The 288,358-nt window shown below is 48.2% G+C and overlaps 2 protein-coding genes across 4 annotated transcripts; both read right to left on the bottom strand.

The window, feature by feature from the left end:
* Positions 1–7,114: 7,114 nt before the first annotated feature.
* Positions 7,115–45,976, bottom strand: LOC138303509 (zinc finger protein 268-like). The gene is made up of 3 exons (XM_069242690.1): positions 45,773–45,976; positions 41,327–41,426; positions 7,115–12,569 (listed from the first exon to the last, which is right to left on the bottom strand). The coding sequence occupies exon 3, from the start codon at positions 11,603–11,605 to the stop codon at positions 10,007–10,009; it is 1,599 nt and encodes a 532-aa protein (XP_069098791.1). The 5' UTR covers positions 11,606–12,569; positions 41,327–41,426; positions 45,773–45,976; the 3' UTR covers positions 7,115–10,006.
* A 77,599-nt stretch (positions 45,977–123,575) lies between these two features.
* LOC138303508 (oocyte zinc finger protein XlCOF6-like) lies at positions 123,576–286,783 on the bottom strand. Of its 3 annotated transcripts, none has more exons than XM_069242687.1 (9): positions 286,605–286,783; positions 278,487–278,613; positions 255,528–255,638; positions 252,131–252,238; positions 250,293–250,403; positions 240,028–240,123; positions 239,023–239,118; positions 208,737–208,847; positions 123,576–125,584 (listed from the first exon to the last, which is right to left on the bottom strand). In XM_069242687.1, the coding sequence occupies exons 1-9, from the start codon at positions 286,767–286,769 to the stop codon at positions 124,230–124,232; spliced, it is 2,280 nt and encodes a 759-aa protein (XP_069098788.1). In that variant the 5' UTR covers positions 286,770–286,783; the 3' UTR covers positions 123,576–124,229. The 3 variants fall into 3 exon arrangements, with proteins under 3 accessions (XP_069098788.1, XP_069098789.1, XP_069098790.1); XM_069242689.1 differs by lacking the exon at positions 123,576–125,584 and adding an exon at positions 164,845–166,468; XM_069242688.1 differs by lacking the exon at positions 208,737–208,847.
* Between the last annotated feature and the right edge of the window lie 1,575 nt (positions 286,784–288,358).

Raw genomic sequence — 288,358 nt, 5'->3', positions numbered from 1 at the left:
CTCACTAACCCTACACGCAGACGTAGGCGCGAGAAGGACTGCCACCTTCCATGTAAGATATTTCATGTCCGCCCTGTGAATGGGCTCAAACAGTTCCTTCATGAGTTGACCAAGAACCGTGTTCAATTGCCATGCCGGAGGCGGAGCTCTGACTGGAGGATATGATATGATATAAAAAGACCCTTTAAGAATTTCTTTATAAGTCTGTGATACCAAAGTGATGGCTTACCGGATATTCTTCTAAAGCGAGAGATGGCTGCCAGATGAACTTTAATGGATGCATGTTGCAATCCTGAGCAAGTTAGATGCAACAGGTAGGGTAAGATTTTTTCCGGAGAGGAAGACAGGGGATGCACTTTAGCAGACTTGTACCACAAACAGAATCGTTTCCACTATGGGTGGTGTATTTTGTTTGTGCTGCTCGCCCAGGCTTCGTTGCAGTCATTAGGGATGTTTAAAGCTGAATTCAGTGAACTCAGGAGCCATGTTGACAAGCTCAGAGATTTGGATGTCTCACTTGGCCCTGGTTCATGGTGAGCAGCGATGGAATTGGCTTTATCTTTATGGGTGGACATAGGGACATTAGTAGAAGCTCCGTGTACCAATGTTGGCGTGGCCACAAAGGGGCTATTAATATTATCTGCCAGGACTCTGACTTAATCTTGCTGATCACCCTCGGGAGGAGAGGGATTGGAGAAAAAGAGTAAGCATAGATTCCTGACCAAGCAATCGAAAATGCATCCCCCCACGGCCTTTTTGGTGATGCCAGCTTGCGTAAAACTGGCATATGGCATTCTTGGAGGTCCTGAAGAGATCTAAGTTCGGTTTGCCCCACTGAAGGAATATTTTGTGCAGAGTCTGTTGCTCCAATTCCCATTCGTGGGTAGATGTTGTTAGTCTGCTCAGAGAATCTGCAATTGCATTCTGATGGCCTGGGACATGTTCTGCTTTTATGTGCACAGAATGTTGAATGCACCAATTCCAAATGGCTTGTGGTTCCTGGGATAGAGGATGGGAGCGAGTTCCTCCTTGTTTGTTGATATAGTGTATTGTCATGGGATTGTCTGTTCTGACAAGCACCGATGTCTTGCAAATTCTTGGAACAAAGGCTAGCAACGACAAAAAGACTGCTCTCAGCTCGAGGAGGTTGATATGGAGAGTGCGGTGAGAGGTGGGCCATTTGCGTCCTACTTGAAGATTCTACAGGTAGGTGCCCCATCCGTCCATTGACGCATCTGTTGTCATTGTTAATGGGGGAATTTGAAACAAGAATTGTAGCCCTATCGAGATTTTTGCACAAACTGTCCACCATTTGAGAGATGTTACCGTTAGCGGAGTTACCTGTATTACGTCTTTGAAAGTCCCTTGCACCTGTTTCCATTGTTTGTGCAGCTCCTCTTGCTGTGGGCGCATATGAAGACAACAGTATGCGGTCAGACTGATACAAGATGACATCATTCCTATCAATGATTTGTATCGTCCAACTGAAAGATACTTTTTTGTCTGCAGACGCTTTGCTCGTGTGATCCAACTTTTCTTTTCTGTCCAATGTTGGGCATGCTTTGGCCTGCTGTGTGTCTAATACAGCTCCCAGAAATGCTATCCATTTTGATGGCTGGAGCACTGATTTGTCGATGTAAGCTGCCACTGGAGCTAGGCATTTGGTAAAAATCCGGGGTGCGGATTTGAGGCCAAAGGGAAGTACTTTGAATTGAAAGTGCTTGCCGGCTACTGTGAATCTCAGGAATCGTCTGTGACTTGGGTGGATGGGTATATGAAAACAGGTGTCCTCAAGGTCTAGGGAAGCCATGTAGTCTGCTCTGTCAAATAGTTGCAAGATGTCCTGCAATGTGACCATAATGAAAGTTTGCTTTTTCAGGGACTTGTTTAGCTCCCTTAAATCCAGGATCGGCCTCCATAGGTGAGACTTTTTTTGGATCAGGAAGAAGCAGGAGTAAAAACCTTTCCCCTTTTGGGAAAAGGGCACAATCTCTATTGCATCCTTTTTAAACATAATGTCCACTTCTAAGTTGACCAAACGCAAGTGTTTTTGTTGCACCAGAGAAGGTGGTGTGAGTTTAGGCATTTGTATAAACTCTAGGAGGTTTGTCGAATTGTATTATATCTAGTTCCCATTGGTCTCTGGTTATTTGAAGCCAACGATGGAGGGGATTTTTCAGAGTTCCATGGGGTTTTGATGGGGAAGAGCAAGAGGTGGCCGGCGCTTGGACATCGTCATGGTCTACGGGAGGAATCCTTGCGCTGCCTCCCAGGCTTTCCTCTTTGTGGAGGCCTGCTGTATGCGACCGATGGTGGCTGCTGCTGCTGAAACTGCAGCCTAGTGGTGTGGCTAGCGGCGGGGTATGTTGGATTTCGGTATCTGCTTTTATATCCTGAACCGCATCATTAATGTGCTTCCCGAATAATGCTTCCCCGTCATAAGGGAGATCTTAAATCTTTGTCTGTAACTCAGGCCGGAAATTAGTGGCCTTAACCCATCCTTGTCGCCTTAACACTGCTGCCCCAGCCAATTGCCTAAAACCGATAGCAGCGATAGAGTGCACAATCAATTATCTCTGCAGAAGAATGTTGTCCTTCCAGTAATACCTTTTTTGCTTCATTCTTAATGGTTTCCAGTACTTCTTCCAAAAATTGTGAAATGTCCAACCATAGTTGCCTGTCATACCTTCCCAGGATGGCCAACGAGTCTGCAGCTCGCACTACAATGGCAGACTTTGAAGAAAAACGCTTGCCGATGTTATTGAGTCGCCTTCCTTCCTTATCTGGTGGTGCAGTTAAAGGTGCGGAAGGGTTTCTGGAGCTGCTTGTGGAATAACAGAGTCTGCCTTTGGATGGCCTATAAGACATGCAGGAGTGTTGTCTATGGCCTTATATTTCTTGTCTAGCTTTGATAAGACTGCTGGGACTGTTGCAGAGTTGCGCATAATCTTCAGCTCTTGGCTCCAAACATGATCAATGATTGGGATAGCCCTGACTGGTTTTCTATAAGGCTCTTTACAATCATACAGGAAACAATCCTGCTGCGATGATGGCATTGGTAAATCAAAACGTGTGGCCACCCTTTCCAACTAATTGTGAAAAACCCCTATATCCTCCGGGAGGACTCTACTGCAGGCTGAACGGGAGATGCAGGTGTTGAAATGATATATTCATCCCATTCGCCTTGATGGGTGCAAATCTCACCCTCTTCCCCTGCTTCATCTGAAGAAGTTGTGAGCTCTGAAGGCATCGTCTGAGGGGAACTCCGTGGATGAGGCAGAGGACAGACCTGACGCTGTTGGGGTTGGTGTGGTGTTGCTGGTGTCACTGCAGGTTGTTGCTGCTGTACAGAACTGGGTACCAGAGGGAAGCGTTCTCTGTAGTGTGGGATGGTAGAAGGCATGAGACTTTACTAGGAGATGTGATAAATGGTGTTAAGCTATGTTTTTTATGTCTTTTTAGCGGTGTCTGCATAGTTGACAAGAAAAGAGGCAGTGTTGATGGTCTCTGTCTCTTTTCTGGTGTTTCAATGATCGTTAACAATAAGCCTCATACCTCTGATAACTCGTCACTGTACCACAGCGGGGTAAGGTCAGTGAGCTTCCCCAACCACCACAGGTGTTTAGCTGCCTCTTTCCAGGCCTGGCTCACTGTCCTCGTGTGAAGCAGCAGTGCTCGCTCCTGTCAAGTGTCATGTAGAAGGGGATCGGGGACACCCCCTGCCCCATCAGATATCTTTCTACCCTATATGCTGTGTCCTCTTGGTCCCCAAACAGCCAGTCATTGACCACCAAAAGATGCGAAGCCCAGTAGTATTTCTGAATATCTGGTATTGCCAACCCCCCCCCCCTTATGGTCCCCTCTGTAGCTTGGTTAGGGCAATCCTCGGTGTCCCCTGCCCCCACAGCAATCCCAGCACCTCTGAGGCGAAGGTGCCAAACACCTCACGCAGAATACTATACAGGGTGTTTTGCAGAAATTAGAGGAGGCGCAGCAGGCTCATCATCTTATAAATCGCAACTTTTCCCATCAAGGTCAGAGGGAGGTCATGCCAGTGTGTCACATCTCCCTTAAGTCTCTCCAGTTGGACAGTCAGGTTTTTCCTCAGGAAGACTTGGGGGTATCTGGTTACATATATTCCTAAGTAGCGAAAGCCCTCAGTCACCACCAGGGCCCTACAGTCTCCCGGGAGGCTGGGTTTCGCACCCGCCAGGGGATATACCACCAACTTGGACCAATTTATCGCATATCCAGAATGGTCGCCAAAAATTAGAACTATTTGCATGAGCCTGCCTATCATCAGAGATGGCCGTGAGACATAAAGCAGGATATCATCCGCATATAAGGATATACGTTCCTCCCAGCCTCCTGAAGTTTGGATTCTCTTCACCAAAGGATCCGGACGGATCCATGCTGCCAGTGGCTCCAATGCTAGAGCTAGGAGCAGGGGAGACAGCGGGCAACCCTGCCTGGTACCCCTCCCCAACTCAAATTGTTGTGACATTACTCCATTGACCTTCACTCGCGCAATTAGGGTGGCATACAGAATCCTGGTCCATTTACAGAACTGCGGCCCGAACCCCAGTCTCTCCAGGATCGCAAACATATAGTTCTGCTCCAGGGAGTCAAACGCCATTTTGGCGTCCAACGCCTCTGGCTCCGTGGTCAGGTGTAGCACACCAAACAAGTGCCGAAGATTAAGTCTCGTACTTCTGTCCGGCATGAAGCCCGACTGATCCGGATGCACTAAGGATCCTATTACTCCCTGCAACCTATTGGCTAACACTTTGTCTAGTACCTTGGCTTCCATATTAAGGAGGGATATCGGTCTTTATGAGCTACACACCTCCGGAGGCCTCCATTCCTTATGTATCACCATATTTGTCGCTGTCCTTTGGTCTGCTGGTAGGCAGCCCTTGTCCCTGGCTTCCGTAAACATTTCCAGTAGTGGACTGGCAACTACAGTGACCATTTCCTTGTACAGTTCGACTGGGATCCCATTTGGGCCCATGGGCTCCCCGTCTGCAAGTCTCGCAATGCCAGGGTTACTTCTTCCTCAGTCATCACGGCTTCCAGTGCGTCTCTGTCGTCTTTCTTCAGTTCCGGTAGTTCGATATCCCTGAGGAAATCCTCACAATCCTCAGCGGACATTCCTGTCCTGGAGGCATACAAGTTTTTCAGAGAAGGCTGCCCCTGTCATTTGTGTGACCCGCTCTGTGTTATCCACCCTCAGTACTTATGTACGTTCTCTGTCCCTCCGCGCGACCCATGCTAACAACTTACCTGCCTTGTCACCCACATCGTACAGCCTACGGTGGACCATTATGGCATATTACTTGGCTTGGTTCTCTGCCAGAGCTCTCAGCTCCGATTGTCGCAGTCGCAATTTCTCACAATCGTCTGGATCATTGGAAGCCAGAGCTGTCGCTTCCAGGCTGACTATGTCTTTCTCTATGGTAGCACATGCTAGCCGCGTCTCCTTCTTTGCCACCCCCAGGACCGCCTGCACTTGTCCCCTCAGAACTGTCTTGAAGGCTTCCCATAACGTCCCAGCTGACGATACTGAACCCCGATTCTCCGAGAAGTAAAGGGTTGCCCCCTCCCCAAGGTTCTCTTTAACCCGAGTGCCTCAGTCCCCAGATGTCTAGTCTGCATGGCAGCGTATAATCCTGCTGTAGTCCCAGCAGTTTAACCCCAACCGGGGAATGATCAGAGAGACCGCTCACATGAATAGTTGCGTTGTGGAACTGGGGAGCGTGCACATGAAAATGTAGTCCAATCTGCTGAAACTTCTGTGGGCCGCTGAAAAGTATGTGTATTGTCTCGTGTGCGGGTTGCCTTTACCTTCCCTCCAGAGGTCAGTCAGGCCCAATGCCCAGGTAAAGTGGGAAAGTGTCCCGGAGCTCCACCCCTCCCCCCCCCCCCCCCCCACAGCCCCTTCCTGCAGTATCGGATCTGTCTAACTAGTTCATGATCTGATTTAGGTCACCACCGAAAATAAGGATCCCTGAGGGTAGGTGTAGCAGCGGATCCCCCACCTCTGCAAGGGTCGCTGCCTGTAGCCGAGGGGGGAGGTAGATGGAGCACAGGTTGAGCGTAATGCCCTCCCAGGTACCTGAGAAAGCCACATATCAGCCCATGTGGTACAGCTTGTGGATAATAAGGGGTATCATTTTTTTCACCAGAATGCCCACTCCCGTAACATCAGTAGTGTACCCTGCGTGTGCTTTGAGGTTGTAGCCAAATCTGTCCTGTGCTTTATAGTGACTGCCTCTTTAGTGTGTTTCCTGAAGTAGGACCATGCCTGGGGAGTGGTGCTTTAAATCCTGTAATACTAAAGGGTGCTTTATTCTGCTCCCCAGCCCATTTATGTTCTAGGACCATATGGTCAAGTTCTGCACCCGTCCACCCATCTCACCCCGTTGATTCTGTTGAGTCTGCTCATCCTGCCTCTTGATGCATCCTCCTACTCCCTGCTTGGGTGATCCCTCCCTCTGAACCGCATTGTGTGAACCCCAGATGCCCCAAACGTGTGGCTTTAAGAACATAACTATACCTAAGTCCTTACTTAAAACCGCTTGCATCCCCAACTCCCCCCTCCCTACTACTCTGCGCTGTGAGCTCTGAACTGCCCACCCCGGCCAACTTGCAGAGTGCCTGTCGCCCTAAACAAACTATGCTTTGCCGGCGGTGTGCCGCCTTTAAGATGTCGCTCAATGGATCTTATGTGGGCACACGCCCAATGTCTCCCCCCCTTTACCCTGGCTGTTTACCATGACCTTGGTCGCTATAAGTCGAACCTTCCTTATCAACTCCTTCTGCACGAAGGAATTTAGTCACTTCAGTGTCCGCATGATCTGATTGCTCTCATTCCCCTTCTTGAGTTGGGCGCTTTCCTTTCTTCCTGCCTGATCCGATTTTCCCCATTCCCGTTGCGCCATCAGAGAAAGCTCCCCTTCCACTCCCCAGCTTGTTTCCTGGTCTCCAGCCCTTCAGCCAGTCCCACGCCTCTTCAGGGATGCCAAGGTACCAAGTCCTTCCCTCAGCTTCCACTCTCAGTTTTGCTGGGAATAGCATCATATATCCCAATTCCTTGGCTTTCAGTGCTCTTTTTAATTCCTCATGGTTTTTCCGTTGCCGCTGTACCTGGAGGGTAAAATCCAGAAAGAAGCGGATTACAGCGCTGTCTTGTCACAGGTCCCCGAAGGTTCTAGCCACCTGTAATATGGCAACTCTATCTCTATAGTCAAGGATCCAGTGACTATTGTCCGAGGCAGTGCTCCCAGTTTTGGCGGAGGACCAGGTACCCCGTGTGCCCTTTCCACCAAAAAGAAGTTAGACAGGTGTTTTGGTTTGAGCTTGTTGAGGACTAAGTCCTCCACGAATAGGTCCGTGCTCGGGCCTTCCATGCCCTCCGGCACTCCCCCCACCCTCACATTGTTCCTTCTGGATCGTTCCTCCTGATCTTGCAGCCTGGCTTCCATTATTTCGCTCTTTTTGGTGAGTGACCGGACCTGCTCCTCTAATCGTTTTATTGTAGCCTGTAGGACATCTATGTGGGTTTCTGCAGCTGCTACTTTTGCAGAGATCTTGCCCATGTCTGCCCTGAGGAGGTTAACATCAATCTGGACTGTATCTAATTTCGGTTCCAGGGGGGCAATGGAGGCCCAGAGGTCCTGTATGGCTGCCATGATTGTTCTTAACAAGGGCTCCGTCCCTGGATTCAGATCTTGTCTGGGGGTTCCACCGTCCCCCTCCCCTTGGGAGGAGTCCCCCTGCCGCCTCCATTCATACTGCGTATCTATCCAGGCTGTTTGTTTGTGCCTGCTTGAGAGTGCGGCCTTTGACCATGGTCTCTGTCTTCTGTAGCTCCCTTTTATGGGCACATGCCAAGGCTGCGCGCCTCCCTGCTGTCCCCTTTGAAATGCCTCGCTGATCAGGCGCTCACGGTGTCACTTTCTCTTTCCACTGGGTGCTCCCCCACTCTCCACTGTGTGTGTGTGCCCGAGTCTTTCTCAGGCACACCGCATGTGCGGCTTTAATCGTGCCCCGGGGCCTTCACTATTGTGCTTTGTTTATCCGGAGGCTCCCGGTGTCTTGTTCCCCCTCGGGGCCTTCACTATTGTGCTTTGTTTATCCGGAGGCTCCCGGTGTCTTGTTCCCCCTCGCCGTTCGACCCCACTACAGTCTGGTGGTTCTCGCCCATTCTAATTCTCTGGGGGTATCCGCAGGATTCAGGCTGTGAGAAGTGTCGCTCACCACACCGCCGTCTGGCCTACATCAGCTCCCACCTCCACTGTTAGGTCCCCTCTCTCAGCTGTGTTGACGTCATCATTTGTGTCCGCGGACATTACTGTGTAGCTGCCTCTGTCTGGTGGCTCTCAGTCCCCCCCGCCCCCCCAACACTTTGGAGGTTCCAGCGGCAATCTGGCCAGCACCACCCACCGTTTGCTCTCGGGGTGGGGAGGGGTTGTCCACAGTATTAAGGCTGCAAGGGGGGCAGTCACTTCCGGCGCTGCCGCCCGGCCTGCGCCAGCTAGCACACTCCTTTAGTCATGCCCTTCTTCTTTGCTGCCTGGGCTTCTTCATGTGGGCCCCCCACCCATGTCACCTCCGTTGTCTGGGGGTCTCCCGGTGGCCCGCCGCTCTCTTCCACTGGTCTCAACCCACCTTCAGGTTGGTCCCCCTCTCACTCTCTGTGGGGCCACAGGGTGCAGGCCACGGAGAGGGTGCCACTCACCGTATCACTGTGGGGCCCACGTCGTCCTCAGCCGTATATCCGGATCTCCGCTCCCGGATACCTTTTCAATGCCGGGACAGTGCAACTGCACTGCAGGGGTGGATGGCAAGGCGGCAACAGCAAGGGCCCTCTTGCTTCGGGCGTCTCACTGTTATCAGGGCTGGTGTCTCTCTCCTCAAACTTTGCAGGGCTGCTTTGCTCCGTCTGCCATTTTGTATGGAGGCGGTCGGAGCTGCTTCACCGCCTGCAGCCCTCAGCCAGCTTCGTCAATGGCTGGGCTGGTGCTTCCAGGGTCGCAGGGCTCCAGCCATGCCCTGGGCCCTGCCATTGGCAGGATATTGTACGATTTTGGGGGGTATATACCCCAGCAGTACTGGAGCTCAACTAGAGCGTGGCCATGTTAGTTGGCAGCAAGCTGCAACCTCCAGAACATGATTTCTGAGAAGGAGATGAGCAGAGCTCAGAGGAGACTCCTTAGCACGACGTCCACTGGAAAATCTGAGGGAATGCAGCTCCTCACAGGAGTGTTCTAGAGGCTGTTGTAACCTGATGGGTGGACTCTGAAGTTTGGTCCACTTTTTCAAAATGACTGTGATATGTTACTAATTTAAAGGCCTAATGCCTGTAATGTATATATTTTAGAGATTTGCTTTTGTAGAACACCGGGGACTCCCATCTCGACGACGGGGAAGGACTCAAGCATGTAAATTATGAAAGTTCCAATACTAGAGTAATAAACAATTTCAAAAGGGAGAGCTTTGCCGGGTGATGTTCTGGAGAAAAGGTTGAAGTGTGCAGACCGTGTTAACTTCATGTGCAGTACACAGTAAGTACCCATATGATTTCCATTTTATGTTTTTGAACTATTATCTCAAACTGCTGCAGTGCAACTATCTAGATTTACATTGAACTATCCTCAATGGACAGGTTTTTGAAACTGAAGGTTTGAAAAATTATTCAAAGCAGCACATGGCCAGTGTTGGTGGCGGGTCCCTTCATATAAGGGATATGGTGAGAGTGGTGTTGTCTTGATGAAATGTGTTAAAGATCCACTCAACTGTTTCCATTTGTGAAACCGATCAGATCAGCCTTGAAGGAACAGGATGCAGTCATGTCTGTTCTCTAGATGTGCCGCCTAGTGAGTAGTGAGACTTCATTTAATTCTAAACCTCTTACCAAATTCTGAGCATTGATATGGTTTCTCATCTGTCTGTACCCTAATGTGTATTTTATGACTTCTTTACCACCACAGTGCTTCCCACATTCTTAGCACTGATAAGGTTTCCCACCTATGTGTCTCCTCTCATGTACTCTAAGATTTCCTTTCTCATTGAACCTTTTTCCACAAAAACAACACTGATGAGGTTTCTCGCCTGTGTGTGTTCTCTCATGATGGGTGAGATTTCCTTTAGCGCTGAAACATTTCCCACATTCAATGCATGAGTAAGGTTTCTCACCTGTGTGTGTCCTATGGTGGTCAGTGAGACCTTTCTTCGCATTGAACGTTTTCCCACATTCAGTGCATAGGTAAGGTTTCCCGCCTCTGTGTCTCCACTGGTGACTTGCGAGTGTTCCTTTCAAACTGAACCTTTCCCCGCATTCAGTGCATTGATATGGTTTCTCGCCTGTGTGTGTCCTCTCGTGCTCAGTGAGAATTCCTTTCCTACTGAAACGTTTCCCACATTCTGAGCACTGATGAGGTTTCACCCCTGTATGAATCCTCTCGTGAACAGTAAGAGTTCCTTTCGCCCTGAAACGTTTCCCACATTCACTGCACTGATGTGGTTTCTCGCCTGTATGTATTCTCTGGTGCATAATAAGATCTGTTTTCTGTGTGAAGCATTTCTCGCATTCCGAGCACTGAAATGGTTTCTCACCAGTGTGTGTCCTCTCGTGCACTGTAAGAGCTGCTTTCGAAATGAAGCTTTTCCCACATTCTGAGCATGGATATGGTTTCTCACCTGTGTGTGCCAGTTGGTGACTTGTAAGACCTGCGTTCAAGCAGAATGTTTTCCCACATTCTGAGCACTGATATGGTTTCTCACCCGTGTGTAGCCTTTGGTGATTAATAAGACTTCCTTTCACAGTGAAACGTTTCCCACATTCACTGCATTGATGTGGTTTCTCGCCTGTGTGTATCCTCTGATGAACTTTAAGAGTTTTTTTTGTACGGAAGCATGTCCAACATTCCAGGCATTCATAAGGCTTCTCATCTATGTGTGTATTGTAATGAAAAACAAGAACTCTTCTTTCTCTGAACCTTTTCCCACATTTGGGGCACTGATATGGTTTCTCACCTGTGTGTAACCTTTCGTGATCAGTAAGTCTTCCTTTCACACTGAAACTTTTCCCACATTCACTGCATTGATGTGGTTTCTCGCCTGTGTGTATCCTCTGATGAACTTTAAGAGATTTTTTTGTACGGAAGCATGTCCAACACTCCATGCATTCATAAGGCTTCTCATCTATGTGTGTGTTATAATGAAAAACAAGAACTCTTCTTTCTCTGAACCTTTTCCCACATTTGGGGCATTGATATCGTTTCTCACCTGTGTGTTTTCTCTGGTGAATTGTACAGTTTTGTTTTGTTCTGAACCCTTTTCCAGATTCTGAGTATTGATAAGTCTTCTTGCTTAATTGTGACCTTTCGTGAGCATTATGTGGATTCTTTCCACTGAACACTTGCCCACATTTGGCAAAATTATAAGGTTTCTCATCTGTGTGAAATCTCTGGTGATAAGTAACACTTTCTTTCCTTTGCAGCCCTTTTCCACATTCTGATCCGGTATGTGTCCTGTTGTGCCCAATTAAAGTTTTCTTGTACCTGAAGCATTTTCCACATTCAGTGCATCGATAGGGTTTCATGGCAGTGTGTTCTTTGGTGGACAGTAAGATTAGTTTTCTGACTTAAGCTTTTCCCACATTCCGTGCATGGATAGGTTTTTAGCTGTTGTGTTTTCTCGCATACATACTTAGGCTTTCTTTCGGGGTGAAGCTTTTGCTACATTCAATGAATTCATAAGGGTTCTCATCAGTATGTGTTCTCTCATGTGTAATAAATGTCCTTTATTACTGATGCTTTAATCACATTCACTGCACTGATAAGGCTTCTCACCCCTGTGCACCATTTGATGTGAAGTTAAATGTATGAATTCAATTCACTGATATAGTTGCTCTTTTGTATGCACTTTCTGGTCAAGAGTGAGAGCATTTTTCTAATTTAAAATTTTCCCTATATTCGGTGCACTAATAAGGTTTATCTCCCAAATGAGTCCTCTGGTGATCCGGCATCTTTCCAAGGACGCACTTGTCGCCTCCTTTACGTATGTAAGGTTTTCACACTGATGCACTCTCTAGTGTGCGTTAAAATGTAGATCAGGTTTCTCTTCCGTAGGGGTTGTCCAATACCTTGTTACACTTGCACTTCATTTAAGTTGTTTTCACATTTAGTAAATTAACAATGTTTACCCGAGATATGCATTCTTTTGTAGACAGAAAGAGTTTGTATGACTGAACTTTTCAAAATTCACTGCTTTGACATTGATTATTGCTCATTTGATCTGCAAGGGCTAAATATTTTTTTAACTATGCTTGTCTTAGGTGTGATTAATATCCCTTGTGTTTCATCGCCAAGAAAACAATTTTTACTCTGACCAACACTTTGTCTTCAGATTTCTGTTGTGCGTCTGATGTGCAAGATGTTGTATTCTTTTGACTAGCTGGCACAGATTACTGCCAATGTCACGTTCTCATGAATTAAACCGCAGCAATGTTTTCAGAGAAGTCAACAGGATGTTAACTGTTGTTTTTCGGCTCACACATCAGTCACCTATAAATTAAAAGGAGAGGTGCAGGATTAGCTTTATTCATGTTAACCCAATGTTATCTATATGATCACTGTATTTCTCAGAAGCAGTGCAGAGCGATATTTCTTTTTCCATGTCGTAAATGATAAGGCACTGTATTCATATGGATTCAGGATACATGCATACCGTATGTACCCAGTAGCACCCAGTTATTGAACGGCACAGAACAAAATAAGTCAGGATTGCCAGTGGCCACCCCAGCCAGAAGGCCCCCTATTGACAAACACCGCACAGGTAACACTGCAATCTCACGTCGGGTCACTGAACACTGGATCACTGAAAGATGAAACCCAAACTCCTCCCATCTAGATAAAACCTCTGACATCAGACAGGAAAACAACGGTAGGATGCATTGGCTGACGTATTGTTCTCAAAGGACTGGGCACTACAGATGTTCTTTGGTAGTTTGCTCCTTCACCTTGAGTTTAGGACAACTAGTCTCTGTAGTCACTTTGCCAACCAGTGGACATAGAACACCAAGCTAGGCACTAGCTTCCCAAAAGAGGCGTAGACAGCACAAGGAACAAGTATTGGCCACATCTATAGATTTCACCTTTGAAAGGCACCAGCTGACATTTTGGCATTAACAATTCTTGTTTCAGCAAAAAGGAAAAAACAATTCTAGCAAACCAATAGATATGGCTTTTTAATAGCTTAAGTGATTGTTAAATGGTGGGCAGCATTATGTGCATTTCTGCGGGGCTATGGAAGGTCCTGCCAGTGAATGCAGAGGATGAGTCAGTGAATGAAGTGAGGTTGGGGCAGAGGGAGGGCTTACTATAGGTGGGACCGTGTGAGTAGGCAGTTGGTTAAAGGTAGGTGGAAAGGCCACACATTCATACACTATTGGGTTTAGGGTCCTGTGCCGATGGAGACAGAAGGAGCATGTTGTAAATGTTTTGAAGGTGGTCCCATTGTCCTAGGACCACCAGAGGCTGAGTTATGAGCAAAAATGTTTTGTAAAAGGAATGTCCTGCAAATCATTAAGGGGAGAGTTTCCATGCTGCAAATATAGTTGACTGTAATGCTCAGAATAATCCCAAAGCATTATGGGGCGAGTTTCCCAAGTGCAGTGAATACTGTAGTATTGGCTCTCCCGCTGTGTCGGGAGAACCGCTTTGAGGATTCCTGTGTTTTTAAGATAAAGCATTTGCCAATTACAAGGGGTTTCTGAAAGCCATGGAGCGTGAAGGGGAGAGCCAAAAGCAGAATTGAATGTCTCTGATTAGGTAACTGTGTAAACAATGTGACCAGCGCTCCAATACCGCTGATCAAGTTCGTGCTGTATGAAACTTCAAAGTGCCATGGCCCACATGAAGCGCAAAGGGGAGAGACAAAAGAAAAAAGTAGTTCTCCCACATTAAAGTATATCAGCAATCATGCAATAATCCATGTAACAGGGTCAGTCTGCAACGCGTAATAAAACGGCCTCAAGGCGGGACAAACAAAGCATTTACCAATGACATCAAGAGATCAAGGGCAAGCCGAGGAACAAATTAAAGTGATGGGCATGAGATGGGCATGGTTAAAGCCCACAAAATAGATTACAACAATTGCAAAGCAGCACTTGCGTGCTGCAAAGCTAAACCTAAAAAAGGCTTTGTCAATGTGAAATGCGTCTATGTGGGTAATACTATTTTTATCCAAACATCAGTTTATGAGATCTAAAATAAACACATTATCATCTCGATTACACGCTTTTCAATTCTGGTAAAATTATAATAATTCAACTAGGAAATCCTTCTAATATAATAGGTTAAGCAGCACAAAGGAGAGCTACTTAGAGACAGCTGGAGAGCTACCAGTAGCTCACAAGCTACTGGATGAAGATACCTGCATAATATAGTTTCAGCAGTAAAACTGCACGTTAGTGGGAGCCTTTGTGGCTATTTCAATGGATAATGTGCTGCCTGTAAATGTCAGTCCGCTACCACATCATACTTTACTAATATACTTATGAAAAGTGAGAAGTTTTTAAACATAAACTGAGAAACATTCCTGTCCCCACTGTGAGGACAATGCTATTAGTATACAAAAAGACACGTCAGGCGTCATCTAACCCTATATGTGGGCTAAATTTTTAATATAAATGGTGAAGACATTTTGTTTATTAAATCAAACAAGAGTTTTTTTGTTTGACAGAAATGCCAAACGCACAGATTTGAAGGTGCACACATATATGATCATAAAAAAAAAGGTGATTGCAGAATAAAATATTTGCCTAGGATCACACAATTAGAGACCAGTTTACGGGTCAAGCCCACTACAGTTAGGTCGAATGGATTATTCAGGTCACAAGACCTGCCGGCCAGGTAACATGTTTATGACTTTTCGAGGCCTGCATTTTCCTTTACGAAAAACAGGCTGCATTTAAAAAAAGATTGCTTTATTAAAAAGCAATCACGGACATGGTGGTCTGCTGACTCAAGCAGACCACCATTCGTTTGATGGCAGCGATTCCTAGTGGGTCGCAAATTCTGACCTACCTCATTAATATTCATGAGGTGCGTTGATTTGCACCCGCAAGGAATTGCTATTCTAAAATTATAAGCTTCATACATTAGGAATAGCGATTTCCTTATTGCGATTCAGAGATAATCGCAAGTAGAAAATCACCATTCCTAACGTTAGTACATCTGGCCATAGTTCCAGTGCAGATATACTCCTCAGAAGCACATTCAAATTTAGAAAAATGAATGTTAATGCATGCATTTCTGGCGTAATCTATCATATATATATTTTTTTTTTTTAACTAAATAATCATACCTCAGAAAGTACTGTAATGTTCTTTAATGGTCGAACTGTGAAAATGCTTTACTTTCCTGCAGCCTGTTTTGCCTTTCAAAACAATAGTTCCTAAAACAAATTAATGGACCTAAAATAAATGGAGTAGTCGGCATAGTGCACCTCTTTGTGACTTATCAGTGCAATGTGGGCTGATACTGTAAATCTTTATTTTAAGTGAAGAAAATGGACTCACAGTAATTGTGAGCCAGCAGTTACTGTTTGTTAGGATGTTTCTAAAATCCATTTCACAGTTCGCTCACACTTTTCAGGAGTTAGGTTTGAGCATTCCTGTTGTTCATTACACATTGTTCAGGTCTTAGCACCCGCAGCTGGAAGTGCTGGGGTGCCGCTCCCATGTCCAGAGGCAAATCTTGATTCACCGGCTTGCAACAGGGCAAACACAACCTGACATCACCTTGAGAGGTAATCTGTGTACGCAAGCCATGCTGCCGTCTGTTGCCCAGTGGCGGTTCACCACTGCTCCTCCGTCTTCTTGCTGCAGGCAAGGCTTCCAGCCTTCCCTACAACCAATCCTGACACTGCTGAGAGCAGCATTGATTGGCTGGGAGCGCCCAGCCAGGGCGGTCCTAGGCCGACTGGGAGCCTCTGCAGGCCCTCTCCAGTCCAGCAACCGTGTTGCTGGGCTGGAGAGAGCCCTGTGCGCATGTGTGCTTGGCCGGCATGAGACGGATGGCCAAACAGATGCGCAGTCCCCCTCAGTGCATGTCACCCCTGTGGCCCCACCCCTTTCAAAGAAAACTATAATAAATATAGTTTATTATTGCTTTCTTTGAAAGGTTTTGTGGCTGCTGCTGGGGGGGGGCTGACACTCCCCCGCCCTTATGGAGGTGGGGCCCCTGCTGTTGTCACAAAGATGGTTTGTAATCTAGCAAGGATGATGCAGCACAAAGTGAATCATATCTGGAGGCAGAGAGCTACCCTGTTCATCCAGAGACCTTCAGTACAAAGACATTCAATATCCAGGGTAAATAAAGACAGTGATGGAACACGAGGAGCTCAATTCAGAGTGTATGCATTGCCAGTGGCGTAACAAAGGCCCCAGCAGCCCCCACCTTGAGCCCCCCTCCCCCAGCTCCAGGGGGCCCCTCAGCACAGTACCCTGGCCTGATAGCTCCTGAGTGAGTTTGAAGGCCCCCACCCTCCATGTACTTTGTAGGGCGGGGGGGCTCAAGTTTTGTTACACGACTGTGCATTTCTGATGGGTAAAGGAATGGCTGCTGAAGGCACCTTTGGTGCATACTCTGCCCTGTACCTGCAGCAGAACTACAGCCACAGCAGAACTCAAGATTACCAAGACCAGAGCAGACCTACCTCCACAACCCTGCCCCCCCCCCCCAGGGGGTGATCGCACAGCTTGTAAAGGGCCTACGGAAGACAGACTGCGCAAGACCCAACATTTTAACAAAGAGGAGGAAAGCACACATTTGTGTTGGTTTTGAGCACTCCTCAGAAAATGAATATTTTCATTTAAATTCAGAGCAGGTGCTTCTGCGCAGCAAGGAGATGGAAGTGGTGCTGGTGATGGGGCTGGCAGAACACTGTATTAAATGAGGGTGGTGTAGTGATACAAGTTGACAGCAACTGTGCATGCAGTCTTTCGCCCTGTTCACATGGGATAGTAAACTGAACCGGAGGTATGGATTTTCAAAGTTTTAAATCAGTATGGCACCAAAAAGTGTTACGCACCAAACAGCAGTCATCTGGTCGCTCTTGGTCACTCTTGACTGGGACCTAGGTAGTAGGCTGACACTATGGAGTGCGGATCCAATACAGAAAGAGGCTTCTCCTGACCTTTCCCTTTTGACCGCCATATTACGATTCCCATAGGATATAATGCGATTGTAATACAGCGCAAGGGATATCCGTCACATTTCTGACAGAGTAACCCCATCCGCCAAACTCTAAATCAGGCCCTGAGTCTCTCACATAGAAGTTACAACTCTCAGCAGGGCAAGGACGCAAGCTGCTGCTGACAAGCGCTCCACGAGGCCAGAAATCCGTCAGATGAAGTCCCAGCAAAGCTGTTGACTGTTGGTGGGAAAGCTAAGAGAGGGAGAAATTCAAAATTTGTACATAAGGAAGGTTCCCTCGCCTCCAGGGCTTTTGGCACCTTCGCCTTATAAAAATTTATTTGTTGAGGTTTGAATTACTTTTTGGGGCTTGGATTTCTCCAGCAAGGCTGCATGCTGCAGCAATACAGAGCTCACAAGCCCTTACTCCTTCTCCATGACGTCCTGCTGAAACGGATTTCTGCCGCAGAAATGTCTGAGTAGGAGCAATCTGAATCTTTTACCAGCAGCAGTACACCTTTATCGGATAGACTTGGCAGGTTTGTCTCCATTCTCTAGAGGTCTTTGGAGCCAAAACGTTTCTAAGTCCCAGGTTTCTCAGGATGTTAGGAAGAGTACACTTTGACACAGCCAGCAGTCCAAGGACCTCAGAATGTTACGATTCACCCTGGGCTTACCGTCTGTATCAGAGAGGGATGGTGTGCTGCCCCGGTTCCTGCAAGTCCTGCTCTGACCGAGGTAGGGGCGACCCCTTCCGGTAGCCATGGTGCTGTTGACAGTAGTACGCCACCACAGTCCAACTGGCGCCCAAGCGAAGACCAGCCGGAGCGTGACCACCACAGCAGAAGTGTTGCAACGCAATGAGAAGAAGACATTAATCCCCTTATATACCCAGAGACAGGAAGTGATGGACAGGAAGAAGTAACACCACCATTTTGGATTGGGAAGGGGCTATAGCAATAGATAGGAAAAGACACCATAGTAAAAAAGGGAACAGATACATGCAGGGAAAAGGGAGGTGCAAGGTATGCTGGGAAGGAGAAGGCATGGCTCAAGAACCGTGCAGGAGGAAAGGAAAGCCCTGAAAACGGGTACCCGGTAAGTGTAATGCTCGGGGCGCAGACACCCCACGACAACACTCGCGCTGTGCGCAGCGAGGACCGACACCCAACTCAGGCCTTGCCACATCAAGAAAACAGCGCGCGGGCAGAGAAAAGGGCTGCCGCGGGCCCCGCAACCTTTAACACAGGCCGCGGCTTCCCTTTTCTCTGCCCGCGCGCTGTTTTCTTGATGTACGCTGTTTTCTTGGAGTACATGTTTAGTGTGTTGTTCTGGGTGGACAGAGAATATCAGAATGTCATCCAGATAGCCGACCTCTGTCTGGTGTAGGAGATCAGAAAAAATAGCGTCCATAAATCTCTGAAAGATGGAGGGAGCACTGGTTAGTCCAAAGGGCATTACCCGATATTCATAATGGCCAAAAGGTGTTCTGAAGGCGGTCTTCCATTCATCACCTTCTTTTATCCTTAAAAGATGGTAAGCTCCCCTAAGATCTAACTTGGTGAATTTCTTAGCCCCTCTGACGGCGTCTAAGATATCCTTAATAAGAGGCAGAGGGTAGCGGTCCTTAGTAGTGATTTTATTCAATCCGCGAAAGTCTATACAAGGATGTAAGTCTTTCATCTTCTTTGGTACAAAAAAAGAGGGGAGCTCCTGCAGGTGAAGAGGAAGGGACAATCAGACACTTAGTACATTTTCCTCTAGATATTCCTTGAGGATCTTTTTTCTCAGGCCCGGTTAGAGAATACTTTCACCCAAAAGAAACCATGGCGTCTGATTCCAGAGAAATGGCGCAATCGTATTCCCTGAGGTGGCAGTACTGGCCTTTCTGGTTTCTGGAATACATCAGCATATTCCAGATAATGTCTGGGTACTCCTTGTAGAACGTTGATGGAACATCCCACTTTAGATGGTGTTAGTAAGATACTCTTCGGGGACCAAAAGATTCCTGCTAAATAACAATGCTGTTGGCAAAAGTGGGAGGAAAGAGAAATGGTTCTAGTTTCCCAATTAATGTAGGGATTATGCCGGGTTAGCCATGGAATCCCCAGAATCATTACGTGTGCGGTGAGGATATCAAGTCGAAGGAAATGTTTTCTTGATGTTTCCCGAAATGCAGACATAACGTAGGAGTGGTATGCCTGACAGGTCCAGAGGCTAGGAGGGAAACATCCAACGTGTGGACTTGCTCTGGTACGTCTTTGGGTATCCGAGGAATCTGTCTTTCCATGGCCCATGTTTCGTCTAGATATATACCACTGGCTCCACAATCCAACAGGGCCAGTGCTCTTTCTTCACGGCCATCTGTTATTTGTAAGGTGACGGGTAAGAGGAAAAGAGTGGTTATTTCTTCTCTGGAGAAACAGATGGAAGGTATCTCTGAATATCCTGTCCTCACCCTTCTCACAGAGGACGGGAGCTGGCGTTTCCCAAGGGCTTGGCTGGACGGATGGGACAGGTACGGAGTAGATGACCAGAAGCACCACAGTAAAGGCAAAGTCCTTTTCGTCGCCTGTTTTCATGCTCACTAGTTGATAATGGCCCACGCGCCATATCGACTTGCATAGGCTCCTCATCAGTAGGCCCTTTAGGTTCAGAACGAGTCTCCTCGGAACGATGAGGAATGACGCGGAGGTCATTGAGTGTGATGGTATACGATTCTTTTTCTTCTCCACTCTTCGCTCATTTAGACGATATTCAATAGCAAGTGTCAAATCCATTAAACCCTTGAGATTCTCCACTCTGGCGGAGTACACTAGTTCATCTTTGATGTCATCCCGAAGACCCCTTCGAAACAGGATCACCAAGGTACGCTCCACCCAAGAAGTCTCAGCTGCCAATTGTCTAAACTGTGTGATGTATTGTAGAACATCTTGACTTCCTTGTTGAATATCGCATAGAGCTTCTTCTGCCGAAGATTCAAGTCCGGGACGCTCAAACATTTGTTTAAAGGCAGCGATAAAGGCTGAATAGTTAGACAAGTTGGGATCATTGCCTGTCACCAAGGGGATTGCCCAGGCTAAGGCCGGACCAGATAGAGCGCTGATCAAATATCCAACCTTAGTTTTATCTTGCATGAATTGTGAAGGACGGAATGCGAAATAGACTGTCAAGGCATCTAGGAATTCTCGCAATTTGTTAGGATCCACAGAGAAGCGAGGTGTGGTTGCAGAGATAGTAGGGACATCAGTGGCTCTAGAGGCTAGGGCTTGTCGGAAAGCCACATTTTCGGTTCGTAGCTGTCGGGAGTTCTTGGGCTTGTTGTTGGATAGTCAGGAGCAATGTTTGACTTGTTTGTTCCGTACTCATCACGGGATTCTCCATGGTTTCGATCAGCGACTGAAGTTTTGGGCATTGCAATCTGTCACGATTCACCCTGGGCTTACCGTCTGTATCGGAGAGGGATGGTGTGCGGCCCCGGTTCCTGCAAGTCCTGCGCTGACCGAGGTAGGGGCGACCCCTTCCGATAGCCACGGTGCTGTTGACAATAGTACGACACCACAGTCCGTGCCCTCCAGAAGGAGTCCCAGAGGAAAAACCCCAAGGGGAAAAAACCTCCAACAGGAACTCCCTGGAACAGAAGGAGGACACAAGGTATTAGCACTCAGGAGCCTGGAAATACTGGAAGGATGAAGAAAAAAACAGGAACAAATGGCGCCCAAGCGAAGACCAGCCGGAGCGTGACCACCACAGCAGAAGTGTTGCAACGCAATGAGAAGAAGAAATGATTTCCCTTATATACCCCTAGACAGGAAGCGATGGACAGGAAGAAGTAACACCACCATTATGGATTGGGAAGGAGCTATAGCAATAGATAGGAGAAGACACCATAGTAAAAAAGGGAACAGATGCATGCAGGGAAAAGAAAAGGGAGGTGCAAGGTATGCTGGGAAGGAGAAGGCATGGCTCAAGAACCATGCAGGAGGAAAGGAAAGCCCTGAAAACGGGTACCTGGTAAGTGTGAAGCTGCAGGGGGCGGGGGCGCAGACACCCCACGACTACACTCATGCTGCGCACTGCGCGCTGTGCGCAGCGTGGACCGATGCCCAATTCTGGGCCTTCGGCCTCACAGCATCTAGAAAACAGCACGCGGCCAGAGAAAAGGGCCGCCGGGGGCCCCACGGCTTCCCCCGCGGCCCGGCCGGGAGACGCCTCAGGCTGCTGAGGCGCAACACAGAAGAGCACTTGGGGGTTAAGACTCACTCCAGCAGAAACCACCAGCAGGGTCCAGGGAAAGTTCAGTTGAACCTGGTCACTTGGGCTTGTCAGGAAAAGGGGCTTTTAGCAGCTTGTTGCATCCCTGTAGCCATACAGGTCAGACAACTGACCCTTAAGAGTCTATGGGGTCATTATGACCCTGGCGGTCTTGCCCGCCACGCTGTCAGCGGTCTGACCGCCAGTGTGCAGGACCACCAAATTATGACCACTACTGTTCACCGCCTGGGGAGTGGAACCGCCTGGCTGAAGGTTGACCACCTTCGACCCAGCGGTCCACCAAACACCACCCGCAGTATAATGAGTATCTTTACCGCCAGGAATTCCCTGGCGGCAGCCCTGCCACTAAATGGCTGGCGGTAAGGATATTGGCAACAGGAATACTAATTCCTGTTGCCACAACAGGACTCCCCACTGTAGGAGGCTGGCCTGGCTTGTAGTGGGTACCAGAGGTACTTATACCTTGTGCCAGGTCCAGTTATCCCTTATTAGTGTAGAAGAGGTGTTTCTAGCAGCTTAGGCTGATAGAAGGTAGCTATGGCAAAGCAACTTAGGCTGATCTAGGAGACATGCAAAGCTCCTACTATACCACTGGTGTCATATGCACAATATCATAAGAAAACACAATACACAGAAGTACTAAAAATAAAGGTACTTTATTTTTATGACAATATGCCAAAAGTATCTCAGTGAGTAACCTCAGTATGAGGATACGTTATATACACAAGATATATTTACCCAAACCAAAATTATGCAGGTAATAGCAAGAAAAGTAATGCAAGCAGTGTAAAGTTACAATAGATTGCAATAGGAGAACATAGGTATAGGGGCAACACAAACCATATACTCCAAAAGTGGAATGCGAACCACGAATGGACCCCAAACCTATGTGAGCTTGTAGAGGGTCGCTGGGACTGTAAGAAAACAGTGAGGGTTAGAAAAATAGCCCACCCCAAGACCCTGAAAGGTAGGTGTAAAGTGCACCTACTACCCCCAGAGAACACAGAAGTCGTGATAGGGGGATTCTCAAGGAGAACAAACACCAGCAATGCAACAACAGTGGATTTCTGGACCGGAGTACCTGTAAGACAAGGGGACCAAGTCCAATAGTCGCGACAGTGTCGAGAGTGGGCAGCAGCCCAGGAAATGCCAGCTGAGGGTGCAAGGAAGCTGCCACCTGTTGGAAGAAGTTTGGAGTTCTGCAAGGACGAAGAGGACTAGGAACCTCCCCTTTGAAGGATGGATGTCCCACATCGTGAAGAAGCTTGCAGAGGTGTTCCCACGCAGAAAGACCGCAATACAAGCCTTGCTAGCTGCAAGGGTCGCGGTTAGGGTTTTTGGGCGCCGCTGTGGCCCAGGAGGGACCAGGATGTCGCCAAGTGGAAGAGGAGACAGAGGGGGCGCCCAGAAATGTGGGGAGCCTCACAGAAGCAGGCAGCACCCGCAGAAGTACCTGAACAGGCACTTGGAAGAAAAGTGAACCGGAGTCCACCTGAAGTCACAAAAGGGAGTCCCACGATGCCAGAGGACAACTCAGTGCACTGCAGGTTAGAGTGTCGGGGACCCAGGCTTGGCTGTTAACGAAGGAAATCCTGGAAGAGTGCACAGGAGCCGCAGCAGCTGCAAATCACGCAGTACCCAGCAATGCAGTCTAGCGTGGGAAGGCAAGGACTTACCTCCACCAAACTTGGACTGAAGAGTCACTGGACTGTGGGAGTCACTTGGACATAGTTGCTGTGTTCCAGGGACCACGCTCGTCGTGCTGAGAGGGGACCCAGAGGACCGGTGATGCAGTCTTTTGTTGTAGCGGTTGCAGGGGGAAGATTCCGTCAACCCACGGGAGATTTCTTCAGAGCTCCTGGTGCAGAGAGGAGGCAGGCTACCCCCAGAGCATGCACTATCTGGAAAAAGTCGAGAAAGCCGGCAGGATGAAGCGATACAAGGTTGCTAGTAGTCGTCTTGCTACTTTGTTGCGGTTTTGCAGGCGTCCGGAGCAGTCAGCGGTCGATCCTTTGGTAGAAGGTGAAGAGGGAGATGCAGAGGAACTCTGATGCGCTCTTGCATTCGTTATCTGGTGAGATCCCCAAAGCAGAGACCCTAAATAGCCAGAAAAGGAGGTTTGGCTACCTAGGAAGGAGGATTGGCTACCAAGAGAGGTAAGAGCCTGTCAGAAGGAGCCTCTGACGTCACCTGCTGGCACTGGCCACTCAGAGCAGTCCAGTGTGCCACAAACACCTCTGTTTCCTAGATGACAGAGGTCTGGGACACACTGGAGGAGCCCTGGGAGGGGCAGGTCAGGGGAGTGGTCACTCCTGTTTCCTTTGTCCAGTTTCGCGCCAGAGCAGGGCTGGGGGATCCCTGAACCGGTGTAGACTGGCTTATGCAGAGATGGGTACCATCTGTGCCCATCAAAGCATTTCCAGAGGCTGGGGGAGGCTACTCCTCCCCAGCCTTCACACCTATTTCCAATGGGAGAGGGTGTTATACCCTCTCTCAGAGGAAGTCCTTTGTTCTGCCTTCCTGGGCCAGGGCTGCCTGGACCCCAGGAGGGCAGAAACTTGTCTGAGGGGTTGGCGGCAGCAGCAGCTGCAGTGGAGACCCCGGAAAGGCAGTTTGGCAGTACCCGGGTTCTGTGCTAGAGACCCGGGGATCATGGAATGGTCCCCCCAATGCCAGAATGGCATTGGGGTGACAATTCCATGATCTTAGACATGTTACATGGCCATGTTCGGAGTTACCATTGTGACGCTGTACATAGGTAGTGACCTATGTACAGTGCACGCGTGTAATGGTGTCCCTGCACTCACAAAGTCCAGGGAATTTGCCCTGAACGCTGTGGGGGCACCTTGACTAGTGCCAGGGTGCCCACACACTAAGTAACTTTGCACCCAACCTTCACTAGGTGAAGGTTGGATATATAGGTGGCTTATAAGTTACTTGAGTGCAGTGGTAAATGGCTATGAAATAACGTGGACGTTATTTCACTCAGGCTGCACTGGCAGGCCTGTGTAAGAATTGTCAGAGCTCCCTATGGGTGGCAAAAGAAATGCTGCAGCCCATAGGGATCTCCTGGAACCCCAATACCCTGGGTACCTCAGTACCATATACTAGGGAATTATATGGGTGTACCGGTATGCCAATGTAAATTGGTAAATATGGTCACTAGCCTGTTAGTGACAAATTTGGAAAGCAGAGAGAGCATAACCACTGAGGTTCTGGTTAGCAGAGCCTCAGTGAGACAGTTAGGCATCACACAGGGAACACATACAAGGCACATACTTATGAGCACTGGGGCCCTGCCTGGCAGGGTCCCAGTGACACACAGACTAAAACAACATATATACAGTGAAATATGGGGGTAACATGCCAGACAAGATGGTACTTTCCTACACCCACCCCCTCTCCATGTAGGTGCCCCCTCCCACCCCTGGCCCCATCAGTAGCCCCTTTCCCCACCCCCAAGCAGCGACGACCCCCTCTCACCCGATCCCCGTACTGACCCCCATTCCCCCGATACCAGTACTGACTCCCCCGCCCCATCCATGCACACACCACACATACATACACGCACACATCCATGCTCACTCATTCACACACACATGCACACGACACTCCCCCATCCCCAATACATGCACACACATTCCCCTCACCCCGCATACACGCACATACTGCCCCCAGCCCCGCATACACGCACACATACTCCCTGAAACCCCTGCATACACGCATTTACACAAGCACACAGATATTTTCACACAGACGCACACAACACCCCCCCAACCCCCTCCATTCACACACCCCTTCACACACACAACACTCAACACCCCCGTCCCCTGTTGGACACTCACCTTATCTGGTGGTTGCGGTGGTCATCCAGGAGCGAACAGGGTCCATGGTGCTTGCTCCGCTGCCAGCACCTGACCACGCCGTTTACAATGTTGTAATACAGCGGGCAGTGTTGTGGTGACGTGGCGGTGGCGACAAAGTAAACTCCACTACACCATCGACCACCAGTATGGCTGCTGGTGGCTTCCCTGCCAAATAGTAGCAGAGAGCAGCCAGCAGCCATAATATGGCGGTCTGAAAACCGCCAACACTGGCGGTCATATGGCGGGCGGGACTTCAGCAGTTTACTAATAAGACTGCCGAAGTCATAATGAGGGCCTATGTCTTTGTCGTGCATAGACGTAGGTGTAGATCAGGTTTCTCTGGGCTCCTCACATATCTCAACAACAGGTGCAGTCCTTCTTCTGTCTTCCATAGGCCCAGGAGTGCTCTAAAGAAGTTGTCCAGTGGTGCCACATTTATGCCTGGCAGTAGCCTGGGGATTGGGGAGACTTATGCCCTCTCCTTATCCAATAGGGAAAAAGTTCCAAGGGATAACACTACCCACTTCTAGTGCTCCCCCTTCCACAAACAATCCAGAGTGCCCCTTTCTATCAAAACCAAGACGGCAGAACCTTCTTTCCCTTGTGCAGCGCTTCTGCAGAGAGGTTTGGTCAGGGAAACGAGCGGCCTCCTCCTCTCTGCTCACGCTGAACCGATTTTGGAGGCAGTTTCCCTTCATCTGGGATTGGTACCCAACCAGCTAGTGGGACAAAGGGAAGGGGCAGACTTGGTTTCAGTGAACACTTACCTACAACAGTGGAAACCTTCGAAGTTAAGTAAGTTCCGGGGCCATCATGTCAAGCGAGCACAACATCTGCTCACACAAAGGCTTTTTGTCCCTGTTTCATGACACTTTTGTGGTGACAGTGGAAGGTCAGCAAATGGGATTCTAGAGGCTTTAGGCAACAACAGTAACTTTTCTTTATTACTTATACCAAATTCACTTTTCCATTAAGTATGGCTTCAAATAACTATTAAATGGTGCCCTTTAGGTATACTCTTAGCTGCTTCTTATTTGCAGTTGTCATTATTAAGTGTAAAAATATAATTTAATGCTTTCCTGTGGAAAAGCCAGCACTGCTACAGTGAAGCAAGCGTTTTAGGCACTTTTCACTGTAAAGATATGTTTCAAAATACTTAAACATGCCTAGTTTTAACGACTATGCACCACCTTAGGACTGGTAAGGCCTACTTAAGGGTGACCTATCAATATTTGAAAGGAAGGCTTAGGCATGTCTAAAAGAGTTATTTTGACAGCGCAAGTGTGCAGTTTAAATTGCCAACAGCCATGCCTCAATGGTAGTGCTGGAGTCATGTCTGCACGGTCACTGGAGTGGGTGGCACAGTGAGTGCTGCAGCCCACTAGTGATATTTAATGTACATACCCTGGGCACACTGGACACTACATACTAGTGACTCATAGGTACAATAAGTATGCCAATTAAGAGTTTAACACATTTCTACATGTGGTAGGGTCAGAGGATCATACTCTGGGGCCTGGTTAGCAGAGTCCCGGTGAGTCAAAAAAACAGCAAGTAAAAGTGGGAAAAAGCACACAGAGACTTTCCCTAAAATATGACTACAACAAACAACATACTTCTGAACTGTCAGACAAGGATGGCACGGTTACTAAAAGCATTTGGAAACTATGACCTGAACTACACTATCAAGAAACTAAAAGGTGTAGGACACCTACAACAACAAAGGGACGAGTGAGCGCTGCCTGCGTACATCTGAGCTCTCATCTTATCTGAACTTATTGTGCACAACAATAAGCTCATGATGAACACCACGGCACAACGGACGCCACGCTATCATTCACAGAAGCATCTCCTTTTTTAGTGACACTGGTCTGTCTGTAAAGTATACTGGGCTGCGTTTTGTTTTTAAAATGCTCCTCCAAAAGTGCCACGAGGCACAGTTCACTCTCCTCCTGTTATATAGCAAAAAGTAATAGAAACTACAACAAAAGTGGGGAGCAGAGGAGCAGCCAGGTGTGAGGGGTAGGAATATTTTTTAAAAAGGGGGAAAAAAACAGAGCATCACTCGGAGGACTGGGAGAAACAACTGAAGAGCAGGTGCACACAGGGCAGAAAGCAACAATAAATGCACACATATCGAGTGCAGACAGAAAAGCATTCAGTAAGAAATTAACAGAAGTACTTGGAAGGAAAAGTTGGTGACTGAATAAAGAAATACGACGATGACAAGAGGTACAACTGTAAGGAAGAGCTCTCGTACACAGGCTTTACTACTTACACCTTCATTCTTCAAGCTGAAATCCAGTTCCAAAACTCAATCTTCTTTTGGTCACATATGAGGTCCTTGCAGGAAACATGTTTTACAGCACTTAAAAACACACTGCACGGAGAGGGACGGGGGTGGAGTAATGATGAAAACTGAGCTTCTCCTCTTCTTCCACATTCTGTGAGGAAGGCCTTGGTCCAAGCATTGGTTTTCAGCTGCTTGGATTACTGCAACGCTCTATTGGCCTCTTCTAACAAGACTTCCCTGAATCAACTGCAAGTTGTTCAAAATACCACAGCACGTCTGATCTACAATCTCCCAGCGAGGATGATTTCTTCTCCCCTTTGGCGCTCCCTACAATGGTTACCTATCTGTACAAGAATAGATTTTAGGGTCGAGCCTGTGTCACATGCGCTTGCACATGCGTTTCATTTGCGAGATGCTTTAGGAGTTAGAAAAGGGCTCGGAGCCCCGTCCATGTAACGTCAGTGTCTTTTATTGGTTCATGGACTTGCCTGTTAAAATCTGCTTGCTTTCATTAGTGGAAGGCGTGCATACATCATGCCTTTTCCGGTGGTTAGCCCTCCTCGAGCGCGGTGACCAAGTACTGAAAACATACAAGGCTCACTGTTTTCTGTCCAGTTTGTGGACTTCTTTTTATCTTTGTTCGCAGCGCGATCTAGCTTGGCAGAAGTCGAGAGCTTTCCATGACATCGACCCTGTGACATAGTTAATTTTACTTTTGCCAGTTACGAAGATAATTGCACTTTTACTGATAGGTTTCACTAGGAATGAACTGTAGCAGCGTGATCACGCTCTTTCTTTTCCCCATTTAATGTGGCAAGAAAATTCCGGTTGGGCATTTACAACTGCTAATACCTCTAACTCGGAGGAATGCGAGACCTGTTGCATTGCAAATGCCTGTTATACTATGTTGTCTGACACACAAGTAATTGAAGGGTAAAGGCCTTAGCTATTTATCTACAAAATCTGCTCTGCACCCGCCAGGCAGACCCGTAAGATCAAGTGACAAAGCCTTGCTTATAGTCCCTCGGATTAGGAAGACTAGTTCCGAGGAAGATCCTTTTCATAGTTAGCCTCTTTGTTTCTGAACAAATTGCCAATCAAAGTATGGCTTTGCATGGGCCATCTCAAATTTAGGAAACTTCTCAAAACAGCGCTGCTTGTGACCTAGTTGTTCGATTTCTGCCTGTGGCTTACATGACGCCGAAATACCCCTCCCAGGGTGATTTGTGCAAGTTACAAATTAAATCAAAATAAATAACATGAAGACCTACAAAGAATGGGAAAACGAAAAAGGATGGAAAAAATAAGGAACATATTGTGTACCTCTGTGGTCAATAAAACATGCTTATTGAACCAAAATCAATGGTACTTATTTTATCAACCTCAGAAAAATGAAAGGCTGAGTGTAGGACGCTGGCCTGGTTTGTAGTGGGTACCTAAGGTACTTACACCTCATACCAGGTCCAGTTATCCCTTATTAGTGAAATGTAGGCAGCGTCTAGAAGCCATGCTCTCTAGACGTAGCTGGGGATGAGCAGCCAAGGCTTATCTAGGAGACATGCAAAGCTCTTGCAATACCTCTGTAGTCACACAGCACTCACACAAATGAAAGAAAATACTCAGTGTTACCAAAAATAAAGGTACTTTATTTTAGTGACACAAGACCAAAAAATATCTTAGAGGCAATACTTCTTCTGGAGGTACGTATTATACACAATATATACACTACTAACCAAAATCAGGTACGTACACAGCCAGAAAATAGTGCAAATAGTGAAATTCACAATAGGTGGCAATGGGCCTATGGGGAACACAAACCATAAACTAAAATAGTGGAATGTGAAAGTCGGTTTCCCACCTAGGTAAGTGGAGTGTGTAGAGGGGCACTGGGAGTGTAAGAAAACACCAAAGGTAAGTAAAATACCACCGCAGAGCCCAGTAAAGCAGGAGTTTCCTAAAACGCAATAGAAGTCATGGTAGAAGAAAGTGAAAGAACCAGAAGAGACTGCAAGACACCAGCGATGGATTCCTGGACCTGTGGAAGAAGAGGACCAAGTCCAAGATGCACTGAAGAGTCCAGGGAGAACAGGAGCCCCTGCTAACCCGGATGAAGGTGCAAAAGGAGAACCACCAGTGAGAAGCCACAGTAAGTATTGCACCAAAGAAGATAGATGCAGGTTTCTGGTTGGTGCAGATGTCCCACGCCGGATGGATGAATGCAGTCTGGTTTGCGTCGCGGGATTCCACCAACAAGGCTTGGTAAATGCAAAACTTGTGTTTCGGGAAAAATGGCGCTGCCCGGACCCAGGAAGGACCAGGGCGACTCTACCCTCGAGAGGGAGACAGAGGGGGCTCTCAGCAACTCAGAGAGCTCTCAGAAGACCAGACCGTTCACACAGGAATCCCACAGCATGGGGACAAAGGAGTTGCAAATGGCGGTCATCGCAGCACTACACAAAGGGATCCCTCGCCACCGGGCAACAACTCACGGAGCTGAGCATTACAGGATAGAGTGCTGGGTCCTGGGGGCTACGCTATGCACAAAGGATTTCTTGGAGAAGCGCACCGAAGCCTTAGGAGCTGCAAAAAACATGGTGCACAGGGGTACTCTCTGGCACGGGGAGTCAAGCTCTTACCTCCACCAAATTTGGACAGCTGGACCTTTGGACAGTCAGGGTCACTTTAGTCCGCCACCTGTGTTCCAGGATCCACACTCGTCATTGGGAGAGGGGATCCAGAGTACCGTTCGTCACTGCAGAGAGGTGCCTGCTGAAGCAGGGAAGTGACTCCGCCACTCCACAGGAGATTCCTTCAGTTCGTCTGGTTCAGGATGAAGACAGGCAGCCCTCGGAGCGTGCACAACCTGGAAACTGTTGCAGTTGCTGGCAGGAGCTGAAGTTACAGAGCTGCGGTAGCCTTCTTGGATACTGTGTTGCAGTTGTAGAGTTCCTGGAGCAGTTCTGCTGTTGATCCGACAGTAGAAGATGAAGAAAAGGATGCAGAGGATCCCTGCTGGAGTCTTGCAATCCGAATCTGAGGAAACACCCACAGGAGAGACCCCAAATAGCCCTCAGAGGGAGATTGGTCACATAACCAGGTATGGACCTATCAGGAGGAGTCTCTCATCACCTGCTGGCACTGGCCAATCAGATGCTCCCAGAGTGTCCCAACACCTTGGAATCCAAGATGGCAAAACCCAGGGACACTCTTGAAGAGCTCTGGGCATCACCCCTGGGGTGGTGATGGACAGGGACTCCCCTTTCCTTTGTCCATTTTCATGGCAGAGCAGGGGCAGGGGGTCCCTGAACTGGTCTAGACTGGATTATATAAGAAGGGCACCATCTGTGCCCTTTAAAGCACTTCCAGAAGCTCTGGGAAGAAACCCCTTTCATGCTTGTAGCACCTATTTTCAAAGGAGGAGGGTGTAACACCCCTGTCCCAAAGGAAATGCATTGTTCTGCCTTCCTGGGATTGGCCTGCCCAAGCCCCAGGAGGGAAGAAGCCTGTCTGTGAGGTGGCAGCAGCTGGGGTTGGCTGTATTGGGAGTCCAAGGTAGAGCCCCCAAGGTACATGTAATTGCCCCCCCCCCACTACTAGAATCAGATTGGGGGTACATTCTCCGGTTCCTAGACACCTCACATGGCCATGTTCGGAGTTACCACTGTGAAGCTACATATATGTATTGACCTATATGTAGTGCACACTTAGAATGGCGTCCCCGCACTCACGAAGTCCAGGGACTGTGCGACGTGGGGGCGCCTCTGCTAGTGCAGAGGTGCTTTCACACACAGTAACTTTGCACCAAGCCTTCAGGGGCTGAAGGTTAGACATATAAGTGACTTATAAGTTACTTGGTGTATTGAAAATGGCTTACACTATTTCCCTCAGGCTGCAATGGCAGTCCTGAAGAAGTGTTTGTATGAGCTTGTGGGTGGCAAAAGAAATGTTGCAGCCCAAAGGGATCCCCTGGAGCCCCAATGCCCTGGGTACCTAGGTACCATATACTAGGGTCTTATAAGGGGGGGGGTCCAGTTTACCAATTTGGAGTGAAATAATGGGTTACCAGTATGTAAGTACAAATTTGGAATCAGAGAGAGAGAGCATAAGCACTGGAGTTCTGGTTAGCAGGACTCCAGTGACACAGTCAAGCACTACTGACAACACAGTAAATCACACTGACATATAGGGTTTTATCTATGAGCACTGGGGTCCTAACTAGCGGGATCCCAGTGAGACAGTACAAACACACTGACAAACAGGCCAAAAATGGGGGTAACCGTGCTAGAAGAAAGCCACCTTCCTACACTGAGTACATTCACCAGGATACCAGCTTATACATTTGGGTTCAATTACAGATTTCTGCAGAGGATGCATCAGCTCACTGAGCCATCAAACTCATCTCTAAGTGGAGGAAGTAAGGTGGTGAAAAGGAAAGAGGATTCTAGGGAAGGAAGGAAGGAAGAAAGCAAGGTCACGTAAGGTGAGCAGAAGGGATGGAATAAAAATGTAAGGTTCAAGGAGTGTAAGAAGGAAGGAAAGAAAGGGTGGAGCAAAAAAAAATGGATGGAACTGATGAAGGAAGAATGGCAAGTGTAAGGAAGAAGAGTTCAAGAATTGACGACTGCGAACGATGATGTAAAGAAGGATAAGGAATAAGAAAAGCCCTGCCTGTAAGCCGAACAGCTTACTAAAGAGAGACCAAAGAATAACAATAATCTCTTATGAGAATTACTGACCTTGTCAATGTCTTTTAGCCATGTTGAAGAACAGCACAGCTCCTATACAGCATGGCTGAAGGGTAGGAACAAAAGCGCTATGACGCAGCCAGCACTGTCAGTGTCATAATGCTTTATTTCTCTGGTGTGACGTGAGGGTGGGAACAGCCAAGCAACTACGCAGGGCATGGTGAGAGAGGGCAAGCCAAAATGTGGGACTGGGCTGGAGTGTGGTAACGAGGCAAGTAACAACACGGGAGGGGGCAAGCGGCAACACGGGAGGGTGGGATAGGCATACTATAATGTAAGACAGTTGTGGGAGGGCTTTAGGGGCCAAGCAATGAGGAATGGGAAGGTGGGAGGCAGCAAGTCACAAGACAGTGCTGGATGGGAGGGAATAAGCAGCATCACTGAGCGGATGGAAGGGGTGAAGCAACATCACAGAGCTGTTGATAGGAGGCAAGCAACATCACTGAGAGTGTGTCGGAGGAAGCAAGCAACATCACCGAGAGGAACAGGAGGGTGGGAAGAAAAGCAAAAACACAGTGCAAGATGGGAGAGTGGGAGCGGGCAAGCAACAGCACGGAGAGGGACGTAAAGATGTGTGGGCCAAGCAACATTACGGAGAGGGTAGAAGGGGCAAGCTACATCACTGCATAGGATGGAAGGGCAGGAGGGGGCAAGCAACATCAAAGAACGGGCCAAGTGAGTGGAAGGGGCCAAGCAACAACACTAAGTTAGATGGTCGGGTGGGAAGAGGCAAGCAACCAAACACAGCGAGGACAGGATTGTGGCAAGCAACAATACCAAAGGATAGGGGAGGGTGGCTGGGGACCAGGCAACAACGCGGAGGGCAGGAGGGGGCAAACAACAAAACAGACAGCGGGTGAGGGCATGCAGTAACCCAGATGGAGACAAAAGCACACAGGTAAAAGCGAGAAACATAAGGGTAGAAGGCAGGGAGGGAGCCAGCTTTCAAAGAAATTCACTCTTATGAAGTACTTCACGTAAAAGAAAAAAGCAGCTCTGAAAGCGGGGGCAGTGGAAGTACAGAAGGACTTGGGCCGTGCTCCAGGAAAGGGACACACACAAACACACACACACACAAAGAAGTAGTAGTGCTGGCACATGCTGACCAAAGAAAAGCAAGAAAATGAGAAGGACAATGAAGCCAGCCAATGGCAAGCAACAGGCGGGTCTAAGACCACTGTAAGCTTACAAAATGCTAGCACCTGCGTTGCCTCAGGCAAGACCTAAAAAATAGGACACTCCGTGAAAACGCAGGGCAACAGAACCCGCATGATTTTTGTGAAAAAGTAGTGAACAGGGAAGGATAATATTGGACACAACTCATACAATTCTGGCTATTACTTACTCTTGTACCATTCCTAGACTCTGGGAGTACTTCAGAAGTAAATTACGGCTAAGCATACAACAATCTCTGAGAACAGGGACCATGATCTCTAACCTTCAGACAGACACAGAAGACAGTGTCAGTAATACAAGCTGCCATCCAATGGCAGCTCTCTTGGATTCCTCACTCCTTGATGCTCCTAGGGAAGACTACAATGTGCCCATTGTACTCAAGAAGCTGTTGTTTTGTCCTAGAAACTAAAATTCAAGCAGAAAAGGGATGAATGGCCGTGGACAGGTTAGTGGTAAAAGTCAGGCAGTGCATTTGAAGGAGGATCTGAAGAAAAAAATGCAAAAGGCAAATGTCCTTCATGGACATTTGTTCACAGATGTAGGGTGTCTTGCTGCCTATTTTGATACAAAAGCAGAAACATTTTCTATTGATCGCAAACCTCCATTCTTTAGATTGATATAGTGGGATGGACATCCTTTAGAAATGTTGATAGCCCATAAATTCTGCAAGGTCGAGCCAGTATACTTCACCGAAGAAGAGAAGATCTAAGCTGGTCTCCAGCTTTGTTTTGGCTTCTCCAGCCAATTAAGACACTAACTACAAGCCTGTCTTACCGAGCCTCTAGAAGCCCCAGCGACCAAACTGGTACCAAGATCTGATGTGATTCCCAGTGACAGAAAGAATCTTGCACATTATTTCTGCCACTTTCACACTTGGACCATCGGCATTTCCCCTGAAATCATAGTTGATGCACAGCCCCTCTAAGAAAGGCGCTCATTCACCAGAACCCCAGTTTGAGAATGAATCTCATCGGTTACAGGTCTGCAGAAAGCCATTTACCCGAGAATGGCGCCTAGATGCTGCTGCTGACGTCTTTTTCCCTCCAGCTGGGGTGCTAAGAAAGCCCAATCATCAGTCTCCCCAGAACTCAATCAGGAACCTACAGACTGACCCCTAGCACACAAGTAATGCACCGGGGTGTTTGTGCTCTCACTCGTCTTCCTGCATCACGCTGCTAAGCATCATAACCCAAGGCAGTAAAAAGCACCCCGCTGGTCACGCGCACACTGCAGCAAAACGCTTTGAGCACAGGCTGCACTACGACACCATTCCAACCCAGCACTCCCCAGCGATGCAGCATACTGCCTAACCCCATAGGAGCAACAAACCACCACACAAGCACAATTACCCGCTCAATATATGTAATAGTTTCTTTCAAACTCAGACTCCTTAATATATAATACAAACATATTTATTATATATATATTATATATATCTATATCCACATTCCAGTGGCGGTCTCCACTGAGTAGTTATAGTTAAGTCATCGTTTCCACTGGAATTACCTTTTTGTTTTGCCTATAACTTTGGGACAGTTTGACGACTTTTCACAAAACTTTTTTGTAAAGTGGTCTTTTTTGCCTAGTTTGTGCATGGAAAGCTTTGGTGCAATCCTTTAAATCGGGGGGGGGGGGGGGGGCTTTTCTCAGCCCCTGCTTAAAAGAGCTCCTTGAAACTTTCCACAAAAGAGCTGAGGTGGGTGAGACTTTTTGTTGCAAAGTTTTATATAGATTTGTCAAACAGTGCCAAAGTTATAAGGGTTTTCCTGGCAGCCCGCACTGCTACAGCCCTTCAGACAGGTTTCTGCCCTCTTGCTGCTTGACCAGCTCAGGAAGGGAAGGCAGAACAAAGTATTTCCTGTGGGAGAGGGAGGCAACACCCTCGGCCTTGGCAATAGGTGTTACAAGGCTTGGGAGGGGTAGCCTCCTTAATCCACAGGTTGGCTTTGAAGGGCACTGTTGCACCTGGCCCTTTTTGCAGGGTCATCCCCGATCTTTTTGCCACCTTTCTCCTAATTTTTCTGACCAGTTTTTGTTGGCTTTATGACTCTGGGCACTTTACCACTGCTAACCAGTGCTAAAGTGCGTATGCTCTCTGTGTAAATTGTACTGTTGATTGGTTTATCCATAATTGGCATAGTTGATTTACTGGTAAGTCCCTGGTAAAGTGCACCAGAGGTGCCAAGGGCCTGTAAATCAAATGCTACTAGTGGGCCTGCAGCACTGGTTGTGCCAACCACATTAGTAGCCCTGTAAACCTGGCTCAGACCTGCCACTGCAGTGTCTGCAGTTTTAAACTGCCAATTCGACTTGGCAAGTGTACCCACCTGCTAGGCCTAAACCTTCCCTTTTATTACATGTCAGGCACTCCTGAGGTAGGCCCTAGGTAGCCCCATGGGCAGGGTGCAGTGAAGGTTTAAAGTAGGATATATACTAGTGTGTTTTATATGTCCTAACAGTGAAATACTGCCAAATTCGGTTTTAACTGTGCAAGGTCTATCTCTCTCATAGGTTAACATGGGGGCTGCCTTTAAATATCCTTAAGTCGCAGATTCCCCTTCAGAGCAGATAAAAATGTGGAGCTTAGGGTCTCTGAACTCACAATTTAAAAATACATATTTTATTGAAGTTGTTTTTAAAATTGTCTGTTTGAAAATGTCACTTTTAGAAAGGAGGCATTTTCTTTCTTAAACCATTCTGTGACTCTGTCTGTTTGTGGATTGTCTGTCTGGTCAGTTTGACAGTTGGGCTGTTTTGCACCTCTCAAGACAGTGACACAAATGGGGAAGGGGTGTGGCCTGCATATCCTGATGAGCCATCTGAGCTAGAGGGGAGGGAGGAGTTGTCATTCACACCTGAAAGGACTGTGCCTGCCCTCACACAATGCAGTCTCCAACCCCCTGGTGTGTATCTGGGGCATGGCCTGGACAAGAAAGGATCTGTCAAACACTTGAGACTTTGCTTTTAAGTTTGCCAACTGCAAAGACAGAAAGGAGTATAAGAGGAAGACCCAAAACCCCAGACTTTTAGAATCTTTCTGGAATCAAGAGGGACCTCTGCAAGGAGAAGAGCTGAAGAGCTGGAGGAGGAGTACTGTCCCTTTGCTGTGTTGCTTTGCTGGACTGGCCTGCAGTTGCTGCTTCTGCCTGAAAGGAGTGCAAAGGGTGAACTTTGCTCTGTGCCCTGCTTGAGAAAGTTCTCCAAGGGCTTGGAGTAGAGCTTGCCTCCTGTTGTAAATCTCAGGGACACTTAGGACTTCAGGTTCTTCGACCTGCAGCATTGGGAACTGGATGTTTTGTGCTGTTCAAGAGAAGAAACCACCACCACGCCTCCAACGACGCCACTGGCCTGCACCGTGACCTGCTGACACCGCATTGCCCCTCTTCGTACTGCGACCTATGGGCCCCGCACTCCGGCATCGCATGCTCACACTTCAGCTTGGGCCTCCCCGACGCCGATGCTCCCACCGACATCGGCGCCGCTGTCTACACCGTGGCTTGTGGACACCGCTCGTGAAGAGCATGAAGCAACGTCCCATCCCACACCGCAGCCACGGTCCACCGACACCAGCATCATCGACTCCTGTGTCATCACCAGGCATCTTGCTGCACTGTGGCCTGTGGACACTGCTTGTGAGGGTCATGAAGCACCAGCCCGTCCAGCACTGCTGCCTTGTGCCAACCGACAACAGCGCTTCTGCATCAACGACACCGCTGCCTGCACCGTGACCTGTGGACACCACCCGTTGCACCGCCCTGCTTCTCACCGGAGCCCTGGTCTCACCACCGCCGCTGGACGCCGTCACCGAGCCGCTGCCCGCACCGTGACCTTTGGGCACTGCACGTCGCATCGTCCCACTTCGCACTGCAGCCCCGATGACATCAACGCCGGCGTACCTGACTTCATCGACCTGGAGTTCGATCCGCAAGGCGTGACTTCAAGGGCTCGACGACTCCTACAGCGACTCTGGAACAGACACCACGTCGTCAGCGACGCCGCTCTCCGGAGCTCACTGTGAGGATCACAACGCCCTACAAATCCAAGGTACTGTTTGCGGGTCTTCCTAACACCGTAGCTGGCCCGCGACGTGGCGGCCGGCCTGAACTGTTGGTTTTGTTGCTCAAGACGCCGTGATAGCCCCAGGTGGAGCTAATGACTTCAAGGAACTGTATTTTTGAGTAAATCTTGCAGAATTCATATTTTTATTACTGTATGTTGGATTTTTATCGTATTTAGTCTTGTTTTAAATAAATATTGGCTATTTTTCTAAAACTGGTGTGGTGTCCTTTTGTAGTGTTTTCACTGTGTTACTGTGTGTTATATGCAAATATGCAAATACTTTACACATTGCTTCTGAAATAAGCCTGACTGCTCGTGCCAAGCCAATTTATCCTGACTAGCGGGAGGGTTTGGGCAGGGTGCAAACTGACTGCCAACTAGAGACCCCATTTCTAACAGGTACATTTGCTGCCCTCCTTGCATAAACCGGTTTTCACCAGCTCAGGGACCCCCAGTCTCTGGTGCAAAACTGGACAAAGGAAAGGGGAGTGATCACTCCCCTGTCCATCACCACCCCTGGGGTGGTGCCCAGAGTGCCTCCAGGTAGCCACTCGATTTTGCCATCTTGAAACCAAGATGGGAAGAGGGCCATGGGTGCATCCGAGTGGCTAGGTCAGGCAGGTGATGTCAGAGACCCCTCCTGATAGGTGATCACTATGCAGGGTGACCAAATCCCCTTTTAGGGCTATTTAGGGACTCCCTTGCAGGTGGTTCCCCAGATGCACCGTGCAAGATACCACCAGGACTCCTCTGCATCATTTGCATCTGCTCCTGGCCACTGGATCCGCAAATGGACACTTTAGGACCCGACAAGACTGCAACTCCTGAGATGACCTTGCCTTGCAACATTGTTTCCCTGGCTCCTTCCAGCAACTGCAACATTTCTCCAACTGTACTTCCTCTGGGGTCAGCAAGACTTATACTGCACCAAGAAGCAAGAAGGAATCTCCCTTGGAGTTAAGGATTCACTCCCCTGCATCTACAGGCACTTACAGCTGCAACCTCCGGCTGCCTGGACCTGCTCTCCTCTGGAACTGCATGGATCCTGCTTCACGGGTGGTGGTCTGAAGTGGTCCCCTTGGTCCTTTCTATCTGCTGTCCAACTTGGGAGACAGTGAGCCCTTGCCTCTCCTTACAGGACAGTACCTCTGTGCACAGCGACTCTTGCAGCTACCAAGGCTTGTTATGTCTTGCTCCAAGGGATCTTCAGGCTCCGAGTAGCCCCGGCTCCCAGCACTTCATCCTTGCAAGGACAGCCTCTCCTTTGCTGCTTCAGGCTCTTCTCTAGGTGTGCTGATTGGGCCTCACTGCTATTTACTGTGCCTGCTGCCAGTGGGTTGCCTGTGGGGGCTGCAGCTGCTTCTGCTGGCTCTCCCGACTGCTGAGGATCAGCCCGGACCCCCTTCCAAGGGACGAGTTCCCTGGACCTTGCTGGTCCTCTTCAGTCTTGCAACTCTTCTTTTGCCAAGGCTTGTTAGTGATCCTCCTAACCACTGACCATCTGCGACCTGGTGACCGAGGTGGGACACCATCTGCAGCGAACCAAGGACTCCTCTACAGCCCCTGAACTCCAAAGCTGGACTTCGTCTTCACCCATCAACTGGATCTTCATTCACAGAAGGGTGGGTAGAGGCTCCTGCCCCGACTGGACACTCCATCGTGGACTGGACTCTGTTCCCTTGTTTTGCAGGTCCTCTTCTTCCAGAATCCACCTTTACGTTCCTCTCGTCTGGTCCTGTTATTGAACAATCCATTTTCTAAGTCCCCTTGTTAGTCCCTGGGAAAACTCTGCTCTCCTGGTCGCTGGGGGCCACTAAGGTACTCACCTCCTGGGGTCCAGAGTTCTCCCAGCTCCCCTCTAACTACTCCATACCCTTGGGTGGGGGACTTCCCTTTGCATTCCACTATTTTAGTATATGGTTTGACCTTCCCCATGGACTCTAGTTTTTTTCTAAAATTATATATATATTTACAGGCCCTCATTACGAGTCTGGCGGTTGCATGACTGCCAGACTCGTGGTGGAGGTCCCACCGCCAACAGGCTAGCAGTGGGACCGCCACATTATGACCATGGCAGTTCCGGTGGTTTCTCATTCTCCAGGGCAGCGCTGCATGCAGCGCCGTCCTGGGGATTAGGAGTCCCCACCCTCCAGCCTTTCCTTGGTGGTTCATCCCACCGTGGAAAATCTGGCAGAATGGGGGGGATTCGCTGGCCCCTGAGGGCTCCTGCACTGCTCATGCAATGGACCCCCATGCACAGCCTCGTCGTGCATTCCTCTGCCCGAATTATGGGCAGTGGAATGCGCAACAAGGCTGCTGCACGCGCCATACCGCCACATTGGCGCCGGCTCCATTCGTTAATGGAGCCGGCGTCAATGTTAAGGCCCTGCGGTTAAGTCCGATTAGGGCCGCTCAGGTTCAGGTCGCACAGGTGGTCTGAGGGCAGGAAGAGTTTGGCAGGCAGCCTCCGCCGCCCGCCAAACTTTTAATAAGGGCCATTGTGTATACTTACCTCCGGTTAGAGGGAGAACTTATAAGAAATCAGTGTAGTGTTGCTGTAATAAAGTATTTATATTTTTGTAACACTTTGTGTTCTATCATGTGTTTAAGTGCTGTGTGACTATAGTGATATCGCAAAAGCTTTGCATGTCTCCAAGATAAGTCTTGGCTGATCATCGACAGCTACCTCTAGAGAGCCCTGGCTTCCTAGACACTGTCTTTATACACTAATAGGGGATACTTGGACCTGGTATAAAGTGCCAACAACACAGGTGTCTACCACACACCAGGCCAGCTTCCTAGTTGCAACACCTACCCTGACTACTCAAGGATGTGACAAAGGTAGGGCCATGCAGGATTTTTTGGGTGCAAGCCTGAAAAACATGGTGTCTGGTTAGTGCTCATAACATATTACTATCACATCAGATGCAGAAGAAACACATTTTAACATATCTCACAAGACACTTAGGGCCTGATTTTAACCTTGGCGGACGGCGGAGGCCGTCCGCCAAGGTTCCGCCGCCAAATGACCGCACCGCGGTCACAAGACCGCGGCGGCCATTCTAACATTTCCTCTGGGCCGGCGGGCGCTCTCCAAAAGAGCGCCCGCCGGCCCAGAGGAAATGCCCCTGCAACGAGGACGCCGGCTCAGAATTGAGCCGGCGTAGTTGCAGGGGTGCGACGGGTGCAGTTTGCACCCGTCGCGTATTTCAGTGTATGCATGGCAGACACTGAAATACTTTGCGGGGCCCTCTTACGGGGGCCCCTGCAGTGCCCATGCCATGGGCATGGGCACTGCAGGGGCCCCCAGGGGCACCGCGGCACCCCCTACCGCCATCCTGTTCCTGGCGGGAGACCCGCCAGGAACAGGATGGCGGTAGGGGGTGTCAGAATCCCCATGGCTGCGGAGTGCGCTCCGCAGCCAGGGAGGATTACCCCGAGCAGCGGAAAGTCGGCGGGAGACCGCCGACTTTCCGCTTCTGACCGCGGCTGAACCGCCGCAGTCAGAATGCTCGTGGGAGCACCGCCAGCCTGTTGGCGGTGCTCCCGTGGTCGGTGGCCCTGGCGGCCACCGGCCGCCAGGGTCAGAATGACCCCCTTAGAGCCAGGCCTGTTTTTTATTCAAACCCCGCCCACCCACAGTACTGTACACTATACTTGTGGTCAAAAACAAGGGATAAGATTAAAGTTTGCTGCTGGAGTCATTACCTGCTGGCTTGGGTGATCATGTATACGATCCAATGCTTTGGCCAAGGCTGATTAAGTTTTGGTTTCACTAGTATTTTAGAATCATGAAGAATCTATGAATCTGGAAGAAGAAAAAAAAAAGACAAACTGAGGTCAGTTCATAGTAGATGTTTGTCATAGGGATTTATGGACAGTGTGCTTAAGAAAAATGAAAAGCCAGACAAAATGCTAAAATGGGAGAGAAAGTTGAGAGCTAAATGATGAAAAGGAAAAGTGCTTCAAAAAAATATGAATAAAAAGAAAAAGAAAGTGGAACCCATCTATGAATACTAAGTGTAAAGATGACAGTCACAAGAATGTACCCACCTTCCGCTTTAAAAGACAAAAAATACAGCCCTGAGGAAGGTTCCCCAAGGGCCTAATAAGGCTTGGGGAAGCGGGGCTGTGTGCCCCCCTTTTAAAATACATAATGCTGCAGGGGATGGGGTCCCGAGTGCCTAATAAGGCTCGGGTAGGAAGGGGCAAAGTGATCCCCCCTTTAAAATACATAATGCTGTAGGGGATGGGGTCCCGAGGGCCCAATAAGGCCCGGGGAGAGGGGCCATCAAGCTTTCCTTCCCTGTTTAATTGTGTTTGGACATGGGCATGCGGTGGCTGAGTACAATTAAAGGTTGGTGAGGGGGCTGCATGCCGAATGTCCATCCTATGCGGCGCACGGCAAAGGCTGTGTGTTGGGTGGGTGGGGTGTGGTGGGGTTGGGTTGACAGCCTGCTGGGAGTTTGGCCGCAAGGCCTGGGGCAGACCAAGCCTGTGATCAACCCTCACTGTGCATGGCCAAAGTCTGTGTGTAGTATTGGGCTGGCTGCCTGCGGGGAGTTGGAGGCAGGGCCCTGTGACTAATCTACATCACTCATGAGCAAAGGCTGTGTTTGACTTGGCTTAGATGACTGTAGGATGTTGGGACGCAAGGCCTGATTGTATGCCAGGCTGTGTGGTCTACCCACCACCGTGCGCAGCCTAAGGTTGGCTGCCTCTGGGTGTGTTGGCCACAAGGCCTAGCCACAGGCCATGTTGCCAAAACCCTGCTGTGCACGGTTAGAGGCTGGCTTTAAGTATGGTAATAAATTGTTACTTTATGTTAACAAAACCCTAGGAATTCAATGAACAAACCAAAAGGTTATAGTAACATTATAGTTAGGTGTGATAAAAAGATCTGTTTTTGTTTTTCATAAAAAGCCTTAAAAATTCACTGAAAAAACTAAGGTAAAAGTAATGTTAAAGTTAGGTGATTATGTCAGTGACAACATTAATGTTTTGAACACAGAAAACCGCAGAAATTCACCAGTTATATTTAGCAGAGCTAACTATTATTTCTGCCCCAGCCATGCACTGCTTATGATCTCATAGTGCATCACTCATGATATGTTCTATGACATAATTAATGACATCACTGATGATTTTGGGATGCGTAATGGAATTCCAGGGTGGCCCGTATGAAAGTGGGGGCATTCTCCATAACTTCCATTTACTAATGCGTAATCCAAGCTTAGAATGTCGCAGCTCCAGAGAAATGTTCAGTTTTGCAATATTTGCCAAAACCTTGTGCTTGTACATCTACAGATCCTATTTTTTATTTCTTTGAGTTTTCCCGTGTTATTGTATTTCTTCTTATGAGCTGAAGGGGTTAAGGGGGCAGAATGCAAAATAAACACTTTGAAACCCCCTTCAGAGGAATTCCCTGTCTAAGTTACTAGCCCTGCTTACTCCAACTCCACATCCCATCACAGCCCAGTGGTGCATCACAACTCAGTCCCATCACAGCAGTTAGCAGGCACTGGCCACAGGCAGCAGAGCTCCCCTGGGGACCACATTCTGCTGATAAACAGGCCTCACTGTTCATCAGTCACCCAAATAAAGTATTAATTTCACAGACTGGTTCCTATGGACATAATTAATTCCACAGACTGGCTCCTATGGACATTATTAATTTCACAGACAGGTTCCCATGGATGTTCCTCTTGATATTATTAATTTCCCAGCCTGGTTCCTATGGACATTACAGACTGACTGATCTGGACATTATTAATTTCAAAGACTGGCTCCTATGGACAATATGGATATTATTAATTACACAGTCTGGCTACTATGGACATTATTAATTTCACAGACTGGCTGCTATGGACAGTATGGATATTATTAATTCCACAATCTGGCTGCTATGGACATTATTAATTCCACAGTCTGGCTGCTATGGACAGTATGGATATTATTAATTCCACAGTCTGGCTGCTATGGACATTATTAATTTCACAGACTGGCTGCTATGGACAGTATGGATATTATTAATTCCACAGTCTGGCTACTATGGACATTATTAATTCCACAGTCTGGCTGCTATGGACATTATTAATTCCACAGAGTGGCTTCTATGGACAATATGGATATTATTAATTCCACAGTCTGGCTGCTATGGACATTATTAATTCCACAGAGTGGCTTCTATGGACAATATGGATATTATTAATTCCACAGTCTGGCTGCTATGGACATTATTAATTCCACAGAGTGGCTTCTATGGACAATATGGACATTATTAGTTTCACAGTCTGGCTGCTATGGACATTATTAATTCCACAGATTGGCTTCTATGGACAATATGGATATTATTAATTCCACAGTCTGGCTGCTATGGACATTATTAATTCCACAGAGTGGCTTCTATGGACAATATGGACATTATTAGTTTCACAGTCTGGCTGCTATGGACATTATTAATTCCACAGATTGGCTTCTATGGACAATATGGATATTATTAATTCCACAGTCTGGCTGCTATGGACATTATTAGTTTCACAGTCTGGCTGCTATGGACATTATTAATTTCACAGTCTGGCTGCTATGGACATTATTAATTCCACAGATTGGCTTCTATGGACAATATGGATATTATTAATTCCACAGTCTGGCTGCTATGGACATTATTAGTTTCACAGTCTGGCTGCTATGGACATTATTAATTCCACAGAGTGGCTTCTATGGACATTATGGATATTATTAATTCCACAATCTGGCTGCTATGGACATTATTAGTTTCACAGTCTAGCTGCTATGGACATTATTAATTCCACAGAGTGGCTTCTATGGACATTATGGATATTATTAATTCCACAGTCTGGCTGCTAGGGACATTATTAGTTTCACAGTCTGGCTGCTATGGACATTATTAATTCCACAGACTGGCTGCTATGGACATTATGGATATTATTAATTCCACAGTCTGGCTGCTATGGACATTATTAATTCCACAGATTGGCTTCTATGGACAATATGGATATTATTAATTCCACAGTCTGGCTGCTATGGACCTTATTAGTTTCACAGTCTGGCTGCTATGGACATTATTAATTCCACAGACTGGCTGCTATGGACATTATGGATATTATTAATTCCACAGTCTGGCTGCTATGGACATTATTAATTCCACAGATTGGCTTCTATGGACAATATGGATATTATTAATTCCACAGTCTGGCTGCTATGGACATTATTAGTTTCACAGTCTGGCTGCTATGGACATTATTAATTCCACAGTCTGGCCGCTATGGACATTATTAATTCCACAGTCTGGCTGCTATGGACATTATTAATTTCACAGATTGGCTGCTATGGACATTATGGATATTATTAATTCCACAGTCTGGCTGCTATGGACATTATTAATTTCACAGATTGGCTGCTATGGACATTATGGATATTATTAATTCCACAGTCTGGCCGCTATGGACATTATTAGTTTCACAGTCTGGCTGCTATGGACATTATTAGTTTCACAGTCTGGCTGCTATGGATATTATTAATTCCACAGTCTGGCTGCTATGGACATTATTAGTTTCACAGTCTGGCTGCTATGGACATTATTAATTCCACAGTCTGGCCGCTATGGACATTATTAGTTTCACAGTCTGGCTGCTATGGACATTATTAGTTTCACAGTCTGGCTGCTATGGATATTATTAATTCCACAGTCTGGCTGCTATGGACATTATTAATTTCACAGATTGGCTGCTATGGACATTATGGATATTATTAATTCCACAGTCTGGCCGCTATGAGAATTATTAGTTTCACAGTCTGGCTGCTATGGACATTATTAGTTTCACAGTCTGGCTGCTATGGATATTATTAATTCCACAGTCTGGCTGCTATGGACATTATTAGTTTCACAGTCTGGCTGCTATGGACATTATTAATTCCACAGTCTGGCCGCTATGGACATTATTAGTTTCACAGTCTGGCTGCTATGGACATTATTAATTTCACAGATTGGCTGCTATGGACATTATGGATATTATTAATTCCACAGTCTGGCCGCTATGGACTTTGAGGTAGATTTCCAGCCTCTTTTCCTTGAGTTCTTCATTCTTGGGGTTCTGCCCCCCCCCCCTCCCCCCTTCCACAAGTCCCCACCTCCTGCTGCCTCGGGGAGGCCACGCCCCAGGGCCTCAGCCGGCTGCTGCTGGAACATTAGTGTCCTCGGTCACATCTGTGTATAGCGGCCGGTGCCGGGGGGCCGACGGGAGAGGAACACTCGGAGGCCGCCGGTGGAGAGTGTGAGAGCCGCTGCCTCTGAAATAAGTCATGCGAACAGCTCCTAGCCGCCATCGCAGTACTGCGCGTGTCCGGAAGGCGAGACACTTATCACAAGGGCGTCACACTACGCGCCCCGTCGCAATATTGTAGTAATGCGCGTGCCCGGAAGAAGAGACGCCTATTATAAGGTCGCACTATGCTCCTCCAAGGCCCATCGCAGTTATATTACTGCGCATGCTCCGAAGGCGAGACACTGTCTCCGTGCGCATGCCCAAACAGAGCGCGGCCTCCATCGCACTACTTCCGGCCCTCAAAAAATAAGATAAAAATACACCGCAGCTGCGGCGCCGCTTGAAATAGAGACCACCGAGGAGAGGGCGGAGGGCAGGGTCCGCTCCCCCCCCCCCCCCCCCCCCCCGGACAAGGAGGGAGTGGGAGCGCCGCAGGGTCCAGTGATGTGTATCTGACAGGGTCTGCACCCAGAGAGGAGGGAAGGGACAACAAGAGAGGAAGGGGAGAAACAAAGGTACATGAGAGCTGGGGAAGTAGAGAGGTGAAAGGGAGAAACAAAGATACAGGAGAGCTGGGGGAAGTAGAGAAACAAAGGTACAGGAGAGCTGAGGAAGGAGAGAAACAAAGGTACAGGAGAGCTGGGAAAGAAGAGAGGTGAAGGACAGAAACAAAGGTACAGGAGATATGGGGGAGTAGGGAGGTGAAAGAGAAACAAAGGTACAGGAGAGCTGGGGGAGTAGAGAAACAAAGGTACAGGAGAGCTGAGGAAGTAGGTGAACGGGAGAAACAAAGGTACAGGAGAGCCGGGGAGTAGAGAGGTGAAGGAGAGAAACAAAGGTACAGGAGAGCTGGGGAAGTAGGGAGGTAAGAGAGAAACAAAGGTACAGGAGAGCTGGGGAATAAGAGGGGGGGAAGGAGAGAAACAAAGGTACAGGAGAGCTGGGGAATAAGAGGGGGGAAGGAGAGAAACAGGTACAGGAGAGCTGGGGAAGTAGAGAGATGAAGGAGAGAAACAAAGATACAGGGAGCTGGGGAATTAGAGAGGTGACGGAGAGGAACAGACACAGGAGAGCTGGGGAAGTAGGGCAGCGAAGGAGAGAAACAAAGGTACAAGAGTGCTGGGGAAGTAGAGAGGCGAAGGAGAGAAACAAAGGTACAGGAGAGCTGGGGAAGTAGGGAGGTGAAGGAGAGAAACAAAGGTACAGGAGAGATTGGGAAGTAGAGAGGCGAAGGAAAGACACAAAGATACAGGAGAGCTGGGGAGTAGAGAGGTGAAGGAGAGAAACAAAGGTACATGCGAGTTGGGGAAGTAGAGGGGTGAAGGGGAGTGAAGAAGGAAACAAATGGAGGGAGAAGGGAAAGCAACAGAGAGAGGCCTAGAGCTGGAAACACTGAAGTGATTCTTTCTCCATCTCAGCATTGTCAATTTTGTGACTTGCCTCTGCATCTCACAAGTGTTGAAACAACTTTAAAATCCTTATAGATCATTACACTTGAGAAAAGGGCACAATTTCCGAAATTACTCTCTTTTTGCAGTCATAACTTACTTGTTCCACTCATCATAGTTATTAGAAACTGAGTTTCTAGTTGGCAGAGGAATACACCCTTGTCAAAGTACAGACCACAATCCTAATCAGGGTAAGTCACACACAATCCAAATTATCCTGTGCCCACCCTCTGGTAGCTTGGCATTGAGCAGTCAGGCTTAATTTAGAAGGCAACGTGTAAAGTACCTCTCCAATAACTCATACAGTAACACAGTTAAAACACCACAAAAATACACCATACAGTTTTAGAAAAATAGACAATATTTATCTGAATAAAACAAGGTCAAAACAATGAAAATCCAATGTACACAAGCAAAGTTATGAATTTCTAAAGATTAAATCCTGATAAAGCGCTTAGAAGCACAATAGCCCCAACTGGAGTTATCACAGCGTAGTTGACAGTCATTCCCAATAAGCCAATGCCACTGGCGTCAGTCACAGAGTTGTATGGACACCCAGGTCCAATACCTCTTGAAAAGAAAGAAACAAAGACGTTGCGCAGAGTCGGGGAGATGAGGCAACCCTGGGGCTAGTGCGGTGTCAGTCCATTGTGGCGTGCAAGGAGATGAGGTGTTGGTTCCACACTGTGAGGCATTGGTTCTGTCCGGTTGCAAAGGGATTTGGTGTGGCATTGGTGGCAATGAGTCAGTTCCTTCTGACCCAGCGGGCCGATGGATTCAGTTAGTCAGTACATGATGTGTCGACTTTGCAGTGTCGCGCTGACCCTGCGTGACATCAGCGGTGTTCCAACAACATCAGACTTGCGTTGCAGGCCATGCTTGTTGCGTGCAGCGATGTCCACGGAGCGGGAGCAGGCTGTGGCCTCGGTACTAGCATCACTGAAGTCGTTCCTGGTAACACTGAAGTCAGAAAACTAGCTAAAAGCTAGTAGGTGAAGTCTTTTCTGTCCCCAAGACTTCAAAACAGGAGGCAAGCTCAATCCAAGTCCTTGGAGAGCACGTTTGGGGAAGGCAGACTCCTTCCAGCACAGTCAGAGGTTAGCAGGGCAACAGTAGGGCAGCAGTGCTTCTCAGCAAAGCAGTCCGGATGAGTCCTTTGGGCAGCCAGACAGTTCCTCTGACAAGAGTTCAAGCGTAGGTCCAGAAGAGTCTGATTTGGTGGGGTCAGAGACACAGTTTATATACCCAAAATTGCCTTTGAAGTGGGGGAAACTTCAAAGAGTGGTTTTGAAGTGCACAAGTTCTCCTTTCTGCTCAGTCCTGTCTGCTAGGATCCCTGTGGGGGGTTATCAGTCCTTTGTGTGAGGGCAGGTCACTAGCATTTGAAATGTAAGAGAGAGCCCCTCCACCTTCCTGCACAGGGAGACCCATTTAGTATGCAGATGAATGCAAATGTGACGGAGTGTCCTGTTTATGGCTGTCTGGGTGGAATGCACAAGGGGAGCTGTCAGCCAGCACAGACCAGATGTGGATTGGAGCCAGGGCTCCAGGCACAGATGACAGTAAGTGCAGAGAAATGCCCACTTTCTAAAAGTGGCATTTCTAAAATAATAATATTAAATCCAACTTCACCAGTAAACAGGATTTTATATCACCATTCTGGCAATACTAAATATGACAGGGCCACTCCTTCCAGGTAGCAGGAGAATTCTTCAAGCCAAATGGCATCACCGGGTGTTGCGTAAACTCATTACTCTAATGAGACTACTGGATTTTGAGCAGCAGAATCGCCGGCGGTGTGGGGGACTAAGTCTAACCCATTGCAGGTGACACCTGTCGCTCCAATCCGGGTTTTGCTCCGGCTAACTAACAGTGCCTCACCTCTACCCAAGGGCAGGGGTGACTGGGCAGCCGCGGGCATGACATAATTGGTTTCTCAGGGAAGCCGTGATCACTCAAGTCTCTTCCGTTTCTCTCAGTTACATTAGTCTCATATACACAATGACAAACAGAGGCAGTATACGTTTCAATAAATGATTTGAATGAAGTGACTGCATTTTAGAGAGCAAAGCGTGACCTGCAATAACCAGGACGACACAGCATGACAGTATTAAAATTGTGACAAGGAGAGTGAAGCATAAGAATAACGCTACCATATTGTCACTACAGTCAATAGACTAATTCCTACCTAGGCTAAAATAGAGCACAGCGTATTAAGCTCTAATTCTGCCCTTCAGGTTCACCTGGGAAGACATCATCCACCATACCTGAGCAAAGGCCTGAAGTCTGCATTAGCATCTGTAGCGAAGCATTCAGCAATCAGCATACAGTTGTGGTTCTCTGGCTGGAATCTCCCTCTAACGTGTAAGGGACAAGGAAGTGTTTTTATAATAAAACAGCTGATGTTCTGAGAAAATGTTCCTGCGTAAAGATGCATGTTTTCTACAAATGTTTGAGACTAAACTTATACCACGTTCATTGGCAACCTATCTTGCTGTAGCCTTGGAAGAAGCACACAGTGAGCAAGAATGTCTTGTTTGAGAACAGGGTGCTGGCCTAGGCAAAAACTGTTAGATAAACAGAAAATAAAACAAGACTGTAAAAGTGGCTATTGTAACAATAATAAAATGAAGCCGAATAAAATATATCTAGGTTAGAGTGCACAGCAGCAGGCCTGGTATGCTAAAATAACGTGCGTGGAGCTATAGCTAAAAAGGCGACACAACACCCTCTGGGCACTACTGGTTCCATGACCCATACTTTGTCGCCAGATTGAAACTCCATCAGAGTGGACTTCTGGTCTGGCAAGCCTCTGTCCAGATCACCTTCTTGGAAGTCAACTCACTCAAGGGGCCAACAATGGTGCCATATCCCTTGACAAACCTCCTGTAATAGTGAGGCCTAAAAAGGCCCTCACCTCAGTCTGGGTCTTGGGAGGCTCCCAAGCCAGAATGGTGTCCATTTTTGGCCCAAATACACCACTGAGCCCTGCCCTATTTGGCACTTGCTTGCCTTAATAGTGAGGCCTGCCTTCTGCAGGGCCTTGAAAACTCTGCAGAGGTGCTGCAAGTGTTCCTCCCAAGTGGAACTGAATACTGCAATGTCATCCAGGTATGCTGCGCTGAAGTCATCCAGCCCAGACAGCACCTGGTTGACCAACCTCTGGAATGTGGCAGGGGCATTTTTCATCCCAAACGGCATCACTTTAAACTGGAAGTGTCCTTTTGGAGTAGAAAATGCTAACCTCTCCTTGGCTCCCAGACGTCAAATTAAACGTGCTGAGGCATTTGGCAACTCCCAACCGTTCAATGAACTCATCAGCTCGGGGTATGCGGTGCGCGTCAGTTTTAGTGACTGCATTGAGACCCCGGTAGTCCACACTGAACCGGAGTTCTGGGGTGGCACCAGGAACAGCAGCCTTTGGGACCAAGACCACAGGGCTGGCCCAAGGACTGCTAGAAAACTCAATTACCCCTAGGGATAACATCGTAGACACCTCATCTTTGATGCTAGCCCTGACCTTATCACTCACTATGTATACCATCTGTTTAATGGGTAGACTGTCCCCAGTGTCCACATCATCTGTACACAAGTGTGCGACTCCTGGGATCAAGGAGAACAGGGAGGTGAACTGACCCAAGACTTCTGCTGCTCTGAGGTCAGGGAGGGGGAGAGTTTCACTCCCTCCACAGACCCAACCTTCTCTCCAGCAGACAGGAGGTCAAGAAGAGGCTCACTCTCTTCCTCCACCCCGTCATCTGTCCCTAGGAGCATGGACAATTCAGTCCGCTCAGAGTGTGGCTTTAGACAGTTCACATGCATGACCCTTAAGGGGTTCCTGGGAGTCTGCAAGTCCACCAGGTAGGTCACTTCACTCTTGCGCTCCAGCACCTCAAATGGCCCAGCCCACTTGTCTTGGAGTGCCCTAGGCTCCACTGGCACCATTACCCACACTTTTTGCCCAGGCTGAAACTCGACCAGAGTGGCATTCTGGTCATACCACTGTTTCATGTCTGCCTGGCTTGCTTCCAGGTTCTCTTGTGTGAGAGTGTCACGGTTTCGGGCGGGTCTGATCAGGACTCTGGTTGGGACACCCCTTGAGGTCACCAAATATCCTAAAGAGGTAGTATACTGGGGAAGAAGAGCAGCTAAAGGCATACACGGAAAGGACAGCTATGAACAGGCCCAGGAAAGTAAAAGCAGAGCAACCCTTGCGTGAACAAACAGGAAACAGATTACTAAGGGACAAACACGCTGGGGTTGTACACAGAGTAAGGCGCAGAACCTCCCACAGTGACAGGGAATCTCAATGCCTCTGTGCAGTTTGCTCTTACAGATAGTCACCCTGCCAGCCCCATAGAAAGGAGGCAGCAGAAGTGATTCTGTCTCTGGACCCTAGAGCACAAACAAGGATAGCACTTACATACACAGGACACGCTCTTGTGGGTCCAGCTGGAAACACAGTGGCGATTCCTGAGAAAACAGCAATAGCACACTGTCACTGTTAGGCACGAAATACAACGTATAACACTGGACAAGGATGGGGGCTGGAATTGCCTCCTGGAAACCAGGAGCCAACCCCAGTACACAGGAGGACACGTATACACTGGTGAAGACTGATAGAACACTTACCAGACACAAAGAACCAAGAAGAAACAGAAGGGAACAAACAAAGAGGCAAGAACTAGGAACAGGCTCAGGCTGAAGCAAAGGCGGGTCTAGGACTTGAAAACAGGGCGCAAACTTCTGGCTGGGACAGACAGAGACAGGACTGGGAAACTGAGAACAGGCTCTGGCTGGAACAGGCAAGGACAGGACTGGAATACAGGGAGTAGGAAATGAGCAGTAAACAGGACTGGGAAACAGAGAGAAGGTTCAGGCTGAAACAAGGCAGGAGCAGGGCAGAGAAACAGGGAGCAGGCTTTGGAAGAAACAAACAGGTACAAGGCTAAAAAGTAGGGAGCAGACTCTGGCTGGAACAATCAGGAGCAGGGCAGAGAAACAGGAAACAGGATCAGGCTGGAACAGAACAGGAACAAAACTGGAACACCATCCGACAAGGGGTCTGTAACACAAAGGAATTGAAGTCCAATGCACAACAAGGATCATGAGGAAATGGCTGCTTATAAGCAGTTCCAAACTGTGCTGCACAGGAGAGGTTTCAGGTGTGTGTGGTTTCGGACACTTGCAAGTCCTGGAGGAGAGGATCCAGTGAAAAGGAGCAACTGGACTTCTCCCATTGAAAACAATGGGAAACAGAATCCGGGTTTTCCTGACTACCAAGCTGTGCATTATGGGATTTGCAGTCCCAAGAAACAAATGTAGTCCTACACAAGTGTACCATGGAGAAAAGAGAAACAAACAGGAGTCAGCAAGGGACTCTAGATAGGTGTTCAAGGTGATTCCCAGGCTTCTGATAGTCCCCTTACAGCGCCCCCTGGAAATGGGACGACCGAGTCGTAACAGAGAGCTCTGAAGTGGGTAGTCTGGTTTCTGAAGGCCAGCAGGTAGTTAAATACATCCTGGGGAGGTTTACTGGTGACTTTCTCTAAGCCCTCCTTCACCAGACTCAAAGGTCCCCTAACAGGGTGGCCATACAGGAACTCAATATGACTAAATCCAAGCCCTTTTTGAGGCACCTTCCTGTAGGCGACCAGAAGGCATGGCAAGAGGACGTCCCACTTCTGCCTCAAGGGTTCTGACAAGCCCATGATCATGCCTTTCAAGGTGCGGTTGAATCTCTGAACCAAACCATTGCTTTGGGGATGGTAAGGGGTGGTGAATTTATAAGTAACCCCACACTTCTTCCACAGAGACTTTATATACGTAGATATGAAGTTGGTATCCCTATCAGATACCACTTTCTTGGGGAACCCCATGCAGGTAAAACGCCCCATCAACGCACGACCCACCACAGGGGAAGTGATTGATCTCAGAGGAATGGCTTCTGGGTACCGGGTGGCATGGTCCATCAAGACCAGGATGAACCTGTTGCCCATGGCTGTCTTGGGATCCAGAGGCCCCACAATGTCAATACCGAGCCTTTCAAAGGGGGTACTAACCACTGGAAAAGGTTGGAGGGGAGCTTTACACTTCCGCCAACTCTTGCCACTTGCCTGACAAGTCTGGCAAGACCTGCAATAAGCATCTGAGTGCTTGCGCATTAGGGGCCAGTAAAAGTGGGTGACAAGCCATTCAAAGGTCTTGACCTGCACCAAATGTCCAGCTAAAGGCACATCATGAGCCAGACCCAGTAGGAAGGCTCTGAAGCACTGGGGTACCACCAGCACATAGGCTGATCCAGGCTCAGCAACCTTAGACTCACTATACAGAAGGCAGTCCTCCCAATAAATCAGGCGAGATCCTGGCTCCTTGCCAGCCGCCTGCTGCCACAAACCTACTAGAGTAGGGCATGTCCTCCATGCCTCACAGAATGCCTCCCTGCTGGGTCCCCCTTCATGCTGCCACTGTGACAGCTCAGGGAACTCCCCCAGCTCAGCCGCCTATTCCCCAGTAGGCTCCGGGGTGTCACCCTCAGGCTCCACCTCGTCCCGGACCTTGGGAATTTCTGGGGCTGGTTTCCCGCACCTCTTGCCCTTTCTCTTTTTGGCGGTCCCCTGGGCCACTGTTTCAGGCTCCAAGGGCTCCTGGCCACCATGACGGGCTGCCATTGACCTGGTGGATACCCATATCCACCCAGGCCGACCCAACATCTCCAAGAGTGACCTGTGTTCCACCTCCTTCCAAGGGGAATCCTCCAGGTCACTGCCAAGCAAACAATCCACAGGCATGGTTGGACTCACTGCTACCTTCAAAGAACCTGAGACCTCGGCCTCCCATTCAAAAGGAATCTGCACCACTCTGCACAGGTGCTCTGAGTTGTCCACTGCAACTACTTGGTGAAGTACACAGGGATCCATCTGCCCTTGAGACACCAGGTGACTCCTCACTGTAGTCACACTGGCTCCTGTGTCTCTCAGAGCCTCCACCCTAAATCTATTAATGGTCAGCCACTGCTGGTATTTCTTAGTGTTCTCAGGCATGAGGGTTCTCTGGACCATCTCACTGTCCACTAGCGAGACAAGGGTCATCTCAGCTGGCTCCCACCCACCTGAAACAAACTCCTCCCCAAGCGCTACACTAGCCAAATCCTGGGACTGAGCAATAGTGGGTGCCGGTGTACTCTTGGGGCATTTGGGGTCCCCCCTCACATGACCCACCTGGTCACATGCAAAGCACTTGCGGGGCCCCACCTCTGCAGGTTTCCCTTTGGAGAACAAATGTTTCTTTTCACTGGGGGGCTGGGAATCCTTACCCTGGGAACTAGGTTGGGGCCCTTTAGAGAACTCCCTCTGTTTACCCTTACCCACCCCTTCTTCTGAGAAGGACCCTGTCCACACTTGGCGTGGTCTCCCCCATACCTCTTCTGGACCCTTGTGCTCTCCCAACGGTCCGCCTCCTACGCATGCTTCCTGGGGTCAGTCAGCTTGCTGTCAATCAGGTGCTGGCGCAGCTCTGGAAACCATAAACTGTATAGGTGCTCCCAAGGAATTATATTGTAAAGCCTCTCATATGTTGTCACCTTACTGCCCTTCACCCAACCATCCTGTGACCTACAAAAAGAATCAACACATTCCAACAATGTTCGGGATTCCTTCTTCTTATGGGACCTAAACTTGTCCTTATACTGATCAGGGGTGAGACCATACCTTGTGAGTAGGGCGTCTTTCATGATGGAGTAGGTGAGCCCCTGAGGATCCCCTAAGGATGTCAGAGTATCCCTTCACTCTAACTCAAAGTGCTTCCAGAGACCTGCACCCCAATGCGCTTCAGGGACCAGATTCATATGGAGAGCAGACTCATACCCTTGAACCACCATAATATGTCATCCTCCCTTTTGTAATCCTTTACAAGGTCTTTAGGAATGTCACCCCCTCTCAGGCTGCACTGTGATATTGCTGCCACCATCCCTACTGGACTGGCTCCTATGATCCAGCTCCCTCAAGCTGAGCTCATGACCAGCAGTAACATATTCTCTTCTATGGCCAGCCTCCCTTCTTCCATCCTAAACTTTTCCAACTTCAACTGGTGAGCCCTCTCTGCCTGCCTGTCCTGTAACTCTTCAGGAGTCAGTGTCAACACCAGAGCAGTACGCGCTCTATTGGAGACAAAAAGGCAAAAACCCAGCACTCTCAAAACAACGTAATTTATGCATTGTGCTGATATGTTGTGGTTTAACCTTTTGCATTGCAGAGTTTAATCCCGAAAACTTATTTTTTATATGCTTACAAATACTGTTCCTTTGCAATGTATTGCTGCAGGTTTGAAGAGTGTGTTAGGGTGTGGCCCCTTTCCAGGGCCTTCCAGAGATTTTCCCTGTAACATGCCTGGGCGTGGTTCTGGGCTGGGCCAAGACTCTATAAAAGAGAGCCCGCCCAAGAGTGGCTAGGCTTAGAATCATAGTCTAGTATTGATTTCAGGAGATATAATTTTCATATTGTGTGTTCTAACCTTTTTCTTACTACAGGTCTCCTTCCCAGCTGTTCCCTTCCTAATCCCCTCTTGAACTCTCTCAGTCTCTGTAATTTATCTATCAGAGTCTTGGAGCTGTTCAGTGGTGGACGTGTTGGGAACGTGCACAGACCCGGAGGATCTGGTGACTCTGACAGTCAGACCCTTGGATGCCACACTGCTACCTGCCATGGAGACTCTCTCCCTGGACATAAAAGGCCCATCCATTATATTATTGTCTATGGATTGCTCCTCCTCATCCTCCTCCTCCTCTGTGTGTCCCTCAGCTTTCTTGGATGTCACCCATGCCCTCATTGCCTTTTGCAGTTCCTCCTTCCAGGCGGAGCCCTGAATGGGACAGGCAAGAGTTTTGCAGAACTGCTTCAACTGAGCCACTGTATAGCTCTCCAGTTTCCCTAAGTCAAAAGCAGCTCCAGGTGATGCATCTCCAGATTGAGACGATGAAGAATCAACAAAAGTGCAAAGTTGCAAAAGCAGAAAAACGAGTTCCCAATGAAGTTGAAAAAGTCAATCAAGGATCACCAAAAATATGGAAGTAGGGAGAAGGTCCTAACTAGAGCAAAAAGAAAAAAACTCTACGTAGCCATGCAATGGTCTGCACTGCAAATAGTAGTGTAGACTTAATCACTGCATGTCAAGTACAAATACAAGTCCAAATCTTCACTGCTGACCATCAATGTTAGAAATGGGGTCTTTGGTTGGCAGTCAGGTTACCTACACCCTGTCCAAGCAAGGACCCTCAATCTAGTCAGGGTAAAGGAGAATCACACTCAGTTAACGCCCGTCTCATCCCCTTAGTAGCTTGGCACGAGCAGGCAGGCTTAACTCAGAGACAATGTGTTAAGTATTTGTACAAACACACACAGTAATGCAGTGAGCCACTACAAAATAACACAACACAGGTTTAGAAAAATAGAAAATATTTTATCTAAATAAACAAGACCAAACACAATAATAATCCACAATATACAGTTGAAAAAATGAATCTAGCACTTAAAAGCAAGAAAACAGTGCCTTGAGGCACAAATACTGCAAGTTGGTATTATGCGGCGTCAAGACGGAGTCACTTCCTACAATGCAATGCCAATGGCGCCGTTTACGGAGTAATTGGACCCCCCAGGTACAGTACCTTAGTAAGCAAGTATCAAACAAGCCGATGAACAGAGTTGGGGAGAGCAGCTTCACTGGGTCCCATGTGGCGATGGTTCAGGTGCCACGGGGCAGAAGGACAGCGGCATCGCTCAGCATCGTCGGGTCCCCACTACAGGGTGGTGGAGGTGAAGCAGCGTCAGATGCGAACTCGGCCCCTTGGTTCCGGCAGATGTGAAGTCCAGTGGAGTCATGATGCTGTAAGGTGACCTCACGCGGTTGCAATGGTATCACAGGGCTGCAGGCGCTGCAATGGCATTGGATCGTCACGGACGTTGGACTTACGACACTCCAGTGTCAGCAAATTCAGGCAGGATCAGGGGCTGCAGTGACGCAAGACCTACAGGGTCGTTAGACTTCTACAAGGGCCACGGCCTCAGGGGAGGCGGCGACGTGGTTCTAGGGTAGCAGCCCCAACTCCCACCGACCACGCACGCAACCTCGCCATCATTCTAGACTCCTCGCTCTCTATGACCCGCCAAGTCAATGCCATCTCATCCTCGTGCTGAACTACAAAAGCAGCAAACTAATAAGTCTGGGGTGTATGAACCCTACAACAACAAAGGGACGAATGAGCACTGTCTGAGTAGACCTTAGCTCTAATCTTATCTGACCTTATTGTGCACAACAATAAGCTCATGATGAACACCACAGTCACAACAAACGGCATGCTATCATTAACGGAAGCATCTTCTGTTTCAGTGATCCTGGTCTGTCTATAAAATATACTGGGCTGCGTTTTGTTTTTAAAAACGCTCCTCCAGAAGTGCCACGAGGCACAGTTCACTTTCCTCCTGTTATATAGCAAGAAGTAATAGGAACTACAATAACAATAACAATAACAATAATCTCTTATGAGAATTATTGACTTTGTCAATGTCTTTTAGCCATGTTGAAGAACAGCACGGCTCCTATACAGCATGGCTGAAGGTTAGGAACAAAAGCGCTATGACGCAGCCAGCACTGTCAGTGTCATAATGCTTTATTTCTCTGGTGTGACATGAGGGTGGGAACAGCCAAGCAACAACGCAGGGCATGGTGAGAGAGAGCAAGCCACAATGAGGGACTGGGCTGGAGTGTGGTAACGAGGCAAGCAACAACACAGGAGGGGGCAAGCGACAACACGGGAGGGTGGGATAGGCAAGCTATAATGTAAGACTGTGGTGGGAGGGCTTTAGGGGCCAAGGAATGAGGAATGGGATGGTGGGAGGCAGCAAGTCACAAGATAGTGATGGATGGGAGGGAATAAGCAGCATCACTGAGAGGATGAAAGGGGTGAAGCAACATCACAGAGCTGTTGATAGGAGGCAAGCAACATCACTGAGAGTGTGTCGGAGGAAGCAAGCAACATCACCGAGAGGAACAGGAGGGTGGGAAGACAAACAACACAGTGCAAGATGGGAGGGTGGGAGCGGGCAAGCAACAGCACGGAGAGGGGCGGAAAGATGTGTGGGCCAAGCAACATTACGGAGAGGGTAGAAGGGGCAAGCTACATCACTGCATGGGATGGAAGGGCAGGAGGTGGCATGCAACATCAGGGAGAGGGACAAGAGGGTGGAAGGGGGCAAGCAACAAAACACATTGAGGACAGTATTCTAGGAGTACTTCCGGCTACGCATACAACAATCTTTGCTAACAGGACCCATGATCAAACAAGCCGATGAACAGAGTTGGGGAGAGCAGCTTCACTGGGTCCCATGTGGCGATGGTTCAGGTGCTCCGCCTCCACAGAGTTTCTCAAAAGTTCTGGATTGACTGTTTTCTGGAGGAGTAGGGTCAGTACAGGTTTGGATAAAGCCAGCCTCTGTCAAAAGTGGCAGGGTGGGTGAAAAACAATGGTTTGGGAATAACATTTATTTTTTAATACCCTAAACTGACTTAAAATATCAGATTCCAATTAAGTTTAACTCTGCCTGACCCTGTTGCTTCCACTCAAGTCAAGCAAAACATGTCAAAGCTTTTTTCTTCTCAAAGTCTTCTTGACAAGCTGTTCTTTAGCCAATCAAAGTGTAACAATGACCTAAAATACCAATTGATGTTATTGGCAATTGCACAAGCATAATGAAACATTGGGTTTGTGGAAAGGAAAGGTTGCAGAACACTTTTCTAACATTCATCCAGAATTTATCAGTCTCCAGCAAAGGTACGAATGGTGCCTTGTATCTCAGTTGGACCTTGTATTACGTAAGTGTACAGACTTATGGCAAGTGCGATGTAGGAAAGTACCCTCTCTTTGGCATGGTTACCCCACTTTTTGCCTGCTATCAGTGTGCGTGGACTGTTTTCACTAGGATCCTGCTAACCAGGACCCCAGTGTTTGTGCGCTCGCTCTCCCTCCAAATTTGGTTACCTTGGACCTTTGTGCACTCCACAATTGGCATACTGCTGTCCCCTTACAAGTCCCTGGTATATGGTACTTAGGTATCCATGGCATTGGGGCACCAGGACTCCCCCATGGGCTGCAGAATGTATTATGCCACCCATGAGAACCCATGCAAAATGGATCTGCAAGCCTGCCGTTGCAGCCTACGTGAAAAGGAGCATGCACACTTTCACCACAGGTCACTGCACCAGGCCACTGTAAGTCACCCATATGCTAGGCCCTTCCAGCCCAAAGGGCAGGGTGTAGGTCCCTGTGTGTGAGGGCTCCCCTGCGTGAGTAGAGGTGCCTCTATGAACTCCAGTTCAATTGCACAGGACTTCGTAAGTGCGGGGAAGCCATTTTACCGGTGTACTTGTAAACTACCTGTGTCCAGCTACATAATGGTAATTCCGAACCTGGGCATGTTTGATATCAAACATGTCGGAAGCATACCCCCAATACTAATGCTGTTATTGGTTGTAAGATTCCAGGCATTCCGGAGGCTCCTTAGAGGACCCCCAGCATTGCTCCCACTAGTCTTCTGGGGTTTTCCAAGCAGCCCACGCTGTTGCCACCCCTCAGGCAGGTTTCTGCCCTCCTGCTCCTTGACCCATTCAGGCAGGGGATGGCAGAACAAAGGATTTCCTGTGGGAGAAGGAGGCAACACTCTCTCCCTTGGAAATAGGTGTTACAGGGAATGGGAGGGGTGGCCTCCCCAAGCTACTGGTTTACTTTGAAGGGCACATTTGGTGCCCTCCTTGCATAAACCGGTTTGCACCAGCTCAAGGACCTCCAGACCCTGATCTGGCACAAAATAGGACAAAGGAAAGGAGAGTGTCAACCAGGCGACCACTCGACTCTGCCATCTTCAATCCAAGATAGGTAGAGGCCGCTGGGAGCATCTGAATGGCCAAGTCAGGCAGGTGACATCAGAGACCTCTCCTGAAAGGTGTCCACCGTGCAACGTGACCGAACCCCCTTTTAGGTCTATTCAGGGACTCCCTTTCACGTGGGTCCCCGATTTGACGTGCAAGACTCCACCAGGACTCCTCTGCATCATTTACTTCAGGTCCTGGCCACTGGAACTGCAACTGGACACCTGATGAACTGACAAGACAAACTCCAAGACGACCGTGCCTTGCAACATTGTTTCCCTGGCTCCTTTCAGTAACTGCAACATTTCCCCAGCTATGCATCCTCTGGGTTCTGCAAGACTTCAGCTGCACCAAGAAGCAAGAAGGAATGTCCCTTGGAGTGAAGGAGTCACTCCCGTGCATCTGCAGGCACCTACATCAATGATGTCCGGCTGCGTGGATCTGCTCTCATCTGGAACTGCGTGGATCCTGCATCACAGGTGGTGGTCTGGAGTTGTCACCTTGGTCCTCTCTGCCCCCTGTCTAACTTGGGAGACGGTGAGTCCTTGCCTCTCCTTGCAGGACAGTACCCCTGTGCACCACGACTCTTGCAGCAACCAAGACTTGTCTCCTGCTCCAAGGGACCTTCAGGCTCTGGGTAGCTCCGGCCCGAGCACTTCAACCTTGCAAGGACTGTCTCTCCTCTGCTGCTCCAGCGACGCAGGATTCCTCTCCAGGTGTGCTGATTGGGCCTCACTGCAACTTACTGTGCCTGCTGCAAGTGGGTTGCCTGTGGGGGATACGACTGCCTCTGCAGGCTCTTCTGACTGCTGAGGGTCAGCCCGGACTACCCGCCAAGAGTCTAGTCCCTTGGACCTTGCTGATCCTCTTCAGCCTTGCAACTCTTCTTTTGCCTCCTCTTGCATTTACCAAGGCTTGTTGGTGGCTCTCCTAACCACTGACCATCTGTGACCCGGCGACCGACGTGGGACACCATCTGAAGTGCTCCAAGGACTACTCTGCAGCTCCTGGGCTCGACAGCTGATCTTCTTCTTCCCCCATCAATCTGGCTCTTCAGCCACAGAAGGGTGGGTAGTGCTCCTGCCCCGACTGGACACTCCGTCGTGGACTGGACTCTGTCCCCCTTCTTTTGCAGGTCCTCTTCTTCCAGAATCCACCTCTGGGCTCCTCTGGTCTGGTCCTGTTCTTGCACAATCCATTTTCTAAGTCCTCTTGTTAGTCCTTGGGAAAACCAGGTAATTAGCTCTGCTCTCCCGGTCACTGGGGGTCACTAGGGTACTCACCTCTCGGGGTTCTGAGTTCTCTTAGCTCCCCTCTAACTACTCCATACCCTTGGGTGGGAGACTTCACTTTGCATTCCACTATTTTAGTATGTGGTTTGACCCTTCCCTAGAGCCCTAGCTATTTTCTACAAATCTTGCCAATGCTTGTTTTCTATGCTCATTTCTGATTGATAGTGTGTGTGTGTGTGTGTGTATATATATATATATATATTTATATATAGTCTATACTTACCTCCGGTTAGAGGGACTGCCTTTAAGTAATCTAGTGTAGTGTTGCTGTAATAAAGCACCTTTATGTATGTAACACTGTGCGGTTCTATCATGTGTGTAAGTGCTGTGTGAATATAGTGGTATTGCATAAGCTGTGCATTTCTCCTAGTTTGTCTTGGCTGATCATCCACAGCTACCTCTAGAAAACCTTGGCTTTCTAGACACTGCCTACACTTCACTAATAGGGGATACCTGGTATAAGGTGCCAACACCATAGGTGTCCACCACACACCAGGCCAGCTTCCTAGATGCAACACCTACCCTGACTACTCAAGGATGTGACTAAGGTAGGGGCGTGCAGGATTTTTCGGGTACAAGCCTGAAAAGCATGGTGTCTGGATAGTGCTCAGAACATATTACTATCACATCAGACACTTTTTGCCTGCTATCAGTGTGCGTGGACTGTTTTCACTAGGATCCTGCTAACCAGGACCCCAGTGTTTGTGCGCTCGCTCTCCCTCCAAATTTGGTTACCTTGGACCTTTGTGCACTCCACAATTGGCATACTGCTGTCCCCTTACAAGTCCCTGGTATATGGTACTTAGGTATCCATGGCATTGGGGCACCAGGGCTCCCCCATGGGCTGCAGAATGTATTATGCCACCCATGAGAACCCATGCAAAATGGATCTGCAAGCCTGCCGTTGCAGCCTACGTGAAAAGGAGCATGCACACTTTCACCACAGGTCACTGCACCAGGCCACTGTAAGTCACCCATATGCTAGGCCCTTCCAGCCCAAAGGGCAGGGTGTAGGTCCCTGTGTGTGAGGGCTCCCCTGCGTGAGTAGAGGTGCCTCTATGAACTCCAGTTCAATTGCACAGGACTTCGTAAGTGCGGGGAAGCCATTTTACCGGTGTACTTGTAAACTACCTGTGTCCAGCTACATAATGGTAATTCCGAACCTGGGCATGTTTGATATCAAACATGTCGGAAGCATACCCCCAATACTAATGCTGTTATTGGTTGTAAGATTCCAGGCATTCCGGAGGCTCCTTAGAGGACCCCCAGCATTGCTCCCACTAGTCTTCTGGGGTTTTCCAAGCAGCCCACGCTGTTGCCACCCCTCAGGCAGGTTTCTGCCCTCCTGCTCCTTGACCCATTCAGGCAGGGGATGGCAGAACAAAGGATTTCCTGTGGGAGAAGGAGGCAACACTCTCTCCCTTGGAAATAGGTGTTACAGGGAATGGGAGGGGTGGCCTCCCCAAGCTACTGGTTTACTTTGAAGGGCACATTTGGTGCCCTCCTTGCATAAACCGGTTTGCACCAGCTCAAGGACCTCCAGACCCTGATCTGGCACAAAATAGGACAAAGGAAAGGAGAGTGTCAACCAGGCGACCACTCGACTCTGCCATCTTCAATCCAAGATAGGTAGAGGCCGCTGGGAGCATCTGAATGGCCAAGTCAGGCAGGTGACATCAGAGACCTCTCCTGAAAGGTGTCCACCGTGCAACGTGACCGAACCCCCTTTTAGGTCTATTCAGGGACTCCCTTTCACGTGGGTCCCCGATTTGACGTGCAAGACTCCACCAGGACTCCTCTGCATCATTTACTTCAGGTCCTGGCCACTGGAACTGCAACTGGACACCTGATGAACTGACAAGACAAACTCCAAGACGACCGTGCCTTGCAACATTGTTTCCCTGGCTCCTTTCAGTAACTGCAACATTTCCCCAGCTATGCATCCTCTGGGTTCTGCAAGACTTCAGCTGCACCAAGAAGCAAGAAGGAATGTCCCTTGGAGTGAAGGAGTCACTCCCGTGCATCTGCAGGCACCTACATCAATGATGTCCGGCTGCGTGGATCTGCTCTCATCTGGAACTGCGTGGATCCTGCATCACAGGTGGTGGTCTGGAGTTGTCACCTTGGTCCTCTCTGCCCCCTGTCTAACTTGGGAGACGGTGAGTCCTTGCCTCTCCTTGCAGGACAGTACCCCTGTGCACCACGACTCTTGCAGCAACCAAGACTTGTCTCCTGCTCCAAGGGACCTTCAGGCTCTGGGTAGCTCCGGCCCGAGCACTTCAACCTTGCAAGGACTGTCTCTCCTCTGCTGCTCCAGCGACGCAGGATTCCTCTCCAGGTGTGCTGATTGGGCCTCACTGCAACTTACTGTGCCTGCTGCAAGTGGGTTGCCTGTGGGGGATACGACTGCCTCTGCAGGCTCTTCTGACTGCTGAGGGTCAGCCCGGACTACCCGCCAAGAGTCTAGTCCCTTGGACCTTGCTGATCCTCTTCAGCCTTGCAACTCTTCTTTTGCCTCCTCTTGCATTTACCAAGGCTTGTTGGTGGCTCTCCTAACCACTGACCATCTGTGACCCGGCGACCGACGTGGGACACCATCTGAAGTGCTCCAAGGACTACTCTGCAGCTCCTGGGCTCGACAGCTGATCTTCTTCTTCCCCCATCAATCTGGCTCTTCAGCCACAGAAGGGTGGGTAGTGCTCCTGCCCCGACTGGACACTCCGTCGTGGACTGGACTCTGTCCCCCTTCTTTTGCAGGTCCTCTTCTTCCAGAATCCACCTCTGGGCTCCTCTGGTCTGGTCCTGTTCTTGCACAATCCATTTTCTAAGTCCTCTTGTTAGTCCTTGGGAAAACCAGGTAATTAGCTCTGCTCTCCCGGTCACTGGGGGTCACTAGGGTACTCACCTCTCGGGGTTCTGAGTTCTCTTAGCTCCCCTCTAACTACTCCATACCCTTGGGTGGGAGACTTCACTTTGCATTCCACTATTTTAGTATGTGGTTTGACCCTTCCCTAGAGCCCTAGCTATTTTCTACAAATCTTGCCAATGCTTGTTTTCTATGCTCATTTCTGATTGATAGTGTGTGTGTGTGTGTGTGTATATATATATATATATATTTATATATAGTCTATACTTACCTCCGGTTAGAGGGACTGCCTTTAAGTAATCTAGTGTAGTGTTGCTGTAATAAAGCACCTTTATGTATGTAACACTGTGCGGTTCTATCATGTGTGTAAGTGCTGTGTGAATATAGTGGTATTGCATAAGCTGTGCATTTCTCCTAGTTTGTCTTGGCTGATCATCCACAGCTACCTCTAGAAAACCTTGGCTTTCTAGACACTGCCTACACTTCACTAATAGGGGATACCTGGTATAAGGTGCCAACACCATAGGTGTCCACCACACACCAGGCCAGCTTCCTAGATGCAACACCTACCCTGACTACTCAAGGATGTGACTAAGGTAGGGGCGTGCAGGATTTTTCGGGTACAAGCCTGAAAAGCATGGTGTCTGGATAGTGCTCAGAACATATTACTATCACATCAGACGCAGAAGAAACACATTTTAACATATCTCGCAAGACATTTAGAACCAGGCCTGTTTTCTTATTCAAACCCCGCCCACTCACAGTACTGCACACTGTGCTTGTGGTCAAAAACAAGGGAAAAGACTAAAGTTTGCTGCTGGAGTCATTACCTGCTGGCTTGGGTGATCATGTATACGATCCAATGCTTTTGCCAAGGCTGATTAAGTTTTGGTTTCACTAGTATTTTGGAATCATGTAGAATCTATGAACCTGGAAAGAAGGAAAAAAAAGACAAACTGAGGTCAGTTCACAGTAGACGTTTATCATATAGATTTGTGGACAGTGTGCTTAAGAAAAATGAAAAGCCAGACAAAATGCAAAAATGGGAGAGAAAGTTGAGAACTAAATGATTAAAAGGAAAAGTGCTTCGAAAAAATATGAATAAAAAGAAAAAGAATGTGGAAGCCATCTACGAATACTAAGTGTACAGATGACAGTCCCAAGAATGTACCCGTCTTCTGCTTTAAAAGAAAAAAATACAGCCCTGGCGAATGTTCCCCATGGGCCTAATAAAGCTCGGGGAGGCGGGGGCTATGTGCTCCCCCCCTTTTTAAAATACATAATGCTGTAGGGGATGAGGTCCCAAGGGCCTAACAAGGCTCAGGGAGGCGGGGGCTGCGTGCCCCCCGTCCTCTTTACATACATAATGCTGTAGAGGATAGGGTCCCAGGGCCTAATAAGGCTCAGGAAGGCGGGGGCTGTGTGTCACCCCTTTTAAAATACATAATGCTGTAGAGGATGGGGTCCCGAGGGCCTAATAAGGCTTGGAAAAGCGGGGGCTGCGTGCCCCCCCTTTTAAAATACACAATGCTATAGAAGATGGGGTCCGAGGGCCTAATAAGGCTTGGAAAAGCGGGGGCTGCGTGCCCCCCCTTTTAAAATACACAATGCTATAGAGGATGGGGTCCCGAGGGCCTAATAAGTCTCAGGGAGGCAGGGACTATGTGCCCCCCTCCCTTTTAAAATACATAATGCCGTAGAGGATGGGGTACCGATGGCCTATTAAGGCCCGGGGAGGGGGGCCAGCATGCGTTCCTTCCCTGTTTAAATGTATTTAGACATGGGCATGGGCGGCTGAGTACAATTAAAGGTTGGGGAGGGGGCTGCATGCTGAATATCCATCCTATACGGCACACGGCAAAGGCTGTGTGTAGTGTCGGGTTGGAAGCCTGCTGGGAGTTTGGCCGCAGGGCCTGGGGCAAGCCAAGACTGTGATCAACCCTCACTGTGCATGGCCAAAGTCTGTGCGTAGTAGTGGATTGGCTGCCTGCGGGTAGGTGGAAGCAGGGCCTGTGACTAATCCACATCACGCACGGGCAAAGGCAGTGTTTGACTTGGGTTAGATGACTACGGGATGTTGGGACACAAGGCCTGGCTGCATCCCAGGCTGTGTGGTCTACCCAACGCCGTGCACAATGAATGGCTGAGCGCAGCCTGAGGTTGGCTGCCAGCAGGGGTGTTGGCTGCCTCCGGGTGTGTTGGCTGCACGACCTAGCCACAGGCCAGGCCATGTTGCCAAAACCCTGCTGTGCACGTCGAAAGCCCGTGCACAGCTAGAGGCTGGCTTTACGTATGGTACCGAAACTGCCCTCCTTGCCGCCATCGATGACATCAGAACTATTCTGGACAACAGCGAAACCGCGGACCTCATCCTCTTGGACCTCTTGGCTGCGTTCGACACCGTCTGCCACCACACCCTACGCTCACGCCTCAGCAATGCAGGATTCCGTGACAGAGCCCTGGACTGGGTCGACTCCTATCTCACCGGCAGAACCCAGAGAGTCCGCCTCACCCCATTCCGCTGGGAGGCCACCAAAATCATATGCGGCGTACCTCAGGGTTCATCCCTCAGCCCGACCCTCTTCAACGTCTACATGGCCCCGCTTGCTTACATCGCCCGATCCCACAACCGCAACATCATCTCATACGCTGAACACACCCAGCTAATCCTCTCCCTCACCAAGGACTCCGCCAAGACCTACCTCCATGAAGGAATGAAGGCCATCACCGAATGGATGAAGAGCAGCTGCCTCAAACTCATTTCCAACAAGAAGGAAGTCCTCATCTTTGGCTTTACCCCTTCCGCAAGGGATGACTCCTGGTGGCCTGCCACTCTTGGAGCCGCTCAGACTCCCACCGACCACACATGCAACCGAGTATTCATCTTGGACTCCTTATTATCCATGACCCAGCAAGTCAATGCCATCTCCTCCTCCTGTTTCAAAACCCTCTGCATGCTCCGAAAGACCTACAAATGGATACCCACCGAAACCAGAAAAGTCACCCAAGCCCTCATAAGCAGCAAACTGGACTACGGCAATGCCATCTACACAGGAACCACGGGCAAACTCCAGAAGAGGCTGGAATGCATCCAGAACGCCTCTACATGCCTCATCCTGGACATCCCCCGCCACTGCCACATCACAGGCCACCTGAGAAACCTGCACTAGCTCTCAGTCAACAAGAGAATCACATTCAAACTCCTCAGCCACGCTCACAAAGCACTGCACAACACCGGACCCGAATACCTCAACAGACGGCTCTCCTTCTACACCCTGACCTGACATCTCCGCTCCGCTGACCTCGCCCTCGCAACCGCCCCACGAGTCCGCAGAACTACAACCGGCGGTAGATCATTCTCGCACCTCACAGCAAAAACGTGGAACACTCTTCCCACCCACCTGCGCCAGACCAAAGACCTCCTTATCTTCCGGAAACTTCTCAAGACCTGGCTGTTCGAGCAGCACCCCATCCACCCACCCCTCAGCGCCTTGAGACCCTTACGGGTGAGTAATGTGCTTTACAAATTCCTGATTGATTGATGGTAATGAATTGTTACCTTACGTTTAAAAAACCCTAGGAATTAAATGAAAAAAACAAAAGGTTAAAGTAACATTAAAGTTAGGTGGGATAAAAAGATTTTTTTTTTTGTTTTTTAAAAAAAAAAGCCTTAAAAATTCACTGAAAAAAAACGAAGGTAAAAGTAATTTTAAAGTTAGGTGATCATGGCAGTGACAACATTAATGTTTTGAACTCAGAAAACCACAGAAGTTCACTAGTTATTGTTAGCAGAGCTAACTATGACTTCCGCCCCAGCCATGCACTGCTTATGATCTCACATATTCCATCACTCATGACATGTTCTATGACATCACTGATGATTTTGTGATGAGTAATGGAATTCCAGGGTGCCCCATAAGAAAGTGGGGGCATTTCCCATAACTTCCAACTTTCTTCTGACTTTGGCTCTTCTGCCTCCTCCGTCCTCTTCTCCCCGCGCCTGCCCTCCTGCTTCTGCCTCATCCCCCTCTCGCATCCCCCTCTCTATCTCCCCTATCTAACCCGTTCACTATCTACCTCCCTCACTCCTCCTATCTACCTATCTCTCTATCTCTCTATCCCACTATCTAACTCCCTCACTCTCCACCTCCTCCTATCTTCCTATCTCTCTATCTATTTCCCTATCTATCGATTTCCCTATCTATCTATTTTCTCTATTTCTCTATCTCTCCCCCCTCCCTCACCCCCTCTATTACCTATCTTCCTATCCTCTCACTCTACCTCCCACCCTCACCCACCTCTACAAACCCCCCCCCTTTCTTCTCAACCCTACTCCTATCTTTCTCCCTTATCTCCTAAACCTCCTAACACTCACCCCCCTCCACCCTTAAATCCCCCTCCCCCAGCTCTTCTCACTCTACCTGTACCCCCCCTCCCTCGCGCTTTCCCGCCGCGACCTCCTGCACGCCCCCGCCCCCCAGCTCCCATTCGCCCCCACCTGACCCCTCCCCTACCTCATATGGCGGCCGCTGCGCCTGTCCCGCGCCCAGCGCCACAACCCCTGGTCCCCAGCTCTCCCAAGCCTCGCTGACCCGCTACGACCCCACCACCCTCCACGCCCTCAACCCAGGACGCTCCAACACTTGCTTCCAAGCTCACCCCAAACGCACCCATGGACCCTTCGCCTGCAACTCCTGCAAACGCACCTTCCACCACGCAACAACCACAAGCCCACGCGCCATCAACCACCTCAAGTGCATCCTAGTCAACGCTCGCTCCGTCCACAAACACGCCGTTGAACTCTGGGACCTCCTGGACTCCATAGCACCGGACGGCGCCTTCATCACAGAGACCTGGATGAACGCCTCCTCGGCCCCTGACATCGCCACTGCCATCCCGAAGGCTACAAGATCTCCAGAAAAGACCGCACCAACCAGGTAGGAGGAGGTATCGCCATCGTCTTCAAAGACTCCATCAGCGTCACCACCTCCACCGAAGACACCCCTCTCGCCGCTGAACACCTGCATTTTCAGATTCGCACCGATCCGAGGACCACCCTCAGAGGATCCCTCATCTACCGTCCTCCCGGGCCACGCGCCCCTTTCAGCGACGCCATCGCCGACTTCATCTCCCCGCATGCCCTCGCCTCGCCGGACTACATCCTCCTAGGTGACCTCAACTTCCATCTGGAACAAAACAACGACCCCAACACCACCACCCTGCTCGACAACCTCGCCAACCTCGGCCTCAAACAACTGGTGAACACCGCCACCCACATCGCCGGACACACGCTTGACCCCATCTTCTCCGCCAGCAAACACGTCTTCTTCAGCCACGCCTCCGCCCTACACTGGACCGACCACAGCTGCGTCCACTTCACATTCCGACGCGAGACCCGCCACCTCCGCACCCAACCCATCCCTCGTCGACAGTGGAACAAGATCCCCGAAGAGCAACTCTTCTCCGCACTCGCCGCCAACCAACCCACCCTCACCACCGACCCCAACGACACAGCCCTCAACCTCACAAACTGGATCTCCAACTGCGCAGACATCCTTGCTCCCCTCAAACGCACGCATCGACAGACCAACACCAAAAAACCTCTCTGGTTTTCTGACACCCTCAAAGAATCAAAGAAAACTTGTCACGCCCTTGAGAAAGCCTGGCGCAAGGACCGCACCGCTGACAACATGACCGCCCTCAAGAACGCTACCCCCGAACACCACCACCTGATCTGCGCCGCCAAAAGGAACTTTTTCACCGACAGACTGGACAAAAACAGACACAACAGCAGAGAACTCTTCAGCATCGTCAAGGAGTTCTCCAACCCCAGCGCCAACGCCAACGCCGTCACGCCCTCACAGGATCTGTGCGAATCCCTCGCCACTTTCTTCCATCGCAAGATTAGCGACCTCCACGACAGCTTCGGACACCAGACCCAACCAAACACCACCGAACCGGCATCCACGGCCATCATCCTCAACAACTGGTCCCACATCAACACGGAAGAAACCAAATCCATCATGAACTCTATCCACTCCGGCGCCCCTTCGGACCCCTGCCCGCACTTCATCTTTAACAAAGCCGACGACATCATCGCCCCGCACCTCCAGACCGTCATCAACTCTTCTTTTTCTTCTGCTACCTTCCCCGAATGCTGGAAACACGTAGAAGTCAACGCCCTACTAAAGAAACCTACGGCTGACCCGAGCGACCTGAAAAACTTCCGCCCCATCTCTCTTCTGCCTTTCCCAGCCAAAGTAATAGAGAAGACCGTCAACAAACAGCTGACCACCTTCCTGGAAGACAACAACCTGCTCGACCCCTCACAAACCGGATTCCGAACCAACCACAGCACTGAAACCGCCCTCATCTCAGTCACTGACGACATCAGAACCCTGATGGACAACGGTGAAACAGTCGCCCTCATTCTGCTCGACCTCTCGGCTGCCTTTGACACCGTCTGTCACCGCACCCTAATCACCCGCCTCCGCTCCACCGGAATCCAAGGCCAAGCCCTGGACTGGATCGCCTCCTTCCTCTCAAACCGTTCCCAAAGAGTTTACCTCCCTCCGTTTCTCTCAGAACCCACCGAGATCATCTGCGGCGTACCCCAAGGCTCATCACTCAGCCCGACACTCTTCAATGTCTACATGAGCCCCCTCGCCAACATCGTACGCAAGCACGACATCATCATCACCTCCTACGCCGACGACACCCAACTTATACTCTCCCTCACCAAGGACCCCGCCAGCGCCAAGACCAACCTACAAGAGGGTATGAAGGACTTTGCAGATTCGATGAGGCTCAGCCGCCTAAAGCTGAACTCTGAAAAAACGGAAGTCCTCATCCTCGGCAACACCCCGTCCGCCTGGGACGACTCCTGGTGGCCCACGGCCCTCGGCACCGCACCGACCCCCACAGACCACGCCCGCAACCTCGGCTTCATCTTGGACCCTCTTCTCACCATGACCAAGCAAGTCAACGCTGTGTCCTCCGCCTGCTTCCTCACCCTCCGCATGCTCTGCAAGATCTTCCGCTGGATCCCCGCCGACACCAGAAAAACCGTGACCCACGCCCTCGTCACGAGCCGCCTGGACTACGGCAACACCCTCTACGCCGGGACCACAGCCAAACTCCAAAATCGCCTGCAACACATTCAAAACGCCTCGGCCCGCCTCATCCTCGACATACCCCGCAGCAGCCACATCTCCGCACACCTGAGACACCTGCACTGGCTCCCAGTCAGCAAAAGGATCACCTTCCGACTTCTCACCCACGCACACAAAGCCCTCCACGACAAGGGACCGGAATACCTCAACAGACGCCTAAGCTTCTACGTCCCCACCCGCCTCCTCCGCTCCTCTGGCCTCGCACTCGCTGCTGTTCCTCGCATCCGCCGCTCCACGGCGGGTGGGAGATCTTTCTCCTTCCTGGCGGCCAAGACCTGGAACTCCCTCCCCACCAGCCTCAGGACCACCCAGGACCACTCCGCTTTCCGGAGACTCCTAAAGACCTGGCTGTTCGAGCAGCAATAACCCCCCCTTTTTCCCCTAGCGCCTTGAGACCCGCACGGGTGAGTAGCGCGCTTTATAAATGTTAATGATTTGATTTGATTCTATTTACTAATGCCTAAACCAAGCTTAGGATGTCAGAGTTCAGAGAAATGTTCAGTCTCAAGGCTTTAATATTTGCCCAAACCTTGTGCTTCTACATCTACAGGTCCTATTTTTCACTTCTTTGAGTTTTCCCGTGTTATTGTATTTCTTCTTCTGAGCGGAAGGGGTTAAAGGGGCAGAATGCATAATAAATACTTTGAAATCCCCTTCAGAGGAATTCCCTGTCTAAGTTGCTAGCCCTGCTTACTCCAGCTCCAGAATCCATCACACCCCAATCCCATCAGAGCCCAGTCCCATCAGAGCCCACGGGTGCATCTCAGTCCAGTTCCATCATAGCCCGGTCGTGCATCACAGCCCGGTGGTGCATCAGAACTCAGCCCCATCAGAGCCCAATGGTGCATCACAGCCAAGTGGTAAATCACGGCCCGTCCCATAGCAGCAGTTACCAAGCACTCCGCTCAGACAGCAGAGCTCATTCTGCTGATAAACAGGCATCACTCTGCATCAGTCACCCACATAAAGTATTAATTTCACAGACTGGCTCCTATGGACATGAGTATTTACACAGACTGGTTCCTATGGACATTAATAATTTCACAAACTAGGTCCTACGGACATTATTAAATTTACAAGAAGTGTTTCTATGGACATTATTAATTTAACAGACTGGCTCCTATGGATGCTCCTTTTGATATTATTAATTTCACAGACTAGCTCCTATGGACATTATTATTTCACAGACTGGCCCCTGTGGACATTTTTAATTACACAGACTGGCTCCTATGGATATTATTAATTCCACAGTCTGGCTGCTATGGACATTATTAATTCCACAGAGTGGCTTCTATGGACAATATGGATATTATTAATTCCACAGTCTGGCTGCTAGGGAGATTAATAATTTCACAGATTGGCTGCTATGGACATTATGGATATTATTAATTCCACAGTCTGGCTGCTATGGACTTTGAGGTAGATTTCCAGCCTCTTTTCCTTGAGTTCTTCATTCTTGGGGTTCTGCCCCCACCCCCTCACTTCCACAAGTCCCCACCTCCTGCTGCCTCGGGGAGGCCACGCCCCAGGGCCTCAGCCGGCTGCTGCTGGAACATTAGTGCCCTCGGTCACATCTGTGTATAGCGGCCGGTGCCGGGGGGCCGACGGGAGAGGAACACTCGGAGGCCGCCGGTGGAGAGTGTGAGAGCCGCTGCCTCTGAAATAAAATATGCTAACAAAGCCTGGATGCCATAGTAACACTGCGCATGCCCAGAGAACGAAACACTTATCACGAGGGTGTCACACTACGCGCCCCGTCGCACTATCTTTAGTACTACGCGTGCCCAGAAGACGAGACACTTATCCCAAGGGTCACACTACGCGCCCCGTCGACTGTCGTAGTACTACGCATGCCCCGCAGGGGGGGGGGGGGTAGGGGTGACACATAACATTCCGACTCACTTTATTACTGCGCATGCCCAGAAGTCGAATTACCTGTCACCACCACTACGCGCCCCCTCGCACTATTGTAGTACTTCGCGTGCCCGGAAGAAGAGACGCCTATTATAAGGTCGCGCTACGCGCCCCCAAGGCCCATCGCAGTTATAGTACTGCGCATGCTCCGAAGGCGAAACACTGTCTCCATGCGCATGCCCAGACAGAGCGCAGCTGCCGTCGCACTTCCGGCCCTCAAAAAGATAGACCCTTATAGAACACTGCATTTGAGAAAAGGGAGCAATTTCTGAAATTACTCTCTGTTTGTAGTCCTAACTTACTTGTTCCAGTCATGATAGTTCTTAGAAATTGGGTCTTTAGTTGGCAGATGTATACACCCTTGTCCAAGTAGGGACCACAATCCTAGTCAGGGTGAGTCACAACCCAACACAAATTATCCTGTGCACACCCTCTGGTAGCTTGGCAGAAACCAGGCAGGTTTAACTCAGAAGGCAATGCGTAAAGTATTTGTGCAGTAACTCATAAACACCACAAAAATACACCACACAGGATAAGAAAAAATAGTTATAATTTATTCGAATAAAATAAGGTAAAACAATGAAAATCCAATGTACAAAAGCAAAGTTATACATTTTGAAAGATTAATTCCCACTAAAGCACTTATAAACTCAATAGCTCCAACTGGAGCAATTACGGCGTCGTTGACGGAGTCGTTCCCAATAATACAACGCCACTGGCGCCGGACGCACAGTCGCACAGACACCCAGGTACAGTACCTTTTGAAAACAAAGAAACAAAGACGTCGCACGGAGTCTGGAATTCGAGGCGTTGATGGCACTAGTGAGGAGTCAGTCCCTTGCGGCGTCCGGGGAAATGAGGTGTTGCTTCAGCACTGCGAGGCAGGTGGAGGTGAGGCATTGGTTCTGTCCAGTTGCATAGGGTGCTGGTACAGCATCGGTGGCGATGCGTCAGTTCCTTCTGACCCAGAGGGGCCAATGGATTCAGTCAGTCAAGATGTGATCCGTCGACTTTGCAGTGTCGCAATGACCCTGCGTGACATCAGCAGTGTTCCTGCAACATCGGACTTGCGTTGCAGGCTGTGATTGTTGCGTGTAGCAATGTCCACGAAGCAGTAGCAGGCTGTGGCCTCCATGCTATCATCACTGAAGTTGTTCCTGGCATCACTGAACTCGGAAAACTAGCTAAAAGCTAGTAGGTGGAGTCTTTGCTGTCCCTGAGACTTCAAAACAGGAGGCAAGCTCAATCCAAGCCCTTGGAGAGCACTTTTGGGGAAGGCAGAGTCCTTCCAGCAAAGCCAGAGGCCAGCAGGCAGCAGCCCTTCTCAGCAAAGCAGTCAGGATGTGTCCTGTGGGCAGCCAGGCAGATCCTCGGACAGATTTCAGGTGTAGGTCCAGAAGTGTCTGATTTGGTGGAGTCAGAGAACCAGTATATATACCCCAAAAATCATTTGAAGTGGGGGAAACTTCAAAGAGTGGTTTTGAGGTGCACAAGTTCCCCTTTCAGCCCAGTCCTGTCTGCCAGGATCCCTGTGGGGTGGGGGGGGGGTGTACTGCCATTTGTTAAATTTTGTTTTGACCAATGACTTTGTGTTTCACCACTGCGCATATTAGTTGCTCAATGTTCACCAGTAGCACATGGTATGTTTTGTTCAGTTGAGCCGCCTATTGGCTTTGACATGGCATTAGCCATTACTTTCTGTATTCAGTTTAGCCGCCTATGGGCTTTGACATTGCATTAGTCATTACATTCTGTATTCTGCCTATTGACTTTGACATGCTGTATCCAGTCTAGCCGCCTATTGGCTTTGACATTGCATTCCTATTGGCTTTGACATGATGTATTCAGTTTAGCTGCCTATTGACTTTGACATAGTATTAGATATTCTGCCTATTGGCTTTGACATGATATCATATATTGCATTTTGTATCCAGCTCAGCTGCCTATTGGCTTTGACATGATATTAGACATTGCATTTTATATTCAGCTTAACTGCCTATTGGCTTTGACATGATATTATACATTGCATTTTATATTCAGCTTAACTGCCTATTGGCTTTGACATGATATTATACATTGCATTTTGTATTCAGCTTAGATGCTTATTGGCTTTGACATGACACTAGACATTGCATTTGATATTTAGGTTAGCTGCCCATTGCCTTTAACGTGGAGTTAGACATTGCAGTTGAGAATCCAAGCTGTATTTTTCCAAGCTGTGTTTTTGCACCAGATGAACCAAGATGTTTTTTCTCACAGTAGACTAGACCTGATAAGAGAGGGTACACCGGGTGTTTTTCTCTCCGCTTGAGCTTGGGAACAGGAGTAGTCTCGGAGACCTGGCCAGTCTCCAAAAGGCTTGCTCAGTTTCCCGAGTCTGAGAGGAGGGGGCACACCTTTGTAACGAAGGTAACAGGCTGCAGAGATTCAGATTCAAATCTGCCGGACCTCGTGCTGGAGCTTGGCGCCAGCTGCCAGCAATCCCGTGTGGGTAGATGAATCTCTTTCTCGCGGCTGACAGGGATCATCAGCTTGCAGACCTTAGAAAGATGAAGCTGTAAATAGTTTCCCACACGGTGAAGTATTTGTTTTGCTTTGCATTCAATATCTTATAAATATAACCTGCTGTGTATATTGCAAACTGATATATTTTGTTTGATTAACGCGGGCTTGAAAGCTACTAATTCGTCAACATAAAAATTGTGGTTGGGGAAGAATTAACAACAATAAAAGTCTTCTTTGACCTCAGAAGTGCATTTCTGGTGTGTTATGTTAGTGCTTAGAAACTAGATAAGAGGAAAGCACTACAATTGGTACCAGAAGTGGGGTCGATCATTAAGAGTTGATTAAGGGGTATTGACGAATTAATAGATTTCTACGTGCACACTTTAAAAGTGTAATTGTTTGTGTTGTTTTGAGAATTACAGAAATTGTTTTTTGTTGTTTGGAGAATCACAGTAGCACGGCAGACCATGTCTGAGAATGCATGTGTTGTTAAACTGCCCGATGGTGCTAGGAAAAACTGTGAATTGTTTTCTGTTTGGAGAATTACAGAAGCACGGCAGACCATGTTTGAAAATGCATGTGTAGCTAAACTGCCTGATACTGCTTTGAGAAATAATTCCTGTTGTACATATGTAGAAAACGTGTCTTTTGGAAGTAATGATGACAGAAAGGTCTGGATACCTTTATCTGCTTACAGAGAAATGCATGAGAAATGTAGGAAGTTGGAACATGAAAATAGGAATTGACGTGAGCAAATTAGCCAGGATACAATAATTCAAAATAATGCTGAAAGTTATAAAAATGCTGTTGTAGAAGAGTCTTTCTTTTCCCATTCCAGTAATGAGGGGGTTAAGACAGCTCCGAGCTGCACTGAGTTTTCGTGTGAGCCAGGGTTTTTGGCAGCCAAAATGCATTCCTTAACTGATAACACGGATGAGAGAGACCAGAATGTGATTTACGAGTTACCGTTGCAAAATGCACAAGTAAAACGTAAGACTTTCATTAGCTTGTTTGATTTTTGGAAAAAGAATAGCCCTCATTTGAGTGAAATCCTAACACTTTTGCATATGGTCACTGTGAAAAATAATATGCAGCTGCGCGCTTGTGATTTGGCAAATGAAATAATGCAGACTTTAGGTTTCTGCGCAGTGCAAGAAGGAAATAGTTATGCACATGTAATTCAAGAACAAGGGAAGAAAATAGTGCCCCTAGCTAGAATCATACAATGGATCTGGTACTTGCAAGACAGGGCTAGAGTACCACAGGTAAAAGAGTCAACAATAAAGTTGAGTGCACCATTTGAATTCGTGTTCACTGAAGATAAAGAGCATGTTTGTTTTACTAATGATTCATTGACTGAAATGTTGTTTTCTGGCACAGTAGAAGGAACAGCGTTGTATAATGTGTGTCAGATTTTAAAGCAAGAGCTACGTGATATGTGTCATTTTTACGCTGATTTTTGGTTCATTGCTAATGTTTTAGCTGTTTGTTTTTTCACATGGCTTGTACCTAACTGGTTCAATTACCTTGCAGATGTTAATGAGAAAAATTCAGAGAGAGAAGTGTTCACCCAGAATTCTGCCTTAGTGGGGATGGCTAAGTGGGTGCCACAGAAATGTGAACAGCTGAGAGAAAAAGCCACTTACAGGTGGGCAGAGATGAGAGAGATGCACATTCCCCTAGATTTGATAAAAACTGTGCAGCACGCACAAAAGCAATCTGTTATGCAAGCAGTCACAGAGCAGTTGGGGAGAGGAAAGTTACCAGGACAGAAATGGCAAATTGAGCAGGTTTTAGGGAGAGTGATTGCTGCAAACTACCAAGGAAAAATCGAAATTATGCTGATACCTAGAAAAGAATCTGATTTATTCAAACAAATTGGAGACAGAATGGCCCAAATTGGCAAAAATGCAGTGAATGGAGGTTTGGTAAAGAATGAGTCTGCCCCAGCCCTTCTGACAGTGCAAGAAAAGGGAAGCTGTGGTGCAGCAGATAAAAACCTCAGTGCTGATGTGTGGGCTGAAGCCCCAAATGATCCTCCAGAACCTGCAGTGAATATAACAAAGGGCCCCAAAAACGTCCTGCTGATTATAAAACAGGGAAAGAAAGAGGAAGGGTGCAGTTTAAATGAAAAATTTTATTTGCAAGAAAAGTCATACTTGTTTCTTTTGCAGATCCTACCACGTTTCGCCACTGTCCCTGAGTGTGCTGTGTGGTCCCCCTTCCAGTGTGTGCGTGAGGGGTTGGGGAAGGGACCGAATCCTCAACCTGAGCCTGGCTGAGTAAAGTGCCAGCACCATGGATCCATTTTGCGCAAACTGCGCCTTCAGTTCAAGTTCAACTTGTTTGATTGCATTCTTCCACTGGAACTAAGCTGTGTGTTTTTTTTTTTCCCTTCTCGTGTGGAACTCTGACTTTTGCTTACCTTCCAGAAAACCTTTCAGGTGGACCGTGCACCTTTACATGAGTAGAACTCATGCCACATCAAATTGCCAACACTGTTGAATTAGAGACTCATTCAGAGTACAAATTGCTCAGTCTTTTCTATGTAGATGTATCTGATGTGAAAGGTTATGAAATCCATGTGTTAATTCACTTCTATTGCTTTACAGGGATTGCTTTGATCATTCAAATCTGATTTGCTGATAATGTTTTTGTTTGTGCTGATGTTTTTTGTTGTTGTTTTGTTTGAAACAAGAGATATGTGAAACAAAAATTCATTGGTCAAAGGGCGGAATGTACTGCCATTTGTTAAATTTTGTTTTGACCAATGACTTTGTGTTTCACCACTGCGCATATTAGTTGCTCAATGTTCACCAGTAGCACATGGTATGTTTTGTTCAGTTGAGCCGCCTATTGGCTTTGACATGGCATTAGCCATTACTTTCAGTTTAGCCGCCTATGGGCTTTGACATTGCATTAGCCATTACATTCTGTATTCTGCCTATTGGCTTTGACATGCTGTATCCAGTCTAGCCGCCTATTGGCTTTGACATTGCATTCCTATTGGCTTTGACATGATGTATTCAGTTTAGCTGCCTATTGACTTTGACATAGTATTAGATATTCTGCCTATTGGCTTTGACATGATATCATATATTGCATTTTGTATCCAGCTCAGCTGCCTATTGGCTTTGACATGATATTAGACATTGCATTTTATATTCAGCTTAACTGCCTATTGGCTTTGACATGATATTATACATTGCATTTTGTATTCAGCTTAGATGCTTATTGGCTTTGACATGACACTAGACATTGCATTTGATATTTAGGTTAGCTGCCCATTGCCTTTAACGTGGAGTTAGACATTGCAGTTGAGAATCCAAGCTGTATTTTTCCAAGCTGTGTTTTTGCACCAGATGAACCAAGATGTTTTTTCTCACAGTAGAGTAGACCTGATAAGAGAGGGTACACCGGGTGTTTTTCTCTCCGCTTGAGCTTGGGAACAGGAGTAGTCTCGGAGACCTGGCCAGTCTCCAAAAGGCTTGCTCAGTTTCCCGAGTCTGAGAGGAGGGGGCACACCTTTGTAATGAAGGTAACAGGCTGCAGAGATTCAGATTCAAATCTGCCGGACCTCGTGCTGGAGCTTGGCGCCAGCTGCCAGCAATCCCGTGTGGGTAGATGAATCTCTTTCTCGCGGCTGACAGGGGTCATCAGCTTGCAGACCTTAGAAAGATGAAGCTGTAAATAGTTTCCCACACAGGGAAGTATTTGTTTTGCTTTGCATTCAATATCTTATAAATATAACCTGCTGTGTATATTGCAAACTGATATATTTTGTTTGATTAACGCGGGCTTGAAAGCTACTAATTCGTCAACATAAAAATTGTGGTTGGGGAAGAATTAACAACAATAAAAGTCTTCTTTGACCTCAGAAGTGCATTTCTGGTGTGTTATGTTAGTGCTTAGAAACTAGATAAGAGGAAAGCACTACAGGGGGTATCAGTCATTTGAGGGCAGGCCACTGGCCATTGACATATCCACCCTTCCTGCCCAGGTAGACCCATGTAGTATGCAGATGTAACTGAGTGTCCTGTGTTTATGGCTGTCTGGGTGGAATGCACAAGGGGAGCTGTCAGCCAGCACAGACCAGGGATTGGAGACAGGGCTGTAAGGCACAGATGGCAGTAAGTGCAGAGAAATTCTCACTGTCTAAAAGTGGCATTTCTAAAATAATATTATTAAATCTAACTTCGCCATTAAGCAGGATTTCCTCTTACCATTCTGGGAATACTAAATATGACACGGCTACTCCTTCCAGATCAGAATCTACCACTCAAAAGCATATGAGGGCAGTTCTAAAGCTAGTCTATGAGGGGAGCAGGCCTCACAGTAGTGGAAAACAAATTTATGAGATTTTCACTCCCAAGTTACCTAAGGCTTACCTTTGGGTAACTTATATGTAAAAAAAGGGGAGTTTAAGGCTTGGCAAGTACGTTTAAATGCCAAATCGAAGTGGCAGTGAAATTGCACACACAGGCCTTGCAATGGCGGGCCTGTGACATAGTTAAGGAGCTATTTATGTGGGTGGCACAATCAGTGCTGCAAGCCCACTAGTAGCATTTAATCTACAGGCCCTGGGAACATGTAGTGCACTTTACTAGGGACTTACAGTAGATTAAGTATAGGGACCAATGTTACCATATTTGGGGGAGACTACCACTGAACAGCAGTGGTAAAGTGTGCAGAGTCCCAAAACCAGCAAAAACAAGGCCAGAAGAAAGGAGGGAGGGAGGCAGGCAGAAAGATGGGGGAAGACCACCCAGGTCTGACAGTAGTGTCACTCAATTTTTCACACGTACAGCACTTGTGAGGAAATGCCTCCTTGGCATCATTACCCCCTAACTTTTTGCCTTTGCTGATGTTAAGTTATGATTTGAAAGTGCTGGGCCCCTGCTAACCAGGCCCCTGCACCAGTGTTATTTCCCTAAACTGTACCTTTGTCCCCACAATTGGCACAACCCTGGCACTCAGGAAAGTCCCTTGTAACTGGTACCCCTGGTACGAAGGGCCCTGATGCCAGGGAAGGTTTCTAAAGGCTGCAGCATGCCTTATGCCCCTCTAGGGACCCCTCACTCAGCACATGCACACTGCTTGTGTGTGCTGGTGGGGATAAAATGACTACGTCAACATGGCACTCCCCTCAGAGTGCCATGCTAACCTCACACTGCCTGTGGCATAGGTAAGTCACCCCTCTAGCAGGCCTTACAGCCCTAAGGCAGGGTGCACTATACCACAGGTGAGGGCATATGTGCATGAGCACTATGCCCCTACTGTGTCTAAGCAAAACCTTAGACATTGTAAGTGTAGGGTAGCCATAAGAGTATATGGTCTGCAAGTTTGTCAAACACAAACTCCACGGTTCCATAATGGCTACACTGAAAACTGGGAAGTTTGATATCAAACGTCTCAGCACAATAAATGCACACTGATGCCAGTGTGCAATTTATTGTAAAATACACCCAGAGGGCATCTTAGAGATGCCCCCTGAATACCTACCCGACTTCTAGTGTAGGCTGACCAGTTTCTGCCAGCCAGCCACACACCAGACATGTTGCTGGCCACATGGGGAGAGTGCCTTTCTCACTCTGTGGCCAAGAACAAAGCCTGTGCTGGGTGGAGGTGCTTCTCACCTCCCCCTGTAAGAACTGTAACACCTGGCGGTGAGCCTCAAAGGCTCACTCCTTTTGTTACAGTGCCCCAGGGCATCTCAGCTAGTGGGAGATGCCCGCCCATCCGGCCACTGCCCCCACTTTTGGCAGCAAGGCTGGAGGAGATAATGAGAAAAACAAGGAGGAGTCACCCACCAGTCAGGACAGCGCCTAAGGTGTCCTGAGCTGAGGTGTGACCTGAGCTGAGGTGACCTCTGCCTTGAGAAATCCTCCATCTTGAGTTTGAAGGATTCCCCCAATAGGATTAGGGATGTGCCCTCCTCCCCACAGGGAGGAGGCACAAAGAGGGTGTAGCTGCCCTCAAGGACAGTAGCCATTGGCTAGTGCCCTCCCAGACCTAAACACACCACTAAATTCAGTATTTAGGGGCTCCCCAGATCCCAGGAAATCAGATCCCTGCAACCTGAAGAAAGAAGAAGGACTGCTGACCTACAAGCCTGCAGAGAAGGAGGAACACAACAAGTGATTTGGCCCCAGCCCTACCGTCCTGTCTCCAACTTCGAAAACCTGCTCCAGCGACGCATCTGACAGGGACCAGCGAGCTCTGAAGCCTCAGAGGACTGCCCTGGACTACAGCACCAAGAAACTCCGGTGAACAGCGGCCCTGTTCAAAACCAGCTACTTCTTTGCAACAAAGAAGCAACTTCTAAAGACTTTACGTTTTCCACCCGAAGCATGAGACTCTACGCTCTCCACCCGACGCCTCCAACTCGACCTGTACAAAACTATCACCTCAGGGAGGACTCCCCGGCGACTGCGAGCCCGTGAGTAACCAGAGACGACCCCCCTGAGCCCCCACAGCGACGCCTGCAGAGAGAATCCAGAGGCTCCCCCTGACTGCGACTGCCTGTAACAAGGGACCTGACGCCTGGAACCAGCACTGCACCCGCAGCCCCCAGGACCTGTAGGAACCGAACTTCAACGCAGGAGTGACCCCCAGGCGACCCTCTGCCTTGCCCAGGTGGTGGCTGTCCCGAGAAGACCCCCTGTGCCTGCCTGCACCGCTAGAGTGACCCCCCCCGGTACTTCCATTGAAACCTATACAAAACCCGACGCCTGCTTTACACACTGCACTCGGCAGCCCCTGTGCCGCAGAGGGTGTGTTTTGTGTGCCTACTCGTGACACCCCCTGTGTTCTACAAAACCCCCCTGGTCTGCCCCCTGAGGACGCAGGTACTTACCTGCTGGCAGACTGGGACCGGAGCACCCCTGTTCTCCATAGGCGCCTATGTGTTTTGGGCACCTCTTTGACCTCTGCACCTGACCGGCCCTGAGCTGCTGGTGTGGTAACTTTGGGGTTGCCTTGAACCCCCAATGGTGGGCTGCCTATGCCGGAGGACTGAGACTTGTAAGTGTTTTACTTACTGTAGGAGGCTGGCCTGGCTTGAAGTGGGTACCAAAGATACTTACACCTTGTGCCAGGTCCAGTTATCCCTTATTAGCGTAGAAGAGGTGTTTCTAGCAGCTTAGGCTGATAGAAGGTAGATATGGCAAAGCAGCTTAGGCTGAACTAGGAGACATGTAAAGCTCCTACTATACCATTTATATCATAAGAAAACACAATACACAGAGTTACTAAAAATAAAGGTACTTTATTTTTATGACAATATGCCAAAAGTATCTCAGTGAGTACCCTCAGTAAGAAGGTAAGTACTATACACAAGTTATCTGTACACAAACCAAAATTAGGTAAGTAAGAGCAAGAAAAGTAATGCAAACAGTGTAGAATTACAATAGGTTGCAATGGGCAAGCATAGGTATAGGGGCAACACAAACCATATACTCAAAAAGTGGAATGCGAACCACGAATGGACCCCAGACCTATGTGAGCTTGTAGAGGGTCGCTAGGACTGTAAGAAAACAGTGAGGGTTAGAAAAATACCCCACCCCAAGACCCTGAAAAGTAGGAGTAAAGTGCACCTACTACCCCCAAAGAGCACAATAGTCGTGATAGGGGAATTCTGCAGGAAGAACAAACACCAGCAGTGCACTGACAACGGATTTCTGGACCTGAGTACCTGTAAGACAAGGGGACCAAGTCCAATAGTCGCGACAGTGTCCGGGGGGCAGGAGCCCAGGAAACCCCAGATGAAGGTGCAAGGAAGCTGCCTCCGGTTGGAAGAAGCTTGGAGTTCTGCAAGAAAGAAGAGGACTAGAGACTTCTCCTTTGGAAGACGGATGTCTCACGTTGCGATGAAGCTTGCAGAGGTGTTCTCATGCAGAAAGATCGCAAAAAAGTCTTGCTAGCTGCAAGGGTCGCGGTAGTGGTTTTTGGGTGCTGCTGAGGACCAGGAAGGACCAGGATGTCGCCTTTTGGAGGAGGGGACAGAGGGGGCGCTCAGCAACTCAGAGCCCTCACAGAAGCAGGCAGCACCCGCAGAAGTACCCCAACAGGCACTTGGAAGAAGAGTGAACCGGAGTCCACGCAAAGTTACAAAAGGGGGTCCTACGACGTCGGAGGACAACTCAGAAGGTTGTGCACTGCAGGACGGAGTGCTGGGCACCCAGGCTAGGCTGTGCACAAAGGAAATCCTGGAAGAGTGCACAGGAGCCGGAGCTGCTGCAAATCACGCAGTACACAGCTTTGCAGTCTGGCGTGGGGAGGCAAGGACTTACCTCCACCAAACTTGGACTGAAGAGTCACTGGACTGTGGGAGTCACTTGGACAGAATTGCTGTGTTCCAGGGACCACGCTCGTCAGGATGAGAGGGGACCCAGAGGAACGGTGACGCAGTCTTTTGGTGCCTGCGTTGGCAGGGGGAAGATTCCGTCGACCCACGGGAGATTTCTTCGGAGCTTCTGGTGCAGGGTGAAGGCAGGCTACCCCCAGAGCATGCACCACCTGGAAACAGTCGAGAAAGCCGGCAGGATTAGGCGCTACAATGTTGCTGGTAGTCGTCTTGCTACTTTGTTTCGGTTTTGCAGGCGTCCTGGAGCAGTCAGCGGTCGACCCTTTGGTAGAAGGTGAAGAGGGAGTTGCAGAGGAACTCTGGTGAGCTCTTGCATTCGTTATCTGAAGAATTCCCCAAAGCAGAAACCCTAAATAGCCAGAAAAGGAGGTTTGGCTACCAAGTTAGGAGGATTGGCTACCAAGAGAGGTAAGAGCCTATCAGAAGGAGCTTCTGACGTCACCTGCTGGCAATGGCCACTCAGAGCAGTCCAGTGTGCCCTCAACACCTCTGTTTCCAAGATGGCAAAGGTCTGGGACACACTGGAGGAGCTGCAGTGGAGACCCCGGAAAGGCAGTTTGGCAGTACCCGGGTTCTGTGCTAGAGACCCGGGGGATCATGAAATTGTCCCCCCAATACCAGAATGGTATTGGGGTGAAAATTCCATGATCTTAGACATGTTATATGGCCATGTTCGGAGTTACCATTGTGACGCTATACATAGGTAGTGACCTATGTATAGTGCACGGGTGTAATGGTGTCCCCACAATCAAAAAGTCCGGGGAATTTGCCCTGAACGATGTGGGGGCACCTTGGCTAGTGCCAGGGTGCCCACACACTAAGTAACTTTGCACCCAACCTTCACCAGGTGAAGGTTAGACATATAGGTGACTTATAAGTTACTTATGTGCAGTGGTAAATGGCTGTGAAATAGCGTGGACGTTATTTCACGCAGGCTCCAGTGGCAGGCCTGTGTAAGAATTGTCAGAGCTCCCTATGGATGGCAAAAGAAATGCTGCAGCCCATAGGGATCTCCTGGAACCCCATTACCCTGGGTACCTTAATACCGTATACAAGGGAATTATATGGGTGTACCAGTATGGCAATGTGAATTGGTAAATTTAGTCACTAGCCTGTTAGTGACAAATTTGGAAAGCAGAGAGAGCATAGCCACTGAGGTTCTGGTTAGCAGAGCCTCAGTGAGACAGTTAGGCATCACACAGGGAACACATACAGGGCACATACTTATGAGCACTGGGGCCCTGCCTGGCAGGGTCCAAGTGACACATAGACTAAAACAACATATATACAGTGAAATATGGGGGTAACATGCCAGGCAAGATGGTACTGTCCTACACTTACCTGCTAATCTAACCTTTACTTACCTCTCCCAGGAACCGTTGATTTTTGCACTAAGTGTCCACTTTGAAAATAGCTTATTGCCATTTTTACAAAGACTGTACATGATATTGTTTTCTGTCAAAGCTCCTAAAGTATCTAAGTGAAGTACCTTACATTTAAAGTCTTTGATGTAAATCTTGAACCTGTGGTTCTTAAAATAAACTAAGAAAATATATTTTTCAATATAAAAACCTATTGGCCTGGAGTAAGTCTTTGAGTGTGTGTTCCTCATTTATTGACTGTGTGTGTACAACAAATGCTTAACACTGCCCTCTGATAGGCTTACTGCTCAACCAAACTACCACAAAATAGAGCATTAGAATTATCTACTTTTGCCACTATCTTACCTCTAAGGTGAACGCTTGTATTCTGTGCACATGCTTTCTTACTTTGAAATAGTATATACAGAGCCAACATCCTACAGCACTTAAATGTCAAACATAAGCACACAACAAACATGGAAATGTCACAAATAACCAAAATGAAAACTTGGCAGCTATGTCCCTACCATTTCAGGTGCACCATTGAAAGGGTCACTGATTTTAAGGCTTCCCATAATATGGTGTGTGTCCACAGAGCTTATATTTAGTTTAAAGTAGTCGCAGATTGAGTTTGCCACCTCTGCCTTAAAGACAGCATCTACGAGTTCTTGGGATGGGAACTTCAATGGACACTGCCCAATAACATGAGGGAGCAGTAGGCAAAGGAGCCCCGGAGAGCGATCTGATAGTGTACATGGGAGATAATGCTTGTCAGTTATCCACTGTATAGAAGATTAATATGAGTATTTGTTCATTCACACCATGGCACCATGTGTCACCTAGGTCTAAAAATTCCATATCATGTCATAAAGTGTCTGGAAAAACTTAGGAGGGAGAGAGTATGTCTAGATCTGTCCTTCAGTGCATCAATTCCAAAATGAAAGTCTCCATCCTAGATTTACTGATGGTCTATTTTCTGCCGGCATATCTTTGTTGGGTCATGCTGGACATGTCAGCCTTAGGGTGGTCACCCCCAGCTTGTTTGCCTGCCTCCCTCCACTTTCAGACACTGTTTTTGCTGGTTTTAGAACTCTGCGCACCAGTGCTAAAGTGCATATGCTCTCTCCCTTAAAACATGGTAACACTGGCTCATACCCAACTGTCATATTTAATTTACTTGTAAGTCCCTAGTAAAGGGCCCTGCATGTGCCCAGGGCCTGTAAATTAAAAACAACTAGTGGGCAGTGATTGTGCCACCCACATAAGTAGCCCCTTAACCATGTCTCAGGCCTGCCGTTGCAAGGCCCGTGTTTGCAGTTTCACTGCCACTTCGACTTGGCATTTAAAAGTACTTGCCAAGCCTTAAACTCCTCTTTTTCTACATATAAGTCACCCCTAAGGTACGCCTAGGTAACCCAGAGAGCAGGGTGCTGTGTAGGTAAAAGGCAGGACATATATCTGTGTGTTTTATATATCCTGGTAGTGGAAAACTCCTAAATTTGTTTCCCACTGCTGTGAGGCCTGCTCCGTTTATAGGCTAACATTATGGCTACCCTCATATACTGTTTGAGTGGTAGATTCTGATCAGAAAGGGGTAGAATGGTCATATTTACTGAGGCCAGAATGGTAATACAAAATCCTGCTTACTGGTGAGGTTGGATTTTATATTACTATTATAGAAACACCACTTTTAGAACGTGAGCATTTCTCTGCACTTAAATCCTTCTGTGCCTTACAGTCCACATCTGGGATGGGCGACAGGTCCTTTGTGCATTTCACCCAGACAACCACAAACACTGGATGCTCAGTCACACCTGCATACTGAATGGTCTTCCTGGACTGGAAGGGTGGAGGGCCTGCCCTCACAAAATGAACTGCCAAACCCCCTACTGGGACCCTGGCAGACAGGGTTGTACTGAAAGGGGACCTTGTGCACTTCAAAACCACTCTTAGAAGTCTCCCCCAATTCAAAAGGCACTTTTGGGTATAGCAACTGAGTCCTTGCCCCTACCAATGTACACACTTCTGACACTTCAAGATACTCCTTGGGACAGACACTCTGCCCAAGAACCTGCAAAGAGGAACTGCCTGGCTGACCGAAGGACTCACCTGGACTGCTTTTCTGAGAAGGACTGCTGCCTTGCTGTTGCCCTGCTGGCCTCTGGCTCTGCTGAGAAGTGCTCTCCAAGGGCTTGGATTGAACTTGCTTCCTCTTCCTGAAGACTCAGGCCAAAAAAGACTTAATCTCTGCAAAGAAACTCCTTGTGCAGTGAAAATCGACGCACAGCCTGCCTCGCGGTGAAAGAATCATCACATCGCCGACCGGATTGACGCAGCCCGGTTCCCCAAGTGGAGATCGATGTAGCGCCAGCGTTGCGACTGGAACTTCGATGCACTGCCCACCGGATCAACGCATCGCCGAACCGGAACGGCGCATCATGACTTCCTGCGTGAAGAATCGAAGCAGCGTCTGCCGTGTAACAGAAACTCTGACGCATCGCCCACTGGATCGACGCAGCCCCTGTGACTTCGTCCTGCGTGCCAAGGATTTCTCTGCATCATCCCTGGGTGTCACAAAACCCCGTATCGCAAAGATGATTCAAGCCTGCTAGCTGGAATTTGACACAAAGCCCTTGCCGTGTGGAAAAGAATCAACGCATCGTCTGCGTGTGCCCCACCAAGGGGGGTTGGGACTGACAGAGGCACAAGTTTCATGTCTGCGTACATGAAGTCCATGTGGGATGTGTGGGGTGACCTACCAGTTTACCACCTCTTACCATCCTCAATCTAATGGGCTTGTGGAGAGATTCAACACGACCCTAAAGGGCATGATCACAGGCCTACCTGAGGCCATGACGCATAAGTGGGATGTCCTCTTGCCATGCCTTCTCTTTGCTTATAGAGAGGTGCCTCAGAAAGGGTTGGGGTTCAGCCCCTTTGAACTTCTCTATGGGTACCCAGTCAGGGCACCCCTAAGCATTGCTAAAGAGGGGGTGGGAGAAAGCTCCCAGGAAACCCCCCAGGATATGTTCAGTTACATGCTGGCCCTCTGCAACCAGATGCAACGCTTCTGGAAACAGGCCAAGAGCAACCTCGAGGCTACTCAGAAGGTGACAAAGCAATGGTATGACCAGAGGGCCACCCTGGTAGAATTCTCACCTGGAGACAAAGTTTGGGTAATGGAGCCAGTAGAGCCTAGAGCTCTCCAGGACCGCTGCACTGGGCCATTTGAAATCAAAGAGTGTACGGGAGAGGCTACTTTTTTGGGGACCCCAAGTCCCCTAGAAGCCTCCTGAGGGTGCTCCATCAAAACAGACTGAAGCCTCATTTTGAGAGGTCTGAAGTCAGCATGCTTCTCATGACAGATGAGGATATGGAAGAGGAGAGTAAGCCTCTCCCTGACCTCCTTTCTGCCAAAGAAGGAGATGGGTCAGTGGAGGGTGTCAATCTCTTTGACTCCCTGACCCTAGATCAGAAAGGGGACTGCTACGAGTTATTGTAGCAGTTCTCTCCCCTGTTTTCCCTCACCCATGAACTCACACACTTGTGTATCCACAATATTGACACAGGAGACAGTCCCCCTGTAAAGAATAACATTTACAGAGTATCAGATAAGGTGAGGTCCAATATTAAGGAGGAAGTTGCCAAGATGCTGGCTGTTGGGGTGATAGAGAAGTCCAGTAGACCCTGGTCCAGCACAGTCCTGTTGGTTCCCAAGGATGCTGCTTCCGGTGCCAAACCAGAGCTTAGGTTCTGCATGAACTACTGGGGTCTCAATTTTATCACAAAGACAGATGCTCACCCCATCCCCCGCTTTGATGAGTTTGTAGACAAACTAGGCGCTGCCAAGTTCCTTAGTACCTTTGACCTCACTTCAGGGTACTGGCAGATCGCCTTGATTAAAGGGGCAAAAGAGAGATCTGCCTTTTCTACTGCGGAGGCTCAGTTCTGGGTCATGACCTTTGGACTGAAAAATGCCCCGCTACCTTCCAAAGGTTGGTTCACGGGGTCCCAGCTGGCAAGGATGCCTTCTGCAAAGCCTACCTAGACGACATCGCTGTCTATAGTTCCAGCTGGGAGGAACACCTGCTCCACCTCAAGGAGGTGCTTCAAGCCTTGCAACCAGCAGGCCTGACCACCAAGGCCAGTAAGTGCCAGATTGGGCAGGGTTCCGTGGTGTACTTGGGACACCTAGTAGGTGGTGGCAAGGTGCAGCCACTCCAGGCCAAGATTGAAACCATCAAGGCCTGGCAACGACCTAGAACCCAGACAGAGGTGAGAGCCTTCTTAGGTCTCACTGGATATTACTGCAGATTTGTTAGGGGTTATGGCACCATAGTGGCCCCCTTAACAGAACCCACATCCAAAAAGTAACCTAGGTTGGTGAATTGGACAGAGGCTTGTCAGAAGGCCTTTGACTCCCTCAAGGAAGCCATGTGCACGGCACCAGTGCTCAAGGCACCTGACTACTCCAAAGAATTAATCATGCAGACAGACGCTTCAGAGCATGGTATAGGGGTGGTCCTAGCACAGCTGAATGAGGAGGGCCTAGACCGACCGGTAGTCTTTATTAGCAGAAGACTATCACCACAGGAACAGAGGTGGAGTGCTATTGAAAGAGAAGCATTTGCTGTGGTCAGGGCACTGAAGAAGCTGAGACCATATCTGTTTTGGACTTACCTTCGGGTTCAGACAGACCACAGGCCCCTCAGATGACTCATGCAGATAAGGGGTGAAAATCCTAAACTCTTAAGGTGGTCCATTTCCCTACAGGAGATGGCCTTTACTGTGGAGCATCGCCCGGGGACTGACCACGCCAATGCTGATTGTCTCTCCAGATACTTCTGCCTTATCAAGGAGAGCTCCCAAGGGGTTGGGTAGCTCTCCCCACTTTCAGCTGGCCTGACAGCCTTAGGGTGGTCACCCACAACTTTTTTGCTTGCCTCCCTCCACTTTTTTACACTGTTTTTATTAGTTTTAGGACTCTGCCCACTTTGCCACTGCTAAATGGTGCTAAAGTGCATACGTTCTCTCCCTTAAAACATGGTAACATTAGCTCATACCCAGTTGGCATATTTAATTTACTTGTAAGTCCCTAGTAAAGGGCCCTGCGTGTGCCCAGGGCCTGTAAATTAAATACTACTAGTGGGCCTGCAGCACTGATTGTGCCACCCACATAAGTAGCCCTTAACCATGTCTCAAGCCTGCCATTCCAAGGCCTGGGTGTGCAGTTTCACTGCCATTTTGACTTGGGATTTAAAAGTACTCACCAAGCCTTAAACTCCTCTTTTTCTACATGTAAGTCACCCCTAAGGTAGGCCCTAGGTAACCCAGAGGGAAGGGTGATGTGTAAGTAAAAGGCAGGACATATATCTGAGTGTTTTATATATTAAATTGTATCCTAATTTTGTTTTCCACTGCTGTGAGGCCTTCTCCTTTTATAGGCTAGCATTAGGGGTACCCTCATATACTGTTTGAGTAGTAGATTCTGATAGGAAAGGGGTAAACAGGTCTTATTTAGTATGGCCAGAATGGTAATACAAAATCCTGCTTACTGGCGAGGTTGAATTATATTACTATTATATTATATTATATTACTATTTTAGAAATGCCACTTTTAGAAAGCGAGCATTCCTCTGCACTTAAATCCTTCTGTGCCTTACAATCCACGTCTGGGCTGGGCTGGTTGACAGGTCCCTTGTGCATTTCACCCAGACAACCACAAACACAGGATGCTCAGTCACACCTGCACACGCACACATCTGCATACTGACTGGTCTTCCTGGGCTGGAAGGGTGGAGGGCCTGCCCTCACACAATGGACTGCCAAACCACCTACTGGGACCCTGGCAGACAGGGTTGTACTGAAAGGGGACCTTGTGCACTCCAAAACCACTGTTTAAAGCCTCCCCCACTTCAAAGGCACTTTTGGCTATATAAACAGGGTCCCTGATCCTACCAATTTAGACACATCTGGACACTTCAAGATAGATACTCTTTGGGACAGACACTCTGCCCCAGAACCTGCAACCTGCCAAGAGGAGCTGCCTGGCTGCCCAAAGGACTCACATAGACTGCTTTTCTGAGAAGGACTGCTGCCTTGCTGTTGCCCTACTGCCTTGGTGGCTTCTGGCTCTGCTGAGAAGTTGTCAGGAAAACTATTGCCAGCATTAAGTTCTTCCCTTGGTAGACCCAAGGGTAGGTCGCTCCCCCTGCCGCTGCAGCTCCTCCAAGTTCCTGAGTTCCTGAGACCCACCTAACTGTAAGTACCCCCCTCCTCCCAGCCCCTCGCCCTGCCCCGCGCCACTCACCTTCTCTCCTGCTTCTTTTCCTCCTCTCTGTCTCTTCCTCCTCGCTCCCCCTCTGCAATCTTCTTCTGTGTTCTTCTGTTCTTCTCTTCTGTTCTTCTGTTCTTCCCTTCTGCTCTTCTGAGTTCTTCCGGTCTTCTGTGTTCTTCTTCTCTGTTCTTCTCGGTTCTTCTGTGTTCTTCTTCTCTGTTCTTCTATGTTCTTCTGTGTTCTTCTGCTCTTCCGGTCTTCTGTGCTTCTGTCTTCTGCTCTTCCGGTCTTCTGTTCTTCTGTTCTTCTGTCTTCTGCTCTTCCGGTCTTCTGTTCTTCAGTTCTTCTGTTCTTCTGTCTTCTGCTCTTCCGGTCTTCTGTTCTTCTGTCTTCTGTTCTTCTGTCTTCTGTTCTTCTGTCTTCGGCTCTTCTGCCTCCTCCGTCTTCTTCCCCCGAGCCTGCCCTCCTGCTCCTTCCTCATCCCCCTCCCTCACTCGCCTCCCCCTCTCTCACCCCTAGCTAACCCGTCCGCTATCTACCTCCCTCACTCCTCCTATCTTCCTATCTCTCTAGCTCCCTATTCTCACTATCTAACTCCCCCACTCTCCACCTCCTCCTATCTACCGATCTCTCTATCTATCTATTTCCCTATCTATCGACTTCTCTATCTATCTATTTCCCTATCTATCGACTTCTCTATCTATCTATTTTCTCTATCTATTTCTCTATCTCTACCCCCCTCCCGCCACCCCCTCTACTACCTAACTCCCTATCCTCTCACTCTACCTATCTCCCTCACCCACCTCTACAACCCCCCCTCCCCTATCTTCACAACCCTACTCCTATCTCTCTCCCTAATCTCCAAACCTCCTAACACCCACCCCCCTGCACCCTAAACCCCCCTCCCCCAGCTCCTCTCACTCTACCTGTCCCCCCCTCCCTCGCGCTTTCCCGCCGCGACCTCCTGCACGCCCCCGCCCCCCAGCTCCCATTCGCCCCCAGCTGACCCCTACCCCCCCCTACCTCTTATGGCGGCCGCTGCGTGACTGCGCAGCGGGCGCGCGCAGCGGGCGCGCCAGAGGCAAGCCCGTCTGCGCCCGTCCACGCCTGGCCCGCGCCCAGCGCCACGACCCCTGGTCCCCAGCTCCCCCAAGCCCCGCTGATCCGCTACGACCCCACCACCGTCCACGCCCTCAACCCAGGGTGCTCCAAAACCTGCTTCCTAGCTCACCCCAAACGCACCCATGGACCCTTCGCCTGCAACTCCTGCAAACGCATCTTCCACCATGCAACTACCACGACCACAAGCCCACGCGCCATCAACCACCTCAAGTGCATCCTGATCAACGCTCGTTCCGTCCACAAGCACGCCGTTGAACTCTGGAACCTCCTGGACTCCACAGCACCGGACGTCGCCTTCATCACGGAGACCTGGATGAACGCCTCCTCTGCTCCAGACATCGCTACCGCCATCCCCGAAGGCTACAAGATCTCCAGAAAAGACCGCACCAACCAAGTAGGAGGAGGTGTCGCCATCATCTTCAAAGACTCCATCAGCGTCACCACCTCCACCGAAGATACCCCCCTCGCCGCTGAACACCTGCATTTTCAGATTCGCACCGACCCGAGGACCACCCTCAGAGGATCCCTCGTCTACCGTCCTCCCGGACCTCGCGCCTCTTTCAGCGACGCCATCGCCGACTTCATCTCCCCGCACGCCCTCGCCTCACCAGACTACATCCTCCTAGGCGACCTCAACTTCCATCTGGAACAAAACAACGACCCCAACACCACCACCCTGCTCGACAACCTCGCCAACCTCGGCCTCAAACAACTGGTGAACACCGCCACCCACATCGCCGGACACACGCTCGACCCTATCTTCTCCGCCAGCAAACACGTCTTCTTCAGCCACACCTCTGCCCTACACTGGACCGACCACAGCTGCGTCCACTTCACATTCCGACGCGAGACCTCCCACCTCCGCACTCAACCCATCCCTCGTCGACAGTGGAACAAGATACCTGAAGAGCAACTCTACTCCGCTCTCGCCGCCAACCAACCCACCCTCACCACCGACCCCAACGACGCAGCTCTCAACCTCACAAACTGGATCTCCAACTGCGCTGACAACCTTGCTCCCCTCAAACGCACGCATCGACAGACCAACACCAAAAAACCTCTCTGGTTCTCTGACACCCTCAAAGAATCAAAGAAAACTTGTCGCGCCCTTGAGAAGGCCTGGCGCAAGGACCACACCGCTGACAACATGACCGCCCTCAAGAACGCTACACGTGAACACCACCACCTGATCCGCACTGCCAAAAGGAACTTTTTCACCGACAGACTGGACAAAAACAGCCACAACAGCAGAGAACTCTTCAGCATCGTCAAAGAGTTCTCCAACCCCAGCGCCAGCACCAACGCCGTCACGCCCTCACAGGATTTGTGCGAATCCCTCGCCACTTTCTTCCATCGCAAGATCAGCGACCTCCACAACAGCTTCGGACACCAGACCCAACCATACACCACCGAACCCGCATCCCCGGCCATCACCCTCAACAACTGGACCCACATCAACACGGAAGAAACCAAATCCATCATGAACTCTATTCACTCCGGCGCCCCTTCGGACCCCTGCCCGCACTTCATCTTTAACAAAGCCGACGACATCATCGCCCCGCACCTCCAGACCGTCATCAACGTTTCTTTTTCTTCTGCTACCTTCCCCGAATGCTGGAAACACACTGAAGTCAACGCCCTACTAAAGAAACCTACGGCTGACCCGAGCGACCTGAAAAACTTCCGCCCCATCTCTCTTCTACCTTTCCCAGCCAAGGTAATAGAAAAGACCGTCAACAAACAGCTGACCACCTTCCTGGAAGACAACAACCTGCTCGACCCTTCACAAACCGGATTCCGAACCAACCACAGCACAGAAACCGCCCTCATCTCAGTCACAGACGACATCAGAACCCTGATGGACAACGGTGAAACAGTCGCCCTCATTCTCCTCGACCTCTCGGCTGCCTTTGACACCGTCTGTCACCGCACCCTAATCACCCGCCTACGCTCCACCGGGACCCAAGGCCAGGCCCTGGACTGGATCGCCTCCTTCCTTGCAAACCGCTCCCAAAGAGTTTACCTCCCTCCGTTTCGCTCAGAACCCACCGAGATCATCTGCGGCGTACCTCAAGGCTCATCGCTCAGCCCGACACTCTTCAATGTCTACATGAGCCCCCTCGCCGACATCGTACGCAAGCACGACATCATCATCACCTCCTACGCCGACGACACCCAACTTGTACTCTCCCTCACCAAGGACCCCGCCAGCGCCAAGACCAACCTACAAGAGGGTATGAAGGACGTCGCAGATTGGATGAGGCTCAGCCGCCTAAAGCTGAACTCTGAAAAAACGGAAGTCCTCATCCTCGGCAACACCCCGTCCGCCTGGGACGACTCCTGGTGGCCCACGGCCCTCGGCACTGCACCGACCCCCGCAGACCACGCCCGCAACCTCGGCTTCATCCTGGACCCTCTTCTCACCATGACCAAGCAAGTCAACGCTGTGTCCTCCGCCTGCTTCCTCACCCTCCGCATGCTCCGCAAGATCTTCCGCTGGATCCCCGCCGACACCAGAAAAACCGTGACCCACGCCCTCGTCACGAGCCGCCTGGACTACGGCAACACCCTCTACGCCGGGACCACCGCCAAACTCCAAAACCGCCTGCAACGCATCCAAAACGCCTCGGCACGCCTCATCCTCGACGTACCCCGCAACAGCCACATCTCCGCACACCTGAGACACCTGCATTGGCTCCCAGTCAGCAAAAGGATCACCTTCCGTCTTCTCACCCACGCACACAAAGCCCTCCACAACAAGGGACCAGAATACCTCAACAGACGCCTCAGCTTCTACGTCCCCACCCGCCTCCTCCGCTCCGCTGGCCTCGCACTTGCTGCCGTCCCTCGCATCCGCCGCTCCACGGCGGGTGGGAGATCTTTCTCCTTCCTGGCGGCCAAGACCTGGAACTCCCTCCCCACCAGCCTCAGGACCACCCAGGACCACTCCGCTTTCCGGAGACTCCTAAAGACTTGGCTGTTCGAGCAGCAATAACCCCCCTTTCCCCCTAGCGCCTTGACACCCGCACGGGTGAGTAGCGCGCTTTATAAATGTTAATGATTTGATTTGATTTGATTCCCTCAGCAAAAACGATTCCCCTTTTCCTTGTACCCACGTTGGTTGCAGAGGCGTCCTCACTCCTGGTGGCTCTTGCGGAGGCTGTTCTTAGAACTAGCTTCTTCAGGTTTAACTGCCTCTCAAGATGGTGGCCGCAAATCCTTGGGAGGATAGCGCTGTAGTGTTTCTACCTTAGTATCATGCTGAAGCTTCCCTCCAGCTGGTTCTCTCTAGGAGCTGTGCACTTCAACTGTCATCCTGAGGAGAAGCAGTGTTCTTGAGGCTCTTTGTTTCATAGAGAATTCTTCCAGTTTTGAGTAATTAATTATTTTTCTTGTTACGGTGTGCACACCAGCTACTTTTTCCCCTTCTGGAGAAGCTGAATTTCTTCCTTCTTCAACAACTGGCTACCGACTTTCTGAGGAGAATTCGTTTTGGCTTAACGGAACTTCAAGCTACTGCAGTAGGGAATCATTTTGTATGATTTCCAGACTTGCCAATATATATATGTACATATATATTCAAAAACTCTTCACCTTGCAGACTCGCCAGTCTTAGAGACAAACCTCAGTGCTCAGACTAATTCTTAGAGACTGTGATTGAGAAAACTGAACCTTGAGAAGGAGCTTTCGATTCTTGTAAAAGACATTAGTAGATTGTATATTTGTGAACCTTTGAACTGTTCTCCAGAGAACCTTGGATACCTCTGACTCCTGGAGAAAAGAAGATATTAAGTTAACATTGTTCTCTTAGAGAGAGGGTAGTCTCTCAAAAGATCCAGGTTAGGAGAGCAATAGAATTGGGTGAATGTGAATGGCTGAACAGTTGAATGTGCAGCAGGAATATACTTGTTTATTCTCTTATCACCCGACTGCAGGTCCTTCCTTTAAAGAAATCCCAATAAGAAGAAAGTTGAAGGTTACAGAAGCACACACTGAATATCCTATCTTCATGTGGGAAACACAGGCTGGAACTGGATCTGGAGGCGGTCTCTCTTTTCCCATTCCCCTTAGCGGATGCAGGATTCAGATAATCAGTGAAGTCTGAGCATGCATCTGTTGGAGGGAGCTGAGTAAAAGGCATCTGCTCCTGTGGAAGTTTGATTTCATGGGTAATCTGACAGAAGTGCTTTCCAAGGGCTTCGATTGAGCTTGCCTCCTGTTCCTGAAGTCTCAGAGCCAAAAAGACTTCATCTCGGCCAAGAAACTCCTTGTGCGAATCGAAGCACAGCCTGCCTCACGGTGAAAGAATCACTGCATCGCCGAACGGATCGACCGAGCCCAGTTCCCCGAGTGGAGATCTATGCAGCGCCAAAGTTACGACCGGAACTTCCAAGCACAGCCCACCAGATCAACACATCGCCCACCGGATCGACGCAGCCCATGTGACTTCATCCTGTGCACCCAGGATTTCTCTGCATCGTCCCTGGGCATCACAAGACCCCGCATCGCAGAGACTTCAAACCTGTGCACCGGAATTCGATGCAAAGCCCTTGCCATGTGGAAAAGAATCGACGCATCGTCTGCGTGCGCCCGGAAATCTTGCTCGTTTTGACCTTAAATTAATTAAATAAATATCTTATCTTTTTTTTAACCTGTGTGGTGTCTTTTTGTGGTGTTTTCACTGTGTTACTGTATAATTTATTGCACAAAACCTTTACACATTGCTTTCTAAGTTAAGCCTGACTGCTCAGTGCCAATCTACCAGAGGGTGGGCACAGGATAATTTGGATTGTGTGTGACTTGCCCTGACAGGAGTGAGGGTCCTTGCTTGGACAGGGGGCCAAAGACCCCATTTCTAACAGGTCATAAAACATAAAGGCCCATATTTATACTTTTTGACGCTAAACTGCGCTAACGCAGTTTAGCGTCAAAAAATTTAGCGCCGTCTAACGCCATTCTGAAGCGCCATGCGGGCGCCGTATTTATGGAATGGCGTTAGCCGGCGCTAGCAGACCGGCGCTGCCTGGTGTGCGTGGAAAAAAACCACGTAGACCAGGCAGCGCCGGCGTAGGGGGAAAATGGCGTTAGGGCGTCTTAAAATGGGGCAAGTCAGGTTGAGGCAAAAAAATCGCCTCAACCCGATTTGCGCCATTATTTTCGACGCCCAGACGCCATTTAAATGACTCCTGTCTTAGTAAAGACAGGAGTCATGCCCCCTTGCCCAATGGCCATGCCCAGGGGACTTATGTCCCCTGGGCATGGTCATTGGGCATAGTGGCATGTAGGGGGGCACAAATAAGGCCCCCCTATGCCACCAAAAAAATTAAAAAATATAAAAAATTATACTTACCTGAACTTACCTGAATGTCCCTGGGGTGGGTCCCTCCATCCTTGGGTGTCCTCCTGGGGTGGGCAGGGGTGGCAGGGGGGGTCCCTGGGGGCAGGGGAGGGCACCTGTGGGCTCATTTTGAGCCCACAGGCCCCTTAACGCCTACCCTGACCCAGGCGTTAAATAGTGGCGCAAATGCGGGGTTTTTTGACCCGCCAACTCCCGGGCGTGATTTTTGCCCGGGAGTATAAATACGACGCATTTGCGTCGCCGTCATTTTTTTAGACGGGAACGCCTTCCTTGCATCTCATTAACGCAAGGAAGGCGTTCACGCAAAAAAATGACGCTATTTGCCCATACTTTGGCGCTAGACGCGTCTAACGCCAAAGTATAAATATGGCGTTCGTTTTGCGCCGAATTTGCGTCGAAAAAAACGACGCTAATTCGGCGCAAACGGAGTATAAATACGGGCCAAAATTGCTATCAGTGTTTGGCCTGTATACATGTATAAGAAGTACAGGCTGGGTCATCAATGTACCTGATAATCACCTTCAGTGCATACCGGGGAGTTTAAAAAAATTGTTGAGTGGGCCCCTGAGTCTTTCTGCACGCCAGGGCCCTTCCCCCATCACACCACCCTGCATGCCCCAGCCACACCTCTTCTCCAGGGAGTACGAGCCATCAGTCGCTATACAGACTGGACATTTTATTAATATAAGCCGCCTTATAGTTTAATGGTAGTTGGAGGCATAAAGGTGTTGCATTTTCTTAGTTTAAAAATGCTTTATTTGTAACCATTAAAAACATAATACCATTAAAAAGCAATTGGTTACACACTATGTTTCGGTAATGAAATTACATATTTAAAACAAGCAAAATTCAACATTAAGCTAAATAAATATAAAGTAACAGAGCATTTTGTGTGGGGTTTATGTGTAAAAAGGAAAAGAGAGGCAGGAAAAAGGGGGAAGAAGAGAAGGTGGGAGCTTACCAAAAAGAATATATATATATATATATATATATATATATATATATATATATATATATATGTTTATGTGTATGTATATATATATATGTGGTGTGTATATATGTGTATATATATATATATATATTATATATATATATATATTCACTGAAAAAAACAAAGGTTACAGGGATATTATAGTTAGACTCACATTTTAAATGTACAAAATCATAGAAATTCACCAGTTACAGTTAGAGTTACCTCAAGGAACTATAACTTGTGCCCTACCGTAACTATAACTTGCACTCTCGCCATGCGTTTATTTCATACAATTATTTACTGCAAATATTACATTGAAAATATCAGTGATGTTATCAAAGTTGTCATGAGTGCTGTCATTTGTGGGGTAATTAGCAGCGCATGGCGAGGGCGCGAGTTATAGTTAACTTAGGGCACTTTGGCTGCGTCCTGTCTGTGTGTGAGAATAGGTGTGAGAGGGTGTATCTGGGGATGAAAGTGACTGTGAGAGACTGGGTGTGAGAGTGCGTGCATCAGTGTCTGTGCAGGTCTGTGAGTAGGTGTGTGAGTGAGTTGGCTTGTGAGTGTGCGTGAGGATCTGAGTGAGGCTGTGAGTGGGTGCACAAGGAGTCTGATATATATATATATATATATATATATATATATATGGAAAATTTCACTTACCCAGTGTACATCTGTTCATGGCATGTTCCGCTGCAGATTCACATGCTATGCACATGTCCTGCCATCTAGTGTTGGGCTCGGAGTGTTACAAGTTGTTTTTCTTCTAAGAAGTCTTTTCGAGTCACGGGACCGAGTGACTCCTCCCTGTGCATAGCATGTGTATCTGCAGCTACACATGCCATCGAACATATATATATATATATATATATATATGCACAAAAACATTTACACACCTAATATGGTACTGCGTGGAAAAAAACCTCATTTTAAAGACTGTTTCCCCTTCAAGGGAGTTCAGCCCTCTCTGCTGCTGAGCTCTCAGTACCACTACTGCTTGACATCAGAACACTCTTTTGTCCCCCTGGCCCTCCGCGACCCTGGGTATCTTGCAGATAAATTCACCATCTCTGGTAGTTTTTGGCACACCCGCAGTCAGGATACCATCAGTCTACAGACTAAGAAGTACTAAAAAAAAAAAATACAAACACACATGGTAGGAGTGGTTTGCATCTCTGCACCCAGAATCTGGGGCAGAGTTCCTGGATCCATTAGGACCATCATAATACTGCTACAGATTAGGAAAGAATTGAAAAACCACTTCCTTAAAGAACACTAGATCACTAAAACATAAGGCACTAACTGCCCACAACACAGTTTCATCTCCTATTACTCATTGGCTTAATGCTTGTCTTTGACCATTTACAGCACTTTGCTGCCTCTTGGCTAGATTCATGCTATTGAAATAACACATACATACAAGAGAAGGCAAACATGGACAGACGGCACACTGACAGTAGAAATGACACCATGCGATATGTAAATCTCCCTTTCCCAGAATCACAGTCTCAGACCGACCCACTAGAGGACTAGTACAATTGGACACAATTCGAGGCCAGCATGCCCCACTAAATTTAGAAGTTAAATTAAATAAACACAGACAAATGTAAAATTTCATAGGCAACTTTATACATGAATTCAAGGGCAATGCCTTTACAAATAACATGTCCGATAAGAGGAACATCTGGAAGAACTTTTATTCATGAAAATCACAAAGGCGTGAAAGTACATTATCCAATCACAACACAGCAAAATGTGATTTCTTCATTGTTATAGGAACAAACATGGCGTGATCTTGATCAGAAGATGCATGGAGTTACGCAAACATTAAGGGCCTCAGAATAAGAGTGGCGGTCCGAGGGCCGCCCCACTCGTGGTGACAGTCAGACTGTCACACTCCAGGTGGTCTGTTCGCCCATTTACAACTTTGGCTGGCAGACCCGCCTAAAGACCGCCATCCCCGCCAGGATCATAGATCCTGATGGGGTGATGGCAGTCTGGCTTGTAACCAGTCATGGCAGCAGTGAACTCTGCGCGATCTGGCAGATTACAACCTCACTTTCTGCAAGCCTTTTCATGGCAGGGGCCTCCCATGAAAAGTCTGGCGGAAAGCCAGTGCCAGGGGTCCCCCTGCTTAGCACTGACGGAATGCATGCTGTCTGCTTTGCAGACAGTGCACATTCCGAGGATGCTGATCGGCCCCCTCTGTACGCTATAGGACTTGCCTCCCTTAAGGGAAGTCCTATACCGTAGCACTGTTCCTGCCAGACTGACCGTCAGGAATGTTCTATTACAATATTCCTGCTGGTCAGCCCGGCGGGAACATTGTAAAAGGGCAGGGATGCCACAAGTATGATGGTAGCGTGCTCCCCAGGGCTTGGCAGTCAGCTGGTCTGACCGCCAATGGTTTAATCAGGCCCTAAGTCTCTAACCAATCACAGTAGAACATTTCATTATAGCAGCGTGATCCAAGATGATCACAAGCGTTACCCTCACATTACTCAATTGGTTGGGGCTTTCCAAAGCATCAACAAAGCAGTGTCTTCACAACTCCTGTCCAATCAAACATAGGCTCTTGGCCTCAGATCTATGTGGACATCCAGATGTCTGTCTGTTGCTGGGCGAATGAAGAAATGCATGTCTCTCTTTTAAGCAAGCCTTGCGTTACAAGCTATTTGTCTGGGTACATCCCAATTCTGAATGCGCTTTGCAAGCCTTTGTCATCTTTAACTATCACAAAATGTGAACAAGACAAGATGGATTCCACATAAAACAAAACATGCTTCCACAGTGGCAGACAGGGCTTTTAACCCTGACTAGCACTGAGCTCCCTTGCCTGGCAACAATGCTGTTGTACGTTCACATTCTCATTGTGAATGGGTGCATGCATCAGTGAATGTCGTCACTGTATGCAATGTCTTCTTCACCTAGTTCCATACAGAAGCCTTTGAGTGAAGGCAACTAAGGGGGTCATTACAACCCTGGCGGATGGTGTTAAAGTGGTGGTAAGACCGCCAATAGACTGGCGGTCTTTTTTTTAGTATTATGACCATGGCGGTTACCGCCATGGTCATCCACTGCTTCTCCGTTCCGCCCGCTGGGCTGGAGACCTGGGTCTTCAGCCCAGCGGCCGTCACAATACCGCCACCGGTATTTTGACCCGGCTTACCGCCGTGGATTTCCAGCGGTAGGAACCGCCATGAAATCCATGGCGGTAAGCACTATCAGTGCCAGGGAATTCCTTCCCTGGCACTGATAGGGGTCTCCCCCACCCCCCACCCCCACCAGACTCCCTCCCCTACACCGCCCCCTGCCACCCCCCAAAGGTGGCAGGGCCACCCACCCCACCCCGAACCCCAACATCACATAACTCACACACACACAACACGCACGCAGGCACCACCAACACACACACGCACACACACCGACATACATGCCTACATCCACACACACAGTCAGACACGTACACCCATATACAGACATACACGCACACATCTATACAGACATACATACACGCACTCATTCCCAAAACACGCAACACCTGCAAGCATACACGCACTCACACACCCCCTCTACATACACAGACTCGCACCCCCATGCACCCACACAACACCCCCCCTCCCCTACTGGACGATCGACTTACCTGTTCCGTCGATCCTCCGGGAGGGGACAGGAGCCATGGGGCAGCTCCGCCGACACCACACCGCCAACAGAACACCTCTGCGCCGAATCACAGGACGTGATTCGCTGGGCGGTGTTCTGTTGGCGTGGCGGTGGAGGTGAAGCAACCTCCACTTCCCCGTCGCCCGCCAGTATGGCTGTTGGTGGCTCTCCGTCGGAAAAAGGATGGAGAGCAGCCAACAGTCATAATACGCCGAGCGGCAAACCGCCACTACTGGCGGTCTTCCGCACTGCGGTCCCTCGGCGGTCTTGTTAAAAGACCGCAGAGGTTGTAATGACCCCCTAAGTGTCTACTGTGCACCAGCTTAGAAACTTCCTTTATAGCTCTGACAAGGATAAGGCATCTGCTTGTACAGTGTGCAACCTAGAAGATAATGGCGAAGGAGAAACTGCTGCAAAGGGAAGTAGCTATTCTACAGCGTATGCACCATAATCTACCTAGGATCACGTGAAAATTGATGCAAAGAAATCTAAGCAAGCTGCTACAGACTTGTCTTCTCAGAACCACAAAAGTAGCTCTCAACTGAGTACAATGATATTGATAATAGTTATATTTAAGCCATAACAAAAAGTTTGCAGAGAGGATTTTCTGTGTAGAATTCTGTTCTGCACAATCACAAGTGGGACATTCTTCTTGTACCCAGATTTTCCAGGTGTGAGGGCATGGCCCTTTTTTTACCAGTGCGAAAATCATGACAGTAAGGGGCATATTTATACTCCGTTTGCGCCGAATTTGCGTTGTTTTTTTCGACGCAAATTCGACGCAAAACTAACTCCATATTTATACTTTGGAGTTAGACGCGTCTAGCGCCAAAGTTCATGGAGTTAGCGTCATTTTTTTGCGTGAACACCTTCCTTGCGTTAATGATATGCAAGGTAGTCGTTCCCGTCTTAAAAAATGACTCCGATGCATATGCGTCGTATTTATACTCCCGGGCAAAAATGACGCCCGGGAGTGGGCGGGTCTAAAAAACCTGCATTAGCGCCGGATTTTAACGCCTGGGTCAGGGCAGGCGTTAAGGGACCTGTGGGCTCAGAATGAGCCCAGAGGTGCCTTCCCCTGCCCCCAGGGACACCCCCTGCCACCCTTGCCCACCCCAGGAGGACACCCAAGGATGGAGGGACCCACCCCAGGGACATTAAGGTAAGTTCAGGTAAGTATTTAAAAAAAAATGTTTTTGTGGCATAGGGGGGCCTGATTTGTGCCCCCCTACATGCCACTATGCCCAATGACCATGCCCAGGGGACAGAAGTCCCCTGGGCATGGCCATTGGGCAAGGGGGCATGACTCCTGTCTTTGCTAAGACAGGAGTCATTTCAATGGGGGTTGGGAGTGAAAAAAAATAGCGCAAATCGGGTTGAGGCGATTTTTTTGCCTCAGCCTGACTTGCACCATTTGTGGACGCCCATACGCCATTTTCCCCCTACGCCGGCGCTGCCTGGTGTACGTCGTTTTTTTTAACGCACACCAGACGGCGCCGGCGGCTAACGTCATTCAATAAATACTGCGCCCGCATGGCGCTTCAGAATGGCGTTAGCCGGCGCTAATTTTTTTGACGCAAAACTGCGTTGGCGCAGTTTTGCGTCAAAAAGTATAAATATGGCCCTAAATTTGTACTGAGTAAGGTCTGTAGTGCAGCCCTGCTGACTTATATCCTGGATCCAGGCTGCAAAGGCAGAGGACAGCATGTAATGGACCCTCTGGCAGGCAACCTCCTCCCATCCTCCACATCGCTCTTCCATCCTCCCCTGCCCAACACCAGCCTTCTCCCATCTTCCACATCGCTCTCCCATCCTCCCCTGCCCGACACCAGCCTCCTCCCATCCTCCACATCCCTCTCCCATCCTCCCCTGTCCCACACCAGCCTCCTCCCATCCTCCACATCCCTCTCCCATCCTCCCCTGTCCCACACTAGCCTCCTCCCATCCTCCCCTGCCCCACACCAACCTCCTCCCATCCTCCTCTGTCCCACACCAGCCTCCTCCCATCCTCCCCTGCCCCACACAAGCCTTCTCCCATCCTCCCCGCCCCACACCAGCCTCCTCCCATCCTCCCCTGCCCCACACCAGCCTTCTCCCATCCGCCACACCCCTCTCCCACCCATCCCTACCACCACCCTTGCCTCACTCCAGCCTCCTCCCATCCTCCACATCCCTCTCCCATCCTCCCCTGCTACACACCAGATTCCTCCCATCATCCACATCACTCGCCCATCCTCCCCTGCCCCCACATCTTCCTTCTCCCATCTTCCACATCCCTCTCTCATCCACCCTACCAACACCCCTGCCCTACACCAGCCTCCTTCCATCCTCCACATCCCTCTCCCATCCTCCCCTGTCCCACACTAGCCTCCTCCCATCCTCCCCTGCCCCACACCAACCTCCTCCCATCCTCCCGTCCCACACTAGCCTCCTCCCATCCGCCTCTGTCCCACACTAGCCTCCTCCCATCCTCCCCTGCTCCACACAAGCCTCCTCCCATCCTCCACGTCCCTCTGCCATCCTCCCGCCCCACACCAGCCTCCTCCCATCCTCCCATGCCCCACACCAGCCTTCTCCCATCTTCCACAACCCTCTCCCATCCCTACCACCACCCTTGCCTCACTCCAGCCTCCTCCCATCCTCCACATCCCTCTCCCATCCTCCCCTGCTACACACCAGATTCCTCCCATCATCCACATCACTCGCCCATCCTCCCCTGCCCCACACCTTCCTTCTCCCATCTTCCACATCCCTCTCTCATCCACCCTACCAACACCCCTGCCCCACACCAGCCTCCTCCCATCTCCCACATCCCTCTCCCATCCTCCCCTGCCCCAACCACCCTCTTCCCATCCTCCCGTTCCACACAACAGCCTTCTCCTATCCTCCACATCCCTCTCCCATCCTCCCCTGACCCACACCAGCCTCCTCTCATCCTCCCTATCCCTCTCCCATCCTCCCCTACCACCGCCCTGCCCCCACACCAGTCTCCTCTCATCCTCCACATCCCTCTGCCACCCTCCCTTGCCCCACACCAGCCTCCTCCCATCCTCCCCTACCACCACCACTGCCCACACACCAGCCTCCTCCCACCCTCCACATCCCTCTGCCATTCTCCCCTGCCCCACAGCAGCCTCCTCCCTTCCTCCACATCCCTCTGCCATTCTCCCCTGCCCCACACCAGCCTCCTTCCACCCTCCACATCCCTCTCACCCTCCCCTGCCCCCCACACCAACCTCCTCCACTGCCCCATACCAGCCTCCTTGAACACACTCAGAGCGTGAAACCCTACAGAACAGGAAGTTCCGTCCGCAACTCCACTTGGTACATCTGGTTTTGCATATTTATTCTCCATTTCGTTGGGTCTAACCAGGAACTGAAGGAATTCCGTCCAGAAATAGTAGGTGGTAACAGAATTTCCTATCCCCAGAACTTGCATATTTCCTCTTCACTTGTAAACGAGCTTTGAGTTGTATAGTTGCCTACAAATAACATTAGTTAAGAGTTCTGATTTGGAGGTTTTGGAGACTGTGACCCGGGTAGGTCAATGACGACACGAAGATAACGGTTGTTTGTGAATGCAGCTGTGATTTACTGAAGTTTTAGGAACATCGGTAGTGGCCTATGAGTGACTTTCTCGTGCTGAGTCCTCTTCTGAATTCTTCAACTAGGCTTTCACCTCTTCTGGGGTCTCTTCTCAGGCCGGGCTCCCAGGAAGCGCATGTAGGAACAAAATAATAAGTAATGGCACACATGTAACATTATAATATGCATGAACTAGTACATAGATGTATCAAACAACATAGTAAACCATTGATTATAATGATATCATATATATAAAGTCCTTCCTTGCGTTTCAAATAGCGTTTATTCAAAATTAATTTCAACAGTCCAAACTCAATAGTTCGTCCAGAGTTTCACAAAAACTCTTGTAAATATTCACATTCCAATGGCTTATCCAACATTCAATCTACATATCCAAAAGACCAAAACCTTCAACTTGCTTGTCCGTCAACACGTGTTTCATCCGGGGAGTGACCCTAGGATTTCTTCAGGACCTCCTAAAATAATACTTCCATACATAACAGATAATTTTTCAACATCTATTTTGCTCCCTTGGTCTTATTGTTAATAGTGTACCTACATACCCCAATCATGTAGTGGGAACCATGCAAGTTATTAATCTATAGTGGTTCATAATGTCCCTTTATGACACAATCTCATTAGTTATGAAGCAGAGTAAGAAGATTAAATTGCTTAATTAAAGTATAAAATATTAGGTGAAATTAGATTCAATACGTATTACAGTAAGATAATATTATTATTAAGGTGTCCCTCGTGTAAAGCATGCTCATAAAAGTTTAGAAAAGCCACCCCAAAGGTGCTGTAGATCCAAAATTAAACCCCTCATGTCCATTAAACTTTGAACCATAATGTGCATTCAGATCAGATATATGCTATATACCTTTATATTTTCAATATTGCTCGCTTCTTCATTATCTTGAAAACTCGTTCTTTTTTTTGAAAATTACAATATATCTACATATGTGGCGAAAAAAATAAATGAGGAATATGTAATTATTTAATATACCTCACATTCTTCCACAGATATATATTATAATGTTATTTGGATTTCCCAAAATGCTCAACTATTTCAACATGATTATTTCATATATCACATATATCTTGTATCCACGACTTTGCCTCCTGTGGTATATGCCATGAGATAAACTCCAAATAAGTTATCTCCCAAGTCTCAAAAAGTCCAATATACTTTATAGCTAATACTGGGTCCTGTATCTTACCTGTGTGAAGTTATGACCCACTGATATTGAAAACAATGTGGCTAACTTGTCTAATAAGCAATTATCCTCTGATATGGTACTACTTTTGAACAAAGTATTGGGATTTGGTCCATCGTCCCTGGGGAATATATGTAAATCTAAAACTGATTTATTTAAGTTTATTAGAAAGTTTAAATTAAAGAGATATTTTGATTTACGTACAGCAGATATAGAAATAGCCCCACAAGTCAAAGCGGTACACAGCAAATTATCCTTTCAAGATATTTATGATACTATAGCACTGATGACGATTACTGAATATGAGGAGTACCCAGTAACGACATCTACGATTTTACAAGATTTAAATGTACCTTCGGACACACATGTGACTAGTGGTTTAAGACGAAGATCTACTTGGATACCAAAATCTACAGTGGACAGTAATATTGAGACTTTCTTTAAACTAGTATGGATTGATCTGGATAAAGAGGAGATGAAGAAGTAACAATGGAGGAAACCCAATTTGAAGCAAGAGGAATACACTGCACTAAAGACTTTGAAATCTGATGATGATTTAATTATCAAGAGAGCGGACAAGGGGGGAATATAGTTATCATGAATCGAATTGATTATGAACAGGAAATGTATGCACAACTGAGTGATACTAATTGCTATGAAAAGCTTTTACATAATCCGATATCAGCACTGACAGGGAAAATAAATAGAATGTTAAAAAGCTGGAGGGATAAGAATTTACTGGATGAGAACGAATTTCTTTATCAACAGGTGTACCGCCCCAAATTTCCATGTCTTTATACGTTGCCAAAGATACATTAACAGACCAAATTTCCACCAGGGAGACCCATAGTCTCGGGTATAGGGGGCCCCACTGAGAGACTTTCAGAATTTGTTGATATATTTCTACAACCATTTGTCTCTAATTTACCTTCACACATCAAAGATACCAAACATATATTGAACCTGTTATCAGATATCCAATGGGAACCAGGTATGATTATGGTAACCTTGGACGTGGTAGTACTTTATACTAGCATACAACATGATTGTGGAATGGGAGCAATAGAACATATCTTGAATAGAAGATCAGCAAGTCTATTGGATCACACACATATGTTGTTGAGCATGATTGATCTCATACTTAACAATAATTACTTCTTGGTGAAAAAAGATTGTTATAAACAAAAGCAGGGTGTGGCAATGGGTTCTAAATTTTCACCCTCATATGCTAATTTGTTTATGGGGTGGTTCGAAGAAAATTGGGCGTGGGGCTCAAAAGCAGTGGAATGACATTCACATATCCTTTATTGGGGGCGATACATCGATGATTGTCTCATGTTATTGACAGGAGATGTGTCAGCATTAGAAAGTTTTTGCAGTTATCTTAACGGGAATGATGTAAATATCAAATTTACACATAAATATAGTGAGAGCCATATAGACTTTTTGGACGTACAGCTCTTTGTAGAGAACAACAGAATAGAGAGTAGATTATATCGAAAGCCGACCTCTTGCAACACTCTATTACATGCAACAAGTGTGCATCCTAAGCATCAGATAGAGGCCATACCGCTAGGAGAAATGGTCAGAGCAAGAAGAAATTGTAGCAGAAACTGTGATTTCCGTAAGGTCATTGAGGATATGGGACATAGATTTAAAGTTAGAGGCTATTCGGAGATGGTTATACATAAATCTCAAAATAAGGTTTTTAAGATCTCCCGCCCACAGACATTGCTGCCAGTGACACGGAAAGATAATGAGATTAAGAAAAATAGTACTCAAAGGATGGGGATTGTTCTAGATTATACGGAGATCTCTCAAAAGTTGCTGAGAATTATGAAGAAACATTGGCCAATACTTACTCGGGATGAGACACTTAAGAAATATATTGGTAATAAACCAAAGGTTTCGTTCAGGAGAGGGAATACCCTCATTAGTATTTTGAGTCCTAGTTATTTATCTGATGTGACCAAATCAGACTGGCTTAGTGCATGTAATCAAGGTTTTTATAAATGCGGTTCATGTGCAATGTGCAAATGGGCGTGGCAAGCTAAAAAATAATTTTATGATAGAAGTGGTTGTAAAGTAGACATAAAGTCACATATAGATTGTAACACCAAATATGTGGGCTATATGCTCATTTGTAAGTGTGAAAAAAATCTATGTAGGTAGTACGATACGCCCGCTTAAGGTGAGAATCTCGGAACACTGGAGAGCAATCAGGCAAGAAGATGAACGATATTCAATAGCTTCTCATATGAAAGCATGCAAAGCACAAGGGATTCATAAAGAATTTAAATTTTATGGTTTTGAGTACTGTGAATTAAACCCACGGGTGGAAATAGAGAACTGACCCTACGGAGAAGGGAATCGATCTAGATCATGAGATTAGGGGCTGTGGAGAGAGGATTAAATACAGATTATGAGATGGAATACTTTCTTGGCGATAAGTAAATTAAATATAGGAGAAGAGTCATAATAAAATAGGTATAAGGAGAGATATTGGTGGAGGGTGTAAGTAAATTGGCAATTAAATATGGAGAACAGAAATAGGGAGACATAATACAATGGTTTAATTTAGACTTTTAGAATGGGAATTGTTTCTATTTTAAACATACTGCTCTGTTTAGTAGTGCAAGATAATACAATGAGAATTTTGGTCATTTAAATAAGGTGTAGCATAAGTTAGGTTAGAATTTTGTGGCGAAAAGTTATGTAAAAATAATTTGTTTATAGTTAGCATATGGATAAAACATAATTTTGACGTAGATTGATTTAATATACATTTTGACACAATAAGGTCCTAGTAAGAATACATATCTGAGCATTTGCATAAATTGCATTGAACGTATTAGTCGTTTTATTTCTTTTATTTCTTCTATTAATTGTTTTACACGGACGTACATAATAATTTTATAGTCCGCTTTCTATCTTTAGTGCTACCACTGAAAACAGGTATTTGTACAAGAAGTTAAGTGTGTTTTCTATTTCTTTGACACAGACGCACAAAATTCTGTAGTACGTTTTCTATTTCTACAAAAAATATATATATATATTGTAGTCGGTTTTCTATTTCTACTATTTAATCGGGGCTTTGAAATAGGACGCGAAGAGAGGGACTCGGTTTAGATTGTGGCATGGTGGCGTACTCGCTGAGAGGTCCAGTATTAGCTATATAGTATATTGGACTTTTTGAGACTTGGGAGATAACTTATTTGGAGTTTGTATCATGGCAGATACCACAGGAGGCAAAGTCGTGGATACAAGATATATGTGATATATGAAGTAATCATGTTGAAATAGGTGAGCATTTTGGGAAATCCAAATAACATTATAATATATATCTGTAGAAGAATGTGAGGTATATTAAATAATTACATATTCCCCATTTATTGTTTTCGCCACATATGTAGCTATATTGTAATAAAAAATAAAAAAAAGAACGAGTTTTCAAGATAATGAAGAAGCGAGCAATATTGAAAATATAAAGGTATATACAGGGAGTGCAGAATTATTAGGCAAATGAGTATTTTGACCACATCATCCTCTTTATGCATGTTGTCTTACTCCAAGCTGTATAGGCTCGAAAGCCTACTACCAATTAAGCATATTAGGTGATGTGCATCTCTGTAATGAGAAGGGGTGTGGTCTAATGACATCAACACCCTATATCAGGTGTGCATAATTATTAGGCAACTTCCTTTCCTTTGGCAAAATGGGTCAAAAGAAGGACTTGACAGGCTCAGAAAAGTCAAAAATAGTGAGATATCTTGCAGAGGGATGCAGCACTCTTAAAATTGCAAAGCTTCTGAAGCGTGATCATCGAACAATCAAGCGTTTCATTCAAAATAGTCAACAGGGTCGCAAGAAGCGTGTGGAAAAACCAAGGCGCAAAATAACTGCCCATGAACTGAGAAAAGTCAAGCGTGCAGCTGCCACGATGCCACTTGCCACCAGTTTGGCCATATTTCAGAGCTGCAACATCACTGGAGTGCCCAAAAGCACAAGGTGTGCAATACTCAGAGACATGGCCAAGGTAAGAAAGGCTGAAAGACGACCACCACTGAACAAGACACACAAGCTGAAACGTCAAGACTGGGCCAAGAAATATCTCAAGACTGATTTTTCTAAGGTTTTATGGACTGATGAAATGAGAGTGAGTCTTGATGGGCCAGATGGATGGGCCCGTGGCTGGATTGGTAAAGGGCAGAGAGCTCCAGTCCGACTCAGACGCCAGCAAGGTGGAGGTGGAGTACTGGTTTGGGCTGGTATCATCAAAGATGAGCTTGTGGGGCCTTTTCGGGTTGAGGATGGAGTCAAGCTCAACTCCCAGTCCTACTGCCAGTTCCTGGAAGACACCTTCTTCAAGCAGTGGTACAGGAAGAAGTCTGCATCCTTCAAGAAAAACATGATTTTCATGCAGGACAATGCTCCATCACACGCGTCCAAGTACTCCACAGCGTGGCTGGCAAGAAAGGGTATAAAAGAAGGAAATCTAATGACATGGCCTCCTTGTTCACCTGATCTGAACCCCATTGAGAACCTGTGGTCCATCATCAAATGTGAGATTTACAAGGAGGGAAAACAGTACACCTCTCTGAACAGTGTCTGGGAGGCTGTGGTTGCTGCTGCACGCAATGTTGATGGTGAACAGATCAAAACACTGACAGAATCCATGGATGGCAGGCTTTTGAGTGTCCTTGCAAAGAAAGGTGGCTATATTGGTCACTGATTTTTTCTGTTTTGTTTTTGAATGTCAGAAATGTATCTTTGTGAATATTGAGATGTTATATTGGTTTCACTGGTAATAATAAATAATTGAAATGGGTATATATTTTTTTTTGTTGAGTTGCCTAATAATTATGCACAGTAATAGTCACCTGCACACACAGATATCCCCCTAACATAGCTAAAACTAAAAACAAACTAAAAACTACTTCCAAAAATATTCAGCTTTGATATTAATGAGTATTTTGGGTTCATTGAGAACATGGTTGTTGTTCAATAATAAAATTAATCCTCAAAAATACAACTTGCCTAATAATTCTGCACTCCCTGTAGCATCTATCTGATTTGAATGGACATTATGGTTCAAAGTTTAATGGACATGAGGGGTTTAATTTTGGATATACAGCACCTTTGGGGTGGCTTTTCTAAACTTTTATGAGCATGCTTTACACGAGGGACACCTTAATAATAATATTATCTTACTGTAATACGTATTGAATCTAATTTCACCTAATATTTTATACTTTAATTAAGCAATTTAATTTTCTTACTCTGCTTCATAATTAATGAGATTGTGTCATAAAGGGACATTATGAACCACTATAGATTAATAACTTGCATGGTTCCCACTACATGATTGGGGTATGTAGGTACACTATTAACAACAAGGGAGTAAAATAGATGTTGAAAAATAATCTGTTATGTATGGAAATATTATTTTAGGAGGTCCTGAAGAAATCCTAGGGGCACTCCCGAATGAAACACGTGTTGACGGACAAGCAAGTTGAAGGTTTTGGTCTTTTGGATATGTAGATTGAATGTTGGATAAGCCATTGGAATGTGAATATTTACAAGAGTTTTTGTGAAACTCTGGACGAACTATTGAGTTTTGGACTGTTGAAATTAATTTTGAATAAACGCTATTTGAAACGCAAGGAAGGACTTTATATATATGATATCATTATAATCAATGGTTTACTATGTTGTTTGATACATCTATGTACTAGTTCATGGATATTATAATGATAAACGTGTGCCATTACTTATTATTTTGTTGGATAACCGTTAGGGTTATCATATAGAGTTTATGGGGGTTGAAACCTTGGTTTTGGGCACCGTGTATATGTATATACACATAGTCTGAATTGAGAATAGGGGTGCCATTCACTCACTACGTCACCCTCCTTTTCATATTCAACGCAAGTAGGAACAAGATAGGATATCAGTAAGTCCGTTTATCTCTCTGGTTCTTCCTTTCCCTATTCTGTACTTTTCTTCTTCTCTAGAAACAGTTTCTTTTCCTCTCTCTCTCTTCTATTTCCTTTTGTTTACGTTATTTTTCCTCTGCGGTCCCCCTTTTCCAGTCTTTGGCTTTTTCTGTCTTTGTCTGGTATAGTATCTTTTTCTGGTTTATTCTTTTCCCTGCCTCTTCTTTCCTCGTTGTGTCTGGTTTTGTTTTTCTCTTTTTCCTTAGTTTATTGTGTGTTTTTTTTTTCCTTTTTACTGCACTTTTCTGTTTCCTTCTCGTTTTCTGGGCTATACTAAGTTCTGTCTGCTGCCCTCGGGTTTCTCGCTCTGAGTTCGTATGTGGTCCCCTTCTCTTTCCTTCTGTTGCAAAGTATTGTCTTCCTGCTCCTCTCCCTCTCTCAACCTCACCACTCCCCCTTGGTTCCTGCTCCCCTTCCTCCTGTTTTCCCCTTCCCAACCTCCCTGTCTCCCCTTAACTGGTCCCAGGACGCACCTGAGTATGCCACGCTTCTCCTGAAGCGTGGCTGGTATCCTCGCGTTGCGCCTCCTGGACGGCTGCTGTCTTCTCCATGTCGTTCCATGTCTCTCCTCCTGAACTCCCACTTCTTTCTTCCTTCCGACCTCCTGCGCCGCTCCTCCGTCTCCCGTCACGTGCCTCTTTATGGTAATCTGCAGTTTTTATGGCGTTTTCCATTCTCTCGCAGCATTCTCCCGGCTCCGCCTTTGCAGCCGGAAGTCCTTCGGGATTCGCTGGCCACGGTATTACTGCTGGGTTATTCCCGGCACTGTCAGCTCCAGTCACCCCACTGGATGGGCCACATCGCGCCGGCCCGTCACAGAGACATTAATGTCAGTCTATGTGCCAACAACCTGCAAACGCTTGCCCAGTAATCAAAGACCTGCCTAGGTCTGAATTATGCAAATATTTCAGCTTCAGGTATCCGCACTAAACTTTCCCAAAAAAGTTCAACCATTTTAGCTCCTTGAAGAAACGGTTCCTACCGATCCATGAAGCGGGATGAAGAAAAGCTGTATTTGGGACCGAAAGTGCTATTTATCATGTTAATTTCACATGGAAGTGTCACACATCCATGGATGACACCTTTGTGTCCAACCTACCTCGATTAGTGTGATGCCTAGCAACAATACTCACTAGCAAGGAGGTACCCAACACAATACTCACTACCAAGGAGGTATCCAACCCAGTACTCACTACCGAGGAGGTATCCAACCTGACCCCAACTAATGACATGCACAGCAACAATACTCTCTACCGAGGAGGTATCCAACCCAATACTCACTACCGAGGAGGTATCCAACCCAATACTCACTACCGAGGTGGTATCCAACCTGACCCCAACTAATGACATGCACAGCAACAATACTCACTAGCAAGGAGGTACCCAACACAATACTCACTACCGAGGAGGTATCCAACCCAATACTCACTACAGAGGAGGTATCCAACCTGACCCCGACTAGTGTCATGCACAGCAACAATACTCTCTACTGAGGAGGTATCCAACCTGACCTCCACTAGTGTCATGCACAGCAACAATACTCACTAGCGAGGAGGTACCCAACACAGTACTCACTACCGAGGAGGTATCCAACCCAGTACTCACTACTGAGGTGGTATCCAACCTGACCGCTACTACTGTCATGCACATCAACAATACTCATTACTGAGGAGGTAGGTTAAGACAGAAGTAAAACAGGCACCACCCCGGTGCCACCTTTGTTCCTACCAGGTGAGCCCACTTCTGTTTCTGGTTGCTGTAGAATTGGGCACTAGGCTTTAAGATGTGGTTAAGGCTGGGCTTCCTGTTCTGTTCTTCATGTGACCATAATGTAATTAACTTACATATTCAACACCAATGACTGTCCATCTTGAAAAGATGGCGACCTACAACAAGCGATACCTCATACTCAGAGCGCTTCTATTTCTTAGTTAGGTTTGCGCCACACTTACTTACTCCCACACTTACTTACTCGCTTTCTGTAGGACGCATGAGCCGTGTGATTCCAGCCATCATCTTGCAGTGACAGCACTCCTAGGAGTTATGTTAAGATTGGAGAGCTGACGAGCCTTGATAGAAGTCAGGTCCTCTCCTCCCAGCAGTATGTACACTTCTCCTTGTCAATCAGACATTTCCATATTTTGGTGAAGGTATTTTGATATGTGATGAATCTGCTTTATCTCTTGTTTTGATTTCATAATCGAGGATCAAGAACTTCACAAGTAATATGATTCAGCGCTCATATCATGTTATTCCTGTGTTACTACTTGAGTAATTAGAGATTGTATTAATATACAGATCTATTACAGGCTGGAACCCTAATTTTCTTTTTGACAGCGTTAGAAAGCGAGCATTCGTTGCCGGTGGCTCCAACTGGATTGTGCCCCTAAGTTCCAATACTTCAGTTTCTACATATTATAATCTTTGGTTTACAGAGAGATAAGTGACACACTGCAGACTATATACACTGAGCGACTGCCAGGTGTTAGAAATATTGCAAGCATTCCTCCCATTAGCTTTTGCGTGTTTGATGTAAGGTCCTAGGTGGCAATGGTATGCCCAGACGTGGGTCCTGTGTTCACTGGAACTAAGCTACACGTAATTAACTAGCCTTAATTAAGGCAAAACCATCTTGAATGCTTGAGTTCTGGTACAAGGTCCTTGGCCTGGCAGTTCAGGCTGAACTCTTCCTACTGGAGCAGGGTCAAGACTGATTTCCATTTGGCTGGGTACAAACTGAGGTGGCATGGTGGGCAAAACAATGTGTTGGATTGCTGCCTCAAACAATTGCCAGTGGTTAGACTTACTGCCAGCATTCCTCCATCACCTTTTCTGTGCTTGATGCCACAACCTAAGTGGCAAGAATAGCCCCAAATACAGATCCTGTGTGGTCACTGTGCCACTGGAACCAAGCTGCACTGTGCCAATCAGTGTGAACCGGCCCTGGGTTGCTTGTGTTCCAGTTCGGAGAGGACCTGGCCAAGCAGTTTGGGGCTGAACTGTTCCCATTAGAGCAGCATGAAGACTGATTTACATATGGCTGTGTCCAAACTGAGGTGGCACAATGGGCAAAAGAAACATGGGTTGGCATGCTCCTTTGAAAGATTGCCAGTGGTTAGATTTATAGGGAAGCATTCTCCCATCACCTTTTGTTTCCCAGTGCAGTCCAATCTGTTTTTGAATCAGACTTGGAGGATTATATTGTTTCAGTGGGTGGGATGGCCGGTAAGTGATACTGTCCAAAATCAAAGCAGAGGACTTAAGCTAATGAATATGAACAACTTTTGCTGTAAGAAGGAAAATGTTACTTACGCAGTAAGCATCTTTTCATGGCATGTAGTGCTGTAGGTTCACATGATCTGCATACTCCTGCCATCTACTTGGGTCCAGAAGTGTCCATGTTGTTTTTCTTCAAAAATTTTTTTGATTCACGAGGTATAGTGACTCCTCTTGCTGATAATGCGCAAGAGCATCAACTCTATTGTTAGAATGTTTTTCCGCAGGTGGGTGAACGGAATGAAGAGTATGTGTATATAAAGAGATGTCCATGCAAGTAAAAGGTGTGAGTGATGGGTGCAGCTGTCTCTCAAAACTAGATCCTTCAAATTACCCCATGACAGAGACCATTGTTGTGCTAGACATTCTTGTAGTGGACGCATGTGTAGTTGTGCATTCAGTACTATGGCGATGCACAGAGCCATCATACCTATAAGTCTCATTACTCTTCTTACCGTGACTTGCTGATTGGGTTGGAAAGAGGATAATTGTGTTTGAAAATGTTGTATTTGTGATGCATTGGGATAAGCAGATATCAAATGTGTGTTTAGACTAGCCCCAAGATAGGGTTGAACCTGCAGAGGCTGAAGGTGAGATTTTTGAAAATGTATGGTGATGCCTAGTTAATGTAACAAATTTATGGTAGTTTGGGTGTGATAGGAACAAAGTGGGAGAGTGCTGGCTTTGATGAGCCAGTTGTCCAGATTTGGAAAGACATGAATGTTTTGTCTGCGCAAAAGTGCTGCTACTACGGACACCAACACAATCATGAAAACAAGAGGCGCAGTACTGACTCCGAATGGGAAAACTTTGAACTGACAGTGGTTACCTGCTATCACAAATCTGAGGTATTTGTGATGTGCTGGGTAAATGGGGATATGAAAACAGGCATCCTTTAAGTCTAGTGCTGAGAGGAAATCGCCCTATTATTGAAGTGGGATCACATCCTGGAGTGTGACCATGTGAAAATGCTCTGACAGGATGTAGTGGTTTAATGGCTGTACATCTCGTATTGTCTGTAAAGATATGTACTTTTTGGAGATTAGGAAGTGTAGGGAGTATACACCCAATCCTTGATGTTGTGTAGGAACGGGTTCAATAGCTCCTTTGAGAGCTAGAGGCTCCTGTTTGAGCAGGGTTAGATGTTCCATGGAAAGTTTGTCAGTGTAAGGTGGAATGTTTGGAGGTGTGGAAATGAGCTCCTGGCAGTAGTCATGTTGGATAATGTCCAACACCTACTGACCCGATATTATATTTTGCCAGAAAGGGAGGAAGAGTTGTAATCGTCCCCTGACAGGTGTGGAAGAGTCGGGGGAAGGAGAAGGGAGCCACTGTTTTGTGGCAGAAACTTTGCCCTGTGGTGAAGCACCCTGGCCCCTTCCTTTTTAATTACTTCCCCTGTACAAGCCTCTATAGAAACCTCCACAGGAGAACTGATGACTTTGTCCTCTTTCATATGAGGATGAGAGGTCAGATGTTGTTTTGAAGCCTGGCTTGTAAGAGGGACGTCAAATTTCAGGTACTAGGGTTTTGCAGTGCACCCATGGACTTTGCAACCTGTGTCCTGTTTCATTTTTTCAAGTGCTTGGTCAACTGGAGGGCCAAAAAGGTGTTCCTTATCAAAAGGAACATTCAGGATGGTTTGCTGCGCCTCTGACTTAAAGCCTGATATGCATAACCAAGCATGACAACGTAGCAGGACACTTGTGTTGATTCCCCTGGCCGCTGTGTCTGCAGAGTCTTAGGCACATCTAAAATAGTTATTAGAGATGAGCTTCCCCTCAGTAATATTTCTTGCCCTCTCTTGCTATGTTCCTCCAGGAGGTATCGGAGGAGCTCCTCCATCTCATCCCAATGGGCACAACCATACCTCACCAACATCCCCATAGTGTTGGCTATATGCCAGTGATTGGCAGCCTAAGCTGCAACACGCTTGCCAGAGGCATCAATAAGCTTGGTCTCCTAGTCAGGAGGTGGAGCCTCATTGGCAACTCAGGATTTTGCCCTCTTACAGGCACTGGATACCACTAATGAATCAGGAGGACTTTGCTCTCTGATAAAAATTGGGTTGGAGGGTGAAGCTTTATATTTTTGTCCACCCTTGGTGTAATAATACAGGCCAATGCAGAATCTTTGAAAATATCACCTGCGTGCCTCAATATTCCTGTGAGCATAGGGAGGTATGCGTTTCCCTATGTTAGGTAGAAACTGTTTCAAATAAAAAAATCATACTCAATGGGCTCCTTATCTAAGGGTACTTGGTGGCATGTGGCTGCTCTACCAATAAGCTCTTGGAAAGATGTGGCGTCATCTGGAGGAAACAGCCAAGCATTGTATAGGTCTGGGTCAGTGTCAGTTTGAGGATCAACATCATAAGCTGACCAAGGATCAGAGGGGTTATGGTATATCTAAGGTGTCATTCCCGAGGGGCGATATCAAGTGGGTCTCCCTGTGAATGAGGAGGCGAGGATGAAGGCGGTGGAGGTGGTATTGGAGGAGAGGCTGGTAGAGGAGGATGTAAAGTGCCAGAGTCTTTATCAGTCCTCTTCCTCTTAGTAGCGGGCACTGGCAAATCGATGGCCCCGTCAGAAGAAAGCTTCCTTTTTGATGAAGAAGGTGTGGTGGTAAGTCTTTGCTAAAACACGGCCAGTTTGAGGCTGTATATGAATTTGCTTTTATTTGGCATTGAGTTTTTCTTTCATTTTGTGAAGTACTGGTTCGACGATGCACTTGAGTCTGATTTCATGGCCGGACTAAGTATATTTATAAGCCAAAGCAGATTTGTAATAGGGTACCAAAATGGTTGATGCCAAAACTGGATGCAATGCAATTTTTCAATCAAAGTGGTCAGTGCCAACTGCTGAGCAGAAGTGGTCGGCACCGAAGGTTGAGCTTGTCGACTTGATCCAGAGGTGGTCAGCTGAGGCTTGTATTTCGGTGCTGAGCCCGAGGCATCCAAATCTGTTTTTCGCAGCCGATGATGGCCTGTTGGCAGAGATGGCCTGGTACTCTTGATGTCGGGGGGACTTGGATGTTTTTTCAGCAGGACCGGGTTATTTGTACTTGCAGTATGCTGGGCTGGTGGGAGGTCTTGCATTTTGAGGTCAATCACTACCTCAGAGCAGAACCCTCAATGGAAAGGTCCTCCTCTTCAGCTGCAGAGGCCTCTTGGAGTTCCTCCTGTTAGATATCCTGCTGTTGGAACATTACAGGTGTATCTTCAACCTCCCGTCTCTGCATTTCCCTGAGGCATGCTCTTCAGTCCCGTAGAGTCTTTTTAGATTGAAAGGACTAACAGGCCTCACATTCCTCTTCTCTGTGGTCAGGAAACAAACAGAGTACTCAGACCTGATGTTGGTCGGTCTGTGGGAACTTTGTATCCCACTTCCATCAGCAGGTCGTATTTCTTCCTAAAGAATTGAGAAATATGGTCTGCCCAAAGGACCTCTGATCGAGTGTGTCGATCTGACGAGCAATGTCTTCTTGGTCCTGAAACGGGAAAGCGCATTTGAAAACCATACAGACTAAAAATGAGTGAAACGTGAACAGAAAGAGTCTGAAACACAGTCTTGACCTGGAGCTCGTTGATACGCGACCGGACCCGATGGCAGAAGAAAACACTCTAACAATGGAGTAAATGCCCATGCACTTTACCAGCAAGAGAAGGGGTCACTATACCTCATGACTCGAAAGACTTTTAGAAAAAAAAAAAACGTGCACACTACCAGACAAACACTAGATGACAAGAATATACACAGCATGTCCATCTACAGCCACACATGCCATCAAACATTTTATTTTCTGGCTTGACTTGCCACCTATCTGAATTCTTTGGGGCGTGGTTCGGCCGCTAGAAAAAGTAGTGTCACCAAACTTTGCACACTTGCAGGGTTTGTCCTCTCAGCCCATCGGGTGGATTTTGGTCTGGCTGCAGCGCTTGGTTCCTTTGTCAGCAGCCAGTCATTGAAGAGGACCTCGCTGGCTTGTTGGTTCCTGTTGCGTGAGAGTGATGCATTCACCCTGGAGGGAGATCTTAGGTGATTTTTAGAAGTGTCGAGGTCCTTGGGGATTTGCAGAGTCCATCTGATGTCGAGCAGCCCCTCAGTAGCAATTGTACAGTCCTAGTTGCAGCAGGCAGGCTTTGGTACCTTTTCTTTGTGAAGCAGGTCTTCAGTTCCCGTGCCTTGTGTCTTCTTTGTTGCTGGTCTTCTTGTGTCCTTAAAATCTGATTTCTTGGTTTAGGGATGCCACTAAATACTGTATTTAGTGGGCGTTTTAGGGGGTTCCTAGTAGTGACCAATGGGTCATCTACCTTAGGGTGGCAACACCCACCAAGTGACCACTTCCTATTAGCAGAGGTCAACCCCCTCCATCTGACTGGCCATTGTCCTTCTTTGCAAGATGGAGGAAAATTAAATGGAGGGGTCATCTCACATGCAACACCTTAGGGGTGGTGCAAGCTAGGACTTACCACTCCCCTCCTGTCCTTTGCCTGGTTTCCCACCACTACTCCCTCCAAAAGTGGGGATTTGCAATGGGGGTGGCCATCTGCTGCTAGCAGCAGGCTTGGGGGTTGAGTTTCAAGGGCAGTAAGCCCTTTGAAGCTCGCAAGCAGGGCAAAAGACATGACCGACTGTGGAAGAGCTAATAACCCCAAACACAACAAAGACACAGACTCCCTCTACTCAAAGGCCCTGGGCCCATCTACTGTCAACACAATGTATTTATTAGTGGGAAGTGATGCCTACAACATCCCCTTCAAGCTAACCTTAGCACAAGTGATGGGATGGAGTAAAGGCCACCAGGAACCGTAACTATCGAATAGCCAGGCTTGCATGATCGCGCTACAAGCAAGAAGGAAGACCAATGGGAGAACCGAGACTCTCCAGGAATCATCTACTTTACAAAGTTCAACATTATAACTACAGGCATCCATACTTAGCACAAGCAGCCAACAGTAGAAAGAAACCTGGGGCATTCTCGGCTTACATACGGATATATTTTTCCTGATGGAGAATAAGTTCTTACACGGGCTGGGAGAGGGTTCTGGGCCATACTTCAAGTAAACAGAAGTGTGATATTGTGCCTGTACGTGTGTCTTCTGCACATTACAGACAGTGGAATCAATAAAAATTTGCCCAAACTATCAAGGGTCCCAATTGTGGGTTAGGGTTAAATATGCCACCCATTAAACTAATAATACTGCTTTCTGGTGCCTCGTTTCCCAAATTGAGGGTTGGACTCTGATTTTTGGGGGGCCGGGAAAGACTGAGCAACAAATAAAAATGCCTTTTAAATTCTGTGTTTATCTTGTGACATTAAATGTCAGGCTGCTTTAGTCTTCCAACATGGGGATTAATATTTCATTTTCATTCTCTGACAGCAAAGTAAGATTCGTTTTTAAAGTGAATTATGTGACACTCTTGCTGGACTACAGGGGGTGTGAAAGGAAAGGCTGTAGGATGCCTTTTCTGCAACTTAAACACAATGTAAATACCTGTACATGAACTGTACACCTTCAGCAGTTAGGAAAACAAAACGTAAGCAGGTTTTTTCTAATTCTTAAGTGTGTTGGAGACAGAGAATTTATTAATATCAAAACAAATCAAAACACTTTACTTGGTTATGCTCGAATGTTACATTTTCACAGAAATCTGATTTCCACACATCATCATTTGTGCACTATATAGTTTTATCTGTAAAATTGTATGGCTGTGAGAATTTAGGGCCAGTTCAAAGGAAAATGTGCAGTTCGAAAGGCAATATGCTACTACATGGTGTTTTTGGTGTATTAAAGAACCGTCAGTCTCATGTCCATTAAAGGTATGTGGATCACAAAAGTTCGCTGTTGTAAAAAAGTGGATTGTGGTACTAAGAAGTTTGGGAACCACTACATAAGTGTGTTTCTTCTTGACGAGACCAACGTATGTTCTATGAGTGAAATAGTGCATTTATTAATCCTATTGCGCAGAGTGAGCAAAAACTAATTTCCAAAGTATTTATTCTAAAAGAAATTATGCAGTAGGCCACTGTGCAGCTATATGATGGGCCTTCTTGTTTACGTGGAGAAAGGATTTCCAACTCTGTTCATTGCCTCACTGGATGTGTAAGAAAACCTTTTTTTCTCAGTGAATGCTTTGAAATGCCTAGCTTGCTCTGTGTTCTTTGGTGAAACAGAAGTCTTGGTTTGTCAATAAATGTTCACCCCCAAACAGTACAGCGAGGAGCTCTCTCTCCTTTGTGTGTTCTCTGGTGATTCAGAGGATGCGCCTTATTAGTAAAGTTTTTCTTGCGCTTACTGCAATGACATGGCCTCCCTCCTGTGTGTGTTCTCTTGTGCCTTGGGACAGTCTGCTTGGCACTAAAGCACTTCTCACCCTGAGTGCAGCGATGCGGGCTCCCTCCTGTGTGTGTTCTCTTGTGCCTTGGGACAGTCTGCTTGAGACTAAAGCACTTCTCACCCTGAGTGCAGCGATGCGGCCTCTCTCCTGTGTGTACTTTCTGGTGATTTATGAGATGCCCATGTTAAGTAGGACTCTTCTCACAATCAAGGACTCAATTCTTTGTGTATTCTATGGTGAAATATACGATTCCCCTTCTGAGTAAAGTTCTTCTTACAGTCAGTGTATTGAAAAGGCCTCACCCCAATGTGTATTCTCTGGTGCGCTTGTCACTAAAGCTCTTCTCATACTCAGTGTACTGCTACAGCCCCTTGCCTGTGCGTATTCTCTGGTATTTTAGATGATGCACCTGTCTTTAAAGTTATTCTTGCGCTCACTGCAGTGAAAAAAGGCCTGCCTCTTGTGTGTATGTGTTTTCTTGTGCTTTGGGAGTTTGCTTGTCAGTACACCACTTCTCATACTTTGCATGGTGACCAGGCCTTACTCCTCAGTGTCTTTTTTCTTGAGAAGATTTCTCTTTTGAGTAAAGTTGTTCTCAACATTGAAGCATTTAAAAGGCCCCACACTTAGTGCAGTGAAAAGTCTTCACTCCTGTGTGTATTCCTCTGAGACATCAGAGAGATTGCTTGTCAGCAAAGCCCTGCTCAGACTCAGTGAAGTGATGGGGCCTCACTCTTGTGTGTATTCTCTGGTGATTTACAAGATGCCTCTTTTGAGTAAAGCTCTTCTCACACAGAGTGCACTGAAAAGGCCTCAATCCTGTGTGTATTCTCTGGTGCATTTGAAATGTGTGCTTGTCACTAAAGCTCTTCTCACAATCAGTGCACTTAAACGGCCTCTCTCCCCTGTGTCTTCTTAGGTGAGTTAGAAGATTTCCCTTTCGAGCAAAGCTCTTCTCACATTCAGTGCATTGAAACGGCCTCACTCCTGTGTGTATTCTCTGGTGAGATAGAAGATTCTCCTTTTGCGTAAAGCTCTTCTCACATTCAGTGCACTGAAATGGCCTCACCCCTGTGTGTATTCCCTGGTGGGATAAAAGATTTTTCTTTTGCGTGAAGCTCTTGTCACATTCAGTGCACTGAAACGGCCTCACTCCTGTGTGTATTCTCTGGTGAGATAAAAGATTAACCTTTTGCGTAAAGCTCTTCTCACATTCGATGCACTGAAAGGGCCTCACTCCTGTGTGTATTCTCTGGTGATTTAGAAGACTCACCTTTTGAGTAAAGCTCTTTTCACAATCAGTGCACTGATAAAGCCTCACTCCTGTGTGTATTCTTTGGTGATTTTTGAGTGTGTACTTGGAAGCAAAGCTTTTCTCACACTCAATGCAGTGAAATATTTTTTTCTCTGAGTGTATTGTCTGGTGCTTTAGAAGACTCCACTTTCGAGGAAAGCTCTTTCCACAATCAGTGCACTGATAAAGCCTTCCTCGTGTGTGAATTCTTCTGTGAATTCGAAGAGTATTCCTGGAAGCAAAGCTTTTCCCACACTCAGTGCACTGAAAGAACTTTTCTCCTGTGTTCATTCTTTGGTGGGAAAGGAGATTTGCCTCTTGAGTAAAATCCTTTTCACGCTCAGTACGGTGACTGAGTCTCACTCCTCCATATATTTCTTCAGGAGTTAGAAAGGCAGTATTTTGAGCAAAGCCTTTCTCACTTGCAGTACACTGGGATGGTGCCAATAGTGTGTGCGTTATTTTGTGCCACAGCAGGCGTGGCTTTTTAGTGAAGCTCTTGTCACACACAGTGCAGGTATATGGTCTTCTTCCAGTGTGAACTCTTTGATGCTCCACCAAAACTGCCATATTGATAAATTTCCTTTCACACTCAGTGCAGGTGAAAGTTACGTTCCTGTTGTGGATTTGCAGGTATTTTTTGTTTTTTCTGAGTTTGTGGGTTAATTTCTTCACAGGTTCAAAGCATGTGTCAGGATCTTTATCATTCCTTATTGTGTCTTCTGATTGATGTGCTGCAGAATGAAACAAAAGCAGGATTATTTCTTAGAATCAACTTCAAAATATTTAGGCACAGAGTTGTGAAATTACATGTCAAATTGATTTGGTTTCATTGCATGAAAAGGCTTGATAAGCTATAAAAAAAAAAAAAAAGCTTTTCATTAATAGACAAACGTTGCCTAGAGTCAGTCTGATTCCCTTGTGCCTGTGAGATAAAGGGCAGTAAGGAAATCTGTAATTATCTCTTCCACGTGACGTAGATGTCAGGGGAAGAGGTTCTAGGGTACAGAAAACAAGCCACCACGGTGCACACAGAAATGGGACAGCCTTCAACTGCCTGGAAACCTATATATATCCATGATCAAATCAGGATGCTGTGTATACTGATACACTGAGCATACAGTAGCCCTTCCTCTAGGATATAATTAAGACACCTCAGACATATTTCAAGACTTTGTAGAAACTGTTTTATTGCGACCAAGATTGGGTCGGTGCCTTCTTGTTTTTATTTTGTCCTGATGAAGACCCTGGACAAGTTACTCTATTAGGGGTCGAAACCTGTACACATACATGGTCAATCCCTGTTGATTTATTATTGAACATTGGAATGATATATGGACTTTTTTGAATCACTTTCAAGGGGTTCCATATATGGGCATCGACCTACTTCTTTCTGTACATATATATCTATATCTTCACACTTTCTTTTGTTCTGGCACATTTGTTTTAACTACTCACTGTGTTGTCACTTTGGAGCACCATTTTTCTTGACAAATCAGTCTCTTTACACAAACACGTAAAAAAATACAAATTATCAAAAAAACATACTTTGTTCAATCATCTATAGATGTGTCTTTTTGTCATGCTCAATAATTTGGAGGCAAAATTTAGCTACATTTTGTTTTTTTGTGAATCCCATTACCAGTGAGATTACATCCACTTGAGGAGTTTTATGACAGAACACTTGTTTTTGTATATTACGTTGTTACAGGGTGCCCAATTATTAATGGGGTCGTTAGATAATAGGCAAAACTGGATAATGGACCACTGTGTGACATTTCTCCTTAAAAAACAAAAGCAAAGCAGGAAAGTTCATGAAAGAAATGGTCTACTATGTGGCATCTCTGCTTAAGAGGAATAAGGGAATGTTCAAGAAAGCAAAAATTGTTAAAATGTTCGTTAAATTACTGAAAACACAATCTATAAACAAAACAAGAATAGGAAAAAGAATAAAAAGCACACCAGCAACATTTTGCTGCAAATCTCTCTCCCAGGAACTCATACAAACAAGAAGAGTTTCTTTGACTCCCACCTGGTTTCACGCTCTTTAACCCTAATATCCACAATATTGAGAGCATAGTGGGAGTACCCTCTCTGCCAGATCAACTGGGATAGCCTAACCCATCGTACTTGGGTAAGATGTGCCAGGGAGACAGTCTTGTATAGTGCAGGCTATTGCCTCTTTTAGTATGAAGGTCAGTGTCAGCAGGGCTGCATCTCGGTCACAGAGCACCGCTTTCCAGGATAATCCCAGCAGAAATGCTCCTCTGACGAATGTAGCACTGAGGCAGTTTGTTTTATAATGAAAGCACTTTTCAGATCGAGTTGAGTCAGGTGCAGAGCTGATGCAATGATATGCTGGCAATTTCGGAGCGGTCTTTGACAGGCAGTCCTGATACAAAGAGACTGTGGGGGTGATTCTGATTCTGGCGGGCGGCGGAGGCCGCCCGCCAGAATTCCGCCCCCATTATACCGCTCCGCGGTCAGAAGACCGCGGAGGGTATTATGAGTTTTTCCCTGGGCTGGCGGGCGGTCTCCAAAAGACCGCCCGCCAGCCCAGGGAAAAACTCCCTTCCCACGAGGATGCCGGCTCGTAATCGAGCCGGCGGAGTGGGAAGGTGCGACGGGTGCAGTGGCACCCGTCGCGTATTTCAGTGTCTGCAAGGCAGACACTGAAATACTTTGCGGGGCCCTCTTACGGGGGCCCCTGCCGTGCCCATGCCATTGGCATGGGCACGGCAGGGGCCCCCAGGGGCCCGCGACCCCCCCTACCGCCATCCTGTTCATGGCGGCTTTCCCGCCATGAACAGGATGGCGGTAGGGGGGGTCAGAATCCTCATGGCGGCGGAGCGCGCTCCGCCGCCATGAAGGATTCCCCCGAGCAGCGGTAAGTCGGCGGGAGCCCGCCGACTTGCCGCTTCTGACCGCGGCTGAACCGCCGCGGTCAGAATGCTCGTGGGAGCACCGCCAGCCTGTTGGCGGTGCTCCCGTGGTCGGTGGCCCTGGCGGCCACCGGCCGCCAGGGTCAGAATGACCCCCTGTGTTCTTTGTGCCTAGCCTTGGACAGGCAGTACAGTCTGCGTGGCAGCAGCGCTTACAAGGAAGAGGATGCATGTACAGTATCTTCTAAGAACATTATCGCACAAGTGTAAAACCACGTTAAAAGTCAACAACAGAAAGAGATGACAATTTAAAACATGCAATTTAAAATGGAGGCTCCAAGCAGGCCCTGTCACCACACAGGGGCAGCAGTCTCCACCACTAATAGGGTTTTCACGAACAATATCCCCGACAATCTGAGTAACCTTAGGAACACCAGGGAGCGCGACATGGGTGATATGGAGCACACCGAGTGGGATGCGGACCTGATGCATCCTTGGTGGTGGCAATCATGGCCCAGTTGTGATACAACTGAAAATTCTCCACAGGGTATATCTAGCTAGAGACAGACTACATAAAATGGGAAAATTCCTGGTGTGAACTGTCTACGATGTGGGGCCCCTATAAGGTCCTTTTTCAGTGTGATCTGAGAATGCCTTAGCATCCGTGCATACTGGAACAACATCCTAGGGGACCTAGGGAACATATTGGAGAAAAGGATCCCATAAACTCACATTTTATCCTCCCTCCTAGGGATCCTTAGGGACACTGATTTACCCTGCATGAAAATGATAGTCGCTAAGACAGACCTACACAGCTATGGGGCAGTAAGAACACTGCCCACTGAAGACCTATGGATAGCAGGGATGGACGTGCATGAAGGCAGAAAAAGTGATGCATTTGGCCAGATGATGTCCTAAAAAAAGTTACGAAAATCTGGGGCCATTGGAGGTCGTACTATGGACTAGGAGCGGATGATCCTCCAGTGAATCAGGCTGAGACAACGGGCTGGACTGAGAATGGATGTTGACATTGGGCTTTTTCCGTCATGCTCTTTCCCTGTTTGCGTCCCTCCTGATCACCTGGCCCAACGTCTTGGATGTGCTCACGGAGGCACCATGCTTTCTGCCAGCCCTGCTTGCTTTTTTGGCTGTGTTGGAACAAAAAGCAAATAAATAAATAAACAAATGTTTATTTCAGAAAGCACAAGTATTACTCCCAATTAATAACCAGGCATGCAGTGGTATGTCTTAAACTTAATCTAAATCAGTATCTTCATTAGCCTGCCACTTTGCTGTGTGTTGTATCTAATATTAGGTATCAACAAATTTGTTAGCAGTGATAATCCCACTATAGAGCCAACCGCCTATGTTTGAATAAGACGGCGTTCATCTGCCTGTTTAGGACTCAACTATTGTTAGGCATACGTTGCATATGTGACCTCTACCGCCTCAGCTGTCATGGACAGTAGTGGTAACTCAAACTGAGGCTGGCATCTGCAGCACTATATGGAGCTTGTGCAGCAATTCATGAGAGGGGAAGGTTCACAACCAAAATGTGGGCAGTATGACACTTAGGTATCACACATGTATCATCACGTGACAACAGATGAAGGGTACAGCCAAAGACCTCACACTGACCTGGACACTGGTTGAAAAAAAGGTTCCAAGGTCATGCAGGATGCAGACAAAATCTTCTCAACAACATCCGTGCTGCTCAGTGAAACGGGCACAACTATGCATGCTGCAGGTACGTGTACCTCACATGTAATTCAGCGCAGCCCTCAAGTCCATGCAGATCCAGCTTATCCAGCCCAGGGTTTTTCTTTGCTTTGTGGGGTCTATTTGGTTATAAAATCAAGACTACAAGTTCTAGAATGCAAGAAAAGACCTGGACTGGGTGAGCTACTCATGCGTGACCTAGAAAAGAGTTCTGCAGCATGTGGGATCTTTGCAGCATTACCATCTGTGCCTGGGCCATATGGTGGCAGGACTTAATTGGAGCAGGAAAAAAGTTGGAGATGCCAATCGTACAGTGAATCTGTGATCAAGTGAAGGTAGGTTACATCATACTGCAACAAGAAGCAGATATCAGCAGCAGTGGTGGTCTCAGCCGTAGCATAACAGCAGTGTAGAGTTGTAACAACGCCCTCGTGAAACACGCATGCCCCTTTGCAGTGTGGGCGTACCCACAACTACATTTTGTGTTTTACAACCCATTTGGTCCTGCAGAGTTGCAGTTTAATAGTTATGTCGGTAGAAGTAACTGTTAGCCAGCTTACTGCTTCGTGCCACTCGCCTCGTAACTCTGGAAGGTAATTCTGCACTCGATAAACCGCACTACTGCAGTGTGTTTGCAGGATGCGCATTCAATGAACCACTAATTGAGCATGTTTTCCCTTCTAAGTGCACCAACTTGTACGGCAAAAACATACAGGGTGTGCAGTTTGTGCAAGTTTTACTTTTTAATCTAGTGCGCACAGTGTTTGTGCCTGAATTGGGATTAATGCTGGGGATGGGGTTCCACCTTGTAAGACACTGGGCGGGTGAGAGCCTGCTTCAAGAAACAAACACAATCCCCGTCAGGGTGACCCCTTTGCCCCTCGGGTAGCCTGGTACAAAGCAATTAGGCTTGATTTGGAGGCAATGTGTGCAGTATGTTCACAACACTCAAACAGTAATAAAGGGGAAACACAACACAGTTAACATGCCAAAACAATTTCGAAACTGAGAATATGTTATGAAATAAAATTACAGCAAAACTTCATACAATCTAATAAGTAGAAGCAGAGACATGACTTTTTTAGTTTTAATTTAAAATGGCACCAAAAAGTGCAACGTACCAACCACAATTATCTGGTCACACTACACCAGATCACAATCAGAATTTAAGGCTGACCGTGATGGAGCACAGGTCGGATACAGGGACAAGATCCGTCCTAGTGCAAAGTTGACCATCGGCCGGCCGAAGAGCTGGACCTCGGTAAGTGCCTCGGCTCCAGCTCTCGATGCTATGAAAGTGTCAAGCAGGTGAAGTTTGAAGTCCGGGCCTCGGAAGGCATTGTCTACGGCAGGTTGCTGCTCGACAATGGTTTCCATGATATCCTCTCTGTTGGGACTTTAGTGTTTTCTAGCAGTTGAGGTCCCTCCAGCAGGGCAAACCAGCAAGTTGCATTTGACTGGCAACTTGACATCGTCGGCGGTCTGGTGGCAGCAACAAGTTCTTTTAGAAAAAAAGTTCAGAAATACTATTCAAATGGCTGGTTTGCAGTTCTTGGACAGAAGCCCTACACTTTAATACCAACCAAGAGTCCAGGACTTGTAGAGATCCTTTTGGGTATTAGGACTCCCTCCAGCACTGGTATGTAACATGCTCTAGGGCCATTCCTGTTGGAACTGGTCAGCAAGTACAAAAAGCTGGAGAGTTGCAGGAGATGGCCTCAAGAAGCTTCTTGTGTCCGTGTAGCTCACACAGGAGGTAGGTCAACCTATCCTTGGAATCATTTCTGGGTTCCTGGGTTCAAGATAAACAGCTCCAGTCCTCCTTCAGGCTTTGGACAGCAGTGCTGTCCTCCTCTTCACAGGCTCAGAAGTGTTCCTATTTCAGGTTCTGGGGTTGCCACTTTTATGTCTAACTCCAGCCTGTGGGTGGGACACAATCCTTTGTCTACCCCCAAAACTAGTTAGAGTTCGATTTCCCCCCTTCCCTGGGTTTGGCTCCAACTTGGTTAGAATACAAAAGGCAGGCGTGTGTTGGGGCAGGTCCCTTTGAAGTGTAATCAGGGCACTGGATGGTTCCTCCCCATCCCTCCTGGCAAGAAGAACCAATCCCCTCCACACCAAGGCCCTTTGCCCAGTGTATGGATCCAATACACATTTTCATTTAGGGGAGCCATCAACAGTCCAAGGGATCTGGCCAGTCAGAGAAAAGCCCCAGAATCTTTAGGGATGAAAATGCCAACTTTTTAAACGTTTCCAAAATAAGAATTTAAAATCCAACTTTAATTTTAGAGAGGATTTTTAATTACAAGTAAAGCGAGTGGAAGAAGCGTTTCTCTAGCAGCCAGGCTTGAGACAGGGAAAAACGACTTTGGAGGTTTCTCACTGCCAGGACATGTAAATCATGGAATATACTTGCCTCAATTTGGTAACCATGCACCCTGCCCTATCAGCATTTACAGCCTACCTTAGGGGTAACTTACAAGTATAAAAAAGAAATTGTAGAGTTGGCAAAGGGGTTATTTTCCCAAGCCGAAATGGCAGTTTAAAACTGCCCTGAAGTCTGCAATGGCAGGCCTGGGACATGTTTCAGGAATCTACTTTAGTGGGAGGCACAGCGAGTACTGCAGGCTAGTGGTGGCATTTACTTTACAGGCCTTTGGTATTGGCAGTATCTTATACTGGGGATTTATACATGAATTAAATGTGGCAACTGTGTACATGTCAATTTTACAATGTTTAAAGAGCTGACAGTCTTAATGCAAACACCAATGGGTTCAGCTAAAGAAGGCAAAAATCAGGGGGTGGGGGGGGGCAGTGTGGGGGAGGAACACTATGCAAAAAGATGGCCTGATTCTTAATAAACTCAAATCCGTATTAATGTGAGGTTTAGAATGACGTTCTAACCTAACGAGTATGAACTGGACTACAACCAAACTGAAACCCACGTCCGTCAAGCTGTCCTTGAAACATTGCTGCCTAACTAGCTAAGCGTGCTGGTCAAGAGCATCTGCTGTTATATCTTAGTGGATTTAGACTCCTCCTGCTGACACACACACATCCTGTAACTCTTGAAACACATGTATTTATTTTATACATTTTCAGGCCATTCGCTGCAGCACCATAACTCTGAAAACTGCATCACATCTGGTAATGACAACCTCAAAACTAAAATGAAATAAGGACTAGTATGTGAATAGAAATGTTACCCTGTAGACATTAGTTTGTGGCACGTATTGATGTAGATTCACATGTGGTGCATACTCTTTCCATCTAGTGTTGGGCTTGGATGTGTACTACTTGTTTTTGTCTGAAGTCTTTCTATAGTGACTCCCTCCTTGGGTAGCACTGCACATGAACATTGACCCCATAGTTAGATTGTTTTTGCCCCAGCAGGTGTAGGAGATATAGTAAAGCAAAACATAAAGATGTTTATAAAATAAGAAAGGATAGTAAATAAAGAAAAGTAAGCTATCCACAACAAGCAAAGGCTTCCGGGGAGGAGGGTTGTGCATGTGAATCTACAGCACTACATGCCAGACACAAATAACATTTTTAGCTCATGACGTGAAGCTGTAGATGCACATGCTGTGCAAAGACTGAAAAGAAGTTGTCCCTCTAAGTTAGTGGCTAGCCTGTGGTCATTGCAGAACACTGGAAAGGTCTACATCAAACAGCTTGACCCAACTGGGTTTACTGTCTCGCGTGAACGTCCACACAATAATGTTTAGAAAAAGTGTGTGGCATGGACCAGGTAGCAGCTTTACAAATGCCAGGAACTAGAATGTTTCATTAAAAGCCATTGAAGCAGCTTTTTAAAAAGTAGAATGTGGCCTTTGTGGTGTTAGGAGCTGCCTTTTAGCTTTGGCATTGCAGGTCTGAATACACGTAAGTAGCCAACATGTGATTCCTTGTTTTTAAGTCGTGGATTTGCTACATAGTTTGGAAGAGGACAAAAATGTTTGTTGTGACTTGCAAAATGGTTGTTTTCTGTCACTGTAATAAATAGGGGCCGCTCCACTACTGGTAATAAACAGGCAGTTCTATGGTTTGGTTAAAGTGAAAGAAACATATGACCTTGGGTAGGAATTCTGGATTTGTTCGAAGACAACCCTACCAACTTTGAAAAAAGTTCCTCTAATGTTAACGCTTGCATCTCGCTTACACGTCTAAGTGACATAATGGCAACCAAGAAAGCCATTTCCCAGGACAGAAATTGCATATGGCAAAAATGGAAGAGCTCTAAGGGGGGGGCCCCATTAGTTCTGTGAGGCCTACATGAAGAATCCAGGGTTGTATTCGAGGTAGTTTGGGAGAGATGCAAAACCTCTTCCGTTGCGAACCTTGTGGTGGATCGATTACAGCCAAAAGTTTTGCCCTATGGTGGGCAGTTGGGGAGAGTGGGTGCCCCTTCTGAATGTGACAAAAGGCGGCCTTGAGTGCCAACTGAATCGTTAGCAACTCTAGGTAGTTTATGTGATAAATCTGTTGTAGGGGAGTCCTCAGACCTTAAACAATGGCAGTCTGGAGGTGAGCTCCCCAACCCGTGAGAGATGTGTCCGTGGTAATGGTCACATGCAGAATAGGGTCCAGAAAAGGCCTGCCCTGTTGCCCATTTTTACTGTTTTACCACTGGAGATCAACACTAGATCTTCCGACTGACCCGCTCTACTAACCGCACTTGTAGTGGACAGCTGTTCAATTATGTGTGTGCTACTATGGAGATACAAGAGGCCATCATACCAATCACATGACTGTATGAACAGTTATCTGATGTTTTGGCTGAAAAAGAGGCAGCAGGGACTGAAAGGCTTGGACTTGAGTGGAACTGGGATAAGTTTTCCCTGTAATGGAGTTCAGGACAGCCCCTAGAACAGGTTGAATCTGTAGAGGCTGCAGGTGGGATTTTATCAAGTTTATGGTAAAGCCCGGGTTGTGTAGTGGATCTAAAGTGAGCTCCGGGTAAGCAAAACAGTGATGTTTGTTCTTTATCAGCCAATCGTCTAGATAAGGGAAGACGTGGATGTTGCTCCTTCGTAAATGAGTTGCTCTCACAGCCAGACATTTTGTTAAAACCCTGGGTGTGGTTATGACCCTAAAGGGTAGCACTTTCAATTGATAATGTTGACCACTTACTACAAATCAGAGGTAACACCAATGCGCTGGGTGAATTGGGATGTGAAAGTAGGCGTCTTTCAAGTCTAGGGCCGCCACGAAGCCGCCTTGCAGTAGAAGTGTATGACATCTTGCAATATAACCATATGGAAATGTTCTGATCTGATTAACTTGTTTAAGGGGCGTAGGTCTAGGTTGGGCCTGAGTGAGCCATCCTTTATGGGAATTATAAAATAAAGTGAGTAGACACCCATGTTTCACTGGGAGTGCAGCACCGGCTCTAGGGCTCCCTTCACTTCCTCTTGCAGTATGCTGCTGACGTTGACAGAAAAGGGAGCCTGGTCGTGGTGGAATCTTTGGTGATGTGTAAGTGAGCTCCAAGCAGTATCCATGTCCCACAATAGCTAGGAACCATTGGTTTAAAGTAATGTGTCACCATTTTGGTGGGAACCAATGTAGTCTTCCCCCGATGGGTGTTGTGTGGTTTGGGGTGGGAGGGAGTCACTGATTTAGTCTCTCCACCTCTAGTTGTTTCCTCTGTAGGAACCCTATATATCACCAAGTAGGTTGCGTATGCTGTTGGTGCCTCTGATAAGGGTGTGCGCTTCTGTCGAGGTGTTTTTGGAAACTGTGTGCAATGAAAATTCGCCCAAGAGATGGAGATTCTAAAGTTCCCATGGCTTTCGCATTATCAGTATCTTCTTTGACTTTTTCTAGCATCTGATCAACTTGAGGGGCGAATAGATGGTCTCCATCGTGCTCCATGTTGATCAGATACTGTTGAACTTCTGGCTAGAAGCCAGATATCTGTAACTAGGCATGTTTCCTGATAAGGATACTCAAGTTCACATCCCTAGCCTTAGTGCCAGTGTCCGCCGCGCCAAGGGCACATCTAATAGAGGTATTTGAGAGGATTATGCCTGTCTGGGGATAGGTGCATATGCGTTGCTGGTGAGAGTCCAGCTCCTGCTGATGGCGTTCCTGGTTAGGCTGTTGAACATCAGAGTCTGCTGCATATGGGCAACTGAGGGGTGTTGGCTGTTTTGGCCTCTAAGTCACTTTAGATGCAGATGCCTGATTTGGCTCTGAATGTGTTTTCCCCATTGAAGTGGCTTTTGGCTCAGATGTTGTTTTTGACATCGAAGTGCCTTTTGACATGAAGCCGTGCTTGAATCCCAAAGCAGTTTTCAATGCCAACATTTGTTTTGGCTCCGAACAGTGTCTCAATGCCACCCCACTGGTGGATGTGAAGGAAAGCTTGGTTTTGTAATACTGACTCTGTTCCAGAATGGAATCTGAAGTCGGCTCTGGTGCTGTTAATCGGTACCAGCCATGGCTGGAAAACAGTGGTGGCCTCTTGGACCCGTAATGCAGGCTCAAAACACTGTCCCCAGAAAAGTGGTGAGTGCCATGTTGAGAAGAGGTACTCACTGCATGTATGTCATGTTGAAGGCAGTTGTGGATGCAGATCCTTTAACTCTGTCAGTGATTCCGTTCTGGAATGAAGGCTGTGAGTTGTCTTGTGTCTATGTTCTCTTCGAGGTCCTACTTGAAAATATCAGGGATTGCCTCATCTTTTTGTTGTTCATTGGTGAGCTGTGCAAGGCGTCCCTCCAGACAATTACAAATGGTTTTCATGGATCTGAGGGCAAGGTAAGCAGGAACAGCACGACCTTTGCTCTGGGGAGAGACTCAAACTGCAGACTGTGTGCTGAGCTGTCCAGGAATATTTGGAGTGGCACTTTGGACAGTGTCTTTCCATGATGCTGCAACCATTTCTGAAGATGAGTGATGCTGAAGAGGGCACAGCCGGGCTGAGACCCCGTCCAAGATCGCCCTGAACGGTTGACTTTAGTGTCATTGACAGGGTGCACAGATTGTTGAGTTTCTTTATTCGAAGAAACAGTAAACATAGCACAGCTTTAAGTTTAAGAAGGGTAATTAACATGTGTGGTGTAGGAACGTGCCTCTTTTGACATGGCCACTGCCCGACTATTTGCCTGATTTCTGGTGCAATCTCATCTAAAAGTGCACTGGGTCCATGCTAAACAGGACCACAGTGCCAGATCTCTTTCCCTAAAACTGCATAGTCGGTTTTTCCAATTGGCAAAACTTTAGCTTCCACTATAAGTCCCTAGTAAATGTACCCCTGGTACCTAGGGCATGGGGTACTAAAGGAAGGTCCTTGTGGACTACAACACAAATTGTGCCACCCTCAGGGACCACCTCACTAAGTGCACACAGTGCTGCTTTCACAGGCTGCATGTCTTAATGCGGAACCAGAATGACGACACAACATGGCACACAGCTTGTGTGCCCTGTCCCCTTTGCACTGCATGCAATATACGAAAGTCACCCCTCTAGCAGGCCTTCCAACACTAAAGGCAGGGTGCATTATATTACATGTGAGGGCACAGTTGACTGAGCAGATAGGCCCCTGCTGCGTCTGTCGATTCCCAGACATAGTAAGTGAACAGGAAGCCATTTTAAGTACATGTACTGGATACTGGTGATTACGAATTCCGCAGCTACAAGAAGACTTGACTGACAACAGGGATGTTTGGTGTCAAACATCTCATATTATTAAACCCTCACTGAATCCAGTGTGGGATTTATTAATACATGCACCCAGAGGGCACCTTTGAGGTGCCCCCTGAAAAACCTACCAATTCCTAGCGTGGGCACTGACTGATAAAAACCAGTACAGACACCTTAAGACAGAGTTTTGGCCCCCTGAAGTGAGAGACAGTGCTCTCGCGGGCTCAGAACAAAGGCGTGCTTTGGGCAGAGGTGTGATCTCTCCCATGCAGGATGGACGTTCCCGGGTGATGGGCTTCAAAGGCCTTGCCACCTTTGAAATGTGACCCAGCCCTCTCCAAATGGTGGAGGAGGCCGACCCCCAGTTCCTGACCCCACGTTTGGTGGGAAGACTGGTGGGAAAATTAGGAGGAGTGACCACTGCTTGCCAGTCCCACTCGTAGGGTGGATGAGGTGAAGGGGACACTACTTTTTTAATTCCTTCATCTTGCAGGGAAGGAATTAGGCCAATAGGGTTAGGGCCATCCTCACTTACCAAAGGAACTGGTCACTGGAAGGATTTAGTCACCCTAAAGGTGAGTAGTCCATTGTCTATTACCTGGCACTCCCTGTAACACCCCTAAATTCAGTATTTAGGTGGCACCTCTGAACCACAGAATCAGATTCATGCAACCTAAGAAGAACCAGACACATCGGCAGCAGAGAAGACTGAAGACACCAACTTACTTCGCCCCCGCCATACGACCTGTCTGCAGCCTTCAAGGAAACCTGCACCTGGAAGACTACTGTACTGCAGCCCAGCAACCTCCAAAGCCTTGGGAGGACTGCCAGCCTTGAATAAAGACCAGGAACACACATGGACAGTGGACCTGTCCAGAAGAAACCATCCTTAAAGAAGAGAAAGCCTGCCTGAGGAACTGCGAAACCAGACACCAGAAGTGACCACTGCACCTGAAGCCCCTTGCCTGAGTGAAAGTGGTCCACCCCTCTAGTGAAGGTTCCCAAGCACTTCTGACCAAGAGTCCACCATGGGCTGACCCCTGCCAGACTTCCCAGCGATATCTGCAGCCTCAATCCGAGGATTCCCCCCCGACTGTGACATGCCCAGTAAGCTGTCTCTGATGCCAAAAACACCCCTGCCCCCAGAGCCCCTGGGCCTTGAGGAGCTAAACCATTGCTGTCCCTACAACCCTTGGCATCTCAACTTACCTGGGCAGCTGTGGGTTGAGCCTGCAGCCCATTTCTGAAAGTCATCTCCTCCACTGAATAACATTGGGTGCCCAACCCTGTGTTGGCACGCTGCACCCGGCCGCCCCTTTGCCTCTGAGGGTATGAGTTTGGTGCTGCCTTGTGCCTTCCCCCCTCCTGTACTTACCTCAACTCCAGGAGATTGACCCTTGACCCCACTTTACTCACCTGTAAGCAGCGCTTCAGCAGATACCCCCAGTCTTCATTGGATAGCAGTGGGCACCCGATGCAGTACTGGCGCACTGCACCTGGCTGCCCCTGTGCCGCTGAGGGTGTAAGTTTGCTGCTGCCTTGTGGCCCCTCTTGGTGCTTCCCTTCTACCCCTGAGACCAACCTATGACAACGCTTGTACTAACCTGGGAGCAGCGCGTCTTCACCCCCCACCCCCAGTCTCCAATGATTTACACTGGGCACTGACTCTGACCTCTGCATCCTGCCACCCTCGTGCCGCTGGGGGTGCACTCTTGGCACCAACTTGAACCTTGCCTAGTGCTAGTCTAAAACCCTGAAGACTGAGATTGTAAATCGTGTACTTACCTGAGAAACTGCATCCTTGTTTTCCTCCCATAGGTTAACATTGAAGACTCTGAAAATTGTACTGCCGATTTTGGAAACAGCAAAGTATTTTTAATTTAAAAACTGCTTACCTTATAACTAAGTTCTTTGCTTCAAAACATTTAAAAACAACTGTTATTTTTCTAAATTGGGCTCGGATTTAATCTTTGAGTGTGTGTCTCATTTATTGCATCTGTGAGTACAACAAATGTTTAACACGACTCCTTGATAAGCCTAACAGCTCGCCCACAGAACCATAAAAAGCTCTAGACCTATCTATTTCTGCCTCTGAACATCTTTGGGGATCCACTGGACTCTGCACAGTGTACTTCATTTTAGTGCACTATACAGAGAGACAGCTTCCTACATATGGGCCAAAGTGTCAGGGATTAGTAATGAAGACCAAACTGAATGGCTGTTTCTTGAACCTCTAAATAAAATGTTAAAAAAATTAAAACAGGAAGGGAGGGTATGATCATTCACACCCACTGGCACATACATAGAAGCAGTGCCCTTCAATGCTGGTAAGGGCACAAGACCGCATCAGAGTAAAGTAACTGGAGAGGAAAAGAGAAAAAAATTAATCTCCCTCCCTTTCTCTGCCTCAAGTATGGGGCTAGAGTCCCTGATCTGTAACAACATTAAATGTGGGAATACACTGGATATTTGGACAATTATTAAATATGGGACTAGATTAATTAATCTGAAACCTATGGAAATAGATTATGTACTCAGCCGCGTTAGTAAGTGCGGCAATCCATTCAATAACAGGGACAGGAATGGATCCACTGCTCTATACTTAGTACCAATAAGTATGGCAATAGCTTCACTATTGTGCTACATTATTAAGTATGGGAACAGAGTCACCAATGTATAACACTATTAAGTTCGGGAATGGAGTCACTATTCTAACATTAATACGTATGGGAATAGGTTAAAAACCCTCTGCCCTTGATAACCGTGTGCATTAAGTCGCAGATAGAGTCTCTACTGTGCATCGCTAGCAAGGATCCAAAGTGATTCACTACAATACAGCATTGAGAGATATGTAAATAGATTCACTGCACTGCCGCATTACTAAACATGGACAGCAATTCATTACTTATGGGAATACATCAAATTCGTGGGGTAGGAAAGTGCCCTTTTTGACATGGTCACCCCTACTTTTTGCCTGGTGTAGGAGGCTGGCCTGGTTTGTAGTGGGTACCAAGGGGTACTTACACTCTGCACCAGGTCCAGGTATCCCTTATTAGTGTAGAAGAGGTGTCTAGCAGCTTAGGCTGATAGAAAAGGGTAGCTTAGCAGAGCAGCTTAGGCTGAACTAGGAGACATGCAAAGCTCCTACTATACCACTGGTGTCATATGCACAATATCATGAGAAAACACAATACACAGATATACTAAAAATAAAGGTACTTTATTTTTATGACAATATGCCAAAAGTATCTCAGTGAGTACCCTCAGTATGAGGATAGCAAATATACACAAGATATATGTACACAATACCAAAAATATGCAGTAATAGCAAAAGGAAGTAATGCAAGCAATGTACAGTCAAAATAGATTGTAATGAGAGCACATAGGTGTAGGGGCAACACAAACCATATACTCCAAAAGTGGAATGCGAACCACGAATGGACCCCAAACCTATGTGAGCTTGTAGAGGGTCGCTGGGACTGTAAGAAAACAGTGAGGGTTAGAAAAATAGCCCATCCAAGACCCTGAAAAGTGGGTGCAAAGTGCACCTAAGTTCCCCAGAGAGCACAGAAGTCGTGATAGGGGAATTCTGCAAGGAAGACCAACACCAGCAATGCAACAAAGGTGGATTTCCGGACGAGAGTACCCGTGGAACAAGGGGACCAAGTCCAAGTATCACGACAAAGTCGAGATTGGGCAGATGCCCAGGAAATGCCAGCTGAGGGTGCAAAGAAGCTGCCACCGGATGGTAGAAACTGTGGATTCTGCAAGAACGAAGAGGACTAGGAACTTCCCCTTTAGAGGATGGATGTCCCACGTCGTGAAGAAGCTTGCAGAGGTGTTCCCACACAGAAAGACTGCAAACAAGCTTTGCTAGCTGCAAGGGTCGCGGTTAGGGTTTTTGGATGCTGCTGTGGCCCAGGAGGGACCAGGATGTCGCCAATTGCGTGAGGAGACAGAGGGGGCGCCCAGCAAGACAAAGAGCCCTCTTAGAAGCAGTCAGCACCTGCAGAAGTGCCGGAACAGGCACTACAAAGAAGAGTGAACCGGAGCTCACCCGAAGTCACAAAAGAAGGTCCCACGACGCCGGAGGACAACTCAGGAGGTCATGCACTGCAGGTTAGAGTGTCGGGGACCCAGGCTTGGCTGTGCACAAAGGAAATCCTGGAAGAGTGCACAGGAGCCGGAGCAGCTGTAAATCACGCGGTACCCAGCAATACAGTCTAGCGTGGTGAGGCAAGGGCTTACCTCCACCAAACTTAGACTGAAGAGTCACTGGACTGTGGGAGTCACTCGGACAGAGTTGCTGAGTTCCAGGGACCACGCTCGTCGTGCTGAGAGGGGACCCAGAGGACCGGTGATGCAGTCTTTTGGTGCCTGCGGTTGCAGGGGGAAGATTCCGTCGACCCACAGGAGATTTCTTCGGAGCTTCTAGTGCAGAGAGGAGGCAGACTACCCCCACAGCATGCACCTCCGGGAAAACAGTCGAGAAGGCGGCCGGATCAGCGATACAAGGTTGCAGTAGTTGTCTTAGCTACTTTGTTGCGGTTTTGCAGGCGTCCAGAGCAGTCAGCGGTCGATTCATTGGCAGAGGTGAAGAGAGAGATGCAGAGGAAATCTGATGAGCTCTTGCATTCGTTATCTAAAGAATTACCAAAAGCAGAGACCCTAAATAGCCAGAAAAGGAGGTTTGGCTACTCAGGAAGGAGGATAGGCTAGCAACACAGGTAAGAGCCTATCAGAAGGAGTCTCTGACGTCACCTGCTGGCACTGGCCACTCAGAGCAGTCCAGTGTGCCAGCAGCACCTGTTTCCAAGATGGCAGAGGTTTGGAGCACACTGGAGGAGCTCTGGACGCCTCCCAGGGGAGGTGCAGGTCAGGGGAGTGGTCTCTCCCCTTTCCTTTGTCCAGTTTCGTGCCAGAGCAGGGCTGGGGGATCCCTGAACCGGTGTAGACTGGCTTATGCAGAGATGGGCACCATCTGTGCCCATCAAAGCATTTCCAGAGGATGGGGAGGCTACTCCTCCCCAGCCCTGCCACCTTTTTCCAAAGGGAGAGGGTGTAACACCCTCTCTCTGAGGAAGTCCTTTGTTCTGCCTTCCTGGGCCAAGCCTGGCTGGATCCCAGGAGGGCAGAAACCTGTCTGAGGGGTTGGCAGCAGCAGCAGCAGCTGCAGTGAAACCCCAGGAAAGGTAGTTTGGCAGTACCCGGGTCTGTGCTAGAGACTCGGGGGATCATGGAATTGTCTCCCCAATGCCATTTGGGGTGACAATTCCACGATCTTAGACATGTTACATGGCCATGTTCGGAGTTACCATTGTGACGCTGTACATAGGTAGTGACCTATGTACAGTGCACGCGTGTAATGGTGTCCCCGCCCTCACAAAGTCCGGGGAATTTGCCCTGAACAATGTGGGGGCACCTTGGCTAGTGCCAGGGTGCCTACACACCAAGTAACTTAGCACCCAACCTTTACCAGGTAAAGGTTAGACATATAGGTGACTTATAAGTTACTTAAGTGCAGTGGTAAATGGCTGTGAAATAACGTGGACGTTATTTCACTCAGGCTGCAGTGGCAGGCCTGTGTAAGAATTGTCAGAGCTCCCTATGGGTGGCAAAAGAAATGCTGCAGCCCATAGGGATCTCCTGGAACCCCAATACCCTGGGTACCTCAGTACCATATACTAGGGAATTATAAGGGTGTTCCAGTATGCCAATGTGAATTGGTGAAATTGGTCACTAGCCTGTTAGTGACAATCTGTAAAGAGAGAGCATAACCACTGAGGTTCTGGTTAGCAGAGCCTCAGTGAGACAGTTAGGCATCACACAGGGAACACATACAGATAGGTCACAAACTTATGAGCACTGGGGTCCTGACTAGCAGGGTCCCAGTGACACATAACAAACATACTGAAAACATAGGGTTTTCACTATGAGCACTGGGCCCTGGCTGGCAGGATCCCAGTGAGACAGTGAAAACACCCTGACATACACTCACAAACAGGCCAAAAGTAGGGGTAACAAGGCTAGAAAGAGGCTACTTTCTCACACCTGGTAGCTGATGCAATTTAAAGGGCACCGGGTTTCTGCTAACCAGGCCCCCAGTGCCTGATCTCCTTCCCGAAAACTGTACAGTCGTTCCCCAATTGGCACTAGCTTTGGCCCCCGTAAGTCTCTAGTAAATGCTACCCATGGTACCTAGGGCATGGGTACAGAAGAGGGTCCCTCAAGAGCTGCAGCATGTACTGTGCCATCCCCAGGGACCTCTCACATAGCTCATGCCGACTGCCGTTGCAGGCTGCGTGTCTTGGTGCAGCGAAAAAACAGCCAAAAGTGAAAACAAGACATGGCAGACGGCTGTCTGCCATGTCCCCGAACACTGTGTGCAGTACATGTAAGTCACCCGTATGGCAGCCCTTCCAGCCCTAAGGCAGAGTGCGTTACATTACATGTGAGCACACATCTGCACAGGGAGATTTGCCCCTGCTATGTCTTTGCTGATTCTTAGACATAGTGAGTGAACATGAAAACCATTTTAAGTACATGTGCTCCACACTGGTCACTACAAGGTCCCCAGGTATATGATGGATTCACTGAAAATAGGGATGGTTGGTATCAAACATCTCATATTGATAAGTCCTTACTGATGCCAGTGATGGATTAATATGTGCACCCACAGGGCACCTTAGAGGTGCCACCTGAAAAGCTACAAACTACCAGTGTGCAGAATGATTAGTTTTAGCCATCCTGCTACCACCAGACATGATTCTGACCCCCAAGGTTGAAACCCTTTGCTCTTGAGCGATCAGAAACAAAGCCTGATATGGGAGAGGTGTTTACATACCTCACACAACAGGATGACCTGCTGTACTGCCATTTGATAAAGTTTGTTTTGACCAATGACTTTGTGTTTCACCACTGCGCATATTAGTTGCTCAATGTTCACCAGTAGCACATGGTATGTTTTGTTCAGTTGAGCCGCCTATTGGCTTTGACATGGCATTAGCCATTACTTTCAGTTTAGCCGCCTATGGGCTTTGACATTGCATTAGCCATTACATTCTGTATTCTGCCTATTGGCTTTGACATGCTGTATCCAGTCTAGCCGCCTATTGGCTTTGACATTGCATTCCTATTGGCTTTGACATGATGTATTCAGTTTAGCTGCCTATTGACTTTGACATGCTATTAGATATTCTGCCTATTGGCTTTGACATGATATTATATATTGCATTTTGTATTCAGCTTAACTGCCTATTGGCTTTGACATGATCAGCTCAGCTGCCTATTGGCTTTGCTGCCTATTGGCTTTGACATGATATTATACATTGCATTTTATATTCAGCTCCGCTGCCTATTGGCTTTGACATGATATTATACATTGCATTTTGTATTCAGCTCAGCTGCCTATGGGCTTTGACATGATATAAGACATTGCATTTTGTATTCAGCTTAGATGCTTATTGGCTTTGACATGACACTAGACATTGCATTTGATATTTAGGTTAGCTGCCCATTGCCTTTAACGTGGAGTTAGACGTTGCAGTTGAGAATCCAAGCTGTATTTTTCCAAGCTGTGTTTTTGCACAAGATGAACCAAGATGTTTTGTTCTCACAGTAGACTAGACATGATAAGAGAGAGTACATGGGTGTTGTTTTCTTCGCTTGAGCTTGGGAACAGGAGTAGTCTTGGAGACCTGGCCAGTCTCCAAAAGGCTTGCTCAGTTTCCCAGGTCTGAGAGGAGGGGGCACACCTTTGTAACGAATGTAACAGGCTGCAGAGGGTCAGATTCGAATCTGCCGGACCTCGTGCTGGAGCTTGGCGCAGGCTGCCAGCAATCCCGTGTGGGTAGATGAATCTCTCTTTCTCGCGGCTGACAGGGGTCATCAGCTTGCAGACCTTAGAAAGATGAAGCTGTAGATAGTTCCCACACGGTGAAGTATTTGTTTTGCTTTGCATTCAATATCTTATAAATATAACCTGCTGTGTATATTGCAAACTGATATATTTTGTTTGATTAACGCAGACTTGAAAGCTACTAATTCGTCATACATAAAATATTGTGGTTGGGGAAGAATTAACAACAATAAAAGTCTTCTTTGACCTCAGAAGTGCATTTCTGTTGTGTTATGTTAGTGCTTTAAAACTAAACAAGAGGAAAGCACTACAATTGGTACCAGAAGTGGGGTCGGTCATTAAGAGGTGATTAAGAGGGTATTGACGAGTTGGTAGATTTCTAAGTGCACACTTTAAAAGTGTAATTGTTTTTGTTGTTTGGAGAATTACAGAAATTGTTTTTTTGGAGAATCACAGTAGCACGGCAGACCATGTCTGAGAATTCATGTGTTGATAAACTGCCTGATGGTGCTAAGAAAAACTGTGAATTGTTTTCTGTTTGGGGAATTACAGAAGAAAATGCATGTGTAGCTAAAATGCCTGATAATGCTTTGAGAAATAATTCCTGTTGTACATATGTAGAAAACGTGTCTTTTGGAAGTAATGATGACAGAAAGGTTTGGATACCTTTATCTGCTTACAGAGAAATGCAGGAGAAATGTAGGAAGTTGGAACATGAAAATAGGAATTTACGTGAGCAAATTAGCCAGGATACAATAATTCAAAATAATGCTGAAAGTTATAAAACTGCTGTTTTTGAAGAATCTTTCTTGTCCCATTCCAGTAATGAGGGGGTTAAGACAGATCCGAGCTGCACTGAGTTTTCGTGTGAGCCAGGGTTTTTGGCAGCCAAAGCGCATTCCTTAACTGATAACACGAAGAGAGCTCAGAATGTGATTTACGAGTTACCGTTGCAAAATGCACAAGTAAAACGAAAGATTTTAGAGCAAGAGCCGACTTTCATTAGCTTGTTTGATTTTTGGAAAAAGAATAGCCCTCATTTGAGTGAAATCCTAACACTTTTGTATATGGTCACTGTGAAAAATTATATGCAGTTGCGCGCTTGTGATTTGGCAAATGAAATAATGCAAACTTTAGGTTTCTGCGCAGTGCAAGAAGGAAAAACTGATGTACATTTAATTCAAGAACAAGGGAAGAAAATAGTGACCCTAGCTAGAATCATACAATGGATCTGGTACTTGCAAGACAGGGCTAGAGTACCACAGATAAAAGAATTACCAATGAAATTGTGTGCACCATTTGAATTCGTGTCCACTGAAGATAAAAAGCATGTTTGTTTTACTAATGATTCATTGACTGAAATGTTGTTTTCTGGCACAGTAGAAGGAACAGCGTTGTATAATGTGTGTCAGATTTTAAAGCAAGAGCTACGTGAGATGTGTCATTTTTATGCTGATTTTTGGTTCTTTGATAATGTTTTAGCCACATGGCTTGTACCTAACTGGTTCAATTACCTTGCAGATGTTAAGGAGAAAAATTCAGAGAGAGAAGTGTACACCCAGAATTCTTCCTTAGTGGGGATGGCTAAGTGGGTGCCCCAGAAATGTGAACAGCTGAGAGAAAAAGCCACTTACAGGTGGGCAGAGATGAGAGAGATGCACATTCCCCTAGATTTGATAAAAACTGTGCAGCACGCACAAAAGCAATCTGTCATGCAAGCAGTCACAGAGCAGTTGGGGAGAGGAAAGTTACCAGGACAGAAATGGCAAATTGATCAGGTTTTAGGGAGAGTGATTGCTGCAAATTACCAAGGAAAAATCGAAATTATGCTGATACCTAGAAAAGAATCTGATTCATTCATACAAATTGGAGACAGAATGGCCCAACTTGGCAAAAATGCAGTGAATGGAGGTTTGGTAAAGAAGGAGTCTGCCCCAGCCCTTCTGACAGTGCAAGAAAAGGGAAGCTGTGGCGCAGCAGATAAAAACCTCAGTACTGATGTGTGGGCTGAAGCCCCAAGTGATCCTCCAGAACCTGCAGCGAATGTAACAAAGGGCCTCAAAAACGTCCTGCTGATTATAAAACAGGGAAAGAAAGAGGAAGGGTGCAGTTTAAATGAAAAATGTTGTTTGCAAGAAAAGTCATACTTGTTTCTTTTGCAGATCCTACCACGCTTCGCCACTGTCCCTGAGTGTGCTGTGTGGTCCCCCTTCCGGTGTGTGCGTGTGGGGTCGGGGAAGGGACCGAATCCCCAACCTGAACCTGGCTGAGTAAAGTGCCAGCACCATGGATCCATTTTGCGCAAACTGCGCCTTCAGTTCAAGTTCAACTTGTTTGATTGCATTCTTCCACTGGAACTAAGCTGTGTTTTTTTCTTTTTCCCTTCTCGTATGGAACTCTGACTTTTGCTTATCTTCCAGCAAACCTTTCAGGTGGACCGTGCCCCTTTACATGAGTAGAACTCATGCCACATCAAATTGCTAACACTGTTGAATTAGAGACTCATTCAGAGAAAAAAATCGCTCAGTCTTTTCTATGTAGATGTATCTGATGTGAAAGGTTATGAAATCAATGTGTTAATTCACTTCTATTGCTTTACAGGGATTGCTTTGATCATTCTGATAATGTTTTTTGTTTGTGCTGATGTTTTTTTGTTTTTGTTTGAAACAAGAGATATGTGAAACAAAAATTCATTGGTCAAAGGGCGGAATGTACTGCCATTTGATAAAGTTTGTTTTGACCAATGACTTTGTGTTTCACCACTGCGCATATTAGTTGCTCAATGTTCACCAGTAGCACATGGTATGTTTTGTTCAGTTGAGCCGCCTATTGGCTTTGACATGGCATTAGCCATTACTTTCAGTTTAGCCGCCTATGGGCTTTGACATTGCATTAGCCATTACATTCTGTATTCTGCCTATTGGCTTTGACATGCTGTATCCAGTCTAGCCGCCTATTGGCTTTGACATTGCATTCCTATTGGCTTTGACATGATGTATTCAGTTTAGCTGCCTATTGACTTTGACATGCTATTAGATATTCTGCCTATTGGCTTTGACATGATATTATATATTGCATTTTGTATTCAGCTTAACTGCCTATTGGCTTTGACATGATCAGCTCAGCTGCCTATTGGCTTTGACATGATATTATACATTGCATTTTATATTCAGCTCCGCTGCCTATTGGCTTTGACATGATATTATACATTGCATTTTGTATTCAGCTCAGCTGCCTATGGGCTTTGACATGATATAAGACATTGCATTTTGTATTCAGCTTAGATGCTTATTGGCTTTGACATGACACTAGACATTGCATTTGATATTTAGGTTAGCTGCCCATTGCCTTTAACGTGGAGTTAGACGTTGCAGTTGAGAATCCAAGCTGTATTTTTCCAAGCTGTGTTTTTGCACAAGAGAACCAAGATGTTTTTCTCACAGTAGACTAGACATGATAAGAGAGAGTACATGGTGTTGTTCTCTCTGCTTGAGCTTGGGAACAGGAGTAGTCTTGGAGACCTGGCCAGTCTCCAAAAGGCTTGCTCAGTTTCCCAGGTCTGAGAGGAGGGGGCACACCTTTGTAACGAATGTAACAGGCTGCAGAGGGTCAGATTCGAATCTGCCGGACCTCGTGCTGGAGCTTGGCGCAGGCTGCCAGCAATCCCGTGTGGGTAGATGAATCTCTCTTTCTCGCGGCTGACAGGGGTCATCAGCTTGCAGACCTTAGAAAGATGAAGCTGTAGATAGTTCCCACACGGTGAAGTATTTGTTTTGCTTTGCATTCAATATCTTATAAATATAACCTGCTGTGTATATTGCAAACTGATATATTTTGTTTGATTAACGCGGACTTGAAAGCTACTAATTCGTCATACATAAAATATTGTGGTTGGGGAAGAATTAACAACAATAAAAGTCTTCTTTGACCTCAGAAGTGCATTTCTGTTGTGTTATGTTAGTGCTTTAAAACTAAATAAGAGGAAAGCACTACACCTGCATATCTGCATTCCAAGGCAGGGGGCTTCAAAGAAGCCTACTGCCCTTGGTATGCAGATCTGGCTTAACTCAACGGAGATATACCGAACCCTCTGCCCCACCGCCCATTTAGTACCTGGACAGGCAAGAAAATAAATTATTAGTCAGAGAGACGTGTATACCCCTCAGGTCAGTCCCACCCCTAAGGTGAGCTGCCTGACGACATCACATTTATAAATCTGCCAACTTGGTGTTGGCAGATTTAGGAACTCTGGGACAGGGTTATGCCCACTTCCCACAAGAAGTGGTCATAAAGGGAGAGTAGTGACCCCGGGGTAAGTAGCAAATTGGCTACTACACTACACTGCCCGAAATGCCCCTAACATTTAGTATTTAGAGGAGACCCTGGCACCAGAACAGAAGATTCCTGCTGACCTATGATGAAGGACGCAGGAGTTGTGATAACAAAGCCAAAGGAAGAAGCACCTGACTTTACCCCAGCTCTGCCGACCTGTCTGCTATTCCCGCTGATTTGCGCCAAAGTCATCTCATCCTCCAGCTGTTGTGCCTCCAAAAGCCTGGGAGGGCTGCCTGCCTTCAACAAACAGCCAAGAGCTCCTGTGGAGCAACGGAGCTGCTTCCCTGCATCCTGCAGACACCTCAAGAGAACCGTGAGGACTCCAGACCGCTGAAAACTTGACACCTGAAAGCACCACTGCACCTGTGCCGCACAGCCTGAGTTGAAGTTGACCAACGGTACCAGTGTGGTCCCCCGGCTCTCCAGCGACAAAGTTCACTTTGAATTTGCCCACAGTGGACCCTCTGACTGTTGCCCGCAGCTTCTGCACGCAGGCCCCCTCAACCACGAGTGCGCCGAAGGAGAAAACCCGATGCCTCAAAACACCTCTGCACCTGTCATCCATGGCCCGTAGAGAAGAGTACCAGAGGTGTCCCCAAGCATCTCAAGAGTGTAACCCACCTGCTGGTTCCTCCCGTCTGGATTCCCAATCCTAACCTGCAGCATCTGTTCAACTGGTCCGATCTCCAATGAGTAACATTGGGTACTAGATGCCGTACTACACTTCTGCACTTGGCTGCCCCAGTGCCGCCCGGCGTGACCTGTTGTTGGAGCCTTGACCCTTGCCCTACACTTACCTTAAGCCCAGGAGATTGGCTTAGGAGTCGTAGTATTGTACCTGAATGAAGTACTTGTTCTTCTCTCCATGGATTACATTGCTGCTTCTGAAAATTGCACAGTCGACAATTGAAATCTACAAATATTTTTCTTGCAAAACATACTGACCTGATCGTATAGATTGTGGTGCCTACATATGTAAAAACATAATTATTTTTATAATTTGGTGTGGATCTCCTTCTTGAGTTGTGAGTCTCGTTTATTGACTGTGTGTATATTTGCAGATGTCTCACACTCCTCTCTGATAAGCCTAAGGCTGCTTGACGACACTACCACCTAAAGCGCACCTTGGATTGCTAGAGCAAGCTCCTGTCCACTAGTAAGGGAATCCCTGGACTCTGCGCAATATATCTCATTTTGATATAACACATAAAGAGCCATCTTCCTACACTTGGCCTCATTAATAAGTGTGGAAATAGGTAAATTACTTGGTCACATAAGGATGGAATAGTTTTAATTAACTCTCAATCCCATTAACAAATACAGGAATATAGTCACTAACAACATCAAGGTATAATATATCCACTGTACTACACTGATAAGTACGTGAATAGATTCACTAATGTGCTTGATTCATAAGCATGTGGATGGGTTTACTATTCTGTAACTGTAATATGCATGGGAACAGTCACTACTCTAGTAATGTTAATTATGGGAAAATATTCTCTGCTCTAACATTAATAAGAGTGGGAATAGATTCACTACCCTTACATGGATAAATATTGATTCCTTACTGCGCTAGATTCGCAAGCATGTGAATACATTTAATATTCTGTAACTGTGATACGAATGGGACAGTCTCACTACTCTGCAGTAATGTTAATTAAGGTTGTGAATAGATTCACTACTCTAACATTAGTAAGTGTAGGAATAGATTTACTACCCTAACATGAATAAATATGGGAATATATTAAATAATCTGAAACATTAATAAGTATATCAATAATTTCACTACTCTCTAATATTGATTATAATATGAACCATTAACAAGTACAAGAACAGTCACTTCTCTAACAACATTAAGTAAGGTGTTGTTAGACCGGACAGCCTTAGGGTGGTCATCCCCAACTTTGTGCCTGCCTCTCCACTTTTTGACACAGGTTTTGCTGGTTTTAGGACTCTGCACACTTTACCACTGCTAACCAGTTCTAAAGTGCATGTGCTCTCTCCCCTAAACATGGTAACATTGGCTTATACCCAATTGGCATATTTGATCTACTTGTAAGTCTCTAGTAAAGTGCACTACATGTGTCCAGGGCCTGTAAATTAAATGCTACTAGTGGGTCTGCAGCAATGGTTGTGCCACCCACATAAGCAGTGCCCTAACCATGTCTCAGGCCTGCCATTGCAGGGCCTGTGTGTGCATTTTCACTGCCACTTCGACTTGCCATTTAAAAGAACTTGCCAAGCCTTAAACTCCCTTTTTTCTACATATAAGTCACCCCTAAGGTAGGCCCTAGGTAACCCAGAGGGCTGGGTGCTGCGTAGATAAAAGGCAGGACATATATCTGTGTGTTTTGTATGTCCTGGTAGTGTACAACTCCTAAATTCGTTTTTCAGTCCTGCAAGGCCTGCTCCTTTCATAGGCTAACATTAGGACTACCCTCATACACTGTTTGAGTGGTAGATTCTGAAGAGAAAGGGGTAAACAGGTCATATTTAGGATGATCAGAGTGGTAATAGAAAGACTAGTGAGGTTAGATCTTATATTACTGTTTTAGAAATGCTACTTTTAGAAAGTGAGCATTTCTCTGCACTTAAATTCATCTGTGCCTTACAGCCGTCTCCAGTCCACGTCTGGCCTGGGCTGGTTGACAGCTCCCTTGTGCATTTCACCCAGACAACCACGAAGAAAGGATGCTCAGTCACACCTGCACAGATCTGCATACTGAACGGGTCTTCCTGGGCTGGAAGGGTGGAGGGCCTGATTCTTATACTTACATTTCAAAGGACAGTGGCCAAACCCCCTACTGGGACCCTGACAGACAGGGTTGTACTGAAAGGGGATCTTGTGCACTTCAAAACCACTCTTTGAAGTCTCCCCCACTTCAAATGCACTTTTGGGTATATACACTGAATCCCTGACCCTACCAAGACAGACCCTTCTTGAACAGACACTGCACCAGAACCTGCAACCTGCCAAGACAAGCTGCCTTGCTGCCCAAAGGTCTCACCTGGACTGCTTTGCTGTAAAGGACTGCTGGCTTGCTGTTGCCCTGCTGCCTTGCTGGCCTCTGGCTCTGATGAGAAGTGCTCTCCAAGGACTTGGATTGAGCTTGCCTCCTGTTCCTGAAGTCTCAGGGCCAAAAAGACTTCATCGCTGCAAGGAAAATCCTTGTGCGGTGAAAATCGACGCACAGTGTAAGGAAATGCCTCCTTGGCATGGTTACCCCCTGACTTTTTGCCTTTGCTGATGCTATGTTTTGAATTGAAAGTGTGCTGAGGCCTGCTAACCAGGCCCCAGCACCAGTGTTCTTTCCCTAACCTGTACTTTTGTATCCACAATTGGCACACCCTGGCATCCAGGTAAGTCCCTTGTAACTGGTACCCCTGGTACCAAGGGCCCTGATGCCAGGGAAAGTCTCTAAGGGCTGCAGCATATCTTATGCCACCCTGGGGACCCCTCACTCAGCACAGACACACTGCTTGCCAGGTCGACATGGCACTCCCCTCAGGGTGCCATGCCAACCTCACACTGCCTATGCAGTATAGATAAGACACCCCTCTAGCAGGCCTTACAGCCCTAAGGCAGGGTGCACTATACCATAGGCGAGGGCACCAGTGCATGAGCACTGTGCCCCTACAGTGTCTAAGCCAAACCTTAGACATTGTAAGTGCAGGGTAGCCATAAGAGTATATGGTCTGGGAGTCTGTCAAACACGAACTCAACAGCACCATAATGGCTACACTGAAAACTGGGAAGTTTGGTATCAAACTTCTCAGCACAATAAATGCACACTGATGCCAGTGTACATTTTATTGTAAAATACACCCCAGAGGGCACCTTAGAGGTGAAACCTTAACCAACTACCTGTGTAGGCTGACTGGTTCTAGCAGCCTGCCACACTCGAGACATGTTGCTGGCCCCATGGGGAGAGTGCCTTTGTCACTCTGAGGCCAGTAACAAAGCCTGCACTGGGTGGAGATGCTAACACCTCCCCCAGGCAGGAGCTGTAACACCTGGCAGTGAGCCTCAAAGGCTCACCCCCTTTGTTCCAGCACCACAGGGCACTCCAGCTAGTGGAGTTGCCCGCCCCCTCCGGTCACGGCCCCACTTTTGGCGGCAAGGCCGGAGGAAATAATGAGAATAACAAGGAGGAGTCACTGGCCAGTCAGGACAGCCCCTAAGGTGTCCTGAGCTGAAGTGACTAACTTTTAGAAATCCTCCATCTTGCAGATGGAGGATTTCCCCATAAGGGATAGGAATGTGACCCCCTCCCCTTGGGAGGAGGCACAAAGAGGGTGTACCCACCCTCAGGGCTAGTAGCCATTGGCTACTAACCCCCCAGACCTAAACACGCCCTTAAATTTAGTATTTAAGGGCTTCCCTGAACCTAAGAATTTAGATTCCTGCAACTTAAAGAAGAAGAGGACTGCTGAGCTGAAAAACCCCTGCAGAAGAAGAAAGAAGACACCAACTGCTTTGGCCCCAGTCCTACCGGCCTGTCTCCTGCCTTCAGAAAGAAAACTGCTCCAGCGACGCTTTCCCCAGGACTAGCGACCCCTGAATCCTCAAAGGACTGCCCTGCTTCTAAGAGACCAAGAAACTCCCGAGAACAGCAGCCCTGTTCAACAAGGACTGCAACTTTGTATCCAGAGGAGCAGATTTAAAGACCCCTGCAATCCCCGCAAGAAGCGTGAGACTTGCAACACTGCACCCGGCGACCCAGACTCGACTGGCGAAGGAACAATGCTACCGGGAGGACCCTCTGGCGACTCCAAGACTGTGAGTAACCAAAGTTGTCCCCCCAGAGCCCCCACAGCGACTCCTGCAGAGGGAATCCCGAGGCTCCCCCTGACCGTGACTGCCTGACTCTGAAATCCCGACGCCTGGAAAAGACCCTGCACCGCAGCCCCCAGGACCTGAAGGATCGGAACTCCAGTGCAGGAGTGACCCCCAGGAGGCCCTCTCCCTTGCCCAGGTGGTGGCTACCCCGAGGAGCCCCCCCCCCTTGCCTGCCTGCACCGCTGAAGAGACCCTTTGGTCTCTCATTGAAAACCATTGGAAACCCGACGCGTGTTTGCACACTGCACCCGGCCGCCCCCGCGCTGCTGAGGGTGTACTTTTTGTGCTGACTTGTGTCCCCCCCGGTGTCCTACAAAACACCCCTGGTCTGCCCTCCGAAGACGCGGGTACTTACCTGCTGGCAGACTGGAACCGGGGCACCCCCTTCTCCATTGAAGCCTATGTGTTTTGGGCACCTCTTTGACCTCTGCACCGGACCGGCCCTGAGCTGCTGGTGTGGTGACTTTGGGGTTGCTCTGAACCCCCCAACGGTGGACTACCTTGGACCCCATTATGAACCCCGTAGGTGGTTTACTTACCTGCAAGAACTAGCATTACTTTACCTCCCCCAGGAACTGTGAAAATTGCACTGTGTCCACTTTTAAAACAGCTAAATGTGTTTTATGTAAAAAGTATATATGCGATTGTGATTATTCAAAGTTCCCAGAGTACTTACCTGCAATACCTTTCAAATGAGATATTACATGTAGAATTTGAACCTGTGGTTCTTAAAATAAACTAAGAAAATATATTTTTCTATACAAAAACCTATTGGCTTGGAATTGTCTCGGAGTGTGTGTTCCTCATTTATTGCCTGTGTGTATGTACAACAAATGCTTAACACTACTCCTTTGATAAGCCTACTGCTCGACCACACTACCACAAAATAGAGCATTAGTATTATCTCTTTTTGCCACTATCTTACCTCTAAGGGGAACCCTTGGACTCTGTGCATGCTATTCCTTACTTTGAAATAGCACATACAGAGCCAACTTCCTACACACAGCCTATCCGGCGGTGAGAAAATCACTGCATCACCAAACATCAATGACGCAGCCCAGCTCCCGAGTGGAGATCAACGCATGCCAATGTTGCGACCAGAACTTGGACGCACAGCCCCCTGATCGACGCATCGCCGAGCCGGAACAATGCAGTCCGACTCCCTGCAAGAGGAATCGACGCAGCAAAAGGCTTGCAGCAGAAATTCCGCTGCTTCACCCACCGGATCGACGCAACAGCTGTGACTTTGTCCTGCACACCCAGGATTTCCATGCATCGCCTCTGGCGTCAAAAGACCCCACATCGCAAAGAGGATTCAAGCCGGAGTGCCTGAATTTGATGCAAAGCCCTTTGTGTGTGAAAAAGAATCAACGCATCGTCTGTGTGTGCCCGGCAACCGACGCACACCTACCTTTTCCACACATCTCCTTCTCTGTGGTCTTTGTGCGTGTAATTTTGACGCAAACCAGGTACATTGTGCTTGCAAGGGACAATTGTTGCTTTTAAAAACAAAAGACTCTTATAATTACAAAAGTGATATTTCAACTTGTGACTATCAAATCGTGATCGTTTTGACCTTAATTTAATCAGTTAAATATCTTTTCAAAACCTGTGTAGTGTCTTTTTGTAGTGTTCTCACAGTGTTATTGCATGATTTATTAAACAAATACTTTACACATTACTTTCTAAGTTAAGCCTGACTGCTCAGAGCCAAGCTACCAGAGGGTTGGAACAGGATAATTTGGATTGTGTGACTTGCCCTGGCTAGGACTGTGGTGCATACTTAGGTGAGGGGGTATACCTCTGCCAACTAGAGACCACATTTCTAACAAGTGTAATATATCCACTGCAGTGCTACATTAATATGTAGGGGAATAACTTCACTACTGTGCTAGTTTATTAAGTATGTGACGAGATTTATTATTCTGTAACATTATTAAGTGTGGGATCAGAGCCACCTCTGTGAGAATGTTAAGTATGGGAATATATTCACTACTCTAACATTAGTAAGTGTGGGAACATATTCACTAACTTAACATTAATAAATATGGGAATCTATTCAATACTCTGTATCCTTGATATGTTTGTGAATGGAGTCACTACTCTAACACTGATAATTATGTAAATAGATTCACTACTTAGTTAAAATGATTAGTAAGTGAGTAGGTTATTTACACTGTCACATTACTAAATTAAACAAAAGATAATTACTCTGCAACCTTGATACATATGGATATAGATGAACTACTCTGCCTCATTAGTAAGCTTGGGAACAGACTAATTGCTCTGTCAAATACAATAAGTATGTAACAGACTCATCCCCATTAATCAGCACCGAAAGAGTCACTACTCTGTAATGATATTTATTAAGTGTGGAAATATATTCACTACTTCCCCAAAAAGTTAAATATGGCAATATATTCACTATTAGGTTATAAGTACAGCGATGGATTCACTACTCTAATATTATTAAATTAGACAATAGATTCACTACTCTGTAAAAAAAAAAAGATATTTACTATGATGCATTAGAAGGTACAGATCCACTTCTCTGTAATAACATTACATTTGAGCAATGACTGACTACTCTAAGATCAGTAATTCTGGGAAGAGATTCATCATTGTGCTGGAATAATACATCTGTGAATAGGTTCACTACATTGTCACATAAATAAGTATGAGGAAAGATTCACTGCTGTGTTACATTAACAGGTTTGGAATAGAGTCACTACTCAGTAACAATATAAGTATGGGAATATGTTCACTTCTCTAACAATAACAGATTCACTAATCTGTAACATTAATAGGTATGGGAAAAGACTCTTTACTCTTTAATATTGATAGATAAGAGAAGAAAAATGTTACTTTGTAAGCATCTGTTCGTGGCATGGAGTGCTGTAGATTCACATGCCTAGCACAATCCTGCCATCTAGTGTTGGGCCCGGAAACGTGCAAGTTGTTTCTCTTCTAATAGTGTCTCTCGAGTCATGCGGTAGAGTGACTCCTCCTCTTGCTGATAATGTGCATGGGAATCAATTCTATTATTAGATTGTTTTCCTGCAAGGCAGGGCAGGATGTAACGTGAAGCACATCGCAGCATAGAAAGATGCGCAGGCTAAATTAATGTGTGATCATTTATAAAAGGAAGTGTAATACACACAGGTGTTCGGGGTGGAGAGTGTGCCTGTGTGAATCTACAGCACTACATGCCAATAGCAGATGCTTACTGGGTAAGTAACATGTTCTGTTTGAGGCATTTGTGGCTGTAGATACACATGCTTAGCATAGAGTGGATAGCCATCTTCCTCAATAAGTGGTGGCTAATGTGTGCGGGTTACAGGTGCTTGAAATTGTGTACGTAGAACTGCTTGGCCAACTCTGGCTTGTTGATGGGCCAGCACATCTACAGGGTAAGGTTTGGTAAATCTACGTGGTATAGACCATGTAACCCCCTTACATATGTCAGCTACAGGAATATTCCCTAGGAAGGCCAGTGAGACTCAATTTTTACAAATGGGGTGAGTTCTAGGAGGGATAAAGGTGAAGTTCTTTTAGCTTTAGCATAGCATGTTTCAATGCATTTGACAATCCAACGTGCCATGCCCATTTTAGAAAGGGCCTTCCCTTTGTGTGGGTTTGAAAACGCAACAAAGAGTTGTGTTTTCCTAAATGACTTGGTTCTTTCAATATATTACATAAGGGCCTGTTTTACATCTAGGGTGTGTAGAGCCCTTTCCGCAACTGATTTAGGTTGGGGAAAAATGCTTTCAATTAGAAGTATGTAAAATGTATAGGTAACAGACAATGTCTTGTACATTGCGGTTTAAAGGGTCAATTTGTTTTGAATGACAGTAGTGTACAAGATTGTTATCACTTTGCAGCATAACAAGCTAGAGTTATTGGGCTGCAAGCTTCTTTGAGGCTATCCATAGAGAGCGGTGGTAGGTTCAAATAACCAAACACTAGAACATCGGGAGCCAGATCACAAGGTTGAGGGATCAGGGGTCTGGGTGTCTGATTTCTTCATGGCTCTGCATGAGAAGATCCTGCCTGCTTGGCAGTACTTCGTGGGGAACTACTGAGAGATCTTGGAGTGTGGTGAACCACGGGTGACATGCCCATGTGGGAGATACTAGCATGAGACCTTGAGATGCCTGCTGAAGTTTGTGAACTGCAAATGAAAGCAGTGGAAGAGGTGGACAAGCTTAGGCAAATGTCCTTGACCAACTCATCCACAATGCATTTTCTTTGGACCGTGGGTGTGGGAACCTAGAGGCAAAGTTTGGGCAATATGCGTTTTCTGCTGTGGTGAAAAGCTCTATGTCTGGGTGACCCCAACGCCAAAATAATGGGAGGAGGACTTGTGGGTGGAACTCCCATTCGTGGACTTGCTGGAGCCTCCTGCTAAGGAGAGCTGCGAAGTCGCTGTCCGTCCCAGCAGGTGCTCTTCTAAAAGGTGAATGTTGTATTGGAAAGCCCATTTCCAAATGGTCTGGGCTAGGTGAGAGCGGAGGTGACCTGGTGCTTTGTGCGCTAAATGAAGAGCTAGCAACTCCAGGTGATTGTTATGAAGATGTTTGTGGCTGAGTGTCCAGCGTGTCTGGAAAGTGAGATCTTATGAATGCGTTCCCAGCCAGTAAGGGAGGCGTTCGTTGCTGTGGTTCCCTGAGGAACTGAGTCCAGGAAAAGCCGTCCTTTTAGAAGGTTATCGGTGTTCCACCATTACAGAGAGTGGCAAGCTTGATGGCCGACCAACACTAGAACCTCCAACTGACCCTCCGCTTGACACCACTGCCGTGTTAAGCACTCTTGCAACGGTCGCATGTTGCGACTGGCATGAGGTACTATCGCTATGCACAAAGCCGTCATACCAAGGAGAAACACGACTGTCCTCACTGTTACCTGCTGTAGAGGCTGGGACAGAGAAATACGGATGTGGAAAGATTGAATCCATACAGCATTGGGGTAGGCTATCCCTCTTTGTGATTCGACCATAGCCCCTGGGTAGGACTGTATTTGGAGAGGCTAGAGATAGGATTTGAGTGCATTAATAAACCCTAGATGATAAATAAGTTTATGGTGGCCTGAGTGTGTTGGAAGCACTTTTCAAGAGTAGTGCTTTTGTTGAGCCAATTGACTAAATAAGGAATATTGTGTATGTTTTGCTTGCGCCAGTGAAAACCCTCGGGATGGGTGTGACACCAAATGGAAGCACTTTCAAATGGAATTGGCGGTTGTTTATTATGAAACTGAGGGATCAGCGATGCACCAGGTGTATAGGAATTTGGACATTGGCATCCTTCAGGTCAAGTGCTGCCACAAAGTCACCTTGTTGTACTAATGAGATGACAACTTATAAGAGTGACCATGTGAAAGTGCTCAGAGTAAATATATCGGTTTAGGGGTCTGAAGTCCAAGATTGGTTTCAAGGACCTGTCCTTTTTGGGAATAACGAAGTAAAGTGAATAGACTCCTGTGCCTTGCTGAGTGTTGGCATTGGTTCTATGGCCCCTTTTTTTCCAAAAGTGCCTGAACTGCCTCCGGAAGCAAGAGTTTGTGTTTGTGAGGTGGAATGTTTGGAGGTGTGGAAGTGAGCTCCAGACAGTAACCATGCTGGATAACATCCAACACTCACTGGTGGGAAGTGACGTTCTGCCAGAAAGGGAAGAACCCTTGTAGTAACCCCCGACAGGTGTTGTGTGGTCGGGCAGGGAGGTTGACTGCAAGTCATGGTTTAGTGGTGGTGGCAGAGGGTTTGGTGAAACCACTCTTGCCCTTTCCCTTGGAATAGTTTCTCCTAAAAAAGCCTCTGCGTAATCCCCTAGGTGAGGTGATCTGTGCCTGGAAGTTAGTAGGAGGTGGAGGTTTCTGGGGAAGTGTTTTTGGATTCTCTGCACAAGAGAAACAACAAAAGGAGCCAAACTGCGATGGAGTCTGCAACGCCCCCATGACCGTAGCTGTCTCATTATCCTTTCTAACCTTTTCCTCGAGAGTCGACCTGGGGACCAAAAAGGGGTTCCCCCTTAAAGGAAAGATCCAGGAGTTTCTTCTCAACCTCAGGTTTAAAACCCGACATCCTTAGCCAGGCATGTCTTTTTAGGAAGACACTGGTATTTACCCCTCTAGCTGGGGGCCAGCAGCATACAGAGTGCAGTGAATCGTGGTATTGGATACAGTAGGGAAGCCACTCTTTTTGGCACGGTTACCTCCACTTTTTGCCTGCCTATCAGTGTGCTTAGACTGTCTTCACTGGGATCCTGCTGACCGGGACCCCAGTGATTGTGCTCTTTCCTCCAAATTTGGTTGCATTGGTACCCTTTACACCCCACAACTGGCATACTGGTGAACCCATGTAAATCCCTAGTATGTGGTACTTAAGTACCCAGGGCATTGGTACACCAGGAGTCCCCCACGGGCTGCAGCATGTATTGTACTACTCATGTGTCTGCAGGCCTGCCATCGCAGCATGCGTGAAACGGTGCATGCACCCTTTCACTACTGGTCATTGCACCGGGCTACTCTAAGTCAGCCCTAAGGTAGGCCCTCCTAGCCCAAAAGGTTGGGTGCAGGTTTGTGTTTGTGAGGACACCCCTGCATGAGCAGAGATGCCCATATGAACTCCACTTCCAATGCACTGGACTTCCTAAGTGCGGGGAAGACATTTTACCCATGTACTGGACACAGGTCACTACCTATGTCCAGCTACATAATGGTAACTCTGGACCTGAGCATGTTTGGTATCAAACATGTCAAAATCATACCCCAATACCGATGCCAGTATTGGTTGTATGATTCCATGCATTCTGGGGGCTCCTTAGACGATCCCCCAGTATTGCTCCTACCAGTCTTTCAGGGTTTGCGGGCAGCCCGAGATGCTGCAGCCCTTCAGACAGGTTTCTGCCCTCCTGCTGCTTGACCAGCTCAGGCATAGGAAGGCAGAACAAACGATTTCCGGTAGGAGAGGGAGGCAACACTCTCTCCCTTGGAAGGCTTTGAGAGGGATAGCCTCCCCAAGCCACTGGTTTGCTTTGAGGGGCCCTCCTTGCATGAACTGTTTTGCACCACCTCAGGGATGCCCAGTCCCTGCTCTGGTGTGAAACTGGACAAAGGACAGGGGAGCGACCACTCCCCTGTCCATCACCACCCCTGGGGTGGTGCCCAGAGCTCCTCCAGGTGGCCACTCGATTTTGCCATCTTGAAACCAAGATGTGCAGAGGCCCCTGGGAGCATCCGAGTGGTTAGGTCAGGCAGGTGACGTCAGAGACCCCTCCTGATAGGTGGTCACTGTGCAAGGTGACCAAACTCTCTTTTAGAGAAATTTAGGGACTCCCTTGCGAGTGGATCCCCAGATTCAGCGTGAAAGATTCCACCAGGACTTCTCTGCATCAACCTCTTCTGCTCCTAACCACCAGAACCGCAACTGTACACTTCAGGAACCGAACAAGACTGCACCTCCCGAGACAACTTTGCCTTGCACCATTGTTTCCCCCCTTCTTCCAACAACTGCAACATTTCCACAGCAGTGCATCCTCTGGGGTTGGCAAGACTTCAGCTGCACCAAGATGCAAGAAGGAATCTCCTTTGGCGTGAAGGAGTCACTCCCCTGCACCTGCAGGCACCTAAGGCAACGATGTCTGGCTGCGTGGATCTGCTCTCCTCTGGATCTGCGTGGATCCTGCAACACAGGTGGTGTCCAGCGTGGTCCCCTTGGTCCTCTCTGCCCTCTGTCCATTTTGGGAGACTGTGAGCTCTTGCATCTCCTTGCAGGACAGTTTACACTGCTCCTAGATAAGTCTTGGCTACTTGTCCACAGCTACCAATAGAGAGCCCTGGCTTCCTAGACACTGACTTCATTCACTTTTCTAGACCTGGTAGGTCCAACACCGTAGGTGTCCACCACACACAATGGTAGCTTCCTACAGATAGGACCTTTCTCTCAGAGTCAATCTGATATGCTTTTTGTGCTTTCTTCTGGGAGATGTTGGAGGATCTTCTCCATCTCGTCCCAGTGGGCCTTGCCATAAAGTGACAAGAGTCCAATGGAGTTTACAATGCTCCACTGGTTGGCAGATTGTGAGGCAACCCTTTTACCTGCTGCGTCTATTTTCATGCTCTCCTTTGGGTGTAGGGGAGGAAGGGGTGCATCACCAGAAGTTCGAGAGTTAGCCGTCTTATGGGCTGTGGCCACAACTAGGGAATCAGGTATCAGCTGCCCTTTGATATATCTTGTGTGTCTGAGCATTCCTTTTAACACTGGCCGATACACATAGTAGAGAAGAGGGTTAAAGAAATATATATATATCCGCTAAAGGCTCTGTATGTGGAGGGACCTTGTGGAATGCAGCTGCCTTACCTCTGAGATCATGGTAGGTGGTATTGTAGTGGGGGGAAGGGTTTGGCTGGATAGAGATCTGGGTCTGTATATTCTGGTAGATCTGCGTCATACGAATCCAACAGATCATCCTGCAGTGGGACAGAATATTGATCATCGTTCCTCCCCCTCCCTGTGTATCAATGTAGAGAACTTTGAGGCGAGTCTGCTGTGGCATGAACAGGCAAAAGGGGTGGTGAGGAAGTCTGGTGCGCAGTAGGCATTGTGGGGGGGCTGATTAGCAGTGAACGGGTGGCCTTGTGCTCCTTTTTCTTTGTAGGAATGGAAACCTCTAAAGCTTCCTTATAAGATAGTTGTCCCATTGCCCGCTATACCCCTGAATAAAGAGGTTCCACAATGCAAAGATACGGACAGTGTCCAAGTGTAACATTATGTGCGCTTGGAATGAGTCCAACGCGTGCTGGGGGTTTTTCCAAACACAGTTTCACCGGCTCCAAAGAACGCTTAGCAAAGGTGTACGTTTTCAGCTAGGACATAGATTTTTGACACCAACATTTTTGGTGCAGATGGTTTTGGCTCTGAGGCCGACTTCTTGGATGTCAAAGTCGACCGGTGTTTCAATGCCAAAGTTTTCACATCCGAGAGTCTGTTGAAGTCCGAAGGAGTTGGCTTCTGGTTGGTGACATGTAGCATATGCTGTGTTTCTGCCACTGAGCCTAGGCTGGGCGTATCTGAAACAGCTGGTTGGTGCCACCAATGGGTGAAGGCTGTAGTGGCCAAACACTAGTGTTTCGTCAATCAGGGTAGGCTGGTGTCTCTTTGTAGGACACGCTGTGTTCGGGATGGGGAGAACAACAACAATACTCATGGGTTGCTCGGGAGGGATATCTTACATCCCCGTGTTGGAACCGGAGCTGTCTTCAGGAGAGAAAGTGCCTTTTGTCAGCTCCAGATGGATGGGCCTTTACCTCCTGTTCTGATTCTTTTGAGCCAAAGAGATCTGGTGTTTCCTTGCCACTGCATCGAGACATCTCTAAGTGGCAAGCTCTTTGATCTCTAAGCCTTTTCTTTGAACGGAAAGACCTGCAGGCCTCACAGATTGCTTCCTTGTGCTCGGGAGAAAGACACAAGTTAAACACCTAATGGAGATCGGTGCATGGAAACTTGGCATGGCAACAAGGACATTCCATTTGACCTGACATCTCTTGTAGCGAACGGCGAAGAGGAATCCCGCCTCCTAAGGCAAAGGTCCAACAGGCCTGCAGCAGACCTGAGTCACCAGGATGAATTTAACGACGAAGCAGTCAACTACCTTAAAGAGAAAGATCAGCGATCTAAACAATACTGACGGTGTTTAGGAATGTAACCGGCGAGGGCGTTGAAGTGGAGAACAGGAGCACCCGTCCAAACCCAATGAGGGAGAAAACAATCAAACTATGGGATTGATGCCCATGAGCATTCCCAGCAAGACGACTCTAATACTTTCTTCGAAGAAAAACAACGTGTACACTGCCAAGCCTGACACTAGATGGCGGGATTATGCTGAACATGGGTATCTACAGCCACACATGCCTCATACATAGATCTACTACTCAGTCTCTGAGAAGCGCAGGAATAGATTCATTACTCAAACCCATTATTAAATATGGGAACAGAGTCCATACTCTAGCACTGAAAACTACGGGAACAGAGTCACTACTGTGCTTCTTTTATCACGTATGGGCAGAGATTTACTGCAACACAAGCACTCTTTAGTGCACCACTGAGCTTCACACAAGCACTCTTTAGTGCAACAATGAGCTTCACTGCAACTGCAGGAATTATAGATTATAGTGTGTTGATATAAAAATATATTAAAAATGAGAAGAATTAGGCAAAGGTTAAATAATTACAGAACAAAGAAAATAAAACATAAATGTATTCTGGAAAAAGGGGAAGACAATACAAATATGATATAAATCATTCTTCACTGATGCAAGATATTTCAAACTATATTTAAGGCAGTGCCGAAACGATGTGCTTCGGCTACTCCCAGATTGCTACACTCGCTAACAGGGGACGACTTGGCACAGATTTGCATAATCCGATTGGCATCTTAGGTGGCTGATTAGGGTGAAAATTACACTCATGAAAAATCAGAAAGCCGTTTTCTAAATCGTAAAGTGTTTTTCCTCTCGTCAAGCCCAGTATATTTTGTGAGAATAAAATAGTGCTTTTATTTAAAATCCGATTTGCACACGGGTGAGATTATTAGTGCTAATTCAAACTCAAAGCATGGTACAAACTGTAATAAAATACATTCAAAACTATTACATGATATATGATAAGTTCTGCTGTAGGTCACTTGTCTTCATGTAAAGAAAAGACCTCAAGACTCTGATTATTCATGTTTATTTCAAAATAAGTCTCTTCCATCACACAGTTACTATTATTTAGTAAAGGCAAAGGCTGCTACAGAATGTAGTGCATGAAGGCTGGCCCATCCTGTGGGAATTCTCCAGTGCCACAGAGGATAAGATTTATGAGATAAACTCTCCTACACTCTGTGCAGTGAACAGGACTCACTTTCGTCTATTTTACGTTAATTTAAAAATTCAACATTTGAGCAAATCTTTGCTCACACTGAGTGCTTCAAAAATGCCTTCTTGTGTGCTATATGGTGATAGAGTATTTGAGTAAAGCTCTTCTCACACTCCATGCATTGATAAGGCCTCAGGCATGTGTGTATTCTTTGATGACTGACAAGAGCTGGTTTTACAGTAGAGTTCTTTTCACGCTTTGTGCAATGAAATGGCCACAGTTATATACATCCTTTCATGATTCCGAAGCTGTGACCCATAATCAAAAACATTTGTCATACTCAGCTCTGTGAAACGATATTGTGTATTCTTTGATGCTGTTGGAGATGTTGCTTACGAGTAAATCTTTTCTCGCACTCGCTGCAGTGAAAGGGCCTCATTTCTGCATGTGTTCTTTGGTGATACAGAAGGTGTGACTTCTGTGTAAAGCTTTTCTCACAATCAGGGCAGTGATAAGGCCTCACTCCTGAGTGTGTTCTTTGATGAACCAAAAGAACAGCCTTTCGAGAGAAGCTCTTTTCACAATCTGTGCAATGAAAGGGCTTAATTTCTGTGTGTGTCCTTTCGTGGTACAGAAGATTTGACTTTTGTGTAAAACTTCTGTCACAATCAGTGCAGTGATAAGGCCTCTCTCCCGTGTGTGTTCTTTGATGATTCAAAAGAACGAACTTTCGAGAGAAGCTCTTTTCACAATGCGTGCAATGAAAGGGCTTTATTTCTGTGTGTGTCCTTTCGTGGTACAGAAGATTTGACTTTTGTGTAAAACTTTTGTCGCAATCAGTGCATTGATAAGGCCTCACTCCCGTGTGTATTCTTTGATGAATCAAAAGAGTGGACTTTCGAATGAAGCTCTTCTCACACTCCGTGCAGTGAAAGGGCCTCTCTTCCATGTGTATTCTCTGGTGCTGCAGAAGATGTTGCTTACGAGTAAATCTTTTCTCACACTTGCTGCAGTGAAAGGGCCGTAGTTCAGTGTGTGTTCTTTGGTGATATATAAGATTTGACTTTTTCACAAAGCTTTTCTCACAGTCGGTGCAGTGATAAGGTTTCACTCTTGCGTGTATTTTTTGATGTATCAGAAGGGTGGACTTCTGAGTGAAACTCATCTCACACTTCGTGCACTGGAAGGGCTTCACTCCAGCATGCGATTTCTGGTGCACAGTAAGAGCGGTCTTTTGATTCAAGCTCTTCTCACATTTGGTGCAGGGATACTGTCTCAATCCAGTGTGAATCCTTTGATGCTTTGCCAGAAGTGCCTTACTGATAAATCTCTTCTCACACTGAGTGCAGGCAAAGGTTCCTTTCAACTTGTGGGTTTGCTGGCATTTTTTTGAGGTGAACTTGTGAGTTGAATTCTTCTTGGGCTCGAGGCATGTACAGGACTCTTTCGCATTCATTATGCCTACCTCTGATTGGTATGCTAGAGAATGAAACAGGAATGCAAGAGTATACCTTAGAAATGGTTTAAAACAGAAATAAGCATAGAGTTCTGACAATACATGTCAAAGGGTCACGGTCTCATTGCATGAAGATGTTAGATGTTTTAAAACACTTTCTGTTAATACACAAATATCGACAGTCCCCTAACATGAAGTGCTGTCACTTAGCCCAGTAATGAGAAATTACCCAGACTTCATTGTTGGACAGGAAGAACTTACTTACGGGTAACGCTTCTTCTGGTAGAGACTCTAACTGCAGATTCTTCAACTTAGAATATCCCCTAGGGCATCAGAGTGGATATGGAAAATCTAGAGCAGTATCGCAGAGTGTCAGTAGATTCCATTGAGCGACTGTATAAATGTTGTCCACGTCGGAAGTGATGTGCGTGGTGAGGCATTACCCCGGTGTGCTGACATCAGTTTCTTTTGTGAATATTTCGGTGTCAAAACCGCAGAGCATGGCTGAATGATGTGTGACCATTGTGCAGAATCTAACACTATTGTTAGTTTGAAGAGTCCCTTTTACAAATCAGGGAAGATGGGACAGTTGGCGAGGAATCTGCGTTTAGATAGTCTTTACCGGAAAAAGTGTTACCAAAGTAAGGAATTTGTTCTTCTGATAGAGATTTCAAGCCTTAGACTACAAAACCAAGCAATACCTTCCATGGGGCAGTCTGCAGACTGGTTTAAACCAGCCTATCCTGGAGCACCAAATGGGCAAAATGGCTGTGATGATGGGCTCGATTGTCCAGGCAGTAGTGCTTCGTGAGCGTGTGGAGTGACACCCAGGTAGCAGCTTCTCAGATGTCCAGGAAAAATACCCCTCAAGCTAACGCAGTAGTATAGGCCATGGTGGAATGGGCCCACAAGCCCTCAGGAGGCTACTTCTTAGCTAGTGCATAGCAGATCTTGATACAAAGTACAATTAATGGAGAGATGATTCTCCTCTGCGCAGCCCTGTCTTTTTACGCTGCCTTGAAACGGATAAAGAATCGTCAATACAGTTGTCCTAGGTAAGATCAGTGTAAAAGGATCACACTCTTTTCGAATCCAGACTATGAAACCTCTCCTTTTTCTTAGAAGGATGAGGTGAAGCTAAATACATGGACAGCAAGACGTTTTGACCTATGTGGTAAGGGTCAGGAACAAGCTCTTTTTGGTTCCAGACAATGAAGCCTCTCCTTTTTCTTAGAAGGAAGGGGTGGAGCTCAGAACGTGGACCGCGAGGTGTTTTGATCAGTGGGGAAAGGGTCACCACCTTTGGTGGAGAAGAGGCATAAGTCTGAAGAACCAGTTTGCCCGAGTAGAAGCTGGTATATGGAGGAATAACTGAAAGAGCTTGAAACTCACTGACCCTCCTGGTTAATGTAATGGCCGCTAAGAATACGGTTTTAAGAGTCAGACGTCTTAGAGGGCAGCTGTGAAGGGGCTCAAATGTGGAACCCATAAGGTCAGAACCAAATTAAGATCCCATTGGGGCATGACGAAAAGGGTACGAAGGAACAAATGTTGAAAGCCCTTGAGAAAATGTGTCACAACCAGTGACTTGGGTTGTTCTGGCAACCACAGAATGGCAGAGATGGCCAGAAGATAATCTTCAACATTGCCCAAGCCAAGGTCGTGCCGGGCTGACAGCACAAATACAGGACCTTTAACAAGGAGGCAGAAAGTGGATTTACATGCTAGAAGGAGCACCAAGTCACAAATTTGTCCCAATAGCAGGTGTAACAGTTTTTGTTGGGGGCGTCTGGCTGCCAAGATGACATCACAAATCATGGGAGTAGGATTAAAATCATTTAACTTTGATGCAACATCTCCACACATAAGGTGGGGCGTGTGCAGAACCTGCTCTGTTGCTGCGACAGGAGGTCCTCCAGAAGGGGTAGTCTGATCAGAGGACAGATGCTCAAGAGTTTGGAACACCAAAGTGTGTGCCCAGTGTGAAGCTACCAGGATGACTTGGGCGCGGTCGGTCCTTATCTTCGTGATAACTCGGGACAGGAGTGGTATCGGCATACAGGAGACCCAGGTTTCAGTATAAGCGGAATGCATCTCTGAGTTGGAGCCAATTCAGAAACTCCAAAGCACAGAAGTGCTGACATTGCGCGCTCTTGGAAGAGACCTTTGTGCCACTTCAGCAGGTATGTGTCATTCACGTGCCACAAGTCATCAACGACTGAGTTCTTCCGCCCTGGAGCTCAGAGATCCCGCCAGGTGCACAGTAAGATGTCCTGGTGCATCGGCCCAGTCCAGAGGAGAAGAACCTCCTGGCTCGGGGACCACGACTAGACCCAGTCCTGAATGCAGCAGTTACCACATGGCAGTAGTGTTGTCAATATGTGTAGCAGCCTTCCTCCCATTCATCAAGGGAAGGCTGATGGATCCCTGGTCCCTGTGTCAGGAGGCGGCTCTCCTCTGGACTGGGCTGATGCACCAGGACATCTTCCTGGTCGTGCAGCCTTCCTTCCCTTGATGGATGGGAGGAAGGCTTCTATACGTATTATTGACAACACTACCGCTGTGTGGTAACTGCTGCATTCAGGACTGGGTCTGGTCGTGGTCCCCGAGTCAGGAGGTTCTCCTCCTCTGGACTGGGCTGAAGCACCAGGACATCTTCCTGGTCGTGCAGCCTTCCTTCCCTTGATGGATGGGAGGAAGGTCTTTAACGCCATGTGAACTGCTTGCACCTCCAGATGATTTAAGTGGAGCATCTTCTCCGCCGAAGGCCAGAGTCCTCTAATCTCCACCTCCTCAAAGTGCCCCCACCCCACCCCAGCAGCAATGCACTGATCATTGAAGATTGGACATCCCCGTGAAACCTCGATCTCAGCTAGGCATTGGGACAGAGTGTCACTGTTGAGGCCACAGTGCTGTATACTAAATCTGTGGTGTCCAGTCCGCACCGAATGTGGAACTTGCTGTGTCCTGGCCATCTAACAATGCCTTGTTCGAGATGGCCTGAACCTCTTTGGGAAGCATGGGCAGAAGCTGCGCAGTCGAGTCCCACATGAGTGTATCCGTCCAAGAGACATGCAGTGTTCACCAACTACAATGCCATGCTGGTGTAAGAAAAGATTCTCTTTCCAAAGGTGTACAGCGTATTGGATTTCCTTCCCAGTGGTGTGCTAGGTAATGCACCCAGGTTAGTTCGGACGTCAAGGCCTACACCACTAGTCTCTCAGGAGAGAGATTCTGGAAGAGGCAACTGCTTGGGTGAGTTTGCTCTCAAGGCCTACACCACTAGTCTCTCGGGAGAGGGATGCTAAGAGAGGCAATCATCCTGTGCATGAGACCCCCCTGCAGGGTAAAGCCAAGGCCCCCAGAAGAAAATCAGTGAGGCCTTCATCACAGGGGAGCATGGGCTTTGCAGAGCTTGCCCCCCCTCCTCCCGATGGAGCACCATAGTCAAGATGTTGAGCTTGACCTTGACGTAGGGTAGCTGTAGGTCAAGAACCACTGTTCCCCTTCACATATTACAACATTTACAGATGCTTCTCTCTCCATGGTAGGGCCCAAAGAAGAAACCAAGCCAGAGTCTGAGGAGGTGGCCAGACCGCAGAAGCGCCCAGCTCCTTGTATCAGTTTTTCTTCTGGTAGGAATTATCTTCCAGGAAGCCATGGCCCTTTTCAATATTACCCCCTTCTCGGAAGGTTTATCAGTCAGCAGCGGAAAGTCGGAGGGGTGAGGCTGGGAGTCTTAGTCATAGAGGAGGGTAGGTTCCTCTTCTAGTAATGACAACGGTGTCAAGGGAAGTGGGAGAACCAAAGGTATTGGTGGAGTGTCTGCATCAGTCCGGCTCCAGCGGGCCTGGCAGGCATTGAGGACCTGCTGACAGTAACCCAGCAGGGGTACCTCTCGCATCCTTGGGGCCCAAAGGAATTCCAGAGGAAGCAGTTGGCCCGAAGATGGAGACTCTTTTGAGATAGGCAGGGGTCACTCCAGCTCCTGGGAACTCTGAGAAGGTTGCAGTCTTCACAGGTGGACTGCGGGAGTGGGGAGTAGAAGCACAGCGCTTGCTGGGGGTAACTGAAGAGTGCTTAGACTTCTCCTTCATGTGCTTCTTTGACTTAACAGACTTCGATAACGGAGTAGGATAACAATCGTTTGCATGGCCTTCTTCTGCCACGCTGTCAAGAGCTTCATCGCCCACTTGCGAATTGCCTTCGGATACATCGACTTGCAGTTGGTGCAGGCCTTGGGGTCAGGGCTCAACCACAATTAGAGCAAGTGTGGGTCAGAGACAGATATCCATCTATAAAATTCCTCACACGGTTTGCTGAAGGACATATCGCTTACGCCTTTGGAGAAAAGCTCAAGACTCAACAAGAGGGCAAAAAAAGTGGTCAGAAAATGACTGCGGTTACTCTCCGGATTCATACTATTGGTGCGGAAAAAAGGATCTGAAGTAAGTGCCCGAGGTGGTGCCGACATAGTGCACGTCACTTACAATGTGAATGACACTGATGTGTGCAGAACCTCTCAACACCACTAACAGGCAGAGATACTGCTCAAGATTTTCCCAATCAGGCGTGACAGCGGGGAAGTATTCTAAGCTGAGTAATCAGGGTTAACAGTCTGTATCAGAAAAATGTGGTCAAGTTCCATGCTATTATCAGAGACTGCATGTGTTTAGAGGCACAACATTACCGGCAAAGCAGTCTAATAGCATTTGCAACGCACCCACCTCTCCCATAACGAGGTCCTCAGATTGCAGAAATGTTCCTGCTCAGCTCCTTCATCTCTCACTATTGGTCCTTCCCAGCCCCTCTCTGAAGAGAAATGAGTTACTGATCTGTAACTCCAGTTCTCCAGCGTTGGTAACTTTAATATATTTACCTGCTCAAATCACTCCCCGTCAGTCCAATGACCGGAGACTGATGTAAGCATTTGAAAATACGAAACATCCAATGCTAGAGATCTAATTTTCTAACACTATCTGCAAAACCAGGCCTGCTGATGTGCTGTACATTTCAGATCGTGGAATCTTTTTTTCTCTTTAATGTAGTGGTCTAAGAAATTTTCCCCAGTTGCAAACTGGTTCTGACCACTTAGTCCACTGGCATTTTTCTGCTTTTGATGACTTGGTTTTAGGAGCGTTACCGTGGATGAGTCTCACTGACTGTAAATTCACGATAATAGGGCTGAGCGTGCTTACCACCAGTGCCTGCCTTTTCAGATAAGGCTGTTGTGGTGCAGCTAGCTTAAGGGGCACCAGGCTGGTTCCAAGTGAACCGGTGTGCGCAAGTGTGTGCGACAACCACTGTGTGCCGCCCGGTAACTGCACCCATGCAGGCTGGTGCATAAGAGACTCTACAAGGATGGCTCTCTTAGTGGCTATTCATAGACAGGTCAACAGGGTTTACTGGAGAATCTGCAGTACTTCATGGCATTGTATGAATAGGTGAAATATGCCCTAAACTCCACCTAGGCCCACACAGTCCAATGAAATGTTAAACTGGGGTAAACCATACATGCAGAGCTTGATTTTGCAGTTTTCAACAACATACATCTACACCCTGGGGAATTCAGCAACTGTCCTGTTTCTCTGGCTCAACTCATAATCAGATTCCAAGCAATTTCCCCATCTCCCCCCCCTTTGCCTCCCTCCCCAAGCCTGGGCCAAGTTAATTACTCTGCTCCCCAGTAAAGGGGAGGGGGGTCCTTCGTGCCCTCAAAGGATCCCCCATGCAAGGAATCAATTATCTGTGATTGGCCCCGTTCCTGGGAGGGGAAAGAGGCATGGGAGAAATCTGCATCTGATAATTAGCTTGTCACACAGCAACTGGGCTGGGACAGGCCAAGCCAACTGAGCAACAAGGAAGCCCAGACCACTGGAGCCAACAGCATAGGAGGCCCTCGTCTTTGAACTTTTGGAGGGAAGAGTTGAGGCACTGATGTCAGCTAGGAATGGAGCTGGAGTTCTCAGAACACCTCTGTTCTGAAAAATCTTAAATGCACCATTTTGGATTGTCAGGACAGAACAGGAGGGGTTATGTGGCATCCTAGGATTGGCCAGGGATGCCTGGCATTGATAACTTTCCATCTCCTCTTTATGCCCCCTGTATAAGGCAGAGACAAGGAAGAAGATCCTGAACCGTGGTAGTGGTGACAGCAGAAGAATGGCGAACTGGAAAAAAAGAGCCACCTGATGCCCTGAAAGGTGGACTAAGGAAGTTGGCACCAGCTTCCCCCCAGGATGGGTCTTCTACTTGGCCAGTGGCACTGGCCCCATTATGCCGTAAGCCCCCCAGACAGGGAAGACCTTTGGCACGGGAGTCAGTAAATTCAGCTCCCTCAAGAGTGCCTTTTGAAACTGCCCCTGGTGGCCAGCCTTGGCAACCGGTAGCAGAACGAGCCAAAGATCTTCCAAATCGGCCTATGTGGGCCAGAGTTCTGCCAAAATGAAAATTTGACCTTTAAAGTTCAGAGAAGCAAGTGTGTGGCACGGTGCCATATCCTGAGATACTACCCCTGGGGTGGGCGAGGGCCCAGCACAGAATTAATTCACTAATTGCCTTGGGAGCAGGCATGTGTGGGCCCTTTCCCCCATCTCTAGTTTGTCCCCAGAGGCCCCAGGTGCAGAGGGAATACAATTGGACCATTACCGGCCGTGCAAAAAGCAAAACTGTTGTGCTGCCTGTCCCAGAGCCAATGTCTGGCAGGCAGGCCAAACCATGGCGAATTGATTGCTCCTCGCCCACTCCTCGCATGGGGAGAGTAATATGCCCGGCTCCAGATGCGCAGGAGTGGGAGGATACAGTTGCTCACACTGTGGGGAGCACACCGCTGCCAGCTCCTGCATGTAGTCAGGAGGACTGCACATGCAAGTGAGAAGCTGGCTGGGGTTGCGTGGGACCTTAGGGCCCCCACGTGCGGCTGCAGGTGGGACCAGGGCCTCCAAAAGCATTGTTACGCAACGCAAGACCGCAGAAGAAAGCGGCAGGAATTGTTCATAAAACATCCAAAAACTCCAGCATGGAGCATTCCTTACTGTCATGGAAGTTACCTATTTGCACATTTTACTTCTTTGTGGGGCCCAAGGAGGGGCAGGGGCAGTACCACGGTTCATCCAGCGCATTGTGAGGGGCTGTGGGGAGTTGCAGCAGCCCCCAAAGAATGATTCATGTACAATTAACACCATGTAGGTTGGGGAATTGTATCTCTGACCTGGGCAGCAGCTTTCATTTGTTTTAAACACTCTTTGGGTCTTGAGGTTTTGCTCACAGGCTCTGAAGTGTGGGGACCTATTGTGGTTGGTCTTAAGGATGCATTATGTTGCCTGAAAACTTTAATCAAAGACTCAAATTGACTTGAACTGCTTAATGTAAAGTACTTTATTACAATGATTATTCATGAACACTGAAATGCCTAGAATTATTATGAATAGATTTGAATGTGATTATTGATTTCATTGGCTTTAATGTTTAACTTTGACATATGGCTACTGATGTTAAGGTGGAACCCTGACAAAGACAATAGGTCTGCCTATTATATTGATTCCTTGATAAAGGCTGCCTTATTTAAGATGGCCCCCCTTATTGTGATGTTGCATCTGGTACAAGTGCTGGGAGGAAAGGGGGTGGGAGTGAGTGGGGGGTGCTTTTAGGGTTCAGGACTCGTACCAGGCATTAACTTATTTAGTGATGTTGTTGTGTGCCAGCACATTGGGATTGCTAGCCCACACCACTCCCCGAGTAGGCCTTGGACTCCTCAACTTCACTACCCTGAGGGGGTCACGTGCTAGAATGGGGTACTTCGATCCCAGAAAAGAAACAATTGTGGACCTATTACTTGTGAAGTACCCACAGCCACCACAACCAATAACCCAATTTCTCACACCACCTTATTTCAAATCTCCTGGCCTTCTATAGTTTTTTTGGGTATTTAAAGTCAAGCACAATAATTCACGAAATTTTCCACTAACGGAAATGAGATGCTCTAAGTGCAATACTTCTCTTCTCGCATCCATGCACTTCAGAACTTGAAACACCTCTCCTGACAGTCTGGGAGTACTCTGAGTCCATTGCGAGGGGTAGGAAAGCACTACAGAATAGTAACAATGCAGATGAATATTATGTATAAATGTATTTTAGCTACAGATGTGTACAGTATTTAATAATTTTTAGCCTTGTAATATAGAGTTGAGGGAGAATGCCTTGGACTGGCCATTTCCTCATTGACATATCCAGCTGTCTGAGCACCATCCCAAACTACCAGAAGACTGTCACCGGTAGCCTTTCCGCCAGGGTTTAAGTGGCCGGGCTACCGCCGCGGACACCCTGGCAGAAAGCCGACTTGTGATACCACCAGCAGTCTTCAGTGGACAGCGGAGTCGGAGATGCTGATCTCTGGCCCGGCTGTCCAACCATCCTGGCGGTACAAGCGCAGATGTGGCGGTCGGCAGAGGCCAACCCGCCACACTTATAATGTGGCGGTCTTCACCGTCGACGGTGAGCTCGCCACCGTGGCCCTGGCGGTCTTTGAACCGAAATGGTCATAATGAGGGCCCAAGTGGATGAAGTGCTCTCTCTGCCACGGTTTCTGGCCTAGGGAAGTTAACAGGTTATGAAATTGGTTTAAAAGGAAAGGAGAGATGGCCTTCAGAAGAAGTTTGGGATTTGTCTGCAAACATTCTTCATCTTGATAAACCTGGAAATAAGGTTCTTTTATGGTAAGAGCATGACGTTCACTAACTCCTCCAAGGGCGGTGATAGCTCCCAGAAAAGTAAGCTTCCAAGAGAGGAACTGTAGTGGGAAATTATGCAACGGTTCAAGAGGTGTGCCCATCAACCATATAGGAACTGCTGTTACATTCCAAAAGGGTACTGGTGGTGCATGTGATAGAATTAATTTGTTCGGGTGTGGTCTGGCCACGAGCGAAGATGGCCGCCTAGGAGCCAGGCTCTGCCGACGGCTGGCCGTGGAACGGGGGCGGCGGCGCCGGGGGTGTGCTGGGGGCCTCCCCCGGCCAGCAGTAGGTTAGCGGAAGGCGGGGCGCAGCAGATTGGAGGAGTGCGAGCGGTGTGCTGCCTATGGGGAGAGAGCGTGCTCCTCCTCTACGCGACCACTAAAGATGGCGTTGAGGCCTGCGGCAAAAAGTTAAGCCGCGGCCTCAAGTTGCGGCTGGCCCCGGGGCGACGGCCCTCGGAGCGTGGTGAGAGCCACCCCACCCCGACCAACAACAGACCGGCCGCGGGAGAAGCGACGGGGACTGGCGGTGCGGGGATGGCGCGCCACCCACCTCCCCCCCTCCCTATACGTGACCAAGGAGGAGAGCGCTGAGGCCTGCGGGAGAGGGCTGAGCCACGGCCTCGACCTGCAGCCAGAACAGGCCCCCCCCGACCAGCATCGAGCCAACGCCAAGGACTGCCAGCATGGAGGCGACTCGCGGCACGGGTGAGTGGCGCCCCCCCCCTTCCTCCGAATACATTGGGAACGCGATGAGGAACGCTGGGGCCTGCGTGGGGAGGCCGAACCGCGGCCTCAAGTCCTGACTGGGCCCGGACCGGGGACTACATCTCCCTTCTCTGACCTCCGGGAGAGGCGGAAGCCTGGAGGCTCCCTCCACTTGTTTGGCCACGGAAGCAAAGGGGCAGAAAACAAGGGAAATGAACCAGACCCAGCCCACACCAACCACTCGTGAGACCCCTAGACAGACGGGGGACGGGTGGCGCACGCCGCCCCACAAGTACGGACGGAGAGGGGAAGGATATACTACACTGCACGGGCTCTACAGCAGTGGCGAGACGCTCCGCAGCTGCCCTCCTACAGGGACACCTGGCCTCTCATCCGCACCCTCACTGCCGCCGAGGCTGACGACAAAAGGGACAACCATAGCCCAAGCATCCAGGAGCACAGGCATAAGAGGTGAGCTCCTTTCCTCCTCACGCGGTTGGCGACGAGATATACCTCTCTCAACGGCCATCGTGACAGGACCTAGACGGTGCGGGGGAGACGGGGACGACTCTCCACATCTACAGCAAACGCCCACCTGGTTTCTCCACCGCACTGATTCCCTACCTCCCCTGGTCAGATGAGGGAGTGCCTGTGCCTGAACCTATGCTTGGATGCCCAGTACCTTGATCCTTGATATACTGCGGCAAACGTCAGCCACGTCGCAGCCAGACACCTCTTCGACCCCAACCTGAATGGGGGAGGCCTGCAATGCCTAGAGGCAAGGTGACAGGAAAACCAACGGGTAAAACAGCTCAACAACTACTATTCTCTGAAGCCCTCCGCCAGCAGAAACACCCCCCAACAGAGGTCCCTCTGCCCCCCCTGCGCCAACGTGGCAGATGACATGCGAGGCGCGACAATGGACCGCATACTGCGGGAGATATCGGCGGTAGGCCGTAAATTGGAAGGTATGGACAACGCCATGGTGACGTTGACGGCGGAGACGAGATCCATGCGTTTGGACATAGCCGGCTTCCAATCGCAGATATCTGGACTCGACCAACGAGTGTCAACGGTAGAAACTCAAATGGCCTCCTGGACCGACAGAGACCTCGAACTCTTGCACCTCCGTTGTAAGCTGACGGACTTGGAGGACAGGAACCGCAGGAACAATGTCCGTCTTCTTGGGTTTCCGGAGGGTGCCAAAGGCACAGACATACTCTCCTACCTGCAGGACATATTACCCAAGCTAACAGACATAACATTCGACCCCCCTCTGGAGTTCCAGAGGGAGCACAGGCTGGGCCCTAAGAGACAAGTTGGAAGCGACGCCCCCGTCCAATTATTGTCAGCATGTTAAGACATATGCAGGCCCGTCAGCTATTACAGGTGGCGCGAACACTAGGGCCGCTCCGGTTGGGTAGTCTGGAGATCCAGATATCGGCAGACTTTTCCAAGGAGACAACAGACCGGAGGAGAGCCTTCCTGTCCCTCCACGCCCAGCTCCGATGCCTGGATATGAAGTTTGGTTTATTCGAGCCGGCCAGGATTTGGATCACCAAAAATGGGGATTCACTGAACTTTTACAACCCGGAGGACCTGCAAGCCTTTCTAGAAAACCTGCAGGACCAAATGCAACGTCAAACCCAATCCATGGAAACAACTGCCCAGACCACCCAGCCGGCCCTCGGGAGCCAGCCGCTCGGCACCCGCATCTGAACCTGAAGTGCGTCCCACCATAGACCCCCAAACCAGGGGAAGAGATCTTGAGAGACTCGCAAAAAGCTACGACTACAGGGGACAAGTACTTCAAGCGGTGGCGATGCACATGCAGCTGTCGGACAGAGACAAATCCCGCTCCCCTTTGAAACCCACAACAGACCCCACCTGATGACAAGACAACTTCATGCCCCCCAGAATTCTCAGAACTCTCCCTACTACCGGCCACGGGCAGACGCGACCGTACCAAAGGGGCAGCGCCGCGAAGAAGACGAAAGGGAGAGATGAGTACTGTTTTTTTGTGAAACTTATAGACAACTATTATGAGGGACCTTTGCCTCTGTTTTTTTTTGTTAGTGCTCTTGATAGTGTTTTTGAATATGAATATTTTTGTTCATTATAATCATTATTACACGTGACAGTATACCCCCCTCCTACTCCTCTCTCTTTCTCAGAAGCCTAGTACTCCGTTCTCTCTCAAATAACGCGACACCTGACTGCCTACCAAAACAGAAGTCGAGCAGCTCTCCAGAACGGACACATTGTTTTCATTCACTTACCTGCCTTAATTTTGACAATACACTATTGCATTTGAACAACCCACAGCGGCAGGGAACCGCTTCTCCCCCCCCCCATCTTTTTCTCTCAGCAGCCCATTTGTACCCTGAACCCCCCCCCTACCCGGCTTCTATAAAAGCAATAATACTGACACATGCCTTCCTCCTACTGCCTCGAAAAGTGGCCATATATACCCGGCTAATCCCCCTCCCCTTCTTTAGTTCTGCTTCCCCGTCTCACTCCTTAGCAGCTGCCCTTTCTCCCCTCCCCCTTCCTCCCCCCCCATCTGCCTTCACCCCCCTTCCCCCCCCATTACCCGATACCCTCACCTCCACAGTACCCACCAAGCCCCTCTCCCACAGACTCCCCCCCGCATCTCCTCCCTGCCTTGCTTTGAGTGCTCCCATACTTAGATAGGTCTCAATAAGGCGCAGGGATGTCTGCTCCGAGCAGGGTACCAACAGCACCTCTTCGGATTATATCTTGGAATGTAAATGGCCTTACTCATTTTATAAAGCGAAAGAAAGTTCTATCCTATCTCAATTCCAAACAGGTGAACATTGCCCTTTTACAAGAGACACATTTAGATGGTCCGGAATCTGATAAACTGCGATGCGACTGGGTGGGTACCGTCCTGTTCAGCTGCAACCCCCCCTCCCCCAACGCAGAGACTACCCCAAAACATTTGGTGTGGCACTAATGCTGCGTAAAACCCTCCCCCATACTGTTCTCAAATCATGGGTTGACCCTGAGGGCCGCTACGTCTTCGCTAAATTAAAGATGAGCAATTCCACACTGTGTGTGGGCTCGGTCTACGCACCAACGGGCCCGAAACGCCTCTTTTTCTTACAAATCAACCGACTCTTGACAGAGATTGGGGCATCTCGCTATGTAATAGGAGGAGACTGAAACATAGTCAGAGACGCAGTACTCGACAGAACGTCCCTTAGACGTCAGTAACAATGCAGACAGAGCCCTGCAAACCGATATACTATCGGATAACGGCCTAGTGGACCACTGGAGACTGACCCATCCTGTGGAACGGGAATACACCTTTCTCTCACCGGTGCATGGCAACCAATCCCGGCATGACTACTTCCTCCTATCCCACAACCTCGTAGCCCGTGTCCACGAGGACCGCATACTGGAGGGTGGCCTCTCGGACCACTCTCCGATTAGCATAGCTATCCACTTGAATCTGGTATCCCCGGGCCGTAAACCTTGGAGATTTGCGACACACCGCTACCGCTCCCCCCAGGCCAAGCTGCAGCTGCAGGACCATGCTGCCACCTTTGCTCAAAACAATCTAGGCTCTGTGAGCTCTAGTCGAATCATGTGGGCCGCAGCCAAGGCCTCGGTATGGGGACAACTCATGAGGGACGCGGCGCTGGCGAACAGAGACAGAAAAGAGAAACAGGCGGCACTAGAATCTGATATCCGATGGCTCACCAGACAATACAACGCACACCCCTCACTCCCAGGGCGTCAAAACTTAGAACGTGCCCAAATGGCCCTCAACGAGTTATATACCTCCCAGGCAGAATATGTCCTACAGAGACTACAAGGTAAGCACTGTGAACAAGGAGAGAAGGCAGGGCGCTTGTTGGCAGCTCAGCGAGGACAGTTGCCCTTGCCATTCCGGCTATTCGTGCCTCTTCCGAAGAACTGTTAACACACCGGAAGCTATCGCCAACAAATCTGCGTCCTTCTACAGATGCCTCTACACATCAGAGACTATATCCAGCCCAGCACAATGTACAGCCTTCCTGGCGGGCCTTGACCTACCCTCCCTGTCAGAGGAGGGACGCAAACTCCTAGAAGGGGAAATAAGCAGGCAGGAAATAGAGAGAGTTATCTCCGACCTCCCCTACCACAAGTCACCAGGGGAAGATGGATTCCCGGCGGAATTCTATAAATGGACAGGGAGGGAGGCAGGCAATTGACATACTACACGCGGCTCTGAACGAAGCCTGCTCGACTCAGTCCCTGGGGGCTATATCTAATAATGCCATGATAGCCATCATACCAAAACCTGGAAGGGATCCCCTGCAGTGTGGTAGTTATCGGCCTATTTCCTTGTTAAACAACGACATTAAAATCCTAGCAAGCATCGTGGCTAACAGATTGCGTAAAGTCATACCATCTCTGATCCATCATACGCAAGTGGGGTTTGTACCAGGTCGCCCCTCAACGAATCACCTACGCACCCTATGCCATACAATGTGTGACGCTAGGGACCTACAAGAGGAGGCGCTGGCCCTGTCCTTGGACGCGGAAAAGGCATTCGACCGCACAGAGTTGTCATACTTGTTCACAACACTAGAGAGGTTCGGCCTGGGAGACAGCTTTATCTCAATGGTGCGGCTACTTTACGACCAGCCCGCGGCAAGAGTCAACTGTGGAGGCTTCCTTTCGGACCCCTTCCCTATCCGCAGAGGTACAAGGCAGGGCTGCCCCCTTTCACCACTCCTGTTCCTACTAGCAATGGAGCCCCTCGTTGCGGAGATCCGCTCCTCCCCCTCAATCACTGGTCTCACGCTGCCTGTAGGTATCTCCAAAATCTACCTATATGCCGACGACGTTTTATTAACTCTTACGGACCTGGAAAGATCCATACCAGCCCTGCTGGAGATTATCGATGGATTTGCAACCCTTTCCGGCTACAGTATCAACTGGGATAAGAGCGAGGCGTTTCCCCTTTCGCGGATGACTACAAGAGCAGCACTCTTAGGCTTCCCGTTTCGTTGGACACCGAGACGTCTCAAATACTTGGGGGTGCTAGTCAATCCGGGCGGATAATATCAACCCCCTCATTGCACGGATGAAACTTGACTTCGCAAAATGGAGCCAATTAGGCTTATCCATGTGGGGCCGAATACAGGCGGTAAGGATGGTCACGGTGCCTCGCTTCACCTACGTGCTGGGACTCCTCCCCCTACAGGTGCCCCTCCATACGCTACGAAACGTAGATGCACTCATCAGATAATTTGTATGGAGCACAAGTCGACTACGCTTATCGCCTGCCAAACTCCTAACCCGCCGCTCCCACGGGGGCATGGGGCTTCCATCAGTAGAGCACTATTCAATTGCACTGCACTTGTCCCAGCTGTCCCATACCTTGTCCACGGCGCCGGACCCGCCCCAGTGGATCGCCGTGGAGAAGCAACTACTATCCACGAAGGAGGGGCTAGGAGGGCCCTATTGAGACGACCTCCCATCCGTCAGCTTAGTGAATCCCATCTTGAAGGCGACACGAGCGGCCTGGCGAAGGGTCCACCGCCTATTTGGGATCCACCCCCTTTTACACGCCCAAGCACCTCTGTGGCGTAACAGCGGACTCCGGATAGGAGGCGAAGTGCTTGACTGGCCACAATGGAGGAGGGCTGGCATCCATACAATCACCCAGATCTTGGGAAATAGCACGCTCAAGTCCTTGCTCAGACTGCGGGAAGAATTCAATCTCCAACCGAACCAAGAGTGGAGATACTTACAACTCAAACACTGCATCTCCCAGGGGACCGAAACCATTCGACAGGGATCTCTGCCCTCACCCGTAGTAGCCTACCTACAACAGTGGGGACAACATAGGGGCCTATACGATCTAATCATCCGGCAGCTCTACTCCCAACCCTTCTCCGATAAGTTACGCAGAGGACTGGTGTAGGAAAGTACCATCTTGCCTGGCATGTTACCCCCATTTTTTCACTGTATATATGTTGTTTTAGTTGTATGTGTCACTGGGACCCTGCCAGCCAGGGCCCCAGTGCTCATAAGTGTGCCTGAATGTGTTACCTGTGTTATGTCTAACTGTCTCACTGAGGCTCTGCTATCCAGAACCTCAGTGGTTATGCTCTCTCCTTTCTTTCCAAATTGTCACTAACAGGCTAGTGACCAATTTCACCAATTCACATTGGCATACTGGAACACCCTTATAATTCCCTAGTATATGGTACTGAGGTACCCAGGGTATTGGGGTTCCAGGAGATCCCTATGGGCTGCAGCATTTCTTTTGCCACTCATAGGGAGCTCTGACAATTCTTACACAGGCCTGCCACTGCAGCCTGAGTGAAATAATGCACACATTATTTCACAGCCATCTTCACTGCACTTAAGTAACTTATAAGTCACCTATATGTCTAACCTTTACCTGGTAAAGGTTAGGTGCAAAGTTACTTAGTGTGTGGGCACCCTGGCACTAGCCAAGGTGCTCCCACATAGTTCAGGGCAAATTCCCCGGACTTTGTGAGTGCGGGGTCACCATTACACGCGTGCACTACACATAAGTCACTACCTATGTGTAGCTTCACAATGGTAACTCCGAATATGGCCATGTAACATGTCTAAGATCATGGAATTGCCCCCTCTATGCCATCCTGGCATTGTTGGCACAATCCCATGATCCCACAGGTCTGTAGCACAGACCCAGGTACTGCCAAACTGCCTTTTCAGGGGTTTCACTGCAGCTGCTGCCAACCCCTCAGACAGGTTTCTGCCCTCCTGGGGTCCAGCCAGGCTTGGCCCAGGAAGGCAGAACAAAGGACTTCCTCAGAGAGAGGGTGTTACACCCTCTCCCTTTGGAAAAAGGTGTTAAGGCAGGGGAGGAGTAGCCTCCCCCAGCCTCTGGAAATGCTTTCATGGGCACAGATGGTGCCCATTTCTGCATAAGCCAGTCTACACCGGTTCAGGGACCCCTCAGCCCTGCTCTGGCGCAAAACTGGACAAAGGAAAGGGGAGTGACCACTCCCCTGACCTGCACCTCCCCTGGGAGGTGCCCAGAGCTCCTCCAGTGTGCTCCAGACCTCTGCCATCTTGGAAACAGAGGTGCTGCTGGCACACTGGACTGCTCTGAGTGGCCAGGGCCAGCAGGTGACGTCAGAGACTCCTTCTGATAGGCTCCTTCAGGTGTTGCTAGCCTATCCTCTCTCCTAAGTAGCCAAACCCTCTTTTCTGGCTATTTAGGGTCTCTGCTTTGGGGAATTCCTCAGATAACGAATGCAAGAGCTCAGAGTTCCTCTGCATCTCTCTCTTCACCTTCTGCCAAGGAATCGACTGCTGACCGCGCTGGAAGCCTGCAAAACTGCAACAAAGTAACAAAGACGACTACTGCAACTCTGTAACGCTGATCCTGCTGCCTTCTCGACTGTTTTCCTGGTGGTGCATGCTGTGGGGGTAGTCTGCCTCCTCGCTGCACTAGAAGCTCCGAAGAAATCTACCGTGGGTCGACTGAATCTTCCCCCTGCTACCGCAGGCACCAAAGAACTGCATCACCGGTCCCCTGGGTCTCCTCTCAGCACGACGAGTGAGGTCCCTTGAATCCAGCAACTCTGTCCAAGTGACTCCCACAGTCCAGTGACTCTTCAGTCCAAGTTTGGTCGAGGTAAGTCCTTGCCTCCCCACGCCAGACTGCATTGCTATGAACCGCGTCTTTTGCAGCTACTCCGGCCTCTGTGCACTTCCGGCGGAAATCCTTTGTGCACAGCCAAGCCTGGGTCCACGGCACTCTAACCTGCATTGCACGACTTTCTAAGTTGTCCTCCGGCGGCGTGGGACTCCTTTGTGCAACTTCGGGTGAGCACAGTTTCACTCTTCATCGTAGTGCCTGTTCTGGCACTTCTGCGGGTGCTGCCTGCTTCTGAGAGGGCTCCTTGTCTTGCTCGACGCCCCCTCTGTCCCCAGACACAATTGGCGACATCCTGGTCCCTCCTGGGCCACAGCAGCATCCAAAAACCCTAACCGCATGATTTGCAGCTAGCAAGGCTTGTTGGTGGTCTTTCTTCAGGAAAACACTTCTGCACGACTCTCCACGGCGTGGGGCATCCATCCTCCAAAGGGGAAGTTTCTAGCCCTTGTCGTTCCTGCAGAATCCTCAGCTTCTACTGTCCAGTAGCAGCTTCTTTGCACCCACAGCTGGCATTTCCTGGGCATCTGCCCATCTCCGACTTGCTTGTGACTTTTGGACTTGGTCCCCTTGTTCCACAGGTACCCTCGACTGGAAATCCATTGTTGTTGCATTGCTGGTTTGTGTCTTTCCTGCAGAATTCCCCTATCACGACTTCTGTGCTCTTTGGGGAACTTTAGTGCACTTTGCACTCACTTTTCAGGGTCTTGGGGTGGGCTATTTTTCTAACCCTCACTGTTTTCTTACAGTCCCAGCGACCCTCTACAAGGTCACATAGGTTTGGGGTCCATTCGTGGTTCGCATTCCACTTTTGGAGTATATGGTTTGTGTTTCCCCTATCCCTATGTGTCCCCATTGCATCCTATTGTAACTATACATTGTTTGCACTGTTTTCTAATACTATACTGCATATTTTTGGTATTGTGTACATATATCTTGTGTATATTTGCTATCCTCATACTGAGGGTACTCACTGAGATACTTTGGCATATTGTCATAAAAATAAAGTACCTTTATTTTTAGTATATCTGTGTACTGTGTTTTCTTATGATATTGTGCAAGTGACACTAGTGGTACTGTAGGAGCTTCACTCGTCTCCTAGTTCAGCCTAAGCTGCTCTGCTAAGCTACCATTATCTATCAGCCTAAGCTGCTAGACACCCTATACACTAATAAGGGATACCTGGGCCTGGTGCAAGGTGTAAGTACCCCTTGGTACTCACTACAAGCCAGTCCAGCCTCCTACAACTGGGGAGACATTCTAGAGGCTCTGGACAGAGGCACTCGGGAGGCACGTCTAAAGTTCTGCCTCTTTAAGGTCCTACACGACTGGCACTGGTCCCCAGCGAAGCTAAACAGGACGGGACTTCTCCTGCATGCGAAATGCTGGCGATGTTCAGAGACATACTGTGACCTCAAACATATTCTATCCGACTGTCCAATGACCCGATCGCTATGGGACACGGTAGGCTCCACCCTGGCTGAATCCATGATACTTCCGACACCCCTCCCTCTTTCTCTTATACTTCTACATGACATGACATCTCTCCCAGACTTAACCAGACCACATAAGAGGTTGCTGCACACAGCGCTAGCCACTGCAAAAATTTGCATCCTACGTCACTGGAGATCGGCTATCTCACCAACTCCGGAGGAATGGATCGTGGCTATGACCCGTATCGCCATGCACGAAAGAATCATTTATAACCTATAAGATCAAGCCCAACTGTTCAACCAAGTATGGGCCCCCTTCCTCACTGGGGGACACCAGCAGCCTGCCTGAAACCACTCGCCCTCCCCCTCCTCTTCCCCCCCACCCCTTTTTTTCCTCTCCTTTGATGGACTACCCCCCCCCCCCTATCAGCTCCTTAGCTCCTCTTTCTCTTTTCTTTCCTTTCTTCTCCCTCTTCCTTTTTCACCCCTACCTTCTGTTCTCCCTTCACCCCTCTTTCCTTCCCCTCCCTTCCCAACTCCACCGGGGACATGACCTGGGTCTCTCCTACTCTCATTAACAAACGTCATTCGTAGACCCATCCACCCGAGGCAGCATGAGCACACTAAGTATCAAACATGGACTGTGTTGAGTGAAGCTAAAGAATTCAGGCCCCGATATCCAGACTGACCCGCAAACCTGACAACTCGCCACCAAGGCGTATACTACCTCACTGATATCCTGCCACCCAACACAGGGATACCCGTCCTTAAATAGATAGCACGCCACCTACAAACATCACAACTTCCTCACTACCCGGACATAGATGCAGGGAGGAATGACCTCCTCACCCCCAAGGGACCTGATGATGAAACACTATTCTTACTTTCTTTCCTCCCTCCTATGCTAAATTAAAACATCTATCCCCTTTGTTCCCCCCCCCACCCCCCCTTCCCTTTTTTTGCAAAAATGCTGTGTAACACTATGCTCTATTCAATCCCCATCTTCTATCTCTCTCCCTTCTTTTCCACCCTTCGGTTCCTTTTTTTTTGTTCTCTGTTCTCTTTTCGACTTTTTGACTTCTATTTGTACTATATTATTGCGATTCCTGGGATACATTTTCGAAGAACAACTGACAATGTTCCAATGTCTCATTCATCGCTTGGATTTCTAGTTTTTTCTGTATCATTGTTGGTAAATGCTGGGACTTTGATCCCGCTTGGATTTTGTATCACTTTTGCAGTATCTACAATAAAATAATTAAAAAAAAGAATTAATTTGTTTAACTCCTCCATAAAAGCCTTAAGGGCAGGTATTCGCAAATAGCATGTGACTTCTGTAGTTGTAACAAGTAGCATTCTATCGGTTGTACAGCAGGAGCAAAAGGGTTTATGTGCTGGGTTATACAGTGTTTCCACTCAGCAGCATAACAAGCTCTTGTGGTGGGTTGTCTTGCCTCTTGTAGAACGTCCATACTATCAGGAGGCGATTTTAAGTATCCAAACTTAGGAGCCAGATTGCCAGGTTGAGTTGTTTGGGGTTTGGATGCCTGATCCTGCCCTTCCTGTGAGCGAGAAGGTCTGGCTTGTTGGAGAGCCTCTCGTGAGGTACTAGGGACAACTCCAGGAACGCCGTGAACCAGGGTTTTCATGCTCAGGTGGGCGTTACTATACTCCTCTTGAGAGATGTCTGTCTGAGTTACCGGAGAAGATTTGAAATGAGTGGGAGAGGCGTAAAAGCATATGCAAATATCCCTGACCAATTCATCCAATGAGCATTGCCCCTGGACTGTGGTTAGAGGTTCCAGGAGGCGAAGTTTTGGCATTTTGTGTTTTCTACGGTGGCAAACAGATCCACGTCCAGTGTCCCCCACCGCTGGACGTATCGGTGGAGGAGTCGGGTGCAGTTCCCACTTGTGTACTTGTTGCTGCACCCTGCTTAGCAGGTCATCCATCGAACTGTCCAATCCCAGGAGATACTCTGCCAAGAGATAGATGTGATTGTGGATAGCCCTGTGCCAAATCTTCTGTGCCAGCTGAGATAGCTGTGTTCTCCTTGTTTCTGAATACAATACATTGCAGCCATTTTATTAATTCAGAAGAACGAGTTACTTACCTTCGGTAACGACTTTTCTGGTGGATACATTAGCTACCTGTGGATTCCTCACCTAATGAATACTCCCATGGAGCCATCATTCGACGGAAATCTTCTTCCTAGCTTCTGCACGTCGACGAGGACGTCACTCTAGCCCACGCGACGCCGTCTGACGTCATACAGGCAATAAGAGGTCCTCGCCGACATGCCGACGTCAGTACCAAATTTTTTTACGTGCATGAGAATAATAACCCAATGCAATGAAGGAGCAAGGCAACATCCCATAACATTGTAAATCACACAACATTGCAATAAAATGGCTTTAGATTTAATATATATATATATATATATTTTTTTATAAAATCAAACAAACAAATATATGCAAATCATGTATATACACAGATATATATATATATATATATATATACACACACACACACACACACAAGTATCCATATATACAAAATCTATTGCAACCTTGAAGACCAAGAGGAGCGCACTCAAGGATTACTTGGTAAGACCAGAAAGGCAACGGGGAGGCGGGTGGTACCGTGAGGAATCCACAGGTAGCTAATGTATCCACCAGAAAAGTCGTTACCGAAGGTAAGTAACTCGTTCTTCTGATGGATACAACTACCTGTGGATTCCTCACCTAATGAATAGAGTCCCAAAGCAGTACCGCGCCCGGTGGTGGGTGCCGAAATGGTCAAACCAAGAAATCCTGCAGCACTGACCGTGCAAAATGGCCGTCCCTTCTGACCTCAGAGTCCAAACAGTAATGTTTTGCAAAAGTGTGAAGGGACGACCAAGTTGCGGCCTTGCAGATGTCGACCACAGGAACACCTCTGGCCAAGGCCGAAGTGGCCGACTTAGCTCTGGTGGAATGAGCTCTAATGCCATCAGGAGGATCCTTCTTTGCCAAAGAGTAACAGATTTTAATGCAAAGAACAACCCACCTGGAGAGTGTTCTCTTGTGGACTGACTTTCCTCTCCTCTTGCCCACGTATCCGATGAACAGCTGATCCTCCAGCCTGAAATCCTTTGTTCTATCAATGAAGACGCTTAACGCCCTCTTTGGGTCCAAGCGATGTAGTCTCTCTTCCTCCTTAGAAGGACAAAGTAATTGTCTGGGCCAAATGGAAAGGTGAAACAACCTTCGGGAGGAAAGCAGCCTTGGTCCTCAACACCACCTTATCCCCATAAAAAGTTGTATAAGGGGGTTTTACCGATAAGGCTTGCAACTCCCTCACTCTCCTTGCAGATGTTATAGCCACCAGGAAGACTGTTTTAATAACTAAATACCTTAAGGGGCAAGAATGCATAGGCTCAAAAGGGGACCCCATAAGGAAAGTGAGGACCAAGGACAAATCCCATTGAGGCATAACGAATGGTTTTGGAGGATATTTATTTAGAAGACCTTTCAAGAATCTGAGAACAATAGGGGATTTAAATAACGATGGTTGGTCTGGAAGACAAATGAAGGCTGACAAATAACCCTTAATGGTAGCCACTGCACAACCTTTCTGCGCTAGAGACAGAGCAAAAGACAAAACGTCCGACAGATGAGCATGTAAGGGATCAATCTGTCTCTCTCCACACCACATAACAAATTTAGACCACCTATTAGCGTAGATAGATTTAGTGGAGTGTCGCCTGGCCGCTAATATAACATCCACTACATCAGGCGGGAGAGAGAAGGAACTCAGGTTGCCCCGTTCAATCTCCAGGCATGTAGGTGTAGACTCTGGAGGTTGGGGTGTAAAACCTGCCCCTGCAACTGCGAGAGGAGGTCTGCCCTGAGAGGGAGACGGAGCGGAGGGCACAGCGAGAGTTGGAGAAGGTCGGAGTACCACACCCTCCTTGGCCAATCCAGAGCTATTAAGATGACTTGGGCCCGGTCTTGGCGAATCTTCCTCAACACTCGAGGAATCAAAGGTATGGGGGGAAACGCGTAAAGCAACTGGTCGTACCAGGTTATCTGAAACGCGTCCCCCAATGCTCCCCGCACCGGATACTGGAGGCTGCAGAATAACGGACAATGCGTGTTCTCCAGAGTGGCAAACAGATCTATCTGAGGAAACCCCCACATCTGGAAGATTAAACGGACTTGATCTGGATGGAGACGCCACTCGTGGTCGGCCGAGAATTGGCGACTGAGACTGTCCGCACGTACATTCAAGACCCCGGCCAGATGATTTGCTACCAAGCAAATCTGATGGTCCTTTGCCCAGGACCATAGTCGAAGAGCTTCTCTGCAGAGAAGGTACGACCCTACTCCTCCCTGTTTGTTTATGTACCACATCGTGGTAGTATTGTCCGTCAGGACCTGTACCGACTGACCACGAAGGGAAGGGAGGAAGGCCTTGAGAGCCAGATGTACAGCCCGTAACTCTAACAGATTGATATGAAACATCTGTTCCTCTGGAGACCAAAGTCCTTTGATCTCCAGATCCCCCAGATGAGCTCCCCACCCTAGAGTGGAAGCATCCGTTATGACCGTGGCCACTGGTGGCGACTGCGCGAACGGCTTTCCTTGTGAAAGATTGTTGCTCGCAATCCACCACTTCAAGTCCACAGCAGCATCTCTGGAGATCTTGACCGCACCTTCTAGATCTCCTTTGTGTTGAGACCACTGCCTTCGGAGGCACCACTGAAGAGCACTCATGTGCCAGCGAGCATGCGTGACCAACAGTATGCAGGAGGCAAACAGACCGAGCAGACGAAGGACCTTGAGGACTGGAACTACCGCTCCATTTCGAAACATTGGAACCAATTCCTGAATATCTTGAATCCGCTGAGGCGGAGGAAAGGCTCGATTCAATGTTGTATCCAGTACTGCCCCTACGAACAAGAGGCGCTGAGAGGGCTCCAGGTGAGATTTGGGCACGTTCACTGAAAAGCTCAGGTCGAACAACAACTGGGTTGTTGACTGCAGATGATGCGACACAAGCTCCGGAGACTTGGCTTTGATCAACCAGTCGTCCAAGTAAGAGAATACTGCTATCCCCTTCTTTCTGAGCTCTGCCGCAACCACCAACATCACCTTCGTGAAAACTCGAGGTGCTGAAGTAAGACCAAACGGGAGGACCGCAAACTGATAGTGCTGCGACCCTACCACAAACCGGAGATACTTCCTGTGCGACTTGAGTATCGGGATATGAAAATAAGCGTCCTGCAAGTCGACAGACACCATCCAATCTTCTTTGTTCAACGCCAAAAGCACCTGTGCTAGGGTCAGCATCTTGAACTTTTCCTGTTTGAGGAACCAATTCAAGATCCTCAGATCCAGGATCGGTCTCAACCGACCATCCTTCTTGGGAATCAGGAAGTACCTTGAGTAACAACCTCGACCCCTTTCCTGCTCTGGGACCAACTCCACCGCGCCCTTTGAAAGGAGGACTTGAACCTCCTGTTCTAGCAACAGGAGGAGGTGTTCTTCTGAACAATAAGATGGGCGGGGAGGGATGGGGGGGCGGAAACTCCCGAAAGGGAAGGGTGTAGCCTTTTCCCACAATACTGATAACCCAAGTGTCCGTTGTAATAGTCTCCCACTTGTGGAGAAAATGCCGTAACCTTCCCCCTACAGGAGAGGAGTGAGTGGGAAATGGTGGAAGCCTAAGGCTGCTTTCCCTGCTGCACCCCTCCAGAGGACGAGGAAGAGGCAGAGTGCTGTTGAGAGGCTCCTCTGGTGCGGGCCCTACCTCTCCCTCTAAATGATCTATAGGGGTGGGAAGAGGCGGGTTGCTGGAATCTCCCCCGAAAGGAAGAGGAGGAAGAGCCACGCCCAAATCCACGAAACCTCCTGAAAAACCTGGAAGAGGCAGAGGAAGAAGGAGCTTGCAGCCCTAACGATTTGGCTGTGGCCCTGCTCTCTTTAAATCGCTCCAAGGCCGAATCTGCCTTGGCTCCAAACAGTTTGTCCCCATCAAACGGGAGGTCCAATAGGGTCGACTGCACGTCCGCAGAAAACCCTGAATTACGGAGCCAGGCCTGTCTCTTTGCCACCACAGCCGTGCCCATCGCCCTAGCCACCGAGTTGGTCGTGTCCAGCCCAGACTGGATAATCTGGGTTGCGGCAGCCTGGGCGTCCGAGACAACATCCAAGAGTCCCTGGGGAAGCTCCGTAAATGAAGATGAAATATCGTCCATAAGAGCATGGATGTATCTCCCCAGAATGCAAGTTGCTTTGGTGGCCTTCAACGCCAAACTGCAAGATGAAAATATTTTCTTGGATTGTGCATCCAGCTTTTTGGAGTCCCTGTCTCCAGGTACCGTCGGTAAAGATCCAGGCGCTGACTTCGATGAACAGGAGGCTTGCACCACCAAGCTCTCCGGCGTAGGGTGTCTAGAAAGAAAGCCAGGGTCAGATGGTGCAGCTCGATATCTCCTGGCCACAGCCCTATGAACCGCCGAGGAAGATACTGGCTTCTTCCACACCTCTAACACCGGATCAAGCAAAGCCTCATTAAACGGCAAGAGAGGCTCCGCTGCAGCAGAGGCCGGATGCAGTACCTCCGTCAATAAATTCTGCTTCGCCTCTGCCACCGGCAAAGGCAGGTCCAGAAAGTTAGCTGCCTTCCTTACCACAGCGTGAAAGGTAGCAGCCTCCTCCGTATACTCCCCTGGAGATGAAAGGTCCCACTCAGGGGAAGTATCCAGCCCACTGGCCGTATCCAGACCATGCAGTCCATCACCAGAGTCCTCAACCTCTCCTTCCTCCAGGACTCGTTGGTACTCCTGCTCTTCCAAAAGACGGAGAGCACGCCTCTTCGAATGTAGTCTCTGCTCGCCTCCGCCGAAGATCGGCGCCGATCTCCAGAAGTATCCGACGCCGCGTCCAGCGCCACAGGCAGCTTTGGCGCTGATGAAGGAGCAGGACGAAGAGATCTTGGAGCCGATGGACCCACCGGAGTCACAGGACAAAATCCTGACGTCGACGGGATGGAAACCTCCGGGGCCAATCCCTCTGAAGCCACCGGAGTGGCCACCGGCGCCGAGACCGGCGCCGAGCCCACATTCCCAAAAGGGAGAAAGGGCATAAAGGGTGCCAGCCGTAGAGGCGCATGATCACCCAATGAAAAGGCCAAAGGCCCCGAAGGACCAGCCGGAGCACCTCCTGGAGCCATCTGTTGAAAGATGGTATACATCGCATTCAGAAATGCGGTACTATCGGCTCCAGGGGTGGGAAAAGCCGGATACTGGGGTGCCTGGATCGAAGGCGACCCTGACCTCGACGTCTGCGACGCCGGAGACAACACAAGAGGCTGCATCACCTCAATCACAGATGCCTGTCCAGGCGAAGTCAGTGACGCCGGAGAGGGCAACGGCGTCGATGGATGCGGCGTCACCGTGGGATTGACCTCCCAAGTCCTCCGACGACGAGCCGAAGTCGACCTCGAACGAGTCTCCTTGCTGGAATGACGCCGTGACTCTCTACGGCGCCGGGAGTCTTGATGACGCTGATGAGACCTTGGCGAAGAAGACTTTTTGTGATGTTTTTCCTTTCTCTTCGACTTCGCCATGAATAGTTTAGCCTCACGTTCTTTGAGGGCCTTCGGATTCATGTGCTGACATGAATCGCAAGTCGCAACGTCGTGGTCGGAGCTCAAACACCATAGACAGTCGGAGTGAGGATCTGTAACGGACATCTTGCCCCCACACCCTCGACAGGGCTTGATACCCGACTTTCTCTGAGACATTATTACCGCAGAGAAGAACTACGCAGCAGAAAATACACTGTAACTACGAAAGTAACAGTAGCTCCCTCGAAGATAACCGTTTCGAATGCACGGAAAAAAGGGAACTGACGTCGGCGAGGACCTCTTATTGCCTGTATGACATCAGACGGTGTCGCGTGGGCTAGAGTGACGTCCTCGTCGACGTGCAGAAGCTAGGAAGAAGATTTCCGTCGAATGCTGGCGCCATGGGAGTATTCATTAGGTGAGGAATCCACAGGTAGTTGTATCCATCAGAACGGTCTTTCCAGTAATATTGGGGAGGAAGGCTTTTAGAGTCATCTGAATCACTCAGCACATTGATGTGTAGGGTTTGCTGATGATCAGGCCAAGTACCCTGAACAGTCATGTCCTCCATATTCGTAGCCCACCCTATGAGTGATGCATCTGTGGTAATAGTCACTTGCGGGATGAGGTCCACAAAATGTCTCCCCTTGAGGAGATTCTCTGCGTCCCACCAGTACAACGACTGATGGCCCTGGGCAGAACAAACACTAGATCCTCTAAACTGCCCTCCCCACCTATGACGACTGAGATGCTGAAACTCCTGTAAATGTCGCATGTGTAGTCTGCCATGACGAACTATTGCTATACAGGAAACCATCATGTCCAAACGGCGCATCATTGTTCTAACTGGCAGACAACAATGTGGCTGAAAAAAGCCAGTTTGTTCTGGAGATTGAGAACTCTCTGGGCATTGGGGTGTGCTGTGGCTGAGGCCGAATTGAGGATTGCTCCCAGATATTGTCACGACTCACGTGCTGCTTGCGCCTGGAGTTTGCAGATCTTGAGGCGTGGATCTTGAGGGTTCGGCTTTGGCCCAAAAAGGGGCGACTCTTTCTGGTAGCCACGGTGCTGTAGGCAATGGAACGCCAAGAACAGACCGTGACCTTAAGAAAGTAGCGCCAGAGGGAAAAAACCCCTTCGGAAAGAAGGGGAAAAAACCTCCAACAGAAGATTCACAGAGGATTCCTGAAACAAGAACAGAGGAACAGGAATCAAAAAGAACTGACGTAAATAACACAGAAATGGCGAATTCCAGAACCAAAGGCTAGGAAATCAGGAGCGAGGACACCATCTGAACAGAGAGTGTTGCAGCGCAATGAAGAAAAGAAAAGACCACCCTTAAATACCACAAAACAGGAAGTGACCCACAGGAAGAAAAAGGACACCATCTTAGATAGGGAAAAGTAGATAGAATAGAATAGAATAGAAACCATAGAGAATAGGGAAAGAGGAATGCTGGGAAGACAAGGGTAACCTGGGAAGGGGAAAAGACATAAAGGAAAGTGCAAAAAACAGACCCAAAAAAGAAAGAAGACAGAAGAAAGAAGCCACAACAGGTAAGAGGGGTCAGGAGACCCTAACAAAAACGGAGGGAGAGAACAGAGCGAGGCCCCAAGGAAGCTCTGGGGCCTCGTAGGGTGCAGGAAAGGCTCGGGGCGCGCCGCGTCTTTAGGACGCGAAGCGTTGCCCGAGCCGAACGCGCGGCCTGTGCCGAACACTCGGCTTGCGCCGCGCGGTGCGGCGCGACAGTAGGCCCCCCTCCCGAAGGCCCTGGTTTGAAAGGAAATAAACGGTGAAAGCGCTGAATCAGAAGAGGAGCATGAACAGAAGATGCATCTTCCCAAGAACATTCACTGAGAGGATAACCCTTCCAATGAATCAGATACTGCAGACGTTTGTGAAAAATTCGAGAGTCACAAATTTCCTGAACCTCATATTCAGGAACATCATCCACTAAGACAGGAGGAGGACAGGAAAACTGACGAGAATAAGGATCAGGCACATAAGGTTTGAGTTGGGAGACATGGAAGACTGGATGAATCTTCCACGTGTGAGGCAAGTGAAGACGGACAGTGACAGGATTAAGCAACTGGAGAATACGGAAAGGCCCGTAGTAGCGAGGTGTGAACTTGTTCTGAGAAAGACGTGAGGGTAAGAATTTAGAAGAAAGCCAAACTTTATCTTGTGGATGGTAGTCCGGAGTGGTCCTACGTTTCTTGTCTGCTACTTTCTTCATATATCTTTTGGTGTGTAAAAGATTGGATCGAATCAGTCTATGGATTTGTAGAAGGCGTTTGGAAAAATAAGTAATAGCGGGCAAGGGAGTGGGAGACCGATAAGAAGTAGGAAAAGAGGTAGGATGAAAACCATAAGAACAGAAAAAAGGAGTGGTCTTGGAGGCACTATGGACTGAATTATTGTAAGAGAATTCAGCAATAGGAAGATAAGTGTTCCAGTTGCTTTGAGTAGAGTTGCAAAAACAACGAAGGTATTGTTCTAAGCCTTGATTCAGACGCTCTGTCTGTCCATTGGTCTGAGGATGGAAGCCCGATGACAGAACTCTATTGATATTAAGGGGGTCATTCTAACATTGGCGGGCGGCGGAGGCCGCCCGCCAATGTTCCCCCTCCAAAATACCGCTCCGCGGTCGCAAGACCGCTGAGGGTATTTTGGGATTTGCCCTGGGCTGGCGGGCGGCCGCCCGCCAGCCCAGGGCAAATCAACCTTCCCACTAGGACGCCGGCTCAGAATTGAGCCGGCGGAGTGGGAAGGTGCGACGGGTGCAGTTGCACCCGTCGCGTATTTCAGTGTCTGCAAAGCAGACACTGAAATACTAAGTGGGGCCCTCTTACGGGGGCCCCTGCAGTGCCCATGCCATTGGCATGGGCACTGCAGGGGCCCCCAGGGGCCCCGCGGCACCCCCTACCGCCATCCTGTTCCTGGCGGGAGACCCGCCAGGAACAGGATGGCGGTAGGGGGTGTCAGAATCCCCATGGCATGGAGGATTCCCCCGAGCAGTGGAAAGTCGGCGGGAGACCGCCGACTTTCCGTTTCTGACCGTCAGAATGCTCGAGGGAGCACCGCCAGCCTGTTGGCGGTGCTCCCGTGGTCGGTGACCCTGGCGGTCACCGGCCGCCAGGGTCAGAATGACCCCCTAAGTGTCTTACAAAAATACCTCCAAAACCGGGAAATGTACTGAGGTCCTCTATCAGATATAATGGTATGAGGAAGTCCATGAAGACGGAAGATATGGTCGATGAATATCTGGCTTAGTTCTTGGGATGTAGGTAGCTTTTTCAGCGCAGCGTAATGAGCCATCTTAGTAAAAGAGTCCACAGTGACCATGATTACCCGGTTTCCTGCTGAAGGTGGTAACGAACACATAAAATCAGTAGAGATGGTGTGCCATGGAGTTGGCGGAACCGGCAAAGGCTGGAGTAATCCTGCAGGTCTGGTTCGGGGAATCTTGACTTGAGCGCATGTGGGACACGCCTGAACGTATGTTTCAATATCCAGTTTCCAAGTAGGCCACCAGAAAAATCGTGATAGCAGTTCTTGTGTGGCCTTGATGCCTCTATGACCAGCAACCGGTGAATCATGACACATTTGTAATGCTTTTTCTCTAACTCTGTTAGTAGGGATGAATAACAGATCTTGATAATAATAGTATCCTTGTCTCTTATGTAATAGAGGCCTTAGGTTCTCTACTTCGTCATCAGATAGATTGGAGTATTCCAGTTGTACCTCCTCCAGAAAAGACTGAGCTACCCCAATGATCTTATTAGGTTCCAGTAGATGTTGAGCTGGGGCAGGAGTACAATCTGGATAACGACGCGACAGAGCATCAGCCAGAATGTTTTGAGAGCCAGGAATATGTGTAATGTAGAAATCATACTGGCTGAAGAAGAAGGCCCAACGAGCTTGACGACTATTTTGGCATACGAAATTTCGTAAACATTGTAAGTTTCGATGGTCTGTTCTCACTTCAAAAGGCTCCTTGGAACCCATCAGAAACTGTCTCCATTCTATACAAGCTGTTTTCAGAGCCAACAATTCTCTTTCCAGTACTGAGTAATGTTGCTCTGCAATAGAGAGTATATGAGACAGATAGAAAACAGGATGTTCAAGACCATCATCCTCCTGTTGTTGGAGTAGGACGGCTCCAATGGCCTTTTCAGAAGCATCGGTGACGACAATAAATTGTTTGTTGGTATCTGGATGTCTTAAGATGGGAGCTTGCGTGAATGCTTTCTTTAAATCCTGAAAGGCTGTTTCGGCAGCTTTAGTCCAGACAAACCCTTTAGTTAGATTTTCCTTCTTTAAAGTGTGAGTTATATGGCTAGTTTGTTTTGCAAAGTCTGCGATTAATTGCCGATAGAAGTTTGCTAATCCTAGAAAACATTGTGTTTCTTTAATAGAAGATGGAGAAGGACAATCTAGAATAGCTTGTACCTTTTCTTGATCCATAGCTACACCTGTGGGACTTAACTGATAACCCAGATATTTGACTTCCGTCTTGTCAAACTCACACTTCTCGGGTTTGCAAAATAGTTGATGTGCCCGGAGTCGTTGAAGGACTTGTTTCACATGGAAAGAGTGGAGTTCGGGATTTCTAGAATAAATAAGAATATCATCTAGGTAGATTACAACTGTCTGATTCAGGAGATCAGAAAACACTGAGTCCATAAATCTCTGAAAGATTGCGGGGGCATTAGTAAGACCAAAGGGCATTACCCTGTATTCAAAGTGACCAAATGGAGTCCTAAAGGCCGTTTTCCACTCATCTCCTTTTTTAATGCGTAAAAGGTGGTAGGCTCCCCGTAGATCTAGTTTGGTAAACCGTTGGGCCCCTCTGACTGCCTCTAAAATGTCCCTGATGAGAGGCAAAGGATAACGATCTTTAATAGTTATCTTATTCAGGCCTCTAAAATCCAGGCAAGGGCGAAGTTCCTTTGTCTTCTTGGGTACGAAAAAGAGAGGAGCCCCGGCCGGAGAAGACGATGGAACAATAAGACCACTTTGAATATTTTCTTCCAAGTACTCCTTTAGTACTTCCTTTTCAGTTTCCGTGAGGGAATACATCCTTCCAAACGGAACGATAGTGCCAGGTTCCAAGGGAATAGCACAATCGTAATCTCGATGTGGAGGTAACACTAGTCTGGAGGGTTTTTGGAATACGTCTTGAAACTCCAAATAGTGTTCAGGAACTCCTTGGACTGTATTAATGGTCGAACCGGTAGTACCTTCCGTGATTATTGATCTCTTAGGTGACCAATACTTGTCAGAAGCAAAACAGTGCTCGTGACAGAACTGTGAAGACAAGGAAACCGTCCGGGTAGCCCAGTTCACATATGGATTATGTCTGATGAACCACGGGATTCCAAGAATGATGGTATGATTGGGGGAAGTTATAAGATCAAAGGAGATGTGTTCATGATGGTTACCGATCTGTAAACTCAGCATCAGGGTAGTTGTATCAACTGGACCCGATGATATCAAGGATCCGTCCACCGTGTGTACTTGTTCGGGAATCTCCTTAGGTTGTGTAGGAACTTGTTGAGTAGTGGCCCACTTCTTATCCATATAAATACCACTAGCTCCACAATCTAGTAGTGCCATAGTCTTCTCTTGACGGCCATCAGGTAATTGTAACATGACTGGTACAATGAACAAAGATGTGGTATTGTCATTAAATGAACTGATGGAAGGTATAGCTGCTAATCCCGTCCCCTCCCTTCTTACAGAGGACGGGAAGCGGCGTTTTCCCGATGGCCTTGATGGACGTACTGGACAGGTACGAAGCATGTGGCCGGCAGAACCGCAGTACAAACACAACCCCTTCTTTCGTCTATCTTCTCGCTCGCTAGCGGAGAGAGGGCCTTGAGTGGTATCCACCTGCATGGGTTCTCCTTCGATGTCTCTGACAGGAGGGCGAGGTTCCTCAGAACAATGCGGAAAAACTCGTGAAGTGCTTGGTTGGAAAGACCCTCTACTCTTTCTCTTCTCTGCTCTCCGTTCCTGAAGGCGATACTCGATGGAAAGGGCTTGATCCATCAGGCCACGAAGATCTTCCACTCTGGTGGAATGTACTAGTTCATCCTTTATTTCTTCTTTGAGTCCTCTACGAAACAAAGTTACCAAAGTACGTTCCACCCAGGTGGTCTCTGCCGCTAGCTGACGAAAGCGTGTTATGTATTGAAGGACATCTTGTGAGCCTTGATGAATATCGCATAAGGCTTCTTCCGCTGAAGCCTCCAATCCCGGACGACTAAACATCTGCTTGAAGCGATTCACGAAGGCGGAATAGTCCGACAATACCGGATCGTTAGATGATACCATCGGGGTTGCCCAGGCCAAGGCAGGACCGGATAAGGCACTGATGAGATAACCCACTTTTGTTCTGTCATGGGAGAATTGGGTGGGTCGGAAGGCGAAGTACACTGTTAAGGAATCAAGGAACTCACGCAGTTTGGTTGGCTCACCAGAAAAACGATGGGTAGAGGCGGAGAGCGTCGGAACATCACCACTACGGAAAGCCAAAGCCTGTCGCAATGCAGCATTCTCACTACGTAGTTGTTGTAATTCTTGAGCTTGTTGCTGAATTGTCGTCAGGAGAGATTGATCCGGATCTGCAGCAGCTACCACAGTGTCTTCCATGGTGTTAGAAGATGTCGGGATGGTTTGGCGCTGCAATCTGTCACGACTCACGTGCTGCTTGCGCCTGGAGTTTGCAGATCTTGAGGCGTGGATCTTGAGGGTTCGGCATTGGCCCAAAAAGGGGCGACTCTTTCTGGTAGCCACGGTGCTGTAGGCAATGGAACGCCAAGAACAGACCGTGACGTTAAGAAAGTAGCGCCAGAGGGAAAAAAAAACCTTCGGAAAGAAGGGGAAAAAACCTCCAACAGAAGATTCACAGAGGATTCCTGAAACAAGAACAGAGGAACAGGAATCAAAAAGAACTGACGTAAATAACACAGAAATGGTGAATTCCAGAACCAAAGGCTAGGAAATCAGGAGCGAGGACACCATCTGAACAGAGAGTGTTGCAGCGCAATGAAGAAAAGAAAAGACCACCCTTAAATACCACAAAACAGGAAGTGACCCACAGGAAGAAAAAGGACACCATCTTAGATAGGGAAAAGTAGATAGAATAGAATAGAATAGAAACCATAGAGAATAGGGAAAGAGGAATGCTGGGAAGACAAGGGTAACCTGGGAAGGGGAAAAGACATAAAGGAAAGTGCAAAAAACAGACCCAAAAAAGAAAGAAGACAGAAGAAAGAAGAAAGGAGCCACAACAGGTAAGAGGGGTCAGGAGACCCTAACAAAAACGGAGGGAGAGAACAGAGCGAGGCCCCAAGGAAGCTCTGGGGCCTCGTAGGGTGCAGGAAAGGCTCGGGGCGCGCCGCGTCTTTAGGACGCGCAGCGCGGCCCGAGCCGAACGCGCGGCCTGTGCCGAACGCTCGGCTCGCGCCGCGCGGTGCGGCGCGACAGATATGGCCATATATGAAGAGGCTGTCAATGTCATTTGGTGGCATTTATGGTGAACCACAATTTGTGTATTAGAGTGAAGGTGGCCTGTGTATCCTGCAGGCACCTCTGCCTTGCTGAACTCTTGATCAGCCAGTCGTTGAGATATGGGAAGACATGAATGTTGTGTCTTCCCAAAAAGGCTGCCACTACTGCTAGCCATTTGGTAAACACTCTTTGGCTGTCATCACCCGAAACGGCAGAACTCTGAACTGATAATGAAGTCCACTTACCGTCAAACCTGAGGTACCAGTGATGTGCTGGGTGACTCATATATCGAAGTATATGGCCTTCAGTTTGAGCGCTGTCATGAAGTCCCGTTCTTGCAGCAGAAGTATTACATACCGTAGCGTCACAACGTGGAACTGCTGTGGCAGAATGTAACGACTAAGAGGGCGTAGGTTCATTATCGGCCTGAGCGTAGTGTTCTTACGGAATGTAACGACTGAGAGAGGGTAGGTCCATTATTAGCCGTAGCGTAGTGCTCTTACAGAATGTAACAGACGGCGTAGGTTCAGTATCGGCCTGAGCGTCCCATCTTTTGTGGCCATTAAAAAGTAATGCCATATATTGCCATGGTGTCTGTGCGAAATGGGCTCTGCTGCACCTCTTAAGAGGAGAGTTTTTGTCCTCTTTGAGAAGTGAAAATGCTGAGAGTTGAGGGTCTGTCTGGGTGGAGGAATGCTTGGAGGGGGTGGGGGGGTCAGGGGAGGAAGTTAGTTCCAGGCAGTATCCATTGTGGACGATGGACAGTCCCCACTGGACTAATGTTATCTCTGGCCAGATGGTGAAACTGCTACAGCCTTCTGCCAACGGGTGTTTTATGTTTGGGGGGATGTGTAGTGAGTCACTTCCCCGGAGGTCCCCTACCTCTGCCTCTCTGATTACCCCCCCTTGAAATCCCTCTGTAATAACTTTTACCACCTTGCTGATTATATGTTTGCTGCTGATTGCTGTCTGGTTCCCAGAGGTGGTGGTCTTGGAGGTCCCTCTGCCCAGATGTCTGCAAAAGGACTGTTGACATGGAGTACCCTCATGGATTTCACAGTTTCCGTATCCTTTTTTTATTTTCTCGAACTTGGAGTCTGCCTCCAGGCCATCGGATGCGTAGCCAGACATGCCTGTTCAAAAGGATTGAGGAGTTCATCCCCTTTGCTGCGGTGTCTACACTGTCTAATGTGCAGTGTACAGGTGCATGACAGTTTTGGCTTACCTTCAGTGTGCAACTCCTCTCCTCTCTTTTTGTACTGTACTGGGATATGCTGTAGAAGTGCTTCAATGTCACCCCAAGTGGCCCTGTTAAATCGTTATAGCAAACCCACTGGATTGGCTATGCGCCAATGATTTGCATGGCCCACTGCAACCTGGTTCCATGCTGCATGTATGCGTTCGCTTTCCTTATCAGTAGGCGGTGCATTTCCAGAACTCTCTGAGGAAGCCCTCTTTCTTGCAGTTGTTCCAGCCAGGGAGTTAGCTGTTGAGCATCCCCTGATACAAAGTGGGTCAGTAGGGGATGGCTTGTATTTCTATTCAATGTGTGGTGTTAATACCCTTGACTTTATCTCTGTGGACATTTTAAGCATTGACCCTATCATTAGAAGGTACTGAACGGAGCATTCTGTCTTACAGAATGTCTCGACTGAGAAGTTGGTCTCTTCCTCCGTAGTTTGCACTTGGACTGCATGGCATTCAGCGGCATGCTGTATTAACAGGTAGGCGGAAGTATTGTCAGACGGTGACGCTTTAGCTGGGATTGGCACCTCGATGCCTGGGCCCGCTAGTACTACATCGTAAGCATCACAGCTGTCTGGGCTTTGGGAGGGGCTCACTGTGAGTCTGGGACATGACTGAAATAACTAGGGCTCCCTGTGTCCTCATCGTCTGAATGTGTGGATGAAGGTGACACTGATTGTGGAGCTGGTGAAATGTCAAGTGGCATAGGACTGGGGACTTTATGCTCCATCTAACACCATGGCAGTTAAACATGACCATTCTCTTGAAGAGGAGGAGACTCGATGTCACATCAGCAATAAAAAGACTTCTTCCAGAAAAACAAGTTGTAAGGTCTGAACCCAGCACTTGAAGGCAGGAGTATGCACAGCGTGTGTATCTGCAGCCAACATGTGCTACAAATACAGGTTGACATACAGACAGCAGTGAGCAAGTTGTGTAGCCCATTGTGGTTTTGTGCATACTGGGTCAAAGTCAACATAGCACCGGAGCAGCAAAAGCTGGATAGCAAGAACGAAGTACACCTGGATGATTGAAGTGTTGTCCAATTATTGACCTGTCCTCCAGTCACTCCCTAAGCAAACTGTAGCAGAACGTGGTGTTTCCGCAGCCGCCTTGTTCTGCTACTAATAACAACCTCACTTTCATCGGCTGCGAATGGGCTTTCGCCCAGGTCACAGTACCAAACTCACTGCTGTCCCTCTACTGGACGATCTGATCTGAGATGATCCACAGATTCAGATACTCCAACAGCACTGATCCTTTAGGATTTAACTGTGGCTTTTCACACATTCAACTGCACAAGCCTTCTTACTAGGCTTGCAAATCTTAGAATTCGACATGTGACCTCATCCTGGCTCATAGATATCCCTGAGGGATCAATTCACTGAAAGCTTCTTTTTAATCTGTATTTAATTCTTCTGGTTCACCTGCTTGAATTCACTGGAGTCAGCTGCATTCTTTATGCATACAACACTGAAATTATTGTCAGACTTAAGGACAAAGTTAACAAGGTTGTGTATGTTTGATGAATCGACCCATCTCAAAGTGAATGATTCCAAAAACAAGATGCTTAGCCATTCCAAGCCTTGTCCCTAACTCCATGTTGGATCCAGAGGTCAAAAATCTCAGAATGAAGGTTGTGACGTCTTTATCATTGGCTGACCAAGTATCAGTGGTGGTCAAATTCGACTAATTCCAGTTACACTCCGAGACATGTTATTCACCTGTTTATTCCTGCATTTATTTCACTGCGTTTAGGCTCCTGTAATACCATCTGTTTGGGCTCTCCTCTGCATGATAACAGAATACTACAACCCCCTGTGCATGATAACAGAATAATACAACCTCCTGTGCATGATAACAGAATGCTACAACCCCCTGTGCATGATAACAGAATGCTACAACCCCCTGTGCATGATAACAGAATACAGATTACTACAATCTCCTGTGAATCATAAGAGGTTACCACAATTAATTCAGAACTTTCCCGTTAGGTTAGTCTGTGGAGTCCATCAGAGTTCTCCCATTACCCCAGCTCGTGCTCAACTTCACTGGCTGTCAGTGCAGGAAAGAGCTGTGTTAACATCTCTCTGTTTGGTTCATGAGACGGTCTACTCACCTCTTAGCTCTCGCTTCATACGGTACCTTCTTTCGCAATCGGAGTTCAGCCTCCGGACTAACTCAGGGGTGCCCACATCTTCTTAAATTCAGGAAGCCACTTAAGGCTGTTTCCTCACATTCAATGGCGCATCACTTATGTAACACACTTTGGATTTCTGTTTACAACTAGTTTCTGTGCTAAGATACCCCTGAGCAGGGAAATATTTGTGCTTTATGAACATACTTACAATTACATAGCCAATCAATAACAATTAACTCAGTGCCTCAGGCTGAGTGTTTGCAGAACACAAAAACAGGTCTAGATTCCACGTATAATGACTGAAAAGATCACAATAGAAAGCACAGACAAATGCAATGTACTGAAACACAGACTAACATGCAGTGAAAATTAACTGAACTGGAAAGGAGAATGCGGTACACAGTACAGTGAAAGGCACACATGGAAGCAACAGGAAATATGCAGAACTCCTTGAAGAATCGGCCACTCAACATCTGTAGAGAGGTCAGTGAAGAGGTGGAGTCTGCTCCCTTCGGAACAGTGTGCAGTCGGTTACAGATTGTTCCTCGTCTACAATCGCGCGGTCTTGGAGCCCAAAGAAGAAACGGTGGCTCTGAAGCTCCTCCATGTTGCAAGGGTCGCATGGAACAACAGCGCGGCTCACCCAGAGTACCAGGGGGAGATGCCAGCAGGTTGTGCGGGACTAACACACAAACAGGAGCACAAGGGATGGAGTCTGCACTACAAGACCTTCTTCAGCCCACAAGTGCGCACACGTAGATTGATAGCGATGGGCAAAACTGAGAACGTCACAAGAAACCGGCCTCCGACTCGAATTAAAGCAAAGCTACGACGCAGCTCCCCCCAGAGACAAAAAAAAGAGACGAATCCAGTGAAAGGTGCTCACATGAACTCCATTGAAAAGGTGGCTCGGAATGGAATAGTTCACTGTGTCAAAAGCAGCAGTGAAATGAAGGAAAATAAGGCAGAAGCCCTGCCAGAGTCAAATATCAATCAGGACACATATCAAAATAATATTAATCAGGATATATATAAATATAACAATATCAATCATGTGGTTTCAAGTCCTGTTCCAGGATAAAACTCTTATATGAGTAAGCTAAGGTGCTGCTCTCTAAAGTATTTGTCATCCTATTAGATCCATGTCTGGTATTTTGGCTGCACGCGGTCTTATGATGTGACAGGGCAATAGGTGGATTCCATCTTGAGATCCAGGTAGGCTTTCTTTAGGAGGAGTTTGAAAGTATGCTCCTCTTTTCAAACCTGCAAAACCACTCCAGAATTGCTATCCCAATCAGGACCAGCATTTCAAAACCAATGCCTTCAAGGCAGCTACAGGGCAAATGGCGTTGAGAGAGCCGACTTCATTGACGATGACGAGGAGCTGGCTTCCTCCACAGTAATAACAGGTACAGATGTTACTAGAGGCTATATCAGGAAGTCAGACACAGCCTTCCCAACACAAGTGTCACTCATCTTCTGAATCCTAGCTTCACAGTGTCCAGACAAATAGTTCCTCTTGAAACTGTTACATCAGCTTGATCTTTTCTATAAAAAGTGGGACAAGGTATCACAGAGGCACTGTCAGATCTCGTACAATCTGAAACAATGCGCAGCGAAGTTGGACATTCGACTTATGGCTTTAGAATAGTATGTAGGTTCTGCTTGAAATGTCTGTTCAGACAGTTCCACTTGCGTCCAAAATGCAGCCATAGTTTGATACTTTGAATGAAAAATAGATATCGTAATTCATCTACTGAAATAAATGCCAGAATAATGAATGTGTCGAAAGTATTAACCTGGAACCACGAACTCTACATCTTCAAAGTAAGTTAAAGTGGACTTAGAAATGGTAAATACATAATACCTTCATCAAACAGGGGATGCAACATTTTTGTCAGTTGATAGTGTTGACCTCAATATAGTGATATACAACGACAACAACCAAATGTCCGCGTGTTCAGCAGGCGCACAGACAGACAGGTGCAGACTTAAACAGGCAGGTCCATAGACAACTGAGAAAGCAGCCGGGTCAGGCAGCAGTGAGGCAAGCTGAGGACCCAAGATCACAACACTGGAAGTGCACTGTCCGTCAGTTGACCTGTTCTCTGGAATTTCCAAGATGGAAACTGCCACATGGACTTCCCTACTTTACGACTACTTCTCAAGCACCTACTTCTACCAGGAGCTAGCCTTGTTGCATGTGCTACAGATTCTTTACTTGAGAGCAATCTGCTTGCTTTTTCACCTAAGCCTCCTGTTTTCTTCACTCCCTTCCTCAAGACAAGCTCTGGGCTGTCTCTTACTTTGAATGTGTATTCCATCACCCTGAGCTGCGACTCGTACCCAACATGATACCCAGCTTCAAAAGCCCAAACTCCTCTCAAATGCCTAGGCGCAAACACACAATCACATGCCACACGCACAGCCTAACATTCCAGAGTATATCATTGGACACCCAGTCCACATGATCAGATGCTGCAATGCACGAAGTCAGACATAGAAGCTGAGGTCTCTGTTTGCGTATGCAAAACAGACAACAGACCGGCACCAGAGCACCTGTACTCTCCCAAAACATATCTATGACAGCTGGCAACAGATCCATTGCACTCTGCCTGGGGCCGCGCACATTATGGGCGTTGGAAATGCAGCACCAATCCCATGCCCTGTCCGCAGTCACCCATTGGGTACCAACACAACTGTTAGCTGTCCAGGCTATCCTCATCCTCCGAAAAGCCAGGTGAAAAAGGTCTGGGATAACTGAGAACCGCCCTGGCACATTGTTGGCAACAGCAAACAGGCCAAGAAGGGGACAGTTCTCAGCTGCCATACAATCATGAGTTCCATGTATCTATAAACTACAAAGAGACCCCCTATAGGAAGATTAAAGAGGAGCTAATGTGATGAATACAATGACAGTAGCTATGCCACAAAACCTACAAAGATGGGAAAGGCAAAGGTTGTGGCCCATCTGCAGTGGTATTCTTGAAAGCTCCGAGGCTGAAGGAAATTAGAGGGGGAACAAGGTTTCTCCCTAGTACAAGGCTTGACCAGGGCTTTCTGCAAGATGCCCTCATACAAAGGACTTGTGAAACCTAGCTCCACCGGAGGATAATCCTCCTGTCACCAGAGTGTATTTTATATTACATCTAGGCCACATCTGCTAGAGGGCCAGTCGCCAGGTGAATTTATCAAAGACGCCAAGTGTGCAAGAGGGCCAGGCACCAGGTGACTTTACCAAAGATGCCACGCCTGCAACAGGGCCAGGTGACTTTACCAAAGACGTCACGTCTGCGACAGGGCTGGGCTCCAGGTGACTTTACCAAAGACACCACGTCTTCTAGAGGGCTGGACTCCAGGTGACTTTACCAAAGATGCCACGTCTGCGCGAGGGCCAGGGGCCAGGTGACTTTACCAAAGACCCACATCTGCGAGAGGGCCAGGCGCCACGTGACTTTACCAAAGAAGCAACGTCTGCGAGAGGGCTTGGCACCAGGTGACTTTACCAAAGACGCCACGTCAGCTAGGGGGCCAGGCGCCAGGTGACTTTACCAAAGAAGCCATGTCTGCGAGATGGCCGGGCGCCAGGTGACTTTACCAGAGACCCACGTCTGCGAGGGCCGGGCGCCACATGACTTTACCAAAGACGCCACGTCTGCGAGAGGGCCGGGTGCCAGGTGACTTTACCAAAGATGCCACGTCTGCTAGAGGGCCAGGCGCCAGGTGACTTTACCAAAGACCCAACATCTGCGAGAGGGCCGGGTGCCAGGTGACTTTACCAAAGACGCCACGTCTGCTAGAGGGCAGGGCGCCAGGTGACTTTACCATAGATGCCACGTCTGATAGTGGGCCAGGTGACTTTACCAAAGACGCCACGTCTGCTAGAGGGCCAGGCGCCAGCTGACTTTACCAAAGATGCCACGTCTGATAAAGGGCCAGGCGCCAGGTGACTTTACCAAAGATGCCACATCTGATAGAGGGCCAGGCGCCAGGTGACTTTACCAAAGACGCCACATCTGCTAGAGGGCAGGGCGCCAGGTGACTTTACCAAAGACGCCACGTCTGCTAGAGGGCAGGGCGCCAGGTGACTTTACCATAGATGCCACGTCTGATAGTGGGCCAGGTGACTTTACCAAAGACGCCACGTCTGCTAGAGGGCCAGGCGCCAGCTGACTTTACCAAAGATGCCACGTCTGATAAAGGGCCAGGCGCCAGGTGACTTTACCAAAGATGCCACATCTGATAGAGGGCCAGGCGCCAGGTGACTTTACCAAAGACGCCACATCTGCTAGAGGGCAGGGCGCCAGGTGACTTTACCAAAGATGCCACGTCTGATAGAGGGCCAGGCGCCAGGTGACTTTACCAAAGACGCCACGTCTGATAGAGGGCCAGGTGACTTTACCAAAGATGCCACGTCTGATAGAGGGCCAGGCGCCAGGTGACTTTACCAAAGATGCCACGTCTGATAGAGGGCCAGGTGACTTTACCAAAGATGCCACGTCTGATAGAGGGCCAGGCGCCAGGTGACTTTACCAAAGACGCCACGTCTGATAGAGGGCCAGGTGACTTTACCAAAGATGCCACGTCTGATAGAGGGCCAGGTGACTTTACCAAAGATGCCACGTCTGATAGAGGGCCAGGCGCCAGGTGACTTTACCAAAGACGCCACGTCTGCTAGAGGGCCAGGCGCCAGGTGACTTTACCAAAGATGCCTAAGTAACAATAGTTGGCGTACAATGATTCAAAGTCAGAGTGTTCATCTAATATCATAACGTTTTGTGGTGCTAACACTTAAGTGCAAAAGTAAAAAGGTGAAACGAATGAAGACTTGGCAAAGACCACTGTAATCGTTCTTTGGCCCTCATTTAATCTTTAGCATCACTGTGTTTATAAAGTCCGGTGATCTGAACCACAAGCTAGTTCACAAAGGACCTGTCTAACATACATATTTGAATACAGCTGCATGAGTAATGATGTTCTGAGGCATGAAAAAAAGAGGAATCGTGAATGTTAACACCACAAACATCAGTTTCTTGAGATTAATCCACTAGAATGAATAGAGTACAGAGGTGAATCAACAAATAAAAAACAGTGAGGTTTGTGGAATCGCAAACCTGAGACTAGAGGAAGCTAATGACACACAGATGGTCACAGTCAGTAAACATTAGGACTCCTATCAGGATGTTTGCACGAGAGATTAAGAACATGAGGCTAGTGATTCACTCACCCATACAATCGTCAATGCCTCCTTTTATCTCAAGGCCATGATGGTCCACGGAAGAGGCCACGCCCTCCTGTTTGATGTTCGATAAAAAAAAGGATGCCTCTTCTGACATTCCTACGAAGAACATTAAGAAACCATTGTAACTAAAAGGAGTTTGAAAAGAATCCTGACCACTCCCACGCACGGGTGGGGGCAGAGACAGGATTGTAATATAGGAAACTGGGTTTTTGTTGCATGCCTCCCCCACCACTTTTTTTTCCAATTGTTAGCTACAAGATGCTGGTTTTCGACGCTCAAAGGCCACTGAGGCCTGCCAACCAGACCTCAGTGCCAGTGCTCGTTCCTTTAAAACAAGGTATGATTGCTTTACACTTGGCAGAGGACTTTAGCATCCCTGCAAGTCCCTAGTAAATGGTACCCCTGGTACCTAGGGCCTGGGTACTAAAGAGGGTCTGTAGGAAGTTGGCTCTGTATGTGCTATTTCAAAGTAAGGAATAGCATGCACAGAGTCCAAGGGTTCCCCTTAGAGGTAAAATAGTGGTAAAAAGAGATAATACTAATGCTCTATTTTGTGGTAGTGTGGTCGAGCAGTAGGCTTATCCAAGGAGTAGTGTTAAGCATTTGTTGTACATACACATAGACAATAAATGAGGTACACACACTCAGAGACAAATCCAGCCAATAGGTTTTGTATAGAAAAATATCTTTTCTTAGTTTATTTTAAGAACCACAGGTTCAAATTCTACATGTAATATCTCATTCGAAAGGTATTGCAGGTAAGTACTTTAGGAACTTCAAATCATCAAAATTGCATGTATACTTTTCAAGTTATTCACAAATAGCTGTTTTAAAAGTGGACACTTAGTGCAATTTTCACAGTTCCTAGGGGAGGTAAGTATTTGTTAGGTTAACCAGGTAAGTAAGACACTTACAGGGCTCAGTTCTTGGTCCAAGGTAGCCCACCGTTGGGGGTTCAGAGCAACCCCAAAGTCACCACACCAGCAGCTCAGGGCCGGTCAGGTGCAGAGTTCAAAGTGGTGCCCAAAACACATAGGCTAGAATGGAGAGAAGGGGGTGCCCCGGTTCCGGTCTGCTTGCAGGTAAGTACCCGCGTCTTCGGAGGGCAGACCAGGGGGGTTTTGTAGGGCACCGGGGGGGACACAAGTCCACACAGAAATTTCACCCTCAGCAGCGCGGGGGCGGCCGGGTGCAGTGTAGAAACAAGCGTCGGGTTCGCAATGTTAGTCTATGAGAGATCTCGGGATCTCTTCAGCGCTGCAGGCAGGCAAGGGGGGGATTCCTCGGGGAAACCTCCACTTGGGCAAGGGCGAGGGACTCCTGGGGGTCACTTCTCCAGTGAAAGTCCGGTCCTTCAGGTCCTGGGGGCTGCGGGTGCAGGGTCTCTCCCAGGCGTCGGGACTTTAGGTTCAAAGAGTCGCGGTCAGGGGAAGCCTCGGGATTCCCTCTGCAGGCGGCGCTGTGGGGGCTCAGGGGGGACAGGTTTTGGTACTCACAGTATCAGAGTAGTCCTGGGGTCCCTCCTGAGGTGTTGGATCGCCACCAGCCGAGTCGGGGTCGCCGGGTGCAGTGTTGCAAGTCTCACGCTTCTTGCGGGGAGCTTGCAGGGTTCTTTAAAGTTGCTGGAAACAAAGTTGCAGCTTTTCTTGGAGCAGGTCCGCTGTCCTCGGGAGTTTCTTGTCTTTTCGAAGCAGGGGCAGTCCTCAGAGGATGTCGAGGTCGCTGGTCCCTTTGGAAGGCGTCGCTGGAGCAGGATCTTTGGAAGGCAGGAGACAGGCCGGTGAGTTTCTGGAGCCAAGGCAGTTGTCGTCTTCTGGTCTTCCGCTGCAGGGGTTTTCAGCTGGGCAGTCCTTCTTCTTGTAGTTGCAGGAATCTAATTTTCTAGGGTTCAGGGTAGCCCTTAAATACTAAATTTAAGGGCGTGTTTAGGTCTGGAGGGTTAGTAGCCAATGGCTACTAGCCCTGAGGGTGGGTACACCCACTTTGTGCCTCCTCCCAAGGGGAGGGGGTCACAAACCAAACCCTATTGGGGGAATCCTCCATCTGCAAGATGGAGGATTTCTAAAAGTTAGAGTCACTTCAGCTCAGGACACCTTAGGGGCTGTCCTGACTGGCCAGTGACTCCTCCTTGTTTTTCTCATTATTTTCTCCGGCCTTGCCGCCAAAAGTGGGGCCTGGCCGGAGGGGGCGGGCAACTCCACTAGCTGGAGTGTCCTGCTGGGTTGGCACAAAGGAGGTGAGCCTTTGAGGCTCACCGCCAGGTGTGACAATTCCTGCCTGGGAGAGGTGTTAGCATCTCCACCCAGTGCAGGCTTTGTTACTGGCCTCAGAGTGACAAAGGCACTCTCCCCATGGGGCCAGCAACATGTCTCGGTTTGTGGCAGGCTGCTGAAACTAGTCAGCCTACACAGATAGTCGGTTAAGTTTCAGGGGGCACCTCTAAGGTGCCCTCTGTGGTGTATTTTTCAATAAAATGTACACTGGCATCAGTGTGCATTTATTGTGCTGAGAAGTTTGATACCAAACTTCCCAGTTTTCAGTGTAGCCATTATGGTGCTGTGGAGTTCGTGTTTGACAGACTCCCAGACCATATACTCTTATGGCTACCCCGCACTTACAATGTCTAAGGTTTTGTTTAGACACTGTAGGGGTACCATGCTCATGCACTGGTACCCTCACCCATGGTATAGTGCACCCTGCCTTAGGGCTGTAAGGCCTGCTAGAGGGGTGTCTTACCTATACTGCATAGGCAGTGAGAGGCTGGCATGGCACCCTGAGGGGAGTGCCATGTCGACTTACTCGTTTTGCCCTCACTAGCACACACAAGCTGGCAAGCAGGGTGTCTGTGCTGAGTGAGAGGTCTCCAGGGTGGCATAAGACATGCTGCAGCCCTTAGAGACCTTCCTTGGCATCAGGGCCCTTGGTACTAGAAGTACCAGTTACAAGGGACTTATCTGGATGCCAGGGTCTGCCAATTGTGGATACAAAAGTACAGGTTAGGGAAAGAACACTGGTGCTGGGGCCTGGTTAGCAGGCCTCAGCACACTTTCAATTGTAAACATAGCATCAGCAAAGGCAAAAAGTCAGGGGGCAACCATGCCAAGGAGGCATTTCCTTACACAACCCCCCCCCAAACGAAAGAGGATGAGACTAACCTTTCCCAAGAGAGTCTTCATTTTCTAAGTGGAAGAACCTGGAAAGGCCATCTGCATTGGCATGGGCAGTCCCAGGTCTGTGTTCCACTATAAAGTCCATTCCCTGTAGGGAGATGGACCACCTCAACAGTTTAGGATTTTCACCTTTCATTTGCATCAGCCATTTGAGAGGTCTGTGGTCAGTTTGAACTAGGAAGTGAGTCCCAAAGAGGTATGGTCTCAGCTTCTTCAGGGACCAAACCACAGCAAAGGCCTCCCTCTCAATGGCACTCCAACGCTGCTCCCTGGGGAGTAACCTCCTGCTAATGAAAGCAACAGGCTGGTCAAGGCCATCATCATTTGTTTGGGACAAAACTGCCCCTATCCCATGTTCAGAGGCATCAGTCTGCACAATGAACTGCTTAGAATAATCTGGAGCTTTGAGAACTGGTGCTGAGCACATTGCCTGTTTCAGGGTGTCAAAGGCCTGTTGGCATTCCACAGTCCAGTTCACTTTCTTGGGCATTTTCTTGGAGGTGAGTTCAGTGAGGGCTGTCACAATGGATCCATATCCCTTCACAAACCTCCTGTAATACCCAGTCAAGCCAAGGAATGCCCTGACTTGAGTCTGGGTTTTTGGAGCTACCCAGTCCAGAATAGTCTGGATCTTGGGTTGGAGTGGCTGAACTTGGCCTCCACCTACAAGGTGTCCCAAGTAAACCACAGTTCCCTGCCCTATCTGGCATTTGGATGCCTTGATAGAGAGGCCTGCAGATTGCAGAGCCTTCAAAACCTTCCTCAGGTGGACCAGGTGATCCTGCCAGGTGGAGCTAAAGACAGCAATATCATCAAGATAAGCTGTGCTAAAGGACTCCAAGCCAGCAAGGACTTGATTCACCAACCTTTGGAAGGTGGCAGGGGCATTCTTTAAACCAAAGGGCATAACAGTAAACTGATAATGCCCATCAGGTGTGGAGAATGCTGTTTTCTCTTTTGCTCCAGGTGCCATTTTTATTTGCCAGTACCCTGCTGTCAAGTCAAAGGTACTTAGGAATTTGGCAGCACCTAATTTGTCTATGAGCTCATCAGCTCTTGGAATTGGATGAGCATCTGTCTTGGTGACAGAATTGAGCCCTCTGTAGTCCACACAAAACCTCATCTCTTTCTTTCCATCTTTGGTGTGAGGTTTGGGGACTAAGACCACTGGGCTAGCCCAGGGGCTGTCAGAGCGCTCAATCACTCCCAATTCCAGCATCTTGTGGACTTCCACCTTGATGCTTTCCTTAACATGGTCAGACTGTCTAAAGATTTTGTTCTTGACAGGCATGCTGTCTCCTGTGTCCACATCATGGGTACACAGGTGTGTCTGACCAGGGGTTAAGGAGAAGAGTTCAGGAAACTGTTGTAGGACTCTCCTACAATCAGCTTGCTGTTGGCCAGAGAGGGTGTCTGAGTAGATCACTCCATCTACTGTACCATCTTTTGGGTCTGATGACAGAAGATCAGGGAGAGGTTCACTCTCTGCCTCCTGATCCTCATCTGTTACCATCAACAGATTGACATCAGCCCTGTCGTGGAAGAGCTTAAGGCGGTTTACATGGATCACCCTCTTGGGGCTCCTGCTTGTGCCCAGGTCCACCTGACTCTTCCTTTCTAGTACTGGGTAAGGGCCACTCCATTTGTCCTGGAGTGCCCTGGGAGCCACAGGCTCCAGAACCCAGACTTTCTGCCCTGGTTGGAACTCAACCAGTGCAGCCTTTTGGTCATACCAAAACTTCTGGAGCTGTTGGCTGGCCTCAAGGTTTTTGGTTGCCTTTTCCATGTACTCTGCCATTCTAGAGCGAAGGCCAAGTACATAGTCCACTATGTCTTGCTTAGGCTCATGGAGAGGTCTCTCCCAGCCTTCTTTAACAAGAGCAAGTGGTCCTCTTACAGGATGACCAAACAGAAGTTCAAAGGGTGAGAATCCTACTCCCTTCTGTGGCACCTCTCTGTAAGCGAAAAGCAGACATGGCAAGAGGACATCCCATCTCCTTTTGAGTTTTTCTGGGAGCCCCATGATCATGCCTTTTAATGTCTTGTTGAATCTCTCAACCAAGCCATTAGTTTGTGGATGGTATGGTGTAGTGAATTTATAAGTCACTCCACACTCATTCCACATGTGCTTTAGGTATGCTGACATGAAGTTGGTACCTCTGTCAGACACCACCTCCTTAGGGAAACCCACTCTGGTAAAGATACCAATGAGGGCCTTGGCTACTGCAGGGGCAGTAGTCGACCTAAGGGGAATAGCTTCAGGATACCTGGTAGCATGATCCACTACTACCAGGATATACATATTTCCTGAGGCTGTGGGAGGTTCCAGTGGACCAACTATGTCCACACCCACTCTTTCAAAGGGCACCCCCACCACTGGAAGTGGAATGAGGGGGGCCTTTGGATGCCCACCTGTCTTACCACTGGCTTGACAGGTGGGGCAGGAGAGGCAAAACTCCTTAACCATGTTGGACATATTGGGCCAGTAGAAGTGGTTGACTAACCTCTCCCACGTCTTGGTTTGTCCCAAATGTCCAGCAAGGGGAATGTCATGGGCCAATGTTAGGATGAACTTCCTGAACAGCTGAGGCACTACCACTCTCCTAGTGGCACCAGGTTTGGGGTCTCTGGCCTCAGTGTACAGGAGTCCATCTTCCCAATAGACCCTATGCGTTCCATTTTTCTTGCCTTTGGACTCTTCAGCAGCTTGCTGCCTAAGGCCTTCAAGAGAGGGACAGGTTTCTTGTCCCTTACACAGCTCCTCCCTTGAGGGTCCCCCTGGGCCTAAGAGCTCAACCTGATAAGGTTCAAGCTCCAAAGGCTCAGTTCCCTCAGAGGGCAGAACTTCTTCCTGAGAAGAGAGGTTCCCTTTCTTTTGCTGTGTTGCAGTTGGTTTCCCAGCTGACTTTCCTGTTCTCTTGGTAGGCTGGGCCATTCTTCCAGACTCCAGCTCTACTTGTTCACCCTGTGCCTTGCATTGTGCTCTTGTTTTCACACACACCAGTTCAGGGATACCCAGCATTGCTGCATGGGTTTTTAGTTCTACCTCAGCCCATGCTGAGGACTCCAGGTCATTTCCAAGCAGACAGTCCACTGGGATATTTGAGGAGACCACCACCTGTTTCAGGCCCTTGACCCCTCCCCATTCTAAAGTAACCATTGCCATGGGATGTACTTTTCTCTGATTGTCAGCGTTGGTGACTGTGTAAGTTTTTCCAGTCAGGTATTGGCCAGGGGAAACCAGTTTCTCTGTCACCATGGTGACACTGGCACCTGTATCCCTCAGGCCCTCTATTCTAGTCCCATTAATTAAGAGTTGCTGTCTGTATTTTTGCATGTTAGGCGGCCAGACAGCTAGTGTGGCTAAATCCACCCCACCCTCAGAAACTAGAGTAGCTTCAGTGTGGACCCTGATTTGCTCTGGGCACACTGTTGATCCCACTTGGAGACTAGCCATACCAGTGTTACCTGGATGGGAGTTTGGAGTGGAACCTTTCTTGGGACAGGCCTTGTCTCCAGTTTGGTGTCCATGCTGTTTACAGCTATGACACCAGGCCTTTTTGGGATCAAAGTTTTTACCCTTGTACCCATTGTTCTGTGAAGAGGCTCTGGGCCCACCCTCCTGTGCAGGTTTTTGGGGGCTTGTAGAAGTCTCTTTACTATTTTTAGTTTTGGTTGTCTCATCACCCTTCCCCTGGGGAGTCTTTGTGACCCCTTTCTTTTGGTCACCCCCTGTTGAAGTCTTGGACACCCTTGTCTTGACCCAATGGTCCGCCTTCTTTCCCAATTCTTGGGGAGAAATTGGTCCTAGGTCTACCAGATGCTGATGCAGTTTATCATTGAAACAATTACTTAACAGGTGTTCTTTCACAAATAAATTGTACAGCCCATCATAATTACTTACACCACTGCCTTGAATCCAACCATCTAGTGTTTTCACTGAGTAGTCTACAAAGTCAACCCAGGTCTGGCTCGAGGATTTTTGAGCCCCCCTGAATCTAATCCTATACTCCTCAGTGGAGAATCCAAAGCCCTCAATCAGGGTACCCTTCATGAGGTCATAAGATTCTGCATCTGGTCCAGAGAGTGTGAGGAGTCTATCCCTACACTTTCCTGTGAACATTTCCCAAAGGAGAGCACCCCAGTGAGATCTGTTCACTTTTCTGGTTACACAAGCCCTCTCAAAAGCTGTGAACCATTTGGTGATGTCATCACCATCTTCATATTTAGTTACAATCCCTTTAGGGATTTTCAACATGTCAGGAGAATCTCTGACCCTATTTATGTTGCTGCCACCATTGATGGGTCCTAGGCCCATCTCTTGTCTTTCCCTCTCTATGGCTAGGATCTGTCTTTCCAAAGCCAATCTTTTGGCCATCCTGGCTAACTGGATGTCCTCTTCACTGGGGCTATCCTCAGTGATTTCAGAGGTGTTGGTCTCTCCTGTGAGGGAACCAGCATCTCTGACTATTATTTTTGGAGTCAGGGTTTGAGGGACCCTGTTCTCCCTAGATAGGATTGGTAGGGGGGAATTGTCCTCCAAGTCACTATCCTCTTCCTCTGAGTTGCCACCCTCAGAGGGGTTGGCCTTTTCAAACTCTGCCAAAAGCTCCTTGAGCTGTATTTTGGTAGGTTTGGGTCCCATTGTTATTTTCTTTATTTTACAGAGTGACCTTAGCTCCCTCATCTTAAGATGGAGGTAAGGTGTGGTGTCGAGTTCCACCACAGTCACATCTGTGCTAGACATTTTGCTTCTAAAAGTTGGAATACTTTTTAAGAATCTACAACTGGTTCTAGAATCTAATTCAAACTTTTACAAACTTTTAAACTCTAAAAAGAAATGCTAAACAGGATCTAACACAAGGCCCTAGCAGGTCTTTTAAGAATTTAGAAAACTTTTCAAATTGCAAAAATCAATTTCTAATGACAATTTTGGAATTTGTCGTGTGATCAGGTATTGGCTGAGTAGTCCAGCAAATGCAAAGTCTTGTACCCCACCGCTGATCCACCAATGTAGGAAGTTGGCTCTGTATGTGCTATTTCAAAGTAAGGAATAGCATGCACAGAGTCCAAGGGTTCCCCTTAGAGGTAAAATAGTGGTAAAAAGAGATAATACTAATGCTCTATTTTGTGGTAGTGTGGTCGAGCAGTAGGCTTATCCAAGGAGTAGTGTTAAGCATTTGTTGTACATACACATAGACAATAAATGAGGTACACACACTCAGAGACAAATCCAGCCAATAGGTTTTGTATAGAAAAATATCTTTTCTTAGTTTATTTTAAGAACCACAGGTTCAAATTCTACATGTAATATCTCATTCGAAAGGTATTGCAGGTAAGTACTTTAGGAACTTCAAATCATCAAAATTGCATGTATACTTTTCAAGTTATTCACAAATAGCTGTTTTAAAAGTGGACACTTAGTGCAATTTTCACAGTTCCTAGGGGAGGTAAGTATTTGTTAGGTTAACCAGGTAAGTAAGACACTTACAGGGCTCAGTTCTTGGTCCAAGGTAGCCCACCGTTGGGGGTTCAGAGCAACCCCAAAGTCACCACACCAGCAGCTCAGGGCCGGTCAGGTGCAGAGTTCAAAGTGGTGCCCAAAACACATAGGCTAGAATGGAGAGAAGGGGGTGCCCCGGTTCCGGTCTGCTTGCAGGTAAGTACCCGCGTCTTCGGAGGGCAGACCAGGGGGGTTTTGTAGGGCACCGGGGGGGACACAAGTCCACACAGAAATTTCACCCTCAGCAGCGCGGGGGCGGCCGGGTGCAGTGTAGAAACAAGCGTCGGGTTCGCAATGTTAGTCTATGAGAGATCTCGGGATCTCTTCAGCGCTGCAGGCAGGCAAGGGGGGGATTCCTCGGGGAAACCTCCACTTGGGCAAGGGCGAGGGACTCCTGGGGGTCACTTCTCCAGTGAAAGTCCGGTCCTTCAGGTCCTGGGGGCTGCGGGTGCAGGGTCTCTCCCAGGCGTCGGGACTTTAGGTTCAAAGAGTCGCGGTCAGGGGAAGCCTCGGGATTCCCTCTGCAGGCGGCGCTGTGGGGGCTCAGGGGGGACAGGTTTTGGTACTCACAGTATCAGAGTAGTCCTGGGGTCCCTCCTGAGGTGTTGGATCGCCACCAGCCGAGTCGGGGTCGCCGGGTGCAGTGTTGCAAGTCTCACGCTTCTTGCGGGGAGCTTGCAGGGTTCTTTAAAGTTGCTGGAAACAAAGTTGCAGCTTTTCTTGGAGCAGGTCCGCTGTCCTCGGGAGTTTCTTGTCTTTTCGAAGCAGGGGCAGTCCTCAGAGGATGTCGAGGTCGCTGGTCCCTTTGGAAGGCGTCGCTGGAGCAGGATCTTTGGAAGGCAGGAGACAGGCCGGTGAGTTTCTGGAGCCAAGGCAGTTGTCGTCTTCTGGTCTTCCGCTGCAGGGGTTTTCAGCTGGGCAGTCCTTCTTCTTGTAGTTGCAGGAATCTAATTTTCTAGGGTTCAGGGTAGCCCTTAAATACTAAATTTAAGGGCGTGTTTAGGTCTGGAGGGTTAGTAGCCAATGGCTACTAGCCCTGAGGGTGGGTACACCCTCTTTGTGCCTCCTCCCAAGGGGAGGGGGTCACAATCCTAACCCTATTGGGGGAATCCTCCATCTGCAAGATGGAGGATTTCTAAAAGTTAGAGTCACTTCAGCTCAGGACACCTTAGGGGCTGTCCTGACTGGCCAGTGACTCCTCCTTGTTTTTCTCATTATTTTCTCCGGCCTTGCCGCCAAAAGTGGGGCCTGGCCGGAGGGGGCGGGCAACTCCACTAGCTGGAGTGTCCTGCTGGGTTGGCACAAAGGAGGTGAGCCTTTGAGGCTCACCGCCAGGTGTGACAATTCCTGCCTGGGAGAGGTGTTAGCATCTCCACCCAGTGCAGGCTTTGTTACTGGCCTCAGAGTGACAAAGGCACTCTCCCCATGGGGCCAGCAACATGTCTCGGTTTGTGGCAGGCTGCTGAAACTAGTCAGCCTACACAGATAGTCGGTTAAGTTTCAGGGGGCACCTCTAAGGTGCCCTCTGTGGTGTATTTTTCAATAAAATGTACACTGGCATCAGTGTGCATTTATTGTGCTGAGAAGTTTGATACCAAACTTCCCAGTTTTCAGTGTAGCCATTATGGTGCTGTGGAGTTCGTGTTTGACAGACTCCCAGACCATATACTCTTATGGCTACCCCGCACTTACAATGTCTAAGGTTTTGTTTAGACACTGTAGGGGTACCATGCTCATGCACTGGTACCCTCACCCATGGTATAGTGCACCCTGCCTTAGGGCTGTAAGGCCTGCTAGAGGGGTGTCTTACCTATACTGCATAGGCAGTGAGAGGCTGGCATGGCACCCTGAGGGGAGTGCCATGTCGACTTACTCGTTTTGCCCTCACTAGCACACACAAGCTGGCAAGCAGGGTGTCTGTGCTGAGTGAGAGGTCTCCAGGGTGGCATAAGACATGCTGCAGCCCTTAGAGACCTTCCTTGGCATCAGGGCCCTTGGTACTAGAAGTACCAGTTACAAGGGACTTATCTGGATGCCAGGGTCTGCCAATTGTGGATACAAAAGTACAGGTTAGGGAAAGAACACTGGTGCTGGGGCCTGGTTAGCAGGCCTCAGCACACTTTCAATTGTAAACATAGCATCAGCAAAGGCAAAAAGTCAGGGGGCAACCATGCCAAGGAGGCATTTCCTTACAGGGTCCCTCCGGGCTGCAGCATATCTTATGCCACCCTAAGGGACCCACACACAAATTACACACAGCCTGCCTTCGCAGACTGAGTGTCAAAGTGAAAGCCATGGGTTGAAACACAACATGGCACACACACACTGTGTGCCATTCCAAAGTCACTGCATGTATTAGATGTAAGTCACCGCCACAGCAGGCCTTAGAGCCCTAAGGCAGGGTGCATTATAATATAAGTGAGGGCATGTCAGCATGAACAGATATGCCCCTGTGATTTAAGTTTGATTCCTAGATATTGCAAGTGAACACGGAAGCCACCTCAAGGTATGTGCTGGTCATTAAGAGTTACCCAGCTACATAATGGCTTCACTGAAACCTAATTTGCAGAAGGGCAGAAGCCCCAATGGGACAGACTCACTTTAGGCAATTGTTCAGGTACCCACTGGGGAGTAGGCAAGGCGCTCCCCAGGATATGTTCCCAAAAGTTGTATTTTTTTAAAGCAGCGTGTTCCTTTAGTGGATGTGGGCTACTTTAAAAAGGATTTCCTCTGGGAAGAGAATGAGAGCCAGAGGTTTGCATTCCAGAGCAGCTAATCACAAGGGGTCGCAAACTGATTAATACTCATGAGGCAGTTCCTTTTGTGACTCCTACAACTATGCAATTTCCAAACCAGTAACAGTGCAAACTGCACATCCCTGGCTTGCAACTGGGAATTATACACCAGGCCCAAGCATTCAAACATCATAATTAGCCTTTGTAGGAAGTTGGCTCTGTATGTGCTATTTCAAAGTAAGGAATAGCATGCACAGAGTCCAAGGGTTCCCCTTAGAGGTAAAATAGTGGTAAAAATAGATAATACTAATGCTCTATTTTGTGGTAGTGTGGTCGAGCAGTAGGCTTATCCAAGGAGTAGTGTTAAGCATTTGTTGTACATACACATAGACAATAAATGAGGTACACACACTCAGAGACAAATCCAGCCAATAGGTTTTTGTATAGAAAAATATCTTTTCTTAGTTTATTTTAAGAACCACAGGTTCAAATTCTACATGTAATATCTCATTCGAAAGGTATTGCAGGTAAGTACTTTAGGAACTTCAAATCATCAAAATTGCATGTATACTTTTCAAGTTATTCACAAATAGCTGTTTTAAAAGTGGACACAGTGCAATTTTCACAGTTCCTAGGGGAGGTAAGTATTTGTTAGGTTAACCAGGTAAGTAAGACACTTACAGGGCTTAGTTCTTGGTCCAAGGTAGCCCACCGTTGGGGGTTCAGAGCAACCCCAAAGTCACCACACCAGCAGCTCAGGGCCGGTCAGGTGCAGAGTTCAAAGTGGTGCCCAAAACACATAGGCTAGAATGGAGAGAAGGGGGTGCCCCGGTTCCGGTCTGCTTGCAGGTAAGTACCCGCGTCTTCGGAGGGCAGACCAGAGGGGTTTTGTAGGGCACCGGGGGGGACACAAGCCCACACAGAAATTTCACCCTCAGCAGCGCGGGGGCGGCCGGGTGCAGTGTAGAAACAAGCGTCGGGTTTGTAATGGAAGTCAATGGGAGATCTAGGGATCTCTTCAGCGCTGCAGGCAGGCAAGGGGGGGGTTCCTCGGGGAAACCTCCACTTGATCAAGGGAGAGGGACTCCTGGGGGTCACTCCTCCAGTGAAAGTCCGGTCCTTCAGGTCCTGGGGGCTGCGGGTGCAGGGTCTCTCCCAGGTGTCGGGACTTAGGATTCAAAGAGTCGCGGTCAGGGGAAGCCTCGGGATTCCCTCTGCAGGCGGCGCTGTGGGGGCTCAGGGGGGACAGGTTTTGGTACTCACAGTCTTAGAGTAGTCCTGGGGTCCCTCCTGAGGTGTTGGATCGCCACCAGCCGAGTCGGGGTCGCCGGGTGCAGTGTTGCAAGTCTCACGCTTCTTGCGGGGAGCTTGCAGGGTTCTTTAAAGCTGCTGGAAACAAAGTTGCAGCTTTTCTTGGAGCAGGTCCGCTGTCCTCGGGAGTTTCTTGTCTTTTCGAAGCAGGGGCAGTCCTCAGAGGATGTCGAGGTCGCTGGTCCCTTTGGAAGGCGTCGCTGGAGCAGGATCTTTGGAAGGCAGGAGACAGGCCGGTGAGTTTCTGGAGCCAAGGCAGTTGTCGTCTTCTGGTCTTCCTCTGCAGGGGGTTTCAGCTAGGCAGTCCTTCTTCTTGTAGTTGCAGGAATCTAATTTTCTAGGGTTCAGGGTAGCCCTTAAATACTAAATTTAAGGGCGTGTTTAGGTCTGGGGGGTTAGTAGCCAATGGCTACTAGCCCTGAGGGTGGGTACACCCTCTTTGTGCCTCCTCCCAAGGGGAGGGGGTCACAATCCTAACCCTATTGGGGGAATCCTCCATCTGCAAGATGGAGGATTTCTAAAAGTTAGAGTCACTTCAGCTCAGGACACCTTAGGGGCTGTCCTGACTGGCCAGTGACTCCTCCTTGTTTTTCTCATTATTTTCTCCGGCCTTGCCGCCAAAAGTGGGGCCTGGCCGGAGGGGGCGGGCAACTCCACTAGCTGGAGTGTCCTGCTGGGATGGCACAAAGGAGGTGAGCCTTTGAGGCTCACCGCCAGGTGCGACAATTCCTGCCTGGGGGAGGTGTTAGCATCTCCACCCAGTGCAGGCTTTGTTACTGGCCTCAGAGTGACAAAGGCACTCTCCCCATGGGGCCAGCAACATGTCTCTGGTGTGGCAGGCTGCTGGAACTAGTCAGCCCACACAGACAGTCGGTTAAGTTTCAGGGGGCACCTCTAAGGTGCCCTCTGTGGTGTATTTTACAATAAAATGTACACTGGCATCAGTGTGCATTTATTGTGCTGAGAAGTTTGATACCAAACTTCCCAGTTTTCAGTGTAGCCATTATGGTGCTGTGGAGTTCGTGCTTGACAGACTCCCAGACCATATACTCTTATGGCTACCCTGCACTTACAATGTCTAAGGTTTTGTTTAGACACTGTAGGGGTACCATGCTCATGCACTGGTACCCTCACCTATGGTATAGTGCACCCTGCCTTAGGGCTGTAAGGCCTGCTAGAGGGGTGGCTTACCTATACTGCATAGGCAGTGAGAGGCTGGCATGGCACCCTGAGGGGAGTGCCATGTCGACTTACTCGTTTTGTCCTCACTAGCACACACAAGCTGGCAAGCAGTGTGTCTGTGCTGAGTGAGAGGTCTCCAGGGTGGCATAAGACATGCTGCAGCCCTTAGAGACCTTCCTTGGCATCAGGGCCCTTGGTACTAGAAGTACCAGTTACAAGGGACTTATCTGGATGCCAGGGTCTGCCAATTGTGGATACAAAAGTACAGGTTAGGGAAAGAACACTGGTGCTGGGGCCTGGTTAGCAGGCCTCAGCACACTTTCAATTGTAAACATAGCATCAGCAAAGGCAAAAAGTCAGGGGGCAACCATGCCAAGGAGGCATTTCCTTACACAACCCCCCCCCAAACGAAAGAGGATGAGACTAACCTTTCCCAAGAGAGTCTTCATTTTCTAAGTGGAAGAACCTGGAAAGGCCATCTGCATTGGCATGGGCAGTCCCAGGTCTGTGTTCCACTATAAAGTCCATTCCCTGTAGGGAGATGGACCACCTCAACAGTTTAGGATTTTCACCTTTCATTTGCATCAGCCATTTGAGAGGTCTGTGGTCAGTTTGAACTAGGAAGTGAGTCCCAAAGAGGTATGGTCTCAGCTTCTTCAGGGACCAAACCACCGCAAAGGCCTCCCTCTCAATGGCACTCCAACGCTGCTCCCTGGGGAGTAACCTCCTGCTAATGAAAGCAACAGGCTGGTCAAGGCCATCATCATTTGTTTGGGACAAAACTGCCCCTATCCCATGTTCAGAGGCATCAGTCTGCACAATGAACTGCTTAGAATAATCTGGAGCTTTTAGAACTGGTGCTGAGCACATTGCTTGTTTCAGGGTGTCAAAGGCCTGTTGGCATTCCACAGTCCAGTTCACTTTCTTGGGCATTTTCTTGGAGGTGAGTTCAGTGAGGGCTGTCACAATGGATCCATATCCCTTCACAAACCTCCTGTAATACCCAGTCAAGCCAAGGAATGCCCTGACTTGAGTCTGGGTTTTTGGAGCTACCCAGTCCAGAATAGTCTGGATCTTGGGTTGGAGTGGCTGAACTTGGCCTCCACCTACAAGGTGGCCCAAGTAAACCACAGTTCCCTGCCCTATCTGGCATTTGGATGCCTTGATAGAGAGGCCTGCAGATTGCAGAGCCTTCAAAACCTTCTTCAGGTGGACCAGGTGATCCTGCCAGGTGGAGCTAAAGACAGCAATATCATCAAGATAAGCTGTGCTAAAGGACTCCAAGCCAGCAAGGACTTGATTCACCAACCTTTGGAAGGTGGCAGGGGCATTCTTTAAACCAAAGGGCATAACAGTAAACTGATAATGCCCATCAGGTGTGGAGAATGAAAATGTCACTTACCCAGTGTACATCTGTTCGTGGCATCAGTCGCAGTAGATTCGCATGTTCTGCAATAGCTCGCCATCTGGTGTTGGGCCGGAGTGTTACAAGTTGTTTTTCTTCGAAGAAGTCTTTCGAGTCACGGGACCGAGTGACTCCTCCTTTTGTCTCCATTGCGCATGGGCGTCGACTCTATCCTCGATTGTTTTTCCCCGCAGAGGGTGAGGTAGGAGTTGAATTGTAGTAATAGTGCCCATGCAATGGAGTGACTAAGTATGCACCTATTTAAGGTTGAGATGATACATATATAAATAATTGAAGGTAACTTCCAAACTGCTACAGGCTCCCGGGGAGGCGGGTGGGCACATGCGAATCTACTGCGACTGATGCCACGAACAGATGTACACTGGGTAAGTGACATTTTCAGTTCGATGGCATCTGTCGCTGTAGATACGCATGTTCTGCATAGACTAGTAAGCAGTTATTTCCCCAAAAGCGGTGGATCAGCCTGTAGGAGTGGAAGTAGTCTGAAATAATGTCCTTAATACGGCTTGACCTACGGTGGCTTGTTGTGCGGATAACACGTCTACACAGTAGTGCTTGGTGAATGTGTGAGGCGTAGACCATGTGGCTGCCTTACATATTTCTTGCATTGGGATGTTTCCTAGAAAGGCCATGGTAGCACCTTTCTTTCTGGTTGAGTGTGCCCTTGGTGTAATGGGCAGCTGTCGTTTAGCTTTAAGGTAGCAGATTTGGATGCATTTAACTATCCATCTGGCTATACCTTGTTTTGAAATTGGGTTTCCTGCGTGAGGTTTTTGAAATGCAATAAAGAGTTGTTTAGTCTTTCTGATGTTTTTTGTTCTGTCAATGTAATACATTAATGCTCTTTTGACATCTAATGTATGTAGTGCCCTTTCAGCTACGGTATCTGGCTGTGGAAAGAACACTGGAAGTTCCACTGTTTGATTTAGATGGAACGGTGAAATAACCTTTGGCAAAAATTTAGGATTGGTTCTTAGGACGACTTTATTTTTGTGTAGTTGTATAAAAGGTTCCTGTATAGTAAACGCCTGAATCTCGCTTACTCTTCTTAGGGAAGTAATGGCGATGAGAAATGCCACCTTCCAGGTTAGGAACTGTATGTCGCAGGAGTGCATGGGTTCAAAAGGTGGACCCATAAGTCTAGTTAGGACAACATTTAGGTTCCATGAAGGAACAGGTGGTGTTCTTGGTGGTATAATTCTCCTAAGGCCCTCCATGAATGCTTTAATGACTGGTATCCTATATAGGGAAGTTGAATAGGTAGTTTGCAGGTATGCAGATATTGCTGCAAGGTGAATCTTAATGGAAGAGAAAGCTAGGTTAGATTTTTGTAAGTGAAGCAAGTAACCCACTACCTGTTCTGGAGTTGTGTGTAATGGTTGTATTTGATTAATATGGCAGTAGCAAACAAACCTCTTCCATTTACTCGCATAGCAGTGCCTGGTGGATGGCCTTCTGGCTTGTTTTATGACTTCCATACATTCTTGGGTAAGTTGTAAGTGCCCGAATTCTAGGATTTCAGGAGCCAGATTGCTAGATTCAGCGATGCTGGATCTGGGTGTCTGATCTTTTGGTTGTGCTGTGTCAACAGATCTGGCCTGTTGGGCAATTTGATGCAGGGTACCACTGATAGGTCTAGCAGCGTTGTGTACCAGGGTTGCCTTGCCCAAGTTGGTGCTATCAATATGAGTTTGAGTTTGCTTTGACTGAGTTTGTTTACCAGGTAAGGAAGGAGAGGGAGAGGAGGAAAAGCGTAAGCAAATATCCCTGACCAGTTCATCCATAGGGCATTGCCTTGGGATTGTTTGTGTGGGTATCTGGATGCGAAGTTTTGGCATTTTGCGTTCTCCCTTGTCGCAAACAAGTCTATCTGAGGTGTTCCCCAGAGTTTGAAATAAGTGTTCAGAATTTGGGGGTGAATTTCCCATTCGTGGACCTGTTGGTGATCTCGAGAGAGATTGTCTGCGAGTTGATTTTGTATCCCTGGTATAAACTGTGCAATTAGGCGAATTTGGTTGTGAATTGCCCAATGCCAAATTTTTTGTGCTAGCAGGCTTAACTGCGTGGAGTGCGTCCCCCCCTGCTTGTTTAGATAATACATTGTTGTCATGTTGTCTGTTTTGACGAGAATGTATTTGTGAACTATTATTGGTTGGAAAGCTTTTAGTGCTTGAAAAACTGCTAGAAGTTCTAGGTGATTGATATGCAGTTTTGTTTGATGTACGTTCCATTGTCCTTGTATGCTGTGTTGATCGAGGTGTGCTCCCCACCCTGTCATGGAAGCATCTGTTGTTATTACGTATTGTGGCACTGGGTCTTGGCAAGGCCGCCCCTTGTTTAAATTTATGTTGTTCCACCACAGAAGCGAGAGGTAAGTTTGGCGGTCTATTAACACCAGATCTAGAAGGTGACCCTGTGCTTGAGACCACTGTGATGCTAGGCATTGTTGTAAGGGCCTCATGTGCAGTCTTGCGTTTGGGACAATGGCTATGCATGATGACATCATGCCTAGGAGTTGTAATACCATCTTTGCTTGTATCTTTTGTGTTGGATACATGCGTTGTATGATGGTGTTGAAATTTTGAATTCTTTGTGGACTTGGAGTGGCTACTCCTTTTGATGTGTCTATTATGGCTCCCAGGTATTGTTGTACCTTGCGTGGCAGAATTTTGGATTTTGTGAAATTGACGGTGAACCCTAGTTTGAAGAGGGTTTGTATGATATGATTTGTGTGATTTGAGCACTCTATTAATGAATGGGCCTTGATTAGCCAGTCGTCTAGATATGGGAACACATGTATCTGCTGCCTTCTTATGTGTGCTGCGACTACCGCTAGACATTTGGTAAAGACTCTTGGTGCGGTTGTTAATCCGAAAGGCAGTACCTTGAATTGGTAATGTATTCCTTTGAATACAAACCTTAGGTATTTCCTGTGCGATGGGTGTATTGGTATATGGAAATAAGCATCCTTGAGGTCTAAAGTTGCCATGTAGTCGTGCAGCTTTAGCAATGGCAATACTTCTTGTAGTGTGACCATGTGGAAGTGGTCTGATTTGATGAAAGTGTTCACTACTCTGAGGTCTAGGATTGGTCTCAGTGTTTTGTCCTTCTTTGGTATCAGAAAGTACAGTGAGTAAACTCCTGTGTTTATTTGTGTGTTTGGCACTAATTCGATTGCATTCTTTTGCAATAGTGCCTGCACTTCTATCTCCAGGAGATTGGAATGGTGTGTTGTTAAATTTTGTGCTTTTGGTGGTATGTTTGGAGGGAATTGTAGAAATTCTATGCAATAACCATGTTGGATAATTGCTAGAACCCAAGTGTCTGTAGTGATTTTCTCCCATGCTCTGTAATAATGACCTATTCGTCCCCCCACTGGTGTTGTGTGGAGGGGGTGAGTGACATGTGAGTCACTGTTTAGTAGCAGGGGTTTTGGGGCTTTGGAATCTTCCTCTATTTCTAGGGAATTGCCCTCCTCTATATTGTCCCCGAAAACCTCCTTTATACTGTCCTTGGTAACTGGACGGTGTGGCTTGTGAGGTGCTGGCTTGTGTGCTTTGACCCCGAAACCCCCCTCGAAAGGGCGTTTTACGGAATGAGCTGTAATTCCCTCTGCTCTGCGGGGAGTAGAGTGCGCCCATGGCTTTGGCAGTGTCCGTATCTTTTTTGAGTTTCTCAATCGCTGTGTCCACTTCTGGACCGAACAGTTCTTTTTCATTAAAAGGCATATTGAGAACTGCTTGTTGAATCTCTGGTTTAAATCCAGACGTTCGGAGCCATGCATGCCTTCTGATAGTTACAGATGTATTAATTGTCCGTGCAGCTGTATCTGCAGCGTCCATGGAGGAGCGGATCTGGTTGTTGGAGATGGCCTGTCCCTCCTCAACCACTTGTTTTGCCCTATTTTGTAAGTCCTTGGGCAGATGTTCAATGAGATGTTGCATCTCGTCCCAGTGGGCTCTGTCATAGCGCGCAAGTAGTGCCTGGGAGTTCGCGATGCGCCACTGGTTTGCAGCTTGTGCTGCGACTCTTTTACCAGCTGCATCAAACTTGCGGCTTTCTTTATCTGGGGGTGGTGCATCTCCAGATGTGTGAGAGTTGGCCCTTTTCCTAGCTGCTCCTACAACGACAGAGTCTGGTGGCAGCTGTGTAGTGATGAAAACCGGGTCCGTAGGAGGCGGCTTATACTTTTTTTCTACCCTTGGTGTGATTGCCCTACTTTTAACCGGCTCCTTAAAGATGTCTTTTGCGTGGCGGAGCATACCAGGGAGCATAGGCAGGCTTTGGTATGAGCTGTGGGTGGAGGAGAGTGTGTTGAATAAGAAATCATCCTCGACCTGTTCTGAGTGGAGGCTTACGTGGTGAAATTGTGCTGCTCTAGCCACCACTTGAGAGTACGCGGTGCTGTCTTCTGGTGGAGATGGCTTCGCAGGGTATGCCTCCGGACTGTTATCTGACACTGGGGCGTCGTATAGGTCCCATGCGTCCTGATCTTGGTCACCCTGGCTCATGGTGGTGTGAGCTGGGGAGTGTGATGGAGTTTGTGCTGGTGAAACGTCAATCACGGGCGGAGGTGAGGGTGGTGGTGTAACTCTTTTCACCACTTTTGGTTGTGGTGTTTGTTCCGTCTGGAACTCCAACCTCCTCTTTCTCCTAATGGGGGGAAGGGTGCTTATTTTTCCTGTCCCCTGCTGAATGAAGATACGCTTTTGCGTATGGTCCGCATCAGTTGCTTGTAGCTCTTCCTCAAACCTATGCTTCTGCATTTGGGAGGTTAGCGAGTGCTCTTCTGTATAAGAGCCTGAAGCTGGGTCGCTTGCAGTTTGTTTCGGCATCGAAACTTTGTCTGCGTGTTTTTTCGGCTCCGAGGTGACTTTTTTCCTTTTCGGGGCCGAAACCTCTCGGCGTCGATCTGTTTCTGTGCCGCTGTCTCGGCGTCGAGCCGTGTCCACACCGGCATCACGGTGTCGAGGCTTGTCTCCAGCACTTTCTCGGTCCCGAGAAGGCTGCGTGCCGGTGTCTCGACCGGAGTCGGACGATCTCGGCACTGTTTGGGCCTTTTTCGGTGCCGATGGTCGGTCACCGAATTTATGGGTCGAGCCATGGCCTGGTGGCAGTGGCGTCCCCTGGGCCTTGTAAATGTTTCTCTGTGTGGTTTTCGACGTCTTACTCACGGTTTGTGTATCGTCGAATCCTTCGGAGTCGGAGTCTTGGATCGAGAAGGTACCTTCCTCTTCCTGTTCCTCGAACTCCCGTTGGGCTGTCGGTGCGGACGCCATCTGAAGTCTTCTGGCTCGACGGTCTCGGAGTGTTTTTCGGGACCGGAACGCACGACAGGCCTCGCAGGTGTCTTCGCTGTGCTCAGGTGACAGGCACAGGTTGCAGACCAAGTGTTGGTCTGTGTAGGGGTATTTATTGTGGCATTTGGGGCAGAAACGAAACGGGGTCCGTTCCATCGGCGTTCTTCAGCACGCGGTCGGGCCGACCAGGCCCCGACGGAGGATCGAAAAAACTACCCCGAAGGGCACCGGAGCTCTTCGATCTTCGATGCGGTGTTGAATGTAAGTACGCCGATCCCGAACGCAACAATACCGACGAAAATCTTCCGAAATTAGCTAATTTTCCGTTCCGAAACTCGGAGCGACAGGAACACGTCCGAACCCGATGGCGGAAAAAAAACAATCGAGGATAGAGTCGACGCCCATGCGCAATGGAGACAAAAGGAGGAGTCACTCGGTCCCGTGACTCGAAAGACTTCTTCGAAGAAAAACAACTTGTAACACTCCGGCCCAACACCAGATGGCGAGCTATTGCAGAACATGCGTATCTACAGCGACAGATGCCATCGAACTGCTGTTTTCTCTTTTGCTCCAGGTGCCATTTTTATTTGCCAGTACCCTGCTGTCAAGTCAAAGGTACTTAAGAATTTGGCAGCACCTAATTTATCTATGAGCTCATCAGCTCTTGGAATTGGATGAGCATCTGTCTTGGTGACAGAATTGAGCCCTCTGTAGTCCACACAAAACCTCATCTCTTTCTTTCCATCTTTGGTGTGAGGTTTGGGGACTAAGACCACTGGGCTAGCCCAGGGGCTGTCAGAGCGCTCAATTACTCCCAATTCCAGCATCTTGTGGACTTCCACCTTGATGCTTTCCTTAACATGGTCAGACTGTCTAAAGATTTTGTTTTTGACAGGCATGCTGTCTCCTGTGTCCACATCATGGGTACACAGGTGTGTCTGACCAGGGGTTAAGGAGAAGAGTTCAGGAAACTGTTGTAGGACTCTCCTACAATCAGCTTGCTGTTGGCCAGAGAGGGTGTCTGAGTAGATCACTCCATCTACTGTGCCATCTTTTGGGTCTGATGATAGAAGATCAGGGAGAGGTTCACTCTCTGCCTCCTGATCCTCATCTGTTACCATCAACAGATTCACATCAGCCCTGTCATGGAAGAGCTTAAGGCGGTTCACATGGATCACCCTCTTGGGGCTCCTGCTTGTGCCCAGGTCCACCAAGTAGGTGACCTGACTCTTCCTTTCTAGTACTGGGTAAGGGCCACTCCATTTGTCCTGGAGTGCCCTGGGAGCCACAGGCTCCAGAACCCAGACTTTCTGCCCTGGTTGGAACTCAACCAGTGCAGCCTTTTGGTCATACCAAAACTTCTGGAGTTGTTGGCTGGCCTCAAGGTTTTTGGTTGCCTTTTCCATGTACTCTGCCATTCTAGAGCGAAGGCCAAGTACATAGCCCACTATGGCCCTCATTCTGACGCTGGCGGTCTTTGACCGCCAGGGCGGAGGACCGCGGGAGCACCGCCGACAAGCCGGCGGTGCTCCAATGGGGATTCCGACCGCGGCGGTAAAGCCGCGGTCGGACCGGCACCACTGGCGGGGTCCCGCCAGTGTACCGCGGCCCCATTGAATCCTCCGCGGCGGCGCAGCTTGCTGCACCGCCGCGGGGATTCTGACCCCCCCTACCGCCATCCAGATCCCGGCGGTCGGACCGCCGAGATCCGGATGGCGGTAGGGGGGGTCGCGGGGCCCCTGGGGGCCCCTGCAGTGCCCATGCCACTGGCATGGGCATTGCAGGGGCCCCCGTAAGAGGGCCCCTACATGTATTTCACTGTCTGCTGTGCAGACAGTGAAATACGCGACGGGTGCAACTGCACCCGTCGCACAGCTTCCACTCCGCCGGCTCGATTCCGAGCCGGCTTCATCGTGGAAGCCTCTTTCCCGCTGGGCTGGCTGGCGGTCTGAAGGAGACCGCCCGCCAGCCCAGCGGGAAAGTCAGAATTACCGCCGCGGTCTTTCGACCGCGGAACGGTAACCTGACGGCGGGACTTTGGCGGGCGGCCTCCGCCGCCCGCCAAGGTCAGAATGAGGGCCTATGTCTTGTTTTGGCTCATGGAGAGGTCTCTCCCAGCCTTCTTTAACAAGGGCAAGTGGTCCCCTTACAGGATGACCAAACAGAAGTTCAAAGGGTGAGAATCCTACTCCCTTCTGTGGCACCTCTCTGTAAGCGAAAAGCAGACATGGCAAGAGGACATCCCATCTCCTTTTGAGTTTTTCTGGGAGCCCCATGATCATGCCTTTTAATGTCTTGTTGAATCTCTCAACCAAGCCATTAGTTTGTGGATGGTATGGTGTAGTGAATTTATAAGTCACTCCACACTCATTCCACATGTGCTTTAGGTATGCTGACATGAAGTTGGTACCTCTGTCAGACACCACCTCCTTAGGGAAACCCACTCTGGTAAAGATACCAATGAGGGCCTTGGCTACTGCAGGGGCAGTAGTCGACCTAAGGGGAATAGCTTCAGGATACCTGGTAGCATGATCCACTACTACCAGGATATACATATTTCCTGAGGCTGTGGGAGGTTCTAGTGGACCAACTATGTCCACACCCACTCTTTCAAAGGGAACCCCCACCACTGGAAGTGGAATGAGGGGGGCCTTTGGGTGCCCACCTGTCTTACCACTGGCTTGACAGGTGGGGCAGGAGAGGCAAAACTCCTTAACCATGTTGGACATATTGGGCCAGTAGAAGTGGTTGACTAACCTCTCCCACGTCTTGGTTTGTCCCAAATGTCCAGCAAGGGGAATGTCATGGGCCAATGTTAGGATGAACTTCCTGAACAGCTGAGGCACTACCACTCTCCTAGTGGCACCAGGTTTGGGGTCTCTGGCCTCAGTGTATAGGAGTCCATCTTCCCAATAGACCCTATGTGTTCCATTTTTCTTGCCTTTGGACTCTTCAGCAGCTTGCTGCCTAAGGCCTTCAAGAGAGGGACAGGTTTCTTGTCCCTTACACAGCTCCTCCCTTGAGGGTCCCCCTGGGCCTAAGAGCTCAACCTGGTAAGGTTCAAGCTCCAAAGGCTCAGTTCCCTCAGAGGGCAGAACTTCTTCCTGAGAAGAGAGGTTCCCTTTCTTTTGTTGTGTTGCAGTTGGTTTCCCAACTGACTTTCCTGTTCTCTTGGTAGGCTGGGCCATTCTTCCAGACTCCAGCTCTACTTGTTCACCCTGTGCCTTGCATTGTGCTCTTGTTTTCACACACACCAGTTCAGGGATACCCAGCATTGCTGCATGGGTTTTTAGTTCTACCTCAGCCCATGCTGAGGACTCCAGGTCATTTCCAAGCAGACAGTCCACTGGGATATTTGAGGAGACCACCACCTGTTTCAGGCCATTGACCCCTCCCCATTCTAAAGTAACCATTGCCATGGGATGTACTTTTTTCTGATTGTCAGCGTTGGTGACTGTGTAAGTTTTTCCAGTCAGGTATTGGCCAGGGGAAACCAGTTTCTCTGTCACCATGGTGACACTGGCACCTGTATCCCTCAGGCCCTCTATTCTAGTCCCATTAATTAAGAGTTGCTGTCTGTATTTTTGCATGTTAGGCGGCCAGACAGCTAGTGTGGCTAAATCCACCCCACCCTCAGAAACTAGAGTAGCTTCAGTGTGGACCCTGATTTGCTCTGGGCACACTGTTGATCCCACTTGGAGACTAGCCATACCAGTGTTACCTGGATGGGAGTTTGGAGTGGAACCTTTCTTGGGACAGGCCTTGTCTCCAGTTTGGTGTCCATGCTGTTTACAGCTATGACACCAGGCCTTTTTGGGATCAAAGTTTTTACCCTTGTACCCATTGTTTTGTGAAGAGGCTCTGGGCCCACCCTCCTGTGCAGGTTTTTGGGGGCCTGTAGAAGACTCTTTACTATTTTTAGTTTTGGTTGTCTCATCACCCTTCCCCTGGGGAGTCTTTGTGACCCCTTTCTTTTGGTCACCCCCTGTTGAAGTCTTGGACACCCTTGTCTTGACCCAATGGTCCGCCTTCTTTCCCAATTCTTGGGGAGAAATTGGTCCTATGTCTACCAGATGCTGATGCAGTTTATCATTGAAACAATTACTTAACAGGTGTTCTTTCACAAATAAATTGTACAGCCCATCATAATTACTTACACCACTGCCTTGAATCCAACCATCTAGTGTTTTCACTGAGTAGTCAACAAAGTCAACCCAGGTCTGGCTCGAGGATTTTTGAGCCCCCCTGAACCTAATCCTGTACTCCTCAGTGGAGAATCCAAAGCCCTCAATCAGGGTACCCTTCATGAGGTCATAAGATTCTGCATCTTTTCCAGAGAGTGTGAGGAGTCTATCCCTACACTTTCCAGTGAACATTTCCCAAAGGAGAGCACCCCAGTGAGATCTGTTCACTTTTCTGGTTACACAAGCCCTCTCAAAAGCTGTGAACCACTTGGTGATGTCATCACCATCTTCAAATTTGGTCACAATCCCTTTGGGGATTTTTAACATGTCAGGAGAATCAATGACCCTATTTATATTGCTGCCACCATTGATGGGTCCTAGGCCCATCTCTTGTCTTTCCCTTTCTATGGCTAGGAGCTGTCTCTCTAAAGCCAATCTTTTGGCCATCCTGGCTAACAGGAGGTCATCTTCACTGAGAGCATCCTCAGTGATTTCAGAAATGTGGGACCCTCCTGTGAGGGACTCACTATTTCTGACTAACACAGTTGGAGACAGGACTTGAGGGGTCCTGTTCTCCCTATTTAGGACTGGAGGAGGGACATTGGCCTCCAAGTCACTAATTTCTTCCTCTGTGAGGTCATCATCAGAGGGGTTGGCTTTTTCAAACTCTGCCAACAGCTCCTGGAGCTGAATTTTGGTAGGTCTGGAGCCAATGGTTATTTTCTTTATATTACAGAGAGACCTTAGCTCCCTCATCTTAAGATGGAGGTAAGGTGTGGTGTCGAGTTCCACCACCTGCATCTCTGTATCAGACATTATTCTGCTAAGAGTTGGAATACTTTTTAAAGAATCTAAAACTGTTTCTAGAATCTAATTTCAAACTTTTAACAAACTTTTAAACTCTAAAAGACAATGCTAAACAGGGACTTAACACACAAGGCCCTAGCAGGACTTTTAAGAATTTAGAAAAATTTCAAATTGCAAAAATGAATTTCTAATGACAATTTTGGAATTTGTCGTGTGATCAGGTATTGGCTGAGTAGTCCAGCAAATGCAAAGTCTTGTACCCCACCGCTGATCCACCAATGTAGGAAGTTGGCTCTGTATGCACTATTTCAAAGTAAGGAATAGTATGCACAGAGTCCAAGGGTTCCCCTTAGAGGTAAAATAGTGGTAAAAATAGATAATACTAATGCTCTATTTTGTGGTAGTGTGGTCGAGCAGTAGGCTTATCCAAGGAGTAGTGTTAAGCATTTGTTGTACATACACATAGACAATAAATGAGGTACACACACTCAGAGACAAATCCAGCCAATAGGTTTTTGTATAGAAAAATATCTTTTCTTAGTTTATTTTAAGAACCACAGGTTCAAATTCTACATGTAATATCTCATTCGAAAGGTATTGCAGGTAAGTACTTTAGGAACTTCAAATCATCAAAATTGCATGTATACTTTTCAAGTTATTCACAAATAGCTGTTTTAAAAGTGGACACTTAGTGCAATTTTCACAGTTCCTAGGGGAGGTAAGTATTTGTTAGGTTAACCAGGTAAGTAAGACACTTACAGGGCTTAGTTCTTGGTCCAAGGTAGCCCACCGTTGGGGGTTCAGAGCAACCCCAAAGTCACCACACCAGCAGCTCAGGGCCGGTCAGGTGCAGAGTTCAAAGTGGTGCCCAAAACACATAGGCTAGAATGGAGAGAAGGGGGTGCCCCGGTTCCGGTCTGCTTGCAGGTAAGTACCCGCGTCTTCGGAGGGCAGACCAGAGGGGTTTTGTAGGGCACCGGGGGGGACACAAGCCCACACAGAAATTTCACCCTCAGCAGCGCGGGGGCGGCCGGGTGCAGTGTAGAAACAAGCGTCGGGTTTGTAATGGAAGTCAATGGGAGATCTAGGGATCTCTTCAGCGCTGCAGGCAGGCAAGGGGGGGGTTCCTCGGGGAAACCTCCACTTGATCAAGGGAGAGGGACTCCTGGGGGTCACTCCTCCAGTGAAAGTCCGGTCCTTCAGGTCCTGGGGGCTGCGGGTGCAGGGTCTCTCCCAGGTGTCGGGACTTAGGATTCAAAGAGTCGCGGTCAGGGGAAGCCTCGGGATTCCCTCTGCAGGCGGCGCTGTGGGGGCTCAGGGGGGACAGGTTTTGGTACTCACAGTCTTAGAGTAGTCCTGGGGTCCCTCCTGAGGTGTTGGATCGCCACCAGCCGAGTCGGGGTCGCCGGGTGCAGTGTTGCAAGTCTCACGCTTCTTGCGGGGAGCTTGCAGGGTTCTTTAAAGCTGCTGGAAACAAAGTTGCAGCTTTTCTTGGAGCAGGTCCGCTGTCCTCTGGAGTTTCTTGTCTTTTCGAAGCAGGGGCAGTCCTCAGAGGATGTCGAGGTCGCTGGTCCCTTTGGAAGGCGTCGCTGGAGCAGGATCTTTGGAAGGCAGGAGACAGGCCGGTGAGTTTCTGGAGCCAAGGCAGTTGTCGTCTTCTGGTCTTCCTCTGCAGGGGGTTTCAGCTAGGCAGTCCTTCTTCTTGTAGTTGCAGGAATCTAATTTTCTAGGGTTCAGGGTAGCCCTTAAATACTAAATTTAAGGGCGTGTTTAGGTCTGGGGGGTTAGTAGCCAATGGCTACTAGCCCTGAGGGTGGGTACACCCTCTTTGTGCCTCCTCCCAAGGGGAGGGGGTCACAATCCTAACCCTATTGGGGGAATCCTCCATCTGCAAGATGGAGGATTTCTAAAAGTTAGAGTCACTTCAGCTCAGGACACCTTAGGGGCTGTCCTGACTGGCCAGTGACTCCTCCTTGTTTTTCTCATTATTTTCTCCGGCCTTGCCGCCAAAAGTGGGGCCTGGCCGGAGGGGGCGGGCAACTCCACTAGCTGGAGTGTCCTGCTGGGATGGCACAAAGGAGGTGAGCCTTTGAGGCTCACCGCCAGGTGCGACAATTCCTGCCTGGGGGAGGTGTTAGCATCTCCACCCAGTGCAGGCTTTGTTACTGGCCTCAGAGTGACAAAGGCACTCTCCCCATGGGGCCAGCAACATGTCTCTGGTGTGGCAGGCTGCTGGAACTAGTCAGCCCACACAGACAGTCGGTTAAGTTTCAGGGGGCACCTCTAAGGTGCCCTCTGTGGTGTATTTTACAATAAAATGTACACTGGCATCAGTGTGCATTTATTGTGCTGAGAAGTTTGATACCAAACTTCCCAGTTTTCAGTGTAGCCATTATGGTGCTGTGGAGTTCGTGCTTGACAGACTCCCAGACCATATACTCTTATGGCTACCCTGCACTTACAATGTCTAAGGTTTTGTTTAGACACTGTAGGGGTACCATGCTCATGCACTGGTACCCTCACCTATGGTATAGTGCACCCTGCCTTAGGGCTGTAAGGCCTGCTAGAGGGGTGGCTTACCTATACTGCATAGGCAGTGAGAGGCTGGCATGGCACCCTGAGGGGAGTGCCATGTCGACTTACTCGTTTTGTCCTCACTAGCACACACAAGCTGGCAAGCAGTGTGTCTGTGCTGAGTGAGAGGTCTCCAGGGTGGCATAAGACATGCTGCAGCCCTTAGAGACCTTCCTTGGCATCAGGGCCCTTGGTACTAGAAGTACCAGTTACAAGGGACTTATCTGGATGCCAGGGTCTGCCAATTGTGGATACAAAAGTACAGGTTAGGGAAAGAACACTGGTGCTGGGGCCTGGTTAGCAGGCCTCAGCACACTTTCAATTGTAAACATAGCATCAGCAAAGGCAAAAAGTCAGGGGGCAACCATGCCAAGGAGGCATTTCCTTACAGCCTTCACAGACATGTTCTTAATATTGGATAAACTAAATTCTCCCAAATATGTATCACTTTCAAGAAACAAAAGGGTGGGATGGTACATTTCAGTTTTTGCTTTTTTTTGGTCACTAAAACATAAGCGTATCGTTGTTATCAAGTTCTCCCCCGCGCACTTCTACACATGCACCGATTCTACATAAAAAGGATCAACTGCAAATGCCTCTAAACTCCACTATTAAGTTGTCGGGGTGCCATAATGCCAGCGATGCACACCCCTCAGCCAAGGGCTGATCCATCCATCATGCCAGACCTGGGCCTGTGTGCAGTTACTCTCTCTCACACATATTCAGGAGCAGCCTCCAGGCCTCGGCAGTAACACTCATCCACTGCTCCTGGTCCCTGTATCAAAACCACATTTGCAGGCCCCCACTTAGAAAGGGGTGTGATGGATAGGACCCCTTCATCATACGACCAATACCACATGGTTTCCAGTAAACTGAACGGTGACTAGCCATGTACTGTAGTCACACCACTTGTGAGGCCTCTGAATCCATAGGAGCAGTGGGGGGGCTGAGATGCGAGTTCAGAGCACCCCCCATTAGAAAGCTAAGGGCAGCAGCCCCACCTGTGTATTCAGAGTGCTTCCCCCGTAAAAGACAAAAGTGCTTGCCCGTCACAAATGGACTACATACTCTCCAAGACGGCCGTGACTTAAAGTGACCAAATCTGTGTGGTGCCATCTCAAGTAGGGCATAGAAGACAGATCTCTGCAGTAACTGCACTGACCAGCTGAGCTTTCACAGGTTGCTGCCTCTGTGCAGCGAGAGCCTGACCGCATTTTTCATCAGTTCTACTAGAATAGATTATGGTTCAGGACTACAGAGAGAATAATTAAAAGCGTAGGATTTAGGGGAATTTCCACTGTGACAATAGATTAATGAAGACAACCAAGAAAATATCCAGTCAGGGCAATATCAATCTATCCTCCATCCCCACTCTGACTCACCCCAAATCCATTCCACTACTTTCATCTCCTAAATAACCCTGCCTACGCTCTTCCCTCCTTTTCCACATCTAACTAACCCATACCTCACTTTACTACTATGATCTCCCAAGCAACCCTACTAAATTCTCCCTCCTTTATCTCACCTTTAACTCATCCAAAACCCCTCCTGATCCTATGATCTCCCTAACCCTTCCACAGACTCTTCCCTCCTCCATCCCCCCTTTACTCATCCCAAGCCTCATCCTATTACCATAAACTCCCAATAAACACTTCTGGATTCTTCCCTCCTCTAGCCCTCCATTACGCCAGTCAATCCAACTAACAAACTCACATATCCGCGGCTCAAATTAACTCTTAATAATACTAAAATTTTACTCATATTTCCCCATACTAATCCACCACTAATTCCTTTTGGGTTCCAGATTAGCGTGCTACTCGCCAAATAGCACTTTGACGCCTTGTCAGGGGTAGTAAGCGCTATATAAATACTAATACAATACAATACAATAAGATGACTTTGGAGACACCTGGCTCTGCTCTCTTTGCAATCTCATGAACATACCAACCTCGTGTATTTTGATAAAACAGGAAAAATCAAACCTTTTCAAGGCCCAGAGATGTAAGAGGAGGCAGATGGGAGGGCAGAATAAGGGCATTTGTGGGGGGCAGACCCATCCTTTGAACAATGCAAATATACCTTTATCTGAGTGAACACTGGGGCTGCTGTCAAATCCATCTTCTTCAGCGCCATCCAGAAAATCCATTTCTGTCTTAGTGGGGAAGAGAGGAGTTTCTGTGAAGGACCAAAAAAATGTTGAGTTTCCAGATGTATATGGTTTATTTATTTGCATAGCAAAGTTGAACTTTAGACAAAAGCTCACTCCCAACAGGTTGCAGTTTATTTTGGAAAGCAGCAAAGCCAGTAACATTTAAAGAATCCTTTAGACATGGCTTCCAGTAAACTGCACGGTGACTAGCCGCCATGTATTGTAGTCACACTACTTGTGAGGCCTTTGAATCCATAGGAGCAGTGGAGGGGAGGGGGGCTGAGATGTGAGTTCAGAGCACCCCCCCCCCCTCCATTAGAGAGCTAAGGGCAGCAGCCCCACCTGAGTATTCAGAGTGCTTCCCCCGTAAAAGACAAAAGTGCTCACCCATCACAAATGGACTACATACTCTCCAAGACGGCCGTCACTTAAAGTGACCAAATCTGTGTGGTGCCATCTCAAGTAGGGCATAGAAGACAGAATATCAATGTTTTAGTTCCTCAAGCACAGCCTGTCATGGACGAGTCCTCAGTGTAGAGATCCCTGCAATAACTGCACTGACCAGCTGAGCTTTCACAGGTTACTGCCTCTGTGCAGTGAGAGCCTGACCGCATTTTTCAGCAGTTCTACTGAATAGATTATGGTTCAGCAGTACAGAGTGAACAATTAAAGCTAGGATTTAGGGCAATTTCCACTGTGACAATAGATTAACAAAGGCAACCAGGAAAATATCCAGTCAGGGCAATAGGATAACTTTGGAGACACCTGGCTCTGCTCTCTTTGCAATCTCATGAACGTACCAGCCTCATGTATTTTGATAAAACAGGAAAAATCAAACCTTTGCTAGGCCCAGAGACGTAAGAGGAGGCAGATGGGAGGGCAGAATAAGGGCATTTGTGGGGGCCAGACCCATCCTTTGAACAATGCAAAAATACCTTTATCTGAGTGAACACTGGGGCTGCTGTCAAATCCATCTTCTTCAGCGCCATCCAGAAAATCCATTTCTGTCTTAGTGGGGAAGAGAGGAGGTTCTGTGGAAGACCAAAAAAACGTTGAGTTTCCAGATGCATATGGTTTATTTATGACATATGTTGAATTGTTAATCTAGTATCATGGATGTGGTGGACACCCCAGATATGATAAGGTCTTCCCTTCTCTCAAACGTTGCTACTGACTCAATATAGCATGACAATATCATCCTATTTCTGGAGACAAAAGCAGACCCTAAGATCCTGGTGACAAGTCTCCCCCTCACTTCTTTCCTCAGCAGACCCTGGAAAACAAGGTTCATCCGAGAGTACAGCCGAGCCTGTAGAGCTACCGCGGAGCTTGGCAGCTGCATAGTCGGCATGGCAATCTCTTCCTGTACCTTGCGGTCTTTGGTGCCCGTTTCCGATAACCCAATGCCCTGTGGGAGATACCCCTCTTGGCGGCCGAGTGCATTCTCAATGCAACCTAAGAAAAAATACAGAGGGTTCACAAGCTTGCCCAAGAGCAAAGGCCCAAGAGGGGATACAGATCAGGGATATGTTGGGATAACACCATGGTGTGTGCATATGAGATGGGAAGGGTGCTCACAAGGCCCAAGGTGATGGATGGTGATGCCAATTGAAAGAAGGCGCTATTGGAAACGTTCAAAGGTGACTTAGACGAGGACCTACAAAGCCTTCACAATGAGCTGGGCTGGGCACTAGAGTTTTGGACTTGGAGGCTCAGGGTCTGATTTAGAGCTTGGCGGATGGCTTAACCCATTACAAATGGGATGGATATACAGCCCGGCATTGCATCCGTGGGCACTTGTAAAGCGACGGACGGCACATCCATCAACAATTACAATGGAGTAACCCGTCCGCAGAGCTCTGAATCAGGCCCTAAGGCAGAGCATCGTGGCCAACTTGACACAGAGCCCTTGCCATGCTTTGCTAATTACCCCACATATAACAGCACTCATGGCAGCTTTGATAACATCACTGATATTATCAATGTAATATTTGCAGTAAAGTTATTGAGGAGAAGAATGTGCATGTCGGGGGCACAAGTTATATTTACCTAAGGGCACGAGTTATAATTACTTCAGCTAGCTATAACCGCTGAATTTCTATGGTTTTGTGCGAGTAAATTCAGATCCTAACTATAGCGCCCAGTACAACAAGGCACCCCCCCCAGGGTCAATCATTTCTACCCTGTTGTTAAATCCACCTATGCCCCTTCACACAGCTTCTCAAGCAGCATCAAATGTGTGAAGGTGAAACAAATCTATTTCTGGCTAGAATACAATCCAAATAACACTCTTATCGACGCTTCTTACTGGCACCATTCCCTCCCGTGGAGGAGGGCAGTTCCCTAAATGCATTTAAAAGACAACACTTGTGTGTGAAGTGAACTGAAGTTTAATGGAGTTATCGGGGAAGCTAGAAGGTGCGGACTGCAAAAGAAAAGCGAATAATATGGTCTCAGCACTCAACCAGCTGCCCGGGACAAGGATACGATAATGCAGAATATCATACAACACTCTTGACACTGAGGGTCGCAGGTAGCGTCACAGATGGGGTCACTTTAAGGAGTAGGTCAGGGACAGATACTGTAGACTCGGGCGCTGATGGTTCAACTGTACGAGGAAGCTGCAGTCAATGTGCGAAGATCAGAGACATTATCTGCCGCAGGAGAAGCGCCAGGACCAAGCAGGTGACAAGTCGAGGAATACTATTTCTTACCAGTGACACAATCAGTGTAGACTGTGTCATGAGGCCCATGAAAAGTCAATGGATTGGTCTCTTTCTTTTCTTTAGAGCTGCCTGTGATAACTGATCTGGTCGCCCCATTCCCTGAAAAAAGACGGAATCATTCTAATGTAAGGTGGGCTGCTAATGAAAATGCACATAACCCGTCGGTACTTCATGTTTCTGAATACTAAGCGGTTTGCAACGTACCACATCATCTAGTCACGGCTCTGCGGCGCTGTTTGGTGGAACTCTGGGGTACACAGAAGAAGCATTCCTATCAATTGATTTTACTGAATTACCGTTGGCAGCCAACACTTCCAACACAAAAGTGCTCACATGATCTTACAACTAAAAATCAACCGTCTATAACATAGCTCGCCAACAACAAAATGTCTCAAAATCAACACATAAGTAAACATAAGTAAAATCAGAAATCCCAATGCATGTGCGGTTTCCTTATCTGCAATAAGAAATATGAAACAAAGGAATGGAAGAAAAGAAACAAAACTCATCACAGACATGGAATCAACCTTTCCCAAATTAAGCGTATGATCAGAGGACAAGAACACATGCCAGAGTGATCATTTGATTTCCATTGATGCTCAACGTATGGCCACACTCCTATAATCCGCTTTAAGAGGCTTGCTTCTGACAGCTTGGAACAAGCCAGCATTAAGGATACTGTGCAGCATGCCTACAAACCACTGGCAAGGCAATAGATGCAAACTACTGGCGTAGCCGTTGCTTACTTTTCTCATGCACTGACAGACAGGAGGGACCTACAGTCTAACTTAAATAAGGAGTTAAAGCACTATCACTCCTTTTGTGTTGTAAAGAAGGTTATACCAGGTTCATGACCCTTCAATAAACACTGAGGTGTAAATCCAATGCTCCAAAGGACCCCTACCCTTTACCACGTATATCAGAGAATGAAATCCTCAGAAATGTGGGGATTGTCAGCACGTTGGACTTAACAGGGCGTCTTTGATTTACTACAAGCAAGAGATATATTCACAGGTCCCAAAAACTGTGCACTGTCATTCTCTGGGCTTTTAATAAGCGTTGTATATTATAGCAGTTTAAAAGAAAGTATTCACTGATCTCTCATCTGTCATTCCTTGTCTAGAGGACATTATTATCTTTTATCTTGACCTAAGAACACAGAAACAACTAGTGAAATCAACTGCAGCAAGACTCAAAAAAACAATCTTATGGCCAAACCTGAAAAATGGGCCACTGGAAGGAATTCTATTAAACACTTGATTTATCAAGTATAGCCAAAGATATTACATTGATGACCTAATGTTGTCACATATAACTGAATGAGCTCTCCGTGCTTCAGTGAAGGATGTTCAAGTTTCCTAAGATTTTCCACTTCTTACTCAAATTGGTGTGCAAACTCTTCTCACTGGTCTTCTCTTCTGATCCATCTTCTAAAGGCCTTCGGGCAGATACATACTCTTTACCGGAGTATCACTTATTTATCACCCATATTCCTGGTGCCCAGGACACAGCGGCTAAAAGCAATCCAGTGAAATCATTTAACAAAAGGAGTCGCATCTTTGTGCCTTCTAGAGGCCATTTTGTGCTCTTTTCATGATGGACAACTCTCTTCCTGCCCCCCTCCCCCACCACATACAGTGGATAAGGTGAGAAGAGGGAGTCAGAGTAGCAAAAAGACATCTGAAAGCAACACATGGACTCCTTAAATGATCCGTTTGTTAGCGGACTATCGAGTAACGTTGCGAAGCAAAATATAAAATAATTGTGCAAGGAAACTGTCAAAAGCCTTGTCATCTGGTCTGGTTTCCCTTTATCCCTCAATGTATAGCACTCTGACTATCAGCTGCGTTTGTGCAGTATGAATACATACACACATGCATACAAATACAAAATACGAGAAACATTGTCTGAGATTTTGTGCAGAACTGTTAGGTTAGGCCTAGTTAATGTCAGCAGAACTGGTATACCCCTTAGAATCCCCAACGCACCATTGCAAAGTCCTAATAAGAAATTGCATTTTTGCTTTGAACTTTTATAAAAAACACCTGACCAAGCAGGCAAATTTTTCTAAATCAAATACTCCATCTGTCAAAATTGTCAGGACCTGTAAGGAAATGCCTCCTTGGCATGGTTACCCCATACCTTTTTGCCTTTGCTGATGCTAAGTTATGATTTCAAAGTGTGCTGGGACCCTGCTAACCAGGCCCCAGCACCAGTGTTCTTCCCTAAACTGTACCTTTGTCTCCACAATTGGCACAACCCTGGCACTCAGGTAAGTCCCTTGTAACTGGTACCCCTGGTACCAAGGGCCCTGATGCCAGGGAAGGTCTCTAAGGGCTGCAGCATGTCTTATGCCACCCTAGGGACCCCTCACTCAGCACATGCACACTGCCTCACAGCTTATGTGTGCTGGTGGGGAGAAAAAAACTAAGTCGACATGGCACTCCCCTCAGGGTGCCATGCCAACCCCACACTGCCTGTGGCATAGGTAAGGCACCCCGCTAGCAGGCCTTACAGTCCTAAGGCAGTGTGCACTATACCACAGGTGAGGGCATATGTGCATGAGCACTATGCCCCTACAATGTCTAAGCAAAACCTTAGACATTGTAAGTGCAGGGTAGCCATAAAGAGTATATGGTCTGGGAGTCTGTCAAACACAAACTCCACAGTTCCATAATGGCTACACTGAAAACTGGTGCCAGTGTTTATTGTAACATACACCCAGAGGGCATCTTAGAGATGCCACCTGAATACCTAACCGACTTCTAGTGTAGGCTGACCAGTTTCTGCCAGCATGCCACACACCAAACATGTTGCTGGCCACATGGGGAAAGTGCCTTTGTCACTCTGTGGCCAGGAACAAAGCCTGTACTGGGTGGAGGTGCTTCTCACCTCCCCCTGCAGGAACTGTAACACCTGGCGGTGAGCCTCAAAGGCTCACCCCTTTTGTTACAGCGCCCCAGAGCATCCCAGCTAGTGGAGATGCCCACCCCTCCGGCCACTGCCCCCACTTTTAGCGGCAAGGCTGGAGGAAATAATGAGAAAAACAAGGAGAAGTCACCCACCAGTCAGGACAGCCCCTAAGGTGTCCTGAGCTGAGGTGACCCCTGCCTTGAGAAATCCTCCATCTTGAGTTTGGAGGATTCCCCCAATAGGATTAGGGATGTGCCCCCCTCCCCACAGGGAGGAGGCACAAAGAGGGTGTAGCCACCCTCAAGCACAGTAGCCATTGGCTACTGCCCTCCCAGACAAACACACCCCTAAATTCAGTATTTAGGGGGTCCCCAGATCCCAGGAAATCAGATTCCTGCAACCTGAAGAAAGAAGAAGGACTGCTGACCTACAAGCCTGCAGAGAAGGAGGAAGACGACAACTGATTTGGCCCCAGCCCTACCGGCCTGTCTCCAACTTCGAAAACCTGCTCCAGCAACATATCCGACAGGGACCAGCGAACTCAAAAGCCTCAAGAGGACTGCCCTGGACTAAAGGACCAAGAAACTCCTGTGAACAGCGGCCCTGTTCAAAACCAGCTACTTCTTTGCAACAAAGAAGCAACTTCCAAAGCTTTCACGTTTCCCGCCGGAAGCATGAGACTCTACACTCTGCACGCGATTCCCCCTTCTCGACCTGCGGAAAACCAACACCTCAGGGAGGACTCCCCGGCGACTGCGAGCCCAGAAGTAACCAGAGATGACCACCCCTGAGCCCCCCCAGCGACGCCTCCAGAGAGAATCCAGAGGCCCCCCGTGACCGCGACTGCCTGTAACAAGGGACCTGACACCTGGAACAAGCACTGCACCCGCAGCCCCCAGGACCTGAAGGAACCGAACCTCAATGCAGGAGTGACCCCCAGACGACCCTCTGCCTTGCCCAGGTGGTGGCTGTCCCGAGAAGCCCCCCCTGTGCCTGCCTGCACCGCTAGAGTGACCCCCGGGTCCCACCTTTGAAACCTATAGAAAACCCGACGCCTGCTTTGCACACTGCACCCGGACGCCCCTGTGCTGCTGAGGGTGTGTTTTGTGTGCCTACTTGTGTCCCCCCCAGTGCTCTGCCCCCCCGAGGATGCAGGTACTTACCTGCTGGCAGACTGGAACCGGAGCAACCCTGTTCTCTATAGGTGGCTGTTGGACCTTTGGCCATACGCAGGGTCATCCCCAGTCTTTTTGCCTCCTTTCTCCCGGTTTTTCTGACCTCTCGCTGTTGGCTCTAGGACTCTGAGTACTTTATCACTGCTGACCAGTGCTAAAGTGCAGGTGCTCTCCCATCTAAAGTTGGTATGATTGGCTTATACCTAATTGGCATATTTAATTTACTTATAAGTCCCTTGTACAGTGGTATCTCTATACCCAGGGCCTGTAAATTAAATACTACTAGCAGGCCTGCAGCGCTGCTTGCGCCACCCACTGAAGTAGACTTTCAAAACCTGTCTCAGGCCTGCTAGCGCAGGGCCTGTGTGCGCAATTTCCTGCCACGGGGACCTGGCACCTAAACTTACTTGCCAGGCCCAGAACTCCCCTTTTACTACATGTAAGTCACCCCTAAGGTACGCCCTAGCTAGCCCTATGGGCAGGGTGCCATGTATGTAGAAAGGCAGGACATGTGCCATATTGCATGGCCTGTCCTGGTAGTGACAAACAGCCTAACTTGGTGTCTCACTGATGTGAGTGCTGCCTTCTCATAGGATTGCATTAGAAATGCCCTGCCTTATGTGTAAAGGGTATTGTCTGATTTATGAGGGGTAGCGTAGGCGTGTTTGGTATTGTTGTGATGGTGATAATAAATACTGCTTACTGGTGTGGGTGTATTTTTTTTTATTACGATCACAGAAATGCCACTTCTAGAAAGTGCGCATTTATCTGTGCTTATGACTCTGGTGTTTTGCAGCTTGACTCCAATCCAAGTCTGGGCAGAGTGACAGTTGGGGCTTTGTGCATACTTTTCAGACAGCCTGTACACAGGGAGGGTGGAGGTGTAACAGAGGTGCATCTGCATACTGAATAGTCTTCCTGGGCTGAGATAAGGGAGAGGCGGGGCACACCTGCATTTGAAAAGACTGTGCCCTGGCCTCACACAATAGGGTCGTTAACCCCCCACTGATGTTTGGAGCCTGTGCTGAAAGGAGAGAGGGAGCACTCCCAGAACCAGTTGTAACTGGCTGGAACCTCCTCTCCCTACCATTGTAAAAAACTGTAAGAACTGACTATAAGTACAGGGGAATTTTCCCCACAATTTGGAGACTCTTGGAATCATCTTGGAACTGGACACCAAAGGCTGAAAGGACTCACCAGGAACCGCCATGGACTGCTGCTGCTGTGCTGACCTGTGACCTGCCTGGTCACTGTGAAAGACTTGCCACTTGCTGCCTTTCCCTTGTGCTGGCCCGTAGCTGGGCCCTCCACCTGAGGACCTTGTCTTAAGATTCTGCTCCCCAGGGGCAGGGTGCTGTGGCCCCTGACCCCTGCATCCATTTCTTCACGAGGGGTGCTTCTCCGTGGTTGCGGCTGCCATAGCGCTGATTGCAGCGCGCTTATGGAGCCTTGGGAGCTTGTAGGCTCCTTGCTGCATTGTGCCCCTTTAAATAAGATCACCGCAGCAGCCCGGGAAGCTGGAAGAACACTCGCACACCGCATCGGGTGCAGGCGAGTGTCTGCTCGGGCCCCAGGAGGGGTCTGATCTTCTTGTGGCTTCACGGCAGGACCAGGGGAAGGCGCGGGGAGTGCCCCCTTCCCCCTGGCCTCTGCGTTAGGAGCAGGACACTCCTTTTCTGCTGTTAGGTAAAACGGGCATTATTGTGCCAACCCCCCCCCCCCCAGCTTGGTGGAAGGGCCAGTGGAGGCCTGGGGGGCCCCCAGAGATCACGGGTCCTGGGAAGGGCCTGTCATTAAACCAGAGGGGGTGCGTGGTGCCCACCTCCTGCCCTAAGCTGTTTTTGCTGGCTTTGGCCCCCCTAATGAGGGCCGGCTGATGCACTGGGGGGCCCCCAGTAATCACGGTCCCCGGAGGGGCCTGTCTATAAAAGAAAGGAGGTGCATGTCGCCCTCCTCTGACCCTAGAGTATAAGGGAGGCCCGCGTTTTGCACATAGGAGCGCTGGGGGCCCCATTGTTCGCCTTCTAGGCAGTGGAGTTGCCTTCATCCAACCAGGTACTGTTTAAAGGACCAATATAGTTGCAATCCAAAGTTCTTTCTACAGACTTTTGTTTGATTCATATATTACCTACCTGCGTTTGATGTTTTTACATATGTGTATGCAAATGTTCCTTTTATGGACATGCTTGCTAATATGTTTTTCTAACTTGCCATATGTTTTCTAATGTTCCTACTATGGGCATTTTATGATATTCTTATGACAAGTGCTGCGATGTAATAACGTGTTTTCCTGACTACAGCTTATGTTGCAGAATACTGAGTAACCTGTGTGTTATGTGTGACTACTGCTAGGTTGCAGAGTAACTAATGTGTAACGTTCTGACAACTGCTAAGGTAGCAGGATAGTACTGATATGTGATGTTTGGTCTGATAATTGCCTTGTGTACAATACAGTATATTTTCATATAATCTAGTGTTGTGTTTCCTTTGTGGTGGGGATATTGCATCACGTATGTTGTGTGTGTTGTGCAAACACTTTACACATTGCCTCCAGGTTAAGCCTGACTGCTCGTGCCAAGCTACCAAGGGGGTGAGCAGGGGTTATCTTGGACATGTAACTCCCTTGCCCTGACTAGAGTGGGTAAATTCTGCCTGGCTGAGGTGCATACCCTAGCGAACCAGAAACCCCATTTCTAACAGCGGCTATGTGTTTTGGGCACCTCTTTGACCTCTGCACGTGACCGGCCCTGAGCTGCTGGTGTGGTAACTTTGGGGTTGCCTTGAACCCCCAACGGTGGGCTGCCTATGCCCCAGGACTGAGACTTGTAAGTGTTTTACTTACCTCCTAATCTAACCTTTACTTACCTCCCCCCAGGAACTGTTGATTTTTGCATTGTGTCCACTTTGAAAATAGCTTATTGCCATTTTTACAAAGACTGTACATGATATTGTTTTCATTCAAAGTTCCTAAAGTATCTAAGTGAAGTACCTTACATTTAAAGTGTTTCATGTAAATCTTGAACCTGTGGTTCTTAAAATAAACTAAGAAAATACATTTTTCAATATAAAAAACCTATTGGCCTGGAGTACGTCTTTGAGTGTGTGTTCCTCATTTATTGCCTGTGTGTGTAACAAATGCTTAACACTACCCTCTGATAAGCCTACTGCTCGACCACACTACCACAAAATAGAGCATTAGTATTATCTCTTTTGCCACTATCTTACCTCTAAGGGGAACCCTTGTACTCTGTGCACACTATTTCTTACTTTGAAATAGTATATACAGAGACAACTTCCTACACCGGGTGTCTTAGATGTGTGGGAGATAGGGGCCTCCTTTCTCCATATGGCTTGGTCTTGTAGGGAGGTGCAGCGATTTTGGTGGGTGGTGGTTCAAAAGATAGATGGGGTCACCGGTTTGGGGCTCGAAGCGAAACCTTTTACTTGTCTCTTAGGTGTACCTAGGTTACACCTAGGTTTTTGGATGAGTTGGCCATCTTGCTCAAAACCTCACTTTTAGCAATCTGTGATGAGAGGGTTCACCTTCTGGTCGGCAGATGAAATATGAAGTTTATCTGAAGGGGATTTTTAAGATGGTGGAAAAAGGGACTGTAAATAATGGAAAACATATCACAACATTCACAAGCTGTTCATGCAAAGAGGAGATCTAATCACAAAATACTGTCCTGAAAAATGTAAAGTCAAACACAGCAGAGCAGGAGACACACAATCTAACTTTTGGTCAAACTTCAACTCAAAAGTGGACACAGTGAAACAGCAAGGCTCTCGGAAAGTAAAGGCAGAGCGAGCTAAAGCTGCGCAGAGGTTCGACTGTTCAGGTGGGAGATGGGAGATTACACCAAGACAGAGAGGTCGAGGAGTGCTTACATTAGATCATAAAAGTGGAAGACTGGGGACGACACCTAAGTAAAGACAACTGTGCAGAGGCTAGACTGTTCACGTGAAGACCGGGAACAACACAGACATATAGTGAGAGCAAAGACAGCCAACTGGAGCTGTGCAGAGGTTAGAATGTTTATGTGGAAATTTGGGAAGAACAGCAAGGTCCAATGAAAGCAAAGGCAGAGATGACTGTAGTGGTGCAGAGGGGACAGCACTGATGTGCAGTGAGGGGAAAGCCAGGCAGCTGGAGCTGTGCAGATGTTATTACAGTGGAAGACTGGGGCAACACCAAGGTGGCGGCAGCTGGAGCAGCACAGACCATATAGTTCTCAACTGGGAGATTGGGGCGACACCACAGTCCAGTGAAGGAGAAGAGAGACAGCTGGAGGTCAGTAGTTCTAGTGGAAGCAGCAGTACATTATGTGTGATGTGAGCAGAATACTGGGGTCCATCTGGCATCACGTAGAAAAAAAATACATTCACCTGTGAAACATTGGGGGGATTGTGTCTCCTCGGGGTCCTGATAAACCATGGGACAGGACTCGTCCTCTTCTTTAATGATGACTGTTACCACTTCTGCGTCCGGCCTACATCCTGAATAAATATATACAGGCAAAAATAAGTAAACTCTCTGCAAAGCAAAGAAAACAAACCAACTTTTCAAACTGACAGGACATCAGCCATGGAAGCTGGAGATTAGGGTGTGCACGCCCTCACAAGTGGTACACTACGCAATATCTATTGTGCAATTAACTATTTTCCAGCTTATTTACTCTTTCTTTCCTGTGGGACTCCATGAGGACTGACCCACAGGGTGTCAGGCTCAGTCGAGACTCTTGTTTATTGAACAATTCTATGTCACGCACCAGAGAGGATTTACAATGCTTTACAAGCAGCTTACCGTGTGACATCACAACACTGCACCATAAAGTTTTAGTACCAGAGAAGAGTTCTTGGTTAATGATACAAAGCCAACATAATAACACAGTACACACTGGTTCAACAAGGTTATCCATTTTAGGGATTGGAGACCAGAAGTTATTCAAGGAAAGGTGGAACAACACAATACTTACTTTCCAGTAGGAACCCTGAAGAATTTATGGATTCACATGATTTGCATTATTCCACCAATTTAGTAGCTGGGTCTGAACTTGTCTTTCTAATTGTTTTGTGCGAGTGGGCACTGCGTTGACCAATATTTGGTGCTGTGTCCTTTGTGTACATGTAAGTAAGGTTCTTGTATATTAAGAGCTTGTAGTTCGCTCACTCACTGTAAGGACGTGATGATTATGAAAAAGGCCATCTTGAGTGTTAAATATTTGAGCCACACTTCCTGCATTTGTAGGAAAGGCGATTTTGCCAACTGCGTGAGTACCAGGTTCAAATTCCACAATGCACAGGCCTGATGGCAAAACAATGGTACTCAACATATAGGGGACGGATAGTCCGCCAAGACGTATCAGGCTGCTGGTGGTCCTATGATTCATGGTTGCACAAAGAAATATGGCAAGGAGTTGGGAAGAGAACCCTCCGGACACTGACACCCTGAAGGAAGACATGGATTGGTGTATGCCCACTGAGAAAGACGTCTAAGAGTGGAGCGATGGTACAAAGCGATGGGAAAAAGTCTGAATACTCTGGTAACAATATAGAAACATAAGTGCTGGGGCATAACTTCTGAAACAATAATTCACTGATTGGGGAGAGAGATTGAGATGAGAACTAAAAGAGAATGATGATGACTGATCAATGCTGCAAGGTGATGATCAAGTCCACTGTAAGGTGAACTGGTAACATGTCAGATGTCTTGGGGAAAGTGGCACTTGATTCTTGTTTTGTTGTAAATTTAAATAGAGATTAAAAAAATATTCTCACTGCAGTCTGTCGACATTATGTTGAAATCACCCAATAAGTATTGGTAAGTACCGAGTAAAGGAAACAGGGGAACTGCAGCTGTCTGTTACTAAAAACTTTCAAGGAATTCAGGGGCCAGGTGAACAGGGTGAGAGACATTTCTGCAGAAGCCGGTAAGGTACACCAACGCCTCTGGGGTGAGAGGTAAAATGTACAGCCGCTCGTTACCAGGAGTGCAGAACAGGGAGATGAGAAGGCAGGTCCATATTCAGTACCTCACAGTGCTTCGGACCCTTTATAAGAGTCAGATCACGCATTCCCGCCGAGTGCAAGCGCGCTGAGAGTTGAAAAGTTTGCAGTGCATAAAGAGAGGCCAAAGCAAGGAATACTTAATGCTGCCACACAATTAAAGAGAGCTACACACGCTGTAACAGACACTTGTCCACTCTGTGGCAGGCCCCACTCACCTGGGGAGGGGCTGGCGGGGCGCTCTCCTCCGACCTGGTAATGGTCAGCCTTCAAACCTTCATCTGACTCATGCCCTGAAATAATGTCAGGATTCGCAGAACTCCAACCTACAATTAAAAAAAGCATGATTTATTTTACATTTTAAATCTCAATGTCACATTCCAAGTATTTTTCTATAAATGCAAATATTTCAACAGAAAGCAGGCAAGGTGAAGGCTGGTGAGTTGCTGTTGAATGGTAAGTAACACAGAGTCAACGGAGGATAATAAACGCCACATAAAGGGTCTGTATCTCACACTGCGGACACTTCTGTCTGCTCATGCAGCTCCCCTCTTCCAGTGGTGTCATGGGCAGAGCTAGAACAGCTTTCACCTCTGCATGCAAGGCATGAAAGGGCCACGTTTCTTCAAGTGCGCAAGATGGTGTGAGGGTAAGGAAAGAACAAAGGACAAAAACGGAAGAGAGGGGACGGTGCCGAGAACATGCAGAGAAAAACATACCATCAAGTACTAAAATTGTGTGCTCAATATTTTCTTAAAGAATAGTAATCTATGACGCTTGCAAAATGGGTATGAACTTTTGGGAATCAGAGAACTCAATAAAAATATTTCCTTCTTGGAGGGAAAGAGCAGAACGTTACCTATTTGCGCGTCACGTTGGTAGCTCGTAAATTCAAATGTTCACACAGAGTGTGCATAGGGCGGGGTGAACTGAGGGTTGTTGGATGGAAGGAGTGCTGCTACAAAAACACAAATCTAACAGGACATAAAATGTCACAAGGAGCGTAAGCCTAGTACAACCCCTTTGATATACTGGACAAGTTACAGAAGCTACGGAAATCATTAAGCATAACTGGCCCCTTTATTCAAGCACGCATAGACTGGGCAGAGGTGAGCAAGGGGAGGGACACCGAACCTCAGGGTCTGAGCAAGACGACACATCGATCCTCACACGGTAAAGCAGAGGACACGCTGGTCTCCACTATGTGAAACAGGAGGGCACTCTGATTTTCATGGTGAAACAGGAGGACACTGATCTTCACATGGTGAAACAGGAGGGCACACTGATCTTCATATGGTAAAACAGGAGGGCACACTGATCTTCACATGGTAAAACAGGAGGACACACTGATCTTCACATGGTGAAACAGGAAGACACACTGATCTTCACATGGTGAAACAGAAAGACACACTGATCTTCACATGGTGAAACAGAAAGACACACTGATCTTCACATGGTGAAACAGAAAGACACACTGATCTTCACATGGTGAAACAGAAAGACACACTGATGATTGTCACATGGTGAAACAGGAGGGCACACTGATCTTGACATGGTGAAACAGGAGGACACACTGATCTTGACATGGTGAAGCAGGAGGTGAAACAGGAGGACACACAGATCTTGACATGGTGAAGCAGGAAGACACACTGATCTTGACATGGTGAAGCAGGAGGACACACTGATCTTGACATGGTGAAGCAGGAGGACACACTGATCTTGACATGGTGAAGCAGGAGGACACACTGATCTTGACATGGTGAAGCAGAAGGACACACTGACCTTCACAAGGTACAACAGGAGGACACGCTGACCTTCACATGGTACAACAGGAGGACACACTGACCTTCACATGGTACAACAGGAGGACACACTGACCTTCACATGGTACAACAGGAGGACACTCTGATCTTCACATGGTGAAGCAGGAGGACACACTGAACTTCACATGGTGAAGCAGGACGACACACTGATCTCTACATGGTGAAACAGGGAGACACACTGATCTTCACATGGTGAAGCAGAAGGACACACTGATCTTCAGATGGTGAAACAGAAGGACACACTGATCTTCAGATGGTGAAACAGAAGGACACACCGATCTTCACATGGTGTATGAGGACACACTGATCTCCACTAGGTGAACGAGGACACACTGATCTTCATACAGTGCTTCAGGAATGCTCACAGCAGCTCACGCAGTAGGACACACCTGTCCCACACGGTGGAGCAGAAGGGCCCACGCGAGTGTCAGGTGCTAAAGCACAAGGGGTGACTGATCCTCACATGGTGATGCAGGACACACTGCTCACAAACAGAAACAAGAAAATTACACCAGACCTCAATGACAAATGAGCTTGACACACAAACTCCCAAAGTGAAGCAGCAGGACAATCTCAGGGGTGTGAAACTACCACCAACCGATGCCCTAGACATATTGTTTGTGATCAAGGACAACACATTTTCCTGTTTGTTTTGGCCACTGGACAACAGACCAAACTCCTTATAGTGCACACTTTTTAGGTGACAGTGTACAGCACTACAGTCTAGATTTGTGAAAGCTGACTGTTTGCCACTCAAGGCAAGGTTAGAATTAATATGTATATATTGTTCATACTTCTACTGATGCATTAGCACATTTATGGCTGATGTTTACCTCAATGACAGCTCACAGAGCACGAGAGAAGATGATGATCTTAACCATGTCCCCATTTTCACTCTGCCAGGAAGGGCAGAGAGCACAGCAGTGATGCATGTTTGTGTCTGTGCATAGCATACCCTGCCCTACATCCATCAGACTGACCTCACCATACCGGGATAAAGCCTCTTAACCCCACTAAGCCTGGACCTCTGACAAACTGCATATGAAGTGGCAAATATTAGGGAAAATTATGTAAATTATCACCTCAGTGAAAACCTAAATTAATCACTGGAAAGTGATAATTCCTTCTACCTAGAACTTTATGCAATTTATGTTTATCTCATACAATCCCACCTTTAACCATATACACATAAATTAAATGTTTCACACAAGACAAAATACAAATCAACACATAAAAGAAACACGTATATACCAACACATTTTCTATGGCACACAAACCCAACATAACAAGCTGGTGGAGTAACCACCGTACTCCTATGCTCCTGCGTTATTTATGCAAGTGGCTATAACAGTCAACGTAGAACTGAGGTAGTTGGAACCGCAGATGGAAATGTCCTGTATTCATATTTGTTCAATATAGTTCAATCCCTTTTCAAATGTCTCATTCATTTAGTCCACAAACACCTCAATGTGTTGGTCGGCGCCTTGCGGCCATTTAAACTTATTGGCCTCATCAGGACATAGGAATATAGAACTTCGTATTAAAAATCGATAAAATATCATACTTATGTAACCATCCATTTACAACTGTACACATGTGTGCATATTTGTGAGAAATACCACCAAGGCCATATCACCTTCCATTACTCAAAAAGAAGTCTAAAAAGAAAGGTTCGTACAGAACTGTCTAATATGTTAGGACACACTGGCACCATGACCTCCAAAGACCCATCTCCCACCACGATACAGTGACCCCATGACCGCAGATGAAACACTTCCAAGCTTTCACTCACTCTGTGGGGGGTTGTTGGGGTTTCTTCTGTCCGTGTCCTGATAATCCCCCTGACTTAGACCTCTCTTTACTTCATCTCTTAATGAAAACACAGAGGCTGCGATCGCAGGGCCTGAAGTGAAAGAGAAAAGGTACGCAAGTGAGCTACAGTTCATTGACTGAGGTTTGTTCTCATGTCAAAAGTCATATGGCACACTACAAGAAAATGACCACATCTGCTTGAAAACCTACATGTAAACACCATACACCATCCCATCTCACTCTAAACGCAAGACATGCAACCTCATCCTCCCTGCATGCCCAAACATGCACAACCAGCCCCCTCCACGCGCCTGGACTGGTCACGTGCCATCCCCTATACATCTGACCCTCGCAGTTCCCTAAGAAGCTGGGCTCTGGTCTTGCACGGTTCCTTTAGTGTGTCTGTGAAGTACTCTGTTAAACACATTTACAGGCAACAGAGGCCTAGTGTTCTCTGGAATGAAATGTGTGTGTTTTCACACTATTTGTGTAGTAACTTGTACTGGTAAACTGCAGAGTCTCACAGTTCACAAGCGTGTTTGCAGTTAATGGCTGCCTCTCCAGTTTCAGGGAGGTATTATCGTGAGTGAAGTAACTGCGATGGGGAACTGTAAAGGTAAGTATAAGTGAAGTCGGCATATGGTGTTTACAGAAACTATGGTTTACTCTTGAGAGAGAGTTCAAAACATTAACCCCTTCTGTGCCGCGGACGTAGTGGTTACGTCCCGCGGCACAGTGCTGCTGTGCCGAGGACGTAACCACTACGTCCTCGGCACACAGCCCAGAGGGAGCGCTCTCGCTCCCTCTGTGTGCTTCCTCCCCACCCCCCAAAATCAGGGATGGAAGGGGAAGCCCTTCCCCTTCCACCCCCGACCCCCCCATAATGACGTCAGCGCGCGATCGCGCGCTGACTTCATTATGGGATCCTCGCCGCACAGGAAGCCATTTGCTTCCTGTGCGGCGACGATAGAAGTGGTGAGTTCCTCTTCCCGGTGGGTGGGGGGTTGGGGCTAAAGAGGCACCGGGGAAAAGGAAAGGCTTTTCCTTTCCCCCGGTGTCTCTTTGAGCATTCCTGCTGCCCGATCGCATTGCAATCGGGCAGCAGGAATGCCCACTAGACACCAGGGATTTTTTTTTTTTTTATTGTTGTTACCTGTTTTTGGCATGCGGGGAGCGGCCCCTTGGGCAAGGGTCGCTCCCCTTTAGGGGGGCAATTACTTCGGCCATTTCGGCTACTTTTCAGCCAGATCTGCCCCCAAGGGGGGCAGAAAACACCAGATCACCAGGGATTTTTTTTTTTTTTTTGCATTTATGTGTTGGGGGGTGCCCCCTTGGGCAAGGGCCCCCCCCCCCAAGGGGGCAGAGAACTGTTGGCCTTTTCTGCCCCCCTTGGGGGCAGATCGGCCTATTTTTTTTAGGTCCATCTGCCCCCAAGGGTGGCAGAAGCCACTTAGGCACCAGGGATTGTGTGTGTAGTGGATGGGGGGGCGCCCCCTTGGGCAAGGGTCGCTCCCCTTTGGGGGGCATGTATTTTAGGGCCATTTCTGCCCCCCTTGAGCGCAGACTGGCTACTTTTTAGCCAGATCTGCCCCCAAGGGGGGCAGAAAACACTAGATCACCAGGGATTTATAATTTGTTTTGCATTTATGTGTTGGGGGGTGCCCCCTTGGGCAAGGGGCGCCCCCCCAAGGGGGCAGAGAACTGTTGGCCTTTTCTGCCCCCCTTGGGGGCAGATCAGCCTATTTTTTTTAGGTCCATCTGCCCCCAAGGGGGGCAGAAGCCACTTAGGCACCAGGGATTGTGTGTGTAGTGGATGGGGGGGCGCCCCCTTGGGCAAGGGTCGCTCCCCTTTGGGGGGCATGTATTTTAGGGCCATTTCTGCCCCCCTTGAGGGCAGATTTGAAAACACTAGATCACCAGGTTTTTTATTTTTATGTGTATTTATGTGGGGGGGGGGTGCCCCCTTGGGCAAGGGCGCCCCCCCCAAGGGGGCAGAGAACTGTTGGCCTTTCCTGCCCCCCTTGAGGGCAAATCGGCCTATTTTTTTTAGGTCCATCTGCCCCCAAGGGGGGCAGAAGCCACTTAGGCACCAGGGATTGTGTGTGTAGTGGATGGGGGGGCGCCCCCTTGGGCAAGGGTCGCTCCCCTTTGGGGGGCATGTCTTTTAGGGCCATATCTGCCCCCTTTGAGGGCAGATCAGCCTATTATTTTTAGGCTGATCTGCCCCAAGGGGGCAGAAACCACTAGAACGCCAGGGATTTTTTTTTATTTGTTTATTTTTGTGGGGGGGCGTCCCCTTGGTCACGGGGCGCCCCCCCAAGGGGGGCATTGACCTGTTGGCCATTTCTACACCCCCTGGGGGCAGATGGGCCTATTTTTTTAGACCCACCTGCCCCCAAGGGGGGCAGAAGCCATGTAGACACCAGGGATAGTGTGTGTGTGTGTGTGTTAGTGGATGGGGGGGGGGGCCTTGGGCAAGGGTCGCCCCCCCCACTTTGGGGGCACATGTACCCAGGCCATTTCTGCACCCCTTGGAGACAGATCAGCCTATTATTTTTAGGCTGGTCTGCCCCCAAGGGGGGCAGAAACCACTAGAACGCCAGGGATTTTTTAAAATTTGTTTATTTTTGTGGGGGGCGTCCCCTTGGTCACGGGGCGCCCCCCCAAGGGGGGCATTGAGCTGTTGGCCATTTCTACACCCCTTGGGGGCAGATGGGCCTATTTTGTTAGGCCCACCTGCCCCCAAGGGGGGCAGAAGCCACTTAGACTCCAGGGATAGTGTGTGTGTGTGTGTGTGTGTGTTAGTGGATGGGGGAGGGCCTTGGGCAAGGGTCACCCCCCACTTTGGGGGCACATGTACCCAGGCCATTTCTGCACCCCTTGGAGACAGATCAGCCTATTATTTTTAGGCTGGTCTGCCCCCAAGGGGGGCAGAAACCACTAGAACGCCAGGGCTTTTTTTTTATTTGTTTATTTTTGTGGGGGGGGCGTCCCCTTGGTCACGGGCGCCCCCCCAAGGGGGGCATTGACCTGTTGGCCATTTCTACACCCCCTGGGGGCAGATGGGCCTATTTTCTTAGGCCCACCTGCCCCCAAGGGGGGCAGAAGCCACTTAGGCACCAGGGATAGTGTTGTGTGTGTTTTTTTTTTTTTTAGGGCTGTCCCCTTTGGCAAGGGTCGCTCTCCATGGGGACACACTACTAAAGGTATTTTCTGGCTTCCTTGGGGCAGACAGGCCTATTTTTGTAGTAGGCCCATCTGCCCCTATGGCAGAATCCACTTAGGCACCAATTTCTAAATGTTTGATGGTGGGTTGTTTGTCAACTGAAGAAGTCTTTGCATTTGTGATAAAAAATGTTTTCCTCCTTTTTGTTCTAGTTCAAAGCTTTTGCTTTATTTGCTGTGGCTCCTTGCGGTTTTGGCGGTGGTTGACCTGCAGTTTGCACAGTTGCTTGTTTTAGGTAAGGAAAAACAATGTACTCCAAAGGAGTATTGTTGCCATGCATGAATGACATGTTTGTAGGGGGTGTACTAAATGCAGGATTGTGTGTGAAATTGTCCTTAGGTTTGTGCACAATGATATTTGTTTTGTCTTATTTCTAATTTGCCTTTCTTTATTTATTTTTAGTGGGATATCATTGGTGATTGCTGTGTAGTTGCTGGTGAATCAAGCTTTTTCAGGCAAGTGAGCGGTATAGTTTTTGAGTTTATAACTCTTACTAACAAAGCTACACTTTGTTACTTGTCTTACACAGTGCTGGTTGTTGGTGGTGAATTTGTCCAGTTAATTTTAGCAGGAGAGATCATGGCTAGCCGCAGGATGACCGCTCAGCAGGTGGTTGGTATGCTTTTTGAGTCACAGTCTGATCATGACTATGAGACGGACTCTGCATCTGAGGCAGAGGAGGAAGTCAGAGATTCTGGCAGTGATGTTTCTGTTGGAGGGGAATCTTCTGATGATGAAGCCACACTCAGTGCAGATGAAGGGTCTGTTTTAGAGGAGGACATTGATGTGCCAATAGTGCAGCAACCTGGGGCTGAAAGGTTTCCCGTTATAAGACCTGATGTCTGGGTTGCCCCAAACATGGAGCAGCCAGAATTGCCTGCCTTTACTGGTCTCCCGGGGTGTAACGCCAATACAGAGAACTTTATGCCTATCAATTTCTTTGAGTTATTCATGGATGATATGTTTTTGGAAGAGATTGTTGAGCAGACTAATTTGTATGCGGAGCAGCATTTGAGGGACAACGCTGCTAGACTTAGGCCACACTCTAGAGCTGCCCAGTGGATTCCCACAAATTTGGAGGAGTTAAAAAAGTTTTTGGGTTTGACTTTTTTGATGAGGTTGATAAGGAAGCCGTCACTGGCTTCTTATTGGTCTACTAGTCCCTTGATGGCAACAGCTATATTTCCAGCGACCATGAGTCGTAATCGGTATTTGCTTCTTCTTAGGATGCTGCATTTTGTTGACAATGCATTAGCCTTGCCACGAGATCACCCAGATTCTGACCGTCTTTTTAAGATTAGGCCTGTCCTTGATCATTTTGTAGATCGGTTTTCGGAGGTCTATGTTCCAGGCAAAGAGTTAAGTGTGGACGAGTCTTTGGTCCTCTTCAAGGGTCGTTTGGTTTTTAGGCAGTACATTCCTAGCAAAAGGGCACGATATGGAATTAAATTGTATATGCTGTCTGAAAGTAGGACAGGATATGTGTATAGTTTCCGTGTGTACACTGGTAGGGATTCTAATATTGACCCCCCTGGTTGTCCTCCCACTTTTGGAGTTACTGAGAAAATTGTGTGGGATCTTGGTAGGCGACTGTTCAACAAAGGTCACCATTTGTATGTAGACAACTTCTACACTGGTGTGCAATTGTTCAAGGAATTGTTTAGAGTGGACACAGTTGCTTGTGGCACAATCCGTTCTAACCGGAAGGGCTATCCAAGGGAGCTTGTCTGTAAAAAACTTGAGAGAGGACAGTGCTGTGCCTTGCGGAACGAGGAGCTGCTAGCTTTGAAATTTTCAGACAAGAGGGATGTCTACATGCTAAGTACCATCCATGATGAGAGTACTTCCCCTGTGACTGTTTGGGGCCAGGTTGCGGAAGTGCGCAAACCTGTGTGCATTTTAGATTATAATAAGCACATGGGAGGTGTAGATAGAGTTGACCAGAGGTTGGAACCTTATACTGCTATTCGTAAGTCTTACGTTTGGTATAAGAAGTTAGCACTTCACCTCTTCCACTTAGCAACCTTCAATGCTTTTATTGTGTTTAGGGATAGGTCTCCAGAGTCAAAGATGACATTTGTGAAATTTCAGGAGTCAGTGATAGAGAGCCTTATTGTGGTGGAACAGGCCAGAGTTCCTAGAGAAGCAGTGGTGGAGGATGTGGCTAGATTGAAAGATCGCCACTTTGCTGAGCACATTCCTCCCACACCCAAAAAAGACTTTCCAGCTAAGAAATGTAGAGTGTGTTTTCGAAGAGGTATCCGGAGGGAGACTCGAATGTACTGCCCAGATTGTCCTTCAAAGCCTGGGCTGTGTGTCGGTGCTTGTTTTAAGAATTACCACACCCAAAAGAATTTCTGGGAACAACCATGAGTGTAAACTCATGTCTGTTTTGTATTTTCATGTGTTTAGTTTCATGGTTAGCATTTTTGTCATGTTCTTAGTTAGAGCTTTTGTGTTTGTAGTTTTGTAATTCTTTCTACTTAGTTAGCGGTTCCTCTGTTTAAAAAAAAAAAAAAAATGATGCCATTGTGTGTGGAGTGGGGCTTGGCTGAGAGTGTACATATTGACTTGCTGTTGGCTACTGCAACACACTGCCAGCCAAACACCAGTCCACACACTCCCATCAGCTGGTGTGATTGTTGTATCAGGCATGTGGGCGTATGTAAGTGATGGGCCCTTGAGTGGCGCTGTCTGTCGATGTGAGTGTTGTAATGTGCTGGGCCCGTGGCTGGCGGTGTGAATGGCCTTGTGTGTGTCATGTATGAAAGTTGTGTGAATGGACTGTAAAGCGGTTGGTGCCTTGTCGCGGCTTTACAGCTCACGAGCTGTGAGTCATTGGTTCAGTTTTTTGCCTTTCAGTTACTAACAGTCCATTTCATTTTTGTGAAAGCTCTTGTTAGTAAAATTTGATCCACTGAACCATCACTCACCCTCGTGCCAAATCCAACCAGTATGTGTGGTAAAAATGACAAAACCTGCTTCGCTGTAATCAGGCGTCGCAGCACACCTGTGACACGCTAGGTGCCTCAGGTGGGACCCCGATGATGAAGCATGCCACCAACTTGGTTGGTGGGTGAGGGGTCTTTTTCACATAACCTAAGTGTGTTTCTTTTTTAAAAAATTTTAGTGTTTGGCACATCACGGACGTATGTGGGCACATCAAAACGATATATTACAAAACTACCTGTGTTTGGGGGGGAGAGGGCACCTATGTTTTTGGTCCTGTGTGCGGCCATCATCTAGGGAAACCTACCAAACCCAGACATTTTTTAAAACTAGACACCCAAAGGAGTCCAGGGAGGTGTGGCTTGCGTGGATCCCCCAACATTTTCTTACCCAGACTCCTCTGTAAACCTCAAAATGTGCTTAAAAAAGCATATTTTCCTTACTTTTCTTCGTAGGATCACCACTCCAGCACAAAATTCCTACTCCCCAGTGTTCCCCTCAGCCTCCCAAGTAAAATGACACCTCACTTATGTGGGTCCCCAAAGCAGAGTCAGTCTAAAGATGTATAAAAGAATATGTCCTTATAAACTTGCTGTGCTATCCCCTCTATCTCTACAAGTTTTGGGCCTTATTCTGTTGCAGGCACCTGGCCCACCCACACAAGTGAGGTATCATTTTTATCGGGAGACTTGGGGGAACGCTGGGTGGAAGGAAATTCGTGGCTCCACTCAGATTCCAGAACTTTCTGTCACCGAAATGTGTGGAAAATGCGGTTTTTTAGACAGAATTTGAGGTTTGCAAAGGATTCTGGGTAACAGAACCTGGTCAGAGCCCCGCAAGTCACCCCATCTTGGATTCCCCTAGGTCTCTAGTTTTCAAAAATGCACAGGGTTGGTAGGTTTCCCTAGGTGCCGGCTGAGCTAGAGGCCAAAATCTACAGGTAGGCACTGTTTTCAATGAAAAAATGTGATGTGTCCACGTTGCGTTTTGGGGTGTCTCCTGTCGCGGGCGCTAGGCCTACCCACACAAGTGATGTATCATTTTTATCGGGAGACGTGGGGGAACGCTGGGTGGAAGGAAATTTGTGGCTCCTCTCAGATTCCAGAACTTTCTGCCACAGAAATGTGAGGAACATGTGTTTTTTTAGCCCAATTTTGAGGTTTGCAAAGGATTGTGGGTAACAGAACCTGGTCCAAGCCACACAAGTCACCCCATCTTGGATTCCCCTAGGTCTCTAGTTTTCAGAAATGCACAGGTTTGGTAGGTTTCCCTATGTGGCGGCTGAGCTACAGGCCAAAATCTACAGGTAGGCACTTTGCAAAAAACACCTCTGTTTTCCTTCAAAAATTTGGCTGTGTCCACGTTGCGCTTTGGGGCGTTTCCTGTCGCGGGCGCTAGGCCTACCCACACAAGTGAGGTATCATTTTTATCGGGAGACGTGGGGGAACGCTGGGTGGAAGGAAATTTGTGGCTCCTCTCAGATTCCAGAACTTTCTGCCACAGAAATGTGAGGAACATGTGTTTTTTTAGCCCAATTTTGAGGTTTGCAAAGGATTGTGGGTAACAGAACCTGGTCCAAGCCACACAAGTCACCCCATCTTGGATTCCCCTAGGTCTCTAGTTTTCAGAAATGCACAGGTTTGGTAGGTTTCCCTATGTGGCGGCTGAGCTACAGGCCAAAATCTACAGGTAGGCACTTTGCAAAAAACACCTCTGTTTTCCTTCACCAATTTGGCTGTGTCCACGTTGCGCTTTGGGGCATTTCCTGTCACGGGCGCTAGGCCTACCCACACAAGTGAGGTATCATTTTTATCGGGAGACGTGGGGGAACGCTGGGTGGAAGGAAATTTGTGGCTCCTCTCAGATTCCAGAACTTTCTGCCACAGAAATGTGAGGAACATGTGTTTTTTTAGCCAAATTTTGAGGTTTGCAAAGGATTCTGGGTAACAGAACCTGGTCCGAGCCACACAAGTCACCCCTTCTTGGATTCCCCTAGGTCTCTAGTTTTCAGAAATGCACAGGTTTGGTAGGTTTCCCTAGGTGGCGGCTGAGCTACAGGCCAAAATCTGCAGGTAGGCACTTTGCAAAAAACACCTCTGTTTTCCTTCACAAATTTGGATGTGTCCACGTTGCGCTTTGGGGCGTTTTCTGTCGCCGGCGCTAGGCCTACCCACACAAGTGAGGTATCATTTTTATCGGGAGACGTGGGGGAACGCTGGGTGGAAGGAAATTTGTGGCTCCTCTCAGATTCCAGAACTTTCTATCACAGAAATATGAGGAACATGTGTTTTTTTAGCCAAATTTTGAGGTTTGCAAAGGATTCTGGGTAACAGAACCTGGTCCGAGCCACACAAGCCACCCCATCTTGGATTCCCCTAGGTCTCTAGTTTTCAGAAATGCACAGGTTTGGTAGGTTTCCCTAGGTGTCGGCTGAGCTACAGGCCAAAATCTACAGGTAGTCACTTTGCTAAAAACAGCTCTGTTTTCTGTGATGTGTCCACGTTGTGTTTTGGGGCATATCCTGTCGCGGGCGCTAGGCCTACCCACACAAGTGAGGTATCATTTTTATCGGGAGACTTGGGGGAACATAGAATAGCAAAACAAGTGTTATTGCCCCTTGTCTTTCTCTACATTTTTTCCTTCCAAATGTAAGACAGTGTGTAAAAAAGACGTCTATTTGAGAAATGCCCTGTAATTCACATGCTAGTATGGGCACCCCGGAATTCAGAGATGTGCAAATAACCACTGCTTCTCAACACCTTATCTTGTGCCCATTTTGGAAATACAAAGGTTTTCTTGATAGCTATTTTTTACTCTTTATATTTCAGCTAATGAATTGCTGTATACCCGGCATAGATTGAAAACCCACTGCAGGGTGCAGGTCATTTATTGGCTCTGGGTACCTAGAGTTCTTGATGAACCTATAAGCCCTATATATCCCCGCAACCAGAAGAGTCCAGCAGACGTAACAGTATATTGCTTTCGAAAATCTGACATTGCTGGAAAAAGTTACAAAGTAAAACGTAGAGAAAAATTGATGTTTTTTTCACCTCAATTTCAATATTTTTCTTTTTCAGTTGTTATTTTCTGTAGGAAACCCTTGTAGGATCTACACAAATTACCCCTTGCTGAATTCAGATTTTTGTCTACTTTTCAAAAATGTTGCGGTTTCTGGGATCCAGCGTTGGTTTCATGCCCATTTCTGTCACTGACTGGAAGGAGGCTGAAAGCACAAAAAATCGTAAAAATGGGGTATGTCCCCGTAAAATGCCAAAATTGTGTTGAAAAATTGGGTTTTCTGATTAAAATCTGCCTGTTCCTGAAAGCTGGGAAGCTGGTGATTTTATCACCGCAAACCCTTTGTTGATGCCCTTTTCAGGGGAAAAACGACAAGCCTTCTTCTGCAGCCCATTTTTCCAATTTGTTTGAAAAAAACGAAATTTTCACTGTTTTTTGGCTAATTTCTTGGCCTCCTTCTGGGGAACCCACAAAGTCTGGGTACCTCTAGAATCCCTAGGATGTTGGAAAAAAAGGACGCAAATTTGGCGTGGGTAGCTTATGTGAACAAAAAGTTATGAGGGCCTAAGCGCGAACTGCTCCAAATAGCCAAAAAAAGGCTCGGCACAGGAGGGGGAAAAGGCCTGGCAGCGAAGGGGTTAAATGGGGAGTTTATTTCCTTCAACCAGCACATTGAATAAAGGGGAGACAACATTTATCTAGTCCCTTGTCACCAATTATCTCAAAGACTGGGATCAACAGAGCAGAGAGCAGACAAGATACTGGAAGAGGTGGATCCACATTGTACCTCCATGTTTCAACAGAGACTGAGGCCAGTCCATGAGCTCCTCTAGAGTTTTACATTTCTAACAGTAATTCCTGTTAGCCCTGGCACAGCAGGGGTAATATCTAGCAAAATGCTGCTAATCCCTGGCATATTGTGGGTAGCCATGGTAAACAGGCTTTTATGGTATCCCTTTGGATACAGGTGTCTTAGTGTACATGTACAGCTAAACTCTAGACCTGAGGAACAAGTTACTTACTTTCAGTAACGAGGTATCTGGTAGAGACTCTATCTAGCTGCAGATTCCTTACCTTAGAATTCCCTGGCGTCAGCTTCGAATCCAGAGTTTTTTCTGAGCAGTACTCTGCGCGCGCGCCGTCGTTCGGATCTATGTCACGGTTGTCTATATAGACGCTGTCGCGTACGTCAGTTCTTTTCCACAACTTCCCACACCAGAAGCACAGAGTCATGGAAGAACCAGCTATCATGTATTTCACCTCTTTAACTGTTTGGAGTAAAAAATACTTTCATGCCTTTAAGAAAAGCAAATAGATGCCAAGATCAAAAATATACATATGTACACATAAATACATATATACAAATATATGCATATCTACATGAGGAAAACTTCCCCAGAGCGGGGCGGCTTGGGCGGGTGTAAGGAATCTGCAGCTAGATAGAGTCTCTACCAGATACCTCGTTACCGAAGGTAAGTAACTTGTTCATCTGATAGAGACTTCTAGCTGCAGCTTCCTTACCTTAGAATAGATACCCAAGCTATAACCACTAGCGGTGGGTGTGCAGGAGATTTTTACACAAGAAAGTCTTGCAAAACAGACCGGGCAAAATGCCCCTCTCTCCTCAACTGGCTATCCAGGCAGTAGTGTTTTGCGAACGTGTGCAAAGAAGCCCACGTTGCAGCCTGACAAATGTCCACCACCGGTATGCCACGCGCTAACGCAGTGGTAGCAGCTTTCCCCCTAGTAGAATGAGCGTTCAAGCCCTCAGGAGGCTGCTTCTTCGCCAAAGCGTAGCATATTTTTATACAGAGAACGACCCAGTGCGAAATGGATCGTTTCTGCACTGCCCGACACTTCTTTGCACCAACGTACCCCACAAAGAGTTGGTCGTCCACCGGAACTATTTAGTGCGGTCAAGGTAGAACGATAACGCTCTTTTTGGGTCCAGCCGATGGAGACGCTCCTCTTCCTTAGAGGGATGCGGTGGTGCAAAGAAGGTGGGTAGGGTGATATTTTGACCCAGATGGAAAGGGGTCACCAACTTGGGGAGGAAAGAGGCACGAGTTCTGAGAACCACTTTTTCAGGAAAGATTGTGAGATACGGCGGTTTTGATGACAAAGCCTGTAGCTCACTAACTCTTCTGGCAGATGTAATTGGCACCAAAAAAAGCTGTCTTAATAGTAAGCAGCCGAAGAGGACAGTTATACAAGGGCTCGAAGGGAGCACACATAAGGAAGGTAAGAACCAAATTAAGATCCCACTGCTGAAAGAGTCCTTGCGCCACCTCCGGATGGAGACACAATTCGTGATCCTCTAAGCATTTTCGTCTGAGTTCGTCTGCTCTGGCGTTCAGAGAACCTGTCAGGTGTTGAACCACCAGGGTCATGCCCTGCTGTTCCAGCCATGTCCAGCGACGTACAGCCTCTTGACAAAGGGTCCACGACCCCACACCGCCCTGCTTGTTGCAGTACCACATTGCAGTAGTATTGTCTGTGAACACCTGTACCACCTTCCCTTTCACAACAGGAAGAAATGCTTTTAATGCTAGCCGGATCGCCCGAAGCTCCAAAAAGTTGATGTGGAGCCCAGATTCCGCCGGAGACCAGTGACCTCTGATCTCCACCTCCCCCAGATGGCCACCCCATCCCAGAAGTGACGCATCTGTCACTACCATTAGATCTTGTTGGGGAAGGGAGAGGGGTCTGCCCTTGACCCACTCGCAGTTCATTAACCACCACTGCAGATCTTTTGCAGTCCCCTCCGAGATCTGAACCACGTCGGTAAGATTTCCCTGATGCTGTGCCCACTGGAACTTCAGGTCCTACTGCAGAGCCCTCATGCGCCATCTGGCATGCTTGACCAACAGGATGCAGGAAGCCATGAGTCCCAGCAGCCTCAGAGTCTGTCTCACCGAGATCCAGGATAGAGGCCAAAACATCGGAATCATAACCTGAATATCCTGAACCCGCTGATCGGGAGGATAAGCCTGATACTCCACTGTGTCCAGAACAGCTCTGATGCAAGTGAGCTTCTGAGAGGGAGTCAGGTGTGACTTCGGCACATTTATAGTGAACCTCAGCGAATGCAAGAGGTCCGCCCTCGTCTGGAGGTGGGTGATGAGAGCCTGGGCCGTAGGAGCCTTCAACAGCCAATCATCTAGGTAGGGGAAGACTGAGATCCCTGACCTGTGCAAATGAGCTGCCACCACCGCCGTCACCTTTGTGAACACCCGAGGGGCACTGGTGAGACCGAAAGGAAGCACGGTAAACAAAGTGCTCGTGGCCCACCTAGAACCGCAGGCAACGCCTGTGGGCTGGCAGGATAGGAATATGGAAATATGCATCCTGCAAATCCAACGCTACCATCCAGTCTCCTTGGTCTAGGGCAGACAAAACCTGAGCAAGAGTGAGCATCTTGAATTTCTCTTTCTTGAGGAAGAGATTGAGGTCCCTTAAATCCAAGATAGGGCGAAGGCCTTTGTTCTTTTTGGGAATCAGAAAGTAGCGTGAATAACAACCACTGCCTACTTCTGATATCCAGACTCTTTCTATGGCTCCCTTGGCCAAGAGAGCTATAACTTCCTCGCAGAGCAAAGCTAGATGGTCCTCCATCAGCCATTCCTTTGTCGGAGGGATAGAAGGAGGGAAAGACTGGAAGGGAGTAGCCCTTCCGTATGATCTGCAGGACCCACTTGTCCGTGGTGATGGAAAGCCATTGAGGGAGATGAAAACAAATCCTCCTTACAGTGGAGGCGGGCTGTGTGGCGGCCGACCTCTGGCCAGACCCTCTGGGTCTGATGGTACCACGTCCTCTTCCGGGATGCTGTGAAGCCTGAGGACGGTGGCTAAACTGTGGCTGGCGTGGTAGCACACCCCTTCCGAAGCCTCGTAAGGTGCGAAAGGCAGACTGCTGTCGTGCCAGCGCTGAAAGGCCCAAGGATCTGGCCGTGGCTCGAGAATCCTTGAACCTCTCAAGCGCGGAGTCTGCCTTTTCGCCAAAAAGGTGAGAGCCATCAAAGGGTATGTCCATCAAGCTAGACTGGACATCCCCTGAAAAACCAGTAGGACGTAGCCAGGCGTGGCGACGTAGGGCCACTGACGATGAAATCGCTCTGCCCAGCGAGTCGGTCGTGTCCAAGCCGCACCGGATCGTAAACTTGGCTGCATCTCTCCCATCCTTGACAGCCTGGGTGAGAGTGTCTCGTACGCCCTCTGGGACCTGGGGCAGCACTTGCGCCACCATATTCCACAAAGTATGGGAATAACGGCCCAATAGGCAAGAGGTGTTTACGGACCTCAATGCCAGACTGGTGGAAGAAAACATCTTCTTCCCAAGCTGATCCAGCCTCTTGGATTCACTATCCCGGGGAGTGGAAGGGAAGGCACCACGGGAAGTAGAGGCTTGGACAACCAATGTAAGGAAATGCCTCCTTGGCATAGTTACCCCCTGACTTTTTGCCTTTGCTGATGCCAAGTTATGATTTGAAAGTGTGCTGAGGCCTGCTAACCAGGCCCAAGCACCAGTGTTCTTTCCCTAACCTGTACTTTTGTTTCCACAATTGGCATGCCCTGGCATCCAGGTAAGTCCCTTGTAACTGGTACTCCTGGTACCAAGGGCCCTGATGCCAGGGAAGGTCTCTAAGGGCTGCAGCATATCTTATGCCACCCTGGGGACCCCTCACTCAGCACAGACATACTGCTTGCCAGCTTGTGTGTGTTAGTGGGGATAAAATGACTAAGTTGACATGGCACTCCTCTCAGGGTGCCATGCCAACCTCACACTGCCTATAGGTATAGATAAGTCACCCTTCTAGCAGGCCTTACAGCCCTAAGGCAGGGTGCACTATACCATAGGTGAGGGTGTAAGTGCATGAGCACTATGCCCCCACAGTGTCTAAGCAAAACGTTAGACATTGTAAGTGCAGGGTAGCCATAAGAGTATATGGTCTGGGAGTCTGTCATGCACGAACTCCACAGCACCATAATGGCTACACTGAAAACTGGGAAGTTTGGTATCAAACTTCTCAGCACAATAAATGCACACTGATGCCAGTGTACATTTTATTGTAAAATACACCCCAGTGGGCATCTTAGAGATGCCCCCTGAAATCTTATTGACTTCCAGTGTGGGCTGACTAGTTTTAGCAGCCTGCCACACACCAGACATGTTGCTGGCCACATGGGGAGAGTGCCTTTGTCACTCTGTGGCTAGTAACAAAGCCTGTACTGGGTGGAGGTGCTTCTCACCTCCCCCTGCAGGCACTGTAACACCTGGCGGTGAGCCTCAAAGGCTCACCCCCTTTGTTACAGCACCCCAGGGCACCCCAGCTAGTCGAGTTGCCCGCCCCCTCCAGCCACGGCTCCACTTTTGGCGGCAAGGCCGGAGGAGATAATGAGAAAAACAAGGAGGAGTCACTGGCCAGTCAGGACAGCCCCTAAGGTGTCCTGAGCTGAGGTGACTCTGACTTTTATAAATCCTGCCGGGAGGAGGCACAAAGAGGGTGTAGCCACCCTCAGGGCTAGTAGCCATTGGCTACTAACCTCCCAGACCTAAACACACTCCTAAATCGAGTATTTAGGGGCTTCCAGAAACCAGCAAGATAGATTCCTGCAACCTAAGACGAAGAAGGACTGCTGAGCTGAAAAACCTGCAGAGAAGACGGAGACACCAACTGCTTTGGCCCCAGCTCTACCGGCCTGTCTCCCCACTTCAAAAGAACTGCTCCAGCGACGTGTTCCACAGGGTCCAGCAACCTCTGAAGCCTCAGAGGACTACCCTGCATCTAAAAGGACCAAGAACTCCAGAGGACAGCGGCTCTGCTCCAAGAAAGAAGCATCTTTGCAACAAAGAAGCAACTTTGAAAGAACACACGTTTCCCACCGGAAGCGTGAGACTTTGCACTCTGCACCCGACGCCCCCGGCTCGACTTGTGGAGAACAAACACTACATGGAGGACTCCCCGGCGACTGTGAGCCCGTGAGTAGCCAGAGTTGACCCCCCTGAGGCCCCAAAGCGACGCCTGCAGAGGGAATCCAGAGGCTCCCCCTGACCGCAACTGTCTGCTTCAAAGACCCGACGCCTGGTAAGGACACTGCACCCGCAGCCCCCAGCACCTGAAGGATCAGACCTCCAGTGCAGGAGCGACCCCCAGGCGGCCCTCTCCCTTGCCCAGGTGGTGGCTACCCCGAGGAGCCCCCCCTCTTGCCTGCCTCGCTGAAGAGAACCCTTGGTCTCCCATTGATTTCTATTGCGAACCCGACGCTTGTTTGCACACTGCACCCGGCCGCCCCCGTGCCGCTGAGGGTGCACTTTCTGTGTGGACTTGTGTCTCCCCCGGTGCCCTACAAAATCCCCCTGGTCTGCCCTCCGAAGACGCGGGTACTTACCTGCTGGCAGACTGGAACCGGGGCACCGCCTTCTCCATTGAAGCCTATACGTTTTGGGCACGACTTTGACCTCTGCACCTGACCAGCCCTGAGCTGCTGGTGTGGTAACTTTGGGGTTGCCCTGAACCCCCAATGGTCGGCTACCTTGGACCCAACTTTGAACCCCGTAGGTGGTTTACTTACCTGCAAAACTAACAAACACTTACCTCCCCCAGGAACTGTTGAAAATTGCACTGTGTCCAGATTTAAAATAGCTTATTGCCATTTTTGTGTAAACAGTTTATGCGATTTTGCTAATTCAAAGTTCCTAAGTGACATACCTTTCATTTGAAGTATTGTTTGTAAATCTTGAATCTGTGGTTCTTAAAATAAACTAAGAAAAGATATTTATCTATATAATAAAAACCTATTGGCCTGGAATTGTCTTTGAGTGTGTGTTCCCCATTTATTGCCTGTGTGTGTACAACAAATGCAAACACTACCCTCTGATAAGCCTACTGCTCGACCACACTACCACAAAATAGAGCATTAGAATTATCTCTTTTTGCCACTATCTTACCTCTAAGGGGAACCCTTGGACTCTGTGCATGCTATTTCTTACTTTGAAATAGTACATACAGAGCCAACTTCCTACAACCAAGCTCTCGGGAGTGGGGTGTTGAGTCAGGAAACTAGGGTCACTGGGAGCAGGTCTATGGCGGCCCACCGTGCTATTCAAAAGGAGCCCCTGTGCTGGGTTTGGACCACGTACCCAGAAGGACGTCTGTAAGAGCCTCATTGAAGGGCAACAACCGCTCCGGTGTTGACACCCCCAGCTGAAGCACTTCTGTCAGGATATTCGTCCTGACTGGCACTGAAGGCAAATCTAGGTCCAAGACCTCAGCTGCCCTACGCACCACCATAGCGAAAGATGCACCCTCCTCCGTAGCCACATTAGGAGGAGAGAGCATACCAGTACCTGGAGACGTGTCCAGTCCACTTGCCTCCCCTAGATCCTCTGGCCTCCCCTAGATCCTCATACCAGTCCTGTTGCAATCCAGATTCTAAAGGGTCCTCAGACCCCTCCCATTCCTCTCCTGCGTCTGGCTGTTCCAAATAATGCTCAGACAATGATCTGGGCCAAATTGGCTCCGTCGAAGTCGGAGTCGACGTCGCTCCAGCTCCGGATCATCCGTAATAAGGATGTGGCTGCCACCGGTGGGTGCCGGCGGTGGAATCGTCGACGTCGGACCCAGCGCCAAAGGAGGCCGACTGTGAGAGACCTGCGCCGGTCCGGATCCGGTATCGGATCCTGGGGTCCCCAACGGCGCCGAGGCCGGAGCCGCCAGTGTCAAATCTGAAGGGGCCCCTGCTGTCCCCCGCGGGGCCCGAAGACCCACCCGAGGGTGCAGCCCGCTCAAAAACGAGACGCATGGCCTCGTAGAATTCTTTTATCTGAGCGGGGGTCGATCCGGTCCCCGGAAAGGGGGGGAAGACGCAGAGTCGACCCTGGCAACGGCTCCGCAGAACCGTGCTCGGAACGTCGACATTCCCTAGATGCCTCGTCGGCCAATGGGCGTGGCGAAGACGAAGTCCGCTTGGACTTCTTCTTCTTCTTGTGCCTCTTACCTTCGAAAGACCTCAAATGCGAGGAAGAGGACTTGGGGCTCCGGGAGCGGTGCCGCGACCTCCTCCTACTGCGGGACCGTGACCTCCGCTGAGTCGCACCGACCGAAGACGAACGTCGGGCCGCAAGAAGCTTAAGGGATCTCTCCCTCAAGGCCTTCGGCGCCATGGCCGACAGTCGGAGCACGAGGTGGAATCGTGGTCCTTCTCTAGGCACCAAAGACAAACTCGGTGCGGATCCGTCACCGACATGGTGCGATGACACGCACCACACGGCTTGAATCCTGTCTTTCTTGAAGACATAACTCCAAACAGTCAAAAAAGCGTTGAGAAACCGTCGAAGCAGGGTAGCTCTTTCCAAAACTGCGCTTAACCGGCACGGAAGGAAAAGAACTGACGTACGCACGCTGAGACGGCGTCTCTATAGACAACCATGACGTCATAGACGTCTCCAACGACACTGATGACGCACGCGGAGCTGGTCGACGCACGCGGATCCGAATGACGACGCCAGACGGCGTGCGCGCAGGGTACTGCTCAGAAAAAACTCCGGATTCGAAGCGGACGCCAGGGAATTCTAAGGTAAGGAAGCTACAACTAGAAGTCTCTATCAGATACAGATGTCTTCACCCCTCACTCCTCGACCTCTGGGGATAAGATTAGACAAGGTGAAACCTAACACATTTGCATATTCTTGTTTTACATACTTTCTCTCTCAAGTCACAGCCTTCAACAGGCGTCACGTGGTCTTTGAGTACCGTGCTTCTCCATCAAACAACCCACTGTCCTACAGGTTATAAACAGAAGGCTTAATGCGGCTTATTTCACTGGCATTTAAAAACTGACATTTCAATGGAAACTGACTGTGCACTGTATTCCGGTACTAATATACTAAGGAGTGCAAAGGGTGAACTTTGCTGTGTGTCCTGCTTGAGAGAGTTCTCCAAGGGCTTGGAGTAGAGCTTGCCTCCTGTTGGAAGTCTCAGGGACACCAAAGACTTCAGTTTCCTTGACCTGCAGCACTGGGAACTGTGTGTGTTTAGCTGCTCAAGTGGAGAAGCCTCTGCGACGCCGCTAACGAAGCTGCTGGCCGCACCGTGACCCGCTGACGCTGCACAGAGTCACATTGCCCCGCTTCGCACCGCGACCCTGGTCTCACTGACACCGTCAGAAGACGACTTCACTGAGCCGCTTGTCGCACCGCGACCTGTGGGCCCCGCACTCCGACACCGCCTGCTCACACCGCAGCCCGGGCCTCCCAGACGACGACGCTCCTGCTGACACCAGCACTGCTGCCTGCACAGTGGCCTGTGGACACCGATTCTGTGGAGCACGAAGCACCGTCCCGCACTGCAGCCCCGGTCTACCGATGCCAGCATCATCGACTCCAGAGTCGTCACCAGGCATCCCTGCCTCCACCGTGGCCTGTGGACACCGCTTCTGAGGAGCGCAAAGCACCGTCCCGCACTGCAGCACCGGTCTACCGATGCCAGCACCATCAACTCCAGTGTCGTCACCAGGCATCCCTGCCTGCACCGTGGCCTATGGACATCGCTTACGAGGGTCACAAAGCACCATCCCATCCTGCACCGCTGGCTTGGGCCTACCAACGACAGCGCTTCCGCAACGACGACTGCACCGTGATGCCTGCACTGTGACCTGTGGACACCGCATATTGCCCCGCCATGCTTCACGCTGCAGCCCTAGTCTCACTGACGCCATTGGACGCCATCACTGAGCCGCTACCTGCACCGTGACCTGTGGGCACCGCACGTCGCATCATCCTGCTTCACATCGCAGCCCCGACGCCATCAAGACCACCGCTCCTGACTTCATCAGCCCACAGTTCTATTTGCAATGCGTGTGACTTCAAGGGCCCGACGACCCCTGCACTGACTATGGAACCGACACTGCGACGTCACTCTCCGGAGCTCACTTCAAGGATCACGATGCCCTACAAATCCACTGTTCGCTGGTCTTCCCAACACCATAGCTGGCCGGCGACACTGGGGCCGGCTTGAACTGTTGGTTTTGTTGATCACAACGCCGTGATAGACCTAGGTGGGGCTACTGACTTCAAGGAACTTTATTTACTGAGTAAACCTTGCAGAATTCATATTTTTATTACTTTATGTTGGACTTTTATCGTATTTGGTCTTGTTTTAAATAGATAAATATTGGATATTTTTCTAAAACTGAGGTGGTGCCCTTCTGTAGTGTTTTCACTGTGTTACTGTGTGTTATGTCAAATGCTGACTGCTCATGCCAAGCTACCAAGGGGGTGAGCAGGGGTTATCTGAGCGGGTAGCTCCCTTATCCTGACTATAGTGAGGGTCCCTACTTGAACAGGGTGCAAACCGACTGCCAGGTAGAGACCCCATTTCTAACAGTATCTATAATAATGGGAACTATGTTGTCTTTTGCCCCATTCAGATCTAAAGGCAGCGCACATGCATACGATGACACATACTAGTAGTCACCAAGTGGGGGTGCAATCCCAGCAGTGGCAAGTAAGGCCACACCTCTTCAACTACGTGATCCACAGACGCTTTATGAGGTCCTTACCCCACTGGTCAGCTTGTGCCTATGTCGCGGACTTACTTTTAGAAAGCATTACACAAGAAATCTCTAAATATTGTAGGCGCCTGAGTACCTTTGTCCCTCACCTACAACATATATTTCTTCAGTTAAAGGAGCAGTCCCACACAAACCTTATTCCTCCAAAATGGTTGCGGGCCTTTCCACAGATCGTTCTGTCAATCTACGAGGCCTTTAATCCTTAGGTAACTGCTCATCACCAATGAAATGGAGCAGGTTGAAACAAAAGGGGTTTATTTCGCGAGTACTAACCAAGGAAGGAGCTATCTGCCAACTGGTTAAATTGGAATCACAACACTATCAAACCATAGTACATTTTGAGAACATAGCGTTATTCACAGCAAGGATTCTTCCAGGCAGGGTGCTACACTGGGTCCACAGCAAGACCTCAGCAGGCAGACTAAGACTGGGCCAAAAATCCATGGATCAGATGGCTAAAGGATGCAGATAAGTTATGGAGGGAGCATCCCCATCAGCTGTAGCATCCCCTACTCTAAGACCAACATGATCTCCAGGCCACAAGACCAACATCCTGATATGGCTCAGGGGTGTGGAATTTATTAAAATATCTACTTGTCCAGGGGACAGGTTGCTTCTCAAATCTACTTGTCCTGTAAAAAGATCTACTTGTCCCTTTGGTGCCATGTAGTGTGGCGACAAATTATGGCAGCAATAGCCTCTCTGATTATGCCAGGGCTACTACCATAGTAGGGCTTGAAATCTTGGAGTTTCAATCCCTACTGTAGCCATTTCCTTATTTTGCCACCTTTCTGCAGATCTGCATACTGGGGCTGGAGGAAGCAGTAAGCAATAGTTCCAGGGCTGGAATGCCTTTGAGTCTGCAAACCTACTAACCTGCATGTTTTAAAGATTTTTACCAGCTTCTCTCTAATATTTTCCCATAATAAGAAAGGTTGGACATTTACTCCTGACAATGGCAGAATTAGAACTTCTTCCAGGGTTGGGAAGAAAGTGGCTGGAGGGAAAATGAACTTGCAAATGCTCAATAGATTTTCACATGAGCAAATCTACACATCGTATTTACCCACGCTAAAATACAGTTCACAAATATTTTATAGGGGTACGACATATACCATGGGTGCACTTTTGTGACTTTCTTTAAGAATTTGGGGCCACAAGTAGGTAGGTTCAGATTTGTGACCTGCAAATTGCGAGTCGCAAATCCGAATGTAGGATGGTGTCCTTGACACCATCTGTGATTCGCAAGGGCTTCGCAAATGCCCACAGCATGAATAATCATGAGGTGGGTCGCAATGTGCGACCCCCTCACGAATGGTGGCCTGCTGGAGACAGCAGACCACCATGTCTGTGACTGCTTTTCAATAAAGCAGTTTTTTTTTGTAATGCAGCCCGTTTTCCTTAAAGGAAAACGAGATGCATAACAAAAACGAAAGATGAAACGTTTTCGTTTCATTTTTTCAGAGCAGGCAGTGGTCCACAGGACCACTGCTTGCTCTGAAAAAATGTTTACAGTGACATTCACAATGGGAAAGGGGTCCCATGGGGATCCCTTCCCTTTTGCGAAAGTGTTAGCACCCATTTGAAATGGGTGCAAACTGCGATTGGTTTGCGCCCGCGTTCGCGGTCACAAAACAATCCTACATTGCACTGTGAGTTGCAATTAGGAAGGGAACACCCCTTACTAATTGCGAGTCGCAAACCCGTTTTGTGATTCGGTAACCAGGTTACTGAATTGCAAAACTGGGTTTGTGCATCGCAATGTGCTTTTTTTTACGTCGCAAACAGCGAAAGTCGCTGTTTGCGACATGCAAAAAGCTACCTACATGTGGGTCTTGGTCCCTAATTAGGTCTGGTGTTAACAAAGACATTTTGTTTTTATTAAACTTCTATTTCTCTCTCTTTCGGCTGGCTTTACTGTGAGTGATCGCATTCTGCTCTTCCACAAGGAGCATATTGCCACACAAAGTAGTTTTGTTCAGTGTCAGGAACTACAGTGGCAATCAGTGACGTAACGAAACTGAAGGGTGCCCCTTTGCAAAGAACATGGAGGAGCCCCCTCTCCAGACTCACTCAGGGCAGGTGCTGTGCTGACGGGGCCCCCTGGAGGGCGGCTGCGGGGCCTTTGTTATGCCGCTGGTGGCAACGTGTGCTTTAAGAGTTCAAAAACTTTTTGGGGGGGTTTTGCCAATGTTTGTTACAATGTTGAGGGCCTGGTAGCTCCCACAACAATAAAGTGTTACAAAAGCCAATGTCAAAACAAGACACGCATTGATGAAACTAAAAGACTTATAAAAATATGTCAGATCAGTTGGCTTTGTCAGTGTTTGTTTATTTTCATGCTTCCCATAATCGTGTTGAAAATGGTTACACTGATTTTCCATTAGAAATATTTTTGGGAACTACTAGCATGCATCAACACATTTTACTAAATGACACTTCATTTGCATATAATCAGAGAGCATTCTGGGAGCATTATACTTAGCCTCTTAGCCTAACCTTTTCAAACATGTGTGTACATGTTTTTTTTTTTGTACTGGAACCAACGTCAGTAGTGAAGTGTGACCTTAAAACATTTATTTACAGCACGCACCCTAATAATGAAGGCTTTCAAATAATGAACCATAAATACAAGTTCGAACAGCATTATCTTTTGGAAACACATTACCTCAACTGCAGAGAGTTTAACTCTCTGTAAACAGGCAGCCAAAGGGTTTGTGCTGCAGGGGGTTGGGCCTACTTGTCCCAAGGACAAAGTAAACATAAAAACTTGTTGCCCTTGACCCCAAACAATTGTCCCGGCGCCGTAGACACTGGTTGCAACTTTGTGATGCACCGGTAACTAAGCAGAACTGTAAGAAAACAAACTCAAGGATGCAAGTATTCCAGCTTGGTGCACTGGTCTTAGATTGTCACTACTCACCAATGCAAACAAGTGAGTCTAGATGCATGGATTTCCACAAGGGCCCTGTCTTATTTTGCTTCACTTTTTGTAGGTCTGCAAGGTTTCACCTGCATAACAGTAAGCTGCCTCTTGAGAGTGATCCAGTAACAGAATTCATTAGAGTTTAAAGACACAAATCAAAACTAAATCCGAGCACCAAAAACATGGAAACAGGAAGTGGATTTTACATATAAAGCAAGTTTTAAGAATGAAAATCAGTGTCACTTAACCCAGCAAGGTGAAGGCCTGCTGTATTTCCTTCATTAGGTTTCTGTACAGCTCATTCTGCCACGTGTGTAAAAGCGTCCACTCCTCAACAGAGAAACCAGCAGCAAAATCCTGGAACGTAACTGGAGCCTGGAAGAACAGGTTGTAAATAATATTGATTAATGGCATGTTCATAAGCTGCACTGCAGAGAGAGAAAATACACAACGAAGACATTTTGGAAAGTTGGACATATACTTCCCATTACCTTCTGGGTTAGCCACATTTGATCTGACGAAAGAAAAATTGTAAACACTATTAAAAATCCATCATAGCTTGAATTTTCTACATTGCCTAAACACACAAATAAGTTTGACTTTGCCGAAGTGGGTCGTTTGCAGGTAACCACAAACCAACAGCTTAAGACACTCTCCCTTAATAGACAGGCAGCTAAGATAAGGGAAGTTTAATTGCAATTAGTGTAAAATATACTTTTTTGAGAACAGTGAAGCAAAAATACAATATATAACAGAATCATGGAAATCACAGTTCACCTTGATTACTCAAATACGTATAAAAATCAAAATAAAAGAGCAAAGGGGACCACTCCAGACCAGCACCTTTGATGCAGGATCAACGCAGTTCCAGAGGAGACGTCATTGCAGCTGGTGCCTGCAGATGCAAGGGGGTGACTCCTTCACTCCAAGGGAGATTCCTTCTTACTTTTTGTGCAGGCTGAAGGTGCCCCACCCACAGAGGATGCACAGCCAGGGAAATGTTGCAGCTGCTGGAAGGAGCAGGGGAAACAATTTTACAGAGTGGAGTCGTCGCTGAAGTTGCAGATTGTCGGTTCTTGGAGCATCCAGTTGCAGTCCCAGTGGCCGGAAGATGAAGTAAATGATGCAGAAGAGCCCTGCTGGAATCTTGCACATCGAATCTGAAGATGAGAGGGAGACCCTAATAGCGCAGGAAGGGGGGATTGGTCACCTATCAGGGTAACCACATATCAGAAGGGGGCTGTGACGTCACCTACCTGACCTGGCCACTCAGGTGCTTCCAGGCCTCTGCTAGCCTTGGATTCAAGATGGCAGAATCAAGTGGCCACCTGGAGGAGCTCTGTGCACCACCCCTTGGGTGGTGATGGATAGGGAGTGGTCACTCCCCTTTCCTTTGTCCAGTTTCATACCAGAGCAGGGAGCGGGGGTCCCTGGACTGGTGCAAACCGGTTTATGCAAGGAGGACACCAATGTGCCCTTCAAAGCATACCGGTGCTTTGGGGAGGCTACCCGTCCCGAGCTATGTAATACCTATTTCCAAGTGAGAGGGTGTTACATTGGAGTGGCTACTCCCAGGTCTATGTTCCACTGTATAGTCCATTCCCTTTAGGGGTATGGACCTCATCAAATGTTTGGGATTTTCAACTTTCATCTTCTTCAACCATAGGAGGGGCTTGTGGTCTGTTTGAACAAGGAAGTGGGTGCCAAACAAGTATGGTCTCAGCTTCTTCAAGGCCCAGACCAAAGGGCAAAGGCCTCCCTCTCTATGGCTTTTTCCTGGGGGTCACCCTTCTGCTAATGAAAGCTACAGGTTGGTCCTGGCTCTCTTAATTCAGTTGAGACAGTACTGCCCCTATCCTACCTTAGAAGCATCTGTCTGCACAATAAATTGCTTGAAGTAATCAGGGCTTCTTAGTATAGGAGCAGAGCACATGGCCTGTTTGAGGTCATCAAAAGCTTTTTGGCCTCTAGCTGTCCATAAAACTTTCTTGGGCATCGTTTTGGATGTGAGGTCATTTAAAGGGGCTACAGTGGATCCCTAGTTTTTAATGTACCTTCTATAGTACCCTGTCAGGCCTAGGAAGGCTCTGACTTGGATCTGAGAGGTAGGGGAATTCCAATCCAGAATGGTCTGGATTTTGCCCTGTAGTGGTTGAATGTGACCTCCACCTACCAGGTGGCCCAGATAAACCACCTTTCCCTGCTTTATTTGGCACATTTAGGCCTTGATAGTGAGACCTGCCTTTTGCAGGGCCTCCAGTAAACTCCCAAGGTGGACCAGGTGATCATCCCAGGTTGAGCTAAAGACAGCTATAGCGTCAAGATAAGCTGCACTGAATCTTTCTAGGCCTTGGGAGAACTTTATTCACCAGCCTTTGGAATGTTGCAGGGGCATTCTTCATTCCAAAGGGCATCACTGTAAAGTGATAGTGCCCACTAGCAGTGGAGAATGCTGTTTTTGGTTTGGCATCCTCTAACTACTTCATCTGCCAGTGGCCAGCAGTCAGGTCAAAGGTGCTCAGATACTTGGCAGAAGCCAGTGTATCTATTAGCTCATCTACCCTATGGATAGGATGAACATTTGTTTTAGTTACAGTCTCTTTTACCATTCTGAGAGTGAGGTTTTGGGACAAGGGCTACATGATTAGCCCAAGGGCTGACTGACGACTCAATAACTCCCAGGTCTAGCATCTTTTGCACCTCAGTGTTGATGCACTTTCTGTCATGATCTGACTGCCTGTAAATGTTACTTTTGACAAGCAGCCTAACACCTGTCAATGGTGTGTTCACACAATGCAGTTTGACCAGGGGTGAGAGAACAGTTCAGGAAACTGGCCTAGGAGATTTCTGCAATCATTTTTTTGTGACTCAGAGGGGCAGTCTGCAAGTACAATCCATTCTATTGAGTCATCCACTGTACTGTGGGAGAAGAGGTCAGGGAGAGGGTCCCTCTTCTTACAGTCCTTCATCAGTTGCCATGAGCAAGGTCATCTTAGCTCGAACATAATGGGGCTTCAGGCAGTTCACATGAAGCACCCTGTGGGGGCTTCTAGGAGTGCCTAGGTCAACCACATAGGTGACCTCACCCTTTCTCTCCACACTGGTGTGTGGACCACTCCATTTGTCTTGGAGTGCCCTGGGAGCCACAGGCTTCAGGGCCCACAACTTTTGTCCTGGCTGATACACAGTCAGCACAGCCTTCTGATGTCACTGATTTTGCAATTCTTGGCTGGCCTGAAGATTTTTGGAATCCCTCTTCATGTATTCAGCCATCCTGGATCTAAGGCCTAATACATAGTCCACAATGTCCTGTTTTGGAGGCTTGAGAGGTTGCGCCCAGCCTTCTTTCACAAGAGCAAGGGGACCCCTAACAGGGTGTCCAAAAGAAAGTTAAAAAGTGGCTATGGCCCATTCCCTTTAGAGGAACCTCTCCATAGGCAAAGATGAGGCATGGTAAAAGGATATCCCACCTCCCTTTGAGTTTCTGAGAGTCCCATGATCATGCCTTTGAGTGTTTTGTTAACCCTTTCAACTAACCCATTGTTTGTGGATGGTAACGGGTGGTAAACTTATAAGTTACACCACAGTCTTGCTTTGCCCCAAGTGACCTTCAAGGGAAATGTCATGTGCCAGAGTTAACAGAAACTCCCTGAACCTCAGAGGGATGACCATCTCCTGGTGGCACCAGGTTTAGGGTCCCTTGCTTCTGAGTAAAAGAGGCTGTTATCCCAGTACACTTTCTGGGTGCCACTGACATCCCCTGCCTCTTGTGCTGCAGCTTGCTACTTTAAGATTTCCAGTGTGAGACAGGTTTTCTGTTCCGTACTGAGCTCCTCCCTGGTGGGCCCCCCTGCACACAGGAGCTCAGCTGTGCCAGCTTGGAGCTCCTCTGGTGTAGGTTTCACCCAAGGAGTAGATTCCTCTTCCTCAGGAGTAGAATCATCACTGGAAGCTGGAGCAAGGGGTAACTTTTTATCCTGTTTGCTCTTCTTTTGAGGAGCCTCCTGGGCCATTGTTCCAGACTCCTGGGCTTCCTGTTCTCTTTGGCCTGTGCTCTGTTAAGGGCAAAGATATGCCAAGGGCTGCCCAGCACTGCTGCATAGGCCTACAACTCTACTTCAGCCCAAGCTGAAGTCTCCAAGCCATTACCTAGCAGACATTCTACAGGAGGATCAGAGGACACTACAACCCTTTTAGGGCCACTAACCTCTCCCTCCCCCGCAGCTGAAGTTAATAACTGCCATGGGGTGGCACAAAGTGTTACTGTAAGCATCAGTCACTTGGTGCGTATGACCAAGTAGGTGTTGCTCGGGTGACACCAGTTTTTATGTCCCCATAGTGACATTGGCACCTGTGTCTCTGGAGGCATCAGCCTCAACACCACTGGGATGCTTTCTGTACTTATCCTATTAACAGGACAGGCAGCTAGGGTGGCAAAGTCCATGCCCCCATCAGAGACCAACACAGCCTCAGTGCTCTCCCTGGCTAGCCCAAAGTCCACTACAGTCCCCAAGGTGGACCTAGCTACACTTTTGGACTGACTACTACTATTAGTGTCACCACTATCACTGCTATTGCTAGGGGCACTAGAGGCAGGAGTGTTAATAGAAGTGCTAGGGGCCTTGGTGCCTTTCTTAGGCAGGTGTTGTCACCTGCCCTGTGGCCTTTGTTCTTACAGATGTAACACCAAGGTTTCTTAAAGTTAGAGGAAGATAATTTATTCCCATCCACAGAAGGGTTTTGTGGGCATGAAGAAGACTCTTTAGTTTTATGCTTGTCCTGCCTGACCTGGCCACTCAGATGCTCCCAGAGGCCTCTGCCCACCTTGGATTCAAGATGGCAGAATTAAGTAGCCCCTGAAGGAGCTCTGGGCACCACCCGTGGGGTGGAGATGGACAGGGGAGTGGTCACTCCCCTTTCCTCTCTCCAGTTTCGTGCCACTGCAGGGACTGGGGGTCCCTGGACTGGTGCAAACCGGTTTATGCACGGAGGAAACGAAATGTGCCCTTCAAAGCATTCCGGTGGCTTGGGAATGCTACAGCTCACAAGCCATGTAACACCTATTTCTAAGGGACAGCGTGTTACCTCCCTCTCCCACAGGAAATCCCTGCCTTCCTCTGCCTGAGCTGGTCAAGCAGCAGGAGGACAAAAACCTGTCTATGGGGTCACAGCAGCACGGGCTGCCCAGAGAACTCCATAAGTTTGGTACGAGCAATGCTGGGGGACCTCTAGGGGGCCCCCCAGAGTGCATGGAATCATACAACCAATACTGGCTACAGTACTGGGGTATGATTTCGACATGTGTGATACCAAACATGCCCAGGTTCGGAGTTACCATTATGTAGCTGGACATAGGTAGTGACCTGTGTCCGGTACACAGGTAAAATGGCTTTCTTGCACTTACAAAATCCAGAGTAATGGAGCTGGAGATTGTAGGGGCACCTCTGCTAATGCAGGGGTGCCCTCACACACACACATACCTGCACATTGACCTCTGGGCTAGGACAGCTTACCATAGGGGGTGACTTACAGTGCCCTGGTGCAACGACCTGTAGTGAAAGGGCGGAAGCACCTTTTCACGCAATCTGCAATAGCAGGAACGCAGACACAATTTGCATGGGCTCCCATGGGTGGCACAATACATGCCTCAGCCCATAGGAAACCCCTAGTGCCCCAATGCCCTGGGTACCTGTAATGATATGCGAGTTTTGACCACAGACTCCATGTTGCACTTAGCCTAGCACTACACAGTCACATTAGTGACCACCAGCTTCATTTTGCCTATTGACTTTATTTTAGCATTAGCCACTGCCACGTTAAAAACTGCAAGTAGTTTTACTGTGCTCATGTTTTTTTTCCTTTGTGTTCTTTCCCACCAAGGGCTTAGGCTGATAAGAATGTACTCAGACGGCAGGGACGGTCTTGTTTTGAATTGGCAACTTGGGATTCTGGCCAAGTCCTGACGTGTTATTTCTAAAGCTGGCCAAACCAATAAGCATTTTTTGTATCAACTTCTGCAGTGAGAGGGATGTTCTAGACTTTTCCTCTCTTGTTTGTTCAAAGGATAAGCGGGCGAAACCAGATGGACCGGGACAGAGAGTGTTTGCAGATCTCAGGCACATCTAGGACGTTGGAGCGTGCCATCCTTCCCGTGAGGATAATTGATCTCTCTTCAATCGATTCTGGGATCCTGGGCACATCACTTACTGACTGAGACCCTGGGCTTCCTTCAACACCCTTCGCATGCTCTGAGAGATCTACAAATGGATCTCCACGGAAACCAGAAGAACAGTCACCCAAGCCCTCGTAAGCAGCAAACTGGACTACGGCAATGCCCTCTATGCAGGAACCAAGGCCAAACTCCAGAAGAGGCCACATCACGGACCACCTGAAAAACCTGCACTGGCTCCCAGTCAACAAGAGAATCACCTTCAAACACCTCACCCACGCTCACAAAGCCCTGCACAACACCAGATAAGAATACCTCAAGGAACGACTCTCCTTCTACACCCCGACCCGGCATCTCAGTGCCCCCGACCTCGAAACCGTTCCACGCATCCGCAGAACAACCGGCGGTAGAGCATTCTCGCACCTCACCGCCAAAACGTGGAACACTCTTCCCACCCACCTGCACCAGACCGAAGACCTCCTTACCTTCAGGAAACTTCTCAAGACCTGGCTGTTCGAGCAGTAGCAGCACCTTCCTCCCCCACCTACTCCCCCTCCCCTCCTCAGCGCCTTGAGACCCTTACGGGTGAGTAGTGAGCTTTACAAATCCCTGATTGATCACTCAGCCTCCCGGTACCTGTGAACAACGACTGTGACCCTGGGCACTTCACTCACTGATTGTGACCCTGAGCACATCACTCACCAACTGAGACCCAGGGCACACCACTCAACCTCCCGGTGCCTGTGAACAAAGACTGTGACCTGATCACATCACTCACAGATTGAGACCCTGGGTACATCACTCACGGACTGAGACCCTGGGTACATCACTGGGTACATCATTCACGGACTGAGAGCCTGGGTACATCACTCACGGACTGAGAGCCTGGGCACATCACTCACCGACTGAGAGCCTGGGCACATCACTCACCGACTGAGAGCCTGGGCACATCACTCACCGACTGAGACCTTGGGCACATCACTCACCGACTGAGACCTTGGGCACATCACTCAGCCTCCCGATGCCAGTGAACAACGACTGTGACCCTGGGCACACCACTCAACGACTGAGACCCTGGGCACACCACTCAACGACTGAGACCCTGGGCACACCACTCAACGACTGAGACCCTGGGCACATCACTCATCGACTGTGACCCTGATCACATCACTCACCAACTGAGACCCTAGGTACATCACTCACCGACTGGGACCCTGGGCACACCACTCAACCTCCCGGTGCCTGTGAACAAAGACTGTGACCTGATCACATCACTCACAGACTGAGACCCTGGGTACATCACTCACGGACTGAGACCCTGGGCACATCACTCACCGACTAAGACACTGGCCACATCACTCACCGACTGAGACCCTGGCCACATCACTCACCGACTGAGACCCTGGCCACATCACTCACCAACTAAGACCCTGGCCACATCACTCACCAACTAAGACCCTGGCCACATCACTCACCGACTGAGACCCTGGCCACATCACTAACCGACTAAGACCCTGGGAATATCACTCACCGACTGACACCCTGGGCACATCACTCAGACTCCTGGTGCCTGTGAACAACGACTGTGACCCTGATCACATCACTCACCAACTAAGACCCTGATCACACCACTCACTGACTGTGACCCTGGGCACATCACTCACCGACTGTGACCCTGATCACATCACTCACCGACTGAGACCCTAGGTACATCACTCAACCTCCCGGTGCCTGTGAACAAAGACTGTGACCCGATCACATCACTCACCGACTGAGACCCTGGGTAGATCACTCACGGACTGAGACCCTGGGCACATCACTCAGGGACTGAGACCCGGGGCACAATACTTAATGACTGAGACCCTGGGCACATCACTCACCAACTGAGACCTTGGGCACATCACTCAGCCTCCCGATGCCGGTGAACAACGACTGAGACCCTGCGTACATCACTCAGGGACTGAGACCCTGCGTACATCACTCAGAGACTGAGACCCTGGGCACAATACTTAATGACTGAGATCCCGGCCACATCACTCAGCCCCCCGGTGCCTGTGACCCTCGGTACAGTAATTGCTGCTCACGTAAACCGCTCCAATACCCCTGGGTGGACTCCAAACTATACAAACGGTAAAACAAACTCCCTCTGTGCCTCGGCCACAGGCCGGTGAGGGCGCCCCCGTCCCCGCCCACTCACCCCGCCAGGCTCCGGGCCGGACATCTCTCCGCCCCCGCTGCAGTCCTCGGGTCGGAGTGGGTCAGTCAGAGGCCCCGCGGGAGGACACCGGGACCGACAGAAGGGGACCTTCAGCGGCGGAGCCTGCCCCGGGCTCAGGACGGACGCGACCCTGCGACTGAGCATGCGCACGGAAGACCAGACGTACTGAGCATGCGCACGAGAACCAACGCGCGGGACAACAGACGCACTGAGCATGCGCACGAGAACCAACAGACGGGAAGAACAGACGCACTGAGCATGCGCACGAGAACCAACGCGCGGAACAACAGACGTACTGAGCATGCGCACGAGAACCAACAGGTGGAAAGAACAGACGCACTGAGCATGCGCACGAGAACCAACGCGCGGAACAACAAACCTACTGAGCATGCGCACAAGAACCAACTGACACACTGAGCATGCGCACGAGAACCCACGCGCGGAACAACAGACGCACTGAGCATGCGCACGATAAACAACAGGCGAGAAGAACAGACGCACTGAGCATGCGCACGAGAACCAACGCGCGGAACAACAAACCTACTGAGCATGCGCACAAGAACCAACTGACACACTGAGCATGCGCACGAGAACCCACGCGCGGAACAACAGACGCACTGAGCATGCGCACGATAAACAACAGGCGAGAAGAACAGACGCACTGAGCATGCGCACGAGAACCAACGCGCGGAACAACAGACCTACTGAGCATGCGCACGAGAACCAACAGACGGTAACAACAGACGCACTGAGCATGCGCACGAGAACCAACGGACGTGATACGAGAACCGACGCGCAGAACAGAAGCGCTGAGCATGCGCACGAGGAATAACGCGCGGGACAACAGAGTATGCGCGCGTACCCGAACCGACGAACTGAGAGTGCGCAATAGACCCATCCTCCGCCGCCCTGAGCGTGTGTACAAGAACGGCACTACCTTGCGACATCCTGAGCATGCGCAGAAATGTTTTATTCTCGCCACCGTACTAGGCATGCGTCGAAGCTCGAGACACACTTTCTACTGTACTGAGTATGCGCACAAAAAACATTCCCCATAGCACTGAGAAAGGCTCTTTATCAGCCAGGGAAGAGAAGTGCTCCAGATAGTAAGCATGCGCAGAATAACCGGTAACCATGTACTGCGCATGCGTGGAAGAGCGGCTCCCCTGGAGCATGCGCAGATGTGCAGATACTGACCACACTTAAGCTGTTCAAAGATGGCATCTCCTTGCCATAGGCAGAGAAAGAGATGAGCCAGAACCGAGCCAAGGGTGAGGCTTACCTTAAGAGCCGCAGAACGAGCCCAGACCTGGAAATGTTAGTAAAACTCAATACCCAACATCACGTAAAATGTGATAAAGATTCTTAGAGATCCAATAAAGTGCATTTCTTTACAAGTGCAACCTTTGGCATTAATTCTGTGTCAGGACCGGAGGCTCCGATTATGCTTCTCTTTCTTTAATACCAAATGTATAGAAGCCAATCACATTAAGTAAAGTAAAAAACTACATTACCCATGTTCCCAGCACCTCATATCACATGCTCCAATAGTATGTAAGCATTCCACATAAATATAGATGCCTCCATTTTGTGTCCTCTTTCTTTGCTGCTTCGCAGCCAGATGAGTACTTTTTTCCCTTATTTAAGGCATTGTTATATTGTACAGGTATTATTGTTTTCTCTTCCCCTTATGATCACGGGGATTAAATAAACTGATTGGCGCTTGGCCACAA

This window comes from Pleurodeles waltl, chromosome 7 (genome assembly GCF_031143425.1).
Source record: "Pleurodeles waltl isolate 20211129_DDA chromosome 7, aPleWal1.hap1.20221129, whole genome shotgun sequence".
Classification (NCBI taxonomy): domain Eukaryota; kingdom Metazoa; phylum Chordata; class Amphibia; order Caudata; family Salamandridae; genus Pleurodeles; species Pleurodeles waltl.
The sequence above is the reverse complement of the archived record's forward strand: the minus strand, read 5'-3'. Positions and strand labels throughout refer to the sequence as shown.

Excerpts from the sequence above, each read along its gene's own strand:
- LOC138303508 (XM_069242687.1), bottom strand. The coding sequence starts at position 286,769 with ATGCTCAGTCGCAGGGTCGCGTCCGTCCTGAGCCCGGGGCAGGCTCCG. Across the intron at positions 255,639-278,486 it reads GCAGGCCTTCACCTTGCTGG|GCCCTGCGATCGCAGCCTCT; the intron begins GTTAAGTGACAC and ends CTTTCACTTCAG. Across the intron at positions 252,239-255,527 it reads CCCCAACAACCCCCCACAGA|GTTGGAGTTCTGCGAATCCT; the intron begins GTGAGTGAAAGC and ends TTTTAATTGTAG.
- LOC138303509 (XM_069242690.1), bottom strand. The coding sequence starts at position 11,605 with ATGAAACCCTATCGATGCACTGAATGTGGAAAATGCTTCAGGTACAAG.